Here is a 280,720-nt window from a genome sequence, read left to right on the forward strand (position 1 = left end):
ATTATATGATAATAATAAATGTTATATGATGAACGTTAAAAATATACATTTATTCTGTATATGAGATGAATGGGAAATATAGTATATATATAATTATTATATATAATAATTATATATATAGTCCCAAGTAGCCCAAGCCCCCCCCCCCCCACTACTGGCCTTGAGACCGTTTATGACAGCCATATATGACGTCACAGTGACGTCACCGCATGACTCAGGACGGCGATTGGGGGCGGCGCCCTTGACCCTCTCCGGGCCGTACCACAGCGGGGGCTGAGGGGGGGACGGCGCGGCCCACCCCAAGTGAGGCGGGGGGGGCGCGGGGGTGGCACCGCGCATGCGCCGTGCGCGTCTCCCCTGAGGCGGGCGGGCGGCCGGGCCGGGCGGAGGCCGCGGCCGAGCCGGGGGCTCGCGTAGATGTGCAGCCCGGGGGAGGCCCCCCCTGGGCCGGCCCCGGCCGGGGACCTGCCCCCGGAGTGGGAGACGGATGACGAGCGCATGGCCTTCCTGTTCTCGGCCTTCAAGCAGAGCCGCGAGGTGAACAGCACCGAGTGGGACAGCAAGATGGCCTTCTGGGTCGGGCTGGTTCTGGCCCGCGGCCGGCGGAGGGGCGCGGTGAGGACGTGCCTGAGGGAGCTGCAGAACGGCTTCGAGCGGCGGGGCAGCGTCCCCTTGGGGCTCGGCACCGTCCTCAGGGAGCTGCTGAGGTAAAGGAGGTCGGGGAGGGTGTGGGGGGTGTCAGGGGATGCGGCTGGCGATGGATCCGTGCTGTGCCAGCCCGGAGGGACAATTCTGACCTGGCACGGGGTTCCCAGAGCAACTGTGGCTGCCCCGTGCCTGGAAGCGTCCAAGGCCGGGTTGGATGGGGCTTGGAGCAGCCTGAGACAGTGTCAGGTGTCCCCGGCATGGCAGGGGTGGCGCTGGGTGGGATTTAAGGTCCTTCCAACCCAAAGCAGTCTGAGATTCTGTGAATTGCGGCTCATGGTGTTTGTGCGTGGAATTTGGGAGGCCGAGCTGGACAGGGAGTCAGAGCTCAGCCAGGGCCTCGCAGGAGGTGTGGGAGGGCAGGAATATTCCCACAGGAATATCGCTGCTAAACAGGGAGATAATCCCTGGAATGTTGTGGTGTCGCAGCTGCTGAGGGCACTGGGGATGTGCTGAGCTGTGTTTGCAACCAGAGGTTTTGTGCTGTGAAATTGGAGCCCGGGACTGGTACCTCGAAGAGGCTCAAAACAGCAGGAGCTCTGTTGGTGACCTGAAAATTAAAACCAGTAGATTTGAGAAGCTGTTGCTGCAGTTTAATATAAAAACGGAGCTCTCCTGAAATGGCTGATTACCCTAAAACTGACCCTCCTTCATCCCCTCCTTTGATGCCTCATCAGTTTTGGGTAGAAAACTGGGAGAAACTTGCAAAACGAGAAAAAAGAATTAAAAAAAGGCACTTGGGATCCAGAGGAAGCAGGGGAGGAGTGGAAACCTCTGTGTGCTTCCAGCAATGGAATCTCAAACCTGAGCTGGATTTGGTGATAGAAAATGCCTCTGGAGTGGAGGATGTGCAGGATCTCCAGGGCTTAGACTGACTCTGTTCAGTTCCACCTGAATTCTCTTTTCCCTAGACGTGGGAAACTCCAGAGGGAGTCAGACTTCATGGCCAGTGTAGACAGCAGCTGGATCTCATGGGGTGTGGGAGTTTTCATCCTGAAGCCCCTCAAGTGGACCCTGTCCAGCGTGCTGGGAGACAGCAAAATCCCTGAGGAAGAGGAGGTTCTGATCTACGTGGAGCTGCTGCAGGTGAGTGTTGTGGAGAGCTTTTCCTGGGCATCTCCAGGAAAACCAGGAGTCATTTCAGGGGCTGGAAGGAGGGCTCAGGGCTCAGCAGATCTTCCTTGGTGCTGCTGAGGTGTTCAAAAGCCTGGAGAGAGATGTGTGGAGTGACTTGGGGATGGGAAGGGATTTGGATGTTCCTTGAAAATGATGGAGCTGCTCCAAGGGCTGGAGCCAGGCTGGGAGAGCTGGAGGTGCTCATGTGGAGAAGAGAAACTGCAGGGAGAGCTCAGAGCCCCTGGCAGGGCCTGAAGGGGCTCCAGGAGAGCTGCAGAGGGATTTGGGCAGGGCATGGAGGGACAGGACACAGGGAGTGGCTGCCACTGCCACAGGGCAGGGATGGATGGGATATTGGGCAGGAATTGTTCCCTGGGAGGCTGGGATGGAATTCCCAGGGAGCTGGGGCTGCCCTGGATCCCTGGAGGTGCCCAAGGCCAGGCTGGAGCCTCTGGGACAGTGGGAGGTGTCCCTGCCATGGCAGGGGTGGCACTGGGTGAGATTTCAGGTCCTTCCATCCCAAACATTCCATGGTTCTGACAATGATTCCTCACTGACTCCAGGAAAAGGGAAGGACACAATTCCTTGCAATTCCACAATTGCAGGGAGGTGAGAACTGTGCTGGCAGCCAGCTGGGAATCCCAGGCTGGAGCTCATGGACATGAGGAACCCTGAGCCTGAGCTCCATGTGCTCCAGGGGTGAGCAGGGCATGGGACAGTCCCAGCCTGGCCATCCAGTGTCCCCCCAGCCCAGATTCCCTTTTTTCCCATTATTCCAGCTGCTTTCCCATGGGATGGGACCCTGGCCCAGCCCCTGTTCTCTCTCTCTGTTACTCTGTGTCTGCTGAAGGAGCCCAGGCCTTGCTGTGGTTCTCTGGGTTACTGTGTCCAGCAGAAATGTGGGAAAGCTGTAAAAGCAGGAGTTTTGATTTGCTTCAAACCTGGATTTGAGGGATTTCTAGGAAGTGCAGGAGGAGCCAATTGATGCCTGTGTGGTTCCTGTGCTGCTCCACAGCTTTTCAGGCAATGTCCACAACAGAGTTTTGGTTTTTGTGGATGACTGTTTTGAGAGTTCCCTGTGGCTCATCCTGAAATTCACTCTGGAATAAAGCAGGAAGTGTCCAGGTTGGGAGGAAGGAGGTGTGGAGCATTTGGGAAGAGCAGGAATGCTGGGTGGGCTGCCAGCACCCCTGGGGTGCCTTGGGGTGGCTGCCTAGAACAGAGCCTAGACAGAGTTAGAGAATCAAGTGGGCATTCATTAATAATAAGTTAATGAATAAAAATAATTAAAGAGAAATAATAACAAATTAATAAATATTTATTAATAATAAACAATAAGGTTATATTATTAATAAACATTAAATAATAATAATAATAATAATAATAATAATAATAATAATAATAATAATAATAATAATGGCCTTAAAGTTAGCTACACCATGGGCAGTCAGCAGCAGTCTCCAGGATGCACAGGGGTCATGAGTTTTTCAGACAGGTATGAGTTTGGTTCATTGACATATCAGGGGTTAATTGTCCAATTACAGCTCCAGCTAATGAAGTCATTTACCCCCAGTTTGCACCCCCCAATTCACTTTTGTTGATGCTTTTTGGGGCCTGAGGCAGCAGGGTGTCCCTGGATCTCAGGCATGGAGGGATTGTTTGTGTGCCCAGAATGTGAAGCCAGGAACTGACACTCCCTGGAGTTCAGAGTGATGCCCTGAGGCAGCACAGGATCTGGAAAACACCAGAGGTGGAATCCTAAGGCATCACTGTGATTTATTCAAAAATTGTGGATATTGATCTAGTACCAATATCCAACTGTGACAGACAAAAACTCTCTGACAGTTTAAAGTTAGAAAGTGTTTGTTTATTGTGGGATAACTACCAAATACACGCTGTGATTTACAGGTGATCACAGAGTCCTTTTATCTGTACAAGTACTGAATACCCAAAATCCAAATGCATATTCATGACTTTGGTACATCCCATCCCAGTACCAATATCCAAAAACTCTCTGACAGTTTAAAGTTAGAAAGTGTTTGTTTATTGTGGGATAACTCCCAAATACACGCTGTGATTTACAGGTGATCACAGAGTCCTTTTATCTATACAAGTATTGAAAACCCAAAATACAAATATATATTCATAACTTTGCTACATCCCATTCCCAGTATGGATATTGATCTAGTACTGATATCCAAACACTCTCTAACAGTTTAAAGTTAGAAAGTATTTGTTTATTGTGGGATAACTCCCAAATACACACCATCTACAGGTGATTACAGAGTCCTTTTATCTGTACAGGTACTGAATACCCAAAATCCAAATGCATATTCATAACTTTGCTACATCCCATTCCCAGTATGGATATTGATATGGTACCAATATCCAAAAACTCTCTGACAGTTTAAAGTTAGAAAGTGTTTGTTTATTGTGGGATAACTCCCAAATACACACTGTGATTTACAGGTGATCACAGAGTCCTTTTATCTATACAAGTATTGAATACCCAAAATACAAATGCACATTCATAACTTTAGTACATCCCATTCCCAGTATGGATATTGATCTAGTACTGATATCCAAACACTCTCTGACAGTTTAAAGTTAAAAAAGTGTGTGTTTATTGTGGGATAACTCCCAAATACACACCATCTACAGGTGATTACAGAGTCCTTTTATCTGTACAAGTATTGAATACCCAAAATCCAAATGCATATTCATAACTTTGGTACATCCCATTCCCAGTATGGATATTGATCTAGTACCAATATCCAACTGTGACAGACAAAAACTCTCTGACAGTTTAAAGTTAGAAAGTGTTTGTTTATTGTGGGATAACTCCCAAATACACACCATCTACAGGTGATCACAGAGTCCTTTTATCTGTACAGGTACTGAATACCCAAAATCCAAATGCATGTTCATAACTTTGGTACTTCCCATTCCCAGTATGGATATTGATATGGTACCAATATCCAAAAACTCTCTGACAGTTTAAAGTTAGAAAGTGAATGTTTATTGTGGGATAGCTCCCAAATACACACTGTGATTTACAGGTGATCACAGAGTCCTTTTATCTGTACAAGTATTGAATACCCAAAATACAAAATTCATAACTTTGGTACATCCCATTCCCTGCTTCCTATTAGTTCCAAAGTTATTAAGCATGAGTAGTTTGTCCCTTGAAATGGGGTGGTCCCTTTCATGGGGAGGGGTCCCAAAATGAGGAAGTAACTGAAGTCTTCCTCATTCTGACCTTTCTACCTTTTCAATGCAAATATGACAAGTGAACCCTTGGTAGAACTCCCATTCCCCATCTTCAATTGGTTTCAGAACAGAGGAGGCCACAATTGTCTTCTGCTCCTAAAAACAATTATCTTATGCTCCTAAAAACAATTATCTTATGCTCCTAAAACCAATTGTCTTATGCTCCTAAAAACAATTGTCTTATGCTCCTAAATCCAATTGTCTTGTGTTCCTAAAACCAATTGTCTTATGCTCCTAAAAACAATTGTCTTGTGCTCCTAAAACCAATTGTCTTATGCTCCTAAAAGCCATTTATCAGTTCCTATATTCTTCATTATAAACCCAGCTAACCCAACATTGTGTTGACAAGCAATCAACTATTAGTTAAGTACTAACTCTTAATTAAAACAAATGGGTAGGCCTTGATGAAGTGAACTCCACTAAAGCTCATCTCTAACCATGATCTTAGCTCCTCTAAAGTCTCTCAGTGCCCTGAAGTGTCTGTGTGGCCGGATCCTTGCAGGAGAAGGCAGAGGAGGTTTATCGGCTGTACCAGAGCTCGGCGCTCTCCTCCCACCCCGTGGTGGCGCTCTCCGAGCTGCGCTCGCTGTGCGCCGGCCTGTGCCCCGACGAGAGGACCTTCTACCTGCTGCTGCTGCAGCTGCAGAAGGAGAAGAGGGTCACCATCCTGGAGCAGAACGGAGAGAAGGTACAGGGTCCAGGTGACTGCTTTTGGGTGGTGTCATCTCTGTCTTGCCTTCCACCTGCCTGGAGAGCCATGGATTGGAGGCGTTCTGCTGGCTGAGATGGGTGTGTTCTCTCTGGAAAGGTGAATTCCACGTGCTTCAAGGTGGTTGTAGGGGACAAGAAACCCTAATTGTGGCACGGCAGGTTGTGGTGTGAGACACCCAGGACGAGGTGAGAGATGAGAATTTGACTCCATGTCCTCAGAAGGCTGATACATGAAATGATATGAAATGATATAAAATTATATTACATCATATGAAATTATATGATATGATATTATATGATATGAAATGATATTATATGATATGAAGTGATATTATATTATATTATGAAATAATATAATATAATATAATATAATATGAAATAATATAATATAATATATCATTTAATATGAAATTGTTTTATAAGAAATGATATATCATATTATACTATATTATACTATATTATACTATATTGCATTATATTACATTACATCATATCATATATCATATCATATATCATATCATATATCATATCATATGAAATCATATAATATAATATATCATATAATATGAAGTTGTATTATAAGAAATTATATGAAATTATATGATATGATATGATATAGTATCATATGAAATGATTTATATTATATTGCATTATATTATATTATATTATATTATATTATAAGAAATTATATTATAAGAAATTATATTATAAGAAATTATATTATAAGAAATTATAAGAAATTATATTATATTATATTATATTATATTATATTATATTATATTATATTATATTATATTATAAGAAATTATATAATTAAACTATACTAAAGAAAGAGAAAGGATACCTCAGAAGGCTAGAAAAGAATGATCATGAAAGTTCATGGCTGACTCCTCAGTCCGACACAGCTGATGGGGATTGGTCATTAATTAAAAACAATTCACATGTTTGGATAAACAACCTCCAGACCAATTCCAGAGGAGGAGAACACGGAGGAGCTGAGGCTTCTCATCTTCCAGGAGAAGAAATCCTGGCAAAGGGATTTTTCAGAAAATATCACAGTGACAGTGGGTTCTTTAAACACTTCTAATAATTCAGATTTAATTGAGGAGTTAGAAACATGGCAGACCCTGCAGGTTGACTATTCCCAGCCACACAAACTCCACACCTCTTGAATCACTGTGGAATTCCACGTTTCTGAAAAGCTTTTTATGTTTGTCACTTCCCACAGAGGTGCAGGCACTCAGCTCTGAGGTTCCACTTGCCCTGTAATGTCCTGGGAGTCTGACATTCCCATCCACTTCCACAATCCAGGGACAGCTTGAAATCTTCCAGGTGTTCCCTTAGGGCTTTTTGTTCCCACCCTGCTGATCCTGATCCTGGTTTAATATTAAATCCTCTGGTGACTGGGACATTCTCATGACACCAAAGCTAAACTGGGAGTGTAAAAACTTCTCTTCCTTCCTTCCAAGTGAAATTATTCCTAATTGGGATTTCTGGGGAGTGACTCCAGGCTGTGCTGCTCTGGTTTCAGATTGTGAAGTTTGCCCGAGGCCTCCACGCCAAGGTGTCCCCAATGAACGATGTGGACATTGGAGTTTATCAGCTGATGCAGAGTGAGCAGCTGCTGTCACAGAAGGTGGAGTCCCTTTCCCAGGAAGCAGAGAAGTAATTTGGGGAAGGGTGGTGGGAACAACATCTGTGGGATGGAGAGCTCTGGGACACAATTAGAAGCTGCTTTCTCCTGTTGTTCTTTCCTGTTCATAAACAAAATGGTCACAGCCATGTGCTGGGGCAGCTTTCCCAGCCTTTGTTCCCTGTTCCCTGTGAAAACAAGGTGCAGGGAGTGTTTGCAAGGATTTGGAATGCAGTCAGGGACCTGTGGGAATCAGCAGTGGTTTGAGGGTGGTTGTATCCAAAATGCACCTTGTGATCCCCTCAGAGAGAGGGGGAGGGTGGTTGTGGGTTGTGAAAAAAGGAAGAAATTTCCTTTCCTTTCTCCTTTTTCCATCTTGCAGGTGTAAAGAGGATGCCAGGAGTGCTTGCAGAGCTGGGAAGAAGCAGCTGGTGAGTGGAATTGCCAGGGAATTGTCCTGGAGCTGCCCCAGAACTGCAGATCATGCCCAGGGTTAAACCTGGGGGCTTCATCCCAGGGCTGTTGGGAGTTACTGTAGCCAAGGGTTAATACACAGACCATTGTTTTTATTTGTCCTTACTTTCTACACCTCATGTAACTTTTCTGCTGACAAATCTCTACTGCTCCGCTCCAATCACAGTTCTGCTGTCTGAGGCCTGCCCTTTCAACTTCCCCAAAACCCTCTGATTCTAAGGATCCCCACACCATGGTGCCAGCAGGAATTACTGGACTCACCAAAGTGGGAATAAGCCCAGGGGAGGGGAAAGTTCCCAGATTTGTGTGTGAGGCTGAGCTGAGGGCTCTGTCTGTGTTTGTGTGATCTGAGTTCTATGTGTGTGTGTGTGAAGCTGAGGGCTCTGTGTGTGAGCTGAGCTCTCTCTGTGTCTGTGTGATCTGAGTTCTGTGTGTGTGTGTGTGTGAAGCTGAGGGCTCTGTGTGTGAGCTTAGGTATCTCTGTGTGTGTGTGGGTTTGTGAAGCTGAGCTGAGGTGTCTCTCTGTGAGCTGAGCTCTCTGTGTGTGTGAGCTGAGCTCTCTCTATCTGTGTGAAGCTGAGCTCTCTGTGTGTGTGAGCTGAGCTCTCTCTATCTGTGTGAAGCTGAGCTCTCTGTGTGTGTGTGAGCTGAGCTCTCTCTATCTGTGTGAAGCTGAGCTCTCTCTGTGTGTGAGCTGAGCTCTCTGTGTCTGTGCTTGTGAAGCTGAGGTCTCTGTGTGTGAGCTGAGCTCTCTGTGTGTGTGAGCTGAGCTCTGTGTGTAAAGCTGAGCTCTGTGTGTGTGTGAGCTGAGCTCTGTGTGTAAAGCTGAGCTCTCTGTGAGCTGAGCTCCCTCTGTGTGATCTGAGCTCTGTGTGATCTGAGCTCTGTGCGTGTGCGTGTGTGTGTGTGAGCTGAGCTCACTCTGTGTGTGTTTGGGAAGCTGAGCTCTGTGTGTGTGTGTGTGTGTGATCTGAGCTCCCTCTGTGTGATCTGAGCTCTGTGCGTGTGTGTGTGTGTGTGTGTGAGCTGGGCTCTCTGTGATTTGAGCTCTCTCTCTGTGAGCTGATCTCTCTGTGTGATCTGATCTGTGTGTGTGTGTGTGATCTGAGCTCTCCCTGTGTGATCTGATCTCTCTGTGTGATCTGAGCTCTCTCTCTGTGTGATCTGAGCTCTCTCTCTGTGTGATCTGAGCTCTCTCTGTGTGATCTGAGCTCTCTCTCTGTGATCTGAGCTCTCTCTCTGTGATCTGAGCTCTCTCTGTGTGATCTGAGCTCTCTCTGTGTGATCTGAGCTCTCTCTGTGTGATCTGAGCTCTCTCTCTGTGTGATCTGAGCTCTCTCTGTGTGATCTGAGCTCTCTCTGTGTGATCTGAGCTCTCTCTCTGTGTGATCTGAGCTCTCTCTGTGTGATCTGAGCTCTCTCTGTGTGATCTGAGCTCTCTCTCTGTGTGATCTGAGCTCTCTCTCTGTGTGATCTGAACTCTCTCTCTGTGTGATCTGAGCTCTCTCTGTGTGATCTGAGCTCTCTCTCTGTGTGATCTGAGCTCTCTCTGTGTGATCTGAGCTCTCTCTCTGTGTGATCTGAGCTCTCTCTGTGTGATCTGAGCTCTCTCTCTGTGTGATCTGAGCTCTCTCTGTGTGATCTGAGCTCTCTCTCTGTGTGATCTGAGCTCTCTCTCTGTGTGATCTGAGCTCTCTCTCTGTGTGATCTGAGCTCTCTGTGTGTGTGTGAGCTGATCTCTCTCTCTGTGTGATCTGAGCTCTCTCTCTGTGTGATCTGAGCTCTCTCTCTGTGTGCTCTGAGCTCTGTGTGTGTGTGATCTGAGCTCTCTCTGTGTGATCTGAGCTCTGTGTGTGTGTGATCTGATCTCTCTCTCTCTCTGTGATCTGAGCTCTCTCTCTCTGTGTGATTCTCTCTGTGTGATCTGAGCTCCCTCTGTGTGATCTGAGCTCTCTCTCTGTGCTCTGAGCTCTCTCTCTGTGTGCTCTGATCTCTCTGTGTGTTTGTGTCCCTGGCAGGCCCTGCGGTGCCTCAAGGCCAAGCGGAGGACAGAGCGGCGCATTGAGGAGCTGCACTCCAAGCTGGACGCGGTGCAGGGAATCCTGGATCGGATCTACGCCTCCCAGACCGACCAGATGGTACCGAGGGCTCCTCCCCTGGGCTCCTCCCCTGCTCCTCCCCTGCTCCTTCCCCTCATCCCTTCCCCTCAGGGCTGGCATTTCCCCTGGCCATGTCCCTCTGCACAAAGCTCCTCCATGTCCTGGTGTTTCTCCAAGGATGCTGCTTGGGAAGCAGCTCTGGAGAGGAGCTCCCACTGTTTCCATCAGCACTGTGCATCTTCATCTCTTTTATTTTGAATTTCCAGGTATTTCATACCAACCAGCCTGGAGTTCATCAGCACTGTGCATCTTCATCTCTTTATTTTTAATTTCAAAGTATTTAATACCAACCAGTCTGGAGTTCATGATCACTGTGCATCTTCATCTCTTTTATTTTTAATTTCCAGGTATTTAATGCCAACCAGGCTGGAGTTCATCAGCATTGTGCATCTTCATCTCTTTATTCTTAATTTCAAGGTATTTAATACCAGCCAGGCTGGAGTTCATCAGCATTGTGCATCTTCATCTCTTTATTTTTAATTTCAAAGTATTTAATACCAACCAGCCTGGATTTCATCAGCATTGTGCATCTTCATCTGTTTTATTTTGAATTCCCAGGTATTTAGTGCCTACCAGCCTGGATTTCATCAGCACTGTGCATCTTCATCTGTTTTATTTTGAATTCCCAGGTATTTAGTGCCTACCAGCCTGGATTTCATCAGCACTGTGCATCTTCATCTGTTTTATTTTGAATTTCCAGGTATTTAATGCCAAGCAGGCTGGAGTTCATCAGCACTGTGGATCTTTCTGTATTTTATTTCTTATTTCCAGGTATTTAATGCCAAGCAGGCTGGAGTTCATCAGCATTGTGCATCTTCATCTCTTTTATTTTTAATTTCCAGGTATTTAATACCAACCAGCCTGGAGTTCATCAGCATTGTGCATCTTCATCTCTTTTATTTTGAATTTCCAGGTGTTTAATGCCTACCAGGCTGGAGTGGGAGCTCTGAAGCTTTCTATGAAGGATGTGACTGTGGAGAGGGCAGAGAACCTGGTGGATCAGATCCAAGAGGTACTGGAACAGCCAGGGGGGTGTGGATATTCCCAAGAAACCTGCCCAGATATTAATTAATTATTAATTCTGTGCTTGCTTTTAATTATTTAGTTTTTTCCCTTTATGGCACTAAAGCAAACTGACTTAATTTTGAGCTAAAAACATCAGCAAGAAAATTTCTGTGTCTTCTGGTTTTGCTGCAATGTATTTTAATTTACTTGAAATTTGCATTTTCTGGGGTTTTTTTGATCAGCAAAATTGGGGAAGCACCCAGCTTTAGGTGTATTAAAAATACAAATGAAACCTTTGGAAGCTGGAATGCAACTGTGTGCATGAAACAGCCTGACATTTAAATTAAATTAAATTAAATTAAATTTATTTTATTTTATTTTATTTTATTTTATGTTATTTTATTTTATTTTATTGTATTTTATTTTATTGTATTTTATTTTATTTTATGATTATTTTATTTTATTTTATGTTATTTTTAATTTATTTTATGTTAATTTTATTTTATTTTATGTTATTTTTATTTTATTTTATGTTAATTTTATTTTAATTTAATTTTATTTTTATTTTATTATTTTGTTTTGGTTTTGTTCTATTTTATTCATTTTTTAGTTATTTATTCTAGTTTTATTCTAGTTTTATTTTATTTTATGTTTATTTCGTTTCATTTTCTTCTATTTTATTTCTATTCTATTTTATTTCATTTCATTCTATTTTATTTCATTTCATTTTAATGTTTATAGGCTGGATTTGATGATCTCAAAGGTCTTTTCCAACCTTCTGCAGTTAATTCTGGAATCTCCTGCATTTCAGTGAGGGAAAGGAGTGAATTCTGCAGGAGCTGAAGTGAGCAGAGCAGTCTGGCAGTCAGAGCTGGTGTGAAACCAGCCAAGGATTCATTTTTTAGCACCATCAGCTCAAACTGAGCCTGCAGCTGGAGCTGAGGGGCTGCAGAATGCCCTGCTTGGGACGTGTTGGTTTTCAGCTTCCTGCTTCTGGAGCCCAAGCTGCAATTCCAGCTCAGGATTGCTGTGGAAAAGCTCCAATCTGAGCAATATTTTTCCTCCCACTGTGAAATTCTGGTTGGGGGTTTGACCCTCAAATGTGCCATCCTTGGTGTTGTTATTTATTATTCTGAAATAATCTTCATGTTCCTTGTGAAAAGCAAGGTGGAGATTTGGCACTAATTCCTGCTGCCTTCAGGCCAACTTCTGGTTTTGTTTGTTATTTCTGCTTTTGACAAAGCAGCTGCAGGAGGGCACAGAATTAATTTCTGATCTGTATCTCATTGTGTTTATTTTACCTCAGCTTTGTGACACTCAAGATGAAGTGGCCCAGACCCTGGCTGGAGTGGGGATCAATGGGCTGGGTATGTCCTGGGCTTTGCATCCTTGGCTTCTCCTTTGCCTCACTCCCTGCCACCCCTGCTCTCTGCCACCCCTGTCTCTGCTTTCCCTGTTCCTTCCTTTTTCTTACTCCTTCCTTTCCCTGCTCCTTCCCATCCCTGCTCCTTCCTTTCCCTGCTCTCTGCCACCCCTGTCTCTGCTTTCCCTGCTCCTTCCTTTCCCTGCTCCTTCCTTTCCCTGTTCCTTCCTTTCCCTGCTCCTTCCTTTCCCTGCTCCTTCCTTTCCCTGTTCCTTCCTTTCCCTGCTCCTTCCTTTCCCTGCTCCTTCCCATCCCTGCTCCTTCCTTTCCCTGCTCCTTCCTTTCCCTGCTCCTTCCTTTCCCTGTTCCTTCCTTTCCCTGCTCCTTCCTTTCCCTGTTCCTTCCTTTCCCTGCTCCTTCCCATCCCTGCTCCTTCCCATCCCTGCTCCTTCCTTTCCCTGCTCTCTGCTTTCCCTGCTCCTTCCTTTCCCTGCTCCTTCCTTTCCCTGTTCCTTCCTTTCCTTGCTCCTTCCTTTCCCTGCTCCTTCCTTTCCCTGCTCCTTCCTTTCCCTGCTCCTTCCTTTCCTTGCTCCTTCCTTTTCCTTACTCCTTCCTTTTCCTTACTCCTTCCTTTTCCTTACTTCTTCCTTTTCCTTACTCGTTCCTTTCCCTGCTCCTTCCTTTCCCTGCTCCTTCCTTTCCCTGCTCCCTCCTTTCCCTTCCTCCCATCCTTACTCTCTCCCATCCCTGCTCCCTCCCATCCCTGCTCCATCCCTTTCCCTTCCTCCCTCCTTTCCCTTCCTCCCTCCCATCCTTTTTCCCTCCTTTCCCTGCTCCCTCCCATCCCTTTTCCCTCCTTTCCCTTTCTCCCTCCTTTCCCTTTCTCCCTCCTTTCCCTTCCTCCCTCCTTTCCCTTCCTCCCTCCCATCCCTTTTCCCTCCTTTCCCTGCTCCATCCCTTCCTGCTCTCTCCTTTCCCTGCTCCCTCCCCACATTCAGCACCTTCCTGGGGGAATAAACTCTTCCCAAAATTCAAAGTTGGTTCCTTGAAGGGAATGGGAGCAGGGAGTTCTCCCCTCTGAGTTTATTCATCTCCAAATCCTCGTGGTCCCCGTTTGGGGCTGGGTTTCAGTTCAAAGCTGGGTAATATTGGTTTAAATCTATTTTTAGGGCAGCTGCTGCTTTGTTTTGTTGAAGTGATGAGCTTTTTCCTCTGGCCTGCTTGCTGCTGCAGCTTGTTTGCCTCTGCTGAAAGGTGCCAGAGCTTCTTGGCCTCAGTGCCAAGGAAAAAATTCTCCCTGAGATCAGGACTGAATTTTCAGTCCTTTAAAAGAAGTACAGGAAATTCCTTGTGAGTAACAATGGATGGAAGGAATAACAGCTCTGCTTTGGATCTCAGTCTGTGCTGTGAGGGTGCCACTGAATTCTCCTTGGAGCTGAAACATTTTCTTTGCTCACAGAGATGGACTCTGAGGAGCTGGAGAAGGAGCTGGACAGTCTCCTGCAGGACTCCAGCAAGGATTCCCTGGAGCTGCCTCCTGTTCCCCAGAAGGTGCTGAGTGCCCCCATCTCTGATGCCGAGCTGGAAGCTGAGCTGGAGCAGCTCTCTGTGTCTGCTGGAGGTGGGAATGGCAGCAGGGCCTGGGAGGGGCTGCTCTGGGAGCTGGGACAGCCCTGAGCAGCACAGGGGCAGCAGAGTCCTGGCAGAGCTGGGAATTCTGCCTGGATCCTGGCTCAGCAGAGCTAAACCCAGTGCTGGCAGAGCTGGGAATCCTGCCTGGATCCTGCTTGAGCAGAGTTTAACCAGTCCTGGCAGAGCTGGGAATCCTGCCTGGATCCTGCTTGAGCAGAGTTTAACCAGTCCTGGCAGAGCTGGGAATTCTGGATCCAGGCTCAGCAGAGCTAAACCCAGTGCTGGCAGAGCTGGGAATTCTGGATCCTGGCTCAGCAGAGCTAAACCCAGTGCTGGCAGAGCTGGGAATCCTGGATGCTGCTTGAGCAGAGCTAAACCAGTCCTGGCAGAGCTGGGAATTCTGCCTGGATCCTGGCTCAGCAGAGCTAAACCAGTCCTGGCAGAGCTGGGAATCCTGCCTGGATCCTGCTTGAGCAGAGCTAAACCCAGTCCTGGCAGAGCTGGGAATCCTGCCTGGATCCTCTTTCTGCAGAGCTAAACCCAGTCCTGGCAGAGCTGGGAATTCTTCCTGGATCCTGCTTGAGCAGAGCTAAACCAGTCCTGGCAGAGCTGGGAATTCTGGATCCTGCTTGAGCAGAGTTTACCCAGTGCTGGCAGAGCTGGGAATCCTGCCTGGATCCTGCTTGAGCAGAGCTAAACCCAGTGCTGGCAGAGCTGGGAATTCTGCCTGGATCCTGGCTCAGCAGAGCTAAACCAGTCCTGGCAGAGCTGGGAATCCTGCCTGGATCCTTTGCCAGGGGTGGAGGGAAGGCTGAAGGCTCTGTGAGGGAGCTGTTCTTGCATTAATTGCTTTTTTACATTTAACAAATTGCACAAAGCCAGGCAGTGTTGGAAGGGATAAACCAGAATTTTCTAAACAGGGTTTGTCCAGCACTCAGCATTGTCCCTGGAACACTCCTTATGTGGAACAGGCCCTGCTTAAGCTGGGCTTTATTTACTAACAAGGAAATAAATAATAAGAATGATAAATAAATCATATTTTATGATTTATTAATGATCTTTTTGGGTCCATTCTGGCTCAGGATATCCTATGGTTTAGTAACAGTGAATGACCAGAGTTTATGGGCTTGAACTGAGCTTTCCCTACACCTGTCCTGGCCAGTTCAGTTTTCCTTTTGGGATCTGTTCATGAGCAATTCCACAGGATTGGCCATGTAGTTTTCCTTCTGTTTTGGCAGGTTATAACCCAAATTTCCAAGGCATTCCCTGAACATTTCCAGTCATGCCCTGTTCCACATGGAACATGTGCTTCCCAGGGGTGGAGCAGAGCAGGGAAGCACCTGGGCCCTGTGGAATTGTATTGGGTGCTCGTGGGTGTGTTTGATGAGTTCTGATCTCTTCTCTGTTGCAATTCCCTTCACAGATGTGGCACAAGAGGCTCCCTCTGCTTCTTCTGAACCCAAAACAGCTGTGGGACTGAATCTCTGAAGAGCCAACAGAATCCTGTTGCTGCAGTTTGGGAAGTGTCTCAATGTTCCTTAACTGATGACCAGAACTTCCAAGGAGAGGGGAGCAGCCCTGTCCTCCTGGATCTGTCTTTGCTCAGCAGCAGGAGCTCCTGCCATGACAATCCACTCTGGACCTGGCCCCACTGGTGTTTGTCATCTCTGTGCCAGCCTCTGCTCTCGATCTGACTCGGGAGCCACTGCCACATCCAGTCCTCCCTCCTGGGAGCACAGCTCCAGCCAAGATGAACTCTTCTGTGTCCATACCAGTGCTCGGTTTTGGGTTTGATTTTGATTTCTCTTCCTTTGCTGTGGCTGATGTTGAGAATCTGAGTAGCAGCAGCAGCGTTGCAGTGGCTCAACATTTGGCTGTTTGTGTGGTTGTTTAGAACACTTGGCACATCAGTCCTGCCCTTGCAGCAGCTTAAACACCTGGTGCTTGTTGTGTCCCTCCCTCTGGATCCTGCACTGACAGCCAGGCACTGGAACTGCTCAGTTTGAGGAGGTTTTGGTGCTGCTCAGAGAGGGCAGCAATGGCAAGCACAAGACAAAAGAATCCCTCTCTCTGTAATGACATTAAGGCCTTAAAAGGGAGACCTGCAAAAGATTCCCCTGGAGGAGTTTCAGGCTCTTGTGGCCAAGGCTGGGCGTTGCCATCCAGCCTCTTTTTGAAATTGGAGCTGGTGGCTATTTTTGTATCACCCCTGTGAGCAAAACTCCTTGGCAGCTGCAGGGTGCAGGCTCTGAGCTGCCAGGAGGGTTTGGGGTGGGAAATAAAAGGATCCCTTGGGAGAGCACAGCTCCAGGGAGCAGCCTTGGCTTTGCCTTCAGCCCTGGCCCTGCACTCCCCAGGATTGTGCGTCCCCAGAAAGCCCCTGACAGCCCCTGTGGGTGTTTTTGATGCACCAAACCCTGAGCACCAGAGCTGCAGCTGCTCCAGGGCTGCCTCTCCCCCTCCAGCCCAGCCCCTCATCTTTTGCAGGTCACTTTTTACCCCTGGCGTGCCCACGGAAGCCTGGGAAGCCCAAATCCCTGAAAAACGGAGCCCCAGGAGGGGAATGTGCCCTTCCCTGGGATTGCTGAGCATGGCAGGGGAGTGCCTGGCTGCCTGTGGATGGATCACAGCCCTGTGCCCCTCCTCCTGACTGGGAATGTGTCCCACAGCACTGGGAATGGATTCCTGAACCAGTGGGAATAATGGATTCCTGAACCAGTGGGAATGGATCCCTGCAACACTGGGAATGGATTCCTGAACCAGTGGGAATGGATTCCTGTACCAGTGGGAATGGATTCCTGAACCAGTGGGAATAATGGATTCCTGTACCAGTGGGAATAATGGATTCCTGAACCAGTGGGAATAATGGATTCCTGAACCAGTGGGAATGGATCCCTGCAACACTGGGAATTTATTCCTGCACCACTGGGAATGTGTTCCCATAGCACTGGGAATTTATTCCCACAACATTGGGAATTTATTCCAGTACCACTGGGAATGTATTCCAACATCACTGGGAATGTGTTCCTGCACCTCTGGGAATGTATTTGTGCAGCACTGGGAATGTGTCCCACCACCAGTGGGAATGTGTTCCCACAGCACTGGGAATTTATTCCAGTATCACTGGGAATTTATTCCAGCATTACTGGGAATGTGTTCCAGTACCACTGGGAATGTGTTCCCACAGCACTGGGAATTCATTCCAGCATCACTGGGAATTTATTCCAGTACCACTGGGAATGTGTTCCCACAGCACTGGGAATTTATTCCAGCATCACTGGGAATTTATTCCAGCATTACTGGGAATGTGTTCCAGCATCACTGGGAATGTGTTCCCACAGCACTGGGAATGAATTCCCACAGCACTGGGAACGTGTCCCACCACCACTGGGAATGTGTTCCCACAGCACTGGGAATTTATTCCAGCATTACTGGGAATGTGTTCCAGCATCACTGGGAATTTATTCCAGCATCACTGGGACTGTCTCCCAGCACTTCCCCACTGCCTCTCCAAACCCCATTCCTCAGTGGCAGTTTGGGATAATGGCAGTGGGGGCTGGAGTTTCCCCTCCTGGTGCTCATTCCGTGCCCCTCAGTCCCAGCCAGGGCCAGGGCTGGCACTGGGGCTGTCCCCAGGGGCTCTGTCCCCTCTGTCACCGCTCACCAGTGCAGGCTCCTGCCAGGGGAGGGGGAGGCTGCAGCTCACACTCCCCATGGAATGATGTACAATGACTTGAAGCTCTGTATTCCTTTCTCTGGAAGTAAATGGGAGAAAAACCTCGGTGTTTTCTGCCTGTGTGTGACCAAAGGGGAGGGGAGGGACCTGGGAGCCTCCTGTGCTTTGTCCCTGTTCCAGCTGCTGTTCCAGCTGTGCTGGGATCCAGGGATGGTCCTGGGCTGCTTTGTCCAAACCCAAACTGAGCAACTGCTCCACCCCACTAACCTGGGTTTAAAAAGCTCATTATTAAATATTACCACGTTTAATCATTTGTCTCTTTTTCCTGAGCAGGCTCTGCTGCTCTTTGGGTGGCACTGCCTTCATTCCTGGTGTCATTGTGGACACAATTCCTGCTTTTCCTTACCTTTCCCCTTCTTTTTTATCACTGTGCATCTCAAACCTGCACTTGAAGGCTCACAGTCACAGCCCTTTGCCTAAACCACTTTGCCCATAGAGAAAAGGAAATCAGTTCTACTGCACCCCTTGGTTTGGTACCAGACAATTCCTAAAGCTGATTTTGGGGCAGTTTTTTGTTCTCATTTTGGTTTTGTACCAGACAATTCCTAAAGCTGATTTTGGGGCAGTTTTTCACCCAGCTTCTTGTTCTCATTGTCATTAAGCAGCCCAGACTGGGAGCCTGGCACTGCTTTCCCCTCTGCCTGAAGAAAATCGATGTAAATTGAGTGGCCTGCTGTAGAAAAAACCAAATTTCCCCCTGAAACCACAATGCCTAAACCAGGAATCCCAGGCTGTTGGTGCTGTTTCCTCTGGCAGGTTTGGTCTGATCCCTGGAGAGCTCCCATGGATTTTTTACAGGGCTCAAGTCTCACCTACAACCTGGATTTTTGTTTTTAAAAGTCTGACTCATCCTCTTTTCTCCCCTGATCTCGTAACTTGTCCCTTCCTTGGAAATTCCTGTGGGAATAAACACTCCCCTGTAATCCTGGGATGCCTCAGCCGTGCTGGAAGTGACATTTAGGAGTTAAACCCGAGCAGCTGCTGCTTTATTTGGAGTGGCTGGTAATTTTCTGCCTTTGATGCAGAGTGGGGGATGTAATCAGGGTGCCTGAATGGAGAATTTTCAGGATATTTTGGTGAGACAGCAGGGAGAGGAAATCAAGGGCAGCCTCTTGCTGGGTGAGGAAATTAAATATAAAAACTTGGAGCTGAATTGCCACCAAACTGGAATCTTTTCATGCTGGAGAGCTGTTAAAATAGTGCTTAACTGGAGCCTGGGAAAAAATAGCTGCTGAACTGTTGCTGATAAATAATGCAGATCCTAGGGAGGAGATCTGACCTCTCCCAGGAGGAGCTGCTGGGTTTGGGTTGAGACAGCAGAACCTGCAGGGATTTCTGCAGCAGGTGTGGTGCAAAATGCCAGAAATTGGATAAATTGAATCCCATCCCATCCCATGGATCCCATCCCATCCCATGGATCCCATCCCATGGATCCCATCCCATCCCATGGGTCCCATGGATCCCATCCCATGGATTCCATCCCATCCCATGGGTCCCATGGATCCCATCCCATGGATCCCATCCCATGGATCCCATCCCATGGATTCCATCCCATCCCATGGATCCCATCCCATGGATTCCATCCCATCCCATGGATCCCATCCCATCCCATGGGTCCCATCCCATCCCATGGATCCCATCCCATCCCATGGATCCCATCCCATCCCATGGATCCCATCCCATGGATCCCATCCCATCCCATGGATCCCATCCCATCTCATGGGTCCCATGGATCCCATCCCATCTCATGAATCCCATCCCATCCCATGGATCCCATCCCATCCCATGGATCCCATCCCATCCCATGGATTCCATCCCATGGATCCCATCCCATCCCATGGATCCCATCCCATGGATCCCATCCCATCCCATGGATCCCATCCCATGGATCCCATCCCATCTCATGGGTCCCATGGATCCCATCCCATCTCACGGATTCCATCCCATGGATCACATCTGATCCCATCCCATGGATCCCATCCCATCCCATCCCATCCCATGGATCTCATCCCATCCCGTGAATCCCATCCCATCCCATCCCATCCCATCCCATCCCATCCCATCCCATCCCATCCCATCCCATCCCATCCCATCTCATGGGTCCCATGGATCCCATCTCATCCCATCCCATGGATTCCATCCCATGGATCCCATCCCATCTTATGGGTCCCATGGATCACATCCCATCCCATGGATCCCATCCCATCTCATGGATTCCATCCCATGGATCACATCTCATCCCATCTCATGGATCCCATCCCATCCCATCCCATCCCATCCCCAGCTGAAGGGAAGATCCTTTCCTGATCCTTTCCTACAGCCTCAGGTTGTGCCAGGGGAGGTTTAGGTTGGAAATTGGGACAAAATCCTTCATGGAAAATGTCAGGCACGGGAAGGGTGCAATCACCATCCCTGGAGGGGTTCAAAAAGTGTGGATGTGGCACTTGGGGACACGGTGTGGGGTGGCCTTGGCAGTGCCGAGGCCACACTTGGACTTGATGGTCTGAAGGTCTTTGCCAACCTTAACTCCAAAATTTTACATTTGGCGCTCCCAAGGAGGAGGAGGAGGAGATTTGTGTCAGAGAAGGATTTCCTGGAAGCCTCCTGGCTTGGGATGTGCCACCACGAGCTGCCACTGCCACCCTGTGCTGTGGTTTACAGAGGTGGCAGATCCAGTGTCACCCTGCTCTGTGTGACAGATCCGGTGCCACCCTGCTCTGTGTGACAGATCCAGTGTCACCCTGCTCTGTGTGACAGATCCAGTGCCACCCTGCTCTGTGTGACAGATCCAGTGTCACCCTGCTCTGTGTGACAGATCCAGTGCCACCCTGCCCAGTGTGTGACAGATCCAGTGTCACCCTGCTCTGTGTGGCAGATCCAGTGCCACCCTGCTCTGTGTGACAGGTCCGGTGCCACCCTGCTCTGTGTGACAGGTCCAGTGTCACCCTGCTCTGTGTGACAGGTCCAGTGCCACCCTGCTCTGTGTGACACATCCAGTGCCACCCTGCTCTGTGTGACAGATCCAGTGCCACCCTGCTCTGTGTGACAGGTCCAGTGCCATCTCTGCTGGGCTGTGACAGACCAGAGCCACCCTGCCCTGTCACAGGGCACTGCCACCCCTGCTCACCCGGGCAGCAGTGACAGCAGTGACAGCAGTGACAGCAGTGACAGCGTCCCGGTGTTTGTTCCTGAGCTCCTTTGTGCCCAGAGCGGGGTTTAGGAGGAAAATGCCCCATGGGGCACCGAGGGCAGAGCATCCCTGGGGGTGCCTGAGGGATCTGCCAGGGCTTTGGGGTATCCTGAGTGGGAAAGGACCCAGACACCCCAAATCCCGCCCTGGGAGCGGCGTCCAGACGCTCCTGGAGCTCCGGCAGCCCCGGGGCTGTGCCCGTTCCCTGGGGCTGTGCCGGGGTTTATTCCCCTCTCGGGGGAGAGCCCTGCCCTGCCCCTGCCCCAGTCCCTGCCCCAGTCCCTGCCCTGCTCTCCGGCCCTGCCCCGTCCCCTGCCCCATCCCCTGCCCTGCCCCATCCCCTGCCCTGCCCCTGCTCCTGCCCTGCCCCAGCTCCTGCCCTGCCCCAGCCCCTGCCCTGCCCTGCCCTGCCCTGCCCTGCCCTGCCCCAGTCCCTGCCCCATCCCCTGCCCTGCTCCTGCCCTGCCCTGCCCTGCCCCAGCTCCTGCCCTGCTCTCCGGCCCTGCCCCTGCCCCATCCCCTGCCCTGCCACAGTCCCTGCCCCTGCCCCATCCCCTGCCCCATCCCCTGCCCTGCCCCTGCTCCTGCCCTGCCCCATCCCCTGCCCTGCCCTGCCCCTGCCCTGCCCTCCTGCCCTGCCCCAGCTCCTGCCCTGCCCCAGCCCCATCCCCTGCCCCAGCTCCTGCCCCTGCCCCAGCCCCATCCCCTGCCCCAGTCCCTGCCCTGCCCTGCCCCATCCCCTGCCCTGCTCTCCGGCCCCTGCCCCAGTCCCTGCTCCTGCCTTGCCCCTGCTCCTGCCCTGCCCTGCCCCAGCTCCTGCCCTGCCCCAGTCCCTGCCCTGCTCTCCGGCCCTGCCTCAGCTCCTGCCCCAGTCCCTGCCCTGCTTCAGCTTCTGCCCTGCCCTGCCCCATCCCCTGCCCCAGTCCCTGCCCTGCCCCTGCCCCTGCCCCAGCTCCTGCCCTGCCTCAGCTCCTGCTCTTCCCCCGCTGGATCCCGAATTCCCGAGGGCCGGCGCTGCTCCGGGCGCGGCCGCTGGTGCCACCTACCCTCGCTCCCTGGCGCTGCAGCCGCCGCTAATTAAACCGAGGCTTAATTAAACCGAGCTGCGGCCGTGACACGGGGACAGCGAGCGCCCGGACACCCAGAGCGAGCTTAGGGAACATCGGCTCCTGCTGGGATGGACCGGGGCAGGTCCTGCTCTCCCCGGGCTCAGCTGAGCCGGCTCGGGGGGATGGACCCGGGTTTAGCAGGGCTGGGTTGATGGACCCGGGTTTAGCAATGCCGGGGTGATGGACCCGGGTTTAGCAGGGCTGGGTTGATGGATCCAGGCTCAGCAATCCCGGGGTGATGGACCCGGGTTTAGCAGGGCTGGGTTGATGGACCCGGGTTTAGTAGGGCTGGGTTGATGGACCCGGGTTTAGTAGGGCTGGGTTGATGGACCCGGGCTCAGCCGAGCCGGCTCAGGGCGCTCTGGTGGCTCTTTCCCCCCGAGGTGACAGGGAAAGGCAGGGTCAGGGATGCTCCAGGACCCCACTCTGGGCACAGAGTGAATTTATTACAGCTGAATTCGCTTTGTGCCCAGGATTTGCAAAGCTTGGCCTGCTTTTCCCCACCTCACTTTTGCAGAGAGGCTGTTCCCAGGAGAGCAGTGGTGGCAGAGATCTGTCACACACTGGGCAGGGTGGCACTGGATCTGTCACACACTGGGCAGGGTGGCACTGGATCTGTCACACAGAGCAGTGGTGGCAGAGATCTGTCACACACTGGGCAGGGTGGCACTGGATCTGTCACACACTGGGCAGGGTGGCACTGGATCTGTCATCTCCGTAAGTCACAGCTGCAGTGGCAGCTCATGGTGGCACATCCCAAGCCAGGAGGCTTCCAGGAAATCCTTCTCTGAGACAAAATTTGCTATAAATTTTACAAAATTGCTATAAATTTTAAATTAAGCAGCTCATGGTGGCACATCCCAAGCCAGGAGGCTTCTAGGAAATCCTTCTCTGAGACAAAAATCAGCTCCTCCTCTGTGGGAGATCCAAAATATGAAATTCTGGAGTTAAGGTTGGCAAAGACCTTCAGACCATCAAGGCCACCCCCACACCATGTCCCCAAGTGCCACCTCCACACCTGACTGGAAAAGGATCTTGGCTTTCTGGTTAATTGTACCAGTTATCCCTGAGGTGAAAGCTGATGTGGAATGAGCTGGGAATTAAGGAAATTGTGATGAACTTGAAAGAGAAGCAACTTTACACCACTTTACTGAAAGTAAAATCCATTTATCAAGGATTAAAAAACTTATCCTCACCCTCACTGGTTCTGCAGGTAACCTGTGCTGAAAAAAGATCTGAGGCTGCTTTGTGTGGGACTTTCAAAAAGAAAAAAACTTCCAGGATTTTCCAGGATTTTTAGATGTGTTTTTTTATTTTTTTATTTTTCCTGGAGAAGGGATTGTGCAGTGGACAGTAAATGCCAGTTTTGCACCAGCTCAGGGCAGGGAGGAGTGATTGGTTTGGGGTCATCTCTGAGCTGTGACTCAGCGCCTGGGCACGGAAATCAGGCATCTTTTATGCAGAAATCACAACAAATTTCTGCGCTCATTTGCATTGAGGACCCTCAAATCTGACTGGAATGATTATTTTCCCCCTTGAACCCTCTCATCAAATTCCCAGTGACTCACCCTGTGGATTCACATCTCTCCCAGCTCCCAGGGCAGAGCCAGATCCCACCTGAGCCAAAGCCAGAGGGATTTGGCTCCAGAGGGGAGAGCGGCCGGGGCTGCGAGCAGGGAGGGGCTGCAGGAGCAGAGGGAGCTCAGACCCCTCTTGCTCCTGGCAGTGAATCCCAGCCTGGCCACGGGAGGGATCTGGGAATTCTGCAGGAGCACCAGCAGGTGAAGAGGAGAGAGGAGAGAGGAGAGGGAGGAAGATTTGCAGCAAAGCCTCCTCAGCCCTGGAGGTGAGTTCTGGCTCCTGGGAGCAGCAGAGGAAGGGAGCTGGGGTGGGAGGCAGGAGGGAAAACCCAAACTCCAAAAATCCAAAAATCCTGTCAGCAGAGCCCTGGAAAGGACCGAGAGCTTTCAGCACTTTTCCTGGGCTGGCAGCGGGACTGGATTGCAGCTGGGGCTTCAGAGATGCTGTGGGAGCAGGAAAAAAGGGAAAATGGGCTCTGGATGCTGATGGAGCCTTGAGCAGCTGAGAAACCTCGGCAGGGATAAATGGATGGCTTGGTTTGGAAAGCCAGGTGTCTGCTAAGGAAGGCAGGAGCCTCCCCTGAAATGGAAAATGTAAACTCCCTCTCTGAAATGCTATAAATTTGAAATTAAGGGGCTCTCAGGCAAAAAATATGGGAGCAGGAATAACAGTTCCTTAATAGGGAAGAAAATAAAAAGATAAAATAAACAATGCAGTGAACTAAACCAACACTGCCAGAGGCAGAACCCAGCCTGACACCCTGTGGGTCAGGGTGTGGGCAGCAGAACCATTGGAATTGTGGCTCAGCCCTCCTGCAGTGCCAGGGCTGGTTCTGCTGAAGCAGGGATCCTGGAGAAGGGTGGAGTCTCTTCCTCTGAAGATCCAGGGGAAGGAGAGGCAGCTGCTGCTCCTCTGGGGAATCCAGTGCAGAAGCCGTGCTGGTGTTCCAGAATCTCCAGATTCTATCCAGGTAGGAATGCTTGGCTGGTGTCCCAGAATCTCCAGATTCTATCCAGGTAGGAATGCTTGGCTGGTGTTCCAGAATCTCCAGATTATATCCGGGTAGGAATGCTTGGCTGGTGTCCCAGAATCTCCAGATTCTATCCAGGCAGGAATGCTTGGCTGGTGTTCCAGAATCTCCAGATTATATCCAGGTAGGAATGCTTGGCTGGTGTTCCAGAATCTCCAGATTATATCCAGGTAGGAATGCTTGGCTGGTGTCCCAGAATCTCCAGATTATATCCAGGTAGGAATGCTTGGCTGGTGTTCCAGAATCTCCAGATTCTATCCAGGTAGGAATGCTTGGCTGGTGTTCCAGAATCTCCAGATTATATCCAGGTAGGAATGCTTGGCTCCTCCCTCTGGGCTCACATCTCCCAATGGGATGCTGTAGTTCTTATCAGCCATGCAGGGACATTCAATGGCCTCTTATCAGCAGGTGTCTCCCTGGCTGTGGAAGAGATCAGGAGAACTGCCCCCTGAACAGGAGCCAGCTGCCATGCAGATGGGGAATAGAACACCTCTTGCTTGACAATCCAGGACAACGGGGCAGCCATGGATGGGTTTTCCCCCTCGGCAGGAGGAGCTGGGCAGGACGGGCTCAGTGCCACCGGGTGGGCAGCTCAAAGCCACTCCCCGCTGTCCCTGCGGGTGGTGACAGCCGCCTGCCTGTCCCTCCTCATCCTCACCACGCTGCTGGGGAATGCCCTGGTGTGCCTGGCCGTGCTCAGGTTCCCACACCTGCGCTCCAAGGTCACCAACCTCTTCGTGGTCTCCTTGGCCGTGTCTGACCTGCTGGTGGCCGTGCTGGTGATGCCCTGGAGAGCTGCCAGCGACGTGCTGGGCTTCTGGCCCTTTGGGGCTTTCTGTGACCTGTGGGTGGCCTTTGACATCATGTGCTGCACGGCCTCCATCCTCCACCTGTGCCTCATCAGCGTCGAGCGCTACTGGGCCATCGCCGAGCCCTTCCGCCACCAGAGGAGGGTGACGCAGCGCCTGGCCTTCGTCACCATCGCGGGGGCTTGGCTGCTGTCCCTCCTCATCTCCTTCATCCCCGTGCAGCTGCAGTGGCACAAGGACCGGGAGCTGCTGGGGTTTAACGGCTCTTCGGAGGAGGGGGGCTGCGATCCCAGCCTCAGCAGGACCTACGCCATCTCCTCGTCCCTCATCAGCTTCTACATCCCTGTTGCCATCATGCTGGGCACCTACGGGCGCCTCTTCCACCTGGCCCGGCGCCAGCTCCGTGGCATCTCCTCCCTGGAGACACCGGCGGGACGGAGCGCCCGCCCTCGGGAAACCTCCCTGAAAAACTCCCTCAAGAAGGAGACCAAGGTGCTGCAGACCCTCTCCATCATCGTGGGTGTCTTCGTGTGCTGCTGGCTGCCCTTCTTCGTGCTCAACTGCCTGGTGCCCTTCTGTGACACTCATCTCCACGTCCAGGGAATGTCACCATGTGTCAGCAGGGCCGTGCTCAGCACCTTCACCTGGCTGGGCTGGGCCAACTCTGCCCTCAACCCCATCATCTACGCCTTCAACGCCGAGTTCCGTGCGGCTTTCGCCTCCCTGCTGGGCTGGGGCTGCCTCTGCCGCGGCGGCGCCGTGGAGACGGTGACCTTCAGCAACGAGCTGGTGTCCTTCCACCCCGACATCTCCGGGCACAGGGCTCTGCAGAGCCTCAGCCCGCCCCAGCTGCTGCCCCACGCCGTGCTGCAGGGGGAGAACCCCGAGGTGGCCTTGGAGAGGGTTTCCCTGGGCTCCTCTCCCCCTCAGGTCCCCCTTCCTGAGTGTGGGACCCCTGTCTGCCTGGGGAGGGTTCCCCCTCTGGCCAGCAGCGCCTTCCATTGAGCCTGGGTGGGGAAAGAGGGGTGGGAAGGTCTCCAGCAGAGAGGGGAGCTGGGACATTCCTGTTCTCCGAGGAGCTGAGAGAGGAGCTGGCCAAACCCAGCTGGTCACTGGCCTGGTGGGACTGGGGCTGCCTTTGGCACAGACCCCCCTTGTTTACCTGGCTCAGAATGTGGCTCCTTTTTCCCTGCACAGGTTTGCTCTGTAATCCCACCCCAGGAAGCGTCTTCCTCCTTTTCCTCCTCCTCTTTTCCCTTCTCCCATCCCAAAGTGGCCTTGGGGAGGGTTTCTCTGGGCTCCTCCCCCCCTCAGAATCCCTTCCTGAGTGTGGCTGGGGAGGATTCCCCTTCTCACCAGCAGCACCTTCCACTGAGTCTGGGTGGGAAATGAAAACGAGGGGTGGGAAGGTCTCCAGCAGAGAGGGGAGCTGGGACATCCCTGTCACGCCTGTTCTCTGTGGAGCTGGGGGTATTGAAGCTGTTCCACCAGCTCGGTGTGTCTGTGATGAGCAGGGTGAACCTTCAAAGGAAAGACAACAAAGAGGGTGAAGTGACCCATTTTGTGTCCTCTTATTACCTGTATTTAATTATTTCATTAAATTAATGTGTTTAATTCTTGTTATTTTCCTGCAGCAGCTCTGACCCAGTAGCAGAAGGGACAGGTGGTGACAGAGCCAACCCCAAACCTGCCAGGCTCTGGAAGGAATCCCAGTGTGTTACAGACATTCCTGTGGGCAGACTGGGAAATGGGAACAGCTCCAGACTGGTGGGACTGGGGCTGCCTTTGGCACAGACCCCCCCTGTTTACCTGCCTGCAGAATGCAGCTCCTTTTGCCCTTTTTTCCTGCACAGGTTTCCTCTGTAATCCCACCAGGAAGTGTCTTCCTCCTCCTCCTCCTCCTCTTTTCCCTTCTCCCATCCCAAATTCCACACTTGGGTGGGTGAAATTATTCCAGTCTGGGGCTGATCCCAGAGCAGGGATTGGGGTGGGATTTGTGCCTGACCCTGCTCTGTAATCCCAGAAAAACCAGGTCACTTTGGATGTGCAGTGGGTGACCTGGGGACAGCTTCTGGGCTTTTGGGGTGAGGAGCAGAGGGGCCTGAGAAAAGTGATATTTGCAAAAGAGGGAAAGAAGGAAAAGCATCAAATCCATGTGGAAATCAGCAGATAAAGGGGAAAAATTGGAGGTTCCTCCTAATCCAAACCAATCCAAACCTGCCACATTTGAATATGCCGGGCTGGGAGAGTGTGGGAATGAACCCCATGCAGGTGATGTGGAATTGTGCTGCTTTCCCAGCTGGAATTGCAGGGACACAGGGAATGACTGCTGGCCTTCAAGTGATTTTTCAGGCAGAAAAAAATCAGGAATTTTAGGAAGAATGGCTTTAACAGAGAAAGGGAGAAGTGAGCACAGGGGAGGATAACGGGATGGGGCTGCTGGGGGGTGATGTCTTGCCTGGCTTAATTTCCACACTGGAACCTGCTCCGGGATTGTTTCCCGGGAAAGCCGAGGCCGGGATTGCTCCCCGGGAATGCTGAGGCCGGGATCGCTCCCCGGGAATGCTGAGGCCGGGATTGTTTTCCCGGAATGCCGAGGCCGGGATTGTTTTCCCGGGAATGCCGAGGCCGGGATTGCTCCCCGGGAATGCCGAGGCAGGGATCGCTCCCCGGGAATGCTGAGGCCGGGATCGCTCCCCGGGAATGCCGAGGCCGGGATCGCTCCCCGGGAATGCCGAGGCCGGGATCGTTTCCCGGGAAAGCAGCTCCGGGCAGGCTGAAATCAGCCCCGGCTACCCCAACCTCAGGGGCGATTCTGGAGCGCTCGGAGCCGAACGGGGACAGGGGGGATGAACTCGGCCCGGGAGGGTTTGGGGACAGCAGAGCCAGGAGCGCTGCCGGGGATGGAGCCGGGACCGGGAGGAAGAACCGGGGATGAGGAGGAAGAAGAACCGGGGATGAGGAGGAAGAAGAACCGGTAGCGAAAGAGAAGAACCGGGGATGAGGAGGAAGAGCCGGACAGGCCGAGAGGATCCCAGAGCCAGGGGGACGAGCTCGGATCGGTCGGGAGGAGCTGGGATGGAACGGGAGGAGCCGGGACAGAGTAGGAAGAGCCAGGACCGAGCGGGAGGAGCCAGAACCGGGCGGGAGGAGCCAGAACCGGGCGGGAGGAGCCGGGATGGAGCGGGAGGAGCTGGGATGGAGCGGGAGGAGCCAGAACCGGGCGGGAGGAGCCGGGATGGAGCGGGAGGAGCCGGGACCGAGCAGGAGGAGCCGGGATGGGGCGGGAGGAGCCAGAACCGGGCGGGAGGAGCCAGAACCGGGCGCAGGCGCCGCACCGGCATCCGCTGCTCGGCCGGGCCTGGCGGTGAGGGCGCGGGGGGAGCCGGACGGGGCGGCCGGAGCCGGGGGGACACCGGGGGTGGGGAACGGGGGCGCGGTGGGGCCGGGGGGCGGGGATGGGGGCGATGGGGGCCCGGGGTGAGGGTGGTGATGGTGAGGATGATGATGATGATGATGATGGTGGGGACAGGAGGCAGCACGTGGCGCTGGGAGAAGGGGAGGGCAGGCGGATGCAGAGAGCGGGATGGGGGCGTCCGGGAAAGGGGGATAACGCAGGGCAGAGAGGCTGGGGGTGCCCAGGACTGGGGGATTTTGGGATGCCCAGGGCTGGGGGATTTTGGGATGCCCAGGGCTGGCGATAACGCGGTGCAGACGGAGCCAGCATAGGGCGGGTGAGATTTGCAGGGGGTGCTGGGCACCCATGGGCGGGGGTTGGCGGCTGTCCCTTCCTCCATGTGCCCCGTCCCGGCCCCTCCACGTGTCCCTGTCCCTCCAGCTGTGTCCCTGTCCCTCCACGTGTCCCTGTCCCTCCATTGCTCCTGTCCCCTGGCAGGCTGTCCCCGTCCTTCCAGGCGGGTCCCTGTCTCTCCATGTGTATCCCTGTCCCTCCAGGTGTGTCCCCGTCCTTCCAGGTGTGTCCCCGTCCTTCCAGGTGTGTCCCCGTCCTTCCATGTGCCCCTGTCCCTCCATGTGCCTCTGTCCCTCCAGCTGTGTCCCTGTCCCTCCAGCTGTGTCTCTGTCCCTCCACGTGTCCCTGTCTCTCCATGTGTATCCCTGTCCCTCCATGTGCTCCTGTCCCCTGGCAGGCTGTCCCTGTCCTTCCAGGCGGGTCCCTGTCCCTCCCTCCAGGTGTGTTCCTGTCCCTCCATGTGTATCCCTGTCCCTCCGGATGTGTCCCTGTCCCTCCATGTGTGCCCCTGTCCCTCCATGTGCCTCTGTCCCCCAGCAGGCTGTCCCTGTCCCCGGCAGGCTGCCCCTGTCTCTCCATTGTGCCCCTGTCTCTCCATGTGTGTCCCTGTCCCTCCATTGTGCCCCTGTCTCTCCATGTGTGCCCCTGTCCCTCCATGTGTCCCTGTCCCCCAGCAGGCTGTCCCTGTCCCCGGCAGGCTGTCCCTGTCCCTCCATTGTGCCCCTGTCTCTCCATGTGTGTCCCTGTCCCTCCATGTGTATCTCTGTCCCTCCATGTGTCCCTGTCCCCAGCAGGCTGTCCCTGTCCCCAGCAGGCTGTCCCTGCCCCTCCAGGTGTGTCCCTGTCCCTCCATTGTGCCCCTGTCCCCCGGCAGGCTGTCCCTGTCTCTCCATGTGTATCCCTGTCCCTCCGGATGTGTCCCTGTCACTCCATGTGCCCCTGCCCCTGTCCCTCCATTGTGTCCCTGTCCCTCCATTGTGTCCCTGTCCCCAGCAGGCTGTCCCTGCACTGTGCCCCATGGATGGCGTTTTCCTGTCACCCAGCGAGGATGAGTTCGTGGGCAGGATCGTGGAGGAGCTCGAGCACTTCATGGAGCAGGGCCAGCACCACCGGTGGGTCCCTGAGCTGTCCCTGGGCCATGGCAGTGCCAGGGACACCTGGGCAGCGCCAGGGACACCTGGGCAGCGCCAGGGACACCTGGGCACCTTGGGCTCGTGCTTGGTGTCGTTTTCTGGGGTGAAAGCAGCAGCATTTGGGGTCTGGCTGTGGGGTCCCCTCCCCTGGTCACACCTTCAGGCAGGGTTTTGTGGCCATTGGTGGCTTTGGAGCAGCCACTGCTCGTCCTGGGTTCACCTGGAGCTGTTCCCAGCCCAGTGACCTTTGGAGCCTTTGGGGTGGCCGAGCCCGGGGTGCTGGACAGGAGCAGGGCTGGCAATGCTGAGCTCAGCTCCCTGCCAGCTTCTCCTGACCTTAAATATTTGTTTCAGTGCTTTTTCTTTAATAAAATGTTTGGCAAAGAAATTCCCTGTGCCATTGTCAAAGACTCGGGGACAAACCAGGTGACAGCAGTGACATTGAACTGGAGTTTATTTATCCATTCTTGGTTTATTCCTGGTTTCCAGGTGGGAAATGGATTTGTAGAGGAATTGTAAAGTTTGATAGAAGGTTTATATATTTATAAATTTATAATTTATAAAGTTTGATAGAAGGTTTATTTATAGTATATTTGTGTGTATATATATATTATATATTATATATTATATATTATATATTATATATTATATATTATATATTATATATTATATATTATATTATATATATGATATATGATATATATATTATATTATATATATAATATATATATTATATACAATATATTTGTATATAAAGAAGGTTTATATAGTACATATTTGTATATAATTTTTGGGATAAATATTGATTTAGAAATGTTACAGAATAAGATATTGTGGAGAGAGAAATGAAATTAGACTCAGCCTGGGAGGGAGGGGATCAGCAGCAGCTTTCTGCTGGTGCTTCCCAGCCTTTCCCATATGGATACAGCAGGAAAGAGAGTCCAGGCCAAGGCCTTGGGGTCAGGCATTCCCCACACTCCATTTTATGTGTAAAATGTGTCTGGCTGCAAATCTGAGAAGCCACTTATGCATTTAACACCACCAAGTCCTGCTTGCCTTTTTTCTGATTTAAATCCCGTGCTGGGAATGACTCAGGGGATGAGGTTATTACATTTTCCCATCATTCCCATCCCTCCCTGCACGTTTCTGATGCCCTGAGCCCTCTCTCCTTGCAGAGTGCTCCTGTTCCCACCCCTGTCCAGCCGCCTCAGGTACCTGATCCACAGGACCGTGGAGAACATGGAACTGCTCAGCAGCTTCTCGGTGGGAGAGGGCTGGAGGAGGAGGACAGTCATTTGTCACTCAGCTGTCAGGTGAGCTGTGCTCCGCTGGGTCAGCGCTGACAGCCATCAAAACCCTGCAATGGTTTGGGAGGGACCCGAAACTCACCCCAGTGCCACCCTTGTCACCCTCTGGGGACACCCCGAAACTCACCCCAGTGCCACCCTTGTCACCCTCTGGGGACACCCCGAAACTCACCCCAGTGCCACCCTTGTCACCCTCTGGGAACACCCCCACTGTCCCAGCCTGGCCCTGGGCATTGTCAGGGATCCAGGGGCAGCCACAGCTGCTCTGGGAATTCCATCCCAGCCCCCCAACCCTCCCAGTATCCCATCCATCCCTGCCTCTGGCACTGGGAGCCATTCCCTGTGTCCTGTCCCTCCATCCTTGTCCCCAGTCCCTCTCCAGCTCTCCTGGAGCCCCTTCAGGCTCTGGAATGGGCTCTGAGCTCTCCCTGGAGCTTTCCCAGCTCTCTCAGCCTGGTTCCAGAGAGGCTCCAGCCCTTGGATCAGGCACAAAGTCGCTGTGTCCCATTCAGGTTCTCCATTACCAATGGCACCTCCCGGACCCTAAGGAACAGTGGGATTTTCCCTTTGGGAATTTGATGCTTCTCCTTTGTCCCCAGTCCCTCTCCAGCTCTCCTGGAGCCCCTTCAGGCTCTGCAAGGGGCTCTGAGCTCTCCCTGGAGTGTTCCCAGCTCTCTCAGCCTGGCTCCAGAGGGGCTCCAGCACAAAGTCCCTGTGTCCCATTCAGGTTCTCCATTATCAGTGGCACCCCCCAGACCCCAAGGAACAGCGGGATTTTTCCCTTTGGGAATTTTTTCTTTTGGCATTTCCCTTTTTGATGCTTCTCCTCCTTTTCCTCTGAGTTTCCCCTGCTCCCCTCTCACCATCCCCTCCTTCCCAGGCTTCCCAACGAGACCTCGAGTGAGCAAAAGGCCGGGCCCAACCCGTCCCGTGTGCAGCGCCCCGTGCAGCCCTGGGGCCGGGGGGGCCGGGGGGCCCGGCTGCGCCACCCCGGGGACACCCACGGGGACACTGCCCGTGCCAGCGTGGGCTCGGGCAGGATCTCCCGGCCGCCCAGGAGGAAGCCGGAGAAAGCCCCGTTCGTGCCCAGAGGGGGCCGGAAAAAGGCGAATTGGAGAGAGCGGGAGAGCCCCGGGGACGGGGACGCGGCTCCAGGAGGGGAAAACGGCGCCAGGAATTCCAGCCGGGAGCAGCAGGAGCTGGGCAGGGCTGGAGGCAGCCCGAGGAGGCAGCAGGAGCCTGAGGATGTCCCTGGGAAAGGCAGCGCTGAGCATCCCCTGTGTGACGAGGAGGTGCCGTCCTTAGGGAATGGCGGCGATTCCTGCGAGCGGGAAGGTCGGGATGAGGACTGTTCCCATTCCCCTCGTTCTGCACACCACAAACACCCACCCCAGGCAGGGCAGGAGGAGCCAAGCCATGGCAGCACCATTGCTGCAGAGCACCACAAACACCCACCCGAGGCAGGGCAGGAAGAACCAAGCCATGGCAGCACCATTGCTGCAGAGCACCACAAACACCCACCCCAGGCAGGGCAGGAAGAACCAAGCCATGGCAGCACCGTCTCTGCAGAGCACCACAAACACCCACCCCAGGCAGGGGAGGAAGAACCAAGCCATGGCAGCACCGTCTCTGCAGAGGGCAGCGAGTTCCAGGCCCCGCTGCAGGAGAAGGAATCCAGCCGGGATTCCAGAGGGTCGGAGTGTGGGGGCAGCTCTGTCCCTTTGGAGAACCACGGTGGCAGCAGGACAGACCTGCCTGTGCCAGCCCCAGGTGTGCCAGCCCCAGGTGTGCCAGCCCCAGGTGTGCCAGCCCCAGCTGTGCCAGCCTCAGGTGTGCCAGCCCCAGGTGTGCCAGCCCCGGCCATGCCAGCCCCAGCTGTGCCAGCCCCAGGTGTGCCAGCCCCAGGTGTGCCAGCCCCGGCCATGCCAGCCCCAGCTGTGCCAGCCCCGGCCGTGCCAGCCCCGGCTGTGCCAGAGTCTCAGACCCTGCAGAGCAGCAGCGGCCAGCCCCGCTCTGCAGAGCAGCATTCCCAGAATTCCCAGGGAGTCCAGGCTGTTCCCAGCCCCGGAGCTGGGCAGGTGGAGCAGGAGCCCCTGCAGAAGGTTCTGGAAGGCCCAGCTGAGGCTCTGGCTGCCCCTGGGCCGCTCCATGGCGCGGATCCGAGCGCTCCGGGGCAGAGGAAGGAGGAAGAGGAGGACAAGGAAGGCTCTGGTGTGGCCGAGGCGCTGAGGAGGGGCCTGGATTTGGCTGCAGGTGACAGAGAGGGGACGAGGCTCGAGGACGACTGCACGGCAGAGCTGCTGGCAGAGGTGATTTGGGGCAGAATCTGGGCAAAGAGGGGAAGGAGGCGCTCCCTGGGAGGGGATTCCGTGTCCTGGTGGTGCAGGTGGGGCTGGGGTGGCTGAGGTGAGGATTGGGCTCTGAGGGGATGTGGGAATGTGCTTTTCCTTTTTGTTTTTCCTTTTTGTTTTTCCTTTTTGTTTTTCCTTTTTGTTTTTCCTTTTTGCTTTTCCTTTTTGCTTTTCCTTTTTGTTTTTCCTTTTTGTTTTTCCTTTTTGTTTTTCCTTTTTGCTTTTCCTTTTTGCTTTTCCTTTGTTTTTCCTTTTTGTTTTTTGTGACAAAACCAGCTTTTGTCTCCTTAAAAAGGAAAGAAGCCCTGAAGTTTCTCTCCTGGATTAGGTGAAAAAGGCATCTCATAGGCTTGGGGGACTGAACCTTCAATTTAAAGATAGCCAAGTGGACAGGAGCCAAAAAGTCCTGCCTAGACAGTTCACTAGAAAAAGAAGAGAACAAAGAAAGGAATTGATTTTGTGAGGTGTTTACCAGGGGCAAGGACCTCTTGCACCTAAATCAGTTTATCTCTGTAAAGAGTTTTTGTTATTTTGCCCTTTACTAAACCCTTTTTGTTTCCAACGCTGGCACAGAAGCCATGCTGGTGATTTGATGCCAAGGTAGCTGAGCTATCCTGGCTGTGAAATAAACCCCCAAGAGCTTTTGAGACCTAACTCAAAGCAGCTCCTGCTTCAAGGGGCTGAAACTCCAGCCTGGCTCATTGTTTTATTTTCTAATCCTCGCTTTGCATCTTCCCAGATCGTTGGGAATTTGTCAGTGAAGGACATCAGCATCGAGAGGATCACTGTGGATTATCCTGGCCATGGGGAGGCCCAGGTCAGCGAGGGGGACCTGGGCCACGTCACCGAGATCTACGACTTCCCCTCGTCCCTGCAAACCGAGGATCTGCTGGAAATGTTCTCAGATTTCCAGTGAGTGACTGCCCGGAGCCTGGGCAGGGCAGGGGCACGGCCTGGGGCTGGCTGCAAAGTCCTGAGGGTTGGTTTCACCTTCCCCTCTCTGTGTGAGGCCTCAAAGGAGCTTTTGCTGCAGTTTAGGCCTGGTTTAAAGCCCAGCTTCACTCCAGGGCTCTGGCACCCACATTCTGAATTTTAGTTTCACCTTCCCCTCACTGTGAGCCTCACAGGGGCTTTTCCTGCAGTTTAGTCCTGGTTTAAAGCCCAGCTTTACTCCACATTTCTGGATTTTAGTTTCACCTTCCCCTCTTTGTGTTCCTCAAAGGCTTTTCCTGCAGTTTAGTCCCGGTTTAAAGCCCAGCTTTACCCCATGGCTCTGGCACCCAAATTCTGAATCTTAGTTTCACCTTCTCCTCATTCTGTGCCTCAAAGGGGCTTTTCCTGCAGTTTAAAGCCCAGCTTTGCTCCACATTTCTGGCTCCCAAATTCTGGATTTTAGTTTCACCTTCCTCTCTTTTTGTGCCTCAAAAGGGCTTTTTTAGTTTAAGGCCCAGCTTTCCCCTGGTTTAAAGCCCAGCTTTGCTCTACATTTCTGGCTCCCAAATTCTGAATTTTAGTTTCACCTTCCCCTCACTGTGTGCCTCAAAGGAGCTTTTGCTGCAGTTTAGTCCTAGTTTAAAGCCCAGCTTCACTCCATGACTCTGGCACCCAGATTCTGAATCTTAGTTTCACCTTCCTCTCTTTTTGTGCCTCAAAGGGGCTTTTGCTGCAGTTTAGGCTTGGTTTAAAGCCCAGCTTTGCTCAAAGGGGCTTTTGCTGCAGTTTAAAGCCCAGCTTTACTCCACATTTCTGGCACCCAAATTCTGGATTTTTGTTTCACCTTCTCCCCTCATTCTGTGCCTCCAAGGGGCTTTTGCTGCATTTTAGTCCTGGTTTAAAGCCCAGCTTTACTCTACATTTCTGGATTTTAGTTTCACCTTTCCCTCTTTGTGTTCCTCAAAGGCTTTTGCTGCAGTTTAGGCCTGGTTTAAAGCCCAGCTTTCCCCTGGTTTAAAGCCCAGCTTTACTCCATGGCTCTGGCACCCAAATTCTGGATTTTAGTTTCACCTTCCCCTCATTCTGTGCCTCAAAGGCTTTTGCTGCAGTTTAGGCCTGGTTTAAAGCCCAGCTTTACTCCATGGCTCTGGCACCCAAATTCTGGATTTTTGTTTCACCTTCTCCCCTCATTCTGTGCCTCCAAGGGGCTTTTGCTGCAGTTTAGGCCTGGTTTAAAGCCCAGCTTTACTCCACATTTCTGGATTTTAGTTTCACCTTCCCCTCTTTGTGTTCCTCAAAGGCTTTTGCTGCAGTTTAGGCCTGGTTTAAAACCCAGCTTTCCCCCAGGGCTGTGGCACCCCCATACCCACAGCCAGCTGTGCCCTGCCTCCATCCTGGTGCTTTTTTGGAGATTTTTTTTTGTTGGTTCCTGGGTGATTCCATCAGAATTTCAGAATTTCCAAGGAAAAGGGCTCAGCCCTGGGGGTAAATTGGGAAATCCAGGGAATGAGCTTGGATTAGAGGCAGAGCTGGGTCCAGCCCTGAGTTCTGTCAAAGGCACCTTTCCCTGCTTTCCTCTCTTGGGATAATTCCTGGATTAGATGTGGAAATTCCCTCTACAAACCCCTCCGATTAAACCAAATTAATTACGTTTTAAAATTAAATTATTCTTTAAAATTGTATTTTAAATAATTCTTCAGTGAGGGCAGATCTGAGCTCATCTCCTGTTTTCCTCCCCCTCTTTTGGGATAATTCCTGGATTAGATATGGAAATTCCCTCTACAGATCCCTTCAATTAAACCAAATTAATTATATTTTAAAATGATATTTAAATTTTTATTTAAAACTATATTTTAAATAATTCTTCAGTGAGGGCAGAGCTGGGTCCTGCTCTGAGCTCATCTCCTGTTTTCCTCCTCCTCTCTTGGGATAATTCCTGGATTAGATTTGGAAATTCCCTCTACAGATCCCTTCAATTAAACCAAAATAATTATATTTTAAAATTATATTTAAATTTTTGTTTAAAACTATATTTTAAACTATTCTTCACTGAGTGCAGATCTGAGTTCTTCTCCTGTTTTCCTCCTCCTCTCTTGGGATAATTCCTGGACTAGATGTGAAAATTCCCTCTACAAATCCCTTCAATTAAATCAAATTAATTACATTTAAAAATTATATTATTATTTAAAACTATATTTTAAATAATGAATCACTTAGGGCAGAGCTGAGTTCCTCTCTTGGGATAATTCCTGGATTACTTGTGAAAATTCCTTCCACAGATCAATTAAACCAAATCGAATACATTTAAAAATTTTATTTAAATAATTCTTTAAAACTGAAAGGATAATTTTTATTTAATGATTTAAATTTCTATGTTAATAATATTGAAATAATTCTTCCTGCATGGTGTGTGCTTGCTCAGATTTCTTGTTGCACTCTCTGGGAGTGGGGCAGAGCTGGGAAAGGCTGGAGCCAGTGGGACGTGGACTGGAATCTTTCTGAATTCCTGCTCCAAATTCCCATTTCCCACTGACTCTTTATGGGATTTCACCCCAAAATCCCTTCATAAATCCATTCTTATTTTGTATTTTTATGCCTGGGAAGCACTTCAGGAATGTCCCTGTTTTGCTGCTGGAAGCCAATGCCTGGAACTGAGGTTGGGTTTGAGAGGAAAAGGAGAATTTGGGGTAATTTCACCTCAAAAAGGGCACATTTAATCTCCTTTTTTCTTCCTTTTCCTGCCCTTTCCCCCATTTAAAATGGGAATAATGCTTTGGGAAACCCCATAAATCACTGAAAACCCCTCCTGGGGCTGCTGGGTTTTGTTGGGGCTTTGTTTTTCTTGACATTAATTCAAATTATTCTTTTTTTTCTTTTTTTGCAGTGAAAGTGGCTTCAAAATCCAGTGGGTGGATGACACCCATGCCCTGGGAATCTTCTCCAGCTCCTCCACAGGTACTGGGGTGGGATTGAGGCACCCAGAGCTGCCCAGCCCCTTCCCAGTGCCCTGAACTGCTTGGCAGCGGGGTTTTATTTTATTTTATTTTATTTTATTTTATTTTATTTTATTTTATTTTAATTTATTTTATTTTATTTTATTTTATTTTATTTTATTTTATTTTATTTTGCTTTATTTTATTTTATTTTATTTTGCTTTATTTTATTTTATTTTATTTTATTTTTATTTTTATTTTGCTTTATTTTGCTTTATTTTATTTTATATTATTTTATTTTATTTTATTTTGCTTTATTTTATTTTATTTTATTTTGCTTTATTTTATTTTATTTTATTTTTATTTTTATTTTGCTTTATTTTGCTTTATTTTATTTTATATTATTTTGCTTTATTTTATTTTATTTTGCTTTATTTTATTTTATTTTATTTTATTTTGCTTTATTTTATTTTATTTTATTTTAATTTTTATTTTGCTTTATTTTGCTTTATTTTATTTTATATTATTTTGCTTTATTTTATTTTATTTTGCTTTATTTTATTTTTTTTTTTTTTGCTTTATTTTGCTTTATTTTGTTTTATTTTATTTTCTATTTTATTTTCTATTTTCTATTTTCTTCTATTTTGTTTTTATTGTATTTCTATTTCTATTTTATTTTTATTTTATTTTTATTTTTATTTTTATTTTATATTTTATTTTATATCTCATTTTATTTTTATTTTTATTTCATTTTATATTTTATATTTCATTTTATATTTTATTTTATTCTTATTTATTTTATTTTATTTTATTTTTATTTTATTTTATTTTATTTTATTTTATTTTATTTTATTTTATTTTCCTTTATTTTATTTTGCTTTATTTTATTTTATTTTTATTTTTATTTTGCTTTATTTTGCTTTATTTTACTTTATTTTATTTTCTATTTTATTTTCTATTTTCTTCTATTTTGTTTTTATTGTATTTCTATTTCTATTTTATTTTTATTTTTATTTTATATCTCATTTTATTTTTATTTTTATTTCATTTTATATTTTATATTTCATTTTATATTTTATTTTATTCTTTTTTATTTTATTTTTATTTTATTTTATTTTATTTTGCTTTATTTTATTTTATTTTATTTTATTTTGCTTTATTTTATTTTATTTTTATTTTTATTTTGTTTTATTTTGCTTTATTTTACTTTATTTTATTTTCTATTTTATTTTCTATTTTCTTCTATTTTGTTTTTATTGTATTTCTATTTTTATTTTTATTTTTATTTTTATTTTTATTTTTATTTTTATTTTATATTTTATTTTATATCTCATTTTATTTTTATTTTTATTTCATTTTATATTTTATATTTCATTTTATATTTCATTTTATTCTTATTTATTTTATTTTATTTTATTTTTATTTTTATTTTGCTTTATTTTGCTTTATTTTACTTTATTTTATTTTCTATTTCATTTTCTATTTTCTATTTTCTTCTAATTTGTTTTTATTTGTATTTCTATTTCTATTTCTATTTTATTTATTTTTTTTATTTTTATTTTATATTTAATTTTATATTTAATTTTATTTTTATTTTAATTTCATTTTATATTTTATATTTCATTTTATATTTTATTTTATTTTTATTTATTTTATTTTATTTTAATTATTTAATTTTATTTTATTTTTATTTTATTCTATTTTTTTTCCCTGTTCCTTTCCATCCTGGAAGGGTTTTGGGAGGTTGGAATTTCTGGGCTGGGATGTGGAACCTGGTTTTTAATTGCCTTGGATGCAGCTGTGTGCATTTTTAGAAATTACAAATAATAATAATAATAATAATAATAATAATAATAATAATAATAATAATAATAATAATAATAATATGGTTATTAACTTTTTTTCCTTTTTTTTTTTTTTTTTTTTGTCTTTTATGACTTGAAAAATTTCCAATCCCCTCCCAGGGATTTTGGGAGGGGGATGGCACCAGAAATCTGGGAAATCTCATTTTTTGGGGGGACAAACACCCCAAGTGCAGCTCAGAGCCAGCCCTTTCCTCCTCCACCCTAAACTTCTTCCTCCACACTGGAATTTCTTTTCACACTAAACCTTTTCCTCCACACTAAACTTTTCCTTTCATCCTCAACTTTTTTCCCATCCTAAACTTTTTCTTCTATACTTAAGTTTTTCCCCCATACTAAACTTCTTCTTCCCTACTTAATATTTTTCCCATCCTAAACTTTTTCCTCCATCCTAAACTTCTTTTTCTTCCATGCTAAACTTTTCTTTCCATCCTAAACTTTTTCTTCCACTCTAAAAACTTTTTCCACACTAAAGTTTCTCCTCCACACTAAACTTCTTCCATATTACCTTTATTTTCCACATTAAACTTTTTCCTCCATACTGAACTTTCTCTTCCATACTGAGCTGTTTTTCCATACTCATCTTTTTCCACCACACTAAAATTTTTCTTCCATACAAAACTTTTTCATCCACACTCAACTTTTTCCACACTAAACTTTTTCTTCCATACTAAAACCTTTTTCCATACTAAACTTTTCTCCTCCACCCTAAACTTCTTCCTCCACACTGGAATTTCTTTTCACACTAAACCTTTTCCTCCACACTAAACTTTTCCTTTCATCCTCAACTTTTTTTCCCATCCTAAACTTTTTCTTCTATACTTAAGTTTTTCCTCCATACTAAACTTGTTTTTCCTCCATGCTAAACTTTTTCTTCCATCCTGAATTTTTTTTCCCTACTCAACTTTTTCTTCCATGCTAAACTTTTCTTTCCATCCTAAACTTTTTCTTCCACTCTAAAAACTTTTTCCACACTAAAGTTTCTCCTCCACACTAAACTTCTTCCATATTACCTTTATTTTCCACATTAAACTTTTTCCTCCATACTGAACTTTCTCTTCCATACTGAGCTGTTTTTCCATACTCATCTTTTTCCACCACACTAAAATTTTTCTTCCATCCAAAACTTTTGCTTCCATTCTAAAACCTTTTCCCATACTAAAAACTTTTTCCCCCACACTAAAGCTTTTCTTCCATACTCAACTTTTTCTACACTAAACATTTTTTCCACACTAAACTTTTCTTTTCCATCCTCAACTTTTTCTTCCACACTCAACTTTTTCCTCCATACTGAATTTTTCCTCCATACAAAACTTTTTCCTCCACACAAAACTCTTTCCATACTAAACTTTTCTCCTCCATCCTAAACTTTTTCCTCCACACTGGACTTTTTTGTCCACACTAAACTTTTCCTTTCATCCTCAACTTTTTATCCCATCCTAAACTTTTTCTTCTATACTTAAGTTTTTCCCCCATACTAAACTTCTTCTTCCCTACTTAATATTTTTCCCATCCTAAACTTTTTCCTCCATACTAAACTTTTTTCTTCCATGCTAAACTTTTCTTTCCATCCTAAACTTTTTCTTCCACTCTAAAAACTTTTTCCACACTAAAGTTTTTCCTCCATACTAAACTTCTTCCATATTACCTTTATTTTCCACATTCAACTTTTTCCTCCCTACTAAACTTTCTCTTCCATACTGAGCTGTTTTTCCATACTCATCTTTTTCCACCACACTAAAATTTTTCTTCCATCCAAAACTTTTGCTTCCATTCTAAAACCTTTTTCCATACTAAAAACTTTTTCCCCCACACTAAAGCTTTTCTTCCATCCTCAACTCTTTCTACATTAAACTTTTTCTTCCACACCAAACTTTTCTTTTCCATCCTAAACTTTTTCTTCCACACTCAACTTTTTCCTCCATACTGAATTTTTCCTCCATACAAAACTTTTTCCTCCACACAAAACTCTTTCCATACTAAACTTTCCTCCTCCATCCTAAACTTTTTCCTCCACACTGGACTTTTTTGTCCACACTAAACTTTTCCTTTCATCCTCAACTTTTTATCCCATCCTAAACTTTTTCTTCTATACTTAAGTTTTTCCCCCATACTAAACTTCTTCTTCCCTACTTAATATTTTTCCCATCCTAAACTTTTTCCTCCATACTAAACTTTTTTCTTCCATGCTAAACTTTTCTTTCCATCCTAAACTTTTTCTTCCACTCTAAAAACTTTTTCCACACTAAAGTTTCTCCTCCACACTAAACTTCTTCCATATTACCTTTATTTTCCACATGAAACTTTTTCCTCCATACTGAACTTTTTCCACGTTAATCTTTTTCCTCCATACTGAACTTTCTCTTCCATACTGAGCTGTTTTTCCATACTCATCTTTTTCCACCACACTAAAATTTTTCTTCCATCCAAAACTTTTGCTTCCATTCTAAAACCTTTTCCCATACTAAAAACTTTTTCCCCCACACTAAAGCTTTTCTTCCATACTCAACTCTTTCTACATTAAACTTTTCCTTCCACACCAAACTTTTCTTTTCCATCCTAAACTTTTTCTTCCACACTCAACTTTTTCCTCCATACTGAATTTTTCCTCCATACAAAACTTTTTCCTCCACACAAAACTCTTTCCACACTAAACTTTTCTCCTCCATCCTAAACTTTTTCCTCCACACTGGAATTTCTTTTCACACTAAACCTTTTCCTCCACACTAAACTTTTCCTTTCATCCTCAACTTTTCTTTCCATGCTAAACTTTTCCTTCCACACTAAACTTTTTCCTCCATATTTCCATACTGAATTTTTCCTCCATACTTAACTTTTTCCTCCATCCTAAACTTTTTCCTCCATCCTGAATTTTTTTTCCCTACTCAATTCTTTCTTCCATGCTAAACTTTTCTTTCCATCCTAAACTTTTTCTTCCCTACTAAACTTTTTCTTCCATTCTAAAAACTTTTTCCACACTAAACTTTTCTCCTCCATCCTAAATTTCTTCCTCCACATTGGACTTTTTTTTCACACTAAACCTTTTCCTCCACACTAAACTTTTCTTTTTCATCCTAAACTTTTTCTTCCACACTCAACTTTTTCCTCCATACTGAATTTTTCCTCCGCACAAAACTTTTTCCATACTGAAATTTTTTCCATACTAAACTTTTTCTTCCACATTAAACTTTTTCCTCCATCCTAAACTTTTTCTTCCATCATAAACTTGTTTCCCCCACACCAAACTTTTCTTTCCATCCCAAACTTTTCCTTCCACACTAAACTTTTTCCTCCATACTGAATTTTTCCTCCATACTAAACTTTTTCTTCCATCCTAAAGTTTTTTTTCCATGTTAAACTTCTCTTTCCTCCATACTACACTTTTTTTCCATACTACACTTTTTTCCATACTCCATTTTTTCCATATTATGCTTTTTTTTCCATACTACACTTCTTTTCCATACTAAACTTCTTTTTCCATACTAAACTTCTTTTTCCATACTAAACTTCTTTTTCCACATTAAAGCCCCAGGTTTCTCACCCTGTGCTGACTCCTCCATTCACACACTCGAATTCCCGTTCATCCCAAACTCTTGGAAGTTTTCTCCATGGACAGAAATTTTCCCCTGGGGCTCAGGACATCTCAGGCCAGGCAGGGAATGTCCCCAGGGTTCCAGCCCAGCGTGATTGGAATTTTGGGTTCATCCCAGCCCTTTTGTGTCCCCGCAGCCTCGCAGGCCCTGGGCCGCCGCTACCCCTGCCTGAAGATCCGGCCCCTGCTCCACGCCAGCAAACAGGCCAAGGTCAGGGCCCTGCAGAGACCAAGTGAGTGAGGAGCAGCTCCGGGGCCCACCCGGTTCCCCTGGGGTTCCCTGAGCCCACCCCAGCGCCCCTGGGATTCCCTGAGCCCACCCGGTTCCCTTGGGATTCCCTGAGCCCACCCGGTTCCCCTGGGGCTCCCTGAGCCCACCCCAATTCCCCTGGAATTCCCTCAACCCACCCCAGCTCCCATGGAATTCCTTCAACTCACCCCAGCGCCCCTGGGGTTCCCTGGGCCCACCCCAATTCCCCTGGGATTCCCTGAACCCATCCCAATTCCCATGGAATTCCCTGAGCCCACCCCAGTGCCCCTGGAATTCCCTGAGCCCACCCCAATTTCCCTGGAATTCTTTCAGCCCACCCCACTTCTGCATTTCCCAAATCCACCCCCCTTCTCCTGGATTTCCCTAAACCCATCCCAGTTCTCCTGGATTTTCCCAAATCCACCCCAATTCCCCTGGAATTCCCCAAATCCACCCCAATTCCCCTGCATTTCCCTAAACCCACCCCACACCTCTGGATTTCCCAAATCCACCCCACTTCTGGATTTCCCTAAATTCACCCCAATTCCCCTGGATCTCCCTAAATCCACCTCCCTTCTCCTGCATTTCCCCAAACCCACCCCAATTCCCCTGGATTTCCCTAAATCCACCCCATTTCTCCTGGATTCCCTAAATCCACCCCAATTCCCCTGGATTCCCTAAATCCACCCCATTTCCCCTGCATTTCCCTAAATCCACCCCATTTCTCCTAAATTTCCCTAAACCCACCCCACCTCTCCTGGAATTTCCCTAAACCCACCCCACTTCTTCTCCTGCATTTTCCTAAATCCACCCCCCTTCTGGATTTCCCTAAATCCAACCCCAGACTTCTCCTGGATTTCCCTAAACCTACCCCAATTCCCCTGGATCTCCCTAAATCCATCTCCCTTCTCCTGCATTTCCCTAAACCCACCCCACCTCCCCTGGAATTCCCTAAACTCACCCCAATTCCCCTGGATCTCCCTAAATCTACCCCCCTTCTCCTGCATTTTCCTAAATCCACCCCATTTCTGCATTTCCCCAAATCCACCCCAATTCCCCTGCATTTCCCCAAATCCACCCCAATTCTCCTGCATTTCCCCAAATCCACCCCAATTCCCCTGCATTTCCCCAAATCCCCCCCATTTCTCCTGCATTTCCCACTCCTCCCCAGCCCAGATGACAAATTCATGAGAAAATTCACACTCAGGACCAATTATTTTTCATTCTGAATGGGTTTTTTATGGATTTCTTGGCACTGAGCTGTGGTGTGGAATTTTGCTGGAATTCAGATTTAATTTAATTTTTTTTGGTGCAATTTGCTGCGATTTTGGGCAGCTGGAAGGGAAGGGTTGTGCTGGAATTGGGATTTTTTTGCCATCGAATTCCCCAGGAATTTTCTCTTCCCTCTCCCCCTGGCAATCCAAAGGAGACAAACCCAATCTTGTGGTTGGCATAATTTTATTCAGGAAGTAGAAATGGTGAAGCTGAGCCATGAACATCAGTTGATTGATTACCATGGATTGATTGATCAATTATTGATTGGTTGATTGATTGATTTCATTGCCTTTCAATCAGATTGATCAGGTCCAGTTGCCACAGGAAAGCAAAGCCATGAACCTCAGCAGCAGCAGAGACTCTGAACCAACAATTCCTGGGTTTTTCCAGCTCACTGCAGTCAGAATAAATTCCAATTTTGATGCTTTAAAGGGACACTGGCACAGGAACAAATTCCTGAGGTTCAGCACTGCTGGATTTAAAGGAAAGATCCAAAATTTTGGTTTATTTGCATCTCCCCTTCATCTTTTCTTTTTTTCATTTATTCACTCTTCTGAATCAGGTTAAAATAAAATAGAATTATTTTTAATTTTTAATTATTATTAATTAATTATTTAATTAATTAACAATTAAATATAACAATTAATTCTGTTGGCATCTAGTTTCCATTGATTATTTTCCAAACACAAATTTGGATTTGAATTAGCTGACAGTGTCTCTTTGAAAAATTTTTCTTAATTTTTTTTTTTTTCCTTAATGAATGAAACTTCTGGAAAAACAAAGTCCCCCCCCTTTGCTGTGTAGATAACAACTTCAAATTGATAAAGGATTAATGAATTAATCCCCAAATCCAAATTATGGTGGAGTTGGTGACATTTTGGTGGATTTCCTTGCAGATGGAATTGGAGCAATCCAAAAAATGACCAAGGGGCTTCCCAAATTATCTGAAATATTCAGATATCATTTTAAATGCAGATTTTTTTTTTTGTTGTTTTCCAAGGATTTTGGCAGCTGGTTTTGAGGAGTTTCAATGGATAAATGGATAAATGGATAAATGGATAAATGGCCTGGGTTTTTCCAGGTGTGGGATGTTGGGAATTTTTCCAATTCACAGGGATGGGATGTTGGGAATTTTGCCAGGAATAAGAGGATGGGCAACAATTTCCCACCCAGCACAAGAGCCCTGAACCTTGATGGCCACCAAACAATCCCGTGAAAAACGTGGAATTCCTTAACCCTGAAAAAAAAAAATCCCAATTTATTCACCGAGACAGAAAGACTGGATGTCAATAAACGAAGAAAACAGCAGGGAAAAAAGCTGATTTTGGGGGATTTAAGCACGAATTCCTCCCTGCCCCTGCCCCAGTGGGTAAATTTGTTTTCCATCTTTCCCTAGAGCTGCTCCAGCTGGGGAAGGAGAGGCCGCAGACGGACACGGCCGTGGCCAGGAGGCTCCTGTCCCACGCCCTGGGCTGGAGGCAGCGGCAGCAGGAGCCCGTGGGGAGCGAAGATTTCCAGCCAGAATCCTTGGAGCAGGAGGAATAATCCCAAAAAACCCCAAAACCAAGGCCAAGGCCGTCAGGATGAGCTTGGCTGTGCTGTTGAATGCATGCAGGGCAGGGGCTGTTCCTGGCCTGGGAATTCTCACTGGGGTTTTTTGGAGCCCTGGGAGTGCTGGGGTTCTGTGCTGGGGCTTCCAGAGCCTTTGGGGCAGCTGCAGGAATGAGGGGGTTTCTTCAGTCCTTATTCTTGCTCTGTTTTCCAACAAAAAATAGGCATTAAGAGTTAAGAAAATTGGGATTTTTTGGTTTTTTTTGGGGGGCCAAAAATTAACTCCAAGCAAGGAGTTAACAGAAGTTAACAGAAAAAATCTGTTCCAAGTTTGTTGTGATGTTGCTGTTCTGATATCCCAGAAAACTGACAGGCAGTGAATCCAAGTTTTAGGGAATTTTTTCCTTCTTTACAGAGTTTCAAGAGCCTGAAAGTTCCCTGTTGGTGAGGAAGAAAACCTCATTAGGGAAAAATTGCTCATTAGGGAAAAAAACTCCAGAATTTGCCTGTGCTGATGTGCCCAGAACTGGGTTTAAAATGAGCTTCCACCCCCATCCCGGGCTCTGCTCCTGCTCCAGTCTGGAATTCTGGGGAAAAACTGGAATTTTCCAATTGCCAGGAGGTTAAAACCCAGTGCCCTCTGGAGCACTGGAGAAATGACAAATACTCAAAATATTTCTGCATTTTGAAGCCCCTGTGAGGTGGGGTTTTGGGGGAAGTTTGGAATTCCCTGTGGAATCAGCTGGAATTCCAGGTAACTTTGATGTAGGAGAGGGGGGGGAAAACCCCCAAACTTCCATGAATTGTGAGGAGAAAATACACCAAGGGCTTCTAAAGTGATATATATATATATTTTTTTTTTTTTTTTTTTCCCAGGGAAAAGGTTTTTATTGGAGCTCTGTGTGTCCTCAGACAAACAGAGGAATTCCCACAGGAGCAGATCCTTGGGGATGAGAGGCAGAAATTCCCTCTGCAAGGTGCACAAGGATGATTCATCCTTGCAAAAAAAGATGGAATGTCCGGCCAGGAGGCGATTCCTGGTGGGTGGGGGGATCCCTGTGGGATGGGAATTCCCAGCCCAGGGGCCTCATCCCTGGGCATCTGCTGAGTTCTGGGGCACTTCAGAGAGCTTTGATTCCCTGTGAGATTCCATATGAAATTCCCTGTGAGATTCCATATGAGATTCCCTGTGAAATTGAAAATTCCCTGTGAGATTCCATATGAGATTCTCTGTGAAATTGAAAATTCCCTGTGAGATTCCATATGAAATTCCCTGTGAAATTGAAAATTCCCTGTGAGATTCCAGGTTCTGCGTTTGCTCCCCTCCGGAGCGTGGCCGTTGTTGGATCCAAGCATTTTCACTGCAGTATTAAATTCAGCTTTTCACTGTTCTGCTCACAAAAAGCTGCTCCGTTTTTTCCTGTTTTTGGTGGTTTTTTTGTTGGTTTTTTTAAAGTTTTTCCTTTCCTTCCGTTTCCTTGCTGAACTGGAGTCGGTGCTGAGGAGGGGTGCAGGAAGCAGCAGCACAAACAGGCACTGGGAGTGGAAAAGAGCTGGAAATTCCCAAAGAATGCCTTGGAAATGAAGGATAAAGGCACTTTTGGGTGGCTGGCAGCCACCCTGAGGCGAGGAGTGCTGCAAAACGTGGGAGGAATCTTTGGAATGGTGAAGAGCTGGAGCTGAGGAGAGCTGGAATCGCAGGAGGCACCGAGGGGCGGCCTGAGCACCTAAAGTGGGGAGGGAGAGGCTCCTTGAGGAGGGATTGGGCTGAAACTCCGAGCTTGGAGGAGGCTCCATTTCCTGGGGGCAGTGGTTGGGAAGGGCCGGAGCAGGAGTCCAGGCTTCCTTAAATTAGTGGGAATTCTACCGGGCAGAGACGACGTTATTTGTGAGTCCCCTGAAGTGCTCGAACTTCTGCTCCGTCTCCTCGCTGAAGGAACCGCCTGGAGAGAGGGAAAAACACCTGGGAATACTGGGAATAACCCTTGGGATCACCAGGGGAGGGGAAAACACCTGGGAATACTGGGAAAAACCCTTGGGAACATGGGAGAGCATGGGAATAACCCTTGGGAACATTAGGAGAGGGGAAAACACCTGGAAACAGGGGGAGAGCATGGGAATAACACTTGGGAACATTAGGAGAGGGAAAAACATCTGGGAATACTGGGAATAACCCTTGGGAACACAGGGGAGCATGGGAATAACCCTTGGGAACATCAGGAGAGGGGAAAACACCTGGGAATACTGGGAATAACCCTTGGGAACACAGGGGAGCATGGGAATAACCCTTGGGAACATCAGGAGAGGGGAAAACACCTGGGAATACTGGGAAAACCCTTGGGAACACAGGGGAGAGAAAAACACCTGGGAATACTGGGAAAAACCCTTGGGAACACAGGGGAGAGAAAAACACCTGGGAATACTGGGAATAACCCTTGGGAACACAGGGGAGCATGGGAATAACCCTTGGGAACACCAGGAGAAGGGAAAACACCTGGGAAAACCCTTGGGAACATCAGGAGAGGGAAAAACACCTGGAAACAGGGGGAGAGGATGGGAATAACCCTTGGGAATACCAGGAGAGGGAAAAACACCTGGGAATACTGGGAATAACCCTTGGGAACACAGGAGAGCATGGGAATAACCCTTGGGAACATTAGGAGAGGGAAAAACACCTGGGAACGGGAAGAACATGGGAATAACCCTTGGGAACATTAGGAGGGGGAAACACCTGGGAATACTGGGAATAACCCTTGGGAACACGGGAGAGCATGGGAAGAAACCTTGGGAACAGCAGGAGAGAGAAAAACACCTGGAAACGGGGAGAGGATGGGAATAACTCTTGGGAACACCAGGGGAGGGGAAAACACCTGGGAATACTGGGAATAACCCTTGGGATCACCAGGGGAGAGAAAAACACCTGGGAATACTGGGAAAAACCCTTGGGAACACAGGAGAGCATGGGAATAACCCTTGGGAACACCAGGGGAGCATGGGAATAACCCCTGGGATCACCAGGAGAGGGAAAAACACCTGGAAACAGGGGGAGAGCATGGGAATAACACTTGGGAACATTAGGAGAGGGAAAAACACCTGGGAATGCTGGGAATAACCCTTGGGAACACCAGGGGAGAGAAAAACACCTGGGAATACTGGGAAAAACCCTTGGGAACACAGGGGAGCATGGGAATAACCCTTGGGAACACCAGGAGAGGGAAAAACACCTGGGAACAGGGGGAGAGGATGGGAATAACCCTTGGGATCACCAGAAGAGGGAAAAACACCTGGGAATACTGGGAAAAACCCTTGGGAACACAGGGGAGCATGGGAATAACCCTTGGGATCACCAGGAGAAGGGAAAACACCTGGGAAAACCCTTGGGAACATCAGGAGAGTGAAAAACACCTGGAAACAGGGGGAGAGGATGGGAATAACCCTTGGGAATACCAGGAGAGGGAAAAACACCTGGGAATACTGGGAAAAACCCTTGGGAACACAGGAGAGCATGGGAATAACCCTTGGGAACACAGGGGAGCATGGGAATAACCCTTGGGAACACCAGGAGAGGGAAAACCACCTGGAAACAGGGGGAGAGCATGGGAATAACACTTGGGAACATTAGGAGAGGGAAAAACATCTGGGAATCTGGGAAAACCCTTGGGAACACTGGGAGAGGATGGGAAAAACACTTGGGAACACAGGAGAGAGAAAAACACCTGGGAACAGGGGGAGAGCACAGGAATAATCCTTGGGAACATTAGGAGAGGGGAAAACACCTGGGAACACAGGAGAGTGCAGGGAATAACCCTTGGGAACACCAGGAGAGGGAAAAACATCTGGGAATACTGGGAAAAGCCTTGGGAACACCAGGAGAGCATGGGAATAACCCTTGGGAACATTAGGAGAGCATGGGAATAACCCTTGGGAACACCAGGAGAAGATGGGGAAAACCCTTGGGATCACCAGGGGAGAGGGAAAAACCCTTGGGAACAGTGGGAGAGGATGGGAAAAACACCTGGGAACACAGGTAAAACCCTTGGGAACAGCAGGAGAGTGCAGGGAAAACATTGGGGATCACTGGGAGAGGGAAAATCCCTTGGGAACATGGGGAGAGCACAAGGAAAACACTTGGGAATACTGGGAGAGGGAAAAGCACTTGGAACATGGGGAGAGCATGGGGAAAACCATTGGGAACACCAGGAGTGGGAAAAACCCTTGGGAACACTGGGAGAGCACAGGAAAAACCCTTGGGAACACCAGGAGAAGATGGGGAAAACCCTTGGGATCACCAGGGGAGAGGGAGAAACACTTGGGAACAGTGGGAGAGGATGGGAAAAACCCTTGGGAACAGCAGGAGAGTGCAGGGAAAACATTGGGGATCACTGGGAGAGGGAAAAAACCATTGGGAACATGGGGAGAGCACAAGGAAAACACTTGGGAATACTGGGAGAGGGAAAAGCCCTTGGGAACACGGGGGGGGAGCATGGGGAAAACCCTTGGGAACACTGGGAGAGCACAGGAAAAACCCTTGGGAACAGTGGAAGAGAATGGGAAAAACACTTGGGAACACCAGGAGAGAGAAAAACACCTGGGAACAGGGGGAATAACCCTTGGGAACACCAGGAGAAAGAAAAACACCTGAGAAAAACCCTTGGGAATACAGGAGAGCATGGGAATAACCCTTGGGGACACCAGGAGAGGGAAAAACACCTGGGAACAGGGGGAGAGGATGGGAATAACCCTTGGGAACACCAGGGGAGAGGGAAAAACACTTGGGAACAATGGAAGAGAATGGGAAAAACCCTTGGGAACAGCAGGAGAGTGCAGGGAAAACAATGGGGATCACTGGGAGAGGGAAAAAACCCTTGGGAACATGGGGAGAGCACAAGGAAAACACTTGGGAATACTGGGAGAGGGAAAAGCACTTGGGAACACTGGGAGAGCACAGGAAAAACCCTTGGGATCACCAAGAGAGGGAAAAGCACTTGGGAACATGGGAAGGGCATGGGGAAAAACCCTTGGGATCAGTGGGAGAGGGAAAAACCCTTGGGAACACGGAGGGAAGATGGGAAAAACACTTGGGAACATTGGGAATGTGCAGGGTGAGCAGGGAAAAACCCTGGGGAGCACCAGGAGAGCACAGGGTGAGCAGGGAAAAGCACTTGGGAACACTGGGACTGGCTGGAACCAGTGCCCTGGAAATGAAGGGCTTAAAGATTTGGGGTTAATTAATGAAGTGTTAATTAAATCTTGCCCTAACTGGCACAGCCAGGAGTCCCAGGAGGGCTGGATGTGGATTTGCAGGACTGAATTACCCAAATTTCACTGGTTTGGTGAAAAAAATATGAAATATTTTTATATAAAAAATAAAAAGCGAGGCCCAACAAAGCCTGTGAGGGTGTGAGGGCTCTGCTCTGAACCAGAACTGAACCCTAATTTCTCTCTAATTAGGACAAAGTGAAAGTTAAAACTTTTATTTTCAACCAGAATTATCTCCCAGCTCAGCTGCAGAGCCCAGCAGCAGCTGGAATGGGCTTCACTTTCCTGAACGAGGTCACAGTCTGAAATGTGACACACAAGACCAGAATTTTCTGCTAAAATCCCAAGAAAATAATGAGAAAAATCTGGAGATTGTTTTTTTTTTTCCAGGAAAAATATTCCTTGAAGAAGGGAATTTTCAAAGCTGGTTTTATTTGCAGCTGGGCAGGGAGTTGTGTTAATTCATTTTCTGTGGTAAAAACAGTCCTAAAAAGCCCCCAAGTTAATTCCATTTTCCATGGTTTTGACAATGGAAGAAGCCAAATTTAAATTAGCTTGGCTTTGATATTTCCACGACCAAAAAGAAAAATACCAAATGATAATATTTTAACTTTTTCCAAGAAAACAGAGATTTCCCTGACATTCCAGGGACATTTTAATTCCTGCAGGAATTCCCTTTCCCACCGCTTTGTTTGTTTTCCAAGAGAAGATTCGTGACCCGCTGAGATCCCAGCTCGGCAGAATAATTGGATTTTGTGAAGAAGGAATTTCCCAGGACACTGGGATTGTTTCAAGGGAGGGAAACACGAGATTCCTTGTCTGAGGGGAATCCTTGGGGCGTGCCTGGGGGATGCCAGCCCTCACCTATGTGGCAGTTGTACATCCAGATGCGCTGCCCGTCGTAGCGGCTCCGGCATTTCATGACGTTGTTGGAATAATCCGACTCTGCCACCTCATAGTTGGGGTTGATCACGACCTGGGAGGGGTGGAGGGACAGGGGTGGGGTTGTTGTAAGGGGGATTTGGCAGAATCAGTTGTTTTTTACGGCATTTTTTTTAGCAGAAAATGGAAATGGGATTTGTTTTGTAAAGGGAGAGAAATGAGGTGAATAAAGGCAGGTCAGGGAATAAAGGCTCAGTCAGGGAATCCTGGGATGGTTGGGGTGGGAAGGGACCTGAAATCCCATCCAGAGCCACCCCTGGCAGGGCAGGGACACCTCCCACTGCCCCAGGGGGCTCCAGCCTGGCCTTGGGCACTGCCAGGGATCCAGGGGCAGCCACAGCTGCTCTGGGAATTCCATCCCCAAATCCCATCCATCCCTGCCCTTTGGCAGTGGAGGCCATTCCCTGGCTTCCCTGGCAGAATTCCAGCATTTTTGGTTCCTTTTCCAGGTGAGAAACTGCTCACCTGGTGGGTGGGTGAAGAGTTCCCATGTCCTGTCTGTGCAAACTCAGCTCCCAGGTGTCAGAAAATCATGGAATGGTTTGGGTTGGAAGGGATTCAAATCCCATCCAGAGCCACCCCTGTCATGGCAGGGACACCTCCCACTGCCCCAGGGTGCTCCAAACTCACCTTGGGCACTTCAGGGATCCAGGGGCAGCCCCAGCTCCCTGGGAATTCCATCCCAGCCCCTCCCCACCCTCATTCTTTCCCAATATCCCACCCAAATCTCCCCTTTTCCAGTGGGAGCCATTCCCTGTGTCCTGTCCCTCCATCCTTGTCCCCAGCCCCTCTCCAGCTCTCCTGGAGCCCCTTCAGGCTCTGGAATGGGCTCTGAGCTCTCCCTGGAGCTTTCTCTTCTCCCTTGGGCACTTCAGGGATCCAGGGGCAGCCCCAGCTCCTCTGGGAATTCCATCCCAGCCCCTCCCCACGCTCATTCCTTCCAAAAATCCACCCCAGTCTCATTTTTTCCAGTTTGGAGCCCTTCCCTGGGTCCTGTCCCTCCATCCCTTGTCCCCAGCCCCTCTCCAGCTCTCCTGGAGCCCCTTCAGGCCCTGCAAGGGGCTCTGGGCTCTCCTGGAGCCGTCTCCTCTCCAGGTGAACATTCCCAGTTCCCTCAGCCTTTCCTCCCAGCCCAGCTGCTCCATCTCTAATTCACCACAACCACCCCTTCCCCTGTGCCCCAAAATGTCCCTCCAAACCCCCATTTTCCATTTCACACAGCTCAGACAGAAACAATTCCTCTCCTTTCCCTCCTCCCCAGTGCCAGTGGCTGTTTTTGGACCCAGACAATTCCCCCCATGGGCCCGGCCCAAATTCCTACAAAAACCCCAAAACCGGCACCTGGGAATCCCAAAATTCAGGGAATGCTGCTTACACCAGCTCCAAAGAGGGGTGCTGTGCTTTGGGGGGTGACAACACTGACAACAACATCAGCTGGGCTGGGCCTATCCAGGATTAGCTGGACATGGATTTTTTGTAAGACTCCAAATCTCCAAACTGTGCTCATGGGCGCTGATTTTTCCCTTGTGTGATTATCCTGGTGGATAATCCTTTATCTTTAAGGCATCTTGGAATAAAATCCCTTTATAAACAGAAGCTGGGTGTGTCAAATGAACCAATTTGGTGAATTCTGGATCTGACTGGTGGGATAAAAGCAGCAGGGGTGTCCCAAATCTGTCTGTCCCACCTGGAAGAGGTAATCCCCGGGGGGGACGTCGGTGATGTCGATCCACTGGCAGTCGATGTCGTGCCGATAAACGTCCCAGCAGCCCACGGTGATCCCCTGCTCCCCAAAATTGGCACACTCGTACTGCTTCTGCACGTCTAGAGGAGGAGAATCCAGGCAAAAAGTGTCAAATCCGCAGCAGAATTCCCAGGAAATTCCTGCTTGTTCCCCATGGTCAGGGATAAACTCCAGGGGTGGGGTTTTGGATGGGATTTAAGGAGCTGCCACCTCTCAGCAGCCGGAGGCTTCTTTTGGAATTCCTCTCTGGGTGGGGAGCAGAAAATGAACAATTTGGGGTTCTGGAGCAGAAAATGAACAATTTGGGGTTCTGGAGCAGCTCAGAGCTGGGATGGAGGGTGGAAAAGAGACTGGGGGACCTGGGGGGATCCCATCCATGCATCATCCATCATCCATCCATCCATCCATCCATCCATCATCAATCCATCCATCATCCATCCATCCATCATCATCCATCCATCCATCCATCATCCATCCATCATCCATCCATCATCAATCCATCCATCCATCCATCCATCCATCCATCCATCCATCATCCATCCATCCCTCATCCATCCATCCCTCATCCATCCATCATCCATCCATCCATCCATCCATCATCCATCATCCATCCATCCATCATCCATTATCCATCATCCATCATCCATCCATCCATCATCCATCCATCCATCATCCATCATCCATCCATCCATCCATCATCCATCATCCATCATCCATCCATCATCCATCCATCCATCCATCCATCATCCATCATCCATCATCCATCCATCCATCATCCATCATCCATCCATCCATCATCCATCCATCCATCCATCCATCCATCCATCCATCCATCCATCATCCATCATCCATCATCCATCCATCCATCATCCATCCATCCATCATCCATCATCCATCCATCCATCCATCCATCCATCCGTCCATCCATCCATCCATCCATCCATCCATCCATCATCCATCCATCCATCCATCCATCATCCATCCATCCATCATCCATCATCCATCCATCCATCCGTCCGTCCATCCATCCATCCATCCATCCATCCATCCATCCATCCATCCAGGGCTGGTTCCTGGCTCCTGCCAGGCCCTGTTGATCCCTCAGGAGCTGTCACCTCCTTGGGAAGGGGACGGAATTCCCGGGACACGGGGCCCTGGCACAGACCTGCCTCGCACTCAGTGTCCTCCAGGCAGAAGCTGGCCTTGTGTCCCTCGGCCACCTTGGTGCCATTGAGGTTCAGGAGGTCATAGTGGGTGAACACCTCCATGCTGTGGTAGTGCCTGTGGGGACAGACAGGGACAATTATCCCCAGGGATCATTAAGTTACCCCTCTAATTAATTGCCCTTTAATTACCAGGGCTGAAAGGCCAAGTGGAGCAGCAGGAATGGCACAACTCCAGCCAGGAAATATTCCCTGGGGATGATCCTGTGTGGCTCCATCACCCATCCCGCTGCCTCCTGGGATTTATTTACATTTAATTCCAGACTGGTTGGGTGGGGAGGAAAATTCCCAGGAAATATTCCCTGGGGACGATCCTGTGTGGTTCCATCACCCCTCCCGCTGCCTCCTGGGATTTATTTACATCTAATCCCAGACTGGTTGGGTGGAGAGGGATTTAAGGATCATTTTGTCCCTGTTCATGGCAGAGACACCTCCCCCTATCCCAGGTTGCTCCAAGCCCTGTCCGACCTGGCCTGGGACATTTATTAAGTCCCTTGCTCCAACTTTTGTGGGATCACAATGTTTTATAGTGACAGGAAGGGCAAAGAATCCACCAACAAAAATCATTCCTTGGAGCAGCCCCATCATTTCCCAGGAATATTTCACACAGAGCTGGCTGTGCCAAGACCTGGCTGCTTTTAGTGATTAACTTTTTAAGCAGCAGAATGTGAATTTATCAGCAAAAAACAACAACAGCTGGAGCAGCTTCTTTCACCCAGCTCAGAGCTGGGTTTTCACCCGGGAGACACTTCCTGGTTTTAAACTGGGATTTGTCAGCCCAGCCTGGGGAACATTCCAGCAAAGGCCAGGAGAGAGCCCAGAGTCCGTGTTCAGATCCCTGATTAGCAAAGCCAGACCCAGCAGGGTTTGGGTGAGATTGCACTCCGGGGACATTGGGTTTTTTAAGCCCCACTGCTGGCTAAGCAGAGAGTTAAGCTGAGCTTTAGCCCAGCTGGACTGCACGTGGTCAGGGCTGGGCACAGCAGAGTGGGTGATGCTGATGCAACCCCTTGGATTTGAGCCCAGCCTTGGAACTGGGAGCAAATCCAGGGAATGAGGGAGCAGGGAGAAAACTGGAGTGGGACCTGAAACCACTCTGTGTCACCCCAGCTTTGGGAATGGGAATCCCAGCTTTGGGAATGCCCATCCCAGCTTTGGGAATGCCTATCCCAGCTTTGGGAATGGGAATCCCAGCTTTGGGAATGTCTATCCCAGCTTTGGGAATGCCTATCCCAGCTTTGGGAATGGGAATCCCAGCTTTGGGAATGCCTATCCCAGCTTTGGGAATGCCGATCCCAGCTTTGGGAATGTCTATCCCAGCTTTGGGAATGTCTGTCCCAGCTTTGGGAATGGGAATCCCAGCTTTGGGAATGCCTATCCCAGCTTTGGGAATGGGAATCCCAGCTTTGGGAATGTCTATCCCAGCTTTGGGAATGTCTGTCCCAGCTTTGGGAATGCCTATACCAGCTTTGGGAATGTCTATCCCAGCACTGGGAATGTCCATCTCAGCTTTGGGAATGTGCATCTCAGCTTTGGGAATGCCTGTCAAAGCTATGGGAATGTCTGTTCTAGCTTTTGGAATGGGTATTCCAGCACTGGGAATGTCTATTCCAGCTTTGGGAATGTCTGTCCTAGCTTTGGGAATGCCTATCCCAGCTTTGGGAATGGGTATCCCAACTTTGGGAATGCCTAATCCCAGCATTGGGAATGTGTATTCCAGCTCTGGGATTCTGTATCTTGTATTCCAGTTTTGGGAATGTGTAACCCAGCTTTGGGAATGTCTATCCCAGCATTGGGAATGCCTATCTCAGCTTTGGGAATGTGTATTCCAGCACTGGGAATGCCCATCCCAGCACTGGGAATGCCTATCCCAGCTTTGGGAATGCCCATCCCAGCTTTGGGGATGTCTGTCCCAGCTTTGGGAATGGGAATCCCAGCTTTGGGAATGCCTGTCAAAGCTTTGGGAATGGGAATCCCAGCTTTGGGATGGGAATCCCAGCTTTGGGAATGCCTGTCAAAGCTTTGGGAATGTCTGTTCTAGCTTTTGGAATGGGTATTCCAGCTTTGGGAATGCTGATCCCAGCTTTGGGAATATTGATCCCAGCTTTGGGAATGTCCATCTCAGCACTGGGAATGTCTATCCCAGCACTGGGAATGCCTATCCCAGCTTTGGGAATGCCCATCCCAGCACTGGGAATGCCTATCCCAGCTTTGGGAATGCCTATCCCAGCACTGGGAATGCCTGTCCCAGCACTGGGAATGCTTATCCCAGCTTTGGGAATGTCCCTCTCAGCCCTGGAGCCCTGCACTGAGACCCAGCAGGGCCCAGCTGCAAAGCTCAGCTCAGAGCGAGGCACAGACAGGGCCTAACTCAGAACCAGTTGCTTAAGAATTAAAAACAAAATAAAAGAAAAAAAGAGGACAAAAAAAGAAGAAAAATGGGCATAAATCCACTCCTTTCCAGCTGTAAAAATAATCAAGGCTGAAACACTTCCAATCACCATCATTGCTCACGGATTTACAGATGGGGCATGAGCAAAGAGGGAAGGGGAGGAAATTTTTCCTGTGTTTCCCCTCACTAAAAACAAGAAAAAAAAAAAAAAATCCAGAAGTTGCCATCTGCCAGAATGAAAAATGAAATCATTTTTCACTCCCTGCTTGGGGTCTTTCCCGTTTTTACTCTACTTCCACATCCAAACAGGAGCTCCCAGGGCAGGAGGCAGAGGCCCAAGGCCAAGGCCAAGGCCGAGCTGTTGATTTGAGGCAGATTTGGCTCAAATCAATGAATTCAATGCAAGTTTGAGCTTCTCGAGCCTGACTCAGTTTCTGAGCTATGCCTGAGTCACTCCCTGGGATGTTTACACTCTGCTGTTCACAGACTGGAAAGATTGAAGAGGGATTGAGTTCATCCCTGTCCATCTAAACTGGGTCCAGTTTGGAGCACAGATGGCTCCTGGCCTCTTGCTCACCCTTTCCCATCCCACCTCCCTTCCAGTGTGTCCAAAATTGCTCCAAGTTCTCCCTTTACAGTGCTACCTGCACATCTCAGCTCTTTGGGAAGATTATAAAGAACTCTAAGATTTAAAATTTACCACTCTGGTGTTTCCCCAGTTTTTTAAGCAGGACAGGAGCAGTGCATGGAATTATTTCACTGCCTTTTACCTCAAATAAGGGAAAAATCCACCTTGTACCAGTCCACATTTCACAGCAAAGCACCTGGATGGCCTCCAGCTCCCTTTCCCCCCTCAATTTCCCCAAAACTGTCTTAATTCCTTGAAAAAATGATGCATTTATGGGATGAATTTAGTCAAAAATAAGTGCAAAAACACCTCCCAGCTGCTGAGTTTTAGTGGGGTTGAGATGCATAAAAAAATGCAGAATTCCAGCATTTTTTTTGTCCTTTTCCAGGTGAGAAACTGCTCAGGTAACCTGCATGTAGTGGGTGAAGAGTTCCCATGTCCTGTCTGTGCAAACTCAGCTCCCAGGTGTCAGAAAATCATGGAATGGTTCGGGTTGGAAGGGATTCAAATCCCATCCAGAGCCACCCCTGTCATGGCAGGGACACCTCCCACTGCCCCAGGGTGCTCCAAACTCACCTTGGACCCTTCAGGGATCCAGGGGCAGCCACATCTCCCTGGGAATTCCATCCCAGCCCCTCCCCACGCTCATTCCTTCCCAATATCCCACCCAAATCTCCCCTTTACCAGTGGGAGCCATTCCCTGTGTCCTGTCCCTCCGTCCTTGTCCCCAGTCCCTCTCCAGCTCTCCTGGGGCCCCTTCAGGCTCTGGAATGGGCTCTGAGCTCTCCCTGGAGCTTTCTCTTCTCCCTTGGGCACTTCAGAGCTCCAGGGGCAGCCCCAGCTCCTCTGGGAATTCCATCCCAGCTCCTCCCCACACTCATTCCTTCCAAAAATCCACCCCAGTCTCATTTTTCCCAGTTTGGAGCCATTCCCTGTGCCTGTCCCTCCATCCCTTGTCCCCAGCCCCTCTCCAGCTCTCCTGGAGCCCCTTCAGGCCCTGCAAGGGGCTCTGGGCTCTCCTGGAGCCGTCTCCTCTCCAGGTGAACATTCCCAGTTCCCTCAGCCTTTGCTCCCAGCCCAGCTGCTCCATCTCTAATTCACCACAACCACCCCTTCCCCTGTGCCCCAAAATGTCCCTCCAAACCCCCATTTTCCATTTCACACAGCTCAGACAGAAACAATTCCACTCCTTTCCCTCTTCCCCAGTGCCAGGGGCTGTTTTTGGACCCAGACAATTCCCCCCACCCCACCCACGGGCACAGACTGGAGGCCTGGCCTGAATTCCTACAAAAACCCCACAAATGGCACCTGGGAATGCCCATCCCAGCCCTGGAGCCCTGCACTGAGACCCAGCAGGGCCCAGCTGCAAAGCTCAGCTCAGAGCGGGGCACAGACAGCGCCTAATTTAGAACTGCTTAAGAACTGAATGAAGAAAGAGCCCAAGGAAGAAAGAATTCCCAAAATCCAGGGAATGTTGCTTACAACCACCAAACTGAGGGGCAAACTGGGACAAAACTGGGACAAAGCTGGGACAAAACCAGGACAAAACTGGGACAAAACCGGGACAAAGGTGGGACAAAACCAGGACAAAACTGGGACAAAGCCAAGACAAAGCTGGGACAAAACCAGTACAAAACCATGGCAAAATCATGACAAAGCTGGGACAAAGCTAGGACAAAACCAGGACAAAATTGGGACAAAACCGGGACAAAACCAGGACAAAACTGGGACAAAACCAGGACAAAACCGGGACAAAGCTGGGACAAAGCCGGGAAAAAAACAGGACAAAATCGGGACAAAACCAGGACAAAACCACAACAAAACCAGGACAAAGCTGGGACAAAACCAGGAGAAAGCTGGGACAAAACCAGGACAAAGCTGGGACAAAGCTGGGACAAAGCTGGGACAAAACTGGGACAAAGCTGGGACAAGATTTCCCCGCGGCAGCAGGAGGGGCTGGAGGGTGACAGGGAGCCCGGGCGTGGCACCCACCGGTGGCAGTCGTGCCACACCCAGGCGTGGCGGCCGTTCTTGGGCCTGAAGTCGGACTGGCCGTTGTTGTGGATCTGGGAGCTGAAGCGCAGCAGGCGCCGGTAGCCCGAGGTCAGCGAGGTGTTGTGGGCCGAGCTGGCCAGGCAGTTCTCCTCCAGGGCACACTGCAGCAGGAACATGGGCCTGTCCTCCAGGTAGGCCGTCTGCTCCACCAGCTCCGCGTTCAGCACCAGGTCAGGGGCGGCTGCGGTGAGGGATGGGCGGTTTAAATGAAATAAAATCACCCCGAAAGCGTTGCGGTGTGATTTCAGAATTTACCCCAGAACCTCGGGTCCCTCCCTGAAAATTCCCTCCCAGGTGTGTCAGTCCCCTCTCCTTCCCCTCCCAGCACTGTCTGTCAGTCCTGGCATTCCAGAAGGGCCTCGAGTGATTGGGCAGATCCAAAGGATGCCCTCTACCCCTGGGGGCCCTGGGCCATCCAGGTGTCCTTTGTCCCTTTGTCCCTCCCCTCCTGTCCCTGCTTGGTGCCTCCCTGCCCCTTCCCTGCCCTCTCCCCGGGTTCAAAGGAGCAGCAGCCACGGGCTCAGGGAGTTCTGTGGGAGCTGGTGCTGCATTCAGAGGCCTGAGGGCCAGAATAAAGCTCTGGATCCAAACCCTCCCTCAGAACCGACTCCTTTCCTTCACCATGGCCTGAAAGCTTCTCCACAGAGGGAAACCTGAGGGGCAGCCCCTGTTATGGGGGGAAGCTCCATCCCAGCAGCACCAGAGCTCCTGCAGGCCTGGACTTGTCTGCAGGGCCCAGCTGCAGCACCCAGGCAGCCCAAAGTGTCTGTGGGGTGAAACACCACACACCCAGGCAGCCCAAAGTGTCTGTGGGGTGAAACACCACAGTGCTGCTGTTTGGTTCAGCACCAAGGGTCACAAGCCAAGGAACGTCCTGCCCACAATATTTGTGATATTCCAATATGAAAGTGACTGCTGGAGGTGCAGGATGGTTCTGCCACCGAGCTCCTCAGGTTCACTCAATGCTAATCAGAGGCCATGGAATGACCTGACATGGAATGCTAATCAGACTCACTCAGTGCTAATTGGAGGGCCATGAAATGGTTTGCCTGGGAAGGGGTTTTAAAGATCAGGCACTTCCAGCCCCAACACCTCCCACTATCCCAGGTTGCTCCAAGCCCTGTCCAACCTGGCCTTGGACATTTCCAGGGATGAGGCAGCCACAGCTTCTATAGAGAATCCATTCCAGCCCCTCCCCACCCTCCCAGGGAAGGATTTCTCCTGAATATCCAATCTAATCCTACTCTGAGTTTGAGCAGGAAATGCCTGGTGGGGAACAATTCACCATATGGGAATATGGACCTTAAATCCCATCCCATTCCACCCCTGCCATGGGCAGGGACATCTTCCACTGTCCCAGGTGGCTCCAAGCTGGCCTTGGACACTTCCAGGGATGGGACAACCACAGCTCCTCTGGGAATTCCATCCCAGGACCTCACCACAGCCCCAGGGCAGAATTTATTCCCAGTATTCCCTCCAACCCTGTCCTCTGGCAGTAGGAAGCCATTCTTCCTTATCCCATAATTCCAGCTCCCGATCAAGTTCCCTCACCACTCTCAAAAAGAACAATTTCTCCTGAATATCCAAATTAATCTTACTCTTGAGTTTGCGTAGGAAAAGCCTGGGGGGGGAACCATTGACCATATGGGAGTAGTTGACCTTAAATCCCATGCCATGCAATGCCATGCCGTGCCATGCTGTGCTGTGCTGTGCCATCCCATCCCATCCCATGGATCCTATCCCATCCCATGGATTCCATCCCATGGATCCCGTCCCATCCCATCCCATCCCATGGATCCCATGGATCCCATCCCATGAATCCCATCCCATGGATCTCATCCCATCCCATTCCATCCAATGGATCCCATGCCATCCCATTCCATCCCATGGATTCCATCCCATGGATCTCATCCAATGGATCCCATCCCATGAATCCCATGAATCCCATGAATCCCATGAATCCCATCCCATCCCATCCCATCCCATCCCATGGATCCCGTCCCATCCCATGGATCCCATCCCATCCCACCCCACCCCACCACAGGCAGGGACACCTTCCACAATCCCAGCTTGCTCCAAGCTGCCCTTGGACACTCCCAGGGCCGGGGCAGCCACAGCCAGCACCTCTCAGGGAGTTAAAATTCCGCGTTGTTTTGACGTATCCAGGTCCCCCCGTTCCCCTGCACATCCCCCTTGCCCGGGGGCCGGATCCCGGTCACTCACTCTCGGAGCAGGACACGCCGGCCCCGAAGCGTCCCCCTCCCCTGGGGCAGGACACGTGGGCGCCGTCGTGCCGGCAGTGGGACAGGGACATCTCTGTCCCCGAGCACTTCACCCCGCTCATCACCACGTCGTCGGCGCTGACGTCCCCGTGCCAGTACCACGTTTCCTGGGCAAAAAAAAAAGGCAGGAAAAGGCATTTCACACATTCCTTGGGGGTTAGTGGCTCTTAGGGGAATATCTACCTGCCTGAAGTGGGGATTCTCCCACCAGGGAAGATCAGGGCAAGGCCCCACATTATCCAGGAGGATCTTGACAAAGGATGGTTCAACAGGGGACTCAGGGAAGCTGAAGTTTTGTCACCAAATCCTTAAAAACCTTGAATCCCATCCAGTCCCACCCCATGCCATGGAGAGGGACACCTCTCACTATCCCAGGTTGTTTAAACCTGGTTTTGGGCACTTCCAGGGATCCAGGGGAAGCCACAGCCTCTCTGGGAATTTCATCCCAGGACCTTGCCACTGTTCCAGGGAAGAATTTATTCCCAATATCCCATCTAACTCTGCCCTCTGGCAGTGAGAAATTTATTCCCAATATCCCATCTAACTCTGTCCACTGGCAAGGAAGAATTTATTCCCAATATCCCATCTAACTCTGTCCACTGGCAAGGAAGAATTTATTCCCAATATCCCATCTAACTCTGTCCACTGGCAAGGAAGAATTTATTCCCAATATCCCATCTAACTCTGTCCTCTGGCAGTGGGAAATTTATTCCCAATATCCCATCTAACTCTGCCCTCTGGCAGGGAAGAATTTATTCCCAATATCCCATCTAACTCTGCCCTCTGGCAGTGGGTAATTTATTCCCAATATCCCATCTAACTCTGTCCTCTGGCAGTGGGAAATTTATTCTCAATATCCCATCTAACTCTGTCCTCTGGCAAGGAAGAATTTATTCCCAATATCCCATCTAACTCTCTCCTCTGGCAGTGGGAAGCCATTCCTCCTTGTCCCACCATTCCAGTTCCTGATGAAACTTCCTCTCCTCTCATCCTCCCCCAGTTTTACCAAACTCATGGGAATGACACAACATCAACTCCCAAACCCCAAAACGTGGAAGAAGGGGAGGGGAGAAAGAATCTAAAAAACTCCTCTGAGATGTGTCCGTGCCCAAGCTGGGAGCAGTTTCCAGGAAAAGAAACCCCCGGTGTCCCCCGGCTCCCGTTGCCCCCGGCTGTTTGGGAAGGCTGGGAGCACACAGGGCTGCCCTGTTCTGCACACTGGGGCTTTATGCTCCAGAGCTGGGGCAGTAAAAGAGCCTTTTCTGTTCCAAATTCCAGCAGCCTCAGCTCAGGGAAAAAATGCCTTTTCCTCGCTGGACTCCCAGGGCTGTGTCAACAGAGCCAGGCAGTCAGAAAGGCCACGCTCAGGGATGTGGAGATCCTCAGCTCCTGGGGTTTGATGGGGGGAAATCAGCTGGAGGAAGCAGCTGGGGCAGGGAATGGCTCCAGCAGCACGTGGGCAGCTCCAGCCTCCTTCCTGCTGGGTGTCCAAGCCCTGAGTGTCCCCTGGGGATGTGCAGATCCCTCCCTGGCCATGGAGAATGGTTGGGATCTGTCCATGAGCCCAGGGTGGCAGAGGTCATGGAATGGTTTGGATTGCTCATCCCATGGGCAGGGACACTTTCCAGCAGCCCAGCTCACTCCAAGCCCTGTCCAGCCTGGCCTGGGACACTCCCAGGGGTGGGGCAGAACTGAGGGGTCATTCCTGGCCATGCTGGAGCAGGGAGGGTTTGGGGCAGGGAGGAGCAGGGAATTCATGGGGCTGCACCCAGGGCAGCACCAGAGCAACTCCAGGAGCAAAATCTCATTTTTTCAGGAGACCTGACCCCAGTTTGAACCTGACCTCTGCATTTCAGGGAGGGACAAGAACCTGCGTGCAGCCACCAGCCCAAGTAGGGATTGGTGAATGTCAGGAAACCTGAGCTGTGAGAAAACAACAGAGAACTCAGGGAAGCAGAATGTTTATCACCAAATCCTTAAAAATCTTAAAACTCATCCAGTCCCACCCAGGCAGGGACACGTCCCACTATCCCAGGTTGCTCCAAGCCCTGTCCAACCTGGCCTTGGACATTTCCAGGGATGGGGCAGCCACAGCTTCTATAGAGACTCCATTTCAGCCCCTCCCCACCCTCCCAGGGAAGGATTTCTCCTGAATATCCAATCTAATCTTATTCTGAGTGTGAGCAGGAAAAGCCTGGTGGGGAACAATTCACCATATGGGAATATGGGCCTTAAATCCCATCCCATTCCACCCCTGCCATGGGCAGGGACACCTTCCACTGTCCCAGGTGGCTCCAAGCTGGCCTTGGACACTTCCAGGGATGGGACAACCACAGCTCCTCTGGGAATTCCATCCCAGGACCTCACCACAGCCCCAGGGCAGAATTTATTCCCAGTATTCCCTCCAACCCTGTCCTCTGGCAGTAGGAAGCCATTCCTTCCTATGCCATCATTCCAGTTCCTGATCAAGTTCCTTCATTTTTTATCCTCCAGAGCTCCATCTACTCCAAACCCCCACCTCCACAGTGTTGTACAACGAGATTTTACTCTCAAGGTCTTTCCAGTTCCACTCTTCATTGCAATGTGATTTCAGGTTTGCTGCAGAACTTCAGATCCCTCCCTGATAATTCCCTGCCAGGTGTGTCAGTCACCTCTCCTGCCCCTCCCAGCACTGTCTGTCAGTCCTGGCATTCCAGAAGGGCCTCGAGTGATTGGGCAGATCCAAAGGATGCCCTCTACCCCTGGGGGGCCCTGGGCCATCCAGGTGTCCTTTGTCCCTTTGTCCCTCCCCTCCTGTCCCTGCTTGGTGCCTCCCTGCCCCTTCCCTGCCCCTCTCCCCGGGGTTAAAGGAGCAGCACCCACGGGCTCAGGGAGTTCTGTGGGAGCTGGTGCTGCATTCAGAGGCCTGAGGGCCAGAATAAAGCTCTGGATCCAAACCCTCCCTCAGAACCGACTCCTTTCCTTCACCATGGCCTGAAAGCTTCTCCACAGAGGGAAACCTGAGGAGCAGCCCCTGTTATGGGGGGAAGCTCCATCCCAGCAGCACCAGAGCTCCTGCAGGCCTGGACTTGTCTGCAGGGCCCAGCTGCAGCACCCAGGCAGCCCAAAGTGTCTGTGGGGTGAAACACCACACACCCAGGCAGGCAAAAGTGTCTGTGGGGTGAAACACCACACACCCAGGCAGCCCAAAGTGTCTGTGGGGTGAAACACCACACACCCAGGCAGCCCAAAGTGTCTGTGGGGTGAAACACCACACACCCAGGCAGCCCAAAGTGTCTGTGGGGTGAAACACCACACACCCAGGCAGCCCAAAGTGTCTGTGGGGTGAAACACCCCAGTGCTGCTGTTTGCTTCAGCACCAAGGGCCAGACAAGCTCAGGCAGGTCCTGTCTGGCTGTATTGGTAAATATTCCTGTAACTCTTGAAGCTCCTTTTGGAATGACCCTTCCTCCTCCTCCTCCTCCTCCTCCTCCAGCACCCCCAGCCCACCCATCCAGATGTGAGGCCCAGGCAGGGGCTGGGTTAGGGTTAATATTAGAGTTAGGGTTAGGCTTAAAGTTAAGGTTAGAGTTAGGGTTAAGGTTAGGGTTAAGGTTGTGGTTAGGTTTAGGTTTAGGGTTAGGGTTAGGGTTGGGGTTAGGTTTAAGGTTGGGGTTAAGGTTTGGTTTGGGGTTAGGTTTAGGTTTAGGGTTTGGTTTGGGGTTAGGTTTAGGTTTAGGGTTTGGTTTGGGGTTAGGTTTAGGGTTAGGGTTAGGGTTGGGGTTAGGTTTAGGTTTAGGGTTTGGTTTGGGGTTAGGTTTAGGTTTAGGGTTTGGTTTGGGTTAGGTTTAGGCTCACCTGGAAGGCGTGGCTGGCAAAGCCCAGCCCCAGCTGCCTGCACACCACCATGGCCTCCACGGTGCCCCAGTTGTGGCTGCAGACCGTGCCCCACCTCAGGGTCCCGTTGCGCTCGGCCAGCACCTCCACACGGCCCTCGTAGGGGTTGCGGCCCCCGCTCAGGCGAAGCTGCAGGACACAGAACCCCTCAATCCACTGCAGACTTCCAATGCAGGGGGCAGCAGGTGGGGAAGTATTTTTTTTCCCCCAAATTTTGGAATCATTGATGTCCCTGGCTGGAAGTGACCTGGGTGCTGCACAGCAGAAAACTCCCCCTTGAACACGGAGCTGGAGAACCCCTGGAGAGGGATTTCCCATCCACAGTGGGAATTCTGACTGGCAAAAAGGGGGGGAGCTTTTGGGGGGATTGACCTGTAGGGATTCACAAATTGTGACCTTTTGGCTGCATCTTTGTGCTGGAATCTGCTTCCAGTCAAGGGCTGACATTCCTGACATAGAACTGGGACACTGACACGTTGGCTGTGAATGAAACATCCCCAGGGTGGATGAGGAGTCAGGAAAAGATGAACACATTCCCAAATCTTTCATGGGGAAAATGACTCAGGGCACTCTGGCTGTGTCCCACCTTTGTGGGATCAGGAGGGGGTCCCCAAGGGGAAGGCCATGGGAAACCATCCAGGCATGGAACAGCACTGGGAGTCTCCCCTGGGTTTGAGCTCAGGGAGTTCAGCTCCTCTCCCACCTTGGCAGGGGCTGGTCCAGCCAAGCCTGGCAGTTCAGTGGGTTGGACCAGCTGCAGGAATTCCCTGGGAAAGCTTTCCTTCCCTGCTCCTTCAGACCTTTGGAAGGAGCACTCAGAGGAATCTGTGTCTGGTTCATGCAGCTAGCACAGAATCATGGAATAGTTGCCTTGGAAAAGGTTGAAAATTGGGTTAAAAATCATTCAGTGCCACCTCCTGCCATGGGCAGGGACCTTGGATCATCCCAGATTGCTCCAAACTCCTTCAAACCTGGCCTTCCTCATTTCAGGACTCTGAGACTGTCGCCATGATATTTTATGAAAAATCCCTTTGCCAGGATTTTTCTCCTGAGAAGCTGAGAAGCCTCAGAGGAAAAGAAAAACAATAATTATCTGCTGCTGTGGAATGCCACAGGTGCATCTTTGATTGGCCTCATGGGGTTGTTTTTAATTGATGGCCAATCACAGTCCAGCTGTTTCGGACTCTCTGGCCAGCCACAAGATTTTATTATCATTCCATTCCTTTCCTTTCAAGCCTTTTGATGAAATCTTTTCTTCTATTATTTTAGTATAGTTTTAATATATAATTTTCTTTTAATATAATATATATCATAAAATAATAAATCAGCCTTCTGAAACATGAAGTCAAGATTCTCATCTCTTCCCTCGTCCTGGGACCCCTGCAAACACCACATGAGACGAGTTCAGGGGAGCACAAAACCCACATAAAATGGGACACTCATCCTCATTTCCCCTCCTTTTTTAGGTAAAACCTGAATTAAATACTCATGGCTTGGGTGAAATGATTCCTGCCCAATTCCTGCCCAAAATTCCCAGCCAAAATTCCCTCCCACCCGGATCCCTCAGCTCCTCACCTGGTTCTGGAAGCCCATGGCTGGCACATTGCACCTCACAGCAGCATCTTCCTCGTGGTTGCAGCCCTGGGACTCGGTGTTGAACTTGCAGTCCGTGACCGACTTCTCAAAGCCCGTGCAGTCGATCTCGTTCAGGTGGATGGGACCCATTCCTTGGGGAAAAAAACAGGTGAAAAAGTCCTTTTGTGTGGTGAGGGGATACCCCAGCAGGTTGTGAACGCCACAGTGACCTCCAGCATTCAAAACTTGGAAAAAATCTGCTGATTTTTTGTAAAAATAAACCAAAAATCTGTGAAATCATTGTTATAATTTACTGTTAAATTCTTTCCAGTATTCTCTGCAACTCAAGCATGCAAGAATCCCAGGAAAAAACCAAGTTTCCACTGTTTCATAATTTACAAACTTCAGCTGTAGGGATTCACAAATTGTGACCTTCTGGCTGGGTCTTTGTGCTGGAATCTGCTTCCAGTCAAGGCCTGACATTCCTGACACAGAACTGGGACATTGACACCTTGGCTGTGAATGAAACATCCCCAGGGTGGATGAGGAGTCAGGAAAAGAAATCTGGGGCAGGTTGAGGATTCCAGCACTGAGGGAAACAGCAGAGAACAATTGCAGAGAATGGGCTTGAGGTGCTGGCAGAAAAATGGAATAATTTGGGTCTTCCCAGGATAAGTAGCAGCAGAAAATTGAAATTTCCATCAGAAAAGCATGGAAGGGAATGATCCTCCTGCAAAACTCAGCTCCTGCTTCCAAAACTGGTTAGAAAGAACAACAAGGCAGAGATGTGAATGTGCTGGGTTTAATTTCACCCACAATTTGTTAATGGGGTTTGGCCAACTTGGCCAGCCCTGTGTCCATCCCTCCCACCACAGCTGGGCAGGGTGGGAGGACATTCCTGGGGGAGGCTGCTGGGAATGGGAATTTTGTCCTTTGTTTTTGCCTCTCTCATTAAAATCCTGTCTGTGGTTCCCATCTGGAGCTGGCAGCACTTCCCAGTCATTCTGCAGCCACCAAAGGGCTGAGGGGGATAAAGCCCTGACCAGAAGTGGAGGGAGAAGCTCCAGGAATGCAGGGGGGAGCCAGGCCAACATTCCCAGCCTGGCAAAGCCACTCCAGTGGGATGACAAGGATGACAAAGATGACAAAGGACAAGGGCAGGGCCTCTCTGAGCCAGAGAACCCTGGCAGGGCTGCTCTTCTTGGGGAAATGATGGCACATGGGGGCACAGAAATGGAGCCAAATGTTGAAATGTGAGGAAAATTGCATTTCCTTCCATGCCATTGCACTTAAAAACCCCCAGGATTAGGCTTGTCCATCCAACATTTGCCTTCACCTACTCCTTGGGGTTTAATTCCATGTTCTCCCTCCCAGGATATCAACACATCCATGTGTCACTGACATATTTTCTGAAAAATCTCTTTGCCCAGGATTCTTCTCCTGGGAAGACGAGAAGCCTCAAAAAAACCCAAAACAAAACAAAACAATAATTATCTGATTTGCTTCTCCTGTGTTTTGCTGCTTTGGAATGTGGTTGGAGATTGTTCACATGTTCCAACATGTGAATTGTTTTCATTTAATGACCAATCACAGTCAGGCTGTGTTGGGACTCTGGAAGGAGTCACCAGTTTTTCTTTATTATCTTTTAGCCTTCTGTCTGTATCCTTTCTGTATTCTTTAGTGTAGTTTGGTATAGCATTCTTTGATATACTATAGATCATAAAATAATCAATTAGTGTAGAGAGCTTTTTAGATAATTGGTTAGCTGAGAAAAGACATTTCAATGTGATACCAATGGATAAAGATAAGAAAAACAAGCTAAGAACTGAGCAACCAGTGCCCAATTACTAACGAAAGTCACAGTGACCTTCCCTAAAACGAGAAGACGAGAGAGAAAATCGCTTGCCAGAAAATATAGTTATCTTAAATAGAAAAATTAGAAGAATGCAAACATAGAAACAAAATAATTGTTAGAAAATAAAAAAAAGTGTAGTTAATCTAAGTGTGCTTTAACCAATAATGAGCTCAACTTTTGCAATATGTATAAGCTTCATTAACACCAATATAAATATAAGTAAGCTTTCAATAAACTTCGAAATTTGCTATTCATCGCATATAGTGTGTCACATTTCTCCCGCCGTTCATGACAAATTAGCCTGGTGAAAACATGGAGTCAGATGCATCACCCCTGCCTTCAGTGGGGGTCTCTGAAAATACCACATCCATGAGCTCTGGGCTCAGAGTCTCATCCTCTTGTGGAAATAAGGGTGAATTGTTTAATCTGGGTCCATGAAAGGTGGAGAGATCCTCCTCCCACACCCTGAGCTCTGTGGAAGCCACTGCTCTCCCACTTTGTCTTAACTTTCTCCAGGCAGCACTGACAGAAGCAGAGCACACAGTCTCAAAGCTGTGCCAAGGGAAATACAGGTTGGATATTAGGAAAAAAGGTTTTATGGAAAGAGTGATAAAGTTCTGGAATGTTCTGCCCAGGGAGGTGGTGGAGTCCCCATCCCTGGGTGTGTTTAACAAAGCCTGGATGTGGCACTGGGTGCCAGGGTTTGGGTGAGGGGCTGGGGCTGGGTTGGACTCGATGACCTTGAAGGTCTCTTCCAACCTGGGGATTCTGTGAATTCTGTGAATTCTGTGAATTCTGTGATTCTGTGAATTCTGTAAATTCTGTGCATTCTGTGAACTGGGACTCCCAGTTCAGCCACTGGGAGCTGATTTAGCTGTGAAATCCAACCTCCCACACCCATGGTGAAGCTGCTCCTTCAAAGCACCCTGAGAAAACCCAAATTCCCTGGGGTGCAGCTGGAACAGAATAAAATGTGAACAGGGACACGGCGTGGAGAGCTTGGAGAGCTCCCTGAGCATCCAGGGCCAGAAAAATCTCCTTTTCCAACCAAAACGGGACCCTCTGGCTGCTGGAGGGACATCACCCATCCCAAGGGACACTCCTGACAGGGAGCACTGATGGATGAGCAGAAAGGAAAGGAAAAAAAACGGGAAGGGAAGCGTGTGGGAAGGCAGAGGGGGATTCCAGGCTGTGGAACAGCGCGTTCCACGTTCTCCTCCCGCACGTGGCAGCCCCAGGATGATGAAGCTGTTTCCTACATGCCCTTAAACACATCAGCAAATTCCAGCCCGCCACAAAGAGAGTTTTTGGCAAATCCAGTGGATTTGGCCAAGTTTTAAAGCTTCCCAGACTCAGGACACCCACGTGTTTTTTCCTTCTCTCCCCTTCTCTAAGCGGAAGGAATTTCCCCCATTCCTTTAGTCTCAAAATTTCCCCCATTCCTTTCTTTTCAAATTTTCCCCCATTCCTTTAGTCTCAAAATTTCCCCCATTCCTTTCTTTTCAAATTTTCCCCCATTCCTTTAGTCTCAAAATATCCCCCATTCCTTTCTTGTCAAATTTTCCCTCATTCCTTTAGTCTCAAAATTTCACCCATTCCTTTCTTTTCGAATTTTCCCCCATTCCTTTAGTCTCAAAATTTCCCCCATTTCTTTTTTCTCACAACAAAGATTTGGTGTAATTTTTTTTTTTGTTACTCTCACAAAAAGGATTTGGTGTCTTTGGTTTTTTTTTGTGATTCTCACAACAAGGGCTTGGTGTCATTTTTTTTTAATTATTCTCCCAAGGGTTTGGTGTCTTTATTTTTGTTATTCTCACAACAAGGATTTGGTGTCTTATTTTGGTTATTCCCACAAGGTCATGGTGTCTTCTGATTTTTTGTTGTTTTTTTCTTTGGTTATTTTCACAACAAGGGTTTGGTTTAAATTTTTAAATTTTTAATTTTAAATTTTTTTATTCTGACAACAACGATTTGGTGTATTTTTTTTTAATTTTTTTTTTTTTGATTTCCAGCCCGGGAGCAGGCTGTGGGAATCACCAGGTGGTTTCAGTTCACCTTTGACCACTTTTTGGGATTTAAACCAACTCCCAAAGACAGGAAATCCAAACCCAAGCCTGGCTCTGAGCTGTTCAAATGCCCTTCTATTTATAATGAGCTAAATTACTGTCCTGCTCTTAAATTGGAGCGTTTGAAGTCTGACTCCAGGACTCATTTTTTGCCAGGAACCTTCTAGTAATGCATTACATCATGGTGTGGTTCTGGAGAACTCAAAGGGAATTTCAGAGCAGCAGATGAGATAATTAAGAATTAATTACTGGAACAATGACGAGTTGTTAAGAATTAATTACTGGGATGCTGAGTTTGACCTTTTGCTCAGGCACAGCTGCCTGATCAAAAGGTCAAACTCATCATCCTCAGGCTTTTTTTTCAGGGAATCTTTTTAAGTCACAGAATTCCAGTCTGGCCCCAAGAGACTCATTAAGGTTAGGGAAGAAGTTCCTGGTCCTCAAATTGAACATCCCGACGAAAATCCACCGTGCCCTGAGTCATGGGATGTTCCTGAGGGTGGAACATTCCTTAATTCAGGGCACCGGTGAAAGGAATGAGGGATTTGTCTTTACAAACAAGCTGTGGGCCTGCTGATGAATAAAACTGGATACTGAGAGATGAAAGAAACAATGGGAGGAACCATAAATTCCATAGGAATTCCACTGATGGACACAAGGAAAAGACAAAGGGGGGATACATTAGAAGGGGGTCTGTATTAGGGGATTTGGGAAGTCTGTGCCTCTCAAGTACCTCAGCCAGTGGGGAATGAGAGAGAGAAATTAGGATTAAAAGGAGTCTGCATCCTCCAAAATTTGAGACCCCCATGGCCTCTCCTCTTATTTGCATAAAGTACCAGGACTCCTCTGTCTCCTTTTTGGACATAAACCTCTGGTGTTTGCTGGATGGATTTGGGGTCTGGTGTTTGGGGATGAATTTGGGGATGAATTTGGTATCTGGGGATGAATTTGGTTTCTGGTGCTTGGAGATGAATTTGGTGTTAGGGGATGAATTTGGTATCAGGTGTTTGAGGATGAATTTGGTGTTTGGGGATGAATTTGGTGTTTGGGGATGAATTTGGGGTCTAGTGTTTGGTGGATGAATTTGGTGTTTGGGGATGAATTTGGTGTTTGGGGATGAATTTGGTGTCTGGGGATGAATTTGGTGTCAGGTGTTTGGGGATGAACCCTCCCGAGCCCAGGGCTCCCTGGAGCTGTGGTGGAGCTCCCTGGAGCTGTGGTGGAGCTCCCTGGAGCATGGTGGAGCTCCCTGGAGCATGCTGGAGCTCCCTGGAGCATGCTGGAGCTCCCTGGAGCTGTAGTGGAGCTCCCTGGAGCTGTGGTGGAGCTCCCTGGAGCATGCTGGAGCTCCCTGGAGCTGTGGTGGAGCTCCCTGGAGCTGTGGTGGAGCTCCCTGGAGCATGGTGGAGCTCCCTGGAGCTGTGGTGGAGCTCCCTGGAGCTGTGGTGGAGCTCCCTGGAGCTGTGATGGAGCTCCCTGGAGCATGGTGGAGCTCCCTGGAGCTGTGGTGGAGCTCCCTGGAGCTGTGATGGAGCTCCCTGGAGCATGGTGGAGCTCCCTGGAGCTGTGGTGGAGCTCCCTGGAGCATGGTGGAGCTCCCTGGAGCATGGTGGAGCTCCCTGGAGCATGGTGGAGCTCCCTGGAGCGTAGTGGAGCTCCCTGGAGCATGCTGGAGCTCCCTGGAGCGTGCTGGAGCTCCCTGGAGCTGTGATGGAGCTCCCTGGAGCTGTAGTGGAGCTCCCTGGAGCTGTGGTGGAGCTCCCTGGAGCCGTGGTGGAGCTCCCTGGAGCCGTGGTGGAGCTCCCTGGAGCCGTGGTGGAGCTCCCTGGAGCATGGTGGAGCTCCCTGGAGCATGGTGGAGCTCCCTGGAGCATGCTGGAGCTCCCTGGAGCGTGCTGGAGCTCCCTGGAGCGTGCTGGAGCTCACCTTGGCCCAGCCTGGCTCCCGTGATGGCCTCCTTGGCGCTGCCGAAGCCCAGCTCTCGGCACACCACGCTGGCTGACACCAGGTTCCAGTTGTCGTCGCACACCGTGCCCCACTCCCCGTTCTTCAGCACCTCCACGCGGCCTTCGCCCGTGTTGGCTCCTCCCTTCAGCCTCACCAGGGGCTGCTGCAAGACACAGACACAGGAGTGGTGATGCCCTTTGGGTTCTGCCTTTGTTATAAAAGCAGAATTTACAGAATTCACAGAATTCACAGAATCACTGGGTTGGAAGAGACCTTCAAGATCATCGAGTCCAACCCAGCCCCAACAGCTCAACTCAACCCTGGCACCCAGTGCCACATCCAGGCTTTGTTAAACACACCCAGGGATGGGGACTCCACCACCTCCTTTGTTGGGGGTGTTTTGTGGACATTTTTCCATAACTGCTCCTTGAAGGCCTTCAAATAAAGATTCTCTTTTCTATTCCCCCTTACTAAAATTGTCTCGAGCTTCCTTTCCAGGTTGGGAAAAAGGCAAAACAGCAGGGTCACTTCTATCCTTTGCGGGGTTATTTATGGAAATCTGGGCCTAAAAATTATCATAGAATCACTTGAGACACCTTAAAAAAATCCATCACATAATTCAATGCCTGAAAGTGCTGGATGAAAGGAGATTTTTATCTGCAAAGATTTTGTTTCTCACACCTCATGTGTGGGCAGAGAATAAAAAACTCCATCCCAGATCTCTGCATGTGCTTGGATTTAGGAACCTTCTTCTATCCTGGAAAAAATGGAAAAAACCCCATTTCTTGTATTCCTTGGGAGCTTTGCAGGAGGGTTAGGAATGGCCCTGAGCCCACCAGTACCCAGCTCTCACCCCTGGCTGCCCTAAAGAGGTTTATTGGCTGTTCACACCTCCAGCCCTGGCTTAATCCAGGACCAACATTGAGCTCAAGCCCTATAAAACCCACCTGAGTGCTCAGTTCTGACCAATAATAATATACAAACAATAGATAAGAAATAATAATGAAAAAATAAATAATAAATGAAAAGTGGAATAAAAAATCCGACATTTTCAGTCAGAAATGTCCAGCTGAGCGGCAGCTCCAGTTCCACTCATTTCTGGGTTTATAATATAATATAGTTATACATAATTTAGTTAAATATAATTTATATATAATATAGCTAAATATAATTTAATTATTATCTGTCAATCACCCACTCCTCTCTCCAGTGCCAAGCAGGCAGCTGCCAATTCCTGCTGCACCCGAGAGCTGGCCTGAGGTGGTGAGAGCAAAGCTTTAGGTTTGGGAACACCAAAAATCCTTTGCTTTTCCGACTGGGATCATGCCTGGAGCTTTTTCTCCAGGCTGGGGTCACACCAAGGACATGCAAAGCCCAAACAAAGGCTTAAGGAATTACTTGGCAGCGCGTGCGGCTCGGGAGATGAACAATGATTTACAAAACCTTTCACCTCCCGGGCCTAAATCCTGCAAGCTCTGCTGCAGGGAAGAGCCTGGGATCCAGGCAGGAGTTGCATTATTACCACCAATAATTATTCCCATTATTGGCACCTGGGAAGAGCCCAGAGACCCCCCTAAAACACCCAAGAACAGCCACAAAATCCAAATGGTCACAATTTCACAAATCCACAAAATTCTCCAATGAGAAACCTCCGAGATTCCCCCTGAATCCCAAGGCTGCAGCTGGAAAATTTCCCCTGGCACCCACCTAGCCCGTGCTTGCTGCTTGTCAAGCTGTCCTCTCCTACCCCTGACACCAGGAATGACCAATTCCAGCCTTGTTTTCCACCATTTTTGCATCTCCTGGGATTTTTACGCCCTGCTCAGCGCTCTCCCCCTCACTAGACTAAACAAATCCAGCTTTCCAAGCTCCCTGTGTTTTCCCAGTCTCCCCTCAGGGCATTTCCTCGCAGAGGACATGGAGGGAAAGGAAATGCCAGCTGATTTCCACAGGGTAATTCCAGCAGAATTCCAGAGCCTGTGGAACAGCACAGCCGGGCACGAGTTCAGCTGGCTCAGAGCAGCTCCAACAGGAACGTGACCCAGGGATTTCCTCACTCCTCTCTCCCAGCTCTGCCAGCTGCCCTTGGAGCTGCTCTCCCACCCTTTGGAGGCAGGGGATGGAGGGAAGAACCTGGAATTTGGGAGGGTGGGAGCTCAGCTGGGGGTGCAGGGAGGTGCTGGGAGTTGCAGAGGGGGCGTTGTGGGAGTTGGTGGTGAAGGTTACACCCCCAGGGGTTTCCTGCTCTAATTGGCAGCTGGATGGGATATTGGGAAGAAATTCCTCCTTGTGAGGGTGGTGAGGGGCTGGATGGAATTCCCAGAGCAGCTGTGGCTGCCCCATCCCTGGAAGTGTCCCAGGCCAGGCTGGACAGGACTTGGAGCAACCTGGGATAGTGGAAGGTGTCCTTGCCTATGGCAGGGGTGGAATGGGATGGACTTTGAGGTCCCTGCCAACCCAAACCATCCCATAATTCTGTTTTCACACCTCTCAGCAGATGCTGCAGGAACAGCCCTGAACTCTGGGAATCTGCGGGGCAGGAAGGCCTGGAGGAACAGGACACAGACATGTTTTATGAAAATCCTTTCCTTAGGATTGTTCCTCCTGAGAAGCTGAGAGGCCTCAGGAACAAAATGTAAGCAATGGTTATCTGCTGCTGTGGAATGCAACAGGTGCATCTGGGATTGGGCTCATGTGGTTGTTTCTAATTAATGGCCAATCACAGTCAGCTGGCTCAGACTCTGTCTGAGCCACAAACCTTTGTGATCATTCTTTCCTATTCTATTCTTAGCCAGCCTTCTGATGAAATCCTTTCTTCTATTCTTTTAGTATAGTTTTAATATAATATGTATAATAAAATAATAAATCAGCCTTCTGAAACATGGAGTCAGATCCTTGTCTTTCCCCTCATCCTCAGACCCCTGTGAATGCTGTCACAGGACAGGACACAGGGAGTGGTTTCCCACTGCCAGAGTGAAGGGATAGATGAGATTTTGGGAAGGAATTCTCCCCTGGAACAGCGGCGAGGTCCCGGCATGGAATTCCCAGGGAAGCGCCCAAGGCCGTGTTTGAACAAGCCCAGCAGAACGCGTCCTGCCCGTGGCTGGGGCTGGGATCAGACGCTTTTTAAGGCTTTTCCAGCCCGTTTTGGGGCTGCTCCCTGCTCACCTCCTGCCTGAAGGCCTTTCGGAAGCCGCTGTGGCTGCTGGGGGCGAAGGCGCGGCCGGGCACGCAGCTGACGACCGCGGGCATCCCATTGTCACAGCTGCTGTTCTTCCCAGCGCCCGTCAGGTGGTTCCCCAGTTTGCAGCTGGAAATGTGGGCCTCGTTCCCGCTGCAGTCCATGGAGTAAGGCCAGTAGTGCTGCTTCCTTCTGCTGGCAAACATCCTGAAAGGAGTTAAGGGGAAGGGGAGAAGTTAGGGATCTGCAAACAAAAGGGATTTTGCTAAATTTTGGGAGGAAAAATGCCCTAGGATGAAGTGAGGATTGGACAGGATTATTTGGAGGCTGATCTGTTCATCCACACCATGACTCTGTTGAGGTGTCCACTTAAGCTTGGAAAAGACCTCCAAGATCATCAAGTCCAAGCACTTTAAAGGAAATAAATCCCTGCAAGAGCTAAAAAGTCTGAGTAGGAATCAAAGGTGCAGCTGCAGCAAATGACACATTCCCAGGAGTGCAGATCCCATCCAAGGCAGGGTCAGGGATCAGCTAATTCCAAATGGACCAAGAGGATTTGTGCAGAAAACTGGGCTGGAGAGCCCCCAGAAAAAGCCTCCCCTGTTGCTGCCCAGCAGCTATCAGCTGGGATTGGGAAACATCCAAAGCCTCTCTGAGGCTGTGTTAACAACCTGAGAGCAATTTCCGAGAGCACGAGCAGCAATTCCCCTGCTGGCTTGTTCACAGCAGAGCAGCTTGGCAGCAGCTCCGGCTCCTCGCTCTCAAACCTCCTGGAGCTGCTCCAGGCACTCCTGAGGAGGAAGGGGCACGTGTGATAAACTGGGAAGGGAAGGGATCCAGCTCCATCCTGACTGGGAGGCTGCTGGAATGGAGAGGAATGGAAATATGGGTCAGGTCAGCCTCAAAACGGAGTGAAAACCGGGGAAGGCTCAGAGGAGCCCACGCCCTGCTGGGATCTCCACGTGGCTCGGTGTGATCCCGGTGCTGCTCCTCATTCCAGGAATCTCTGCCACGCAGAGCTGGGATCCAGGGATTAGCTGTGATAAATGGCACAGCAAGGTGGGTGGAATTTGGGGAGGAAAAGCAGCAGTTCTGCTTTGCTGGAGCAGAGAGAGCCTGGGGAGCAGCTGCAGAGGGGCAAAGAGCCTTTCTGAGGGGGTTTTGGGCACTCCAGTGAGCAGGTCCAGGCTTTCCCAGGTTTTCCATTTAGGATTTAGATTGTGCAGGGTCACGGATGTTTGAGGGGACACTTTTCTCCCCTGTGCTCGCTGGGCTCTGCTGCCCAGCTCAGCATTTCTCCAGGCTCTCCTGGCTCCCAGCCTCTCACTAATCCTTCCTGGAACCCGATCTGCCTGGGCTGAGGCTGGGGATGGATCCAGCCAGGCTGGAGAGGGAGCTGCAGCTGCATCCCATGATGCTGGAAAAGGATGAGGCAGGGCTGGGATCCATCCCAGGCAACAGCAGCAGGACCCTGCCTGACCTGTGGGGAACAGTGGCTGTCAGAACCCACCTCTGGCACAGCAGAGCTGTCAGGGACTCCCTGAATCGAGAAAAAAGGGATGGGAAAACAGGAACAGAGTTAAAATTTAAAAAGTAAACCCAGGGAGGATGCAATAGAAAGCAGCCACTTCCCAGCCATGCTCAGGACAGAAGGGAGGACCTGAAGGAGCATTTTCATCCTTCACAGACAGGTCCAGAGAGCTCCATGAACTTCAGAGCAGACAAGAACCAGCCTGGCTTAGGGAAGCAGGGATGGGGATGCCTTAGAATAGCAAACAATGACCTCATCCTGGAAATTTCATGAGGCATCAACATCTGGATGGTATTAACAGCCCTCGGGAGGCTGGGGAGAAATAAAGCCCCACCTCGTGTCCCCAGACTGAATCTATGTTAAAAAAGCAGAATTCAGCTGATCTTTACAGCCAGAATCTCAGGGCTTTGCTGATGTTTTGTTTTTAACACAAAAGGGTCCAGCTGGGATCAGTGGGAGCCCAGGGTGATGCTGCTCAGGTCAGAGGTGGGAATGAACATTCCTGCTGGGAGATTTCGGCCAATTCCAGGTCAAGCTGGAACTCAAACCATTTCTACTGGGGAGGAGAGCTGGAACTCAAACCATTTCTACTGGTGAGGAGAGAGGGATTTTCATCCCAGAAAAGCTTTGAACAAAGCTCAAGTGGAGCTCTGTGGGAAGGGTTGGTTAAGGAGCACTCAGGGGATTCCACGATTCCACGACTTGGGGAGCAGAGAACAAATCATTGCACACAAACTCCAGAAGAATTCACCCAAATCCCACAGAGCAGAGGCTGGGGAGCTCCTCCTCGGGGCTGTAAGCAGAGGTTCCAACCCTTGGGAAACTCCTGAAGTTATCAAGGTGCTGCCTTCAGCCTCAGGGAGGAGGGAGGGAAGCCAGGCCCGCCAAAACCCTTCAGATCCTGGATTTTCCAGGGGAAAAAACCCCAGGAGGGTTCCTACTGCAAATACTGAAGTGATGGCTGCCCAGCACCCCTGACTGGGTTTGTAGTGGGGTGAGCAGACTGGTTCAGCTGGGAGTAGCTCTTTGATCCTGGAGCCATTTCTTTGTCAAGTCACAAAGACTTCAAAAAGGCATCAGGTCTGTCTCACTGGTCCCAGATTTCTCCTCTCTCCATCAGCAAAATGCATTAAATTCTACTTTCCCAGCCAGAGCAGGAACTGGGAGGAGGAGTTACAGCAGCTCCTATATAAAAGCCACTGTGAGGAATGAACAAGACCAGGGACTCAACTTTAGATTTGTTCCATTTCCGAACATAAATTGTGCTGTCAGCTCCAGGGGCTGAGTTACAGTCAGGAATAAACCCCTGGCAGCAGGACAACGATGAACTCACTTGTTTTCTTTTGAGCAAGACCCATCTGCAAATCATTTCACCTCCCAGCACTGTGCAGGAGCAGAGCTGGGCAGTGGGATGGGGGATGTGGGAAGGGGCAGCCTTGGCCAGCAGAAACCTGATCCCAGCTTTTCTCCCGGCTGTGGAGGAGGAGGAGTGGGGAAGGATCTGCTCCAGGGAGAAGGGGATTCTCAAATTAAAGGGAGGAATGAGGAGAAAGGGCTTTTCTGCAGCTTCACATTCACAGGGAGAGGGGGTTTAGCTCCAGGATGAGCTTTTCCCTCTCCCAAACAAACCATGTGGGACAAGCATCCCCTGGCCCAGGTGAGAAGGTGCCACTGGTCACCATCCCAGTGCCTTGACCACAAATCCAAGGTCATTCCCAGCCCAGAACTGGGAGCTTTCCCAGTAACACCAGCTGAACACGATGCACCCGCCCCTAACACAGCCCAAGGAAGAATTCAGCTTTTAAACTCTGCTGACAAACAAAACTGTGCAGCTGCCAGAGCTTTACAAGCCTCTCCCATCCAATAAAATGCCATCCCCATTTGTTTCCCAACCTGGGATAATGCTCTGCGTGTTTTCCAAAATATTTGTGGGTGCTGGAGCCCAGCAAGGCTGAAAACAAGGAAAGGGAGGGAGGTCTTGGGGCACTGAGGCTCTTCAGCAGCAGAGATCTCCTGGGCTGGGATTTGGGAGCACTTCATATTCCTAATTCCAGCTCAATTCCATGGATTTTCAGCAGTGCTGAGTTGCTGCTGAACAACCTTCTGTCAGTCTTTCCATTCCCATGTGTCCCAGAGACAGGACAGCTCCTGAGCACACTTTTATTTAAGGCAGATGGCTCCAGATGCTCCAGTTAATGCTTTTCTTGGAAAGGCCACAACTGGAAGCAGGAAAAATCTACTTTGTCTGTCTGGAGGTAATTTATTCCCTGCTCCTGCAGGGGATGGGAATCTCAGGGATGGGTTTGAGGGAAATGTGCTGCACTGGTGGAAGCACAACCTCCTGAAACTGGTGTCCAGGGCAACGAATTCCCTGCTCATCTCCCTGAATTCCAGTGGGTTTTTATTCCTGATTTTCCCTGTATGGCTTTGGGCTATTCCAAGCCAAGCACCTCTCCAGCAGATCGGGATTTGCTAATGAAAGAAACGAAATGTGGCCAGGCTGATCCCGAGGGAATGTTCAGGAATAGCAATTGCACAGGCCAGAAGGAGCAGGCAGGAAAACCACGGCTCCTGCCTGGGGCCTTCAGCCCTCCCCTGGAGCAGCCGCTGCTTCCCCACTCCCCAGGTCAGGGAGCAGCAAAGGAACCAGACAGAATTTCATTTAAACTCTTTTACATCTGCTTTAGGGTGTTTTTCCTAGGGAACAGTGTGGGAAGATCCCAGTCTGGGATGAGGGCTTGGTGACAAAAAGCAAACAGAAGCAATGACAACAAAAAAGTCCAGAGCTCCTGGCTCCCAAGGAACAGGAAACACAGCCTAAACCTTTCCACTTGCAGCTCTTGAAAACACAATGTTCTCCCTATAAATCACTGCTTTCTTCCTTCATTTTAAAGGAATCTGCAAATGTAGGGGGGAAAAGCAGCACTGAGATCACAGTGAACCCTTTTCCCAGCACCTTCTGGGATGCACAGACAGGAATTGCACTCGGGGTGGGAAGGAGGAACCTGGGCACAAGGAAGCACAAAAAGGCTCATTTTATTCCAAGGTGACTTTTTTGGAACTTCCAGCACATCCAGAACTGATCCCACCTCTGGATTTCTCTGCACAGGAATGGGGTGAGCAGTTGGAGACTTTACATTATGGAATGGCAGGACACAGGGAATGGCTTCAAACTGACAGAGGGCAGGGTGAGCTGGGATATGGAGAAGGAATTCCTGCCTGGGAGGGTGGGGAGGGGCTGGGATGGAATTCCCAGAGGAGCTGTGGCTGCCTCTGGATCCCTGGAAGTGTCCAAGGCCAGCTTGGAGCAAACTGGTCTCGTGGAAGGTGTCCCTGCCATGGCAGGGATGGGACTGGACGGGTTGTAAATCCCCTCCAACCCAAACCATTCCATGATTTTCTCACAGCTGATGGATTTACTGGCCCAGTGGGAGCAGTTTGCTCCCTGCCCTGCCCACCACACAGAGCCCATCCTCAAGCTGGTATTACAAAATACAAATATTTTTTGGGCCAAGTGTCTCATCTCCCATTCCAGGCCCTGTTAAACACTGATACTCATCAAGGTCTGCATCCCATGGATGAGGATCAAAGGCCTCCCCTGCCTGCACCAGGAAACAGTGGACATTCCAAACATTCACACAAATGAAAAATCCCATCTGGAGGAAGGAAGCAGTCGGAGCTGCTCCTCCAACAGGGTCCCGGGTGCCACCTGCCAATCTGCCTCGGGAACAAGGCCCCGAGTGCTCCAAGGAATGGCTGTGGCTCCACCCAGCCCAGCCCTGCCCTTACTTGTAGACGTTGGTGTTGTATTTCCTCTCGCTGGGGAAGCCGAACATCCCGCAGACCACCCGGGAATTCTTCATGGTCCAGTGCCTGTCACAGATCTGCTTCCAGGTGCCCTCGTCCTTCACCTCCACGTAGCCCTCGGTGACAGGGACCCGCTTGCGGTAGGTGGCCAGGATGGCGCGGATCCGGATGTCCTCCACCTGGATGTTCATGTTCTGTGGGTAGAAAATACATGGGAATGATGCTGGATTGGTGTGATGGTGTTTGAGGGTCCCCAGGACAAGGGAAGAGATGAGAATCTTCACTCCATGTTTTGTTGCGTCCTGATTTCAAGGTTTACCCCAGAACCTCGGATCCCTCCCTGATAATTCCCTGCCAGGTGTGTCAGTCTCCTCTCCTGCCCCTCCCAGCACTGTCTGTCAGTCCTGGCATTCCAGAAGGGCCTCGAGTGATTGGGCAGATCCAAAGGATGCCCTCTACCCCTGGGGGCCCTGGGCCATCCAGGTGTCCTTTGTCCCTTTGTCCCTCCCCTCCTGTCCCTGCTTGGTGCCTCCCTGCCCCTTCCCTCCCCTCTCCCCGGGGTTCAAAGGAGCAGCAGCCACGGGCTCAGGGAGTTCTGTGGGAGCTGGTGCTGCATTCAGAGGCCTGAGGGCCAGAATAAAGCTCTGGATCCAAACCCTCCCTCAGAACCGACTCCTTTCCTTCACCATGGCCTGAAAGCTTCTCCACAGAGGGAAACCTGAGGGGCAGCCCCTGGTATGGGGGGAAGCTCCATCCCAGCAGCACCAGAGCTCCTGCAGGCCTGGACTTGTCTGCAGGGCCCAGCTGCAGCACCCAGGCAGGCAAAAGTGTCTGTGGGGTGAAACACCACACACCCAGCAGCCCAAAGTGTCTGTGGGTGAAACACCACACACCCAGGCAGCCCAAAGTGTCTGTGGGGTGAAACACCACACACCCAGGCAGCCCAAAGTGTCTGTGGGGTGAAACACCACACACCCAGGCAGCCCAAAGTGTCTGTGGGGTGAAACACCACACACCCAGGCAGCCCAAAGTGTCTGTGGGGTGAAACACCACACACCCAGGCAGCCCAAAGTGTCTGTGGGGTGAAACACCACACACCCAGCAGCCCAAAGTGTCTGTGGGGTGAAACACCACAGTGCTGCTGTTTGGTTCAGCACCAAGGGCCAGACAAGCCAAGGTACATCCTGTCTGGCTGTATTGGTAATTATTCCAGTAAAGTTTCAGAAGGTTGGTTTATTATTTTATGATATATATTATATTAAAAGAAAATTATATACTCAAAGTATACTAAAGAAAGAGCAAGGAGACATCAGAAGGCTAGAAAGGAATGAATAGTAAAATCTTGTGACAGTCTAGAGAGTCTGACACAGCTGGCTGTCATTGGCCATTAGTTAAAAACAATTCACATGCAACCAATCAAAGATGCACCTGTTGGTAAGCAACCTCCAGACCACATTCCAAGCAATCAGATAATCATTGTTTACATTCCATTTCTGAGGCCTCTCAGGTTCTGAGGAGAAAAATCCTAGCAAAAGGATTTTCATAAAATATGTCAGTGACAGATTGGAGGGAAATGGGCTGTGAGCTTCCAGGTGAGATCACAACCCAATCGTGGTCAAGTTCTGTGGGTGGAAAATAAATGAGAGTGATGCTGGATTGTAGGGAAATGGGTTTTGGAAATTCCAGGTGGGGGCCCAGACCTGCTGTGGTCAGGTAGGGCAGAAGGATGAGATGTTGAGGAAGGGACAGGGCAGGGAGGCAGAGGAGTGACAGGAAAACAGAGATTCGGACTTCCAGAGGGCAGGGGTAGATGAATATTTGGAATAAATTCTTCCCTGTGAGGGGCTGGGATGGAATTCCCAGAGAAGCTGTGGCTGCCCTGTCCCTGGAAGTGTCCAAGGCCAGGTTGGAGCAAGCTGGGACAGTGGAAGGTGTCCCTGCTAATTGCAGGGATGGAATGAGCTGATTTTTAAGCTCCCTTCCAACCCAAACCTTTCTGGGGTTTTATGAAACTTTATCCACCTTATGTAAATCCATCCTCTGGAAGAAGATTCTTTTTCTCATTAAAAAAAAAAAAAAAAAAAAGCAAACTCTAATTTATTTTGTAAGTAGCGTTATAACAAATCTGCTTTGTCACTTCGATTCCAAGTGCTGTTTTCACCTTAATTAAGCCCCTGTTCCTGTGGACATTAACCAAGCTCAGCTTTGTTAGGGCCAGCCGTACTCACAGAATCATTCCGGGTGCAGGGAGGTGGGAGCCCTGGCAGGGGAAGGACTTTGGGGTTTTCATCCAAAGCCATGATTGCATGTGGAATCTGGGATTCCAATGTGCTGACAGCAGCGTTTCTCTGGCTCCTCCTCCACAGCCTAGGACAGCCAGTGAGTCATGGAAGGCGAATGGATTTCACATATGGCACCTACCTGTGAGGACACAGAGCAGCCCTGCAAGACTGCGGGGGCAAATCCTGGCTGGAAGGGGCAAATCCTGGCTGGGAAAGATCTCTGAGGGCAAAAACCAGACCTGCAGAGCCCCAGGGGCAAATCCGGGCTGGGAAAGATCTCTGAGGGTAAAAACCAGACCTGCAGAGCCCCAGGGGCAAATCCTGGCTGGAAAATACCTGGGAGGTCAAAAACCAGCCCTGCAGGACTCCAGGGGCAAATCCTGGCTGGAGGGGGCAAATCCAGGCTGGGAAAGATCTCTGAGGGCAAAAACCAGACCTGCAGAACTCCAGGAGAAAATCCAGGCTGGGAAAGATTCCTGAGGGCACCAACCAGCCCTGCAGAGCCCCGGGGCAAATCCTGGCTGGAAAATACCTGGGAGGGCAAAAACCAGCCCTGCAGGACTCCAGGGGCAAATGCAGGCTGGAACAGATTCCTGAGGGCACAAAGGAGCCCTGCAGAGCCCCAGGGGCAAATCCTGGCTGAAGGGGGAAAATCTTGGCTGGGAAATATCCCTGAGGGCACCAACCAGCCCTGCAGAACTCCAGGGGCAAATCCTGGTTGGGAAAGTTCCCTGAGGTTACAAACCAACCCTGCAGGGCCCCAGGGGAAAAGATCCAGGCTGTAAAAGATCCCTGAGGGCAAAAATCAGCCCTGCAGAGCCACAGAAGCAAATCCTGTCTGGGAAATATCCCTGAAGGCACAAACCAGACCTGAAGAGCCACAGAGGCAAATCCTGGCTGGAAAATACCTGTGAGGGCACAAAGCAGCCCTGCAGGACTCCATGGGCAAATCCTAGCTGGAAAATATCCCTGAAGGCAAAAATCAGCCCTGCAGGGCCCCAGAGGCAAATCCTGGATGGAAAAGTTCCCTGAAGGCAAAAATCAGACCTGAAGGGCATCAGGGGCAAATCCTCACTGAAGGGGGCAAGTGCTGGATGGAAAATATCCCTGAGGGCACAAACCAACCCTGCAGGGCCCCAGGGCAAAATCCTGACTGGAAAAGATTCCTGAGGGCAAAACCAGCCCTGCAGGGCCCTAGGGGCAAATCCTGGATGAAGGGGGCAAATTCAGGCTGGGAAAGATCCCTGAGGGCCCAAACCAGCTCTGCAGGGGCAAATCCTGGCTGGGAAAAATCCCTGAGGGCAAAAACCAGACCTGCAGACCTTCAAGAGTAACTGCAGGCTGGAAAACACCTGTGAGAGCACAAACCAGCCCTGCAGGACTTCAGGGGCAAATCCAGTCTGAAAAAGATCCCTGAGGGCACAAACCAGACCTGCAGGGGCAAATCCTGGCTGGAGGGGGCAAATCTTCGCAGGGAAAGATCCTTGAGGGCAAAAAAACCAGATCTGCAGAGCCACAGAGGCAAATCCTGGCCGGAAAACACCTGTGAGGGCCCAAGCCAGCCCTGCAGGACTCCAGGAGCAAATCCTGGCTGGAAAATATCCCTGAAGGCAAAAACCAGCCCTGCAGGGCCCCAGAGGCAAAGCCTGGATGGAAAAGTTCCCTGAGGGTACAAACCAGCCCTGCAGGGGCAAATCCTGGCTGGGAAAAATCCCCGAGGGCAAAAACCAGACCTGCAGGGCCTCAGGAGCAACTCCATGCTGGAAAATATCCCTGAAGGTAAAAATCAGCCCTGCAGGGCCCCAGGGGCAAATCCAGTCTGGAAAATATCTCTGAAGGCAAAAACCAGATTTGCAGGGCCCCAGGGGCAAATCTGGGCTGGAAAAACTTGTGAGGGCACAAAGCAGACCTGCAGGGCCTCAGGGGCAAATCCTGGCTGGAAAGGACAAATCCTGGCTGGAAAAGATCCCTGAGGGCAAAACCAGACCTGCAGAACCCCAGGGGCAAATCCTGGCTCAAGGGGGAAAATCCTGGCTGGAAAAGATCCCTGAGGGTACAAAGCAGGGCCTCAGGAGCAACTCCTGGCTGGAAAATATCCCTGAAGGCAAAAAGCAGCCCTGCAGGTCTTCAGAGGCAAATCCTGTATGGAAAAGATCCCCGAGGGCAAAAATCAGACCTGAAGGGCCTCAGGGCAAATCTTGGCTGGAAAGACTTGTGAGGGCACAAAGCAGCCCTGCAGGACCCCAGGAGCAAATCCTGGCTGGAAAAGTTCCCTGAAGGCAAAAATCAGAGCTGCAGGGCCCCAGAGGCAAATCCTGGATGGAAAAGTTCCCTGAAGGTATAAACCAGCCCTGCAGGGGCAAATCCTGGCTGGGAAATATCCCCGAGGGCAAAAACCAGACGTGCAGAACCCTAGAGGCAAATCCTGTCTGGAGAAGATCATTGAGGGCAAAAACCAGACCTGCAGCACCGCCGGGGCAAATCTTGGCTGGAAAAACTTGTGAGGGCACAAAGCAGATCTGCAGGGCCTCAGGGGCAAATTGTAGCTGGAAAGGACAAATCCTGGCTGGAAAAGATCCCTGAGGGCAAAAACCAGACCTGCAGAACCCCAGGGGCAAATCCTGGCTGGAAAAGATCCCTGAGGGCAAAAATCAGACCTGCAGGGCCTCAGGGGCAAATCTTGGCTGGAAAGACTTGTGAGGGCACAAAGCAGCCCTGCAGGACCCCAGGAGCAAATCCTGCCTGGAAAAGTTCCCTGAAGGCAAAAATCAGACCTACAGGGCCCCAGAGGCAAATCCTGGCTGGAAAATATCCCTGAGGGCACAAACCAGCCCTGCTGGACTCCAGGGGCAAGTCCTGGCTGAAAGGGGCAAATCCAGGCTGGAAAAGATCCCTGAGGGCAAATCGTGGCTGGAGGGGGAAAATCCTGGCTGGAAAATACCCACGAGGGCACAAAGCAGCCCTGCAGAGCCACAGAGGCGAATTCTGGCTGGAAAAGGTCCTCTGTGGCAAGCGGTTACAAAAGAGCTTCTGAAAAATGGATAAATTCCCTTCCAGGAGCCCTTTCCTTGTCAAATATGTGCAAACCCACGTGGTCCAGCTCAGGGTTACATCAGAACTGAGGAATCCTCGGATTCAGCCACTCGGAAAAGAAAAATTGCCTGGAGCTTTAAAGGGCCACGGGCCTCTGGTCAGGGCTCGCAGGAGATCAGAGCAGGACCTGCTGGGTCCTGCAGATTCCATGGCTCAGCCATTCTCCAGATGCTTCCACCAGTGCTGATACAACCAACAGAGCCCAGGGAAGGGCAGAGAAAGAGGAAATGGGTCAGGGAGTGGGGCAAGGGGCAAGGAATGGGGTTGGCATCTCCTCCTCATCCTCAGCTCTGCCCACACTACCTTGGACAACTCATTTAAGGCTTTCCCCTTCCTTTTCCTTATTCCCCACCACCTTTCTGTCTTTTATTTGTCTACATTTACCACCCAGTTTTGCAAATCACTGATTCCCCCTCTCCCCCTCAGCTACAAGAATTCACTTCTCCAAAATCTGAGCTGGAACATCCCTCAACCCCTGGAAAACAGGATTTATCCAAAAGTGCTACTCACATTGAGTTCATAGGCTGGGCTCCAGTTTTGAAAGCTCTTGTAGCCCTCAAGAATTAAAAATAACCCCTGTGATACCTAAATTTGTTACATCTGAGGTAATTTCAGGTATTCCAAGGGTCTGATGTAAGAGGGGATTTGAAACCTCTCCAGTGGAGCCTGAGAAATCCATTTGCAGCACAAAGTTTCTCCTGAGCTTGGCAGTTTCTCCTGAGCTTGGCAGCTTCTCCTAAAATCTTGCAGAGTTTTTGACTACGTGCTGTCAGGAAGGTATCGGAGCCTCAGGGCATTCCAGGCCTCCCCAGGCTGCTTTCCAAACCCTGCAACTCGTTTCTCCCTGGTGCAATTTAGGAAATGTTTCCAGCTTTTGCCTTGATGGAGAAATTGTGTTTACCCAGGGCTGTCAGAGGGAACTTTGTTCCCCTGCTTCCCTTACCCTGCCTCATTTTCTTCACCAGGAAAATGTAATTGAAGCCTTAAATCTGCTTGGAAGCAGCTCTGGGTGCTGAAGATCTCCAAGTGTTTTTAATAAAAGCCTTTTAAAGGGATTAACCCAAAGGCCAGGGAACCAACACTTCAAACTGTGCTGGAAAAGCACCTGGGAAAAGATGGGAAACAGGAGGAAATTTGCAGTGGCAGCTGGGAAAGTGGGAGAGGGAGTTTTCCATCTGTGATTGTGGGATTTTTCCATCCTGTAGGAAGCCCTGGATAGGTTTGAGACCCACAGTTAGGTGAGGATCAGCTCTGCTGCACATTAAAGTGGCAGAAAGGGACATTTTCCTTCTCCACCTGGCGTCAGCAATGTGCTAAAGCCCACACGTGGTTTTCAAAAGGGACAGCCCTGTCCCTTTTCCTTGGATTTAGACCAGCTGGAGGCCACAGCCAGTCCCTGGAAGGAGTTCACACCCAGGGGTGCTGCCCCAGGGGCTGAGTTTGGTGTTTTTGTGAGGAAGCTGCTCCACAGCTCAGCCCTCTTGAGTCCTGGGCCATTCCAGATGTTGAACATCTGCCTGGTGCTTCCCAGGATCAGCATTCCCACGTTCCACCTCTTCCTCATCATTGAACATCCCTGCTCCTGCTGCTGGGCCATCTCAGGGAATGTCAGCCAGGTGGGAAACCTGGAAAAGCCCCAAGGCAAACAGAGGAGTCAAAGGACGCGATCTTGGAGGTCTTTTCCAGCCTTAAGGATTCCTGGGAGGGAGCAGCAATTCCCAAACTCATTCTGTGCAAGAATCAGGTTTAGAGAGAGCAAACTGCTTCTTCAAAGGCCAAAAAACCAGGGAATCCTGTCCAGGATCCTGAGGATTCCACTCCATCCTCCTCCTGAGGATCCCCCTGCAGCAGGGAACACAACAGAACCCCTAAAGCAGCCACGTTCCCATCAAGAATATTTGGGTTTTCCTCTCCTGATCCAACAGCTTTGGGATTTCCCTTTCCTTCCCACTCCTCCAGGCAGGCAGGAGCTCTGTTCCCAAATCCCAACGCATCCAGCCTGTCCCTGGCAGCTGCCAGAGGCTGAGGGGAGAGCACTGAGCAGGGTAACAGGGAGCAACCCTTCCCTGTAATCCTTCCTGCACCTTCCAGGCACCTCCACCTCATGGATTTTCCAAGGCACAGGGTGGATTTTAATGTTCCAAAGCCCTGGAGATGGATCTGGGAATGCCTAGCTGGGATTGATGGTATCAGAGCATCAGGCAGAGAAAGAAAAGAGCCCACTGAGGCTGAGAAGGAGAAAAGTCACAATGATGCAAAAAAAACCCACCAAAAACCTTTTAAAAATGGGAAGCTTGGGAATGCTGGCAGATACTTTGGGATTCGCCTGTTATTTTTGCAATTATTCATGCAGCTTAACAAATCAAAAGAAGTTGTTCCAGCTGCTTCCAGAAGAGCTCTGAGCACAGCAGGAGTGGGCTATCCATGACTCCAGAACCAGAGATCCCTGTATTTCCCACTCCAGGACTCAAAATCCCTGTATTACACATTCCAGGACTCAAGATCCCTGTATTCTCACTCCAGAACTTGAGATCCTGAAATCTTCTACTCCAGCACTTGAGTATTACCCTCTCCAGCACTTGAGATCCTGAAATCTCCTACTCAAGCACTTGAGTATTTCCCACTCCAGAACTCGAGATCCCTGTATTTCCCACTCCAGCATTTAAAATCCCTGCTTTTCCCACTCCAGCATTTAAAAATCCTTGTATTTCCCACTCCAGCATTTAAAACCCCTGTATTTCTCACTCCAGCATTTAAAAATCCTTGTATTTCCCACTCCAGCATTTAAAACCCCTGTATTTCTCACTCCAGCATTTAAAAATCCTTGTATTTCCCACTCCAGGCTCAAGATCCCTGCATTTCCCACTCCAGCACTAGAGATCCCTGTATTTCCCACTCCAGCATTTAAAAATCCCTGTATTTCCCACTCCAGCACTAGAGATCCCTGCATTTCCCACTCCAGCATTAAAAATCCCTGTATTTCCCACTCCAGCATTTAAAAATCCCTGTATTTCCCACTCCAGCATTTAAAACCCCTGTATTTCCCACTCCAGCATTTAAAACCCCTGTATTTCTCACTCCAGCATTTAAAAACCCTTGTATTTCCCACTCCAGCATTTAAAACCCCTGTATTTCCCACTCCAGCACTAGAGATCCCTGTATGTCCCACTCCAGCATTTAAAAATCCCTGTATTTCCCACTCCAGCATTTAAAATCCCTGTATTTCCCACTCCAGGCTCAAGATCCCTGTATTTCCCACTCCAGCACTTGAGATCTCAGAATTTTCCACTCCAGGATTTCCAAGTCCTAGATTTCCCCCTTCCAAGCTGGGCATTTCTTCCCCCCTGACTGACTGGGCTGGCTCCTTGTTGTTTTTTTTTTACAGCAGTGAAAAGCAAGGTGTAAATGGAAATTTGGGAAAACATTCCTGAGTCCAATGTGCCACCTCAGGCTCTGGACAAAGCTCTCCCATCTCATCCCTCTCCCCCAGAGATGCTGACTCAGACACGAAAAGAAATCCTGCTCCAACCTGGGATTCTGTTTAGTGCATCCAACCCTTTTGTCATCATTTTTTTTTTTGGCCTGTGTTTGCCAAGGAGGACAAAAAAATGAGCAAAGTAGCGAAAAATGAGGCAACATTTCATTGCTGGAGGGAATCCATCTTCTGATAGCTCCAACAGGCCACAGTGACATTTTTAGGGTCTGTCTGAGAGCAAAACCAACCCCAGTCCTGTCCCCTTTTCCCTTCCAGAGCTGGTTTAGAGCAGGAAATTTTGGAATTTTGTATGGGAGCAAAACCAACCCAAATCCCATCCCCTTTTCCCTCCCAGGGCTGGTTTAGAGCTCTGGAGCTCAGGAAATTTTGTATGGGAGCAAAACCAACCCAAATCCCATCCCCTTTTCCCTCCCAGGGTGGCTTAGAGCAGAGAATTTTGGAATTTTGTATGGGAGAAAAACCAACCCCAGTCCCATCTCCTTTTCCCTTCCAGAGCTGGTTTAGAGCTCTGGAGCTCAGGAAATTTTATCTGGGAGCAAAACCAACCCCAGTCCTGCCCCCTTTTCCCTCCCAGGGCTGGTTTAGAGCAGGGAATTTTGGAATTTTGTATGGGAGCAAAACCAACCCTAATCCTGTCTTCTTTTCCCTCCCATGACTGGTTTAGAGCAGGAAATTTTTGATGGAGCAACTCAAGGGTTTGCTCAGCTCTGAACAAAGAGCAAAACCTCAGAGAGGAATTCAAGCCACTGCAGAGCCCGGCTTTGTATTGGAAAATTCAAGAACAAAGGATCAGAATAAGCACACTGAGGGCTCTCCATGAGAAAGGGCTGCCAGGAGCTTTTGTCCCAATAATTTTTTGGGGTTGGAATGGTTTCCTTCGGCTGCAGAGGTTTTGTTACACCAATAATGCAAATGCAGGCAGAAATGGTTTATCCTCCAACAGCAGCCAGGCTGATGGTGAAAACAGATCCCAGAGAAAAACTGGGAGCAAACAACACCTAATGGATAAAGCAGATTCCTAAAATCCCCCTCTCTGTGCTCCATGGACACGTGTAGAGTGATCCCACCACAAGGGAAACTCTGGGATCGAGAGAAAGCTGAACCCTAAAGCATGGAGGGAGGCAAAGATGCGATGGAGAGGGATTTGGGAAAGGGAGGGAGGAACAGGATGGGGGAAATGGTTTGGAATAGAAAGAGGGCAGGGGTAGGATGGGAGGTTGGGAAGGAAAGGGCTGGGATGGAACTCCCAGAGCAGCTGGGGCTGCCCTGGATCCCTGGAAGTGCCCAAGGAGAGGTTGGAGCACCCTGGGACAGTGGGAGGGGTCCCTGATTTAAGCTCCCTTCCCAATCAAACTATTCCAGGATTCCACGATCTCAGCTGGGACTTCCAGCATCCTACAACACAAATCAGTGAAAAATGAGGGAAAAACGTGTGAAACTCTTCCATGCTGGGCCGTGTTTCCCTCTGTCCCATCCTTTCCTTGCCAGGAGCCACGTCCAGGGCCCCAGAGCTGCTCCTCCCCAGTGGGACACAAAAGCCCTGGCAGAGGCTCCGGCTCCGTTACGAAACCAGGGACTCGCAGCCGGGGCCAGCCCAGGGACAAGGGTTTGTTTGGAGCCCTCACAAAAGGATTCCTGGCTTGGAAAAGTTTTCACATGAGCCTCGACTGCTTTTGTTTCCACCCTCTGAACCAAACGCTTCCCCATGGCTCCGGATCCGACGGCAAAATCCCACCCGGCTTTGGGAACGCTCCCTGTGCCATTTGCCACGTGCTTTGTGCTGGTGGGTGATGCCCAGGACGGGTTTTTGGGGCCTTCTCCATGGCCAAACCCAGCTGTTCCCTCTCCTTTTGGAGGGCCCTGAGGATGCTCAGGAATCAGTCCAGGAGAGGATCCTGTTCCTAGAAATCCCAGGCTCAGACGCTGCCCTGGTGCTGAATCACCCTGGAGTTTGGATTTCTCTCTGCTCTGTCCTTGGATTTTTGCATTTCCATTTTCATTCCTCTCTTGCTTTAAGAGCTCCAGGATCCACTCAAACTCCTCTTTTCCTTCCCTGAGCCTGACCTATTCCACTGCCCCTTAAATAAAACCTATATAAATAGGTTTTAATAATATAATAATAGTGAAATCCTTTTTCACTCCCAGCTGAGCTCCAGGATTTCTCAGCTTCCAAACATCAGGAATTAAGGCTGAAACTTCAACAAGAAATTGGGGGTTTTTTTCTCCAATCCACAACACAACACAAAAATCTTTCCACAGGGGCTTGGTCCATCATAAAAACCTTCACTTCCACTAAAACCTCAGCCACCAGAGGAAAAAGACTCTTTTTCCTTCACATCCATCGGAATGGGTGGAATCTGTTTGGGTTTAAACATCTGGAGCTGAGCCTCTGAGTCACCCCAAGGTCCTGGCTGTTAAATAAACACAGGAGGATGGGACAGAGCTGGGGGACAGCAGTGCCCTGGGACAGAGCTGGGCTGGGGCTGCACAGAAGGGTGAGGGAGCAGAGTTTGAGCCAGGCTTAGGGGCCAGGAGCAAACCCAGAATGGATTTGGGCTGCCAAAAGCCTGGCTGAGCTCAGAAAGGCTCCGTGGAGCCCAGGCAGAGCGAGGGGACAGCCTGGGAATGGCTGGGGACACCAGGGAGGGGACAGGGCAGGAGCAGGGGGGCCTGGAGGGGCTTTGGCCCAGGCAGGCTCAGCTTAGGGCAGGCTCAGCTTAGGGAGGACATGGCTCTGTCCTGGCAGCCCCAGGGCTGGGGGCTCCTGATGGGCAAAGCTTTGTCATTCCCTGTGTCCTTCCTGCTGAGCTGCCTGAAGTGTTTGGATCAGGCACTGAAAGCTGGGAAAATTTATTGCCAAGACACAACAAGGTCAGGAACACAGAATTCATGACATTAAATCTGTGCAAAAGACCTCCAAGCTCATTAAGCCCAACCTCTGACCAATCAGCACCTTCTCACCCAGACCACCCCACTCTGTCCTTAGGAGAAGTTCAATATTTGAACAGAAAAATGATCTTTAAAGGCCTTTCCAACACAAATCCTTCCACGAGTCCCTGATTCCAGCGCCCTGACCTGCCACAAAGGAGCCACTGAGGCAAATGATCACACTCACACAGCACTATGACATAGTGGATTACCCCAAAATCAGGTTCATTCACATTTTCCTGAGGTGAGGAGATGCTGAAGACCCTCCCAGACACACAAAGCAGCAGAATTTTGCTGCACTTGGGCTTTGGTTTGGAGGATTAAACGTTTACAGCAAAGGGAAACTCAAACCCTGTTGTCACAACAAACAAGCAAATAAAACTTTTCTAATGAAACACTGAAGGCTGCAGCAGACACAGATGGGCTGGGGGTGACCCGTGTGACAAATCCCCACAGTGGGGACAGAGATTCCACCAATTTCCATGGCAAAAAGCTGGAAAAAGAAGCTGTACAAAAAGTTGTAATAATTAAAAAATGTAAATGGCAGAGGTTGCCATTCCCTTTTTTGTTGTAGAATAATTTTCCTCTGAGGACAGGGCTTCAGGTGCTTCAATCTCAGTGGTACTGAGTGAAAAAGAGAATTCAAACCCTTGCACCTTTTCTACTGTTTCGAGAGGGAAAATATGTAGATTGTTTCCAGGTCTTCTACAGTATTTTCTTTAATTAAATATTTAATTAAATTAATTAAATACTTAATTAAATACTGTCTTCTACAGTATTTTCTTTAATTAAATATTCTGAAGTGTCATTGTTGAGCAGTGCGAGGAGCAGGGAGTTGGACTCGATGATCCTTAGGGCTCCTCCCAACTAGAGATATTCTAAAAGGGGCAGATTTACCTGGGGACGAGGCACAAACTTCTCCCCCTCCCCTCCCTGCAGCCCAGCTCAGTCTGGCTCACACAGAGCCTGGTTTGACTGCAAACCCTGAGCAGGACCCGGCAGAGCCTTTTCCCACTGATTAAAAACCCGGAATTAACCGGGATCATGGGATGGTTGGTGTTGGAAGGGACCTTAACCCCACCTCATCCCACCCTGGGACACCTCCCACCACTCCAGGCTGCCCCAAACCCCATCCAGCCCAGCCCTGGGCACTTCCAGCCATGGCTGAGCCCCCTTTTAACCCAGCACAACCAAAGCCTTTGAGCCATGGGGCTTTGAAGGGAGATTTTTCTGCCTCCCAAGTACCCAGAGGGGAAATGAAGGCCAGAAATAGCAGCCAGACCTGTCTGGCCACCGTCTGGCCAAAGCCCTGGGCTGGCCTCAGGTACCAGAGCTATTTGGGAGCTGCAGAAATTCGATATATTTAGAGCCTGGCCTATTTGAAGGCTGTGTGGGCGCACACAGAGGAAGGAGGTGGACAGCAAATATTTTGTTCAGGATGTTTTGGGGCGGGCATTAAATAAAATCCCTCTGGTGCATTGATTTAAGGAATATATTAAGGTAGGAATCAGCCACTGTGGCCTTGAAATGGCTGGAAAAGGCAGGAAAGCAGCTGCAGGTGGGTCTGGAATGAGCTGGGATAACACAGAGTGACTGCAGGCACTGGTGGAAAAGCAGGGATGGTGCTCCCAGCACCATCAGGGAACACGCAGGGAATTTGGATTTCAGAGCTCCTGACACCCAGCAGCTCCATCACCCTCCCAGAAATCCTCTAAAATCTGCAGTGGAAGTGGAAAACAGCAAAAAAGGGGAATTTTAACAAGGGAGGGATGGAATTCTGGTATTGCCAGAGGGATTAACCCCTTCCTGCCTGTCTCCCTCCTCCTTATCACAACTCTCCCACCATTTGCCTTCCCCCAAAACACTTCAGGGTTTGGGTTGAAAAGGCCTTTAAAGATCATTTTTCTGTTCAAATATTGAACTTCTCCTAAGGACAGAGTGGGATGGTCTGGGTGAGAAGGTGCTGATTGGTCAGAGGTTGGGCTTAATGAGCTTGGAGGTCTTTTGCACAGATTTAATGTCATGAATTCTGTGTTCCTGACCTTGTTGTGTCTTGGCAATAAATTTTCCCAGCTTTCAGAGGTCAAGCACTGCCCCTTCCCAGCAGGAAAAGGATGGAAGAGCTCAGGGATGGCAAGAAGTGTGACATAACCCTCCAAACACGAGCTGTGATGGGAAGGGAATCTGTCTGAGCACATCCATATGGAATGGCTGGGTGATTTATGGCCATGGAAAATCTCATCCTCTCCCACTCATCCACAGCTTTTCCAAACTGGGAAGCAGAGCTGAGCCGGTGTCCAATGAAAATGAGCTCGGCTCAGGGGTTATCGAGCTGCTCCTGAGGGACTGGGGGCTCCCTGTGGGGCAGAGCTGGGCCAGCCAGGCCAGATTTAGGCAAAACCTCCCCATGCAGGGCCCTGTCACCGTGGGGTCACCGGTGAATTCCTCCCCCTGGTTTTCCATGTTCCCAGCACTTACCAGGCCCAGGGAATCTGCACCAAAGGGGCTTTAAGGCTTCCTAAATGATGAGGAAAGGCTGGGGGAATGGGGATTGTTCAGAAGTTTTGGGGTGACCTCATTGTGGCCTTCCAGTGCCTGCAGGAGCTACAGAAACATGGAGAGGGATTTGGGACAGGACACAGGGAATGGCTTCCCGCTGGAAAAGGGGAGGTTTAGGTGCAGTATTGGGAGGGCATTCCTGGCTCTGAGGGAGGGGAGGGCTGGGATGGGATTCCAGAGGAGCTGTGGCTGCCCCTGGATCCCTGGAAGTGCCCAAGGCCACCCTCAGGGTGAAGAAACTTTTCCCAATATCCAACCAAGGCTCCCCTGGCCCAGCTCTGGCTGTTCCCTCTGATCACAGGCACCAAAATCTGCCCTCACTCCTGTTAATCCATGGGCTGTGCACAGTCAGATCCATTTGGGAATCACAACCAGGGTGGGAATGCAGGATCCAGCACCCAAGCTCGGTTTAGCACCTCCAGCCAGGCCTGTTCTAGTAAAGCCTGGTTTGAGCAGCAGCAGCTGAAGGACAAACGGACAGATCTCCTCCCCCAGGAATCCCGGTGGGATTGCGCCGGTTCTGCTCTGTCAGCGCAAAAGCTGATGGAGAATCCTGACCACAGCAGAGCTCAGAGGAAATTCCAGCCCCCTCACCCCTCATTCCAAAGGGAAAACATCACTGGGACAAGCTCTGGGCTCCAGCAGGAACCCAGGAGCTCACAAACGATGATGTTTCCCCTGTGAATGTGAGGAATGACCTGCACAATTCCCAGGCACGTTGGGAAGAGCAAAAACTTCCAAACTTGCCTTTGCAGGAGGCTTTGGACACCCCCTGGTTCAGGTTTGTGACCCCCTGGGTCACCCTGTTCCTTGTTTTTAGCTCCAGCTGTGCCCCCCTGGCTGCTGAGGAGATAAAGCCAAGATAAGAGTGGCAAAACTCAGAGGGGGAAGAGCTGGAACATTTGACAGCCAGTTGTGACTGCAAGGAGCTGCCACAATGGCATCCCAAACATCCCAACTCTCACCTCCAGCCTTGATCCTGCTCAGGGAAAGCAGCAGGGAAGGAGCCCTGCAGCTCCAGGGACTTTATTTTATAGGGAGAGAGAAAAAATCAGCTGGGTTTTGCAGAATGGAAGCAGTGGTGCTGTGGGAAGGTTTGTGAAATTCAGGGAGAAACAGAATCCTGGAATGGTTTGGGTAGGAAAGGAGCTCAAAATCATTCAGGGTGAAACAGAATCCTGGAAGGGTTTGGTAGGAAAGGAGCTCAAAATCATTCAGGGTGAAACAGAGTTCTGGAATGGTTTGGTAGGAAAGGAGCTCAAAATCATTCAGGGTGAAACAGAATCCTGGAAGGGTTTGGTAGGAAAGGAGCTCAAAATCATTCAGGGTGAAACAGAATCCTGGAATGGTTTGGTAGGAAAGGAGCTCAAAATGATTTAGGGAGAGACAGAATCCTGGAAGGGTTTGGGTAGGAAAGGAGCTCAAAATCATTCAGGGAGAAGCAGAATCCTGGAAGGGTTTGGGTAGGAAAGGAGCTCAGAATCATCCAGTGCCACCCCTGCCACAGGCAGGGACAATTCCCAGGTTGCTCCAGCCTGGTTTTGGACACTTCCAAGCACCCAGGGGCAGCCAGAGCTTCTCTGGGATTCCATTCCAGCCCCTCCCCAGCCTCACAGGGAAGGTTTTCCCTCCCGATTTCTAATTTTAACCTGCTCTCTCTGTCAGTTTGAGGCAGGCAGGGGATGAGCAGGGGGTGCAGCAGCCTCTGCCCAGGAAATGCAGCACTTCCACCCCACTCAGCACAGCTCCTTAAAAATAAATCCACTTCTCCCTTTTCCATCCCCTCCTCCTGCTGAGGGATCCAGGCTTCTGCTCCAGGAATCACTTCAGTCTCGTGATTCATCTGAAATTTCAGCACCCCCAGAGCAGCAGCCGAGCTCATTCCCAATTATCTGAGGAGTTCCACTCACCCAGCCCCACGCTGAGCTCATGGAAAGGCAGAGCCCTCAAAGCTGCCGTGATTAATTCCTGGAGCAGCTCGGGGTGAGGTGACCTCTGTCTAGACTAAAGCAGATTTTCTTCCAGGTGTTTTGAGGACTCTCTGCGGCTTCAGAGGAGCCAAAGCCACCCCTGGTGTTCCGTGCTCCCGCCTCATTCCCTGGGACACAAGGGAGCCATTGATGGAGCAGCTGGGGACGATCCCTCCCGAGGCAGGGGAGGCGAGGGCAGGGTGAGGAAAGGAATTGAATCCCTCCGATCCTGGAGCTGCAGCCCTTCCCTTCCCTTCCCTTCCCTTCCCTTCCCTTCCCTTCCCTTCCCTTCCCTTCCCTTCCCTTCCCTTCCCTTCCCTTCCCTTCCCTTCCCTTCCCTTCCCTTCCCTTCCCTTCCCTTCCCTTCCCTTCCCTTCCCTTCCCTTCCCTTCCCTTCCCTCACAGACAACCCCAAGGGTTCATCCACACTGGGATGTGCAGCACAGCCTGGCTTTGCCCTGCATGCTCAAAAGGAGCTCTGGAAATGCTTACGGGGGGGTCTTGCCATAAATTTTGGCCAAGGGCAGCCAGGGAATTGAGACAGTGAAAAATCCAAGAAAAGGGAGGTGCCTGAAGCACCACAAACTCCCCAAGCTGAGGAGCTAAAGGAAAAAAAAATCTTTTTTTCCCCTCTGAAGAGCTCATCCCAGCTCCCTTCCAGCCCAGCATTCCTGCATTTCTCTCTCCTGCAGAAATCCCATGGGATTTCTGTCATTTCCCCTTTGGTTCTGTCACTTCCCCAAATCTCCCCCTCAGCCTCCCAGTGAGAGCCCAGAACCTTCCCCAGAACGTCCTCAATTCCAGCCCTAATCCCACATTCCCACAAATATTCCCATATTTTGATCATGGCTCCTCCATCATTGCTCATCCAAACAACACAAAAATATCTTTCTATCTTCCCTTTAAATCCAGCATGGCTACAGGAATTATTCCACCCCAAATCCAACCCTCCCCGCTGCCCCCATTAGCCCAGAGAGCTCCCAAACTGGTCCCAGTGTTAAAAGAGGAGGAAAAAATTCAGGATTTTTGTCCATTAGAACTAAAAACATCAGGAAGTTCTGTGAGCACAACACAGGTTTTGTCTCTTTGAAATATTAACAGAACAGGTTTCAATTTTGAGAAATTGTTTGAGGAACCGGAATAATTTATAGTAAAAAAATAAAATAAACCTCTGTTTCAAATTCTTATTATCTTATTATTTATCTGATAATGTGGAAAAATATGTGGGATAAACATGGGATAAATTGATAATTTATGTCAGTCCCAGCCATCCCAGTCCACAGGATGCTCTGAATCAGAGTTTTTACCCCATTTACCTCAATTTGATTAATCAAGGGCACATTTTGTCTCTAAATTCATCCTTTGAAACATGAAAAGAGCAGGTTTCAATTTTGAAAAACATGATTGAGGAAACAGAATAATTTATAGTAAAAAGTTTCAGATTCTTATTGTTTATCTGACTTCCTGAAAATGGAACCTGAATTTTGTCTCTCCAACCCAGGCAGGAGCAGCCAAGTTTTAAGCCCAGAGATGGGATCAATATGGGATAAACTGATCATGTGAATAAATGTGGGATAAACAGGAGAAAAATTGATAATGGGGGATAAATGTGGGATAAATGGATCATGTGAATAAATGTGGGATTAACAGGAGAAAAATTGATAATGGGGGATAAATATAGGATAAACTGATAATGTGGGATAAACATGAGATAAATTCATAATGGGAATTAATATTGGATAAATTGATAATGGGAATAAATAGGTGGGATAAATATGGGATAAACTGATAATAGGAATAAATATGGGATAAATTGATAATGAGGGAAAAATATGGGATAAAGTGATAATGTGGGATAAACGTGAGATAAATTGATAATGGGAATATATATGAGATAAATTGGTAAGGTGAATAAATAGATGGGATAAATATGGGATAAGTTGATAATGTGAATAAATAGATGGGAAAAGTTGATAATGTGAATAAATGCAGGATAAATTGGTAAGGTGAATAAATATGGGACAAGTTGATAATGGGAAGAAATATGGGATAAATTGATAATGGGAATTATTATGGGATGAATTGATAATGGGAGTAAATTCTTGGGATAAATATGGGATAAACTGATAATGTGGGATAAACATGAGATAAATTGATAATGGGAATATATATGAGATAAATTGGTAAGGTGAATAAATAGATGGGATAAATATGGGATAAATTGATAATGTGGTATAAATATGGGATAAATTGATAATGTGAATAAATAGATGGGATAAATATGGGATAAACTGATAATGTGGGATAAACATGACATAAATTGATAATGGGAATATATATGAGATAAATTGGTAAGGTGAATAAATAGATGGGATAAATAGATGGGATAGATATGGGATAAATTGATAATGTGGTATAAATATGGGATAAGTTGATAATGTGAATAAATAGATGGGATAAGTTGATAATGTGAATAAATAGATGGGATAAATATGGGATAAATTGATAATGTGAATAAATAGATGGGATAAGTTGATAATGTGAATAAATGTAGGATAAATTGGTAAGGTGAATAAATATGGGATAAGTTGATAATGGGAGTAAATATGGGATAAATTGATACTATGAATAAATATGTGATAAATATGGGATAAATCAATAATACCAACAAACATGCAGGACAAACATGTGATAAATTTACAATTTCCATCACTTCCAACCATCCCTCCCCTCAGGACACCCCGGACCATAATTTTGACCCCAATTACCTCAATTTGGTTAATGAGGGAGTTGTCAAACTTGAAGCCTGGGATCCTCTTCTCGCTGCACACCACGCCCACGTCCTCGGTGTGTTTGCAGTCGCTCACGCCCCAGCCGTTGGAGCCGCAGGCGGCCAGGCTGCTCTCCTTGCCCGTGCAGTGCACGTTGTCCAGCCAGATCTTCCCTGCAGAAGCAGGAAAACACAGCTCAGATTCCAAAAGGGGGGAATTTAGGCTGGATTCCCTGGACCTGGATCCCAGGGAAGCAGCTGGGTCTCACACTCAGCTGAAAATCTCAGTGTGAATAAAATGGCGCCTCAAGGATTGATGGATTGGGAAAAGCTCTGGCCCATGGATTTTCCTGTCCTTTATCCACCTGGGAATAAAGCGGCACCTCAAGCAGTGCAGGCTGTCCAGCCAGATTTTCCCTGGAAAAGGATGGAAACACAACTGGGATTCCAAAAGGAGGAATCTGAGCTGGGTTCCCTGAATCTGGATTCCAGGGAATGTTCCCTGGAATGGGAAAAACCACAACTGAGATTCCAAGAGGAGGGATCTGGACTGGATTCCCTGAACCTGGATCCCAGGGAAGCAGCTGGGCCTCACGCTCAGTTGAAAATTAAGTGGCACCTCAAGGATTGATGGATTGGGCAAAGCTCTGGCCCATGGATTTTCCTGTCCTTTATCCACCTGGGAATAAAAATCCACCTCCAGCCTGTGCTGCCCCAGGGATCAGTGATGAAAATTCTCAGTGCAAAAAATCAAGGTGAGTAAAGCAGTACCTCAAGCAGTGCAGGTTGTCCAGCCAGATTTCCCCTGGAAAAGGAGGAAAACACAGCTGAGATTCCAAAAGGAGGGATCTGGGCTGGATTCCCTGAACCTGGACTCCAGGGAAGTGCTTGGTTCTCACTCTGGCTGTGAAAATCAAGATGTGAAATCTCAGTGTGAAAATAAAGCAGCACCTCAAGGATTGATGGGTTGGGAAAAGCTCTGGCCCATGGATTTTCCTGTCCTTTATCCACCTGGGAATAAAAATCCACCTCCAGCCTGTGCTGCCCCAGCACAGTGATCAGATCCATCACAGGGATCAGTGATGAAAATCCCCAGTGTGAAAAACTGAGGTGTGACAATCAAGGTGAATAAAGCAGCACCTCAAGCAGTGCAGGCTGTCCAGCCAGATTTTCCCTGAAAAATGATGGAAACACAACTGAGATGCCAAAAGGAGGAATCTGAGCTGGGTTCCCTGAACCTGGACTCCAGGGAAGCAGCTGGGCCTTGCTCTGTGTTAAAAATTAGGGTGAATAAAGCAGCACCTCAAGCAGTGCAGGCTGTCCAGCAAGATTTCTTCTGGAAAAGGAGGAAACACAGCTGAGATTCCAAGAGGGGGAATCTGGACTGGATTCCCTGAACCTGGATCCCAGGGAAGCAGCTGGGTCTCACGCCCAGTTGAAAATCAAGGTGAATAAAATGACACCTCAAGGATTGATGGATTGGGAAAAGCTCTGGCTCATGGATTTTCCTGTCCTTTATCCACCTGGGAATAAAGTGGCACCTCAAGCAGTGCAGGTTATCCAGCCAGATTTCCCCTGGAAAAGGATGGAAACACAACTGAGATGCCAAAAGGAGGAATCTGAGCTGGGTTCCCTGAACCTGGATTCCAGGGAATGTTCTCTGGAATGGGAAAAACCACAACTGAGATTCCAAGAGGAGGAATCTGGACTGGATTCCCTGAACCTGGACTCCAGGGAAGCAGCTGGGTCTTGCTCTGTGTTAAAAATTAGGGTGAATACAGCAGCACCTCAAGCAGTGCAGGTTGTCCTGCAAGATTTCTTCTGGAAAAAGAGGAAAACACAGCTGAGATTCCAAAAGGGGGAATCTGGACTGGATTCCCTGAACCTGGATCCCAGGGAAGCAGTTTGGTCTCACGCTCAGGTGAAAATCAAGGTGAATAAAGCAGCATCTCAAGGATTGATGGATTGGGAAAAGCTCTGGCCCATGGATTTTCCTGTCCTTTATCCACCTGGGAATAAAAATCCACCTCCAGCCTGTGCTGCCCCAGCACAGTGATCAGATCCATCACAGGGATCAGTGATGAAAATCCCCAGTGTGAAAAACCGAGGTGTGTAAATCAAGGTGAATAAAATGGCACCTCAAACAGTGCAGGTTGTCCAGCCAGATTTCTTCTGGAAAAGGATGGAAACACAACTGGGATTCCAAGAGGAGGAATCTGGGTTGGATTCCCTGAACCTGGACTCCAGGGAAGCAGCTGGGCCTTGCTCTGTGTTAAAAATTAGGGTAAATAAAGCAGCACCTCAAGCAGTGCAGGTTGTCCAGCCAGATTTCTTCTGGAAAAGGAGGAAAACACAGCTGAGATTCCAAGAGGAGGAATCTGGGTTGGATTCCCTGAACCTGGATCCCAGGGAAGCAGCTGGGTCTCACGCTCAGGTGAAAATCAAGGTGAATAAAGCAGCACCTCGAGGATTGATGGATTGGGAAAAGCTCTGGCCCATGGATTTTCCTGTCCTTTATCCACCTGGGAATAAAGTGGCACCTCAAGCAGTGCAGGTTGTCCAGACAGATTTCCCCTGGAAAAGGAGGAAAACACAGCTGAGATTCCAAAAGGGGGAATCTGAGCTGGATTCCCTGAATCTGGATCCCAGGGAATGTTCCCTGGAATGGGAAAAACCACAACTGAGATTCCAAGAGGAGGGATCTGGACTGGATTCCCTGAACCTGGATCCCAGGGAAGCAGCTGGGTCTCACGCTCAGTTGAAAATAAAGCGGCACCTCAAGGATTGATGGATTGGGCAAAGCTCTGGCCCATGGATTTTCCTGTCCTTTATCCACCTGGGAATAAAAATCCACCTCCAGCCTGTGCTGCCCCAGGGATCAGTGATGAAAATTCTCAGTGGGAAAAGTCAAGGTTTGACAATCAAGGTGAATAAAGCAGCACCTCAAGCAGTGCAGGTTGTCCAGCCAGATTTCCCCTGGAAAAGGAGGAAAACACAGCTGAGATTCCAAAAGGAGGGATCTGGGCTGGATTCCCTGAACCTGGAAGCCAGGGAAGTGCTTGGTTCTCACTCTGGCTGTGAAAATCAAGATGTGAAATCTCAGTGTGAAAATAAAGCGGCACCTCAAGGATTGATGGATTGGGAAAAGCTCTGGCCCATGGATTTTCCTGTCCTTTATCTATTTGGGAATGAAAATCCACCTCCAGCCTGTGCTGCCCCAGGGATCAGTGATGAAAATTCTCAGTGGGAAAAACCGAGGTGTGACAATCAAGGTGAATAAAGCAGCGCCTCAGGGATTGATGACTTTGATGCCATGATGATTTTTTTGCCTTTTCTTTTATGCTCCTTTTATGCATTCTCAGTGCTCTTAGCATGCACATTTGTAATTCCTTCAGTCTGATAACCTCACATAATCCTGATATTCTGTTAAACCAAAACCCCAAACATCCTAAAAGCCTCGCAGTTAGAGGCAGACAAACCCTACACTACCTTAAAAAACCAAAGTCCCCTCTAAAATACATCCTATAAACTAAGATTAAGCCCATCCAAGACAATAAAAAATACAATAAAAATAAAATAAATTTTAAAAATGGAAATAAAATAATATCAGGGTACTCATTCTAGTCTCTTAATAAGTCATTTTTGTTAAATATCTTAATTTGCAAAGTCTGTAAAATTCTGTCCATGATCTATTGTGAGTGTACATTTCAGTTTGCTCCTCCTTGGCAAAATGCTGCACCATAAGAATCCTCATTAAATACCAAAATAAAAAAGCATTATCCCTTAGCTGAATTAATTAACTTTAAATTTTAACTTTTAAATGATTAATTTAATTAAATTTTAAGACTAAGGGAATGTTGTCAAGTTGGGAAAACCTCTGACCCAACGGCATTTCCCATCCTTTATCCATATGGGAATATTAAATTAATAAATCTAATCAATATTAAATTAATATATTAAATTAATGATATAATTAAATCAAATAAATTTAATTGATTAATATTAATATTCAATTAACAATAAAATTATAGTTTAATTATTCTATAAATAATACATTAAATTAATGCATTTAAATTAATGTAAAATATTAAAATAATAAATTAATACAGAAATCAGGCCCCTCAGAACCAGAATGGGAAGAGCCCCCCAGCCCCTGGATTTGGGATTTCTGTGGGAATTCTCCCTCCCATGTGAGCCCGTGGCCAGCCTGGTTTGTTTTCCAATGTCACGGCCTCTCCCTCGCTTGGAAATCTCCTGCTCTGCTTCCAGAGCCAAAATCCACAACTTTGGGAGCACATTCCAGGTTTGCAATTTCCCTCAGGCCCCACTCGTTCTTTTATGGGACATTTATAGGTGTGAGCACTCAGAAACTGCTCAAATCCACCCAAACAGCACCTGTGGCCCTCCTGAGTGGAATTTTATCCCTGTGGGATCCACCAGGCTCCAGGGAGGGCAGGAAAAATCCTCAGCAGGACAAGATTGAATCCCAAATCCCAATAAATCCTGAGAAATCCCGTGGGGTGTCCGTTATTCCACAGATCTGTTGTTATTCCTGGATTATTCCTGAGTTTTCCCCTCTCAAATTTGGTGATTCCAGGAATTCCCAGCTGTCACACACAAACATTCTCCTTTCCAAGTGGTTGCCCAGCAGATATTTGGGTTTCAGGTGGGCTTTTCCACATTTCCAGCAGGTGCAAGGTTCAGAGGGTGAGAAAGGACACGGCAAACTGAAATCAGGGAATCTTGGGAGCTGGAGAGGCTCCCCCGATGCCCTGGGATCCCAATCCAAGGTCCTTCCCCAGCCCTGTGTCCATCCTTTGGATGCTTTCCAATAATTTCACACATTTTTCACCTCACAGAGCACAGCATGAGAAAGGAACATTCAAAACCACCAATTAAACTGAAATTAGGGATTATGGGGAACTGGAAAGCTCTGAAATCCCAATCCAAGGTCCTTTAGCTTCTCCAGGCCTTTCTCCATCCCTGTGTCCATCCTTTGGATGCTTTCCGACACTTTAACACCTTTTTTACCTCACAGAGCAGAGCATGAGAAACCAACACTCAAAACCATCAATGAGACTGATCATTGATGATCAGTACCAAAAAATCAGGAATTATTGGGAACTGGAAACATTCCCCACACTGCTCCAAGATGTTCTCACCTTCTCCTTTCCCGTACTTGGAGCTGGGCAGCCAGGACACGGCCTGCACGTAGCCCAGCTCCCAGCATGAGAGAGAAACATCCCAAGACCACCAATTAAACTGAAATCAGGGATTGTAGGGAGCTGGATGCTCCCCCAGTTCCCTAGGATCTCAATCCAAGTGCCCTCAGCTGCTCCTTGTGTGACCCCTCCAGGCCCTTCCCCATCCCTGTGTCCATCCTTTGGATGCTTTCCAATAATTTCACAGATATTTTACCGCATAGAGAAAGGAACATTCAAAACCACCAATTAAACAAAATTAGGGATTGTGGGGAACTGGAAAGGCTCTGAAACCCCAATCCAAGGTCCTTCAGCTGCTCCAGGCCCTTCTCCATCCCTGTGTCCATCCTTTGGATGCTTTCCAACACTTTGACACCTTTTTTTACCTCACAGAGCACAGCATGAGAAACCAACACTCAAAACCATCAATTAAACTGAAATCAGGGATTATTGGGAGCTGGAAAGACCCTCTCCCTTTTCCAAGATGTTCTCACCTTCTCCTTTCCCGTACTTGGAGCTGGGCAGCCAGGACACGGCCTGCACGTAGCCCAGCTCCCAGCATGAGAGAGAAACACCCAAAACCATCAATGAGACTGAAATCAGGAATTATTGGGAGATGGAATGGCCCTCCCAATGCTCTGGGATCCCAATCCAAGGTCCTTCAGCTGCCCTTCCCCAAACCTGTGTCCATCCTTTGGATGCTTTCCAACACTTGAACACCTTTTTTACTTCACAGAGCAGAGCATGAGAAACCAACACTCAAAACCATCAATGAGACTGATCATTGATGATCAGTACCAAAAAATCAGGAATTATTGGGAACTGGAAGCATTCCCCACAGTGCTCCAAGATCTCCTCACCTTCTCCTTTCCCGTACTTGGAGCTGGGCAGCCAGGACACGGCCTGCACGTAGCCCAGCTCCCAGCATGAGAGAGAAACACCCAAAACCATCAATGAGACTGAAATCAGGAATTATTGGGAGATGGAATGGCCCTCCCAATGCTCTGGGATCCCAATCCAAGGTCCTTCAGCTGCCCTTCCCCAAACCTGTGTCCATCCTTTGGATGCTTTCCAACACTTGAACACCTTTTTTACTTCACAGAGCAGAGCATGAGAAACCAACACTCAAAACCATCAATGAGACTGATCATTGATGATCAGTACCAAAAAATCAGGAATTATTGGGAACTGGAAGCATTCCCCACAGTGCTCCAAGATCTCCTCACCTTCTCCTTTCCCGTACTTGGAGCTGGGCAGCCAGGACACGGCCTGCACATAGCCCAGCTCCCGGCATGAGAGAGAAACACCCAAAACCATCAGTGAGACTGAAATCAGGAATTATTGGGAGATGGAATGGCCCTCCCAATCCCTGGGATCCCAATCCAAGGTCCTTCAGCTGCTCCAGGCCGTTCCCCATCCCTGTGTCCATCCTTTGGATGCTTTCCAACACTTTAACACCTTTTTTACCTCACAGAGCAGAGCATGAGAAACCAACACTCAAAACCATCAATGAGATTGAAATTAGTGATTACTGGGAGCTGGGAACATTCCCCACAGTGCTCCAAGATCTCCTCACGTTCTCCTTTCCCATACTTGGAGCTGGGCAGCCAGGACACGGCCTGCACGTAGCCCAGCTCCCAGCATGAGAGAGAAACACCCAAAACCCATCAATGAGACTGAAATCAGGAATTACTGGGAGATGGAATGGCCCTCCCAATCCCTGGGATCCCAATCCAAGGTCCTTCAGCTGCTCCAGGCCGTTCCCCATCCCTGTGTCCATCCTTTGGATGCTTTCCGACACTTTAACACCTTTTTTACCTCACAGAGCAGAGCATGAGAAACCAACACTCGAAACCATCAATGAGCCTGATCATTGATGATAAATACCAAAATTCAGGGATTATTGGGAGATGGAAAGACCCTTTCCCTATTCCAAGATCTCCTCACCTTCTCCTTTCCCATACTTGGAGCTGGGCAGCCAGGACACGGCCTGCACGTAGCCCAGCTCCCGGCATGAGAGAGAAACACCCAAAACCCATAAATTAAATTGAAATTAGGGATTATTTGGAGCTGGAAACATTCCCCACAGTGCACCAAGACCTCCTCACCTTCTCCTTTCCCGTACTTGGAGCTGGGCAGCCAGGACACGGCCTCCGTGTAGCCCAGCTCCCGGCACACCACGTGGGCGGCGTGGATGGAGAAGTCGTCGTCGCACACGGTGCCCCACTCCCCGCTGTAGAACACCTCCAGCCTGCCCTCGTTGTGCTTCCTCTTCTGCCCTGCCAGCCTCAGCTGGATCTTGGGCACATTTGGGGCTCTCTGGGGCGGCTGGAACGCCGGCGGTGCTGGCTCGGGGTAGCCGGGCAGGTACGGCCAGGGCTCGTACTGGGCACAGCTCAGCCCCGCCAGCAGCAGCAGCAGCAGGCAGTGGTTGGAGGGAAAAACTTGGGATCTTCCCATTTTCAGTGCTCACAGTGCTCAGAGGCAGAGCCAGGCAGTGCAGGCAGGGCTGTCCTGGAGGAAAAGCAGATTTTAGTTAATGTTTGTAATGATGCAAAATGGATATGATTTATATTATTGTAGTATTTATATTAATTCATTATTATTTCTTTATTTCTCTGTGTTATTGATTTTATTGCTTATTATTCCTTTTTAATTTTATTTTATTCATTATTATATTCATCATTTAAATTATTAATAATTATTTGTATTATTAATTATAATATAAATAATTATGAATATTTCAATAATTCCTTATATTATAATTAATATAATAATAAATTCTATCAATAATTTAATTAAATTAATAATAGATTTTATTAGTAATTTAATTTTAAAATAATAAATTCTAATATTAATTATTATTTCTATTATTATCTTGGCAATTGGGATTACCTCCAATGCCATCTGTAAAAACCAAAGTCAGCTCAATTATTTCTTGTGGGGTGGACAAACAAACTGGAACCTCCCCCATTTATAAGTTTAGATCAACTTGCCACATCGTTTCACCCCAAAAATACATTTTCCCCAGGTAAAATTCTCTATGTTGGGAGGTGTAGCAAATGATTTTCCTGTTTTCCTCCAGAAATCCAGCAGGAAAGCTCAGAACTGAACCCTTTTTTTCTCCCCATCGAGAACCCAAACCCATCAGGAGCAGTGGAAAACCAGGAGGGTGAGGAAATCTCGTGGCCAGCAGTGAGGGATTTATCCCAAACTCGGGGTTCCCAGTGGGATAAAAGATTTATTTCTGTTCCTGCACGTCTGGTTCCGTCTGTAGAAACTCAAAACATCACCAGACACTTGGCAGAAGCCTTGGGTGACCTTGGAATAGTGGAAAATGTCTCCAGGTTTTGGTTGTAAGTCTGGATGGGGATTTATTGGCATCCAAGTGCTCCCCGAGCACAATTTAAGGTAGGAATAGACAACTTCTCATGACTCATGAGAGGAATTTCATCCAGGAGTGGAATCCTGTGAAATCCTGTCCTTTTCCTGCTCCCCACTGACACCCAGGCACGTGGAGTGGTCAAGCAGGACACGTGGGGATGAGGATTCCATCATTCCCAAGTGAAGCAATGCCAGAGCTCAGTGGGAAAACCTCCCCAGCCACCGGAGGGGAGGGAGAAAGGGGGAGGATTTGGCTCCAAAGGAGATGTCTAGGAACTAAAATTCTCTGAAATTCCAGCTACATCTGGTCTATCCCTAAAAAAAATCCCAGAGAAATCACATCCTCACATAAAGATACAAAATTCATGAACTGCCTTTAAAGCTGAGGAGGACAGGGATCAGAATTCCAGGTCATTTCCAAGGCTGTGCCTCAGTTTCCCTGTGGGTTGAACAGGGATGGGGCGCAGGAGATTCCTGCTGGAATGAAAAGGATTTTGCCAAGGAAGGGAGAAATGAAACAGAAGCTCGGGGATTAGAGCCCAGGATTGGAGGGGAAACAGGAAAAGCCAGAGGAGGTTTTCCAACAGATCTCATAAATCAGGATGGGGCGGGAAAATGAGGGGGAAAAAATCTTGGAAAACAAACATTGGGTTTCCAGGAGCCAATTTTTTTGTAGGTCAGGAGGTGAGGCTGAGAGAGAGAGGAATAAAATCAGGTCCTGCCCCAGCCTGGGGAGGGCTGGAGGGGATGGGAGGAGGGAAATGCAGCTGCTGCTCCCTCTGGCAGCGAGGAGAGGGGATTTTCCAATGGGAGTGGGGCTGGCAGGGCAGGATCAGAGGGATCCTGGATCCTGGAGCTCCAGAGGCATCCAGAATTCTGGATCCAGGAGCTCCAGAGGGATCCAGGAGCTCCAGAGGGATCCAGAGTTATCAGGATCCCAGATCCAGAAGTTCCAGAGTGATCCTGGATCCCAGATGCAGGAGCTCTAGAGGGATTCAGGAGCTCCAGAGGCATCCAGAATTCTGGATCCAGGAGCTCCAGAAGGATCCAGGATCCTGGATCCAGGAGCTCCAGAGGGATCCAGGATCCCGGATCCAGGAGCTCCAAAGGGATCCAGGAGCTCCAGAAGGATCCAGGATCCCAGATCCAGGAGCTCCAAAGGGATCCAGGAGCTCCAGAAGGATCCAGGATCCCAGATCCAGGAGCTCCAAAGGGATCCAGGAGCTCCAGAGGGATTCAGGATCCCAGATCCAGGAGCTCCAAAGGGATCCAGGAGCTCCAGAGGGATTCAGGATCCCAGATCCAGGAGCTCCAGAAGGATCCAGGAGCTCCAGAGGGATCCAGGATCCCGGATCCAGGAGCTCCAGTACCTGACTGGTCCCAGCCATCACCGCTGACCCCAAGCCCAGCAGCACCGGCTCTGAACAAACCTCTGGAGATCTTTGAGTGGGGACGGGGTGAGCTCAGCCCAGGGGACAAACAGGGGCTGGGAGGTGCTCCTGGAAGGAGAAGGAATTCCAGGGATCCCCTGTGTCTTGGCAGGGAAGGATGGGTGGGAATTGTCATTCAAAGTCCTGGAGGAATTTCACCTCAGCAGAGCCTCGAGCTCTGCAGGAAAATCTGGGCAGCTTCGGGTTTCATTTTTAAACATCTGGTTTGATCTGCTCCATCCCTCAACAACATCTGTATTTATTGATCTGTTCCATCCACAAACATCTGGTTTGATCTGCTCCATCCCTAAACATCTGTCTTGATCTGTTCCATCCACAAACATCTGGTTTGATCTGCTCCATCCCTAAACAACATCTGTATTTATTGATCTGTTCCATCCACAAACATCTGGTTTGATCTGCTCCATCCCTAAACAACATCTGTATTTATTGATCTGTTCCATCCACAAACATCTGTCTTGATCTGTTCCATCCCTCAACAACATCTGTATTGACCTGCTCCATCCCTAAACATCTGCCTGGATCTGCTCAGTCCTTAAATATCTGTATTATCTCTTCCATCCCCAAACATCTGTCTTGATTTGTTCCATCCCTCAGCAACAACTGTCTTGATCTGCTCCATCCCCAGACATCTGGTTTGATCTGCTCCACCCCTAAACAACATCTGTATTGACCTGCTCCATCCCTAAACATCTGTATTGATCTGCTCTGTCCCCAAACATCTGTATCAATCTACTCTGTCCTCAGTGGCTGCAGTTCCTTGCTTTTTAAAGCATTTTAAAGCATTTTTAAAGCATTTTAAAAGCATTATTAAAGCATTTTTAAACCCTCAGCAAACCCTCCTCAAAAACGAAGTTGGGCTGCAGAGCTCTCCTGAAAAATTCAGCTGAGGAGGCTGCTTTAGCCCCAAACTTCCAGCTGGGTTTAGAAAGGGTCATTATTTGGGTTTCTATAGGGTCGTTATTTGGGTTTCTATAGGGTCATGATTTGGGTTTAGAAAGGGTCATGATTTGGGTTTAGAAAGGGTCATTATTTGGGTTTCTATAGGGTCATGATTTGGGTTTCTATAGGGTCGTTATTTGGGTTTAGAAAGGGTCATTATTTGGGTTTCTAGAGGGTCGTTAAAGCTTTCCCAGGGCTGTCCCACACACTGAGAACGCAGGGCTCTGTTTATAAATATTTGTATTTCTATTTCTGGGAGCATCTGGATGGTCCTGCAGCCACGTGAGGGAAATTTGGGAAGGAAAAGGCAGACAAAGAGTGGAGGAACCTCCCAGTCAAACCCTGCAGCTGTCAGAGATAAGGCAGCACTTCTGCATCTTGACCGGAACATCAACAAATCCCCCTCTGGGCCAGGTTTGGTTTATTTCTGAGCCTCCAGAACGCTCAATGTCAACTAAACCCGAATATTTGAGAGGAGAATGTCAACTAAACCCGAATATTTGAGAGGAGAATGTCAACTAAATGTCAACTAAACCCGAATATTTGAGAGGAGAAAAGGCTCAACAAAGAGCCCGGAGCCTGCCCTGTGCCAAGGCAAACAGGAGCCCGTGTCAGCCCCGCTTTCGGGGGTCCCTTGGGATCAGCCCCAAGCTCTGAACTCCCCTTCCAGCCCTTCCCCTGCTCAAACCCAACCTCTGCAGCCGTTTGACGGAGGAGCGGAGCCAAAAGACACAACAATTTGGGGAGAGGTGCGGAGGAGGGCTGGGGATGGCTCCCAGCCTGCGGAGGTGTTAATGAGCCGAGCCCTGCCAGGTGCCAGAGCCTTTCCAAGAATCCCGGCCCTGAGAGACCTCGGGAGCAGCTGCGAGGGAGGGGAAGGTCACGGCACAGCTCCAGGGTGCTTTAATTGGGACCAAGATTAGCCTGGGAGACACTAATTGGGATTAGAGCAGATCCAGGAGGCGGAATTCTCACTCTTGGCAAAGCCTCGCTGAGCTGGGCTGCCCTGGAGCGCAAAATGGGTTTGCTGCTGTTCCCCAGGGATTCAGGGATTTGGGATCATCCAAATCCTGCACAGGGAAAGGAGAAAGCTCTCACAGAGCTGGAGAAATCCTGGTGAGAGAGGATAAAGCACCACAGAGGGAATTCTGGCCGGGAAGAAAGGAATTCCAACGAGATTGTAGGAACACATTCCCCACTCATCCCTAGGAGAAATGGCTCAGGGCACTCAGGTGGAGCAGCCCCGTGTCCCCTCCTGGCTCCTGTGGGATCAGGAGGGGCTCCTCAAGGGGAAGGCACTGGGAAACCACTCAGAAATCCCATTCCACATGCAAAAATCCTGGGGGAATTCTGTGCAAGACTGGGACAGCAGCAGCGCCCTGAGCTCCCTCCAATCCCAAACACCAGGAGACAAAATTTCCACAGGCTCTGCCTCCCCCAAAATAATAAACCCTCAGCCCCTGTTCAGTGAGGGGCTCAAGAAAATTTCCTCAGATTAAGCCAGGAAGAGCAGAATCCAGAGGGATTCCACAGCCACAAATGGAGATTCCCACAGAAAACGGCAGCCTGGGTCCAAGGGGGAAACTTGAAGAACTCAGCAGAGCCAGGGAAAGCTCCCAGGGCCTCAGCACTGAAATGGGCTCTCAGCTTTTGTCTGTCCCGAGGGAACAGGATGGAAAACTGGGAATTCTGGCATGGCAGAGCTCAGGCTGTGGTTGCCCCATCCCTGGAAATGTCCAAGGCCAGGCTGGATGGGGCTTGGAGCACCCAGGGATGCTGGAAGGGGGTGGAAGGAGATGGGATTGAAGGGGTTTAAAGTCCCTTCCCACCCAAACCATTCCATGGCTCTGATCCACAGCATCCAGGTCCTTTTTCACTAGGATTCAAGGCCAGAACTGGTTCAGTGGATTGAGAACAGAGAAAATTGCCCAGCAGCTCCTTCACTGCACAGAAATCCTGGATTTATTCTTTCCTGAAATCTCCCTGCTCAGCTCCAAGACAATTTAGGGCTCTGACATCCAGAACCCTCCCTGCCCTTCATGCAGCAGGGACGGCTCAGCCACAGCCTCACCCAAAACAACATTTAAAGGGCACGGGCAGCTCCAGCTGCACCCACACATTATGGGGGCACCAGAAACCACAAGAACACAACTGAACATGGAAAATATTCCAGCAAAACCACAGCCCTGCCGCTGGCAGCGCCGCTTGGACACCTTCTCCCCTCCAGTCTGGGGCAGCTGCACGTGCTGAACTGGCTGAGAATTAATCCAGGCTTAAGTTTGCAGGAGGTTTGGTCTGGGCTGGATTTTCCCTTCCCTTCGGGCTCAGCGCTCCCCTCACGGCCTCTAACGACCTCCAGATTTATTCCTGACGTCAGGGCAATATTTTGGTCTCTCCATTCAAAGGAATCCAAGTCAGAGCATTAAAAACCCATCGAGCAGAGCCAGTGGAGAAGGCAGGAAATGCTCCAGCTCTCCTGGTTCTCTGTGCCATATTCCAGGCTGGAAGCTGAGATCCATCCCCACAGGAATGTGTAATTTAAGGCTTCCAGGCATAATCCTGGTGGCTGCTGACTCAGCCCTTTCCAGAGCTCCAGTCCTGGGTCCTGAAGGGAACAGAGGCGCAGGGATGGCGAGGAAAAAACATGGAATTGTTATGGAATCATGGGATGGTTTGGGTTGGAAGGGATTTAAATCCCATCCAGTGCCACCCCTGCCATGGCAGGGTCACCTCCCACTGTGCCAGGGTGTCCATCCCTGGGCACTGCCAGGGATCCCGGGGCAGCCACAGCTGCTCTGGGAATTCCTTCCCAATGTCCCATCCATCCCTGCCCTCCGGCAGTTTAAAACCATTGCCCCTTGTCCTGGCACTCTGCCCATTTTAAATCCTTCTCCCTCCTTTCCCAGACCTCCCAAAGCTCCTGATCCTGAGCTTTTCCTTCTCCAGCACTTTCCCAGGTGCAGCAGAGCCCGCTCATCTCCCGAGCCAAATGCAGCCAAAATTCCCCTTTTGAATCCCTTCCAGTGACCCCAGCAAGGGATGAGCTCAGACAGACCCCAGAACCAGAGAACAAAGGGAAAGCCTGGAATGGGATGGGAGCCCTTTGTGCCCGAGGAGGCAGCAACGCTCCACGTCCCGGGAGCCGGGACAATTGTCCCGATTGTCCCCGGGGCTCTGAACCGTTGGTGCTCGGCCGCTTGGAACCGGGAATGCCGGGAATCCCGGGAATCCTGGGAATCCCTGCATCCCCAATCCCAGCTCCATCGTGCCAGGTGTGTTCCTCTGGGAACAGGAATCCTGGGAATCCCTGCATTCCTAATTTCCATCCTGCATTCCTAATTCTCCATCAGCCCAGGTGCATTCCTCCTGGGAACAGGAATCCCGGGAATCCTGGGAATCCCTGCATCCCCAGTTCCAGCTCCATTCCTCAGGCTGGGAACAGGAATCCCGGGAATCCCTGCATTCCCAATTTCACTCTCCATTGCCCCAGGTGCATTCCTTGGGGTGGGAAAAGGATTTCCCTTTAACAGGAATCCCAGGAATCCCTGCATTCCCAGTTCCCTGTTCCATCACCTCGGGTGCATTCCTTGGGCTGGGAACAGGAATCCTGGGAATCCCGGGAATCCCTGCATTCCCAATTTCACTCTCCATTGCCCCAGGTGCATTCCTTGGGGTGGGAACAGGATTTCCCTTGGAACAGGAATCCTGGGAATCCCTGCATTCCCAACTCCAGCTCCATTACTCCAGGTGCATTCCTTGGGATAGGAACAGGTATCCTGGGAATCCCGGGAATCCCTGCATCCCCAGTTTCACTCTCCATCATCCCAGGTGCTTTCCTCACCCCAGGTGCATTCCTCGGGCTGGGAACAGGATTTCCATTGGAACAGGAATCCTGGGAATCCCTGCATTCCCCATTTCACTCTCCATTGCCCCAGGTGCATTCCTCGGGCTGGGAACAAGAATCCTCAGAATCCCTGCATTCCCAATTCCAGCTCCCTGCCCCAGGTGCATTCCTCAAGGTGGGAACAGGATTTCTCTTGGAACAGGATTTCCCTGGGAACAGGATTTCTCTCGGAATCCCTGCATTCCCAATTCCAGCTCCCTGCCCCAGGTGCATTCCTTGGGATGGGATCAGGATTTCCCGGTGCCACAGGAGGAATTCTCCAGCCTCTTCTCCACCGGGAGCCTCTCCAGAACTGTTAAAGGGAATAAAATCCCTCCATTCCCAGGGTGAGATGCTGGATACCCTCTCCCACTGCTCCAAGAGAGCAGGGGCTCTCCAAGGGTTAAATCCCCATGGATTAAATCCCTTCTCGCTCCCACTCCTAAAAACCTGAGCCACAAAGGTCCCTGGAAGGGTCAGAGGCACCAACCACCGGCAGAAAATCCCAATCTGCAGCAGAGATCCCGAGCCAGGGGAGCAATCAGAGCAGAGATCTCCCAGCTGGAAAAGGAGCTCTGGAAAGCCCAGGGAGCCATGGAATGGTTCAGGTTGGAAAGGACCTTTCAGACCATCCAGCCCAGGCCAGCACCTTGTTCACCCCCAAACCACGTCCAGGTGTGCCTGGAGCTCCCAGGGATGGTGCTCCCACCTTGGCTCCCATTCCAGGGCATTTGGGAATGTTTGCCAGCCAAGGAGGGGAAACTGCAGCAGGCAGAGAGCAAAGAGGGATGGGAAAATCCCTGTGAAAATTCCCTGATCAAGGCCCTTTTCATCACTGTTTGATTAAATCTGAAAGTCCTGGAATGGTTTGGGTTGGAAAAGACCTGAAACCCACCCAGAGCCACCCCTGCCCTGGCAGGGACAGCTCCCACTGCCCCAGGGGCTCCAGCCTGGCCTTGGGCACTGCCAGGGATCCAGGGCTCCCTGGGAATCCCATTCCAGCCAGGAATTCCCCATTCCCAATACCCCACCCATCCCTGCCCTCTGGCAGTGGGAGCCATTCCCTGCCTCCTGTCCCTCCAGGCCCTCCTGCCCAGCACATTCCCAGTGTCCAGGGCTGCTCCTGCAGCACCCACAGAGGGATGGGGAGATAAAATCAAAGAATCCTGGAATGGTTGGGGTTGGAAGGGACCTTAAAGCCCATCCCATCCCATCCCATCCCATCCCATCCCATCCCATCCCATCCCATCCCATCCCATCCCATGGGCAGGGAACCTCCCACCATCCCAGGGGGCTCCAGCCTGGCCTTGGGCATTTCCAGGGATCCAGGGGCAGCCCCAGCTGCTCTGGGAATCCCATCCCAGCCCCTCCCACCCTCCCAGGGATGAATTTCTTCCCAAATGTTCCCCCTTTCAGCTGGAGCCCACCCCCCTTTCCCAGCACTGCAGTTCATGCACTGGGAATTCCTGGTTCCCATTTCCAGGAATTTCTTGGAGCAGCCAGGACAGGGCTGGCCCTGGATCCTGGGAGTGTCACATCCACATCTCCATTCCTGCTCCTTCTCCCACACAGGCACAGGGAGGAGAGCAGGAGATCAGGGAGCTGCAGGTGGCACAGCTGGATCCAGCTGTGCCACGGACAGAGGGTGCTCCACACATCCCTCCCTTCCCAGGAGAGCTTTTTGTGCCTCCTGGGATGCACTGAGGGGCTAAAATTGAAATGGAATGGAATTGGAGGAGATCTGGGAAGAGGCCACGGCCTGGATTTGGGAGCTGCCCCTTCAGGAAGGGCGCTGGCCACGGATCTGGGTGCTGTTCCCTGGAAAAATTCCCTGGAAAAATTCCCCTGTCCTTGGAAATTTTAGGGCATTTATCTTTATAAACATCAATATATCCTCATAAATATATCCTCATAAATATATCCTTATAAATACATCCTCATAAATACATCCTCATAAATACATCTTTATATAAATATGGAGATATTTATATAAATATGGAGATATATAAATAAATATGGAGATAAATATCTCTTTATAGCAATAAATTTCTCCTGATAGAGATACATTTCTCCTGGTACAGATGAGGAAAACGTTTCCTATTACATTCCCAGATTTCTAAACCAGGATCTCTGTCATGTTCTAAGCTCTCCTGGTCTTTTGGTCTTTACTTTTTCATCTCCACGCAGCAGAAACCACTTAAACTCAACACCACAAATTCATCTGAAGGGAAAAATTGACCCCAGAGGAGGATCCTGAGTGAGCTGGAGGAGCAGAGCTCAGCCCGAATTTCCATGGAGAGGATTCCCAGGTGGATCTGGAACCCTCCAAGGAGGAGGGGATCACTCCTCGCCCTCTGGGTGATGCTGTTTTAATTAATCTCCCTAATCCAGCAGGGGACAGCCAGGCTCCAGACCAGGCTGTTGTTATTGCTGGGAAATCCCCCTTGGAATAACAAATTTCCATCCTGGATTAGGAGTGGAACTTTTCCTCCTGCCAGGGTGTTTGTGCAGATGGGAATGGGAAATGTGGGGCAGAGAGTGGCAAAAAAGGGCTCTGAGAGTGTCTAAAAAGGGCTCTGAGAGAGTCAAAAAAAGGGCTCTGAGAGAGTCAAAAAAAGGGCTCTGAGTGTCAATAAAGGGCCCTGGAAGTGTCAGAAAAGGGCCCTGAGAGGGTCCAAAAAAGGGCTCAGAAAGTGGTAAAAAAGGGCCCAGAGAGGGTCAAAAAAGGGCTCTGAAAGAGCCCAATAAAGGGCCCTGAGGGTGTCCAAAAAAGGGCCCTGAAAGTGGCAAAAAAGGGCTCAGAAAGCATCCAAAAAGGGCCCTGAGAGCATCAAAAAAGGGCCCTGAGAGTGCCAAAAAGAGCCCTGAAGGTGTCAAAAAAGGGTTCAGAAAGTGGCAAAAAAGGCCCAGAGAGCATCAAAAAAGGGCCCTGAAAGAGTCAAAAAAGGGCTCAGAGAGTGTCTAAAAAGGGCCCAGAGAGTGGCAAAAGGGCCCTGAGGGTGGCAAAAAAGGGCTCAGAAAGTGGCAAAAAAGGGCTCAGAAAGTGGCAAAAAAGGGCTCAGAAAGTGGCAAAAAAGGGCTCAGAAAGTGGCAAAAAAGGGCCCAAAGGGCGTCCAAAAAGGGCTTGGAAGGTGTCAAGAAAAAAGGCTCTGAAGGGGCCAAAAAAGGGCCCAGAAAGTGCCAAAAAAAGCCCTGAAAGCACCCAAAAAGGGCCCAGAGAGTGTCCAAAAAGGGCTCTGTCTGTCTGTCTGTCAGGCACTGACCCCCAGGAGAACTCTGCATTTGATCTGAGGCCGTGGGGAAATCTTCCAAAATGGGATTGTGGGTGTGGAGTTTGGATAAAAGTGTGTGACATGACAGGGGGGAAACTTGGAGTTCAAGGTTTTAGAATATAGTAATATATTATATATATATGTAAATATAAATAGAAATGTAAATGTAAATGTAAATATAAATATAAATATAAATATAAATATAAATATAAATATAAATATAAATATAAATCAAGATAGAGATTTTAGGGCAGAGGCTGGCCCTTCTTCACGAGTTTAAGTGGTATGGTGCAAATGGATAAAAAAGTCCACACTGCAGGCCACAAGTCAGTTATTAAATTAAAAATAAAAATAACTTCAGTGTCATTTCTTAATTAGACAATTTATGCATAACAAGCCTTGGAGAGACAGAGATGAGGCTCCATTTTTTAGTTTGTTAGAGTGAGGTGCTGTAAAACTCACAGTTGGTGAGGCTGTAATATAAAGCAGAACTAAATAAACAACTAAGGAAGTATAATATAAATAAGAACTAATAAACATCTAAGTAAATATAATACAAATAAGAACTAATAAACATCCAAGTCCAAACAGGAATTAATGGCTCCTGCATTTAATCCCAACCCTGGCAAAATCTGGGGATGATCCCAGTGCCCCAAACTGGGAGCTCTGGTTTGAAACCACACCAGGAATGCTCTGGAAGTGCTCAGGAGGGGAAGGAACAAAAGGGAAAAATGAATGGAAATTCTATTAATTCATGAATAGAAATTAATTAATGAATATAAATTATATTAATTCATTATCATATTAATTAATATAATTTCCATCACAGAAAGGAAAGCAGAATGGAGCACAGGGACAGTAAAGACAATGAATTTGGGAGTCAAATTCTGGATATAAAAGCCCAGAGCTCATTCCCGGGTCCATTTTGGGGTCTCAGCCTGGGTGAGCAGTGAGATTTCAGCCTGGGTGAGCAGTGAGATTCCAGCAGAGCTCACGGATTTCCCATTAAATCCCCCCGGGATCCTCGTCCTGGGCTCCATCACCCAACTCTGCCACCCCCGGGGCTTTTCCCCCCAAAATTCTCATTCCTGCACCCCAAAGCTCTGCTGGCTCGGGCTGGGGAGGAATCCCGAGCCCAGCACCGCCTGATTTCAGGATTCCATTTCCTTTAACGCCTTTTTGGGGATGTTTCCCAGCCTCCTCCTGCCCCGGGATTATCGGAATTCCCTCCCGGAGCACCCAGCTCCACTCCAAGGTGATTCCTTGGAGCACTCGCACATCCCAGCAATTCACGCTTTTATTTCATTTCACATTATTTTAACTGCTCCCAGCTCCCCAGCCGAGGAAATTCCACCACCGTAGGTGGCTCAATGCAGAGAAAACTGGGAAGGAGGAGCCCCAAATCCCTGATTTTCAGCCTTTATCCAGGAAAAATCGGAAGCACTGCGCTGTCACCTTTAGGAGCTGATTGTGGAGATGATGAATTCTTTTCCTGCCGCACTCCAAGATACCCAAACTTGGATCTTCCTCTCTGATATTCTAAATTATCTGGGCTTAGAGATCTCCTATCCACAGCTGTTTAATTAACAACAAAAAACTCGTGGGGAAGGAAATATTAATCCCAATTATTGGTGAGCTCAGCCCGGCTCGGGTTGAACTTCCCACGTTTCTCCAGGTGGATCTCCCCAAGTAATCCTAAAAATCACCAGGATAAAGCAATTTTCAAGGAGGAGGATCCCCAGCAGTGACAGCAGGAAAAACAAAATCCTTAATTAAGGACATATTTAGCACCTTCTGCCAAACATCTGCCCCTGAGCTTTCCCTCTGAAAAAACGGGAATTATCCAGAGAGGAGAACCCCAAATCCCCCCGATTTACCCAACGCTGACGGCACCAGCCGGGGTTTTCTGCTCGAAATTCCGGATATTTTACCAAAATCCCAGCTCGGACATTGCCCAACTTTCAACTGGTCTTTGATTCCAGTCGGGAATGGCTGGGAGCAGAAAAGGGATGAAATCTCCAGCTCGGCCAGGGCTTCTTTAAAAAGTGACACCGAAACTCTTCGGCATCGCAGCCCGGCCAAACGCGGGGTGAAGAATCCCCCCAAAGCTCGGAATTGGGAGAATTGGCTGAGGAGAATTAGCTCAGAACGAGGAGAAACATCAATTCCCCCCCTCCAGTCTTTTACCACGATGGGAGAGGGAGAAAAACACATTCGGAAAGAAGGAGGGAAATGAAACTTTCAGCCGCGAAGAAAGAAAGGTTTGGAAATGTTGAAATTAATGAATTTTTTGGTGGCAATAAAAGCCCGAGCGCGGCTCGCAGCCCCGAATTTACCTCGATCAGCGGTGCCTGTGCCGGGGGGCGGCTCAGCCCAGCCTCATCCAGGTTTTCCTGCCGGGCTGAGGCTGTGAAAATCCTGCTGCAGGCAGGGAATGTGCGGCCAGGAGCTGCTGCTTCCTGCCCAATTTCACTGGATTCGCTCGCAAACCCCTCCCCGAGCCGTGAGCTCAGCGCTCCTCCCGGCAGGGCCCGGCCGGGGGGGCGGCCAAACACAAAAATGAATTAAATAAATGGAAAAGGATGAGGAACGGGGGTTTGTAATGCGGGTGTATCCCCGTGGAATAAATCCTGGGAGTCATCCCGGCCCCTGGGGTGGAATGTGGGTGTTTAAGGACCCTGAGGTGATTCGGTCCCTGCGATTCCAGGGGGCTCTGGAGCAGAATCCTGGAATTCCCAGCGCTGGCATCTCCCGGGGTTCAGCCACCCTTAACCCTTTCCCAGCTGCTCCACATTCCCTGGGATGTGGGATCTGTGGGATGTGGGATGTGGGATCTGTGGGATTTGTGATCTCTGGGATTTGGGATCCCCGGGATGTGGGATCTGTGGGATTTGTGATTCTGGGATGTGGGGTCTTTGGGATTTGTGATCTCTGGGATTTGGGATCCCTGGGATGAGGGATCTGTGGGATGTGTGATCCCTCGGATATGGGATCCTTGGGATTTGTGATTCTGGGATGTGGGGTCTTTGGGATTTGCGATTCTGGGATGTGGGGTCTTTGAGATTTGGGATCTCTGGGATTTGGGATCGCTGGGATGTGGGATCTTTGGAATGAGGCATCTCTGGGCTATGAGATCTCTGAGGTGATTCAATCCCTGCAGTTCCAGGGGGTTCTGGAACAGAATCCTGGAATTCCCAGCTCTGGAATCTCCTGGGGTTCAGCCACCCTTAACCCTTTCCCAGCTGCTCCACATTCCCTGGGATGAGGGATCTGTGGGATGAGACATCTCTGGGATTTGGGATCCCTGGGACATGGGATCCTTGGGATTTGTGATTCTGGGATGTGGGATCTTTGAAATGAGGGATCCCTGGGCTACGGGACCTCTGAGGTGATTCAATCCCTGAGATTCCAAGGGGTTCTGGCACAAAATCCTGGAATTCCCAGTGCTGGCATCTCCCGGGGTTCACCCACCCTTAACTCTGCAGCGTCCCCTTGTCCAGCTGCTCCACATTCCCTGGAATTCCTGGATTTCCACACCTTCAGCCTTTTTCCAGCTGCTCCACATTCCCTGGAATGAGGGATCCCTGGGATTTGGGATCTTTGGAATGAGGGATCTTTGGGATTTGGGATCACTGGGATGTGGGATCTTTGGAATGAGGGATCCCTGGGCTATGGGATCTCTGAGGTGATTCAATCCCTGTGATTCCAGGGGGTTCTGGTGCAGAATCCTGGGATTCCCAGTGCTGGCACCTCCCTGGGTTCACCCACCTTTAACCTTTCAGCGTTCAGCTTTTCCAGCTGCTCCACATTCCCTGGAATTCCCAGTGTTCTCATCTCCCTGGATTCCTGCACCTTTAATCAGCATCCCACTTTTCCAGCTGCTCCACATTCCCTGGAATTCGCAGCATTCTCATCTCCCTGGGTTCACCCACCTTTAATCAGCATCCCACTTTTCCAGCTCCTGAATGTTCCTTCACCTCGCTCCTACAGCAGCTCAAAGCAGAGCAGGGAATTTTCGTTATTAACCCAGCTGCTCCTGCAGTTATTCCCACTCCTGGAAGTCCCAAGGATTAAAAAGAATTCCTCAGGGAAAAATCACAAATCCTAGATTGGAGAATTCCCAGATGGGAACAGTTCTTTTCCCAAAAATCAGAGCTGCATCAATCCCACATCTCTCTGAACCCTGCTCTGGATGTCGTGGTTTTAAAGTCATTCAGGGCTTTGATTTATCCCAGAAATTCTCTTTATTCCCTTTGCTTCAGGTGTGAAAATAACAGGAAGGTGAGTGGGTTTTAAATCCAGGAAAAGAACCTGGAATTCTGTCTCCTGAGCCAGTTTTGGACAGCAGTGTCAGCATTTCCCAAATTCCAAAATATTCCCCGGCATTTTCTCCCCAGCTTTGGCCCGGGGTGTTTCAATCTCTCTTCTGTGGGATTTTCCATCAGATCAGCAGGAAGGACACAGAAAGGGAAGAATTCCCAAAGGAAACTTCTGAAGGGATATTCCCCTTTATCCAGGGTATTCCTGTTTTAGAGGATTTCCCAGCAAGCCCAGGGATGGGAACTGGGATGGGATTCAGGGATGGGATCTGGGGATGGGATCCAGGAATGGGATCCTGGGATGGGATTCAGGGATGGGATCTGGAATGGGAGCTGGGGATGGGATAATGGAATTGGATGGAATTTGGATGGAATTCAGGGATGGGAATTCCCAGGGGGGGAAAGGGATCTGGGGATGGGATCCGGGGATGGGATCTGGGATGGGATTCAGGAATGGGATCCTGGGATGGGATTCAGGGATGGGATCTGAGGGTGGGATCTGGGGATGGGATTCAGGGGTGGGATCTGGGGATAGGATCTGGGATGGGATTCAGAGATGGGATTCAGGGATGGGATCCTGGGATGGGATTCAGGAATGGGATCTGGGGGTGGAATCTGGGGATGGGATCCAGGGGTGGGATCTGGAATGGGAGCTGGGAATGGGATTCAGGAATGGGATCTGGGATGGAATTCAGGGATGGGATCTGGGGAAGGGATCCTGGGATGGGATTCAGATATGGGATCCTGGGATGGGAGCTGGGGATGGGATCCAGGGATGGGATCTGAGGATGGGATCCAGGAATGGGATCTGGGGATGGGATCCAGTGTGGGATCCTAGCACAGGGCTGCTGTCCATGGGTTTTCCTCTGGGATCCTCCTGCCCAGCAGTTCCAACTGAATTCTATTCATCAGGATTAAAAATTCCAGCTTTAATGCCCAATTCCAGACACATTCCCATCAGGAGAGTTCTCCCTTTTCCCAGCTTTTCCATCCCTCCCATGATTTATCCACTCCAGGTAATTCCAGCTTCAGGGCCCAACTCCATCCTCTGGAAAAGCTGAGTTTGATCCAATTCCAGCGGCTCCAGAAGCAATTCCCAAGGGAATTGGGGAGGGAAATTGCACTGGATTGGGCACCAGCATTAAAGGAAATCAATGGGATTTGGAGAAAAAATTCCTCCCTGGGAGGGTGAGGAGGGGCTGGGATGGAATTCCCAGAGGAGCTGGGGCAGCTCCATCCCTGGATGTGCCCAGGTCACTTCCAGAGAGCAGGGATCCCTGGGAGATCCCTGGGATGTGGGATCTTTGGAATGAGGGATCCCTGGGATGTGGGATGTCTGGGATGTGGGATGTCTGGGATGTGGGATCTGTGGGATCTGTGATGCCTGGAATTTGGAATCTCTGGGATGTGGGATCTCTGGGAATTGGGATCCTTGAAATATGGGATCTTTGGAATGAGGGATCTCTGGGATGGGGGATTTCTGGCATGTGGGATCCATGGGATATGGAAATCCAGCCTATGGGATCTCTGGGATGGGGGATCCTTGGGATTTGGGATCTTTGGAATGAGGGATCTCTGGGATATGGGATCTCTGGGATGGGGGATCTCTGGGATGTGGGATCTTTGGAATGAGGGGTCTCTGGGGTGGGGGATTTCTGGCATGTGGGATCCTTGGGATATGGAAATCCAGCCTATGGGATCTCTGGGATATGGGATCCCTGGGATTTGGGATCTTTGGAATGAGGGATCTCTGGGATGTGGGATCTGTGGGATCTGTGATGCCTGGAATTTGGGATCTCTGGGAAGTGGGATCCTTGAGATTTGGGATCCCTGGGATTTGGGGTCCCTGGGATGAGGGATCTCTGGGATGGGGGATTTCTGGCATGTGGGATCCCTGGGATATGGAAATCTAGCCTATGGGATGTCTGGGATATGGGATCCCTGGGATGTGGGATCTTTGGAATTTGGGATCTATGGGATGTGGGATCTCTGGGATTTGGGATCCTTGGGATTTGGGATCCTTGGGATATGGGATCTTTGGAATGAGGGATCTCTGGGATGTGGGATCTCTGGGATTTGGAACAACCTGGGATAGGGGAAGGGGTGTGATGGGATGAGATCTCAGCTCCTTTCCCTGCATCAGGAATTCTCAGGGATAAGGATGAACCCTGGGAATCAGATCCTGACCCTGAGCAGAGCCACCTCCCCCAGCCTGGGCCATCTCCTGTGCCAGGAGAAGCTGCAGGAGCAGTTCCAGGCTGGAATGAGGGATGTGGAGAGAGGAACAGGATGAGGATGTGCCAGAGCCTGCACGGTCAGGCCAGGCCAGGGCTGGATGTTTTATCCATGAGAAATTCCAGTGATGGAAGGGAGAGCTTGGGATGAAGCATCCGGCAGGAATCCAGCAGAGCTCCTGGAGAATCCCCTGGATTCAGGGAATTCGCTGCTCCCTCTGTCCCGCAGCTGGGAAAAGCACCCGGGGAGGGGGAAAAGGGATTTGGAAGCAGCCTGGAATCCCACAGGGATTGTGTGATTCTGCAGTGGAGCTGGGAACTGGGAAAGCGCCCCATGGATCCCGATTTCAGCACCCACTGACTTTGCCCGTGGGTTTTTCAGCCCAAACCCCTGCACAAATCCCAGTTCCAGCTGAATCCCCTCGCTGCGGGGTTTGTCCTGCCCTGGGGACACACCGGGCTGGGACCGAGCAGCCCCAGTCACGCTCCCTGCCCCCAGGAACAGGAACGGGCCGCTGGCTGCTCTAATTTCCCCCATTTGCTGTAATTTCCCTCATTTGCTGTAATTCCCCTCATTTGCAGTTCCTTGGGAAGCCTCATTGCCTCCCATCCCGCTGCTGTTCGTGCCCTGCAGGCTCCGTGGGGCGGCTCGACCTCTCCAGCTCCGGCAGCAGCTCCCTAAACGCTTTTCCCTGCAGAGACGATCCCGGAGATCCCAAAACCTGCAGGGATTTCAGGGCCTTTTTCAGGGACCCAGTGAGAAATTCCTGCAATGGGTGACTGAAGAGCCAGATCCCAATGGCTCAGAAACCCCAAAATTGTGGAGAAATTAATCAAGATCTCCCCCCAAAAAGCAATTTCTGTGTTTAAAGCTCCCTAAAAGCTTTTTTCTGCAGAGAAGATATTGGAGATCCCCAAAACCTACAAGAATTTTAGGGCCATGTGGCCGTTTTCAGGGATCCAATGGGAAGTTCCTGCTTGAAGATCCCAGTGGCTGAGAAACCCCAAAATTCTGGAGAAATTAATCAATATCTTCCCCCCAAAAGCTATTGCTGTGTTCAAAGCTCCCTAAAAGCTTTTCCCTGCAGAGATGATCCTGGAGATCCCAAAACCTGCAGGGATTTTAGGGCCATGTGGCTGATTTCAGGGATCCAATGGGAAGCTCCTGCTTGAAGATCCCAGTGGCTGAGAAACCCCAAAATTGTGGAGAAATGAACCCATATCTCCCCCCGAAAAGCAATTTCTGTATTTAAAGCTCCCTAAAAGCTTTTCCCTGCAGAGATGATCCTGGAGATCCCCAAAACCTGCAGGGATTTTAGGGCCATGTCGCTGTTTTCAGGGATCCAATGGGAAGCTCCTGCAATGGGTGATTGAAGATCCCAGTGGTTGAGAACCCCAAAATTGTGGAGAAATGAATCCATATCTCCCCCCAAAAGCTATTTCTGTATTTAAACCTCCCTAAAAGCTTTTCCCTGCAGAGATGATCCTGGAGATCCCAAAACCTGCAGGGATTTTAGGGCCACGTGGGCGATTTCACACCCAAGGGACCCAGTGGGAAGTTCCTGCAATGGAACTGCAAATAACAAATCCTAGATTGGAGAATTCCCAGGTGTTCTGAACAGTTCTTTTCCCAAAAATGAGAGCTGGATCAGTCCCACACCATTCTGGCCAGGGGGTTGTGGTTTTAAAGTCATTCAGGGCTTTGATTTATCCCATCCAGGGAAATATTGAGGAGCCAGATCCCAGTGGCTCAGAAACCCCAAAATTGTGGAGAAATTAATCAAGATCTCCCCCAAAAAGCAATTTCTGTATTTAAAGCTCCCTAAAAGCTTTTCCCTGCAGAGATGATCCTGGAGATCCCAAAAACCTGCAGGGATTTTAGGGCCATGTGGCTGATTTCAGGGATCCAATGGGAAGCTCCTGCAATGGGTGACTGAAGATCCCAGTGGTTGAGAAACCCCAAAATTCTGGAGAAATTAATCAATATCTTCCCCCAAAAAGCTATTTCTGTATTTAAACCTCCATAAAAACCTTTCCCTGCAGAGATGATCTTGGAGATCTCAAAAACCTGCAGGGATTTCAGGGCCTTGTGGCCGTTTTCAGGGATCCAGTGAGAAATTCCTGCAATGGGTGATTGAAGAGCCAGATCCCAATGGCTCAGAAACCCCAAAATTGTGGAGAAATTAATCAAGATCTCCCCCCAAAAAGCAATTTCTGTGTTTAAAGCTCCCTAAAACCTTTCCCCTGCAGAGATGATCCTGGAGATCCCCAAAACCTGCAGGGATTTTAGGGCCATGTGGCCGTTTTCAGGGATCCAATGGGAAGCTCCTGCTTGAAGATCCCAGTGGCTGAGAAACCCCAAAATTGTGGAGAAATTAATCAATATCTTCCCCCAAAAAGCAATTTCTGTATTTAAACCTCCCTAAAAGCCTTTCCCTGCAGAGATGATCCTGGAGATCCCCAAAACCTGCAGGGATTTTAGGGCCATGTGGCCGTTATCAAGGACCCAGTGGGAAGTTCCTGCAATGGGTGACTGAAGATCCCAATGGTTGAGAACCCCAAAATTCTGAAGAAATGAATCCATATCTCCCCCCCAAAAGCTATTTCCAGTTTTAAACCCCGTGGGAATTTCTCCAGCTTGGAATCATGGAGTGGTTTGGGTGGGAAAGGACATGAAATCATCTCATCCCACCCTTCCACTATCCCAGGTCATTCCAGCCTGGCCTGGGGCAGCCCCACACTGTCCAAACCCCTGGGAGGTTTCAAAGCCAAGGTGGGAAAAACCCAAATTCCAGAGGAATCCTCTTGGGGATGGCTCCAGGCATTCCCAGAGAAAGCAAATCTTCCTTTATTTCCCTTCTTCCTTTTTGAATGAATGAATTCCTTTATTTCCACTCTTTCAGGAAAAGGTGGATCAGTGCTGGGGTCTCCATGGAATGGGAGCGCCTGGATTTCCTGGAATCGCAGCACAAGGCACTGAACCTGTCTGGGATCCCTCAGGGATGTGCAGGGAGGGGAGGAATCAGGGGCTGGAGGGTGAATTCCCCCCAGGAAGCTCCTGACAAAACGCGGGAGGGACAAAGGATCCCCCCACACCCATTCCCTGATGGATTCCCACCCCAGGAGATGGGGATGGAACAGGGAAAATGAAGATTTTTCCCCCAAAAACCACGAAGAGAGGGAATTTCTGGGAAGGAAAAGGAGGAGAAGCGCAGCTGGGGCCGGGGGCAGCGCTGGGAATGCGGCGCCAGCGCATCCCGGGAAAGGCTGGGAGTGAGGATTGGGCGCTTCTGCCCCTTCCTGAGGCACCGAGCCCGGAATTCCCGGCCCTTCCCGGCAGGGGGAGAAGGGCCCTGCCCCAAGGGAGCCCCGGAGGGAACCGGGAACGGGAGCCGGGAACGGGAGCCGGGAATGGGACCCGGGGGATGGGATCCGGGAATGGGATCCGGGAATGGGATCTGGGAGTGGGATCCAGGAATGGGATCTGAGGGTGGGAACTGGGAGTGGGATGTGGGGGTGGGAGCCGGGAATGGGACCTGGGAATGGGATCCAGGAATGGGATCTGGGGGTGGGAACTGGGAGTGGGATCTGGGGGTGGGATCCGGGAATGGGATCTGAGGGTGGGAACTGGGAATGGGATCTGAGGGTGGGATCCAGGAATGGGATCCGGGAATGGGATCTGGGGGTGGGAACTGGGAGTGGGATCTGGGAATGGGATCCAGGAATGGGATCCAGGGATGGGATCTGGGGATGAGATCTGGGAATGGGATCTGGGAGTGGGACCCAGGGGATGGGAGCCAGGGATCAGATCTGGGGATGGGATCCAAGGATCAGATCCAGGGATCAGATCTGGGGATGGGAGCCTGGGATTGGATCCAGGGACAGAATCCAGGGATCAGATCCAGGGATGGGATTCAGGGATCAGATCCAGGGACAGGATCCAGGGAAGTCACCTCAGGAGCCCCCAATCCCTCAGGCCTTGGGAAAGGCTGATCCAAGGAAAAGGGAGAAGAGGCAGGAACTGAACGGGGTCGGGCTGGGGAAGGGGAGGATGCTCAGGAACACTCCCGGGAAATCCCAAATCCCAAATCCCTCCTCAGCCTTTAGGGAAAACCTGGGAGTGCTGATTCCCTGTGCCAGGCAGGAAACGCATCCCAACAGGGACAGGGACACAGGGAAGGGACAGGGACATGGGGAAGGGACACAGGGACAGAGGGAAAGAACACAGGGACAGGGACACAGGACACAGGGACAGGGACACAAGGAAAGGACACAGGGACAGAGGGAGGGGACAGGGACACGGGGAAGGGACAGGGACACAGGGAGGGGATCCAGGGACATGGGGACAGGGACATGGGAAAGAGACCCAGGGCAGGGACAGAGGGAAAGGGACACAGGGACACAGGAAAAGGACACAGGGATGGGACAGGGACACGGGGAGGGGACAGAGGGACAGGAACACAGAGACCCAGAGACACAGGGAAGGGACAGGGGCATAGGGGAGGGACACAGGGAGGCAGTGAGGGGACAGGGACACAGGGACAGGGACACAGGGACAGGGACACAGGGAGGGGCACGGGGAGGGGCACGGGGAGTCCTCCAGGCCCATGCCAGCTCTCAGGAGCTTCACGCGTTATTTGATACCAACAATGGGGCCTTGGGAACAACAATGGAATTTCGGGAACAACAATGGGGCTTTGGGGACAACAATGGGACAATGTTTGGGGACAGTACCGGGACTTTGGGGACAACAATGGCCCTGGGGAGGGACGAGGTGCCCCGGCCCCGGCGCTCACCGGTCCCGGCGGTGCCGCCCCCTCCCTCTCCCTCTCCCTCTGGGGCCATTTTAGGGCGTTCTCCACACGGGAACCCCAAGGGAAGGAGGGGAGGGGGGCGTTAAAGGGCCGGGGAGTTTTGGGGTCGTTCCCTGCCCTGCTCCCCTCCCTCGCCTGTCCCTAAAGCACCTGCAGAAGGAAAATGGATTTTGTCAGGGCAGGAAACCCCAAATCCCAGCGTGGGTTGGGAATTCCAGGCTGAGGATCCCAAAGGAATCCCCCCCCCTCAGCGCTGGGATGGAAAATCCCTTTGGGTTTTCTCCTGGTGGAGCCACAGGAATATCTGGGGGGATCATCTGGGCTAAATTTGGGATTAATTTGGGGCTTATTTCCCCCTCAGGAGATGGCACCGGGTTCTGCCTCCTCTGGCTGAGCCCACCCTGCAAATCCTTGGGATCCCTGGGATTTGGGATCTGTGATTTCTGGGATGTGGGATCTGTGGGATTTAGGATCCCTGGGATCTCTGCAATGTGGGATCCATGGGATTTGGGATCTCTAGGATGTGGGATCTGTGGGATTTAGGATCTCTGAAATGTGGGATGTGTGGGATTTGGGATCTGTGCGATGTGGGATCTGTGGGGTGGGGGATCCCTAGGATTTGGGATCTCTGAGATGTGGAATCAGTGGGATTTGGGATCTCTGGGATGTGGGATCCATGGGATTTGGGATCTCTGGGATCCCTGATATGGGATCGGGGATCCATGGGATTTGGGATCTCTTGGATTTAGGATCTCTGAAATGTGGGATCAGTGGGATTTGGGATTTCTGGGATTTGGGATCTCTGAGATGTGGAATCAGTGGGATTTGGGATGTCTGGGATTTAGGATCTCTGAAATGTGGGATCTCTAGAATGTGGAATCAGTGGGATTTGGGATGTCTGGGATTTAGGATCTCTGAAATGTGGGATCTCTAGAATGTGGAATCAGTGGGATTTGGGATCCCTGGGATTTGGCATCCCTGGGATCTGGGATATGTGGGATTTTGGATCCCTGGGATGTGGGATCTCTGGGATGGGCAATCTCTGGGATTTGGGATCCCTGGGATGTGGGATCCATGGGATTTGGGGTCTTTGGGATCCCTGGGATGTGGGATCCCTGATATGGGATCTCTGGGATTGGGGATCCGTGGGATTTGGGATCTCTGAAATGCGGGATCTCTAGAATGTGGAATCAGTGGGATTTGGGATCCCTGGAATTTGGGATCCCTGGGATCTGGGATATGTGGGATTTTCGATCCCTGGGATCTGGGATCCCTGGGATGGGCGATCCCTGGGATTTGGGATCCCTGGGATTTGGGAGGGATGAGGGAGGAAGACAAACAAAGCCAAAGAAGCCCCCAGAATCCCAAACCTTGGGTCCCTCCCAGCAGAATTCCAAGAGGGACGAGCTGGATGGAAAACCCTTCCCAGGGGACATTCCCAAAAAACCAAACCCTGGGATTTCAGTGGGGAAATGAGGAAAATCTCCTCATGAGGCCAATTAATGGCAATTATGGTCACACCCCTGTGTGACACCGAGGGGACACCAAGAAATCCCTGGCACAGCAGGAATGGCCTGGCCAGGGATGGGGATTAAATCTGGATTTTAAATCTGGATTTTGGGTCCCTTCCCACCCAAACCAGCCTGGAATTCTCTGCTCCTCCCTCCAATGAAAGGAAATTTATTTTATGAACAATTGCCCCTTCAACTTTTTAAAACCTCATTTATTTTTTCCTTAATTTTTTCCTAATATTTTCGTGATTTTAATTTTTCCTGATTTTTCCCTGATTTAATTTTTTCCCAATTTTCCCCATGATTTTAATTTTCCCTGATTTTTCCCTCAATTTTATTTTTCCCTGATTTCATTTTTTCCCTGATATTTTCCTGATTTTTCCACTGACTTTATTTTTTTCTGATTTTTTCCCAGATTTTTCCTGTTTTTTTTCCAGTTTTCCCCCTGATTTTAACTTTTCCCCCTTTTTTCTCTGATTTTATTTTTTTCCTGACTTTATTTTTTCCCGATTCCCCCCCCTTTTTTTTTCTGATTTTTCCCCCTGATTTTATTTTTTCCTGACTTTATTTTTTCCTGATTTCCCCCTTTTTTTTTTCTGATTTTTCCCCCTGATTTTATTTTTTCCTGACTTTATTTTTTCCCGATTTTCCCCCATTTTTTTTTCTGATTTTTTCCTTGATTTTATTTTTTCCATTTTTCCCCTAATTTCATTTTCTTTTCTGATTTTCTTCCCCTGTTTTTTCCCCAATTTTCCCCCTGTGATTTTTATTTTTTCCTGCTTTTATTACACTTTAATGCCTTTTTTTGCCTTTTTTCCCCCCTTGCTGCATTCGAGACTCTGCCACTTCTCCCTGGGTATTTCCAAGCCCCACAGGATTTTTTTAAAAATTTAATCCTGAAATTGGAGATTTGGGCCAAGGAGAAGAGGAAATTCCAGCTCTGGCAGGGTCAATTTTGGGATCATTTTTATCAGCCCTGATTTTCTAATCCCAATTCCAGCCCTGGATTTTCTCATCCCTCACCCGAAACCAGATTTGGATTTAAACTCTGCCAAAACTCGGATTTTGTCAGCTTCAAAAATATCCTTTACCAAAGGAAGGTGTTTGGAATTGTGAAGGTCCAGAGAAAGATTCTGCTCCAAAATTCTGCCCCAAATCCAGGGAATTCTGACTCCAGCCAGGGGAGGAGCAGAAATTCAGCACCCAAACTGAGGTGGAATTCAGCCTAAATTCTCTGTACAAAGGTAAAAAACCATCAAAACCAGACCATAAAACAATTTCAATGATCCAGACTTTTAGATTAATTATGATAAAAAATGTATCCAGTTCTCCAATAATGAAACAATCCAATTTTCCTGCATTTTCCCACCTTTTGAAAGTTTTCCAGCTGGAGAATTAACAAATAAAATTAACAAATAAATTAACAAATAAAACACCCAAAGGTTCATAGAAATCCCACTTTTAATCATGGACAAATTGACTTTCAAGTAAAATCAACAGTTTTAAATAAAATATAAATTACCAGAGGACTTGGAAAGACCCTGTGCACGTTCTCCTCTGCTTTTCCAGTTCTCTTCACATTCCTGGAGTTTCTGGGAGGTCTCTCCACAATTATGGAACAGAAAATTGGGATTAAAAGCAGCGACTGGTGCCACTGGGAGGGCGAAAAAGGAGGAAATCCTTTTCCCTCTTCCAAGGAAAAAAAGGAGGGAGCAGAAGAGATGGAAGCAGTTTTTTATGGAAGCACAGCATTGGATGTGAGGGATTTTCCTTCTCCATCCCAGGAGTGATTCCAGAAGGGAAAATCACAGAAAATGCCCGAAAAGGGTTGGGTTTTTGTTGTTTTTTTCCTGCTTTTGGAACTTGTTGTTATTTGAGACCCCAAAGTGAGAGCAGGGATGGCAGTGCTGGAATGCAGCAAGGAAAATCCAAACTCATTCCAATCCCATTTTCCCATTTCCAATTGGGAAAACCCAAGCTCATTCTGGGATTTCAGCCTCTCCCAAAGGTGGGAACTCAACTCATCCTCTCCTGCACGCCCCCAAGTGCAACATTCCCAACAAAATCAATTTTATTTTTTGGCATTTTTCCCTCACCGCCCCATTCCCCCGGAATTCCCAAGCCCGCCCGGAATTCCCAACTCCGCTTCTCCGAAAGGGGCAAAAAAAACCAAAAAGGGGGAGGAACCCTGAGGCAAAAATGGCTTTTTTCTGTGTGTGTGTGTGGATGGAGGGCCCAGCCTGGAGCCTACCCCGGGGTTTTCTGCGGGGGGAGCCCCTCGGGCAGCCAGAGGGGAGCGGGGCCGGCGCCGGGCGGCAGCGGCCGGCGGTGGATGCGGCGCAGGCGGAGCAGGTAGAGCAGGATGGAGAGCAGCACCACCAGGAAACAGGCCAGGAACAGGAAGTGGTTGTACACAAAGGAGAAACTCCTCCAGTGGGAGTGAGTGCCACGGAAATTCTCCTGCTGGATGTCCCTGGGAAAGAGCAGAGGGACAATGGGAACGTCTTAGAGGTAAAGTTCCACTGTGAGCTTGGTGAGAATAGAGCTCATTGGGAGGAATAAGCTCTAAAAAGTACAAGGTGAGGAGCTAAAACCCACGAATTCCCATCCCAAAATTCTCCTCCCAAAGGCTTTTCCAAGATTTTTGAGAGGATGTCCCTGGGAAAGAGCAGAGGGACAACGGGAACGTCTTAGAGGAGGAATTCCACTGTGAGCTTGGTGGGAATCAGAGCTCATTGGGTGGAATAAGCTCCAAAAAGCACAAGTTGAGGCTCTAAAAAGCACAAATTGAGGCTCTAAAAAGCACGGATTCCCATTCCCAAAATTCCCCTCCCAAAGGCTTTTCCCAGATTTTTGAGAGGATGTCCCTAGAAAAGAGCAGAGGGACAACGGGCACGCTTTGGAGGCAAAGATCTGCTTCCAACCTGATGGGAATCAGAGCTCATTGGGTGGAATAAGCTCCAAAAAGTACAAGTTGAGGCTCTAAAAAGCACAACCTGAGGTTCTAAAAGCCACGAATTCCCACCCCAAAATTCCCCTCCCAAAGGCTTTTCGCAGATTTTTGAGAGGATACCCCTGGAAAAGAGCAGAGGGACAACGGGAACGTCTTAGAGGAGGAATTCCACTGCCAGCTTGGTGGGAATCAGAGCTCATTGGGTGGAATAAGCTCTAAAAAGCACAAGTTGAGGCTCTAAAAAGCACGGATTCCCATTCCCAAAATTCCCCTCCCAAAGGCTTTTCCCAGATTTTTGAGAGATGTCCCTGGAAAAGAGCAGAGGGACAATGGGCACACTTTGGAGGCAAAGGTCTGCTTCCAACCTGGTTGGAATCAGAGCTCATTGGGAGGAATAAGCTCCAAAAAGCACAAGTTGAGGCTCTAAAAAGCACAAGTTTCCATTCCCAAAATCCTCTCCCAAAGGCTTTTCCCAGATTTTTGAGAGGATGTCCCTAGAAAAGAGCAGAGGGACAACGGGCACGCTTTGGAGGCAAAGATCTGCTTCCAACCTGATGGGAATCAGAGCTCATTGGGTGGAATAAGCTCCAAAAAGTACAAGTTGAGGCTCTAAAAAGCACAACCTGAGGTTCTAAAAGCCACAAATTCCCTCCCAAAATTCCCCTCCCAAAGGTTTTTCCCAGATTTTTGAGAGATGTCCCTGAAAAAGAGTAGAGAGACAACGGGAACGTCTTAGAGGTAAAATTCCACTTTGAGCTTGGTGAGAATCAGAGCTCATTGGGAGGAATAAGCTCTAAAAAGCACAAGTTGAGGAGCTAAAACCCACGAATTCCCATCCCAAAATTCCCCTCCCAAAGGTTTTTCCAAGATTTTTGAGAGGATGTCCCTGGAAAAGAGCAGAGGGACAACGGGCACGTCTTAGAGGTAAAGTTCCACTGCCAGCTTGGTGAGAATAGAGCTCATTGGGAGGAATAAGCTCTAAAAAGCACAAGTTAAGGCTCTAAAAGCCACAAATTCCCACCCCAAAATGCTCTCCCAAAGGCTTTTCCCAGATTTTTGAGAGATGTCCCTGGAAAAGAGCAGAGGGACAATGGGCACGCTTTGGAGCCAAAGATCTGCTTCCAACCTGGTTGGAATCAGAGCTCATTGGGTGGAATAAGCTCCAAAAAGCACAAGTTGAGGCTCTAAAAGCTACAAATTCCCTCCCAAAATTCCCCTCCCAAAGGCTTTTCCCAGATTTTTGAGAGGATACCCCTGGAAAAGACCAGAGGGACACCAGCCGTGCTTTGGATCAGAGCTCATTGGGTGGAATAAGAAAAAAAGCACAAGCTGAGGTTCTACAAAGCACAAGTTGAGGCTCTAAAAATCACAAATTCCCATCCCCAAATTCCTCTCCCAAAGGCTTCTCCCAGATTTTTGAGAGGATGTCCCTGGAAAAGAGCAGAAATGCTCTGGAGAAAAAATTCCAATTCCAACTGGGCTCAGGGCAGGAACCAGAGCCCATTTTGAGGGACATGATCTAAAAATCACAAGTTGAGGCTCTAAAAACCACAAGCTGAGGATGTAAAAAGCACGGATTCCCATTCCCAAAATGCTCTCCCAAAGGCTTTTCCCAGATTTTTGAGAGGATGTCCCTGGAAAAGAGCAGAATAACAATGGCCATGTCTTAGAGGCAAAGTTCTGCTTCTAACCAACCAGGTGGGAATCAGAGCTCTTTTGGGTGGAATAATCTCTAAAAAACACAAGTTGAGGCACTAAAAAGCACAAGTTCCCATCCCTAAAATTCCCCTCCCAAAGGCTTTTCCCAGATTTTTGAGAGGATGTCCCTGGAAAAGACCAGAGGGACAATGGGCACGTCTTAGAGGCAAAATTCCACTTCCAACCAGATGGGAATCAGAGCTCATTGGGTGGAATAAGAAAAAAAACACAACCTGAGGTTCTACAAAGCACAAGCTGAGGCTCTAAAAATCACAAGTTCCCATCCCCAAATTCCTCTCCCAAAGGCTTCTCCCAGATTTTTGAGAGGATGTCCCTGGAAAAGAGCAGAAATGCTCTGGAGGCAAAATTCCACTTCCAGCTGGGCTCTGGGCAGGAATCCGAGCCCATTCTGAGGAACGTGATCTAAAAAGCACAAGTTGAGGCTGTAAAAGCCACAAGCTGAGGCTCTAAAAATCACAAATTCCCAACCCTAAAATTCCCCTCCCAAAGGCTTTTCCCAGATTTTTGAGAGGATGTCCCTGGAAAAGAGCAGAGGGACAATGGGCACGCTTTGGAGGCAAAGATCTGCTTCCAACTGGGCTCAGGGCAGGAATCCGAGCCCATTTTGGGGAACAGGATCTAAAAAGCACAAATTGAGGCTCAAAAAAGCACAAGTTGAGGAGCTAAAAACGACAAATTCCCATCCACAAAATGCTCTCCCAAAGGCTTTTCCCAGATTTTTGAGAGATGTCCCTGGAAAAAATCAGAGGGACAATGGGCACGCTTTGGAGGCAAAGATCTGCTTCCAACCTGGTTGGAATCAGAGCTCATTGGGTGGAATAAGCTCCAAAAAGCACAAGTTGAGGCTCTAAAAGCCACAAATTCCCACCCCAAAATTCCCCTCCCAAAGGCTTTTCCCAGATTTTTGAGAGATGTCCCTGTAAAAGAGCAGAGGGACAACGGGAACGTCTTAGAGGCAAAGTTCCACTGCCAGCTTGGTGAGAATAGAGCTCATTGGGAGGAATAAGCTCTAAAAAGTACAAGTTGAGGCTCTAAAAAGCACAACCTGAGGTTCTAAAAGCCACAAATTCCCACCCCAAAATTCCCCTCCCAAAGGCTTTTCCCAGATTTTTGAGAGATGCCCCTGGAAAAGAGCAGAGGGACAACGGGAACGTCTTAGAGGCAAAATTCCACTGTGAGCTTGGTGAGAATCAGAGCTCATTGGGTGGAATAAGCTCTAAAAAGCACAAGTTGAGGCTCTAAAAGCCACAAATTCCCTCCCAAAATTCCCCTCCCATAGGTTTTTCCCAGATTTTTGAGAGATGTCCCTGGAAAAAAGCAGAAGGACAACGGCCATGTCTTAGAGGCAAAGTTCTGCTTCCAACCAGGTGGGAATCAGAGCTCATTGGGTGGAATAAGAAAAAAAGCACAAGCTGAGGTTCTAAAAATCACAAGTTCTCATCCTCAAAATCCTCTCCCAAAGGCTTCTCCCAGATTTTTGAGAGGATGTCCCTGGAAAAGAGCAGAAATGCTCTGGAGGCAAAATTCCACTTCCAGCTGGGCTCTGGGCAGGAATCCGAGCCCATTTTGGGGAACAGGATCTAAAAAGCACAAATTGAGGCTCAAAAAAGCACAAGTTGAGGAGCTAAAAACGACAAATTCCCATCCACAAAATGCTCTCCCAAAGGCTTTTCCCAGATTTTTGAGAGGATGTCCCTGGAAAAGAGTGGAGGGACAACGGGAACGTCTTAGAGGCAAAATTCCACTGTGAGCTTGGTGAGAATAGAGCTCATTGGGAGGAATAAGCTCCAAAAAGCACAAGTTGAGGCTCTAAAAGCCACAAATTCCCTCCCAAAATTCCCCTCCCATAGGTTTTTCCCAGATTTTTGAGAGATGTCCCTGGAAAAGAGCAGAGGGACAACGGGAACGTCTTAGAGGCAAAGTTCCACTGCCAGCTTGGTGGGAATAGAGCTCATTGGGAGGAATAAGCTCTAAAAAGTACAAGTTGAGGCTCTAAAAAGCACAACCTGAGGTTCTAAAAGCTACAAATTCCCACCCCAAAATTCCCCTCCCATAGGTTTTTCCCAGATTTTTGAGAGGATGTCCCTGGAAAAGAGCAGAGGGACAACGGGAACGTCTTAGAGGCAAAATTCCACTGTGAGCTTGGTGGGAATAGAGCTCATTGGGAGGAATAAGCTCCAAAAAGCACAAGTTGAGGCTCTAAAAGCTACAAATTCCCTCCCAAAATTCCCCTCCCAAAGGCTTTTCCAAGATTTTTGAGAGGATGTCCCTGGAAAAGAGCAGAAATGCTCTGGAGGCAAAATTCCACTTCCAGCTGGGCTCTGGGCAGGAATCTGAGCCCGTTTTGGGGACGAGGCTCTAAAAAGCCCAGTCTGAGGGATCCCCACCCCTTCCCAAGGTGCTCTCGCTCTCGGGGTACCTGAGGGGCAGGAAGCGGGTCCGGTAGAGGATGGCCCCCAGCGTCCACTGCACCTCCTTGTCGTAGACCTGCAGCGCCGTCTTCAGGCTCCCGTAGCTCTCCGGGAAGGAAAAGCCCCGGTGGAAAACCTCGAACATCCAGGCAGACTTAAAGCACTGGAACCTGGGGAGAGCAGGGGGGTCAGCCAGGAAATGTGGGGTCAGCCAGGAAAAATGGGATCAGCCAGGAAAAATGGGATCAGGGACAGTGGGGTCAGCCAGGAAATGTGGGGTGAGCCAGAAAATGTGGGATCAAGGACAGTGGGGTCAGCCAGGAAAAATGGGATCAGCCCAGAAAGATGGGATCAGGGACAGTGGGGTCAGCCAGGAAAAGTGGGGTCAGGGACAACAGGATCAGGAAGGAAAAGTGGGACCAGCCAGGAACAGTGGGATCAGTCAAGGACAGCGGGATCAGGAACAGTGGGATCAGTCAGGAACACCGGGATCAGTGAAGGAGGAAGGGATAAGCTCAGCTCAGCATTACAGCAATTGCAGAGCAGAATTAAACATGGAATTCTCAACTTTTGCAAGTTTTTTTCCCACTTTCCATGAAATGGAAAGGCCTTGGCAGTTCCGTGTGGGATCAGTCAGGAACAGTGGGATCAGGAACAGTGGGATCAGTGAAGGACATTGGGATCAATGAAGGACATTGGGATCAGTCAGGAACAGTGGGATCAGGAACAGTGGGATCAGGAACAGTGGGATCAGTGAAGGACATTGGGATCAGTTAAGGACATTGGGATCAGTGAAGGACATTGGGATCAGTCAAGGACATTGGGATCAGTGAAGGACATTGGGATCAGTCAAGGACATTGGGATCAGTTAAGGACATTGGGATCAGTGAAGGACATTGGGATCAGTGAAGGACATTGGGATCAGTTAAGGACATTGGGATCAGTGAAGGACATTGGGATCAGTCAAGGACATTGGGATCAGTTAAGGACATTGGGATCAGTTAAGGACATTGGGATCAGTGAAGGACATTGGGATCAGGAACAGTGGGATCAGTGAAGGACATTGGGATCAGTTAAGGACATTGGGATCAGTGAAGAACAGTGGGATCAGTTAAGGACATTGGGATCAGTGAAGGACATTGGGATCAGTCAGGAACAGTGGGATCAGTCAGGAACAGTGGGATCAGTTAAGGACATTGGGATCAGTTAAGGACATTGGGATCAGTTAAGGACATTGGGATCAGTCAGGAACAGTGGGATCAGTTAAGGACATTGGGATCAGTGAAGGACATTGGGATCAGTGAAGGACATTGGGATCAGTGAAGGACATTGGGATCAGTCAGGAACAGTGGGATCAGTTAAGGACATTGGGATCAGTGAAGGACATTGGGATCAGTGAAGGACATTGGGATCAGAGAGAATGGGTTAAACTCAGCTCAGCATCCCAGCAACCGCGGGGCACGATTAAATCTGGAACTCTCAGCTTTTCCAAGGGAATTTTTCACAATTCTCAGACCTTTCCCAAGTTTTTTTCCCCACTCCCAGTGATCCAGCAAACGGACAGGGCCCGGCAGGAGCAACTTCCTGGCCAAAGCCGAGCCCAAAGCCCAGCCCAAAGCCGAGCCCAAACCCAGCCCAAAGCCCAACCCAAAGCCCAGCCCAAAGCCCAACCCAAAGCCCAACCCAAAGCCCAGCCCAAGCCCAGCCCAAGCCCAGCCCAAAGCCCAGCCCAAAGCCCAGCCCAAGCCCAGCCCAAGCCCAGCCCAAAGCCAAGCCCAAAGCCAAGCCCCAAGCCCATCCCAAGGCCAGCCCAAGCCCGGCCCAAAGCCGAGCCCAAGGCCAGCCCAAGCCCAGCCCAAAGCCAAGCCCAAGGCCAGCCCCGCTCACTTGAGCCGGTGCAGATCCGCGTGGGGGGCGTAGAGGCCGCGCTCGAAGCGCTCCCGCAGCACCGACCACCGCGTGGCACAATAATCCTGCAGGAAATCAGAAAAACGGGAAAAAGGGAATGATCCCAGCGCTCCTCCCGCCTGGAGAGGGAAAATCCCACCTGAAAAAATCATCTGAAACAGCAAACATCACAAAGGAACAGCAGCTTGCACCGCCGGTAAGGAAAATCCCAAATTTTGGGGGAAAATTTTGACGCACATTTGGAATTTGGGGTGGAATTAATGTTAAACTCTTGGAATTCGGAATGGAATTAATGTTAAACTCTCTGGGAATAACCAGGATCCCAAATTTTATAGGAACATTATTTGGAATTTGGGGTGGAATTAATGTTAAACTCTTGGAATTTGAGGCGGAATTAATGCTCAACTCTCTGGGAATACCCAGTAAAGAAAATCCCAAATTTCATGGGAATATTTTATCCACATTTGGAATTTGGGGTGGAATTAATGTTAAACTCTCTGGGAATATCCAGGATCCCAAATTTTATAGGAACATTATGACCTGCATTAGGAATTTGGGGTGGAATTAACGTTAAACTCTTGGAATTTGAGGTGGAATTAATGTTCAACTCTTTGGGAATATCCAGTAAAGAAAATCCCAAATTTCATGGGAATATTTTAATCCACATTTGGAATTCGGGGTGGAATTAATGTTCAACTCTCTGGGAACATCCAGTAAAGAAAATCCCAAATTTCATGGGAATATTTTATCCACATTTGGAATTCGGAGTGGAATTAATGTTAAACTCTCTGGGAATATCCAGTAAGGAAAATCCCAAATTTCATGGGAATATTTTGATCCACACTTGGAATTTGGGGTGGAATTAAAGTTCAGCTCTTGGAATTTGGGATGGAATTAATGTTAAACTCTTGGAATTTAGAGTGGAATTAATGTTAAATCTCAGGAAATGTCAAGGATCCCAAATTTCCTGGGAATGTTTTGATCCACATTTGAAATTTGGAATGGAATTAATGTTAAACTCTTTGGGAATATCCAGAATCCCATATTTTATGGGAATATTTTGATCTACATTTGGAATCTGGGATGGAATTAATGTTAAACTCTTGGAATTTAGAGTGGAATTAATGTTAAACTCTCAGGGAATATCCAGGATCCCAAATTTCATGGGAATATTTTAATCCACATTTGGAATTTGAGGTGGAATTAATGTTCAACTCTTGGAATTTGGGGTGGAATCAATGTTCAACTCTTTGGGAATATCCAGCAAGGCAAATCCCAAATTTGTGGGAACATTTGAGCCACATCTGAAATCTGGGGTGGAATTAATGTTCAACTTTTGAAATTTGGGATGGAATTAATGTTAAACTCTTGGAATTTGAGGTGGAATTAATGTTAAACTCTTGGAATTTGAGGTGGAATTAATGTTCAACTCTCTGGGAATATCCAGTAAGGAAAATCCCAAATTTCATGGGAATATTTTGACCCACATTTGGAATTCTGGGTGGAATTAACATTCAACTCTCAGGGAATATCCAGGATCCCAAATTTTCTGGGAATATTTTACTTCACATTTGGAATTTCGGGTGGAATTAATGTTCAACTCTCTGGGAATATCCAGTCAGGCAAATCCCAAATGTTGTGAGAACATTTTGATCCACACAAAGAGTTTTGCTGCAGGACTTTGGGAATAAAATCCTTGTGGATGTTCTAAATTAGGAATGGATCCCTTTTCCTTCACCTGTGCAGCTTTGGTGATTTTAGGGATTTGGGATCTGTTAAAGCAATGTTTTTCTGCAAGGCCTAGGGAATAAAATCCTTATGGAGAGATGCTCAAAATTAGGAATTTATCTCAATTTTTCACCTGTGCAGCTTCAGTGAATTTATGAATTTGGGATTTCTTAAAGCAAAATGCTGCTGCAGATCTTTGGGAATAAAATCCTTGAGGATGTTCTAAATTAGGAATTGATCCCTTTTTTCACCTGTGCAGCTTCAGTGAATTTATGAATTTAGGATCCCTTAAGGCAATGTTTTGCTGCATGACATTTGGAATAAAATCCTTATGGAGAGATGCTCAAAATTAGGAATTTATCTCAATTTTTCACCTGTGCAGCTTCAGTGAATGTATGAATTTAGGATCTCTTAAGGCAATGTTTTGCTGCAGGACTTTGGGAATAAAATCCTAATGGAGAGAAATTTTAAATTAGGAATTGATCCCCATTTTTTCACCTGTGCAGCTTCAGTGAATTTAGGATCTCTTAAGGCAATGTTTTGCTGCAGGACTTGGGGAATAAAATCCTTATGCAGAATTGTTCTAAGTTACGAACTAATCCCCATTTTTTCACTTGTGCAGCTTCAGTGAATTTATGAATTTGGGGTCTCTTCAGGCCATGTTCTTCTGCAGGAGTTTGGGAATAAAATCCTAATGGAGAGAAATTTTAAACTAGGAATTGATCCCCATTTTTTCACTTGTGCAGCTTCAGTGAATTTATGAATTTGGGGTCTCTCCAGGCCATGTTTTTCTGCAGGATTTGGGGACTCAAGCCCTGATGGGCGCTGCTGTGACCGGGGCCGGTCCCGCCTGCCCACCTGAGCAGCCCTGGTGAACCTGGCTGCGCTGTAGTCGCCGCCCATGCGCAGCACGTCCTCGGTGCAGTAGTAGAACTCGGAGAAGCCATAGAATTCGCTGCTCTGCAGGCGCAGGGGGGGCTGCACGACGCCGTTCAGGGAGCTCCCGGTGCCGTTGGTTCGGTTCAGCAGCGGCCGCAGCCGCTCCCGGCACAGCTGGAAGTCGCCGGTGCCGCGCAGCTGCAGGCGCAGCCCCCGGTGCCGCAGCTCGTCCTGCGCGTCCCGCGGCAGGCACGGGTCCGGGACCGGGGCCTGGGGGCTCAGCCCGGCCTGCCTGGGACAGAAACCGGCAAAGCCTGGCTTAGCAAGGCCTGGCTGGGACGAGGGACAGAGACCGGCAAAGCCTGGCTTAGCAAGGCCTGCCTGGACAGGGACAGGGACCGGCAAAGCCTGGCTCAGCAAAGCCTGCCTGGACAGGGACAGAGACCGGCAAAGCCTGGCTTAGCAAAGCCTGCCTGGGACAGACAGAGAGCGGCAAAGCCTGGCTTAGCAAGGCCTGGCTGGGACAAGGGACAGGGACCGGCAAAGCCTGGCTCAGCAAAGCCTGTCTGGGACAGGGACAGAGAGCGGCAAAGCCTGGCTTAGCAAAGCCTGCTTGGGACAGGGACAGAGACCGGCAAAGCCTGGCATAGCAAGGCCTGCCTGAGACAGGGACAGAGACCGGCAAAGCCTGGCTTAGCAAAGCCTGGCTCAGCAAGGCCTGCCTGGGACAGGGAGAGAGATCAGCTAGGCCCGGCTCAGCAAGGCCTGCCTGGGATAGGGAGAGAAATGAGCAAGGCCCGGCCTGTCTGCCCAGCAGCCTGGGGACAGACTGACAGCCTGGGGGACAGACTGACAGCCAGGGGACAGACTGACAGCCATGGGGACAGACTGACAGCAGGGGGGACAGACTGACAGCTGGGGGGACAGACTGACAGCCTGGGGACAGACTGACAGCCTGGGGACAGACTGACAGCCATGGGGACAGACTGACAGCTGGGGACAGACTGACAGCCTGGGGACAGACTGACAGCCATGGGGACAGACTGACAGCCTGGGGACAGACTGACAGCTGGGGACAGACTGACAGCAGGGGGGACAGACTGACAGCCATGGGGACAGACTGACAGCCTGGGGACAGACTGACAGCCCGGGGACAGACTGACAGCCATGGGGACAGACTGACAGCTGGGGACAGACTGACAGCCTGGGGACAGACTGACAGCCCGGGGACAGACTGACAGCAGGGGGGACAGACTGACAGCTGAGGACAGACTGACAGCCTGGGGACAGACTGACAGCAGGGGGGACAGACTGACAGCCATGGGGACAGACTGACAGCCTGGGGACAGACTGACAGCTGGGGACAGACTGACAGCCTGGGGACAGACTGACAGCTGGGGACAGACTGACAGCAGGGGACAGACTGACAGCAGGGGGGACAGACTGACAGCTGAGGACAGACTGACAGCCTGGGGACAGACTGACAGCTGGGGACAGACTGACAGCCTGGGGACAGACTGACAGCTGGGGACAGACTGACAGCAGGGGGGACAGACTGACAGCTGAGGACAGACTGACAGCTGAGGACAGACTGACAGCCTGGGGACAGACTGACAGCAGGGGGGACAGACTGACAGCTGGGGACAGACTGACAGCCTGGGGACAGACTGACAGCTGGGGACAGACTGACAGCCTGGGGACAGACTGACAGCAGGGGGGACAGACTGACAGCTGGGGACAGACAGACAGCCATGGGGACAGACTGACAGCTGGGGACAGACTGACAGCCTGGGGACAGACTGACAGCCTGGGGACAGACAGACAGCCATGGGGACAGACTGACAGCCTGGGGACAGACTGACAGCCTGGGGACAGACAGACAGCCATGGGGGACAGACAGACAGCCTGGGGACAGACTGAGCCCAGCTGACCTTGGGCACTCCCAGGCACCCAGGGGCAGCCGCAGCCGCTCTGGGAATTCCATCCCAGCCCTCACCACCCTCATACCGGGAATTCCTTCCCGAAATCCAACCCAAACTTCCACGTTTTCAGCTGACTCCAACTCCTGAGTCTCAGGAATCTCTCTCCACCTCCCAGATTTTCCTTTCCCACACAACATCCAGGACCATTCCCACCTTTCCAGGACCACCTTCCACCCCTCCAGGCTGCTCCAAGCTGACCTTGGGCACTCCAAGGGATGGAGCAGCCACAGCTGCTCTGGGAATTCCACCCCAGCCTTTCACCACCCTCGTATTGGGAACTCCTTCCCAAAATCCAATCTCAACTTCAGGTTGACCCCATTACTCCAATTCCTGAGGGGAATCTCTCTCAATTTCCCAGATTTTCCCTTCCCACACCAGCCATGCCATGATCTCCCCACAACATCCAGGATCATTCCCACCTCCCACCCACCCAGGCTGCTCCAAGCTGACCTTGGGCACTCCAAGGGATGGAGCAGCCACAGCTGCTCTGGGAATTGCATCCTATCCCTCACCACTCTCATATTAGGAACTCCTTCCACAAATCCAACCTAATCTTCAGTTTGACCCCATTACTCCAGTTCCTGAGCAGGAATCCGTCCCTCTCCATTTCCCAGACTGGAAGGAATCCCTCCCTCCCTTCCCACACCAGACATGCCATGATCTCTCCACACAACACCCAGGATCATTCCCACCCTTCCAGGACCACCTTCCCCTGTCCCAGGCTGCTCCAAGCTGATCTTGGGCACTTCCACGGATGGAGCAGCCACAGCTGCTCTGGGAATTCCATTCCATCCCTCACCACCCTCATATTGGGAACTCCTCTCATAAACCCAACCTAAATTTCCACTTCTTCATCTGACTCCAACTCCTGAGGAGGAATCCCTCCCCGGTCCCCAGATTTTTCCCTTCCCACACAACATCCAGGACCATTCCCACCTTTCCAGGACCACCTCCCACTCCCCAGGCTGCTCCAAGCTGACCTTGGACACTTCAAGGGATGGAGCAGCCACAGCTGCTCTGGGAATTCCATTCCATCCCCTTCACCACCCTCATACTGGGAATTCCTTCCCAAAATCCAGTCTCAACTTCAGGTTGACCCCATTACTCCAACTCCTGAGCAGGAAATCTCTCTCCATTTCCCAGATTTTCCCTTCCCACACTGGAAGTGCTGTGATCTCTCCACAACATCCAGGATCATTCCCACCTTCCACTCCCCAGGCTGCTCCAAGCTGACCTTGGGCACTTCCATGGATGGAGCAGCCACAGCTGCTCTGGGAATTCCATTCCATCCCTCACCACCCTCATATTGGGAACTCCTTTCATAAACCCAACCTAAATTTCCACTTCTTCAGCTGACTCCAACTCCTGAGGAGGAATCCCTCTCTGGTCCCCAGATGTTTCCCTTCCCACAGAACATCCAGGATCATTCCCACCTTTCCAGGACCACCTCCCACTCCTCAGGCTGCTTCAAGCTGACCTTGGACACTTCCACGGATGGAGCAGCCACAGCTGCTCTGGGAAATCCATCCCAGCCTTTCACCACCCTCATACTGGGAACTCCTTCCACAAATCCAACCTAATCTTCAGTTTGACCCCATTACTCCAGTTCCTGAGCAGCAATCTCTCCATTTCCCAGATTTTCCCTTCCCACACCAGCCATGCCATGATCTCCCCACAACATCCAGGATCATTCCCACCTTTCCAGGACCACCTCCCACCCCCCCAGGCTGCTCCAAGCTGGCCCTCCCAGGGATGGAGCAGCCACAGCTCCTCTGGGAATTCCATCCTATCCCTCACCACTCTCATATTAGGAATTCCTTCCACAAATCCAACCTAATCTTCAATTTGACCCCCATTACTCCAATTCCTGAGGGAAATCCCTCTCCACTTCCCAGATTTTCGCTTCCCACACCAGACATGCCATGATCTCCCCACAACACCCAGGATCATTCCCACCTTTCCAGGACCACCTCCCACCCCCCCAGGCTGCTCCAAGCTGACCTTGGACACTCCAAGGGATCCAGGGGCAGCCGGGAATTCCATCCCAGCCTTTCACCACTCCCATACTGCGGATTCCTTCCTGAAATCCAATCTATTCCCATCACACACTGGAAGTTCCACGATCTCTCCACAGCACACCCAGGATGATTCCCACCCTTGCAGGAGCCCGGGGATGCAGTACCTGTTCCTGAGCAGGCTGCTGGAGATCAGGCTCTCCTCGTAGCGCCGGCGCGCGGCGTTGCCGCCGAAGCCCAGGAAGGTGGCCACGTACACGCGGTACACGTGCTCCGTCTGGTGCGCGTCGCAGCCCAGGTTCACCTCGGCCAGCAGCCCCTTGGCCACCTCCTCCTGCACAGCAAATCAGCAATCACTGCCATGCTCCTGAGCACAAAGTGAATTTTGGTTTGGGATGTCCTGGACACCTTTCATTTCACCCATCTCTTTCATGCTTTGGGGTCTGTGCTTGCTGCACTCTGGGTAAGGGATATCCCCACAGCATCATGGAGGGGTTCTGGTTGGAAAAGATCTTGGAGATCTTGGAGATCATCAATCCAACAGCACAATCAGGAATCACTGGGATGGTCCTGATCCTAAAATGAATTTTTGGGATGCCTTGGACACCTTCAAGTTCACCCAACTCTTTCATGCTTTCCTCTCCTATCCATGTATCCTGCACTCTGGATAAGGGATATCCCCACAGCATTGTGGAGGTGTTCTGGTTGGAAAAGATCTTGAAGATCATAAAAATCATCAATCCAATGGCAAAATAAGGAATCATTGTGATGGTCCTGATCCAAAAATGAATTTTTGGGATGTCTTGGACACCTTTAAGCTCACCCCTCACCAATCTCTTTCATGCTTTCCTCTCCTCTCTGTGTGTCCTGCACTGTGGGTAAGGGATATCCCCACAGCATCATGGAGGGGTTCTGGTTGGAAAAGATCTTGAAGATCATAAAAATCACCAATCCAATGGCAAAATAAGGAATCATTGTGATGGTTCTGATCCAAAAATGAATTTTTTTGATGTCTTGGACACCTTTAATTTCACCCCTCACCCAACTCTGTGCTTCCTGTACCCTGGATAAAGGATATTCCCACATGGAGGTGATCTGCCTGGAAAAGATCCTGAAGATCATCAATCATCAATCCAACAGCTACATCAGGAATCACTGGGATGGTCCTGCTCCAAAAATGAGGTTTTTGTGATGTCTTGGGCACCTTTAAGTTCACTCCCACCCATCTCTTTAATGCTTTCCTGTCTGTGCATCCTGCCTGATCCAGCAAAATCAGGAATCGCTGGGATGATCCTGACCCAAAAATGAATATTTGGGATGTCCTGGACACCTTAAAGGACACCTTAAAGTTCACCCATCTCTTTCATGCTTTCCTCTCCTGTCTGTGCTTGCTGCACTCTGGGTAAGGGATATCCCCACAGCATCATGGAGGGGTTCTGGTTGGAAAAGATCTTGGAGATCTTGGAGATCATCAATCCAACAGCAGAATCAGGAATCACTGGGATGATACCAATCTGAAAATGAATTTTTTGGGATGTCTTGGACACCTTTAATCTCACCCCTCACCCATCTCTTTCATGCTTTCCTCTCCTGTCCGTGTGTCCTGCACTCTGGGTAAGGGATATCCCCACAGCATCATGGAGGGGTTCTGGTTGGAAAAGATCTTGAAGATCATAAAAATCATCAATCCAACAGCACAATCAGGAATCACTGGGATGGATCTGATCCAAAAATGAATTTTTTGGGATGTCTTAGACATCTCCAGTTTCACCCATCTCTTCCACATCATGGAAGTGTTCTTGGAGATCATCAATCCAAGAATCCTGAAGAGCCACACCCGTGGTTTTTGGAATTCCCAGGAATGGGAACTCCACACTGCCCTGGGCAGCTTTCCCAGTGCTTTCCAGCCCTTTATAATCCAGATATTTCTGGAGTTTTCCTCAGGGATGATCATCTCCCACATTATTTGGAAAATCCAAGATTATTTCAGAGGGAGAGCAAAATTGAGGAATTTCCCTTGGGAATTATCATCTCTCCCAGATTTTTTTGTTAAAAAGACCAGGATTACTTCATAGGGAGAGCAAAAAAAAGGATTTTTCTTGGGAATTATAATCTTTCCCATTTTATTTGTAAAATCCAAGATTATTTCATAGGGAGAGCAAAATTGAGGAGTTTTCCTTGGGAATGATCATCTCTCCCATTTTATTTGGAAAATCCAAGATTATTTCATAGGGAGAACAGAATAAAAGAGTTTTCCTTGGGTTTCCTTGGGAATGATCACTTCCCATATAATTTTGAAAAAGATCACTTCACAGGGACAGCAAAATCTTGGAATTTCAGATCCCTGGCCCTGCAAAGCCCAGGAATTGCTTCTGTGGAGCCTGGAATTTTCTTCTCCCATGGAAAAATGTGGATTGTGGCTGCTGAACTCAGTGCTCCCCTCCCATTCCTGATTCCCAGGACAGATTCCACGACCAAAATTCCCATTTTATGTCCATTTATGCTCAGATAAATCCACCCCACAGGCAGGAATGTTCATCCCTGTTTTCCCAGCTGATCTTTGACTGGATCTGCTCTGGAACTGAATGTCCAGATTTTAATAATTCCAAATCATTTCTTACACCCTCTGTTAATTAAAACAGAGGAATTAGGGAATTAATTAGGGAAACATCATTCCACAGGATTTAAAAACTCAATTTATCCATTATTAGAACAGAGCCAAACATGGGGATTTGATGCTGTTTTTTCTTTAGATAATTCTCAATTAATTTCATGGGAAGTTCAGCTTGAAAAATTCAGGAATTGCTCCAGAACTCAGTGGAATTACAGCAATTTATCAGTTTGGGACAAAGCAGTTCTGTGACATTTATAACTGCTAATTCAATTTCTCCCAAAAATTAAAGGAAAAAGTCATTTTTATGGAAGGCTTTTTATAGGAACCACCAGGAATTTTTGGGGTTTTAGCCCCGGGATGCAAATTTTGGGAGTGTAAGGGATTTAAAATTGTCCAGAAAGATTAAAAATTAAAGATTAATGCAGGATTTGAGTGATGGGAATGAAAAAACCAAATTCTTTTGGGAATGGGATGGGATGGGGATGGGATGGGATGGGATGGGATGGGATGGGATGGGATGGGATGGGATGGGATGGGATGGGATAGGGATGGGATGGGGATGGGGATGAGGATGAGGATGGGGATGGGGATGGGGATGGGGATGGGATGGGAATGGAGATGGGATGAGGATGGGGATGGGATGGGATAGGGATGGGATGGGGATGGGGATGAGGATGAGGATGAGGATGAGGATGGGGATGGGGATGGGATGAGGATGGGGATGGGATGGGGATGGGGATGAGGATGAGGATGGGATGGGATGGGATGGGATTGGGATTGGGATGGGATGGGATGGGATGGGGATGAGGATGGGATGGGATGGGGATGGGTTGGGATGGATGGGATGGGATGGATGGGATGGGATGGGATGGGATGGATGGGATGGGATGGGATGGGATGGGATGGGATGGGATGGATGGGATGGGATGAGGATGGGGATGGGGATGGGATGGAATGGGATGGGGATGGGATGGGGATGGGGTGGGATGGGATGGGATGGGATGGGATGGGATGGGATGGGGATGGGGATGGGATGGGATGGGATGGGATGGGATGGGATGGGATGGGGATGGGGATGGGATGGGATGGGATGGGATGGGGATGGGATGGGGAGGGATGGGATGGGATGGGATGGGGATGGGATGGGATGGGATGGGATGGGGATGGGATGGGATGGGGATGGGGATGGGATGGGATGGGATGGGATGGGATGGGATGGGATGGGATGGGATGGGGATGGGGATGGGATGGGATGGGATGGGATGGGGATGGGATGGGGAGGGATGGGATGGGATGGGATGGGGATGGGATGGGATGGGATGGGATGGGGATGGGATGGGATGGGGATGAGGATGAGGATGGGATGGGGATGGGGATGGGATGGGATGGGGATGGGGGATTCCAAAGGATGGGAAAGAAAGGAGAAGGTGTTAAATTAGCCCAGAGGGAAGGGGGAATTCCTGGATATTGCCCTGGGAGGGAGGCAGGCAAGGCTTACACTCTGGGGCACCTCGTAGGCGATCTGAGTGGAGACCCCGCCCATGTCCAGGATCCCCACGGTTCGCTTGCGGAAAATGGGATCGTGGTGCTCGCTGCCAGGGACCTCCACCACGGCCTCATCCTCTGGAAAAATGGGAAAAATCCATGGGAAATAGGTTAAAACCCCTGTGCTCGCTGCCAGGGACCTCCACCACGGCCTCATCCTCTGGAAAAATGGGAAAAATCCATGGAAAATAGGTTAAAACCCCTGTGCTCGCTGCCCAGAACCTGCACAACCACCATGGCCTCATCCTCTGGGAAATACAGAGGGAAAAATCCATGGGATTCAGGGAAAAATCCCTGGGCTTGGTGCCTGGGACCTGCACCTCCACCATGGCCTCATCCTCTGGGAAAAAATGGGAAAAGTCAATGGGATACAGGGAAAAATCAATGGGAAACAGGGAAAAATCAATGGGACATAGGGAAAATCCCTGTGCTCACTGCCCAGGACCTGCACCTCCACCACGGCCTCATCCTCTGGGAAAACATGGTAAAAATCCATGGGAAACTGGGAAAATCCCTGTGCTTGCTACCTGGGACCTCCACCATGGCCTCATCCTCTGGGAAAAATGGGAAAAGTCAATGGGATACAGGGAAAAATCAATGGGAAAGAGGGAAAAATCAATGGGAAAGAGGTGAAAACCCCTGTGCTCGCTGCCCAGAACCTGCACGTCCACCATGGCCTCATCCTCTGGGAAATACAGAGGGAAAAATCCATGGGATTCAGGGAAAATTCCCTGGGCTTGGTGCCTGGGACCTGCACCTCCACCATGGCCTCATCATCTGGGAAAAAATGGGAAAAGTCAATGGGATACAGGGAAAAATCAACGGGAAAGAGGGAAAAATCAATGGGAAACTGGGAAAATCCCTGTGCTCACTGCCCAGGCCCTGCCCCTCCACCACGGCCTCATCCTCTGGGAAAATCGATGGGAAAGAGGGGAAAAATCAGGGGATACAGGGAAAAATCCCTGTGCTTGCTGCCTGGGACCTCCACCACGGCCTCATCCTCTGGAAAAATGGGAAAAATCCATGGGAAATAGGTTAAAATCCCTGTGCTCACTGCCCAGAACCTGCACGACCACCATGGCCTCATCCTCTGGGAAATACAGAGGGAAAAATCCATGGGATTCAGGGAAAAATCCCTGGGCTTGGTGCCTGGGACCTGCAGCTCCACCATGGCCTCATCATCTGGGAAAACATGGGAAAAGTCAATGGGATACAGGGAAAAATCAATGGGAAAGAGGGAAAAATCAATGGGAAAGAGGGAAAAATCAATGGGAAACTGGGAAAATCCCTGTGCTCACTGCCCAGGACCTGCACCTCCACCATGGCCTCATCCTCTGGGAAAAATGGAAAAAATGGGAAAAGTCAATGGGATCCAAGGAAAAATCAATGGGAAACTGGGAAAATCCCTGTGCTCACTGCCCAGGACCTGCACCTCCACCACAGCCTCATCCGCTGGGAAAAATGGAAAAAATGGGAAAAGTCAATGGGAAACAGGGATAAGTCAATGGGAAACAGGGAAAAATCAATGGGAAACTGGGAAAAATCAATGGGAAACTGGGAAAAATCAATGGGAAACTGGGAAAATTTCTGTGCTCACTGCCCAGGACCTGCACCTCCACTACTGCCTCATCCTCTGGGGAAAAATGGGAAAAGTCAATGGGAAACTGGGAAAAATCAATGGGATACAGGGAAAAATCAATGGGAAACTGGGAAAAATCAGTGGGAAACAGGGAAAACTCCTGGGGATCCAGCCAGGGAGGGCCCCAAGGAGCTGCTGCTTGTGGCTGTTAAAGCTCCGGGAGGGAGTGGAGCCAACCCAAGCCAAGCCCTGCAGCAGCTGCCAACATCTGGCTGGAACTGCATCCCCACATCTGGAAATGCAACTCCTATGGCTGACATGGCATCCCAACATCTGGAAATGCAATTCCCATGGGTGGAACTGCATCCCAACATCTGGAAATGCAACTCCTATGGCTGGAATTGCTTCCCAACATCTGGCTGGAATTGCATCCCAGCATCTGGAAGTGCAATTCCCATGGGTGGAACTGCATCCCCACACCTGGAAATTCAATTCCCATGGCTGGAATTGCTTCCCAACATCTGGAAATGCAACTCCCATGGCTGGAATTGTATTCCAACATCTGGCTGGAATTGCTTCCCAACATCTGGAAGTGCAATTCCCATGGCTAGAACTGCATCCCAACATCTGGAAGCGCAACTCCCATGGCTGGAACTGCATCCCCACACCTGGAAATGCAACTCCCATGGCTGGAATTGCTTCCCAACATCTCGAAGTGCAATTCCCATGGCTGGAATTGCTTCCCAACATCTGGCTGGAATTGCATGCCAACATCTGGAAATGCAACTCCCATGGCTGGAATTGTATTCCAACATCTGGCTGGAATTGCATCCCAACATCTGGAAGTGCAACTCCCATGGCTGGAACTGCATCCCCACACCTGGAAATTCAATTTCCATGGGTGGAACTGCATCCCAACATCTGGAAGTGCAACTGCCATGGCTGACATGGCATCCCCACATCTGGCTGGAACTGCATCCCCACATCTGGCTGGAACTGCATCCCCACATCTGGCTGGCAAACCATCCCCTGGAGCCCCAGCCCCGCTCCGATCCTCACCATCGTCCGTGTGCTCAAATCTTCCAAGGACAAAGTTGATCCCAATCCATGCATAGACTCCTGCAGGAGGAAACAAAACAGCTCTGGAATTCCAGGAATAGCAGGAATTGCTGGATTATGAACTTGAAAGCAGATGGAAACATTTTCATTCCTTTTTTTCGGCTCTGTTATTGCTCATTTTTATTTTATAAAATTGTAGAAGTTGAATATTCCTGGGAAATCATTCATGGTTGAGAATCATTCCTGGGAAATCGTTAAATCCATCAGGAATTCCTGATGATTTTCTCCTCTCCCAGGTCAATGCCATGACCAAATTCCTGGCTGAATGAATTAAAGACACTTTGATGTGTAAAATTCAGGAAAGAATTGAAGGAAATGAAATTTTAAAGGGATTTTAAGGCTCTGGTGATCACACCAAAATATCCCTGCTTTCCAAATCATCTCATCCTGCAAAGTTCCTTCCATCAGGAATGCTGGGATTTATCCTTGCCCACCCTCTAGAGGAAATGGCTCCAGTGCCATTAAATTCTCAGGGATAATCGGCAAAGATTTGGCCAATCAGGATTTGGAAAACCAATAAAAATACCCCAAATAATCCCTTGGAAATCCTAAATATTTTCTAGATCCAATTCCATTAATTTTTCAGGGAAAATCAGCAAAGATTTGGCCCATCAGGATTTGAAAAAGCAACAAAACCACCCCAAGTATTCCCTTGGAAATCCCAAATATTTTCCAGCAATAAAAATATCCCAAAGCATTCCTTGGAAAGCCTAAATATTTTCCAGATTCAGTTCCATTAGAAGAAATCCTAAATATTTTCCAGATTGAATTCCAGTAATTTTCAGGAAATCTTTGGCCCATCAGGAGCTCCAGAGGAACAAAGGAACATTCCAGAAGAACAAAGGAATGTTCATTCCTGAGGAATAAAGGCTCTCAAGCAAAGCAGGATTTGAAAAAAAAAACAATAAAAATACCCCAAATCATCCCTTGGAAATCCTAAATATTTCCCAGCTCCAATTCCATTGATTTTTCAGGGAAAATCAGCAAAGATTTGGCCAATTAGGATTTGAAAAAGCAACAAAAACACCCCAAGTATTCCCTTGGAAATCCCAAATATTTTCCAGATTCAATTCCACTAGAGGAAATCCTAAATACTTTCCAGACTGAATTCCAGTAAATTTTCAGGGATAATCAGCAGAGATTTGGCCCATCAGGAGCTCCAGAGGATCAAAGGAATATTCCAGAGGAACAAAGGAATATTCCAGAGGAACAAAGGAATATTCCTCTCTTGAGGAACAAAGGCTCTCAAACAAAGCAGGATTTGAAAAACCAAAAACCAATAAAAATACCCCAAATAATCCCTTGGAAATCCCAAATATTTTCCAGATTCAATTCCACTAGAGGAAATCCTAAATACTTTCCAGACTGAATTCCAGTAAATTTTCAGGGATAACCAGCAGAGATTTGGCCCATCAGGAGCTCCAGAGGAACAAAGGAACATTCTAGAAGAACAAAGGAACATTCCAGAGGAACAAAGGAATATTCCAGAAGAACAAAGGAATATTCTAGAAGAACGAAGGAATATTCCAGAGGAACAAAGGAATATTCCAGAAGAACGAAGGAATATTCCAGAGGAACAAAGGAATATTCTAGAAGAACAAAGGAATATTCCTCTCTTGAGGAATAAAGGCTCTCAAGAAAAGCAGGATTTGAAAAAACCAATAAAAATACCCCAAATAATCCCATGGAATTCCTAAATATTTTCCAGATTCAATTCCATTAGAGGAAATCCCAAATATTTTCTAGATTGAATTCCAGTAGATTTTCAGGGGTAATCAGCAGAGATTTGCCCCATCAGGAGCTCCAGAGGAACAAAGGAATATTCCAGAAGAACAAAGGAATGTTCATTCCTGAGGAACAAAGGCTCTCAAGAAAAGCAGGATTTGAAAAAACCAATAAAAATACCCCAAATCATCCCTTGGAATTCCTAAATATTTTCCAGATCCAATTCCATTCCATTTTCAGGGATAATCAGCAAAGATTTGGCCAATTAGGATTTGGAAAAGCAACAAAAACACCCCAAGTATTCCCTTGGAAATGTCAAGTATTTTCCAGATTCAATTCCACTAGAGGAAATCCTAAATACTTTCCAGTCTGAATTCCAGTAAATTTTCAGGGATAATCAGCAAAGATTTGGCCCATCAGGAGCTCCAGAAGAACAAAGGAATATTCCAGAGGAACAAAGGAATATTCCAGAGGAACAAAGGAATATTCTAGAAGAACAAAGGAATATTCTAGAGGAACAAAGGAATATTCCTCTCCTGAAGAATAAAGGCTCTCAAACAAAGCAGGATTTGAAAAACCAATAAAAATAGCCCAAATAATGCCTTGGATTTCCTAAATATTTTCTAGATTCAATTCCATTAAATTTTCAGGGATAATCAGAAAATATTTGGCCCATCAGAAGCTGCAGATCTCACACTCCAGATCTCCTGAGGAATCAAGGCTCTCAAGCCAAGCAGGATTTGAAAAACCAATTTAAAAACAGCCCAAATCATCCCTTGGCAATCCCAGGTATTTCCAGACACTTTCCCAAGGCCCACCTACCTTCCTGCTTGCCAGAAATCACCTCAGCGTGGGAGTCAGAGAAGAGGAAATCGAAGTGCACGGGGATGTCGGTGAGCAGATCCTCCAGGATGGCTTTCTGCTGGCTGCAAAATTCCACAAAAAAGCCTTAAACCAGTCCCAAAAATCCTGGAGCTGTTCCACCTGGAAATCTCCTTTATCCAGCCACTCATGGAGCACAGAGTTAGGAGAGGAAATCATGGAGAAATTCCATGTTTCTCCCAGTACCTGGCTTGATTTTCATCACCACCTTTTCCTGTTGCTGTCCCATGGAAAATCCTCTCCCTCCTGCCCCATTCCAGACTTAAACTCCTGCAAACCAATCCCAAAACACCCTGGAGTTGTTCCACACTCACAATATGGAAATATCCTTTATCCAGACCCATTGGAGTGCAGGAAGCAGAGTCAGGAGAGGAAATCATGGAGGAATTCCCACGTGGAGCTGACTTTTCCCAGTGCCTGGACTGATTCTCATCCTGGCCCATGGATCCTCTCCCTCCTGCCCCATTCCAGACTTAAACTCACTGCAAACCAATCCCAAAACACCCTAAAGTTCTTCCACACTCATAACATGGAAATATCCTTTATCCAGACCCTTTGGAGTGCAGGAAGCAAAGTCAGGAGAGGAAATCATGGAGAAATTCCATGTTTCTCCCAGTACCTGGCTTGATTTTTGTTACCACCTTTTCCTGTTCCTGTCCCATGGAAAATCCTCTTCCTCCTGCCCCATTTCAGATTTGAGCTCTACAAATATCCCTGCAAACCAACTCCAAAAAGCCCTGGAGTTGTTCCACACTCAGAACATGGAAATATCCTTTATCCAGCCCCTTTGCAGTGCAGGAAGCAGAGTTAGGAGAGGAAATCATGGAGGAATTCCCATGTGGAGCTGACTTTTCCCAGTACCTGGATTGATTCTCATCCTGTCCCATGAATCCTCTCCCTCCTGCCCCATTCCAGTCTTGAACATTCCCTGCAAATCAAATCCCAAAAAGCCCTGGATTTCTTTCACACTCACACCATGGAAATATCCTTTATCCAGCCATGTTGCAGTGCAGGAAGCAGAGTCAGGAGAGGAAATCATGGAGGAATTCCATGTTTCTCCCAATACCTGGCTTGATTTTCATCACCACCTTTTCCTGTTCCTGTCCCATGGAAAATCCTCTCCCTCCTGCCCCATTCCAGACTTCACCTCCCTGCAAACCAATCCCAAAGAAACCTGGAGCTGTTCCATGCTGGAAATCTCTTTTATCCAGCCACTCATGGAGCACAGAGTTAGGAGAGGAAATCATGGAGGAATTCCCAGGTGGAGGTGACTTTTCCCAGTATCTGGATTGATTTTCATCACAACATTTTCCTGTTGCTGTCCTGTGGAAAATCCTCTCCCTCCTGCCCTATTTGTGACTTAAACTCCTGCAAACCAATCCCCAAACACCCTGGAGTTCTTCCACACTCATAACAGGGAAATGTCCTTTATCCAGACCCTTTGGAGTGCAGGAAGCACAGTCAGGAGAGGAGGAGCACAGTCAGGAGAGGAAATCATGGAGGAATTCCATGTTTCTCCCAGTACCTGGCTTGATTTTCATCACAAGGAGTTTCCTGCCTCTTTCCCATGGAAAATCCTTTCCCTCCTGCCCCATTTGTGACTTAAACTCCTGCAAACCAATCCCAAAACACCCTAAAGTTCTTCCACACTCACAATATGGAAATATCCTTTATCCAGACCCTTTGGAGTGCAGGAAGCAAAGTCAGGAGAGGAAATCATGGAGGAATTCCATGTTTCTCCCAGTACCTGGCTTGATTTTCGTTACCACCTTTTCCTGTTCCTGTCCCATGGACAAACCTCTTCCTCCTGCCCCATTTCAGATTTGAGCTCTACAAATATCCCTGCAAACCAACCCCAAAGAAACCTGGAGTTGTTCCACATTCAGAACATGGAAATATCCTTTATCCAGCCATGTTGCAGTGCAGGAAGCAGAGTTAGGAGAGGAAATCATGGAGGAATTCCATGTTTTTCCCAGTACCTGGCTTGATTTTCATCATAAAGAGTTTCCTGCTGCTGTCCCTGGAAAATCCTCTCTCTCCTACCCCATTCCAGATTTGAGCTCTAGAAAACTCCCTACAAACCAATCCCAAAGATACCTTGAACTCTTCCACCCTCTCAACATGGAAATGTCCTTTCTGCAGCCGCTCTGCAGTGCAGGAAGCAGAGCTGGGATTCAGCTGGAATTCCCAAACCACCAAGCAGGACTCACCTCTCGGGCAGGATCCTCATGCCTGCAGTGCACAGGATGTACAGAGGGGTCTCCTTGTGCTTGGAGCGGGGCACGTGCTGGGCAGCGAAGCTCAGCAGGGGCGAGATGTAATCGCTGACCTTGTCCGGAGAGCCGGCAAACTCCGCAATGCCTGCGGAAACACAACGGGGAGAGGAGCAGCTGCAGCTGCAGCATTGCCTGGGCAAGGCTGAGCAGAGCTTGGGGGGTGCCCTGATGAAGGCAGGAATGATGAATCTGAATCCATGTTCTCAGAAGGCTGATTCATTATTATATATTATGTTATGTTATGTTATGTTATGTTATGTTATGTTATATTATATTACATTATATTATATTATATTATATCATATTATATTATGTTATATCATATTATACGACATGATATGACATTATATTACATTATATTATATTATATTATATCATATCATATTATATCATATTATATCCCATTATATTAGTTATATTATATTATATTATATCATATCATACCATATATTATATCATATTATACGACATGATATGACATTATATTACATTATATTAAATTATATCATATCATATTATATCCCATTATATTATGTTATGTTATATTATACTATACAACATGATATGACATTATATTACATTATATTATAATACATTATATTATATTCTATCATATTACATTATATTATATCATATCATATTATATCATATCATATTATATCCCATTATATTAGTTATATTATATTATATTATATTATATTATATTATATTATATTATATGACAAAATATGACATGATATTACATTATATTATAATACATTATATTTCATTATATCATATAATATCATATCATTTTACATTATATTATATCATATCATATTATATCCCATTGTATTATATCATATCATATATATCATATCATATTATATTATTAGAATGCTATACTAAACTATACTAAAGAATATTATACTATTCATATATGATATAGCATATATAGTGTACTATTATATAAAATATAATAAATATATTATATAAATAGTATACTATTCATACTATGTACAGAAAAGATACTTACAGAATGCTAAAAATATAATAAGAAATAATATATTATATTATATCCCATTATATTATATCATATAATATATATCATATCATATTATATTATTAGAAGGCTATACTAAACTATACTAAAGAATAGTATACTATTCATATATGATATAGCATATATAGCGTACTATTATATAAAATATAATAAATATATTATATAAATAGTATACTATTCATACTATATACAAAAAGGATACTTACAGAATGCTAAAAATATAATAAGAAATATTATATTATATTATATTATATTATATTATATTATATTATATTATATCCCATTATATTATATCCCATTATATTATATCCCATTATATTATATCATATAATATATATCATATCATATTATATTATTAGAATGCTATACTAAACTATACTAAAGAATAGTATACTATTCATATATGATATAGCATATATAGTGTACTATTATATAAAATATAATAAATATATTATATAAATAGTATACTATTCATACTATATACAGAAAGGATACTTACAGAATGCTAAAAATATAATAAGAAATATTATATTATATTATATTATATTATATCCCATTATATTATATTATATCCCATTATATTATATCATATAATATATATCATATCATATTATATTATTAGAATGCTATACTAAACTATACTAAAGAATAGTATACTATTCATATATGATATAGCATATATAGTGTACTATTATATAAAATATAATAAATATATTATATAAATAGTATACTATTCATACTATGTACAGAAAAGATACTTACAGAATGCTAAAAATATAATAAGAAATAATATATTATAGTATAATATAATAGAGAATGTTACACTAACCTATACTAAAGAATAGTATACTATTAATATATTATATATATAGTATACTATTATATTTTTATATATATATATAATACATATATTTTATATATATATATATATATATATAATATACAAAGTATACTCTTCATACTATATCTGAATACCACCTTTTCTTGTCCCATGGACAAACCTCTCCCTTCTGCCCCATTTCAGATTTGAGCTGTACAAATATCCCTGCAAACCAATCCCAAAGAAACTTGAAATTCTTTCACACTCACAGCATGGAAATATCCTTTATGCAGCCCCTTTGGAGTGCAGGAAGCACAGTCAAGAGAGGAAATCATGGAGAAATTCCATGTTTCTCCCAGTATCTGGTTTGATTTTCTTTACAATGAGTTTCCTGCTGCTGTCCCATGGAAAATCCTCTCTCTCCTACCCCATTCCAGATTTGAGCTCCAGAAAACTCCCTACAAACCAATCCCAAAGATACCTTGAACTCTTCCACCCTCACAACATGGAAATATCCTTTATCCAGCCATGTTGCAGTGCAGGAAGCAGAGTCAGGAGAGGAAATCATGGCGGAATTCCATGTTTCTCCCAGTACCTGGCTTGATTTTCATCACCACAGGTTTCCTGGAGCTGTCCCTCATTTGCTGGATGTCCAGCAGGTCGGGGGACAGCACCTGCCTTATCCATGGAAAATCCTCTCCTTCCTGCCTATTTCAAACTGTAAGCTCCACAAAACCCCCTGCAAACCAATCCCAAAGAAACCTGGAGTTGTTCCACACTCACAACAGGGAAATATCCTTTATCCCTTTATCCAGACCCTTTGGAGTGCAGGAAGCAGAGTCAGGAGAGGAAATAATGGACAAATTCCCACATGGAGCTGACTTTTCCCAGTACCTGGATTGATTTTCATCACCATGGGTTTCCAGCGGCTGTCCCATGGACAAACCTCTCCCTCCTGCCCCATTCCAGACTTAAACTCCTTCAAACCAATCCCAAAGAAACCTGGAGCTGTTCCACACTCAAAACATGGAAATATCCCTTATCCAGCTACTTTGTAGCGCAGGAATCCAAGTTAGGAGAGAAAACCATGGAGAAATGCCAGGTTTGTGCCCATACCTGGTTTGATTTTCATCACCACGGGTTTCCTGGAGCTGTCCCTCATCTGCTGGATGTCCAGCAGGTCCTTGGGGTTGCCGTTGTGCCGGGGCCAGCAGTACACGAAGACGCGGGAGCCGCTGCTGCCGCAGTCCACCACGATGCCGTAGCTCAGGTTGGGGTTCCCGGTGTCCGTGGCCTCCGTGTCCCTCACCCTGGCCAGGTACCTGGGGAAATGGGGATTGCTGCAGGGAATTGCTGCAGGGAATTGCTGCAGGGAATTGCACTCCCTATGTGTCAGAACCCAGGACACTGCTCTGGCTGCCCTGGGTGATTCCTGTCGCAGACATCTTTCATGAACAATCCTTTCTTGGGATTTTTCCCTGTGAGAAGCTGCAGTTTCAGCAACCAAAGGTAACAATGGTTATCTGCTGCTGTGGAATGCAACACAGACCTGTGACTGGTGTCCTGTGGGTGTTTGGATTTCCTGACCACTCATGTCTCATGCTCTGAGACACAGATCTTTGTTTTTCATTCTTTTCTATTCTTAGCTTAGCCAGCTTCTGAAGAAACCTTTTCCTTTCTATTTCTTTTTAGTATAGTCTTAATGTAACTGTCCTAGGGTGACGTTATGATGCTTGTATCCCCATTCATGTGTTCTGTTAATGTTGGATATTATGTTCTGTACCTTTAAGACTGGCTCTGAAGAGGGAAAGTTTTGTTTTGGTTTTCTTATCAGCCTGGCGGGACACAGAGACTGCAGCTTTTGCTTTTCCTGCTTTTGCTTTTTGCTTTGCTCTCTCTTGCTCTTGCTTGCTTCGCTTCTGCTTGCTTTTGCTCATTAGCTAGTTTAGCTAAACTGTCCAAATTTCTTCCTGGACCGTTTCTCCTTTCCTTTTTCTGACCATTTCAAACCTGCTCCGGACTGGGACCTGGGAAACACCGAGAGTTTGCACCTTGTGGCCTGCAGCAGCTGGCCCAGCGCCAGAGGGACTGAGAACAGAGTGAGCAACCCCCAAGAGAGACTTTCTGAATTTGTCATCTTTTTCAGAGCGGTGTCACCTGGTATTGTTCATTTTGTGTGCTGGGGGGTGCTGTGCCTGTTAAATAAACAGGTTCTTTCCACTCTTCTCCAAGGAATCCTTCCTGAACCAGCTGGGGGAAGGGGCTGTGTGGGTTTGCTTTCTGGAGGGGCCCTAATTTGGAAATTCCCCTCCAAATTTGCCCTAAACCACGACAGTAACATATATCATAAAATAATAAATCAAGCCTTCTGATCATGGAGTCAACGTTCTCGTCTCTTCTTCATCCTGAAAACCCCTGTGACCACAGCCACAGACTCCAGACCCTGGCAGGGGCTCAGAGACCTTGGCACAGAGTCACAAACACCTGTGCCTCTGATTTTAGCCCATGGAAACAATTCCCAACTTTGTGTGAAGGTTTACAAGCCACAAGAGTTTGAGTAGAATGACAGTGAATTTATCACAGGGTGAAAAAGTAGAATTTTGGGGATTTAGAATGGGGGTTCAAGAGGCAAGATGGAGGAATCTGGATGTGTCCTGTCCTCCTTCTTCTTCTTCTTGTCCTCCATCCTGTGATGGTGCCACTTTTGGATTGGTTTAGGGTAGAGACAGACTGTCTAACACAGGTGATAGGTATTGGAAAATTAAAATAAATAAAGTACACACAGTTTTTAGTATAAAAAGCCCCCAGGGGACCACCCCAAGGGCAGGGACTGTGCCACAACCCGACCTGCTGGACAGATCTCAGCAGGTCAGAGGAAGAATGGAATAGATGAGAGAAAATAAACAACCCTGAGAATGAGAGCCAAGCCCCTGTGGAAGCTCCTGTCCCAGGTCCAGCTGGACTTGCTGTGGATCAGGAGCAGAGCAGCGTTTCCCCTTTCCTCAAAAGCTCCATTTCATTCTTTTCCATGATTCTTTCCCTTTTTTCCAGGGAATTCTTTCCTTCTTTTCCCATGGAATTCTTTCCTCCATTCCCCCAGGCTCCACTTCCTGTTTTCCATTGAAATCTTTCCCTCTTCCAGGGAATTCTTTCCCTCTTTTCCCATGGAATTCCCCCCCTCTCACCTCTGCAATCTCCCATCCTGGGCTTGGCCACACTTGCTGCAGATCAGGAGCCAGGACATTGTGACTGTTCCTCCTTTCCTTCCTCCTTCCCCTCTTTTCCCATGGAATTCTTTCCTCCATTCCCCCAGGCTTCACTTCCTGTTTTCCATTGAAATCTTTCCCTCTTTTCCAGGGAATTCTTTCCCTCTTTTCCCATGGAATTCCCCCCCTCTCACCTGTGGAATCTCCCATCCTGGGCTCAGCCACACTCACTGCAGATCAGGAGCCAGGACACCTGTGACTGTTCCCCCTTTCCTCCAGGCTCCACTCCCTCTTTTCCCATGGAATTCCCTCCCCTCACCTGTGGAATCTCCCATCCCACCCTCAGCTGTACTTGCTGGAATCAGGACCAGGGAGCAGAGCAGCATTTCCCCTTTCCCCCAAAGCTCCATTTCCCTGTTTTCATGGATTCCCTCCCCTCTCACCTCTGGAATCTCCCATTCCAGGCTCAGTACTTCCAGCAGATCAGGAGCAGAGAGACCTGTTAGTGTTTAGTGTTCCCCCTTTCCCCCAGGCTCCATTCCCTGTTTTCATGGATTCCCTCCCCTCTCACCTCTGGAATTTCCCTTCCCAGGCACGGTGCTTGCCACAGATCAGGAGCCAGGACACCTGAGACTGTTCCCCCTTTCCCCCAGGCTCCATTCCCTGTTTCCCATGGAATTCCCTCCCCTCACCTGTGGAATCTCCCACCCCAGGCTTGGTACTTCCTGTGGATCAGGAGCAGAGAAGCCTTTCCCCATTCCCTGTTTCCCATGGAATTCTGTGCCCTCTCACCTCTGGAATTTCCCGTGTCCTGGGCGCGGTGCTGGCCACGGATCAGGAGCAGGGAGCAGAGCAGCATTTCCCCTTTTCCTGTTTGCCATGGAAACATTCCCTGCTTCCCATGGAATTCTCTCCCTCTCACCTCTGGAATCTCCTGGTGCCTGCCGCGGATCAGGAGCAGAGCAGCATTTCCCCTTTCCCCCAGCTCCATTCCCTCCATTCCCATGGATTCCCTCCTCTCTCACCTGTGGAATTTCCTGTCCCAGGTGCGGATCAGGAGCAGAGCAGCATTTCCCCTTTCCCCCAGGCTCCATTCCCTCCATTCCCATGGATTCCCTGCTCTCACCTCTAGAATTTCCTGTCCCAGGTGCAGATCAGGAGCAGAGCAGCATTTCCCCTTTCCCCCAGGCTCCATTCCCTCCATTCCCATGGAATTCTCTCCCCCTCACCTCTGGAATTTCCTGTCTCAGGTGTGGATCAGGAGCAGAGCAGCATTTCTCCTTTCCCCCAGGCTCTATCCCCTCCATTCCCATGGATTCCCTCCTCTCTCACCTGTGGAATTTCCCATCCCAGGTGTGGATCAGGAGCAGAGCAGCATTTCCCCATTCCCATGGAATTCTCTCCCTCTCACCTCTGGAATTTCCCGTCACGGTGCCTGCCCTGGACCAGCAGCAGGGAGCAGAGCAGCATTTCCCCATTCCCATGGATTCCCTCCTCTCTCACCTCTGGAATTTCCCGTCCCAGGTGCGGATCAGGAGCAGAGCAGCATTTCCCCTTTCCCCCAGGCTCCATTCCCTCCATTCCCATGGAATTCTCTCCCCCTCACCTGTGGAATTTCCTGTCTCAGGTTCGGATCAAGAGCAGAGCAGCATTTCCCCATTCCCATGGAATTCTCCCCCCCTCACCTCTGGAATTTCCCGTCGCGGTGCCTGCCCCGGACCAGCAGCAGGGAGCAGAGCAGCATTTCCCCATTCCCATGGATTCCCTCCACTCTCACCTCTGGAATTTCCTGTCCCAGGTGCGGATCAGGAGCAGAGCAGCATTTCCCCTTTCCCCCAGGCTCTATCCCCTCCATTCCCATGGAATTCTCTCCCCCTCACCTGTGGAATTTCCTGTCTCAGGTGCGGATCAAGAGCAGAGCAGCATTTCCCCATTCCCATGGAATTCTCCGCCCCTCACCTCTGGAATTTCCCATCGCGGTGCCTGCCCCGGACCAGCAGCAGGGAGCAGAGCAGCAGCGCCGCCGCGGCCGCGGCCGCCCCCAGCAGCAGCAGCTGCCGCAGGGACGCGTTCAGGATGCGGGGACACCCCACGGGGGAGAGGCTGAAATGCCACGAGGCCGGGAGCAGGCAGGAGATGCTGATCCTGCAATGCCAAGGGAGAAACGAGCGGATTGAGGGATGGATTTGGTGCTAAACGCACCTGGAAAATTCCTGCCTGGAGGGTGTGGATGGGCTGGGATGGAATTCCCACTCCTGCCCCATCCCTGGGAGTGGCCTGGGCTGAGGAGGATGGAAAGATCCCATGGGATTTGCTGGGTTTGGGGCTGCAGCTCCTTTCTATCTCCTGGCTTTCTTTCAAAGTCTCAGGAAAATTAGAGCCAGGAAGGAGGGAAAAGCCTGGCTTGGGATTCAGGGAATGGAAATCTGGGGATGATCCTGGAGAAATCTGGGAGGACCTCAGGGCAGTTCCCCAGGGCCTGAAGGGGCTCCAGAGAGAGAGACCTGAGACAAAGGATGGAGGGATGGGACACAGGGAATGGCTCCCACTGCCAGAGGGCAGGGATGGATGGGATATTGGGAAGGAATTCCTGGCTGGGAGGGTAGGGAGGGGCTGGGATGGAATTCCCAGAGCAGCTGGGGCTGCCCCTGGATCCCTGGCAGTGCCCAAGGCCAGGCTGGAGCCCCCTGGGACATGGGAGGTGTCCCTGCCATGGCAGGGGTGGGATGATCCTGAAGGCCCCTTCCAACCCAGCCCAACCCAACCCAACCCAACCCAACCCAACCCAACCCAACCCAACCCAACCCAACCCACTGCAGGGTTTTGCTGTGGATTGAGAGGACTCAGGACACCATTCCCATGCTGGAATTCCTGATTAGGTTCCCTGTTCCTTCCCTCCAAAGCCTTTCCAGTTTATCCCACAGTTCCTCTGGGATCCTTACCTGCCCATTTTGGGATGGGGCAGCAGCAGGAGCTGTGGAGCCTCAGCCGGTGACCTCGGAGGGACCAGGAACATCCGAGCTCCCCTGGGCCATCCCTGCTCTGCTCCTGAGGGAAAACCAAGGCAGCTGATTCCCTGCAGAGCCTGGGGACATCCCTGAGGGAGCTGATTCCCTGCACAGCCCTGGGACACCTCTGAGGGAGCTGATTCCCTGAGGGAGCTGATTCCTTGTTCAGCACAGGGAGATCCTTGAGGAAACACCCTGGGATGGGATCCTTCCCTTCCCTTCCCTTTCCCAGGTAAGGAATGCAGGAATCCAAAGGAAAACAGGGATCCAGAGGGGATGGAAGCACTGAATCCCCTCGGGCACGGTGGGGAGGGTCTGGGGTGGGATTCCCAGAGGAATTCCCAGAGGAATCCCTGGATCCTGGCAGTGCCCCAGGCCGGGCAGGAAGGGCTGGAGCAGCCCGGGACAGCGGGAGGTGCCGGGCTTGGGGCTGGATGGGATTTCAGGTCCTATTTCAGGTCCTTCCCACCCAAAGCATCCCGGGATCCCGGGACCCCTGCCAGGATCAAACACCAGCAAAACTCCAAAAGAGCCAAGGAAATGAGGGAATTCCAGCCCAGGGACGCAGCCGGGGCTGTCCCTCCTTCCCCGGCCCGAGGGGAGATCCCGACCCAGGCGCCACCAGGGAGCGGAGCCGGGGCCGGGCGGCCGGAGGGGACAGCGAACAGCGGGATGGGGAATAACGGGGTGAGGGAACGGGGTGAGGGAACAACGGGCCGGAGGAACAACGGGATGAGGGAAAGGGATGAGGGAAACGGGATGGAGGCAAGGACGAGGACGGGACGGGGAAGGGACTCGGAGCGGAAGGAGCTGGTGCAGCTCCCCTCGGCCGCCACCATCCCGCAGGGCTCGGCTCGGCTCCCCCCGAACCCCGCGGCGATCCCGATCCCGCTCCTATTCCCATTCCCGGTCCCGATCCCGGTCCCATTCCCGTTACTGGTCCCATTCTCATTCCCATTCCCGGTCGTGTTCCCGGTCCCGGTCCCGGTCCTGTTCCCGATCCCATTCCCGTTCCCGATCCCGTTCCCATTCCCGGTCCCGTTCCCATTCCCATTCCCGGTCCCGTTCCCAGTGTTTCGCCCCCTCTCTCTCTCCCCCGCAACTTCACCTCCCGGGCCGCCCCATGGCAACCGGCCCCACGCCACTTCCGGGTGCGCCGCCGGACGTGACGCAGAGCGCGCTGACGTCACGGCGGGGCCGAGAAGGGATTCCCCGGGGGCGTGGCTTTGGGGGCGTGGCCATTGAGGAGGGGGCGTGGCCAGGAGGAGCCGGGTGCGCTCCGGTAAAACCGGCCAAAAATCGCTATAAAAACACCGTTAACGGCAGAAATAGGAATTTGTGGCTACAAATATGCCAAAATTGAGAAATATATAAAGTTCGTAGCTATAACTGTGTCAATATTTTGAAATATATAAAATGTATAGCTAAAAATGTGTCAATATTTTGAAATATATTAAATTCATAGCTATACTGTGTCAATATTTTGAAATATATAAACTTCATAGCTATAACTGGGTCAATATTTTGAAATATATAAAATCTATAACTAAAATGTGTTATATTTTGAAATGTATAAAATTTATACTTAGACATGTGTCAATATTTTGAAATACATTAAATTTATAGCTATAAATGTGTTACTATTTTGAAATATATAAAATTTATCCTTATAAATGTGCCAATATTTTGAAATATGTTAAATTTATAGCGTTAAAAGTGGCAATGTTTTGAAATAAACTTATATGTGTGTCAATATTTTGGAATAAATGAATTTATAATTTAATTTATTAAATTAATTAATTTATTAAATTAATTTATTAAATTTATTTCTTTAATTAATTTATTAATTAAATTAATTTATAATTTAAAATTTATCATAAATAAAAATAAATATTTGCTATCACTATGCAAATATTTTGAATTATATTATTATATATATCCAATGGTTGTAGCAGCTGTAATACATATCTCAATATTTACGATCTAAAGAATAAATACTTTAATTTTATTAAAAAAAAAAAACAACAAGAAAGGGGAGGAAATTCCACGGGGAGAAGGGGAATTCTCCTGCGTTTTGCCACTGAGCGGCAGCACCGCCTATGCCCACTCCAGGAGAAATGGAAAAGTTTCTCCTGGCCAGGATGAGATGGAAAAAACGGGAATAAAATCAGGGAATTGCAGGGGAAGCGGGGCTGGGGGTGGAATCCATCCCGGGAGGGGCTGGAGAGGAGGGGGTTTGTGGTGGGAAATTATCCCGGGGGAGGGAAGGGAATGAGGGAGGGGAAAAAGGAATAAGGAAAGGGGGAGTGAAAAGGGAATGGAATAAGAGAAAGGGAAAGGAAAAAGGGAAGGAATAAGGAAAGGAGAAAAGGAAGGAATAAGGGAAAGGAAAAAGAAGGAATAAGGAAAGGAGAAAGGAAAGTTGAAAAGAGAAAGGAAAGGGGAATGGAATAAGGAAAAGAAAAGGGAAGGGGAAAGGAAAAAGAGAAGAAAAAAAAGACGAATGGAATAAGGAAAGGAACAAGGAAATGGAAAGGAAAGGTGAAGAGAGAAAGGGAGGGAAAGGAATAAAGAAAGGAAAAAGAAAAGGAATAAGGAAAGGCGAAAGGAATAAGGAAAAGGGAAGGGGGAAGGAAAAAGAAAGGGGAACAGAATAAGGAAAGGAAAAAGGAAAGGGGAAAAGAAAGGTGAAGAGAGAAAGGAATAACGAAAGGAAAAAGGAAAGGGGAAAGGAAAGGGGAAAGGAAAAAGTGAATGAGAAAAGAGAAATGGAAGGAATAAGGAAAAGAAAAAAGGAAGGGGAAAGGAATAAGGAAAGGAGAAATGAAAGTTGAAAAGAGAAGGGAAAGGGGAAAGGAATAAGGAAAAGGGGAGGGAAAAGGAAAAAGGGAAAGGAATAAGGAAAGGAAAAGGGAAGGGGAAAAGAAAAAGGAAAGGGGAAAGGAATAAGGAAAGGAAAAGGGAAGGGGAAAAGAAAAAGGAAAAGGGAAAGGAATAAGGAAAGGAGAAATGAAAGGAATAAGGAAAAGAGAAGGAATAAGGGAAGGGAAAGGGAAGGGAAAAGGAAAAAGGAAAAGGGAAAGGAATAAGGAGAGGAGAAATGCAAGGAATAAGGAAAAGAGAAGGAATGGGGAAGGGAAAGGGAAGGGAAAAGGAAAGAGGAAAAGGGAAAGGAATAAGGAGAGGAGAAATGCAAGGAATAAGGAAAAGAGAAGGACTAGGGAAGGGAAAGGGAAGGAATGGCTGGAGCGCGGTGAGGGTTCCTCAGCCCGGCCTGGCAGGGGGAGTTTGCCGAGGGCCCAGCCCCGCTCGGGGCCAGGAGGGGCAGCGCGGGCCCACCCGGGCCGGGAACGCCGGGGTGAGGGAGCAGCGTTTGGGGTTTCTGCGAGGGGAATCGGCCCTGGGACACGGCCCGGGCACCGCTGTGCCCTCGAGGGCCCCGTGTCCCGGCCGGGGCCGCTGCACCCTGCGGGGAGCAGGGACGGGAGCGGCCGGGGTGGGCGGAACAGGGGAAGGGTCTCCTGTTGACAACAGGTCAGAAACTGCTGTAAAATAGCTGACGGATTGTCGCCCTGATTTTTTAAGATTTACTAAGCCTTCTGATGTTTATATTCTTGTAACAAACTTTCTCACACGCTTTCTGTAAATAACTCATTGTTTTGCATTCTTTTCTGGAGGAGGAGGAGAAATGTGATGGGCTGTTGGTTTGTGCAGTGTCATTGGAGAGGTGGCACTGTCACCCTCCAATCCACTGTCACTTCTGGAAAACTATAAATGTTGGAGTCAGATAATAATAAATAAAAATAAAACTTCCCTTTTTTCTTCACCTGGAGAGCAGCTGTGTGTGCTTGTGTTCTTTTGTGTCCTATGGCAATATCAGATCATTAAGCACGTGCTGTTAGTTTGGTTATTCTATTGTAAAAGGGGTTAAAAGGGGAGTTGTAAGGAATATGGTGCTCAAGGTACCATGACACACCTCAGGGTGGTCACCAATTGTGGTGTTGTGGGTCCCAGGTGAGGTGAGAGATGAGAAATGACTCCAAGTTCTCAGAAGGCTGATTGATTATATAATTATATTATGTTATATTAATTATATTATATTATATTATATTATAATGATATACTAAAACTATACTAAAGAAAGAGAAAGGAGACATCAGAAGGCTTGACAAGAATGATAATAAAAACTTGTGACTGACCAGAGAGTCCAACACAGCTGGGCTGGGATTAGTCATTAATTAAAAACAATTCACATGGAGCCAATCAAAGATGCACCAGTTGGTAAACGATCTTCAGACCACATTCCAAGCAATCAGATAATTATTGCTTACATTTCGTTTCTGAGGCTACTCAGCTTCTCAAGAGAAAAATCCTGGCAAAGGGATTTTTCATAAAATATCACAGTGACACCTCAGTAAAGTGCAGCACCCCCAAGGGAAACGAGCCAGCCTGGACAGAACTGCAATGGCCAATCAAAGCCTAAAACCTTCATGCAAATGAAGGATCCAAACAGAAACCAATCCAGAGGGACAAAAAACAGGATAAAATGGGGCTCCTGACCCACTGAATTGTGCTGCTCCATCTGGGACATCGGGGCCATCACTGCTGAGAGCCCCAGCGCCGGCGCTGCAGCATCCTCGAGGGAACGCTCCTGTCTCATTCCCAACACCATTCCCATCCCCATTCCCATTTCCCTTCTTATTCCCACCCCCATTCCCATCCCCATTCCCATTCCCCTTCTCATTCCCATGCCTATTCTTATCCCCATTCCCATCCCCATTCCCATTCCCCTTCTCATTCCCATGCCCATTCTTATCCCCATTCCCATTCCCATCCCCATTCCCACTCCCACAGGCCCCCTTGCTTTAGGCCTTTCTTTTTCTTTAGTACCAGGAGCCTGCTCTCATTTTTATCATCTCCCAGTGGGATTTTCCTCCCAGATTTCTGCATTTATTCGTTTAAATGTTCCCGTTTCAAAGCTCCCGAAGCTGCACTGGCTTTGGGGTGAGTAAAGCGGATTTTTTTTCTCTGCTTGTGTTGTGGCAGAAGGCTCAGAATGCATCAGTCCTCATTCCAGGACTGATTGTTTTTAATCCCATTTTAAACAGGTTTATTTGCCCTGAAGTGGTGAAACCCATCAGAGTTAATCAATTTGACCCAGGCCATGGGAGGGGTCAGGCCAGAGCAGGATCCTGGAATGGTTTGGGTTGGAAGGAGCTTAAATCCCATCCTATTCCAACCCTGACACCTCCCACTGTCCCAGGCTGCTCCAAGCCCTGTCCAGCCCGGCCTTGGGCACTGCCAGGGATCCAGGGGCAGCCACAGCTGCTCTGGGAATTCCATCCCAGCCCCTCACCCCTCCCAGCCAGGAATTCCCAAAATCCCATCCATCCCTGCCCTCTGGCAGTGGAAGCCATTCCCTGGCTCCTGTCCCTCCAGCCCTCCTGCCCAGCACATTCCCAGTGTCCAGGGCTGCTCCTGCACACCTGCAGAGGGATGGGAGAACAAAATCTGGAATGTGTCCCATCCCTCCATCCTTTATCCCAAGTCCCTCTCCAGCTCTCCTGGAGCCCTTTTAGGCTCCGGGGAACTGCCTTGAAATCTCTCCAGATCCTTCCCTTCCCTTCCCTTCCCTTCCCTTCCCTTCCCTTCCCTTCCCTTCATCCCAAGCCAGGCTTTTCCCCTCCTTTCTGCCTCTAATTTTGCTGATTTCTGGAAATGAAGCCAGGACAAGCCCAGGAGCTCCAGCGCTGAGGGCTCCTCTCTGCCCGGTGCCACCAGTCCCTCCCAGAATCACCTCCAGCTGCGCCCTCCCATTGTTCCCCCAGGGCTCCAAACCAGAAAGGCGAGTTGGGAAAAAAAAACCCCAAACAACAACTTTAGTGCAGGAAATAATCCCAAAGCAGCTTTAATTACACGCGGCGGGCTCTGCCTCTCCCTGCGCCCGCCCAGGGAGGGGGAATTGGGTCAGGTAATGTGAGCACTGCAGGAAATTCGGAAATTCCGGGAGTCACACCTTGAACTTGGAAGGGCTGAGCTCCCTGCCTGGCTCTGCTGGAGCTCCAGCGCTGCCCTTTTCCATCCTGGGATGGTTTGGGGCTGGAAAAAACCCCCAGAGAACCACCAGGGCTTGGCTCTTTCTGGTTTCTTTCTTGCGAGTGACGCTGTGGTGACGCTACACAAAATCCCGGCGGTGAAACCGATCCCTGGGTGACTCAGGCAGAAAGGAGAAAGTTCAGGAATGTGGTTAAAGCTGGGAACGATCCTGCTCTGCCTACACGCCCCAATTGTTTCATTCTGATGGGCTCCAGCACTTCTGGGGGCAAAGAACCCCATGAATCCCTACCTGAGCTTGTGGCAGAGCAGGAATTCCTGTTTTCCGTGATTTCCCAGCCCTGATCCCAACAGCAGCACCTCAAATGCTTTAATGCCTACCCTGAGCTTGTGGCAGAGCTGGAATTCCTGTTTTCCATTATTTCCCAGCCCTGATCCCAACACCTCAAGTGTATTAATCCTTATCCTGAGCTTGTAGCAGAGCAGGAATTCCTGTTTTCTGTGATTTCCCAGCCCTGATCCCAACAGCAGCACCTCAAGTGCATTAATCCTTATCCTGAGCTTGTAGCAGAGCAGGAATTCCTGTTTTCCATGATTTTCCAGCACCAATCCCGTTCCAACACCATTCCTGCAGTCCACACCTTTCCCTCAAAGCTGCACAAAGTCAGAGGGGCTGGAGCTCCAGCGCTGCCTCTTCCCATCCTGGGATGGTTTGGGGCTGGAAAAACCCTCAGAGAACATCAGGGCTCAATTCTCTCCAATTTTCTTTGCTGGTGACTCTCCCTGGCATCACCTCTTGGGTGCTGAGAAAGTTCAGGAATGTGGTTAAAGCTGGGAATGATCCTGCTCTGCCTACGTTCAAAACATCAAATGGTTTCGTTCTGATGGGCTCCAGCACTAAAAAGTGCATTAATCCTTATCCTGAGTTTGTGGCGGAGCAGGAATTCCTGTTTTCCATGATTTCCCAGCACTGATCCCATTCCAACACTGATCCCAGCACCTCTTGGGTGCTGAGAAAGTTCAGGAATGTGGTTAAAGGAACGATCCTGCTCTGCCTACTTTCAAAACATCAAATGGTTTCATTCTGATGGGCTCCAGCACTTTTTTGGGGGCCAAAAAGTGCATTAATCCCTACCCTGAGCTTGTGGCAGAGCCGTAATTCCTGTTTTCCATGATTTCCCAGCACTGATCCCAACACCTCAAGTGTATTAATCCTTATCCTGAGCTTGTAGCAGAGCAGGAATTCCTGTTTTCCGTGATTTCCCAGCCCTGATCCCAACAGCAGCACCTCAAATGCTTTAATGCCTACCCTGAGCTTGTGGCAGAGCAGGAATTCCTGTTTTCCATGATTTCCCAGCTCTGATCCCAACAGCAGCAGCTCAAATGCTTTAATGCCTACCCTGAGCTTGTGGCAGAGCAGGAATTCCTGTTTTCCATTATTTCCCAGCCCTGATCCCAACACCTCAAGTGTATTAATCCTTATCCTGAGCTTGTAGCAGAGCAGGAATTCCTGTTTTCCATGATTTTCCAGCACCAATCCCATTCCAACACCATTCCTGCAGTCCACACCTTTCCCTCAAAGCTGCACAAAGTCAGAGGGGCTGGAGCTCCAACGCTGCCTCTTCCCATCCTGGGATGGTTTGGGGCTGGAAAAATCCCCTGGAGAACATCAGGGCTCAATTCTTTCCAATTTTCTTTGCTGGTGACTCTCCCTGGCATCACCTCTTGGGTGCTGAGAAAGTTCAGGAATGTGGTTAAAGCTGGGAATGATCCTGCTCTGCCTACATTCAAAACATCAAATGGTTTCATTCTGATGGGCTCCAGCACTAAAAAGTGCATTAATCCTTATCCTGAGCTTGTGGCAGAGCAGGAATTCCTGTTTTCCATGATTTCCCAGCACTGATCCCAACAGCAGCACCTCAAATGCTTTAATCCCTACCCTGAGCTTGTGGCAGAACAGGAATTCCTGTTTTCCATGATTTTCCAGCACTGATCCCAACACCTCAAGTGTATTAATCCTTATCCTGAGCTTGTGGCAGAGCAGGAATTCCTGTTTTCCGTGATTTTCCAGCCCTGATCCCAACAGCAGCACCTCATGGAGGCTTCAAACCAGGAGCTGCTGCTCCCAAAGTGGGTCAGGCCACCCCGAAGACAAAACAGAATTGTTTGTTTATATTTCTGGAGTTTGCAAATATAAAGATAAAAAATAACTGGGACACGTTGGGTTTCCAAGCAGATGAATCTCCCTGGGCTCTCCATTCCCAGGAGAATCCAGGGTGGAGCCATTTCCAGGGATCTCCTGAGGCTGGCACTGCCTTGGAGCTCAGGATGGGGCTGGGAAAAGAGCTCCAGACTTGGGGTTAAATTTGTATTTTGGGACTGGGAAAGAGCTCCAGACTTGGGTTTAAATTTGTATTATGGGGCTGGGAAAGAGCTCCAGACTTGGGGTTAAATTTGTATTTTGGGGCTGGGAAAGAGGTGCAGACTCAGGGTTAAATTTGTATTTTGGGGCTGGGAAAGAGGTGCAGACTCAGGGTTAAATTTGTTTTTGGGGCTGGGAAAGAGCTCCAGACTTGGGGTTAAATTTGTATTTTGGGGCTGGGAAAGAGGTGCAGACTCAGGGTTAAATTTGTATTTTGGGACTGGGAAAGAGCTCCAGACTCAGGGTTAAATTTGTATTTTGGGGCTGGGAAAGAGCTCCAGACCTGGGGTTAAATTTGTATTATGGGGCTGGGAAAGAGCTCTAGACCTGGGGTTAAATTTGTATTTTGGGGCTGGGAAAGAGGTGCAGACTCAGGGTTAAATTTGTATTTTGGGGCTGGGAAAGAGCTCCAAACTCAGGGTTAAATTTGTATTTTGGGGCTGGGAAAGAGGTGCAGACTTGGGGTTAAATTTGTATTATGGGGCTGGGAAAGAGCTCTAGACCTGGGGTTAAATTTGTATTTTGGGACTGGGAAAGAGCTCTAGACCTGGGGTTAAATTTGTATTATGGGGCTGGGAAAGAGGTGCAGACTCAGGGTTAAATTTGTATTTTGGGGCTAAGAAAGAGCTCCAGACCTGGGGTTAAATTTGTATTTTGGGGCTAAGAAAGAGCTCCAGACCTGGGGTTAAATTTGTATTTTGGGGCTAAGAAAGAGCTCCAGACCTGGGGTTAAATTTGTATTTTGGGGCTGGGAAAGAGCTCCAGACTCAGGGTTAAATTTGTATTTTGGGGCTGGGAAAGAGCTCCAGACCTGGGGTTAAATTTGTATTATGGGGCTGGGAAAGAGCTCCAGACCTGGGGTTAAATTTGTATTTTAGGGCTGGGAAAGAGCTCCAGACTCAGGGTTAAATTTGTATTTTGGGACTGGGAAAGAGGTGCAGACTCAGGGTTAAATTTGTATTTTGGGGCTGGGAAAGAGGTGCAGACTCAGGGTTAAATTTGTATTTTGGGGCTAAGAAAGAGCTCCAGACCTGGGGTTAAATTTGTATTTTGGGGCTAAGAAAGAGGTGCAGACTCAGGGTTAAATTTGTATTTTGGGGCTGGGAAAGAGCTCCAGACTCAGGGTTAAATTTGTATTTTAGGGCATTTTGGGTGTTTTTAAGGAGGGATGTGCTGAAAGGGGCTGGTCTGTGTCCCTGGGATGGGAAATTTATTCCCACATGGAATCTGTCTTTCCTATGAGGATCTGGCACCCAAACTTGCCAAAAAAAAAGCAGTGAGGACATAAAATTCCAGCTGGCTGTTGCTACAAATAAGATTAAAATCAAATCAACCATTTCTATTCGCTCTGATCCCTCTTCTGAAGCCTTCATAAAATGCCATAAACCAGGGCCTTTTCCTTTCCACATTAAAATCATGGAATGGTTTGGTTGGTTCCACCACCCCAGGCTGCTCCAGGCTGGCCTTGGACACTTCCAGGCATGGAGCAGCCACAGCTCCTCTGGGAATTCCATGCCAGGGGAAGAAAACCACTAATATCTGATGCTGAACACTCCAATTTTTAATTTTTTTTTTTTTAACAAAATAACTTTGAATTTGCTGCTCTGTGGCTTGGGCAGCTGCCAGGGCAGCCCCGTGCTGCTGGTGGGGAGGATAAACCCCCTGGGCCAGGTGGTGCTCAGCTGTTAGAGAAGCTGGAGATTTGCAGAGTGACAAAGATGTAAATACCAAGCCCTGGATGCAGCAGATAAAGCCCAGTTTGGGTGCCCACCTCCCAGCTGGGCACTGCTGCCTTATCAACCTGCCTGCAGCTCCTGCCTCTGGCACTCCTGCACAGAGGGGAGGCCTTGGATAAGGAGCTCCAGGTGCTCCTTATCAGCTGGGAGGTGCCCAGGGGCTGGGGGGCTGCCCCAGGCCAGCAGGGGCCTTCCTCCCCCTGCCTGGGCTCCTCTCTGAGCCCGGGTTCCTCCTCTGAGCCCGGGTTCCTCCCCCTGTCTGGGCTCCTCTCTGAGCCCGGGCTCCTCCTCTGAGCCTGGGCTCCTCTCTGAGCCCGGGTTCCTCTCTGAGCCCGGGTTCCTCCCCCTGCCTGGGCTCCTCTCTGAGCCTGGGCTCCTCTCTGAGCCCGGGTTCCTCCTCTGAGCCCGGGCTCCTCTCTGAGCCTGGGTTCCTCCCCCTGTCTGGGCTCCTCTCTGAGCCCGGGCTCCTCTCTGAGCCTGGGTTCCTCCTCTGAGCCCGGGTTCCTCCCCCTGTCTGGGCTCCTCTCTGAGCCCGGGTTCCTCCTCTGAGCCTGGGTTCCTCCCCCTGTCTGGGCTCCTCTCTGAGCCCGGGTTCCTCCTCTGAGCCCGGGTTCCTCCCCCTGCCTGGGCTCCTCTCTGAGCCTGGGCTCCTCTCTGAGCCTGGGCTCCTCTCTGAGCCTGGGCTCCTCCTTTCTCCTGCAATTCCTGGCTCTGGGCTCTGTTCCTGCTGTCCCACGGCTGCCCCAGGCTGCAGGAGGGAGCTGCTGCCCCAGCCTTGGGGCTGTGGCTGATTCCTGGATTTGTTTGGGGATGAGGGTGAACTTTGGGGGATTCTGCTGTGACTTGCTGGGGTGTGGATCACAGAGTTGTGGATTCATGGAATGGTTTGGGTGGGAAGGAGCTTAGAGCCCATCCTGTGCCAGCCCTGCCCTGGCAGGGACACCTCCCACTGTCCCAGGGCTGCTTTGGGCACAATTTGGGGCTGATTTGGGGTCCCTGGCCTTGGGCACTGCCAGGGATCCAAGGCCAGCCCCAGCTGCTCTGGGAATTCCATCCCAAATTCAGGAATTCCTTCCCATCTCCCATCCCTGCCCTCTGGCAGTGGAAGCCATTCCCTGGCTCCTGTCCCTCCAGGCCCTCCTGCCCAGCACATTCCCAGTGTCCAGGGCTGCTCCTGCAGCACCTGCAGAGGGATGGGAAACCAAAATCCTGGAATGGTTTGGGTGGGAAGGGACCTTAACTCCCATCCAGTGCCACCCCTGGGACACCTCCCACTGTCCCAGGTCACTCCCAGCCCGTCCAAGTGGCCCTGGACGCTCCCAGGCTGAGGCTTTGCAGCCCAAAGGTGATTTTAGCTCTGCCCTCCCCTGTTTCCCTGCTCCCGTGGAATTTGGGGCTCGTGGAGCACCCAGGGACCCCCAGGGCTGGGGAGCTCCAGGATGGGATGCAGGGAGCAGAGGGTGGCAAGGGAGGAGCCAGGGAATCCTTGCACAAGCCTGGTCCCACAGGGAGCTTTTCCAGGGAAGCTGAGCTCCTTTTGCCCAGGGATGGCAGAAACCCATCCCAGAGCCACAGGCTGCTCCTTTTCCTCCTTTTCCTGGCCACAAACTGTGCACATTATAGGAATCCTCTATCAAACTTGAAACATTTATTTCCCACACCTGTCTGCCCCGTTTCCCTGGCAGAAATCATGGATAACCCCATGGAACACGGGGGAACCCCTCAGGCTGAGCCTCTGCTGTGGCACCTGAGCTGTGGAGCAGGAGGATTCTCCATGGCACCGCTGCAGGGTTAAAATGTAACCTGGAAGCAGAATCCCAGCCTGATCCAGGTCATCAGCAGGGAGCTCCACCTGAGAGGGCAGGAGAAAGGGCTCATTAAGGTGACTCTAATTCCCCTCCCTGCCCTGCCAGAGGCACGGGAAGGAGATGAAAGTTCTTGCTCAGGGAGAGGAAAACCTCGATAAAGCCTGTGGAGCAATGCTGGGAAATGTGTCCCTGCCAGTTTTATTTCCTTGGATTACAGCAAGGGAAGTTCCCGTGCCTGCTTTGCTCTGGGGATCGTGGCTCTGTGTTGTTGAATTTAAATGTAATTTCATGGAAAACACGGAGCCAAACCCTGCCAGCAGCATAGCTTTGGTCTCTCTCCAAGGAAATAAAGGTGTGATGATTCCATGGCTTCTTCCAGAGGGCAAGAAGGGGAGATTGGAGCAATTCCTGGGTAGAATGTTGTGTTCTTGAAGGGTTTGACGCTCTCAGCTGTGCACAGGGATGGCTGGGACAGCCCGGGACAGCAGCTGGCTGTCACCTCCAGCTCTCCCACACCCTGCAGAAGTGTTTTGCCAAGTGCAGGAAATGCTGCCAGCTCCCCAGATCAATCAGGAGCGAGTCCCATGCGTGACAATGTCATTTATTGTTATTTTCTGCAGCAGCTCCGTGTTCCCACGGGGAACAGAGAATGCCCTGCTCAAATAAGGCAAGGAGGAAGGAGAACAGCTCGTGCTGCCCCCAGCACCTCTCCAGGAACCCACGATGTGACCACACCTGGATTTTCTCACCTCGTGTGTGCTCATTTCCAAGCCCAACACTTCATTTTCCTGCTTTTTCCCGGGGGTTTTCCTCCTTCCCAAGGCCCACACAGCAATAAATTGCCCTGCAGTATCACAGGAATGGTTAACCTTGATTTGAGTTCATGCAACACCTCCTTCCCTGCAAGGTTGAATTCCAAATTATCCTTTGGAGGGGAATGAAATAAAAGTCAGGGCTGCTCCCTGGAACACAAAGACTTTGCCTCCTCCTCCTGGAGAGCACCAAATTCACCTGGCTCGGGTTGGTTTGGTGGTGGAACAAGGAAATCATGGGAAATATGAAGGAAGAGAAGCATTTTTGGGGAGCAGGGGCACCGGGGGAGCTCATGGCTCCCCCACACAAGGAGTGGGATCAGCAGGAGGGATGGGGATGCTGTGGGTCCCTTCTCCAAGGAAAGCAGGGGCAGGAAGGTTTCCAAACCCCTCCAGGAGGCACAGCCCAGGCAGGGGAGTGGCTGTGGCAGCACAGGGGGGGGACTGGGGGCACAGAGACACCCCCAGCACTGCCCACAACACCCAACAAAGCCCCAGACAAACCCTGATCAGCAGCACTGGAGCTGAGCACAGCCCCGCTGGGCTTGGGGACAACCTGGGGCTGCTTTGGGGACAACCTGGGGCTGCTTTGGGGACAACCTGGGGCTGCTTTGGGCACAATCTGGGGCTGCTTTGGGGACAACCTGGGGCTGCTTTGGGCACAATCTGGGGCTGCTTTGGGGACAAGTTGGGGCTGTTTTGGGCACAATTTGGGGCTGTTTTGGGGACAATTTAGGACTGCTTTGGGGACAACCCGCAGCTGCTTTGGGGACAATTTGGGGCTGTTTTGGGGACAGTTTAGGACTGCTTTGGAGAAGATCTAGGGCTGTTTTGGGGTCAATTTTGGGCTGCTTTGGCCACAATTTAGAGCTGTTTCAGGCACAATTTGGAGCTGTTTTGGGCACAGTTTGGGGCTATTTTGGGGACACTTTGGGGCTGCTTTGGACACAATTTAGGGCTTCTTTGGGGCTGCTTTGGGTACAATTTGGGGCTGTTTGAGCACAATTTGGGCTGCTTTGGGGACACTTTGGGGTCCCTGCAGGGAACACAGCCCTTTTGCCCAGGGAATCTCCATCTCCAGGTCTGACTGCACCTTGCCCGGCTCCACCGGGGGTCACTGCAGGGGGACACCCTGGCACGAGGGTGCCCGTCCCGGCACAAGGACTTGGTGCGAGCCCTGAGGGGCACTCCCGCTCTGCCGGGGGACGTGCAGAGGTGACACCCCGGGAGTCCCAGCCGTGCCACCATCCAACAGTGACTAAAACCCGCTCCGACAACAGGAGGGCTCCATCTCCCTTTGCTCGCCCCCAGCTTTCCCCGTGGCAGCATCGCGGGGTTAGCACACCTTTCCCTTTGCTCGGCCCCAGCTTTCCCCGTGGCAGCACCGCGGGGTTAGCACACCTTTCCCTTTGCTCGGCCCCAGCTTTCCCCGTGGCAGCACCGCGGGGTTAGCACACCTTTCCCCCTCAGGCGGACACAAACCGCCGCCCTTGGCTCGGTGTGACACCGCGCCGGCCGCTCCAGGTGACAGTTACAGCTCCACCACCGCGTCCCCCTCACGGCGCCGCCACAGCGCACCCGCCCTCACGGCTACGCCCCGCCCATCCTCCACTACTACAGCCAATCACAGACCTCTGCTTCTGGCTTCTCACTTTCCATTGGTTAAAATTCCTGCCAATCACTTTCCCGCCCAGTGATGTCACGAATGCGCGCCACGCTGATTGGTAAGACCGGGATGGGCGTGGCGAGCGCGGCTTTAAAGGCGGTTGGGCGGCGCGCGGTCCCAGTGCCCCCCCTCAGCCCCCCCTCCCCCCCGGTACCGGTGTCCCAGCCCGGCCCGCGGCCCCGGTGCCGGCGGATGGAGCTGGGCTGTGCCATGGCGGGCAGCGCCGCCGCCCCGCCGGGCCCCGGGCCCCCCGCCGCCGCCGGGGCCGGGCTGGCGGACAGCGAGGAGTACGAGAGCCTGCCCAGCGGCGTCGCGCTCGGCACGCACATGGTGGCCGGGGCCGTGGCGGGGATCATGGAGCACACGATCATGTACCCCGTGGACTCGGTCAAGGTACGCGGGGAACGCGGCGGGCGCCGGGGGAGCCGCGCACGGGGGGGCGGGCGGTCCGGGATGGGCCGGGGGGACACGGCAGGGGCGGCCGAGGGATGCTGAGGGGAGCGGGGCAGCGGCGAGGGGAGCGGGACAGCAGCGAGGGGAGCGGAGCGTTCGGGGGGACAGGGAGAGGGGAGAGTGCGAGCGGTTATTGGGGTGCAGGGAGAGGGAGTGTGACAGGCAGTTACTGGGGCGCAGGAACTCCTGGGGTACAAGGGAGGGGAGTGTGAGAGGTGTGCGAGGGGTTTTGGGGTGCAGGAACTTGTGGGGTGCAGGGAGAGGGAGTGCGAGGGGTTTTGGGGTTCCAGAAGTGCTGGGGGTGCAAGGTTTCTTTGGGGTGCAAGGGGGGAGCGTGCAAGCGTTATTGGGGTGCAAGAACTTGTGGGGTGAAGGGAGAGGGGAGTGTTAGAGGTGTGTAAGCGTTATTGGGGTGCAGGGACTCCTGGGATGCAGGGACAGGGAGTGTGAGGGGTGTGCAGGCAGTTATTGGGGTGCAGGGAGAGAGGAATGTGAGAGGTGTGCAGGCAGTTATTGGGGTGCAGGCACTTGTGGGGTGCAAGGGAGGGGCAGTGTGAGAGGTGTGCGAGGGGTTTTGGGGGTGCAAGGTTTTTCTGGAGTGCAGGGAGAGGGGAGTGTGAGAGGTGTGCAAGCGTTATTGGGATGCAGGAACTTGTGGGCTGCAAGGGAGAAGGGAGTGTGAGAGGTGTGCGAGGGGTTTTGGGGGTCCAAGAACTTGTGAGGTGCAGGGAGAGGGAGTGTGAGGGGTTTTGGGGTGGCAGAAGTGCTGGGGGTGCAAGGGGGGAGTGTGCAAGCGTTATTGGGGTGCAGGAAAAAGGGAGTGTGAGAGGTGTGCGAGGGGTTTTGGGGGTCCAAGAACTTGTGAGGTGCAGGGAGAGGGGTTTTGGGGTGGCAGAAGTGTTGGGGGTGCAAGGTTTCTTTGGGGTGCAAGATGGGAGTCTGCAAGCGTTATTGGGATGCAGGAACTTCTGGGGTGCAAGGGAGGGGCGGTGTGAGAGGTGTGCAAGGGGTTTTGGGGTGTCAGGTTTCTTTGGGGTGCAGGAGTGGAGTGTGCAAGCAGTTATTGGGGTGCAAGGGGGGAGTGTAAGAGGTGTGCAAGGGGTTGTTGGGGTGCAAGGAGGGGAGAGAACAGAAGGGTGTGCCAGAGGTTTTGGGGTGCAAGAAGAGGGGAGGTGTAAAGGGTGTGCAAGGAGTTGTTGGGGTGCAAAGGGGAAGTGTGTAAGGAGTCTTTGGGGTGAAAGGAGTGCTGGGGGTTCAGGGGGTTGTTGGGGTCTAAGGGATGTGTAAGAGTTTTTGGGGTGCAAGGGAGGAAAATCTGCAAGAAATTGGGGTGCAAGGGGGGGAGAGCGGGGAGGGGATGTTGGGGTGCAGGAAAGGTGGGGATGTGTAAGGGATCTTGGGGTGCAGACGGGTGAAGTGTCCATGGAATGCTGGGGTGCACATGAGGGAAAGTGTCCATGGAATGTTGGGGTGCAGACAGGTGAAGTGTCCATGGAATGCTGGGGTGCACATGAGGGAAAGTGTCCATGGAATGTTTGGGTTCACGTGTCGGGGGGAGGTGTCCATGGAATGTTGGGGTGCAGATGAGGGGGAGTGTCCATGGAATGCTGGGGTGCACATGAGGGGGAGTGTCCATGGAATGCTGGGGTGCAGACGGGCAAAGTCTCCATGGAATGCTGGGGTGCAGATGGGCAAAGTCTCCATGGAATGCTGGGGTGCAGACGGGTGAAGTGTCTATGGAATGTTGGGGTGCAGATGGGCAAAGTGTCCATGGAATGTTGGGGTGCAGATGGGTGAAGTGTCCATGGAATGCTGGGGTGCAGATGGGCGGAGTGTCCATGGAATGCTGGGGTGCAGACGGGTGAAGTGTCTATGGAATGTTGGGGTGCAGACGGGTGAAGTGTCCATGGAATGTTGGGGTGCAGATGGGCAGAGTGTCCATGGAATGTTGGGGTGCAAACGGGCAAAGTGTCCATGGAATGTTGGGGTGCAAACGGGCAAAGTGTCCATGGAATGCTGGGGTGCAGACGGGTGAAGTGTCCATGGAATGCTGGGATATAGACGGGCCGAGTGTCCATGGAATGCTGGGGTGCAGACGGGTGAAGTGTCTATGGAATGTTGGGGTGCAGACGGGCAGAGTGTCCATGGAATGCTGGGGTGCCCGAGGTTCCCAGGGCAGGGAAGGTGCCGGGCAGTCCCCGAGGTGTCACCCCCAAATCCCCGCTGGCTCTGGGGCTGTCCCGCAGCCCCGGGGGCTTTGCACAGCGCTGGTGCAGAGGTGACAGCCCCGGAGCTGCTCCCTGGACCGGGAGACGCCAGCCCGGTGCCACCAGAGCCCCGCTGGCATCCCTGGCACTGGGATCAGGGCCTCCCTGGGAGCCTTTCCCTCCTGGAGCTTTGGGATCCCAGCTCAGGAACTGGGATCAGGGCCTCCCTGGGAGCCTTTCCCTCCCGGAGCTTTGGGATCCCAGCTCAGGAACTGGGATCAGGGCCTCCCTGGGAGCTTTTCCCTCTCGGAGCTTTGGGATCTCAGCTCAGGAACTGGGATCAGGGCCTCCCTGGGAGCTTTTCCCTCCCGGAGCTTTGGGATCTCAGCTCAGGAACTGGGATCAGGGCTTCCCTGGGAGCTTTTCCCTCTCGGAGCTTTGGGATCCCAGCTCAGGAACTGGGATCAGGGCTTCCCTGGGAGCTTTTCCCTCTCGGAGCTTTGGGATCCCAGCTCAGGAACTGGGATCAGGGCCTCCCTGGGAGCTTTTCCCTCTCGGAGCTTTGGGATCCCAGCTCAGGAACTGGGATCAGGAGCTTCCTGGGAGCTTTTCCCTCTTGGAGCTTTGGGATCCCAGCTCAGGAGGGAAGAGCTGCTGGGATGGGGCCACACGGGGATGGGTGAGTGGCTTTGGTGGGGTCAGGGTGTTTGAGGAGGAGCTGCCCAGTGGATTTTGGAGCTGCTGATGCTCCAGCACACTCAGGGAAGGCTTCCCAGTGTCTGCAGAGTGTGGGAATCATCCTGAAGGATAATTCCTGGCTCTGCCCTGCCGCTTTGTTGCTGTGGGGCCTTCAAAAGAAGAGGGAAAGCCGGGAAAAGCCGAACTGCCTCGATGAATCATGAGATGTTGCAATCCCTTCTCCTCATCCAGGGCTCCCTGAAAGAGTAGAAAGGGCAGAGGAGAGGAAATGCTTTGGCTTTTGCAGCTCCTGCCAGTGTTGCAAGCACTCGGAGGGAATATTCCCGGTTTTCTTGCCCTGTTTCCCCTCTGGCTCTGTCCCTGCAGCACCGGCTCACAGACTGGGGATGTCCCCGTGCTGTGGGGTTGGTGCCCACCCTGAGCGTGGCACAGAGAGCTCAGGGGGTTGTGCCCGCTCCTGGCACGGCTCTGGGTGTTGTCCCTCCGCAGTTGTGCAGCTCTTTCCTCGGCGGGAGAGCCGAGCAGAAATGAAAGCGGGGCCGGTTTCCTGGAGGGGGAGGCGCTCTGCGGGAAAAGCTCCGGGAGCTGCGGCGGGGCCGGGCCGGGACCATCCCCAATCCCCAGCCCGGGAGCGGGGAAATCCCTGGATTTCAACGCTGGAGCCCGGCCAGGCTCCCCTGTGTGCTGGGGCACAGCAAAACCCGCTGGGATCTGCTCCGGCCCGGGCACTCACCCTGCTCCACCTGCCTGCTGTGGGCAAAGGGGACGGCTGACCCCAAAAAGGGAGATTTTCATCCCTAAAGAAGTTTTGTTTTCTTGTGGTGCTGTAATCCAGTAACAGCTCGGCTCTTTCGCTGTGTCGTGGCAGCTCTTTCAGTTTATCCCGCAGAAAAGGAGCGAAGCTTTTCCTCCATGGCACTTCCTGGGGCACAGTTCCAGCCTCGGGCAGGTCGGGTTTTTCTGCAGGTGCAGAAGGAGCACCCGGGCAGCTCCGGCCCTGAGGTTCTCCTGTCTGCCTTCAGCGAGTCATTTCCTCCCAAAGAGAAACTGAAAATGTCGTAATTTGGGGAATTGTTTGCTGCAGACACTTGCACAACCCCTGAGGCTGATGGGCTCACAGAATCCCAGCATGGTTGGGGTGGGAAGGGACCTTAAAATCCCCCGGGGCCACCCCAGGGCAGGGCCACCTCCTGCTGTCCCCGGGTGCTCAGCCTGCTGCAGCTCCTCTGGGAATTCCATCCCTGTCCTCCCTCACAGGGAAGAATTCCTCCCCAATATCCAGTTTCAATCTACCCTCTTTTCCTCCCCATTATTTTCCAGTATTGAATAATAAATAATAATTTATTTATTTTTTTCCCCTTAAGCTCCAGCCTCACCTGCACTTTCCCTCTGCCTCTCCCCCTCAGCTCTGGTTGTTTGGATGCCCTGGGCTGGGTTTTTGCTGGTGCTGAGGGTGTTTCTCACACTTCAGGCTTGTTGTTGTTTGTTTGTGCTGCAAGAACCAGCTGTGCTGGGAGCCCTGATCCATCCCCGAGTGACCTGGAGGGATCAGCGTGTCAGGGACTCCTGATGGCAGCAGCAAAGGAGCTCCTGGAGGGTTCCCCTGCAGCCTCCTCCTCCTGCCCTGATCTATTGGGTGATTTTACTGCTGGAGCTGGTTTCCCAAAGGCTGTGCAAACAAAGGATGGGATTCCCTTGGGGATGTGAGGAACAGTTTTGCCCCCTTGGGGATGTGAGGAACAGTTTTGCCCCCTTAGGGATGTGAGGAACAGTTTTGTTCCCTTAGAGATGTGAGGGACAGTTTTGCTCCCCTAGGGGTTTGAGGAACAGTTTTGCCCCTTTAGGGATGTGAGGGACAGTTTTGCCCCCTTAGGGGTGTGAGGAACAGTTTTGTTCCCTTAGGGGTTTGAGGAACAGTTTTGCCCCCTTGGGGGTGTGAGGAACAGTTTTGCCCCTTTAGGGATGTGAGGAACAGTTTTGCTCTCTTAGGGGTTTGAGGAACAGTTTTGCCCCCTTAGGGGTGTCAGGAACAGTTTTGTTCCCCTTTAGGGATGTCAGGAACAGTTTTGTTCCCTTGGGGGTTCATTAATTGCTGGGGGGAGAAACTGGAGCCGTGCAGAGCTGGCACCTCCCTTCTGGCAGAGGGTGCTGATGGCTCTGGGGACCAAAAAAATCCTTTTCCATGAAAACCTGGCCTGCCTTTGGAGCTGCCCTATGGTCACAAAGCTCCTGGAAGCCCAGCAGAACACCTGAGGGAGCAGAGCTGTGGATCCTTTGGAGATTCTGCATCCCCCCCGTTTCCAGCTGCTCCAGGAGGAGCATTCCTCATCTTCCAGCCGAGGGGGAGTTTGGGGATGTTGGGAATTCCTGGATAACCTGCTGGACTGACCCTCTGCTCCCCTGCCATGGGTGTGCTGCTCATTTGGGGCTGCTCCAGCTGAACTGCCCCAAAACTGGGCTTCAGAGCTTAAGTCTGGCTTGAGCCTTGTCCTGCTCCAGCTGAATCCCCCAAAACTGGGCTTCAGAGCTTTAGCTTGACTTGTGCCTTGTCCTGCTCCAGCTGAACTCCCCCAAAATTGGGGTTCAGAGCTTTAGCTTGACTTGTGCCTTGTCCTGTTCCAGCTGAACTGCCCCAAAACTGGGGTTCAGAGCTTTAGCTTGACTTGTGCCTTGTCCTGTTCCAGCTGAACTGCCCCAAAACTGGGGTTCAGAGGGTTCAGAGCTTTAGCTTGACTTGTCCTGTTCCAGCTGAATTGCCCCAAAATTGGGGTTCAGAGCTTAAGCCTGGCTTGTGCCTTGTCCTGCTCCAGCTGAACTGCCCCAAAATTGGGGTTCAGAGCTTTAGCTTGACTTGTGCCTTGTCCTATTCCAGCTGAATCCCCCAAAATTGGGGTTCAGAGCTTTAGCTTGACTTGTGCCTTGTCCTATTCCAGCTGAACTCCCCCAAAATTGGGGTTCAGAGCTTTAGCCTGGCTTGTGCCTTGTCCTGTTCCAGCTGAATTGCCCCAAAATTGGGGTTCAGAGCCTGAGCCTGGCTCGTGCCTTGCCCAGCTGGCAGGGTCTGCTGGATCCCTGCAGAAATGCTGCAGATTTCCTGCTAAGAGCATTTTGTGTTCCCTTTGTGCCCCTGTGGCACATGAACCCAGGAACAGCAGGTTGTGCTCAGAGAAAATAGAAATAAAGAAACCCCAAACAAAAGGCAGAAGAGGTCTGAGGGTGTTTGTAGGGTGTCAGACGAGGTCTGAGGGTGTTTGTAGGGTGGCAGACGAGGTCTGAGGGTGTTTGTAGGGTGGCAAATGAGGTCTCAGGGTGTTTGTAGGCTGGCAAACCAGCGACCCTCTGCCAGCATGTGCAAAACAGACCTGGAAAAACCAATTCAGGCTAAAACCCAGCCAGAAAACAGCACTGGGGCTCTTCCCAGCGTGCATCCAGCAGGACAGAGCTGTTCCCCAGGAGCAGGGAACTGCCTCAACCTGAGCCTGGCTCTTGTGCTGGTGGTTTTGGTTTTTTCCTGCCCAGGCTGCAGCCAGGACAAGCAGGGTGCCCTGCACTGCTGCCTTATGCAACGGGGATTAATTGGAGTAGGTGGAGAAGAATTTCTTGGCTGCTTATCAGGGGTGAGGCTCCAGGAGCTGCTTGGTGGCCTCAGATAGGTGAGAGGAGCTGGGGGCACTGCCCAGGCAGGGAAATCATCTCCTCCAGCCCTGATAACCTGCAGCTCCCTCCCCACAGCTGCTCTGGCCTTGGGCTTGGGCTTGGCAGCAGCCACCCAGGAGATCTGGATTTGGTCATTGCTTGGGCTCTTTGTGCTCCCAAATCCTCATTTTGGTCATTGCTTGGGCTGTTTGTTCTCCAAAACCCAGATTTTGGCTATTCCTTGGGCTGTCTGTCCTGTTAAACCCAGGTTTTGGTTATTCCTTGGGCAGTTTGGCCTCCTAAATCCTCATTTTGGTTATTGCTTGGGCTGTTTGTCCTCCCAAATCCTGATTTTGGCTATTCCTTGGGCTGTTTGTGCTCCTAAATCCTGGATTTGGTCATTGCTTGGGCTGTTTGTCCTGTTAAACCCAGGTTTTGGTTATTGTGATTTTAGTTCTATTCAATCCTGATTTTAGTTATTCCTTGGCCTGTTTGTCCTCCTAAATCCTCATTTTGGTCATTGCTTGGCTGTTTGTCCTCCTAAATCCTGATTTTGGTCATTGCTTGGGCTGTTTGTGCTCCCAAATCCTCATTTTGGTCATTGCTTGGGCTGTTTGTCCTCCCAAAGCCTGATTTTGGCTATTCCTTGGGCTGTTTGTCCTCCCAAATCCTGATTTTGGTCATTGCTTGGGCTCTTTGTGCTCCCATATCCTGATTCTGGTTATTCCTTGGGCTGTTTTTCCTGTTCAATCCAGGTTTTGGTTATTCCTTGGCCAACTTGTCCTGTTAAACCCAGGTTTTGGTTATTACTTGTGCTTTTAGTTCTATTCAATCCTGATTTTGGTTATTCCTTTGGCAGTTTGTTCTCCTAAATCCTGATTTTGGTCATTGCTTGGGCTGTTTGTGCTCCTAAATCCTGGATTTGGTTATTGCTTGGGCTGTTTGTGCTCCCAAATCCTCATTTTGGTCATTGCTTGGGCTCTTTGTGCTCCTAAATCCTGATTTTGGCTATTCCTTGGGCTGTTTGTGCTCCCAAATCCTCGTTTTGGTTATTGCTTGGGCTCTTTGTGCTCCCAAATCCTGGATTTGGTCATTGCTTGGGCTGTTTGTCCTCCCAAATCCTGATTTTGGCTATTCCTTGGGCTGTTTGTCCTCCCAAATCCTGATTTTGGCTATTCCTTGGGCTGTTTGTGCTCCTAAATCCTGATTTTGGTCATTGCTTGGGCTGTTTTTCCTGTTAAACCCAGGTTTTGGTTATTCCTTGTGCTTTTAGTTCTATTCAATCCTGATTTTGGTTATTGCTTGGCCTATTTGTCCTCCCAAATCCTGATTCTGGTTATTCCTTGGGCACTTTGTCCTCCTAAATCTGGATTTGATTATTCCTTGGGCTGTTTTTCCTGTTAAACCCAGGTTTTTGTTATTCCTTGTGCTTTTAGTTCTATTCAATCCTGATTTTAGTTATTCCTTGGGTAGTTTGTCCTCCTAAATCCTGATTTTGGTCATTGCTTGGGCTGTTGGTCCTCCTAAATCTGGATTTGGTCATTGCTTGGGCTGTTTTTCCTGTTAAACCCAGGTTTTGGTTATTACTTGTGCTTTTAGTTCTATTCAATCCTGATTTTGGTTATTCCTTTGGCAGTTTGTTCTCCTAAATCCTGATTTTGGTCATTGCTTGGGCTGTTGGTCCTCCTAAATCTGGATTTGGTCATTGCTTGGGCTGTTTTTCCTGTTAAACCCAGGTTTTGGTTATTACTTGTGATTTTAGTTCTATTCAATCCTGATTTTGGTTATTCCTTTGGCAGTTTGTTCTCCTAAATCCTGATTTTGGTCATTGCTTGGGCTGTTTGTGCTCCTAAATCCTCATTTTGGTCATTGCTTGGGCTGTTTGTCCTGTTGAATCCAAGTTTTGGTTATTCCTTGTGCTTTTAGTTCTATTCAATCCTGATTTTGGTTATTTCTCTGGCTGTAGGCTCTCCTAAATCTGGATTTGATTATTCCTTGGGCTGTTTTTCCTGTTAAGCCCAGGTTTTTGTTATTCCTTGGGCTATTTGTGCTCCTAAATCCTGGATTTGGTCATTGCTTGGGCTGTTTGGCCTCCTAAATCCTGATTTTGGTTATTTCACTGACTGTATGTTCTCCTAAATCTGGATTTTGGTTATTTCTTGGGCTGTTGGTCCTGTTAAACCCAGGTTTTGGTTATTCCTTGTGCTTTTGGTTCTATTCAATCCTGATTTTAGTTATTCCTTTGGCAGTTTGCCATCCTAAATCCTGATTATGATTATTCCTTGAGCAGTTTGTCCTCCTAAATCCAGGTTTTTGTTATTCCTTGAGTAGTTTGTCCTCCTAAATCCTGATTTTGGTTATTCCTTGGGCTGTTTGTTCTCCTAAATCTGGATTTGGTTACTCCCTGAGCTGTTTGTCCTCCTAAACCCAGATTTTGGTTACTCCCTGAGCTGTTTGTCCTCCTAAACCCAGATTTTGGTTATTCCTTGAGCAGTTTGTCCTGTTGAATCAGGTTTTGCTTATTCCTTGGATTGTTTTTCTTGATTTTGGTTATTCTTTGGGTAGTTTTTCCTCTTGAATGCTGCTTTTGGCTGCTCCTTGGCTGTTAGTCCTGGTGAAGCTGGGTTTGGTTATTCCTTCGTCAGCTAGTCCTGGTTTTATCTGCTCCTTGGGCTGTTGGTCCTGGCAAATCCTGTTTTTGGTTATTCCTTAGGCTGTTAGTCCTGTTTCTGGTTATTGCTTGGGCAGTTAGTCCTGGTTTTATGGGCAGTTAGTCCTGGTTTTATCTCCTCCTTGGGCTGTTAGTCCTGTTTTCCCCAGGTTTTGGTTATTCCTTGGGCTGTTGGTCCTTTTGAACCTGGGTTTTGGTTGTTCCTTGGGCAGTTAGTGCTGGTTTTATGGGCACTTAGTCCTGGTTTTATCTGTCCCTTGGGCTGTTAGTCCTGTTTCACCCACGAGTGATGGGTGGCTGATGCAAACTGCAGCCTCTGTGGGCTCCTCTGGGCTGTGGGTGAGTTTTGAACCCTTCAGAGCAGCTCAGATCCACAAAAATAAAAAGAAATCCTATTTATCCATCCTCCTGTGAGAGCTGTGCCCACCTTACATCCCTTTGCCATGAAAAGCTGCCCTGAACCTGACCAAGCTGCAGCAGCTGGGTGTCTGTAAATTGATTTTTCTGGGGTTTGGGTGGCCCTGACAGCTACAGGAGCTTCTGTTCCTCCATGGGAGCTGGAATTGTCAATAATGGATTACTTGGCTTTACTTCCAAAACCACACTGGTCCTGTCCCCTGCTGCTGCCCTAAACTGGGATCAACTGGGATTTTCTCCAGGGCAGATCCTGAAATCCTGAGCAGCCCCCACAGGATGGGAGGGTGCAGAGACCATGAGGGGTCGCATGGAAAGCTGGATGTAAAACCTGCTTTTAAATTCTGAGCTAAAATCCAGGGCATTGCTGCATTGCTGGATATAAAACCTGCTTTTAAATTCTCAGCTAAAATCCAGGGCATTGCTGCATTGCTGGATATAAAACCTGCTTTTAAATTCTCAGCTAAAATCCAGGACATTGCTGCATTGCTGGATATAAAACCTGCTTTTAAATTCTCAGCTAAAATCCAGGGCATTGCTGCATTGCTGGATATAAAACCTGCTTTTAAATTCTGAGCTAAAATCCAGGGCATTGCTGCATTGCTGGATATAAAACCTGCTTTTAAATTCTGAGCTAATCCAGGGCATTGCTGCATTGCTGGATATAAAACCTGCTTTTAAATTCTGAGCTAATCCAGGGCATTGCTGCATTGCTGGATATAAAACCTGCTTTTAAATTCTGAGCTAAAATCCAATGCATTGCTGCATTGCTGGATATAAAACCTGCTTTTAAATTCTCAGCTAAAATCCAATGCATTGCTGCCCTCCCTGGGGGATTTTCCTGAGTTTTTGGGTTTGGAGCTCCCAGGGAATGTGGAACAGGAGCTTTGCACAACCTGCCCAATTCCCTGGTGGGAAGGGTGCTGCTGAAATTCCAGCCAAATTTTTCAGGTTTTTAAAGTGTGTTTATTACAAATTCCATCATTTGGTTGGCCTAGACTTGAGTAAACCCAGCTTGGTTTTGTTGTTTTGGGTGAAAGTCCTGACCCGAGCTCTGGTTCTTCCTTGGGCTGTGGAAGGGTTTGGGGGCTCCAAGGTTCAAACCTTAAAGGTTTTTATAGGTAATTAATGAAGGGCTTGATGAGCTGAAGGGTTCCTGCTGAGGATGGAATCCTCCTGCAGCTCTGCAGCCTCTCCCTGCAAAAGCAGAATTCCAGAATTTGCTGAACGCCCCTTGCCCAGGGCTGAGGCCTTCCCAGTGCTGCTGTTTTGGGGCTGCTCCAAGGCCCTGCTGTCGGTGCCATGGGCTGGAATTGCAGAATCCTGGAATTCTGAGGCTGGAAAAGCTTTCCAAGGCCATCCTGTGGCCCATCCCACCCTGTCCCCAGCCCAGGGCAGTTCCAAGGAGGGCGAGCTGGGCAAACTGGGAACAGGCAGGAATTCCCTGAGAAGGAGAAAATGCAGAGGCAACAAAACCAAGCTGGGTTTACTCAAGTCTAGGCCAACCAAATGATGGAATTTGGAGTAAATACACTTGAAAAACCTTAAAAAATGTGGCTGGAATTTCAGGCCTTCCTTGGCCACCCCCAGGGCTGTGGCTCCATGGCCTGTGTCAGTTTTTAACCTTTTCCACAGGGAGGATCTGTGGGCATTTTGCTGCTCAGGATTTCCAGGGATGGCTGTGGAGGTTTGAGGTTTTTACCCAGGGCTGATCGGGGTCCTGGGACCCCTCACGTTTTGTCATTGTCACCTGCAGGCCTTGGAGCCCTGGAAAGAGCTCCAGGGAATTTTCCTGAGGGAATGTTGTGTAATGAAGTGGTGGCAGTGAACTTTGGAGCAGGTTTGGGTGCCAGGAGCAGGTTTGGGTGCCAGGAGCAGGTTTGGGTGCCAGGAGCTCAGCTGGCTCCAAATCTGTGCTAGAAAAAAGCCCCGAGGCACAGAAATGCAGCTGGAATTCCCTGCCAGGCCCTTGGGGGAGAAAACCACTGGGGGCTGAGGGGAAAACTGGGACAAGGAACCTCCCAGAGCCTCTGGGGGACACTGGCTCTGCATTTTCTCCTTTTCAGGGAATTGCTGCCTATTCCCAGTTTTCCCAGCTTGCCCTTCTAGGAACTGTCCCAAGCTGCTGGGCAGCTGCAGGAGGGACAAGCTGGGGCAGAGTCAGGGTGTTGAAAGCAGAGAAAATTACAGCCTTGCCTGGATTTCTTCAGGCAGCCTTTGGAGCAGCCTCATTCCTTGGGATTGCCATGGATAAAGCAGAGCAGAGGCTGCACTTCCCTCCTGGAGCAGCCTGGCTGTCACAGCCTGGCTTGAGCCTCGTCCTATTGCAGCTGAACTCCCCCAGAATTGGGGTTCAGAGCTTGGGCCTGGCTTGTGCCTTCTCTGTTCCAGCTGAACTCCCCCAAAACTGAGGTTCAGAGCTTGGGCCTGGCTTGTGCCTTCTCTATTCCAGCTGAACTCCCCCAGAATTGAGGTTCAGAGCTTGAGCCTGGCTTGTGCCTTCTCTATTCCAGCTGAACTCCCCAGAATTGAGGCTCAGAGCTTGAGCCTGGCTTGAGCCTCATCCTATTGCAGCTGAACTCCCCCAGAATTGAGGCTCAGAGCTTGAGCCTGGCTTGTGCCTTCTCTATTCCAGCTGAACTCCCCCAGAATTGAGGCTCAGAGCTTGAGCCTGGCTTGTGCCTTCTCTATTCCAGCTGAACTCCCCCAAAATTGAGGCTCAGAGCTTGGGCCTGGCTTGTGCCTTCTCTGTTCCAGCTGAACTCCCCCAAAATTGAGGCTCAGAGCTTGGGCCTGGCTTGTGCCTTCTCTGTTCCAGCTGAACTCCCCCAAAACGGGGGTTCAGAGCTTGTTCATCCTCTTGGGTGGAGTGTGGGCTCCATCCAGCAGGATAAATAAAACATCAGAATAAATAAGGGACATCAGGGCCAAAGTGACCCCTCAGTGATCTCAGGATCCTGGTGGCTCTGAACCCTGGGGTTTGTTGTTGCATGGGATGGGTAACTGGGGGGTCCCAGTGCTGGGGTAGCAGTTGTGGGGTTCTCTGGGTTGGGATTGAGGGCACTTGAGACTCTGGTTCATGTTTGGACTCAAATGTTCATTATTTCTTATCAGTAAAGCAGTCTCACTGCTGTGAGTGGGGCAGCTTTTCATTAGAGGGCACAAAATGGATAATAATCTCTTGGTACAAGATCTTTCAAGATTAAACTATCCAATAAAGAGCTGACACCTGGATTATTTCCCCTTTTAACCCAATAACTGATCCCAAAGAGCTGCAATGGGGACTTTTCTGCCCAATTACAAAATGCCACCCAAACCCATGGAGGAGAAGAGGGAAGAAGCAGCATGAATGTCACAGACATATTTTATGAAAAATTGTTTTGCCAAGATCTTTTCTCCTGAGAAGCTGAGAGGCCTTAGAAATGAAATGTAACCAATGGTTATCTGCTGCTGTGGAATGCAACAGGGGCATCTGGGATTGGGCTCATGTGGTTGTTTCTGATTAATGGCCAATCATAGTCAGCTGGCTTGGACTCTGGTCAGTCACAAGGTTTTCCTTTGATTTCCTTTCCTTTGATTTCCTTTCCTTTGATTTCCTTTCCTTTGATTTCCTTTGATTTCCTTTGATTTCCTTTGATTTCCTTTGATTTCCTTTGATTTCCTTTGATTTCCTTTGATTTCCTTTGATTTCCTTTCCTTTGATTTCCTTTCCTTTGATTTCCTTTCCTTTCCTTTCCTTTCCTTTCCTTTCCTTTCCTTTCCTTTCCTTTCCTTTCCTTTCCTTTCCTTTCCTTTCCTTTCCTTTCCTTTCCTTTCCTTTCCTTTCCTTTCCTTTCCTTTCCTTTCCTTTCCTTTCCTTTCCTTTCCTTTCCTTTCCTTTCCTTTCCTTTCCTTTCCTTTCCTTTCCTTTCCTTTCCTTTCCTTTCCTTTCCTTTCCTTTCCTTTCCTTTCCTTTCCCCTTTCCTTTCCCCTTCCCTTCCCTTCCTTTCCTTTCCCCTTCCCTTCCCTTTCCTTTCCCCTTTCCTTTCCCCTTTCCTTTCCCCTTTCCTTTCCCCTTTCCTTTCCCCTTCCCTTTCCCCTTCCCTTTCCCCTTCCCTTTCCCCTTCCCTTTCCCCTTCCCTTTCCCCTTCCCTTCCCTTTCCCCTTCCCTTTCCCCTTCCCTTCCCTTTCCCCTTTCCTTTTTTCTTCCTTTCTGGTGAAATCTTTTCTTCTATTCTTTTAGTATAGTTTCAATATATCATTTTCTTTTAATATACTATATATATCATAAAATAATAAATCAGCCTTCTGAAACATGGAGTCAACATTCTCATCTCTCACCTCGTCCTGGGACCCCTGTGAACCCCAAGAACAAACCCAGGACAGGACCCTGTTCCCCCCATATCTTGCTTCCATCCACAGCACACTAAAAACCCCAGACCCTCCATTCCTCACCCAGTGACACTCCTACACTCCTCTAGAATCTGTTCCACACTTTTGTGGATTCCAGTCCAGGGGCTTTCTCCAGGAATGAGGGCCAAAGCCAGAGCTGCCCGGGGGTCAGGGCAGCCCAGAGGCATTGCCTGGTTTGCAGGGGTACCCAGGGGCCGTCCCTGCTGTGCTTTGTTGCAGACACGGATGCAGAGCCTGCAGCCAGACCCCAAGGCCCAGTACCGGGGCGTGTACGAGGCCCTCAGGAGGATGGTGCTGACCGAGGGCTTCTGGAGGCCCCTGCGCGGGATCGATGTCACCATGCTGGGGGCGGGCCCTGCCCACGCCTTGTACTTCGCCTGCTACGAGAAGATGAAAAAGGCTCTGAGCGACGTTTTCCAGCCAGGAGGAAACAGCCACTTGGCCAATGGTATTTTTGGGGTTTGCCCTAAAAAAAAAAAACCATTTGTGGTTATCAACCTATTCCTTGCTTATCAACCTATTCCTTGCTTCTCACTCAGCATAAATTCTAAACTCCCCATCTAAATTCTTTTTTAATCTCAAATTTTTCCAGTACAAATCATTGATTTAGAGGGGGAAACAGCCACTTGGCCAGTGGTATTTTTGGGGTTTGCCCTAAAAAAACCCCCCTATTTGTGGTTATCAACCTATTCCTTGCTTGCTTCTCACTAAGCCTCATGCCTCTCCCCATCTAAATTCTTATTTAATCTCATTTTTTTTCAGCACAAATCATTGATTTAGAGGAGGAAACAACCAATTCGCCAATGGTATTTTTGGAGTTTGCCCTAAAAAAAACCCCTATTTGTGGTTATCAACCTATTCCTTGCTTATCAACCTATTCCTTGCTTGCTTCTCACTCAGCCTAGTGCCTGTCCCTCCCCATCTAAATTCCTATTTAATCTCAAATTTTCAAGCACAAATTATCAAAATACCATTGGCCATTTGGCCAGTGGTGTTTTTGGGGTTTGCCCTAAAAAAAACCCAAACCATTTGTGGTTATCAACCTATTCTTTGCTTATCAACCTATTCCTTGCTTGCTTCTCACTCAGCCTAGTGCCCTTCCCCATCTATATTCTTATTTAATCTCAAATTTTTCCAGCACAAATCATTGATTTAGAGGAGGAAACAGCCATTTTGCCAATGGTATTTTTGGAGTTTGCCCTAAAAAAAACCAAACCAAACATATTTGTGGTTATCAACCTATTCCTTGCTTATCAACCTATTCCTTGCTTGCTTCTCACTCAGCCTAGTGCCCCTCCTGATCTAAATTCTTATTTAATCTCAAATTTTCAAGCACAAATTATCAAAATACCATTGGCCACTTGGGCAATGGTATTTTTGGGGTTTGCCCTAAAAAAAACCCCCCTATTTGTGGTTATCAACCTATTCCTTGCTTATCAACCTATTCCTTGCTTGCTTCTCACTCAGCCTAGTGCCTCTCCCAATCTAAATTCTTATTTAATCTCAAATTTTCCAGTACAAATCATTGATTTAGAGGGGGAAACAGCCACTCGGCCAATGGTATTTTTGGCGTTTGCCCTAAAAAAAAACAACAACCAAACCTATTCCTTGCTTATCAACCTATTCCTTGCTTGCTTCTCACTCAGCCTAGTGCCCCTCCCCATCTAAATTCGTATTTAATCTCAAATTTTTCCAGCACAAATCATTGATTTAGTGGGCAAAAGGTGTTCAGGTGCAGCTGTGCTGTTCCTGTATTGCCATGGAATCCCTAAAGTTGGGAAAGATCTTGAGGATCGAGTCCCACCTTTGAAGGTGTCACCCACAGGGGTGATCTTGTGTTGAAGGCATCACCTCAGCCTCTGGAGGTTTGAATTCAGGTGTCCCTGGGAGCACAGAGTGCCCTCCATCCCTGCTTTAATTTTTAGCAGGAATATTTCACTTTTAAAGCCAGCAGAAAGCCTGGAATTGAGGAGTCAGGGCTTTACCAGAGGGTTTGTGCTGGAGATTCCCATGGTTTTGCTGGGATGTGCCATGGGGTCACTGAACTCAGGGAAGGGAATAAAATCCCTTCTCCTCACTGCTCTTTGCTGGGAACACATTCCTGTGCTTGCCTTTCAAGTAGCTACAGGCCTGAGGTGCCAGCAGGAAAATCAGAGCTGTGGATTCACCAAATGACCAAAAGTGATTTGGGCCAGAGGGAATTGGAGGTGGGAGCCAACATCAAAGGGAAGGAGTGGCTGCAGAGCCTCATCCCAGAGCGGAGCAGGGATGGGTCAGGGCTGGCTGGGTTTGGCACGGCCTGGGCACCGGAGCCCAGGCTGAGTAAAGGGATGAAAATCCCTAATTAGGGACGTGCTGAGGGCAGGGTAAACATTGCTCACGGCTGGCTCAGGCGCCGCCGGTGTCTGGGTGGATGGAGCCTGGGAATTGTTGTGGGAAGAGCAAAGGTGGGGGCTGGCAGTGCATCCAGGGCTCTCTCAGGATGGGGATCCTGCCCTGGGAATCTGTGCTTGGCCCTGGGGCTGGGACCGGGCTGCTCCCTCAGCATGGGTGGGATCCACCAGGGATGGAGCTCCCCAGGGATGGATCCCAAATGGATGGATCCCCATGGATGGAGCTCCCCAATGGATGGATCCCCAGTGGATGGATCCCCATGGATGGATTCCCATGGATGGATCCCCATGGATGGAGCTCCCCAGTGGATGGATCCCCATGGATGGAGCTCCCCAGTGGGTGGATCCCCAATGGATGGATCCCCAATGGATGGAGCTCCCCAGTGGGTGGATCCCCAGTGGGTGGATCCCCAGTGGGTGGATCTCCAGTGGGTGGATCCCCAATGGATGGAGCTCCCCAATGGATGGAGCTCCCCAGTGGGTGGATCCCCAGTGGGTGGATCTCCAGTGGGTGGATCTCCAGTGGGTGGATCCCCAATGGATGGAGCTCCCCAATGGATGGATCCCCAGTGGATGGATCCCCATGGATGGATCCCCATGGATGGAGCTCCCCAATGGATGGATCCCCATGGATGGAGCTCCCCAGTGGATGGATCCCCATGGATGGAGCTCCCCAATGGATGGATCCCCATGGATGGATTTACCATGGATGGAGCTCCCCAATGGGTGGATTCCCCATGGATAGGACCCCCCCCCCCGCCATGGATGGGATCCACCTTGGATGGGGTCCCCATGGATGAAACCCCCCTGGATGGATTGTCCCATGGATGGGATCCCCATGGATGGAGCTCCCCAATGGATGGAGCTCCCCCATGGTAGGATCTCCCATGGATAGGAGCCCCCCTGCATGGGATCTCCATGGATGGATTCCCATAGGTGGGATCCCCTGGATGGATTCCCATGGATGGGATCCCCCACAGCTGGGATCCCCCTGGATGGATTTCCATGAATGGGATCCCCCTGGATGGATCCCCCTGGATGGCAGCGATCCCTTTTGAGCCAGGATTTGTTTTCTCAGGGCTGCTCTTCCTTGCAGGCATTGCTGGGAGCGTGGCCACGCTGCTCCACGACGCCGTGATGAACCCTGCTGAAGGTAACCCTGGCATTCTGGCAGTGCTGCTCCCTCGGGACGCCCCGGGCCCTCAGTGCCTGCCCAGTGAATCCAGGCACGGATCCCTCCTGGCCCTTGTCCCTCTGTCCCTTGGCAGGAGCAGGAAGGAATCCAGGGCTGCCCCGGGCTGGGAGACCTCCAAACCCACCAGCCCCAGGGACCTCATTCCTCTGTCCTGGGGAGGAGAGGGAGAGCAGCCAGGAGGGATTTATTGTCCCTGATCTTTGTGGTGCACTGGGACTTTGCAGGGGAGGTGTCCCCTTTACTGTCACCACTCTGCTGCTCCCTGGGGCAGTGGCTCGGCTGTTCCTGAAGCTTTGGACTAACCAAGCTGAGCTCAGGGTGTTGGATGAGCACAGAGGTACTCTGAGATTCCTGGGGAGTGGAGTGGCAGGAGAAGGCCTCAGGAAAATGAGGATTAACAGGAAAATGAGGATTGACAGGAAAATGCAGCTCAAGTGACAATGCTGCCACCTGCCAGCTCCTCAGTGTCACTGGGTTGTGCTCCTGAGTGGGCCCACGGTTGGGAATCTCTGGAGGAGAAGCCTCCAGTGTATCAAATCCTGTTAATCACACCTTGATTAAATCAGTTCCATTAATTGGCCTCGTTAGTCAGAGGAAGGCACTGCAGCCAGTGAGGCTGGAGGGGGTGTGTGGCACCCTGGGCATGCTCAGGTGGGACTTCACCCTCTGCCCTCATCACTGCTGGGTGCTTGTGCATCCTGAGCAGCCTGGTGAGGGCTCAGTCATTAACCCTGAGGGGAGGGGTTCATTAGAACTGGTGGGTCAGTAATTAACCCTGAGGAGAGGGGTTCATTAGAACTGGTGAGTCATTAATTAACCCTGAGGAGAGGGGTTCATTAGAACTAGTAGGTCATTAATTAACCCTGAGGAGTTCATTAGGACTAAAGGGTCATTAATTATCTGTGAGGAGAGGGGTTCATTAGGACTAAAGGGTCATTAATTATCTGTGAGGAGAGGGGTTCATTAGAACTAAAGGGTCATTAATTAACCATGAGGAGAGGGGATCATTAGGAAGTGAGCTCTGAGCTGTCCCCTCACTGTGCTGAGCTCTGGGGGCACTGGGCAGCTTGGGGGCATCAGTTTGGGTGGGGAAGGGGAGGTCGGGGCTGTGCCTGGGGTCACTCTGGGGGCTCTGCCAGCCAGGCCTGACCCCAGCTGAGCAGTGTCCCTGTCCTGAGCTCTGGGGGCACTGGGCAGCTCAGGGACTTTGGTTTGGGTGGGTCGGGGAACTCAGGGCTGTGCCAGCCAGGCCTGCCCCCAGCTGAGCAGTGTCCCTGTCCCCATTCTTGTCCTGAGCTCTGGGGGCACTGGGCAGCTTGGTTTGGGTGGGGAAGGGGAGCTCAGGGCTGTGCCTGGGGTCACTCTGGGGACTGTGCCAGCCAGGCCTGACACTTCAGCTGAGCAGTGTCCCTGTCCTGAGCTCTGGGGGCACTGAGGGGGGTTTGGTTTGGGTGGGGAAGGGTCACTCTGGGGGCTGTGCCAGCCCCAGCTCAGTCCCTGTCCTGAGCTCTGGGGGCACTGGGCAGCTCAGGGGGATCAGTTTGGGTGGGGAAGGGGCGCTCAGGGGGCTGTGCCAGCCCCAGCTCAGTCCCTGTCCTGAGCTCTGGGGGCACTGGGCAGCCTGGAGGGTTTGGTTTGGGTGGGGAAGGGTCACTCTGGGGGCTGTGCCAGCCCCAGCTCCGTCCCTGTCCTGAGCTCTGGGCAGCACGGGGGGATCAGTCTGGGCAGGGAAGGGGAGGCTATGGCAGTGCCAGGCAGGCTTGGCCCCAGCTGAGCAGTGTCCCTGTCCCCCCGTGTCCCCGAGCAGTGGTGAAGCAGCGCCTGCAGATGTTCAACTCCCCGTACACGTCGGTGCTGGGCTGCGTGCGGACGGTGCACAGGACCGAGGGCTTGGGAGCCTTCTACCGCAGCTACACCACGCAGCTGACCATGAACGTGCCCTTCCAGGCCATCCACTTCATCACCTACGAGCTGATGCAGGAGCACCTGAACCCCCACCGCCAGTACCACCCCCAGTCCCACATCGTGGCCGGCGCCGTGGCCGGGGCCGTGGCCGCCGCCGCCACCACGCCCCTGGACGTGTGCAAGACGCTGCTCAACACGCAGGAGAACACGGCCCTGAGCTCCCTCAAGATCAGGGGGCACCTGTCGGGCATGGCCAACGCCTTCAGCACCGTGTACCAGCTGGGAGGGCTCCCCGGCTTCTTCAAGGGCGTCCAGGCCAGGGTCATTTACCAGATGCCCTCCACGGCCATCGCCTGGTCCGTGTACGAGTTCTTCAAGTACTTCCTCACCAAGCGCGCGCTGGAGAAAAAAACATAAAAACCTCCTGAGAAAAGGGAGTGGGAGCCTCCCTGGGGCTCCTCCCGGGCAGCCCCGCTGGAATTCTGCTGGATTCACATTTCCACATCCCCTGGTGCTCAGTCACTGAGTGCCCCCGGGGGTTCTGGGGATCCCTGGTCACTGAGTGTGTGTCCCCCTGTCACTGAGTGTCCCCAGGGATCCCTGGTCACTGAGTGTGTGTCCCCCTGTCACTGAGTGTCCCCAGGGATCCCTGGTCACTGAGTGTGTCCCTGTCACTGAGTGACCCTGGGAATCCCTGGTCACTGAGTGTCCCTGGGGATCCCTGGTCACTGAATGTGTCCACCTGTCACCGAGTGTCCCTGGGGATCCCTGGTCACTGAGTGTGTCCCTGGTCACTGAGTGTCTCCAGGGATCCCTGGTCACTGAGTGTGTCCCTGTCACTGAGTGTCCCCAGGGATCCCTGGTCACTGAGTGTGTCCCTGTCACTGAGTGACCCTGGGGATCCCTGGTCACTGAGTGTGTCCCTGTCACTGAGTCCCCCTGTCACTGAGTGTGTCCCTGTCACTGAGTGTGTCCCTGTCACTGAGTGTCCCCAGGGATCCCTGGTCACTGAGTGTGTCCCTGTCACTGAGTGACCCTGGGGATCCCTGGTCACTGAGTGTATCCCCCTGTCACTGGGTGTCCCTGGGGATCCCTGGTCACTGAGTGTGTGTCCCCCTGTCACTGAGTGTCCCCAGGGATCCCTGGTCACTGAGTGTGTGTCCCCCTGTCACTGGGTGTCCCTGGGGATCCCTGGTCACTGAGTGTGTGTCCCCCTGTCACTGAGTGTCCCCAGGGATCCCTGGTCACTGAGTGTGTCCCTGGTCACTGAGTGTCCCCGGGGATCCCTGGTCACTGAGTGTGCCCCACTGTCACTGAGTGATCCTGGGGATCCCTGGTCACTGAGTGTGTCCCTGTCACTGAGTGTCCCTGGGGATCCCTGGTCACAAATGTGTCCCTGGGGATTCCCATGGTGTTCCCCAGGGATTTCTGTGGTGCTCAGGGATTCCTGGTCACTCAGTGTCCCCTTGTCACCAAGTGTCTCTGGGGATTCCTGGTCACTCAGTGTCCTCCAGGATCCCCAATCACTGAGTGTCCCCAGGGATTCCTGGTCACTGGGTGTCCCTGGGGCGTCCCATGGTGTTCCCCCAGGATTCCCAGTCACTGGGTGTCCCCATGGATTCATGTGGTGATTGGTCACTGTCCCCCAGGAATTCCTGGCCACTCAGTGTCCCCAGGGATTGCCGTGGTGGTCCCCCAGGATCCCCAGTCACTGGGTGTCCCCATGGATTCCTGTGGTGCTTGGTCACTGTCCCTGGGGATTCCCGGTCACTCAGTGTCCCCAGGGATTGCCATGGTGCCCCCTCAGGAATTCCTGTGGTGCTCCCCAGGGATTCCTGCTCACTCAGTGCCCCCTGTCACCAAGTGTCCCCAGGGATTCCGGGGTCACTCAGTGCTCTCCAGAATTCCAAGCCACTGAGTGTCCCTGGGGATTTCCACTCACTCAGTGTCCCCAGGGATTCCAAATCACTGAGTGTCCCTGGGGACCCCTGCTCACTCAGGGTCCCTCCTGTCACTGGGTGTCACCAGGGATTCCCAAAATCACTCGGCATCCCCGGGGATTCCCGGTCACTGGGTGTCCCTGGGGATCCCTGCTCACTCAGAGTCCCCCTGTCACTGGGTGTCCCCAGGGATTCCCAATCACTCAGTGTCCTCAGGGGTTCCCAGTCACGAAGTGTCCATGGGGATTCCCGGTCACTGGGTGTCCCTGGGGATCCCTGCTCACTCAGTGTCCCCTGGGATTCCTGGTCACTGAGTGCCCCTTTCCCTCCCTTAAACAACAACAAAAAAAAAAGAGTTTATACAGACTTTGATATTAATATATATCTATTTAATAACTTTATTTTGAAGCAGTGAAATCTCAAGCTTCTCTTTTTCTGGAAATAGGATGGAAGATGGAGTTTACTCCTTGCTGAAGGTTTAGGTTACCCAACCTAAGCCGTTTTTTTTTTTTATTTTATTTTTTTATTTTTACAGCAGAGAAACAAAAATGTCCTGGCACAGAAGTTAATTTTATATAAATATAAAATAGCTGGATAATGTTTATCCTTTATTTTTCTATGTAGGCAGTTGGGTGGTTTTAAAATGCTTTTACAGCTGGGTGCAAAGCTGCTTTAAAAGGGCTCAGTTCTTCCCTCCTGTAAGGAAGACCCAAAATCACTGATTTTTATGGCCAGATTGGCTTTAATTACCCAGGTGGTGGCCTGGCCTCTCCTCTGGGTGTCAAGGTACTTGGAAGCCCCTTGAGGGGACAAGGAATGGGGACATCACTTTGGGAACACCTGGGGCGTCCCAAAATCCCTTTGTGGGGAGAGGGGGAAATCTCAATTCCATTTTTTACAACTCTTGAAGATGCAGATTTTTAACCAATGTCGTTATTTTTCAATTTAAGCTTGCTAAAGGTACATTTTTATGGGAGGGACAGCTGACCTGCCTTCGTCCTCGCTGAGTTTATTCCCACTTTGTTCTCTCTGAAGCCCTGATCCCATCCCAGGAGCTCTCCTGGGATCCCAGGGGGTGCCTGGAGCTGCTCTGCTCCCAGACCCTGGAGCTGCTGTTTACAGAGCCCCTGGCAGCTCCAAACCAGCCTCAAACCCTTGGGAAAATCCCAGTGCAGCTCCAGAGGCACCTCCCAGCCCTCCCTGCTGCTCTTCCCTGTCCGGGAGGGGGAAAATTCCCACCTGGATGGACAAAAATCCCACCTGGAGGGGGAAAATTCCCACCTGGAGGGGGAAAATCCCACCTGGAGGGGGAAAATTCCCACCTGGAGGGGGGAAATCCAACCTGGATGGACAAAAATCCCACCTGGAGGGGAAAAAACCCCACCTGGAGGGGGGAAATCCCACCTGGAGGGGGAAAACCCAACCTGGATGGACAAAAATCCCACCTGGAGGGGGGAAATCCAACCTGGAGGGGGAAAATCCCACCTGGATGGACAAAAATCCCACCTGGAGGGGAAAACCCCACCTGGAGGGGGAAAACCCAACCTGGATGGACAAAAATCCCACCTGGAGAAGCTCCCCCTTGCCTGGGTTTGGTTTTCCTGCCTGCAGTGCTGGTGGGAAGGGTGGAAGCCTCCCTGCTCCAGCTGGGAATGGCTTCCCAAACCAAATCCCTTCCTTTGGCTGCTCCCTGGGAGGTCAGGAGGGATTCTGGGATCCTGGATGTTCAAATTCCAGAGTCCATTTCCCATTTGGGAATGACTCTTCCAAAGCAAATTCCATGTTTTAACCCTTCCTTGGATGATCAGGAGGGATTTTTGGGATCCTGGATGTGCAAATTCCACTTCCAGGCTCCATTTCCCATTTGAATCCAGGGATTCACTCCATCCTTCCCAAACCAAATCCCATCCTTTAGCCACTCCCTTGGGAGGGATTTTTGGGATCCTGGATGTGCAAATTGAAATTGCAGGATCCATTTCCCATTTGAATCCAGGGATCAATTCCATCCCTCCCAAAGCAAATCCCAGCTTTCATCTGCTCCCTTGGGAGATCAGGAGGGATTTTTGGGATCCTGGGTGTGCAAATTTGAGTAACAGGATCCATGTCCCATTGGGGAATGGCTCTTCCAAAGCAAATTCCATGTTTTGACCTCTTACTTTCAGGAGGGATTTTTGGGATCCTGGATGTGCAAATTCCACTTCCAGGCTCCATTTCCCATTTGAATCCAGGGATCAATTCCATCCTTCCCAAACCAAATCCCATCCTTTAGCCACTCCCTTGGAGTATCAGCAGCCAGGGAGGGATTTTTGGGATCCTGGATGTGCAAATTTGAGTAAAAGGGTCCATGTCCCATTTGGGAATGGCTCTTCCAAAGCGAATTCCATGTTTTAACCCTTCCTTGGATGGTCAGGAGGGATTTTTGGGATCCTGGATGTGCAAATTGAAATTGCAGGATCCATTTCCCATTTGAATCCAGGGATCAATTCCATCCCTCCCAAAGCAAATCCCAGCTTTCATCTGCTCCCTTGGGAGATCAGGAGGGATTTTTGGGATCCTGGATGTTCAAATTCCAGAGTCCATTTCCCGTTTGGGAATGACTCTCTCAAAGCAAATCCCATCCTTCATCTGTTCCCTTGGGAGGTCAGGAGGGATTCTGGGATCCTGGGTGTGCAAATTCGAGTAACAGGATCCATGTCCCATTAGGGAATGGCTCTTCCAAAGCAAATTCCATGTTTTAACCCTTCCTTGGATGATCAGGAGGGGTTTTTGGGATCCTGGATGTGCAAATTTGAGTTCCAGGGATCAATTCCATCCTTCCCAAAGCAAATTCCATCCTTTAGCCACTCCCTTGGAATATCAGCAGCCAGGGAGGGATTTTTGGGATCCTGGATGTGCAAATTCAAGTTCCAGAGTCCATTTCCCATTTGGGAATGACTCTTCCAAAGCAAATCCCATCCTTCACCTGCTCCCCTGGGAGATCAGGAGGGATTTTTGGGATCCTGGATGTGCAAATTCCACTCCCAGGGATCAATTCCATCCTTCCCAACCCAGATCCCATTGTTTAGCTGCTCCATTGGAGTTTCAGCAGCCAAGGAGGGATTTTTGGGATCCTGGATGTGCAAATTCAAATTGCAGGGGCCATTTCCCATTTGAATCCAGGGAGAAATTCCATCCTTCCCAACCCAGATCCCATTGTTTAGCCACTCCCTTGGAATATTAGGAGCCAAGGAGGGATTTTTGGGATCCTGGATGTGCAAATTCAGCTCCCAGGGATCAATTCCATCCTTCCCATCCCAGATTCCATTGTTTAGCTGCTCCATTGGAGTTTCAGCAGCAGGGAGGGATTTTTGGGCAGCAGTTCCAGGATCCCCGTGCCCTCCCTGGGATGTCCCTTGGGGTCTCTGGGGCTGTCCCATCACCCAGCTCTGGTTTTAGGGTGACCCTGAGCACTTCTCGTCCTTGTCCCCAATTTCTGGAGCAGGAAAATGCAGGATCCCCCTCGGGGGTGCCGCGTGTGCCTTGTGGGAGCGATCCCAGTGTGAAATGAGCTTTTTGCTGCCTTGTTTTGTGTCTTAACCTGAATTAATCCCTTCACCAAAGGCTCCCTGTGCCTTAAAGTGGGAAAATCCCACTGGATTCTCCTGCCCTGCGTGGGCTTGGAGGCCTCAGAGCTGAAGCTTTCCCTTGAGAAACTGGAGAGTCACTCCCAGGGCCAGAAGAGCCTGGAAAAGTCCCCTGGAGATGGAATTTGGGGAACTGAATGCCAAAATGTGGGATAATGTGGGATAATTCCAGCTTCTGCTGCAGCCTCTGGAATTCCTGCTCCGTCCTCCTCTTCTGGATGCTCCTTGGAAATTCCTGCCTTGGGAGAAGCTCAGCTGCTCCTCGGAGTAACCTGGGAGTAGGGACACAAAGTGCTGAGTGTGGGGTGTGGGGAAGGGGTTTGGGCATCCTGGGGAGGAGGAGATCCCGAGGGATGGGAGCAAAAATCATCAGCCAGGATCTGCTGGGAATCGGCTCCTCCTCGGGCTGGGAGTGGGCAAAGCCTCTGGGAAAAGGAAAATCCATCCTGGAAGAAGGAAAATCCATTTTGGAAGAAGGAAAATCCATTTTGGAAGGAGGAAAATCCATTCTGGGAGGAGGAAAATCCATCCTGGAAAAGGAAAATCCATTCTGGAAAAAAGGAAAATCCATCCTGGGAAAGGAAAATCCATCCTGGGAAAGGAAAATCCATCCTGGGAAAAGGAAAATCTGTTATGGGAGGAGGAAAATCCATTCTGGAAAAAGGAAAATCCATTCTGGAAGAAGGAAAATCCATTTTGGAAAAGGAAAATCCCTTCTGGGAAAGGAAAATCCATCCTGGAAAAAGGAAAATCCCTTCTGGAAAAAGGAAAATCCATTCTGGGAAAAGGAAAATCCATCCTGGAAAAGGAAAATCCCTTCTGGAAAAAGGAAAATCCATTCTGGAAAAAGGAAAATCCATTCTGGAAGAAGGAAAATCCATTTTGGAAAAGGAAAATCCATTCTGGGAAAGGAAAATCCATCCTGGGAAAAGGAAAATCCATTCTGGAAGGAGGAAAATCCATTCTGGAAAAAGGAAAATCCATTCTGAAAAGGAAAATCCATTTTGGAAAAGGAAAATCCATCCTGGGAGGAGGAAAATCTGTTTTGGAAGGAGGAAAATCCTTTCTGGGAAAAGGAAAATCCCTTCTGGAAAAGGAAAATCCATTCTGGAAAAAGGAAATCCATTTTGGAAGGAGGAAAATCCATTCTGGAAAAGGAAAATCCATTTTGGAAGGAGGAAAATCCATCCTGGGAAAAGAAAAATCCATTTTGGAATGAGGAAAATTCGTTTTGGAAAAAGGTAAATCTGTTTTGGAAGGAGGAAAATCCATTCTGGAAAAAGGAAAATCCATTTTGGAAAAAGGAAAATCCATTCTGGAAAAGGAGAATTCATTCTGGAAAAAGGAAAATCCATTTTGGAAGGAGGAAAATCCATTCTGGAAAAGGAAAATCCCTTCTGGAAAAAGGAAAATCCCTTCTGGAAAAAGGAAAATCCCCTTGGATGCCCCTGAGTATCCCCAGCCCCAGCCCAGCTCTCGCCATTCCCGAGGCCTCACTGCAGCAGGAACATTCCCAGGAGCATTCCCAGGAACATTCCCAGGAACATTCCCAGGAACATTCCCAGGAACATTCCCAGGATCATTCCCAGGAACATTCCCAGGAACATTCCCAGGAACATTCCCAGGAACATTCCCAGGAGCATTCCCAGGAGCATTCCCAGGAACATTCCCAGGAACATTCCCAGGATCATTCCCAGGAGCATTCCCAGGAACATTCCCAGGATCATTCCCAGGAGCATTCCCAGGAACATTCCCAGGAACATTCCCAGGAACATTCCCAATTTTCCAGCTGCTGCTGCTGCTGGATCCGCAGGGAAAATCCCCAAATCCCCAAATCCCCAAATCCCACAGGTCCCTGCCAGGTTGGCCTTTGGGAGTTTTGCTGCAATTCGGAGCTGAAATCTTTGATTTTAGCCCAGTCCGACCCAATTCTGCCACAAACGCACAAAGATTTTAAGGGAGGATGAGGAACTTGCCCAGTTCTTAATCCCTTTTTTTTTTTTTTCCCTTTGGATTTTTTTTGCCTTGGCAAAAATAAAATAAAATTAAAAATAAAAATAAAATGAAAAATTAAAAGTGTTTTCTTCCCTGTTTACCAATGCAGGATGATGTGGGTATGAAATGCTGCTACAGTTGTGTCACTGGAGCTCGAGGAAATAAAAATATCCGGATTTGTTTGGTCCTTTTGGAGTTGTTTCCTTGGGAATGAGGGAGAGGCTGAGCCCTGAGGGAATGGCGCCTTCCAGCGGTGACTGAGCTCCTGGGGAGGGAAAATCCATCCTGGGAAAGGGAAAATCCATTGTGGGAAAAGGGAAAATCCATCCTGGGAAAGGGAAATCCATCCTGGGAAAAGGGAAATCCATCCTGGGAAAGGGAAATTCCATTGTGGGAAAAGGGAAATCCATCCTGGGAAAGGGAAATTCCATTGTGGGAAAGGGAAATTCCATCCTGGGAAAAGGGAAAATCCATCCTGGGAAAGGGAAAATCCATCCTGGGAAAAGGGAAATCCATCCTGGGAAAGGGAAAATCCACCCTGGGAGGGGAAAATCCATCCTGGGAAAAGGGAAATCCATCCTGGGAGGGAAAATCCATCCTGGGAAAGGGAAAATCCATCCTGGGAAAAGGGAAATCCATCCTGGGAGGGGGAAATTCCATTGTGGGGAGGAGGAAAATCCATCCTGGGAAAGGGAAAATCCATCCTAGGAAAGGGAAAATCCATTTTGGGAGAAGGAAAATTCATCCTGGGAAGGGAAAATCCATCCTGGGAAAAGGGAAATCCATCCTGGGAAGGGAAAATCCATCCTGGGAAAGGGAAAATCCATTTTGGGAAAGGGAAATCCATTTTGGGAAAGGGAAAATCCGTCCTGGGAAAAGGGAAAATCCATCCTGGGAGGAGAAAAATCCATCCTGGGAAAGGGAAATCCATTTTGGGAGGGGAAAATCCATCCTGGGAAAGGGAAAATCCATTTTAGGAGAAGGAAAATTCATCCTGGGAAAAGGAAAATCCATTTTGGGAAAGGGAAATCCATCCTGGGAAGGGAAAATCCATTTTGGGAGGGGGAAATTCCATTGTGGGGAGGAGGAAAATCCATTTTGGGAGGGAGGAAAATCTGTTCTGGGAGGAGGAAAATCCATCCTGGGAAGGGAAAATCCATTTTGGGAAAGGGAAAATCCATCCTGGGAAAGGGAAAATCCATTGTGGGAGGAGGAAAATCCATCCTGGGAAAGGGAAAATCCGTCCTGGGAGGGGGAAAATCCACCTTGGGAGGGGAAAATCCTTTTGGAAGGAGAAAAAATGCATTGTGGGAGAAGGGAAATCCTTCTGGGAGGGGAAAAATCCTGGGAGAATAAAAATCCATCTGGGGGGAGGAAAATCTGCACTGGGAGAAGGAAAATCCATTTTGGCAGAAGGAAAATCTTTCTGGGAGAAGGGAAATCTGAATTGGGATGAGGAAAATCCATCCTGGGAAAGGGAAAATCCATTTTGGGAAAGGGAAAATCCATCCTGGGAAAGGGAAAATCCATTGTGGGAGGAGGAAAATCCATCCTGGGAAAGGGAAAATCCGTCCTGGGAGGAGGAAAATCTGTTCTAGGAGGAAGAAAGTCCATTCTGGGAGGAGAAAAAATCATTGAGGGAGGAGGGAAATCCCTTCTGGGAGGGGAAAAATCCTGGGAAAATAAAAATCCATTCTAGGAGGAGGAAAATCTTCCTTGGATGAGGAAAATCCTCTTGAGAGGAGGAAAATCCATCCTGGGTGGGGGAAATCTGAATTGGGAAGAGGAAAATCCATTGTGGGAGAAGGAAAATCCTTCTGGGAGGCGGAAAATCCATTTTGGGAAAGGGAAAATCCATCCTGGGAAAAGGAAAATCCATCCTGGGAAAGGGAAAATCCATCCTGGGAGAAGGGAAATTCTCCTGGGAGGAGGAAAATCCATTCTGGGAAAGGGAAAATCCATTTTGGGAGGAGGAAAATCCATCCTGGGAAAAGGGAAAATCCATCCTGGGAAAGGGAAATCCATCCTGGGAAAAGGAAAATCCATCCTGGGAAAAGGGAAATCCATTTTGGGAAAGGGAAAATCCATCCTGGGAGGAGGAAAATCCACCCTGGGAAAAGGAAAATCCATTGTGGGGAGGAGGGAAATCCATCCTGGGAAAGGGAAAATCCATCCTGGGAAAGGGAAAATCCATTGTGGGAATGGGAAATCCATCCTGGGAAAAGGGAAAATCCATCCTGGGAGGAGAAAAATCCATTCTGGGAAAGGGAAAATCCGTCCTGGGAGGGGGAAATTCCATTTTGGGAAAGGGAAAATCCATCGTGGGAAAGGGAAAATCCATCCTGGGAGGAGGAAAATCCATCCTGGGAAAAGGGAAATCCATCCTGGGAAAGGGAAATCCATTTTGGGAAAGGGAAATCCATCCTGGGAGGGGGAAATTCCATTGTGGGGAGGAGGAAAATCCATTTTGGGAGGGAGGAAAATCTGTTCTAGGAGGAGGAAAATCCATCCTGGGAAGGGAAAATCCATTTTGGGAAAGGGAAAATCCATCCTGGGAAAAGGAGAATCCATTTTGGGAAAAGGGAAAATCCATTGTGGGGAGGAGGGAAATCCATCCTGGGAGGGGAAAAATCCTTTTGGAAGGAGAAAAAATGCATTGTGGGAGAAGGGAAATCCTTCTGGGAGGGGAAAAATCCTGGGAGAATAAAAATCCATCTGGGGGGAGGAAAATCTGTACTGGGAGAAGGAAAATCCATTTTGGGAGAAGGAAAATCCTTCTGGGAGAAGGGAAATCTGAATTGGGATGAGGAAAATCCATCCTGGGAAAGGGAAAATCCATTTTGGGAAAGGGAAATCCATCCTGGGAGGGGGAAATTCCATTGTGGGGAGGAGGAAAATCCATCCTGGGAAAGGGAAAATCCGTCCTGGGAGGAGGAAAATCTGTTCTAGGAGGAAGAAAGTCCATTCTGGGAGGAGAAAAAATCATTGAGGGAGGAGGGAAATCCCTTCTGGGAGGGGAAAAATCCATTTTGGGAGGGAGGAAAATCTGTTCTAGGAGGAGGAAAATCCATTCTGGGAAGGGAAAAATCCTGGGAAAATAAAAATCCATTCTAGGAGGAGGAAAATCTTCCTTGGATGAGGAAAATCCTCTTGAGAGGAGGAAAATCCATCCTGGGTGGGGGAAATCTGAATTGGGAAGAGGAAAATCCATTGTGGGAGAAGGAAAATCCTCCTGGGAGGGGGAAAATCCATTTTGGGAAAGGGAAAATCCATCCTGGGAAAAGGAAAATCCATCCTGGGAAAGGGAAAATCCATCCTGGGAGGGGGAAATCCATTCTGTGAAAGGGAAAATCCATTTTGGGAAAGGGAAATCCATCCTGGGAAAGGGAAAATCCATTCTGGGAGGAGGAAAAATCCATTGTGGGAAGGGAAAAATCCTTTTGGGAAAATAAAAATCCATCTGGGGGGAGGAAAATCTGCACTGGGAGAAGGAAAATGCATTTTGGGAGAAGGGAAATCCTTCTGGGAGAAGGGAAATCTGAATTGGGAAGAGGAAAATCCATCCTGGGAGAAGGAAAATCCTTCTGGGAAGGGGAATGTGCATCCTGGGAGGAGGAAAACTCATTTTGGGATGGGGAAAATCCATTCTGGGAGTGGGAAAATCTTTCTGGGAGAAGGGAAATCCATTCTGGGAGAAGGGAAATTCTCCTGGGAGGGGGAAAATTCTTTCTGGGATGAGGAAAATCCATCCTGGGATGGGAAAAATCCTTCTGGGAACATAAAAATCCATCTGGGGGAAGGAAAATCCATTTTGGGAGAAGGGAAATCCATTCTGAGAGGGTAAAAATCCTTCTGGGAAAGAAAAATCCGTCCTTGGGGGAGGAAAATCTGTGCTAGAAGGGGAAAATCCATTCTGGGAGGGAGAAAATCCATTTTGGGATGGGGAAAATCCATTCTGGGAGGGGGAAAATCCATCCTGGGTGGGGAAAAATCAATTTTGGGACGGGGAAAATCTTTCTGGGAGGGGAAAATCCATTTTGGGAGGGGGAAAATCCATTTTGGGAGGGGGAAAATCCATTTTGGGAGGAGGAAAATCCATTTTGGGAGGAGGAAAATCCATTTTGGGAGGAGGAAAATCCATTTTGGGAGGGGGAAAATCCATTTTGGGAGGAGGAAAATACATTTTGGGAGGAGGAAAATCCATTTTGGGAGGGGGAAAATCCATTTTGGGAGGAGGAAAATCCATTTTGGGAGGGGGAAAATCCATTTTGGGAGGGGGAAAATCCATTTTGGGAGGGGGAAAATCCATTTTGGGAAGGGGAAAATCCATTTTGGGAGGAGGAAAATCCATTTTGGGAAGGGGAAAATCCATTTTGGGAGGAGGAAAATCCATTTTGGGAGGAGGAAAATCCATTTTGGGAGGGGGAAAATCCATTTTGGGAGGAGTTTTCCAGCCGCGCAGCTCCCGACGCTCCTCTAGGAGCCGCTGCAGGTTTTGTCTCTCCTGGCCGGGAATTCCCGACCCGAACTCAGGAACTGCGGCTCCTGCGGCAGCAAAAATTCCCAAATTCCCACAGAATTGGGAATTTCCCTCCCCCGGAATCCGCGTGAGGGGAGGGAGCTGCTCTTTGCTGAGGTTTCTCTGTTATTCCCTGCAGGATTTGAAGGAAAAAACCCCCAGGAAATGCTGGGGCTGCTTTGGATTTTCCCTTCTTCTGGAATAAAAACGGGGAAAATTCCATTTATTGGAGCAGTTTCTGCCCAGTGCTGGTGCCAAGTGGGGAATAATTCCCTGGGAGTGGAATTCCCTGGGAGTGGAATTCCCTGGAGGTTGAATTCCCTGGAATTTGGGCCGAGCAAATCCCTCAGGTTCACAGGGACTCAGCTCTCCCTGAGGCAAAGGAGATCCCAAGGTGGGATCTGAAGGGAATAAAAAGGGGAATTTTCACCAAAATATTGAAATTATGAATTTGGAAGGAGCGTTCCAGCTCCAAATGGACAATTCCTGGTTTTCCCCTGGGATTTCTGGAGCCCCCAGTCTGTGCCATGGCTGTTCCTGAGGCTGGCGCGGGGGCAGCAGGGATCCCTCAGCTCCTTTGGGCTTTTTGGGGTGGTTTTGTCCAAATTTGGGATTTTCAGCCTGTCCAAGTGCTCCCTGGGAAAGGGATCCAAGTCCTGGAAAATGGATCTAGGCCAAGGAAAGGGACCGAATAATGGGAAAGGGATCCTGGGAAAGGGATCCAGTGCAGGGGGTGGGATCCAGTCCTGGGAAAGGGAACAAATAATGGGAAAGGATCCAGTCCTCATGCAGAAGGTCCCCAAAATCCCCAAAATTCCATAAAGAAAAGAAGGAATGGGGATAAATTGGCACCAATCCTTCCCTGTTCCTGCAGCAGGTCCTCAAAAATCCCCAAAATTCCATGAAAAAAGGAGGGAATGGGGATAAGTTGGCACCAATCCTTCCCTGCTCATGCAGAAAGTCCTCAAAACCCCCAAAATTCCATTAAAAAAAAAAAAAAAAGAAGGAATGGGGGTAATTTGGCACCAATCCTTCCCTGCTCCTGCTGCAGGTCCTCAAAATCCCCAAAATTCCATAAAGAAAAGAAGGAATGGGGATAATTTGGAACCAATCCTTCTCTGTTCCTGCAGCAGGTCCTCAAAATCCCCAAAATTCCATAAAGAAAAGAAGGAATGGGGATAATTTGGAACCAAACCTTCTCTGTTCCTGCTGCAGGTTCCCAGGAAACCCCAAAATTCCATAAAGAAAAGAAGGAATGGGGATAACCCTCAAATTGGCACCAATCCTTCCCTGCTCCTGCAGCAAGTCCTCAAAATCCCCAAAATTCCATTAAAATAGGAGGGAATGGGGATAATTTGGAACCAATCCTTCTCTGCTCCTGCAGAAAGTCCTCAAAAACCCCCAAAATTCCATAAAAAAAAGAAGGAATGGGGATAAGTTGGCACCAATCCTTCCCTGCTCCTGCAGAAAGTCCTCAAAACCCCCAAAATTCCATTAAAAAAGGGAGGGAATGGGGATAAATTGGCACCAATCCTTCCCTGCTCCCGCTGCAGGTTCCCCAAACCCCCAAACTCCCATGAAACCCCTCAGGGGATCCAGGTCCCTGAGATTCCCAAATTTGGGATGTCTCGGGTGAGAGGAGCCCCGAGAGGCCCCAGATCCAGGGGGTTCCAACCATTCCCATCCCAGCCCAGGAATTCCATGGGGAGCTGCCATGGCCACCCCAAACCCAGGAGCAAAAGCTGCAGGGATGAATGCAGAGCCTCAGCACCGTGGAAATGTTGGAGAATTTTCCATTGATCGCTGAGAAAAGCTCAGGGCCAGAATCCTGGAGCGGGAATTTGGGAATTCCTGGAGGTTCCTCTCCCTGCCCAGGGCCTGCAGCTCCCAGGGTTGGGAAGGAGAATTTCCTTGGACCCCCAGAATCTCCATTTCCACCCATTTCCACCCATTTCCACCCATTTCCACCCATTTCCTCTGCCCCCTTTTTCCCTGCTCCCACTCCCAACAAATCCTTCAGAAATGTCTCCAATATTCCCCCCTCTCCCTCCAAGATTTTTGCTGGAGTTTTTCCCTGCACCTCACCCTCCTCAGCCCCTTTGGAGCTGCTGAAATGAGGGATTATTCCCTATTTATCCAACTTTTCTCCACTATTTATCCACATTTCTCCACTCCTCTCCTGGGCACAGCATCAATCTGCACCTTGCTCTTGTCACCCGCTCCAAAGCTCGCTGGGGCCTGGCCGAAAGCAAATAAAATAATAATAAAGATTTAAATAGAGGTGATGGATGGGTTGGTGTGGGCTGGGCTGAGGAGCTCCCAGGAGCTTTTGGAGGGCTCAGCTTCCTGCAGGTGATGAGAAATTGATTTTTGTTTGGCAAACCTCGGAGCAGGTGCAAGAGAAAGCAGCAGGAAATCCTGGTTTTCCTCTTCCCAGCCAAAATTGGCATTATTGGGGTGGGAAACAAAGCAGGAGCTTTGGCAAAGGTGGGGATGCTCTGAGGGGGCTGGAGCTGCTGAATTCCAGCACAAAAAAGCCCAAATTTGACAATATTGGGCTGAAATTCAGTTTTTATTTCCTCAAGCTCCAGTGACACAACTGCAGCAGCATTTCCCACCTGATCCCACATTGGTGGGCAGTGAAGAAAACACTTTAAAATCCCCATTTATTTTATTTGGCCAAGGCAAAAAGCCAAAAAAAAAGCAGATTAAGAACTGCAAAAGTTCCCCATCCTCCCTTGAATAACACCGTGCATTTGTGGCAGGTGAAGTGGCAGAACTGGGTCAGAGACTGGGCTAAAATCAAAGATTTTGCACCACAGGCTGGGCTAAAATCAAGAATTTGGGGTCACAGACCAGGTTAAAATCAAGGATTTGGGGTCACAGACTGGGCTAAAATTAAGGAATTTTGGATCAGAGACTGGGCTAAAATCCAGGATTTTGGGTCACAGACTGAGCTAAAATCCAGGATTTGGTGTCAGAGACTGGGATAAAATCAAGGATTTGGGGTCCCACATTGAGCTAAAATCCAGGATTTGGGGTCGCAGACCAGGTTAAAACCAAGGATTTGGGGTCCCAGATCGGACTAAATTAAGGAATTTTGGGACAGAGACTGGGCTAAAATCCAGGATTTGGGGTCAGAGACTGGGCTAAAGAAAGGATTTGGTGTCACAGACTGATCTAGAATCAAGAATTTGGGGTCACTAACTGGGCTAAAATCCAGGATTTGGGGTCACAGATCAGGTTAAAACCAAGGGTTTGGGGTCACAGACTGGACTAAAATTAAGGAATTTTGGATCAGAGACTGGGCTAAAGAAAGGATTTGCTGTCATAGACTGAGCTAAAATCCAGGATTTGGGGTCACAGACTGGGCTAAAAGGATTTGGGGTCACAGACTGGGCTAAAATAAAGGATTTTTGGGTCACAGACTGGGCTAAAATCCAGGATTTGGGGTCCCAGACTGGGCTAAAATGAAAGATTTGGGGTCACAGACCAGGTTAAACCCAAGGATTTGGTGTCCCAGACTGGGCTAAAATCAGGAGTTTCAGCTCGGAATTTCTGGCCCCGCTCCAGGGCAGTTTTACACCTGCTGAAAACACTTTCCCCGCTCCCGGAGCTGCTCAAAGGAATCAAATCCCGTGGCCAAACACGAATGTTTTGATTCCCTTTGTGGCCGAGCGGGGCAGAATCAGCCGGAGGGAGGGGAAGGAGCGGCCGGAAAACTTTTCCCTCCTGGAGCCCTCCAAGACAAACAGGAGAGGGAAGGGGAGAGCGGGGGCAGCGCCCGTGCTGGGGCTCGTCAGCCCTGAGCGAGCCGCGGTGTTTGGGCAGCGCTCGGGATCAACATCGCGGGGGGGGCACAAAGCAGCCAAGCCCAGCCCAGATCCTGGATTAGAGCGGGGGCAGCGCCCGGCTGGGACCGGGCCCGGGAGTTCGGGATGGGCCCGGCCCCGGGAATTCGGGGCTGCTCCGGGCCCGGGAGTTCGGGATGGGACCGGCCCCGGGAATTCGGGATGGGACCGGGCCCGGGAATTCGGGATGGGACTGGGCCCGGGAGTTCGGGATGGAACCGGGCCCGGGAATTCGGGATAGGACCGGGAATTCGGGATGGGACCGGGCCCGGGAGTTCGGGATGGGACCGGCCCTGGGAATTCGGGATGGGACCGGGCCCGGGAGTTCGGGATGGGACCGGGCCCGGGAGTTCGGGATGGGACCGGGCCCGGGAGTTCGGGATGGGACCGGGCCCGGGAATTCGGGGCTGCTCCGGGCCCGGGAGTTCGGGATGGGACCGGCCCCAGGAATTCGGGCTGGGACCGGCCCCGGGAGGGCCCCGGGATGGGATGGAGCAGCCTGGGGGGGAAAGGGTCCCTGAAAATGGCCCTGGAAAGTTCCTGCCCTCCCTGGGAATGGGATCTGATTATAGGAATGGGATCCTGTTCTGGGAGTGGGATCCTGTTCTGGAAGTGGGATCTGGTCCTGGGAATGGGATCCTGTTCTGGGAGTGGGATCCTGTTCTGGGAGTGGGATCCTGTCAGGGGAATGGGATCCTGTTCTGGAAGTGGGATCCTGTCAGGGGAATGGGATCCTGTCCTGGGAATGGGATCCTGGCTCTGGGAATGGGATCTGGTCAGGGGAATGGGATCCAGCCCTGGGAATGAGATCCTGTCCTGGGAATGGAATCTAACCCCAGGAATGGGATCTGGTCAGGGGAATGTGATCCTGTTCTGGGAGTGGGATCCTGTCAGGGGAATGGGATCCTGACCTGGGAATGGGATCTGGTCATAGGAATGGGATCCTGGCTCTGGGAATGGGATCCTGACCTGGGAATGGGATCTGGTCATAGGAATGGGATCCTGGCTCTGGGAATGGGATCCTCTCTGGAGAAAGGGATCCTGGGAATGGGATCCAGCCCTGGGAATGAGATCCTGTCCTGGGAATGGAATCTAACTCCAGGAATGGGATCTGGTCAGGGGAATGTGATCTTGTTCTGGGAATGGGATCCTGTTCTGGGAATGGGATCCTGTTCTGAGAGTGGGATCAGGCCTTGGGGATGGGATCCTGGGAATGGGATCTGGTCATAGGAATGAGATCCTGTCCTGGGAATGAGATCCTCTCCAGGGAATGGGATCCTGGCTCTGGGAATGGGATCTAACCCCAGGGAATGAGATCTGGCCATGGGAATGGGATCCTGTCCTGGGAGTGGGATCCAGCTCTGGGAATGGGATTCTGTCAGGGGAATGGGATCCCTTACTGGGAATGGGAGCTGGTCCCGGGAATGGGATCCAATCCAGGGAATGGGATCCAATCCAGGGAGTGGGATCCAGTTCTGGGAATGGGATCCCTTACTGGGAATGGAATCCCTTACTGGGAATGGGATCCCTTACTGGGATCAGGCTCCCGCTCCCGTCCCGCTCTGCTCCCGCTGGAGCTGCCAGCCCAGCTCTGGCACTCGGTGGCGCCGCTGTCCCCTCGGGGCCGGGCTTGGCTGGGCCCTGGGAGCTCACGGGATGTTTGGAACCAGGAGAAATCCATGGGTAAATATCCTTGGAAGGGTTTTTTATGGGATTTGTTCATCCCGGACACGGCAGGAGCTCCTCGGAGCCGCAGGATTCCCGAGGGAGGGTCTGGGTGGGGCAGAATTCCCAGGGCTGCTTCTCCTGCGGGTCTGGAGGGGAAAATGAAATAATGGCTGTAAAAACGCCAGGCTTGAGGGATGGAAGGAGAAATCTTGGAGTCTGGGAATGGAAGGTCCCTGATTTTACCCCTTCAGCACCACAGGCACTGCAGGACAGGATCACATTCCCAGGAGAGGATCCCATTCCCAAAACAGAATCCCATTCCCAGGAGAGGATCCCATTCCCAAAACAGAATCCCATTCCCAGGAGAGAATCCCATTCTCTGGACCAGATCCCATTCCCTGGACAGGATCCCATTCCCAGGACCAGATCCCATTCCCTGGACAGGATCCCATTCCCTGAACAGAATCCCTTTCCCTGGACAGGATCCCATTCCCTGGATAGGATCCCATTCTCAGGACCAGATCCCTTTCCCTGGACCAGATCCCATTCCCTGGACAGAATCCCATTCCCAGGACAGGATCCCATTCCCAGGACCAGACCCCTTTCCCAGGACCAGATCCCTTTCCCAGGACCAGATCCCTTTCCCTGGACCAGATCCCATTCCTATGACAGGATCCCATTCCCAGGACAGGATCCCTTTCCCTTTCTCCTCCTTTGAGCTCCTGCTTCAGCCTCAGGAGTTCTGGGAGATTTGAACTCCTCATGGCAAACCAAACTGTGCTGGAAAATCTGGGAATATCTGGGAATATTCCCCTGGAATCTCCGTGTGGGAAGCCAGGGCTGGAGGGGATGTGTGCACCTTGCTCTGAAGTTTTACCACCTTTTTTTTTTGGAAATCTGTCTATCCCAAAACCCCCTGGATGAGGTTTTTAGGACAGCCAAAGCCCAGCCCACCTGCACTTCGCTGTTTGGCAGCAAAATTTGGGATGCAGCAGGATTAGGGAGCAGGGGATCCTCAGCAGGATTATCCTGGCAGGGCTAATCCAGCAGGAAACCCCAAATCCAGCCCCAAATTTGGCTGTGGGGCCAAATTCCTGGGATTTCTGCGTTGCTGGTGCCTCTTGGAGACCCTGGAATCGGCGCTGGGAAAAGCCCTCGGTGGGAACAGAGGCGGGAGGATCCTCCCGCGCCTCCCGCGGGAAATTCCCGGAGCCTCCCCGGTGTCCTTGGAGTCCCTGGCAGCTCCCGGGGCCCAGGCAGAGCCCAACTCCCCCGGGACCATCCCGGGCTGGGCTCCAGAGGGGGAAAAATGGGAATTTCAACGGCAATGTTTGGGTTGGGAAACCCCCGGCACGGAGGGAATGGTTGGGATGTGGGTGGGAAACATCCCTGGTCCTTGGGGGATTTGTGGGGGGAGGCAGAGCTGGGTCCTGGTCCCATCCTTGATTCCCACCCCTTTTCCTTCATTTCCACCCTTCCTTGATTTCTGTCCCTTCTCCTTGATTTCCACCTCTTTTCCTTGATTTCTTTCCCTTTTCCTTAATTTCTGCAAATTTTCCCTAAATTTTCACCCCCTTTCCTTTATTTCCACCTCTTTCCTTAATTTCCACCCTTCTTCCTTGATTTCTGTCCCTTTTCCTTGATTCCCACCTATTTTCCTTAATTTCCACCCCTTTCTTTGATTTCCACCCATTTTCCCTGATTTCTGTCCCTTTTCCTTCATTTCTGTCCCTTTTCCTGGATTTTCACCCCCTTTCCTTGATTCCCACCCTTTTTCCTTCATTTCCACCCTTCCTTGATTTCTGTCCCTTTTCCTTGCTTTCCCCCCGTCCCTGTCCCCATTCCCAGAGGATTCCCAGGTCCCTTTTATCCCTCCCTTTCCCATTTTGGGATGAGGGACAACAACGAACCCAAATCCATCCCCCAGATCCTTCCCTTGGCTCCAAGCTCAGAGCATTCCCACACAAACCCAGCCATGCTCCAAACTCCTTTTCCCATAAAAATCCTTTTCTTATCTCCCAACTTTCCCTCCTGGCAGCAGCCACCACAAATTCCTGCTGGCTTTGGAAGCACTTCCAGGGATTTTCCCTTGGATTTCTCCCTGCTTGTCGCTGTTTTTTTGGGAATTGAGGTGCCCAGGTTGTGACGGGAGATGAGGAATTCACCTTGGATTTTTTGCAGGAGTTTCCCATGGGAATGCCAATCCCCAAAGCTGCATTTTCCACCTCTCCAAGCCCATTTTCTCCCTTTCCCCCCTTTTTATTTTGTGGAAATCTTCCTGGATGGTTGTGCCACTTGGATTTTCCCCTTCTTCCCTGAATCCCTTTGGCATTGCTGCTTCCAAGGGTGGAGGAAGCACCAGGTGGATCCATGAGGAGTTTCCATGGATAACAGGAGCACCCACAATGGGAATAATCAGCACTGAAAATCCTTGGGGGATTTGAAGAGCTCGAAATCCCTGTGGGATCATGGAATGGGTTGGGTTGGAGAGACCCTAAAACTCCTCCCATTCCCATGGGACACCTGCCCCTGTCCCTGGGGGCTCCTCCAGGCTTTGGACACTGCCAGGGCTGGGTGTCCCCATGGCTCAGCTTCCCTCTCTCCTGGGAGAACATTCCCACATCCCAAAGGATCCATCCTCACTCCTGAGAGCTTTGCTGCTCTTCTGGGAGAGCATTCCCACATCCCAAAGGATCCATCCTCACTCCTGGGAGCTTTGCTGCTCTCCTGGGAAACGCCCCCACATCCCAAAGGATTCCCCCTCACTCCTGGGAGCTTTGCTGCTCTCCTGGGAGAACATTCCCACATCCCAAAGGATCCGTCCTCACTCCTGAGAGCTTTGCTGCTCTCCTGGGAGAACATTCCCACATCCCAAAGGATCCGTCCTCACTCCTGAGAGCTTTGCTGCTCTTCTGGGAGAGCATTCCCACATCCCAAAGGATCCATCCTCACTCCTGAGAGCTTTCCCTCTCTCCTGGGAGAACATCCCCACATCCCAAAGGATTCCCCCTCACTCCTGAGAGCTTTCCTGCTCTTCTGGGAGAACATTCCCAATTCCCAAAGGATCCATCCTCACTCCTGGGAGCTTTGCTGCTCTCCTGGGAGAACATTCCCACATCCCAAAGGATCCATCCTCACTCCTGAGAGCTTTCCCTCTCTCCTGGGAGAACATCCCCACATCCCAAAGGATTCCCCCTCACTCCTGGGAGCTTTGCTGCTCTTCTGGGAAACGCCCCCACATCCCAAAGGATCCGTCCTCACTCCTGAGAGCTTTGCTGCTCTTCTGGGAAACACCCCCACATCCCAAAGGATCCATCCTCACTCCTGAGAGCTTTCCCTCTCTCCTGGGAGAGCATTCCCACATCCCAAAGGATCCGTCCTCACTCCTGAGAGCTTTGCTGCTCTCCTGGGAGAACATTCCCACATCCCAAAGGATCCATCCTCACTCCTGAGAGCTTTCCCTCTCTCCTAGGAGAGCATTCCCACATCCCAAAGGATCCGTCCTCACTCCTGAGAGCTTTCCTGCTCTTCTCCTGGGAAACATCCCCCTGAGAGTTTTCCTGCTCTTCTGGAAAAACACCCCCACATCCCAAAGGATTCCCCCTCACTCCTGAGAGCTTTGCTGCTCTTCTTCCCACATCCCAAAGGATCCATTCCCATTGCTGAGAGCTTTCTCTCTCTCCCCTGGAGGATCCCCACATCCCAGAGGATTCATTCCCTTTGCTGAGAGATTTCCTGCTCTTCTGGGAACCACCCCCACATCCCAAAGGATTCCTCCTCATTCCTGAAAGCTTTCCTGCTCTTCTTCTGGAAGAACCCTACATCCCAAAGGATTCCTCCTTATTCCTGAAAGCTTTGCTGCTCTTCTCCTGGGAAAAGACCCCCACACCCCAAAGGACTCATCCTCATTCCCAAGAGCTTCCCTGCTCTTCTGGGGAAACACCCCCACATCCCAAAGGATCCATTCCCATTCCCAGGAACTTTTCCTCACTCCCCTGGAGGGTCCCCACATACCAGAGGATTCCTCCTTATTGCCAAGAGCTTCCCTGCTCTTCTTCTGGGAAAACATCCCCACATCCCAAAGGATTCATTCCCATTCCTGAGAGCTCTCCCACTCTACTGAGAGAACACCCCCACATCCCAGAGGATTCATCTTCATTGCCGAGAGCTTTCCTGCTCTTCTCCTGGGAAAAAAATCCCAAAGGACTCATCCTCATTCCTGAAAGCTTTCCCTGCTCTCCTGGGAGAGGACCCCCACATCCCAAAGGATTCCTCCTCATTCCTGAAAGCTTTCCCTCTCATCACCTGGCAGAACATTCCCACATCCCAAAGGATTCATTCCCATTCCTGAGAGTTTTCCCTCTCTCCCCTGGAGGTTCCCCACATCCCAGAGGATTCATTCCCGTTGCCAAGAGCTTCCCTGCTCTTCTCCTGGGAAAAAATCCCAAAGGACTCATCCTCATTCCTGAAAGCTTTGCTGCTCTTCTGGGAAAACATCCCCGCATCCCAAAGGATTCATCCCCATTCCCAGGAGCTTTCCTGCTCTTCTGGGAAAACATCCCAAAGGATTCCTCCTCATTCCTGAGGGCTTTGCTGCTCCTCTCCTGGGCAACATCTCCACATCCCAGAGGATCCATCCTCATTCCCAAGAGCTTTCCCACTCTCCCCTGGAGGATCCCCACGTCCCAAAGGATCCATTCCCATTCCCAGGAGTTTTGATCCCTCCCTGCTGCAGCCCAGGGGTGTCCTTGCCCTTCCCGCCCCTCCTCAGCTCCGTCCCCAAACCCGTTCCCAGTGCCCTGCCAGCCCTGCCTTTCCTTGGCTCCAGTCCCTGGGTTTCTGCCAGGAATGCGGTTCAGGCCCTGCAAATGTTGCTCAGCAGCTCCATTATCCACAGGCAGCCTCCTCCCTCCCTCTTGTATTTTTTGGGAGTTTTTTTATCCTTTAAAGAAACGATTTTGGCCCTGAGCAGGGGCAGCGTTGTGTCAGCACCAGCCCTGGATAATCCCCGTGGATCAGGAGGGATTTGAAGGATGTTTTCCCTTCCCACTTGGGCACAAACAGGAATTCTGCTTCCTCAGGGCGGGTGGAACCCCCTGGCTCTGGAGTCAGGTGTGGGGTTTTCCCAGTCCCCATTAATCACGGGGATATTTATCCCCTGGGAGTGATTGATGCCTTCACACTCCCCAGGGATTTCCTTATCAAACAGCTCGGCCCCTTCTTTGTTTGTCCTGCTGTTTTGTGCTTGGAAAATAAAGGGAAACCTGCCTGGAGGTGGGATTTATGTCCATAAACCCCCTTTGGGATGGGAGGGGAGCGGGGAGGGCAGGGCAGAGGCACCCGAGGGGCTTCTCCCAACAGAGCTGGGCTGGATCTGGGGCTGCTGCCTCATCCCTGCTCCAGCCGGGCTCATCCCAGGGGTTTTTGGCAGGACCCCACCTGCACTTTGTGTTTGGCAGCCAAATTCGGGATGCAGCTGGATTAGGGAGCAGGGGATGCTCAGCAGGATTTTCCAGCAGGAAATCCCAAATCCAGGCTGGCTGTGGGGCCGAGGGTGTCCCGGGACAAACCATCCCTCCCTGGAGAGGAGCTTTTCCCATCCCCACTGATGGGATCTGCTGGGCTGGGCTCCTTCCCCAGCTCCTTTTTCCCATTTAATTCCTGATTTGGGGATTTTTTTTGGCAATTTTTTTTTTTCATTTACCAGAATAGAAACTGAACCTGGGAATAAGGAAGGGACTGGGGCTGATTTCCCATCTGGGAAGAGCAGCAGGAGGGAGGGAGGGAGTGTGGGGCCAGCTGGGACTGAGGGGGAACATCCACAGTGAGAATTCCCAGGACAAATCCCTGAATTTATGGTCCTAAAAAACCCCCAAACCTGCCCCTGACTGGGATTCCAGGACTGTGGAAAGCAGGACCAGAAATAACCAGGATGGGGCTTCCAAAACCCTGGATGGTGCTGAAATTGTGGGGTTTGGGGGTGATGAGGAAAAAATTTCACTCATAAATCCCAACTTTGGGGAATAATCAGCTGGAAATGGGATTAGGGGATGCTCAGGGATGTTGTGCTGAAATTGTGGGATTTTGGAGTGATAAGGAAAGGATTTCACTTAGAAACAGATTTTTGGGGAATAATCAGCTGGAAATGGGATCGGGGGTGCTCAGGGATGATTTTTGCCTGGTTGGAGGAGGGATGGGGCAGGATTGGGTGCTGAGCACCTAAAAATAGGGATGGATGAGGATTTTGGGATGATTCCTCACTCAAACCTCACTCCAGGGAGTTGTGTCCCAGTTTTTGGTGCTGCTGCAACACTCGGGGTCACTCGCAGCAGGAGCAGGGGTGGAAGGAATCCCAAACTTGGAATAAAAACCCCAAACCCAGGACAAAATCCCCAAACCCATGATAAAAACCCCAAAGCCAGGATAAACCCCCCAAATGCATGATAAAAACCCCAAACCCGGGACAAAAACCCCAAATCTGTGATAAAACCCCAAAGGCAGGATAAAATCACCAACCCCAGGGTAAAAACCCCAAACCCGGGACAAAAACCCCAAGCCTGGGATAAAAACCCCCAAACCCATGATAAAAACCGCAGACCTGGACAAAAACCTCCAAACCTTGAATAAAAACCCCAAAGGCAGGACAAAAAACCCCAAACCCAGGACAAAAACCCCAAACCCACGACAAAAACTCCAAACCTGGGACAGAACCCCCAAACCCGGGACAGAAACCCCAAAACCAGGAGAAAAAAACCCCAAATCTGGGATAAAAACACCAAACCCAGGACAAAACCCCACAAACCTGGGACAAGAACCACAAATCTGGCACAAAACCCCCAAACCCAGGACAGAAACCCCAAACCTGGAATAAAAACCCCAAACCTGGAATAAAAGCCCCAACTGCAGGAAAGAACCCCTAACTGCAGTGTAAAAACCCCAAACCCAGGATAAAAACCCCAAACCCAGGATAAAAACCCCAAACCCAGGACAGAAACCCCAAAGCCAGGACAAAAACCCCAAACCCGGGACAGAAACCCCAAAGCCAGGATAAAAACCCCAAACCCGGGACAGAAACCCCAAAGCCAGGATAAAAACTCCAAAGCCAGGATAAAAACCCCAAACCCGGGACAGAAACCCTCGGCAGCCGCTCATTCCTGGCCCAGCTCCTGCAGTTTTATTCCAGAGGGTCCCAGAGCAGCGGGAACGGGGCCAAAACCAGAGATAAAACCAGGATAAAACCAGGGATAAAACCAGGGATAAAACCAGGGATAAAACCAGGATAAAACCCGAGATAAAACCCAGATAAAACCCGAGATAAAACCAGAGATAAACCAGAGATAAACCAGGGATAAAACCCGAGATAAACCAGGGATAAAACCCAGATAAAACCCGAGATAAACCCGAGATAAACCCGAGATAAACCCGAGATAAACCCGAGATAAACCAGAGATTAGCCAGAGATAAAACCAGATAAAACTGTGGGGTCTGGGCAGAGCTTTCGGGACCTGCAGCACCACCAGGAGTTCTGGGCTCGCAGACCCCGAGCAGGAACAAAAATCAGCTGTGACAGAGACATTTCCCAAAAAGCACCCAGGAAATCCAGGTTAGAGCTCATTTGAGTTCAGGTCTCAGTTTCAGTTTTGATCTAATTTTTAGTTCAGGTCTCATTTTTAGTTCAGATTTTATTTTCAGTTTAGATTTTATTTTCAGTTGAGACCTCATTTTTAGTTTAGGTCTCATTTCCAGTTTAGATCTCAATTTTATTTTAGATCTCATTTCCAGTTTAGATCTCATTTCCAGCTTAGCTCTAATTTTCAGTTCAGATCTCACTCCCAGTTTAGACTTAATTTTCAGTTCAGATTTATTTCCCATTTCCAGTTTAGATCTCATTTGAGTTTAGATCTCAATTTCAGTTTAGACTTTATTTTGAGTTTAGATTTTTTTCAGTTTAAATCTAATTTTTATTTTGGATCTCTTTTCCAGTTCAGATCTCATTTCCACTTTAGATTTAATTTTCACCTTAGATCTCATTTCCAGTTTAGATCTCATTTTCCAGTTTAGATTTATTTTCCAGTTTAGATCTCATTTCCAGTTTAGATCTCATTTCCAGTTTAGATTTAATTTCCAGTTTAGATTTAATTTCCAGTTTAGATTTATTTGCCAGTTCCGCTCTCATTCCCAGTTTAATCCCCTTTTCCCAGCCCAGCCCCTCCCAGTTTAACGTCCCCATCCCAGCCCGTGCAGTGCGGGATGTTCCGAGCTGGTTTTAGCTTAAACCCGGTGTCCGAGCTGGTTTTAGTTTAAACTCTTTGTCCGTGCCGGTTTTAGTTTAGACTCGGTGTCCGTGCCTGTCCAAGCTGGGTTTAGCTTAAATTCGGTGTCCGTGCCTGTCCGAGCTGGGTTTAGCTTAAATTCGGTGTCCGTGCCTGTCCGAGCTGGGTTTAAACTCTTTGTCCGTGCCGGTTTTAGTTTAAGCTCGGTGTCCGTGCCTGTCCAAGCTGGTTTTAGTTTAGACTCGGTGTCCGAGCCGGTTTTAGTTTAAGCTCAGTGTCCGTGCCTGTCCGAGCCGGTTTTAGCTTAAACTCGGTGTCCGAGCCGGTTTTAGTTTAAGCTCGGTGTCTGTGGCGGTTTTAGTTTTAGCTCGGTGTCCGTGCAAGTTTTAGTTTAATCTCGGTGTCCGAGCCGGTTTTAGCTTAAGCCCGGTCCGTGCCTGTCCGTGGCAGTTTTAGTTTAAGCTCGGTGTCCGACCCGGTTTTAGTTTAATCTCGGTGTCTGTGGCGGTTTTAGTTTAAACTCGGTGTCCGTGCAAGTTTTAGTTTAAGCTCGGTGTCCGAGCCGGTTTCAATTTAAGCTCGGTGTCCGTGCAAGCTTTAGTTTAACCTCGGTGTCCGAGCCGGTTTTAGTTTAATCTCGGTGTCCGAGCCGGTTTTAGTTTAAGCCCGGTCCGTGCCGGATCCCAGCAGCCCCGAGGCTCTGGGAGCGAAGCCCGCGGGATTTGGGCAGGAGGTGCCCTCGGGGGGGATAAAGGGATTTTTATTTTTATTTTTTTATTTGGAGGTGAATAAAGGGATTTTTGTTGTTGCCAGTGGATAAGAGCAGGGATGGGAACATTTTGCAACAGCGAGAGGAGATGTCCTTCCCTCTGTCCTTCCCTCTGTCCTTCCCTCTGTCCTTCCCTCTGGAACCCGGGCTCCTCGGGGGCTGCCCGAGGGTGGCAGAAGAATGGAGCCCGAGATAGGAAAAGTTACTTTTCTAAAAAGTTCCTGTCCTAAAGGAGCCAATGCCAGAGGCGCGGCTCGGCCTCCAGAGCACAGAAATTCTGATAGCGAGAGAAAAATTCCCGGCTCTGAGTTCGGCGTCCTCCACTCCCTGCCCTCCCTTCCCTGCAATTTTGCCCCTGGAATTTTTGCCTCCCCTGCCTGGGAGGATTCGGCAGATGAAAGAGAAATCCCCAAAAAATCCCGTGGAAAAGGGGAAAATCCGGGCAGATCCTTCCCGTTCTTTGCTGGCTGCATTTCCCTGCTCCAGGAGGGAATTTTAATTTCCATGGGAAGAGCAGGAATCACAGGAACATTCCTGGAGCTTCCCAGGGAAGAAACCTCGGTGGATTTCAATCCCAGGAGATGAAATCTGCTCCAGCAGAGTTTGCTGAGTTAGTCCAGCTGAGAAAATGCACTTTCAGCTGAGAAAGTCCATTAAAATTCATTCAAGGAAGTATTCAGGAAATATTTAAGGAAATACTCCTTAATATCCAATGTTAAGGATATTTTCCATCTAAAAAGGGGAAGCAATCAAGGAAATCTCCTTTTCTCATGGAATTGATGAGACTTTAAGGATAATTAATTTCTGAAATTTTCAATTTTTGCTATTCTCTGAGTGCAAATGGGAAATTTCCCCGTAAAAAAAGACTTGTTGGGATCATCCTGTTGCTGTTGTGCTGCCCCAGCGCTGGGAACGGGGCTGATCCATGGAATCCCGGGTGATTTGGGCTGGGAAAACACAACCGCAAGCCCCAGGTGCAGCTGCGGCGGGGATTTGCTGTCGGCAGGGCCAGCAGCCGGATGCGCCAAGCTCGTCTGTCACCGCCCCATTGTCCCTGCGGGCTGGCACCGGGCACCTCCGGCTGCGGACGGGATCCGGGCCCTGCCAGGGACGGGGCAGCCACGGGAATTCCCAGAGTGTTGCAATCAAACGCTGAATTAAATGCAATTAAAATTTCTTTGGTTATTTCAGTGTTAGTGGTTTGTGCTGGGACTGAAAATCCCACCCTCAATGTGCTCTAGGAAGAGCAGCACAGAGTTAAAACACCCCAAATTTAGGGAAAAAAATTCTATTTTCCACCTAAAAATGCCATTTCTACCAGGAGAGGCTCCAGGAATTCCCCAGGGCAGGTAGGGCCAGGTGCCCTCAGCTCCTGGCTGGATTTGGGCACTTCCAGGGATGGGGCAGCCACGGATTCCCTGGGAATTCCCAGAGCTCTGCAATGAAAATTTGGGCTTTTCTTCACTTATTTCAGTGTTAGTGATAAGAGAATTTCATGCTGCCACTATGAAACGCTGCCACTGCAATCTTTCCCCTCTGGATTTATGAAAAACCACCTAAAAAAGCCATTTCTACCAGGAGGGGCTCCAGGCAGGTAAGGCCAGGTACCCTCAGCTCCAAACCTTGTCCAGCCTGGATTTGGGCACTTCCAGGGATGGAGCAGCCACGAATACCCTCAAAATTCCCAAAGCATTGCAATCAAACTCTCAATTAACTGATATTAAAATTTTGGGCTGTTTCTTTGATTATATCAGTGTTAGTGATGAGACAATTTCACGCTGCCACTACGGAATGCTGCCACTGCAATCTTTCCCCTGTGGATTTATGAAAAACCATCTAAAAAAGCCATTTCTGCCAGGAGGGGCTCCAGGAATTGATGCAGTACAGGCAGGGCAGGTAGGGCCAGGTGCCCTCAGCTCCTGCCTGGATTTGGGAACTTCAAGGGATGGAGCAGCCACGGATTCCCTGGGAATTCCCAGGGCTCTGCAATGAAAATTTTGGGCTCTTTTTGACTTATTTCAGTGTTAGTGATAAGAGAATTTCATGCTGCCACTATGAAACGCTGCCACTGCAATCCCTCCTCTCTGGATTTAAGGAAAAACCACCTAAAAAAGCCATTTCTACCATGAGGGGCTCAAAGAATTGATGTAGTAGAGTCAGGGCAGGTAGGGCCAGGTGTCCTCAGCTCCAGCCTGGATTTGGGCACTTCCAGGGATGGGGCAGCCACGAATACCCTGGGAATTCCCAGAACACTGCAATTAAGATTTTGGGCTCTTTTTCACTTATTTCAGTGTTAGTGATGAGACAATTTCATGCTGCCACTATGAAACGCTGCCACTGCAATCCCTCCTCTCTGGATTTAAGGAAAAACCACCTAAAAAAGCCATTTCTACCAGGAGGGGCTCCAGGAATTGATGCAGTACAGTCAGGGCAGGTAAGGCCAGGTGCCCTCAGCTCCTGCCTGGATTTGGGCACTTCCAGGGATGGAGCAGCCATGGATTCCCTGGGAATTCCCAGGGCTCTGCAATGAAAATTTTGGGCTCTTTTTCACTTATTTCAGTGTACAAAACGCTGCCACTGCAATCTCTCCCTTCTGGATTGAAGGAAAAACCACCTAACAAAGCCATTTCTACCAGGAGGGGCTCCAGGAGTTGACGTAGTACAGGCAGGGCAGGTAGGGCCAGGCGCCCCTGAGCGCCAGCAGCGACATTCCCGGGAATTCTGGCGCTTCCTGGCGCGAGTCCGAGCGGCTGATCCCGGCCACCACCTGTTTCCTCTTGGTCTTGTACCTCCTGTTCTGGAACCAGATCTTGACCTGGGTCTCGGTGAGCTGCAGGTGCCGGGCCAGGTGCGCTCTCTCCGGGGCTGACAGGTATCTCTGGTGGCTGAATTTGCGCTCCAGTTCGATCACCTGGCTGTGGGAAAAGGCGGCTCGGGAGCGTTTGCCCGGCCTGGGGGGCGGCGGGGCCGCGGCGGGGCCGCGCTCGGGCAGGAACGGCTCCAGCGGCGCCTCTGGAAGGGAGAAACGGGAAAGAACGGCTTGGGAAAATTCCTACATGGAGAAAAATCCCCGCTGGGACACAAATTCCCAGCTGGGCAAAAATTCCCACTGGGAGAGAAATTCCCACCTGGGAGAGGAGAGGAGAGGAGAGGAGAGGAGAGGAGAGGAGAGGAGAGGATGGGATAGGATAGGACAGGATGGGACAGGACGGGATTGGATAGGATGGGATAGGATAGGACATCTGGAGAAAAATTCCCACCTGGACAAAAATTCCCACTGGGAGAGAAATTCCCACCTGGGATAGGATAGGATAGGATAGGATAGGATAGGATAGGATAGGATGGGATAGGATGGGATAGGATGGGATAGGATGGGATTGGATGGGATTGGATGGGATTGGATGGGATTGGATGGGATTGGATGGGATTGGATAGGATTGGATAGGATTGGATAGGATTGGATAGGATTGGATGGGATTGGATAGGATTGGATAGGATTGGATGGGATTGGATAGGATGGGATAGGACAGGACATCTGGACAAAAATTCCCACTGGGAGAGAAATTCCCACCTGGGAGAGGAGAGGAGAGGAGAGGAGAGGAGAGGAGAGGAGAGGACGTCTGGACAAAAATTCCCACTTGGATACAAGTTCCCACTGGGACAAAAATTCCCACTGGGAGAGAAATTCCCACCTGGGATAGGATAGGATAGGATAGGATAGGATAGGATAGGATAGGATAGGATGGGACACCTGGACAAAAATTCCCACTTGGATACAAGTTCCCACTTGGATAAAAATTCCCACCTGGATAAAAATCCCCCCCTGGACAAAAATCCCCACTGGGACAAAAATTCCCAGCTGGGCAAAAATTCCCACTGGGAGAGAAATTCCCACCTGGGATAGGATAGGATAGGACATTTGGACAAAAATTCCCACTTGGATACAAATTGCCACTTGGATACAAATTTCCACTTCGACAAAAATTCCCACTTGGATAAAATATTCTCACTCGGTCACAAATCCCCACTTGGACAAAAATTCCCACCTGGACAAAAATTCCCACCTGGACAAAAATCCTCACTTGGACAAAAATCCCACCTGGACAAAAATCCCCACTCGGAAACAAAATCCCACCAAAATCACTTGGTTTTCCTCCTTACAGAGAGGAAAGAAATTCCTGTTTTCTATTCCAATTTTCCATATTTCCTGTGTTTTAATTTAATGGTGGGAGAGTCATATAGAGGGCTTTTGTCTTCCTAAATTACAGGTTTTAATTAATATCCTCCAGAATTCCATAGGAACGGAGATCCAAGGGGTGGATGGGAATAGAGATAGGAATTGAGATAGGATAGAATAAAATCCTCAAAAAGGGATATTTTCCAGTACAGGAATAGGAATAGGAATAATATCCCCAAATAAAATAGGATAGGATTGAATAATATCCTCAAATTAAATAGGATAGGATGGAAAAATATCTCCAAACAAAATAAGATAGGATGGAAAAATATCCCGAAATAAAATAGAATAGGGTGGAATAATATCCCCAAATGAAATAGGATGGAATAATATCCTAAAATAAAAAGGATAGGATAGGAATAATATCCCTAAATAAAATAGGACAGGACAGATTGGAATAAAATCCCCAGATAAAATAGGGTAGGATAGGATAGGATAGGATAGGATGGAATTAAATCCCCAAAAGGGAAATTTTCCAGTGCTGGTGGACGTCTCCCTCAATCCCAAGGTTCTGTTGTTATGTCCAAAATGGCACCAAAGGATTTTTTTCTGCAGGGTTCATATCAAGCCCTGCTTTGGAATATCCTCCCTGTGGGAAAATCAGAATTCCCAAAGGAAATGGATCCTCCAGCTTCTCAGTCCTCATGGGAACGGGCAATGGGAGCAGCTCAGGGCAGCGCGCAGGGGCAGAGCAGGGAATGAATTCCTGCCTTTTCCATTCCTGCCTTTTCCATCCCATAACTCCAAGGCAATGCCAAGAGATTTTAGGGAAGTTTTAACCCTTTACAGCTCAAACTTCAGACCTGGCCTTGGATCTCCAGCTAATTCCCGATGGATCACCAGAGTCAGGAGCCAGGAAGGAGCTGAGCTCCAGGGAAGTCTCACCCACAAGAGCCAAAACCCCTCAGATAAATTTATTTCTGGAGTTAATCCCTTTTTGAGCGTTATCCAAATGGCAATCAGCCAATTCTTTTGGCTTTTGGTCATTCCTCCGTTTATTTTCTTAAGGTGTGAACAGAAGCTCAAGAAAAAACCAAGGGATTGAATTCCCAACTTTGCGAATCCTGGTTGTCCCTGGAACCCCAGAGCTTTTATGTAGGAATTTCTGCTCACAGAATTGGGCTGGAAAGCCAAAATTCCCCTGGCAGGGAGGGCTGTCTGAGGAGAGCTGGCACTGGGGAATGCCAAAGGGATTTGGGGCTGTTTGAGCTCGGCCTGGGATGTTTGGGCAGGGAAAGGCTGAGTCCCCTCCCCAAAAATCTTGTCCCAAAATCCTGTGTCCCACTGGGACTTTGGGACGCTGCTTCTGCCCCTCTGGGCAGCCCCTTCCCAAGGTGCCTTTCCTGGTATCTGCATTAAAGGGATTTTTTCCTGAAGCTTTTGTAGAAATGCATCAAATTGGGTTTTTAAGCAACGTTTGAGGCAGATTCTGAGCTTGGAGCCCTTTGGGGCACTGGGGAAAGGTTCTCACTCAGTCTCTGAATTCCTTATTCTCCTCTGCTCCAGCTCAGACATTCCTGCAGTTTAATCTGGGAGCAGCTCCAGGTCTGGATCCTGATCCATTCCCTGACCCTTGCTAAGACATCCCTGATCCATCCCTGATCCACTCTTGATCCATTCCCTGATCCAAGCACAGCCATTCCTGACCCATTCCTGATCCATCCCTGATCCAAGCACAGCCATTCCTGATCCGTTCCCAATCCATTACTGATCCATTCCTGATCCCAGACTCAGACAATTCCTGAGCAATTCCCAATCCATCCCCAACCGAAGCACAGACTGTCCTGATCCATTTCTGATCCAAGCACAGCCATTCCTGCTCCATTCCCAATCCATCGCTGATCCATTCCCTGTCCCAAGCACAGACTGTCCTGATCCATTTGTGATCCATCCCTGATCCAAGCACAGCCGTTCCTAATCCATTCCTGATCCATTCCTGATCCATTCCCTGTCCCAAGCACAGACTGTCCTGATCCATTCCCGATCCATTCCTGATCCATCCCTGATCCATCCCTGATCCATCTCCAATCAATTCCCTGACCCAAGCACAGACTGTCCCGATCCATTCCTGCTCCATTCCCAATCCATTTGTGATCCATTCCTTGTCCCAAGCACAGACTGTCCTGATCTATTTGTGATCCATCCCTGATCCAAGCACAGCCATTCCTGATCCATCCCCTGATCCATCCCCAATCCATTCCCCCCTCCACCCCTGATCCACCCCTGATCCATTCCCTGATCCATCCCCGCTCCCTCCCTGCTCCCTTCCCAATCCATCCCCGATCCATTCCCTAATCCATTCCCTCTCCATCCCCTGATCCTTTCCCCGATCCATCCCCTGATCCATTCCTGCTCCATCCCTGCTCCCTCCCCGATCCATTCCCTAATCCATTCCCTCTCCATCCCCGCTTCATTCCCTGATCCATTCCCAATCTATTCCCTCTCCATTCCCTCTCCCTCCCCGCCCAGCCCAGCCCTTCCCGCTCCCCGGTGTCACCTGGCTCGGCTCCCGGCGCTGTCCCCGGGGCTCCGGGGCGCTGGGGACCCTCGGGGGGCGCTCCCGTGGCCGCGCTGGCCGCGCCGCTCTCCTCGCTGGCCGCTCCCAGCTCCGCGTTCCCGCTGCCCGGGGCTGGCTCGGGCTCCCAGAGGATGTCCTGGATGAGGAAGGAGCTGCGGGGCCGTGCGGGGCCGGGCTGGGCCCGCGGGGCTGGCCCGGGGGAGCCGCTCATGGCCGGGGGGTGCGGGCCGAGCTCTGCCGCGTCCCGGCCGCTCCTGCCCGGCTCCGGCCGCTCCTGCCCGGGGCTCGCCGCATTTATCCGGCCCGGGCCCGCATTTATCCGGTCGGGCCAAACCTCCCGGGGCTGATTGGAGCGCCTGGCACGGTCCACGCCCTTCGGCCGGGGCTCGGCTCCCCCGGGCTCGGGCGCTGCCTTCCCCCTCCTGCTCGGGGCTCCCTCCTGCGGATCTGTGGGGTCCCACCGCCCCTCTGCGCCTCCCCTGCTCTCTCTGCTCACAGATCCCCCCCGGACCTGACGATGGGGACGCGGATTTTGGGATCAAATGAGTCCAGACTGGGATTTTTTGGAAGAGCATCCTTGGAGGATGCGTCCATCACCCCAACCCCAGCCCTGCTTCCCTCGCTGATGGGAATGATTTCCACCCCTGAGCTCTTCGGGAAAATGCTGCTTCCAGGGGGAAAAGCACAGAAATAAAAGGGTTGAGTGGTTTTAAAATTTATTTTGAGGGTTTTCCTCAAGTCATTCCCTGATGGGAATGATTTCCACTCCTGAGTTGTTCAGGAAAATGCTGCTTTCAGGGGGAAAAGCACAGAAATAAAGGGGTTGGGTGGTTTTAAAATTTATTTTGAGGGTTTTCCTCAAATGCCTCCACTTTGATGCACTCAGAGCGTGTCGGAAAACGGCGAAATGTCAAAGCTTTGCAAAGCTGCTCCAACGAGAGCCTGGGGATGATTTAAAAGCCAGGCAGAGCAGCTCCAGAGGCAAATCCTGGCATGGAAAAGGCTGAAAGTTTAAGTCTTCAGCTCAGACTAATCCCTCAATTCATGTAAGAAGCCTGAACAACTTTAACAACAAAGTCGTGGTCACCCAAAAGGAGCAAAACCTTCTCAAACCCAAGAAAACCCACGAGGGGAGGCGCCTGCAGGAGCAGATTCTGTCCCGAGGACCTGATTGATTTGTGGTTGTTGGAAAACAACCCCAGTGTGGGGAACACGGGATTAAAAATTCCCCTTGGGCCATCCCAAGGCAAATCCATCTCCGGGGAAGGTCCCGTGGGAGCTCTGGTGATGCTCATGAGCAGAATCCCTGGGAATTGCGGGCAGTTTCTATTTAAATAAATCTCTAAATCTCTAAATGCGAATTTATCAGTGACCTCCTGCAGCTCTGCTGCCTCCAAGCCCCTTTTCCTGCTGGAATATCAGCCCTGATGCCTTCTTTAATTCCCAGACCCAGCCCCTTCAGCCGGGCCTGGGGTTTTTTACCCTTAGAAAGGGAAACAAAAGATTTCCTCCAATCCCCTGCGGACTTTGTTGATTTTACAGGAGGTGTTTGGTTACAGCCGCCCGAAGCCGCCAGCGCTTCAGCGAACGTGTCCCAAACTTGGCCTTCCCAGCCCTTTTTCCTTCCGCAACCCCTGGTTTGGGAATTGTCCCCCCAAAACTCACGGAACGCTTGGGAAGCTCAGGAGCTCCAATGGCTCAGCCTGGGTTTAGGCAGAGAAAGGGAATTTGGGCAGAGTTATGAAGGAATTGGGAATAACCTGAGCTGGGAGGGACCCAAGGGATCATCGAGTCCAAATCCTGGCCCTGCCCTGGGCAATCCCGGCAATCCCTGGGGGCTTTGCCCGGAGCTCCTCCAGCTCTCACCATTCCCATTTCCAGGCTTTATTTCCTGGGGGAAGCCATTCCCTGCCTTATTTCTGCCTTTATCTGGGGGAGTTTCCTGGGATTTGTGGCTGGACCTGCAAGGAAAACTCGCGGCGTTGTTGGGGATTTCAGGTGAGCCCAGGGCTTGTCCCAGTGCCAGCAGCGACTCCCAGGGCACGGGAAGGGAATTCCCTGGGAATTCAAGGGTGAAGAGAATTCCCTGTGGAATTACAGGGAAAAGGATTTTCCTGTGGAATTGCAGGGAAAATTAATTCCCTGTGGAACTTCAGGGAAAAGGGAATTTCCTGTGGAATTGCAGGGAAAAAAGGAGTTCCCTATGGAATTGCAGGGAAAAGGGAATTCCCTGTAGAATTGCAGGGAAAAGGAGTTCCCTATGGAATTGAAGGGGAAAGGGAATTCCCTGTGGAATTGCAGGGAAAAAAGGAGTTCCCTATGGAATTGAAGGGGAAAGGGAATTCCCTGGGGAACTGCAGGGAAAAGGGAATTCCCAGTGGAATTGCAGGAAAAAGGACCCCGTGGAATTCAGGGAAAAGGAATTCCCTGGGGAACTGCAGGGGAAAGGGAATTCCCTGTGGAATTGCAGGGAAAAAGGGAAATTTCTGTGGATCTGCAGGGAAAAGGAACCTGTGGAATTCAGGGAAAATGAATTTCCTGTGGAATTGCAGGGACAAGGGAATTCTCTGTGGAATTCCAGGTAAAAGGGATTTTCCTGTAGAATTGTAGGGGAAAGGAATTCCCCGTGGAACTGCAAGGAAAAGGAGCCTGTGGAATTCCCAAACTTGGACTACAAGGTAATTTTTGCCTGGATTATTACGATTTGATTTGATTTTTATTTTTCTTTGGCTCAGGTTTGGATGCTCAGGTGCAAATTGCAGATAGTAAAATTCAAAATACAAAGTGAGAAATGAGAGAGTGAAACCACAATTTCACTGATTAGTTTTTACTTGCAAATAATAACAATAATAATAGTAACAATAATATTAATAATAAAAGGCAGAAATCCATACCTGTGCTGAGACTTATTAAGAAAAACAAACCAGAAATAAATCTAGAAATTACAGAAACACAAAGCATTAAATATTGTCAATAATATTAAAAAAAAAGCACAGGGATGTGCACAGCCCCTGTTTTCCCGTTATCCTGAGGAAGGAAAAGTCCTGGTGGCATCCTGGGAGAGCAAATCCCTCGGGAGCGAGAGGGGCCAGACTCCGAATTATTGTTTAATAATAAATAATTTCTAATTGTTGCATGCCAGAAGTCACTGTGGGGCTGTGGGGCTGTGGGGCAGCATCCCCTTCTCCCTTTCCAGGGATGGTTCCACTGTCCGGGCTGGCAGGAATCCTTTGGATTTGGATGCTGAAATCATTTGGGGTGGCAGAAATCCTTTGGATTTTGCTGCTGAAATCCTTTGGGGTGGCAGGAATCCTCTGGATTTGGATGGTGAAATCCATTGAGATTTCAAAAATAAATCTAGAAATTACAGGAACAGAAAGCATTAATATCGTCAATAATAGGAATCCTTTGGGTGTGGCTGCTGAAATCCTTGGGGCTGGCAGGAATCCTTTGGATTCAGATGCTGAAATCCTTTGGGGTGACAGGAATCCTCGGGATGTGGCTGCTGAAATCTTTTGGGGTGGCAGAAATCCTTTGGATTTGGATGCTGAAATCCTTGGGGCTGACAAGAATCCTTTGGATTTGGATGGTGAAATCCTTGGGGCTGGCAGGAATTCTCTGGATTTGGATGGTGAAATCCTTTGGGGTGGCAGGAACCCTTTGGATTTGGATGCTGAAATCCTTTGAGATTTCAAAAATCCTTTGGATTTGGCTGCTGAAATCCTTTGGGGTGGCAGGAATCCTCTGGATTTGGATGCTGAAATAATTTGGGGTGGCAGAAATCCTTTGGATTTGGATGGTGAAATCCTTGGGGCTGGCAGGAATCCTTTGGATTTGGCGGCTGAAATCCTTTGAGATTTCAAAAATAAATCTAGAAATTACAGGAACACAAAGCATTAATATCGTCAATAATAGGAATCCTTGGGATGTGGCTGCTGAAATCCTTGGGGCTGGCAGGAATCCTCTGGATTTGGATGCTGAAATCCTCTGGGCTGGTGGGAATCCTCTGGATTCAGATGCTGAAATCCTTTGGGGTGGCAGGAATCCTTGGGATGTGGCTGCTGAAATCCTTTGGGATTTCAAAAATCCTTTGGATTCAGATGCTGAAATCCTTGGGGCTGGCGGGAATCCTCTGGATTTGGATGCTGAAATCCTCTGGGGTGGCAGGAATCCTTGGGATGTGGCTGCTGAAATCCTTGGGGGAGGCAGGAATCCTTTGGATTTGGATGCTGAAATCCTCGGGGCTGGCGGGAATCCTCTGGATCTGGATGCTGAAATCCTCGGGGCCGGCAGGAATCCCTTGGATGTGGCCGCTGCCCGCTCGGGGCCGGGCTCTGGAGCATCGGGCGCTGTCCCGGTGCCCGTCCCCGCTCAGCCCCGGCTCCCGGCGCCGATTGCCGCGGGCAGGGCCGGGCGCTGGGCACCGCCGGGGGTGGCACGGCCGGGGGTGGCACCGGGCGACACCGCGGGGTACGCGCACCCCGCCCCGCAAGCGCCGCCGCCGGGGCAGGAGCTGAAGGAGAAAGGGCCCGGGATTGCCCAGGGAGCAGGAAAGGGCCGGGAGCCCCCCGGGCAGGGTTCGCCATCCCGCACCAGCACCGGCACCGGCACCGTGCGCGGGGGCAGCGCGGGCACGGCCGGCGCCGGGCGCCGCTCCTGCCGCTGCCGCTTGCTCTTGTAGCGCCGGTTCTGGAACCAGATCTTCACCTGCGTGGGGCTGAGCTGCAGCAGCGCCGCCAGCTGCTCCCGCTCGGGCCCGGACAGGTATTTCTGCCGCTGGAAGCGCCGCTCCAGCTCCAGCACCTGAGCCTGCGAGAACAGAACGCGCGGCCTCCGCCGCTGCCGCTGCCCCGGCGCCTCTCGGGGCTCCCCCGCATCCTCCTCGGCCTCAAAGCGCGGGGCGAGCAGAGATTTCCCTGCGGCAGGGAGGAAAACAAAGCAAAGTCAGACCCAAATCCGGCTCTGTTCCCAGCGAGAGGGAGGGATCAAATCGGGAATGGAACCCCCTGGGAACAGGATGGAGTAGGGCTGACAGTTCATAAAGTAAAGGTTGATACGTGGTAAATTTAATATGAATTTGCCCATAATATTTATTGAGAACTCAATAAATTCCCCCCCATTTTTTCTATTTTCCTTCTTTTTTTTTTTTTTTTTTTTTTTTTTTTTTTTTTTTTTTTTTTTTTTTTTTTTAATTAAGCTGTTTCACGAATTCTGGATAAAAATCTCCTTTTTTTCCCCTCCTAATGACGCCTCTGATGTTTTGGGGCTGCCGCTGCCCGAGGGGCACAAAGAAAGGCGGGTACACAGCAGGTTCGAGCATTCCAGACCCCAAATCCCCTTTCCCCACTATCCTGCTGTGGAATCCTGACCTCCGGCAGGATCTGCCTCCAGCTCCAGGAAAGCAGAATCCCACATTTCTCTGAATTTTGGCAAAACAAAAACCCCCGAAGGAACTGGGAATGGAGGAGGGAAAATCCTTAAATCTGAGAGGAGTTGCTGGTTTAGGGGGATTTCTGATTTTTTAAGGAATTTGTGCGGCAGAGGAGCTGCCGGGATCAGGTCCGGCCGCGGCTGGGATGCTCTGGGACACCCCGGCAGGGAATTCGGGAGTTCCAGGGGGTGCCGAAGGCTCTGGAAGCAGGATAGTGGGGAAAGGGGATTTGGGATCTGGAATGGGATCGAACCTGCTGTGTACCCGCCTTTCTTTGTGCCCCTCGGACAGCGGCAGCCCCAAAACATCAGAGGCGTCATTAGGAGGGGGAAAAAAGGGAGATTTTTATCCAGAATTAATTTTATCCAGAATTTATCCAGAATCCGCCCCGGGCCCCCCTCTCCCTGTCCCCCTCCCAGTCTGCCCAGTGCTCCCGCTCTGTCCCCACTGGTTTCCCCCTCTGCCGCCGCCGGGGCTTCGGGAAACGGGAGCAGAGGGAATTTGGGGATTTTGGAGAAGCGGGACAGCCCCGATTCCCCTCGGGGATCCCCGGCGCTCCGGGCCGGGCGTGTCCCCAGCGGGGCCGGCTCACGGAGCGCGACACGGGGGTGACATCGACAGCGGCGGCCATGGGCGACCTCGGGCAGGAAAAACTCCTAAAAACCCCAAATGCAGCCCCCAGCTCCATCCACCCCCGGACCGTCCCGTTTCCCCGAGAGCAGCCGGAGCTGCGGGGATGCGCGAAAATGCCCCAAACAACCGTAAAAAAAACCAAACCAGCGGGTAAAAAAGAGGGAGATAAAGGGAAAAGGGAGGGAAAAGGGGAAGAACCAGCGGGACCGGCGGGGGCGATGTTGTAGCGCTGCCCTCGGGATCCGCGCCGGGGGAACGAGAGCGGCTCCGCGGGGTCCCCCCGGTGCCTCCCCGCCCGTCCCGCAGGGTCCCGCGGGCACTCACGCGGCCGCGGCTCGTCCTGCCCGGCTCGGGGACCCCCGGGAGCCTCCAGCTTGAGGATGTCCCGCACCGAGAAGGGCGTGGGCAGCATCTCCGAGCGCGGGGGGCGCCGGGCGCTGCCAGCCCCGCTCCCGGCTCCCACCCTGCACGGAGCAGCCCCGGCGCGGGGGTTCCGCGGGGCGCGGGGGTTCCGCGGGGAGCAGGGGCAGGGCCGGGGGGCTCTCCCTGCCGCCCGGGGGGCTCCGGCTCCCCATGCGCTGCCCCCTGAGCCCCAGGAAGGAGCAGCCCCTTCCCTTCCCTTCCCTTCCCTGCGTGTTTCCAAAACAAGGGAGCGGAGGGAGGGGGGCAGGGGGTGCCGGGCTTTGGGTTGAGCCGCAATAAAACAAATCGAGTCCATTTGAGCTCCATTAAGGTCACATTAGCCGGCGGCTCCGGCAGATAAGCGCTGATAAGGAGCGCAGACCACCAAGCTCCTGAGGGAGGGGAGGGGACGCTGCGACAGGGACAGCTCCGGGCCCAGATCCCTCCCAGTTTGTCCCAGTTTGTCCCAGCGCTTCCTCGGCTGAGCTGGCAGAGCCTTACCAGGGCGGGCAGAGGGGTCAGGGTACCCCCATGAATTGGGGTCCTGGTACCCCGTGGGACAGCGCGGGGGTCCTGGGGAGCCCCTCGGGCCGGGGGTGATGCTGCGCCTTATCTGAGCCCAGGGAGCGGCGATTGCCATTAAAATTCCAGCCGGGCTCAGGGCGGGTGTTCGCTGATAGCCCTGACAGAGCCGGGCCGGCCGCGGCCGGGCTGGGCCGGTGCCCCCGCCCAGGGAAAGCGGCCCGGGAGGGGAGGGTGGGTAAATAAACGGCCCCAGGCAGGCAGGGAAGTGAGGGGCTGCAGCAGGAGGGAAAATAAATCCAGAGGCTGCGGGAGGAAAGGGCTCGGAGCCCCCCACGGGTCGGGTCCAATCCCTGGGGAACGCCCGGGCTCATTCCCAGCCCCTGGGTTTGGCCCCGGGTGCTTTCACATCCCTGCCCATGGGGTCCTATCTGAGGCATTTCCCAGCCTTTCCACCGTTCCCATTTCCCAGTGTAAAGCGAGAATTTTGGTTGGAAACACCACGGGAATCACCGAGCTCCCCTCCCCAGGTTTTCAGGCTCAGGGCTCAGCATCCCCTCAGCATCTCCTGAATCCCTTTGGTGGGGGAAGCCCAGACCCTGCACGGTGATTTCTTTTTTCTTACTCTCTCCTCTTCTTTTCCTTTCCTTTCCTTTGATTTCCTTTCCTTTCCTTTGATTTCCTTTCCTTTCCTTTGATTTCCTTTCCTTTCCTTTCCTTTCCTTTCCTTTGATTTCCTTTCCTTTCCTTTCCTTTCCTTTCCTTTCCTTTCCTTTCCTTTCCTTTCCTTTCCTTTCCTTTCCTTTCCTTTCCTTTCCTTTCCTTTCCTTTCCTTTCCTTTCCTTTCCTTTCCTTTCCTTTCCTTTCCTTTCCTTTCCTTTCCTTTCCTTTCCTTCCCTTCCCTTCCCTTCCTTCCCTTCCCTTCCCTTCCCTTCCCTTCCCTTCCCTTCCCTTCCCTTCCCTTCCCTTCCCTTCCCTTCCCTTCCCTTCCCTTCCCTTCCTTCCTTCCCTTCCCTTCCCTTCCCTTCCCTTCCCTTCCCTTCCTTCCCTTCCCTTCCCTTCCCTTCCCTTCCCTTCCCTTCCCTTCCCTTCCCTTCCCTTCCCTTCCCTTCCCTTCCCTTCCCTTCCCTTCCCTTCCCTTCCCTTCCCATTTTATTTTATTTTATTTTATTTTATTTTATTTTATTTTATTTTATTTTATTTTATTTTATTTTATTTTATTGCCTTCTTTTGATATTTTGCCATTTTTGTGTTATTGCACTCGCAGCCCACCCCCAAAATTCCCATTCCCACAGAGGAACGAGGCTGCAGCTTCTTGACCCATCCGCGGCTCCTCGGGCTGGATCCTCCCCCCGTGCCCGCCCTTGCCTCAGTTTCCCTGCTCCAAACGCCCTCCCCAGCCCTTTCCCGGTGCCCAGGGATCCATGACCGGCTCTGGCCGCTGTTTGGGGCTGCGAGCGACCAGGGCTCATTTTTCACCTGGGCGCCGAGGTGAAATGCTCGGCTGGGATGGAGCCGAGCAGGAAGGAGTTGGGGGAAGCGGCTTCATCCGCCCCTGGTGGCTCCGGGGTTAATGGGCGGGCGGGGTTTGGCTCTCGGCCCCCGCGGGAAGACGAGGCACGGCCGGGCTGAGGGATGGAAAATGGATTCGCACCCAGCATCCGTGTCCCAGGATGGCTCTGGGGCTGTGGCTGCCCCCACCCCTCTCCGTGTGCATCCCACAGGGCACATCCAGCCCTGCCCTGCTGGCAGGCGGCCTCTGCAGCATCCAGAGCCTGGAGTGAGGCTCCGAAATCACCTCACAGGCCAAAGCCTGCTGCTGAGCCTTCCTGGAGCCTCTGCGGGGTTTGCCCTGAGGCATCCAGGAGGGACCAGACCCTTCCCAGGGGGATCAGACCCTTCCCAGGGGGATCAGACCCTTCCCAAGTACCAGCCAGGGGGCATCAGAACATCCCCAAGTGCCACCTGGGGGGACCAGACCCTTCCCAGAGGGGATCAGACCATTCCCAAGTGCCATCCAGGGAGGATCAGACCCTTCCCAGGGAGGACCAGATCCTTCCCAAGGGGGGATCAAACCCTTCCCCAGGGGCTCGGGCCATTCCCAGGGGTCTCAGGCTCTTCCCAAATGCCATCCAGGGGGGGATCAGACCCTTCCCGGGGGGATCAGACCCTTTCCAAGGGGCTCAGACCATTCCTAGGGGTCTCAAGCTCTTCCCAAGTGCCATCCAGGGGGGATCAGACCCTTCCCAGGGGGATCAGACCCTTCCCAAGTGCCACCCAGGAGGGATCAGAACATTCCCAAGTGCCATCTGGGGGGATCAGGCCCTTCCTAAGGGGCTCAGACCATTCCCAGTGGTCTCAGGCTTTTCCCAAATGCCATCCAGGGGGGATCAGACTCTTCACAGAGGGATCAGACCCTTCCCAAGGGGCTCAGGCCATTCCCAGGGGGATCAGACCCTTCCCAAGGGGGATCAGGCCCTTCCCAAGTGCTTCCCAAAGCTCTGGGCCGGAGTTTGGGCCGGGATGCCCCCGGGGAGTTCCTGGGAAGAGCCGGGCAGGATCCATCTCAAATTCTTGGCAGGATCCATCATTCCTGGCAGGATCCATCATTCCTGGCAGGATCCATCATTCCTGGCAGGATCCATGGCCGGCGCTCCTCAATCCCGGCTCCCTCCGGCCGGGGCTGATCCGGTTACGGCTCTCCAGGGCCATTACTCCTCTCTCTAACCAGGTTAGGTGAAACAGGGAGAAAACCACTTGGGGCTGGGACGGGAGCGTTCCCATGGCAGCCGCATCCCCGCAGCTCCCGCGGTGTCGGATTTCGGAGCTATCGCTGGGATGCATCAGGAGCTGCGGCGGCCGAGCAGCATCCGGAGCGCTGGAAACCCGAATCCGCCTCTCAGGAGAGCCAGCACCCCCCCAGAGCCTCAGCCCTGCCGCATTTTGGGGTTTTCAGCGGTCAGAAGTGAGGGAATCATGGGAATATGGACACTGGGAATGCTAGGAGTGAATAAATGAAGGCAGTAATGAGGTGGTGCACAGGGGGCTGGGGGGGCCTCCGAGGGGTTTGGGGATGCTCTGGTGCAGCTGAAATCCAACTTGAAGGGGTTTTCTGCATCCTCTGCTTCCTCCCGGCTGCTTTCTGTCCTTTTCCATCTGCAAAATAAAAGCAAAAGCAGAGAGGATGGGAGTGAGAAGGAGCTGCAGGGGGATGAGGGGAGGACATTCCCTCCCCAGGGCTTTCTAATGAACATCAGCAGGGAAAAAGAAGGAAAAAATCTTCCCTTTCAGAATCTATGGGATAAAAATATGAAACTTTAGTGCATTTTCATGGGAAAGCCGTTCTGTGACTCTGGGATGGAGCTGGGTGTCAGGACATCCTGATGAGCCCCAAACTGGGCCAGGCTCTCATCTCCTGTGGCCATTTAATCTCTTTTTCCCCAATTTTTCAATTTTGAGCACTTGCCCAGTGCTCTCCATCACTGCTCTGTTCCTGGATTTTTTAGGACCTGTTGGAATCAGGGGGATGAAGGGGACACAGGTTTGGTTTCTCAGCTGCTGCTCCTGGGATTTCTGGGCTTTGGGATGGGCTCCAAGAGCAGAGCCCTGGCTGGAATCGTGAGCCAGCAGTGCCCTCTGCTTGGCCAGCCGGGATCTGCAGCTTCGCTTCTCCAAATCCCCAAAATCGGGGACGGAAAAGGTGGGAAAATCCCCCTGTGCTCATCCAGCCCCCGTTAAAGAGCAGCGGGGCAGTGGCGGCTGCGAGCGGGAATTGCTGATTTTTGGGGCTTGGCTGTGTCACGGGAGACAAAATCCAGCGGGGCTCAAAGTGCTCGGAGTTATTTTTGAACGGGATTTTTTCGGTGAAGCCTCGTGGATAATTGGGGTCGGGGCTGGCGGTGGGAGCGGGGTGAGGGAGGGAAGGAACCGGGAGATGCCGGGGGAGGAGCGGGGAGGCTCCGGGGCTGCGGGGACTCGGTCAGCAGGTGGCACAAGAGGCGTGGAAAAAACAACAACAAAAAACCAAAAAACCAAAAAAACAAAAAAACCCCCCAACCAAACAACAACAACAACAACAAAAAAACCCCAAACAACACCAAAACCAACCAACCAACCAAACAAATAAAAAACCCAAACAAGCCCCCCCAAAAAACCAAAAAAACCCCAACAACAAAAAACAACCAACAAAAAACCAACAAAAAACCCGCCAAAAACAACAACAAAAAAAAAAAAAAACAAAAAAACACCCCAACCAAACAACAACCAAAAAAACCCCCAAACAACACCAAAAACAAACAAAGAAATAAAAAAAACCAAACAAACCCCCCCAAAAAACCAAAAAAACCCCAACAACAAAAAAACAACCAACAAAAAACCAACAAAAAACCCGCCAAAAAACAACAACAAAAAACCAAAAAACCAAAAAACCAAAAAAAACCCCAACCAAACAACAACCAAAAAACCCCAAAAAACCACCAAAACCAACCAACCAACCAACCAACCAACCAAATAAAAAACCCAAACAAGCCCCCCCAAAAAACCAAAAAAAAACCCCAACAACAAAAAACAACCAACAAAAAACCCGCTAAAAACAACAACAACAAACCAAAAAACAAAAAAAACCCCAACCAAACAACCAAAAAACCCCAAAAAACCACCAAAACCAAACATACAAAAAAACCCCCCAAAACAAAAAAACCCACAAAAAACCAAACCCCTAAACAACAACAAAAAAACCCCAACAACAAAAAACCAACAAAAAACCAACAAAAAAACCCCAAAAAACAACAACAACAAAAAACCAAAAAACCCCAAAAAACAAACAAAAAACCCCCCAAAAACCAAAACCAAACCAAAACAAAAAAACCCAAAAGCCCCCAACAATAACAAAAAAACCAAACCAAACAAAAAAAAATAAAACAACAAAAAAGCCGTGGATAAAAATCTCCTGGGGAAAAAAAACCAAAATAAAATAAAATAAAATCCAGGATAAAACCCCTGGGGTGCTTCAGGCGTGGGTCCCTTCCAGCTTGGCCGGTGTCTCCTGGAAATTCCCTGCTGGATAAGGGCCTGGAGCATCCCTGACTGGCGCTGGGAAGGGCAGGGTTCTCCCCCCTCAGAGGGTGGGGTGGGACAGGGATGGAATTCCCAGAGAATTTCTCCATCCCTGGCACTGTCCCAGGCCAGGCTGGACAGGGCCCGGAGCCACCTGGGACAGGGGGAGGTGGCCCTGCCCATGGCAGGGGGCACGGGACGGGCTCTGAGGCCCCTCCCAAGCCCAACTGTTCCAGAATTCCACGAATTTGGGATTTCAAAGCCATGGCAGGAGTGCTGGGATTTGCTTCCAGCTCTGGAACTCTGGCCACATCTGTTGGGTTTGGGCTTTGTTTTGCTTTTGGGTTTGTTGTTTTTTAACGGGAGATTAATTTAGATTAAGGAAAGATCCCTTGGATTCTGGCCCAAAAACGTAACTGAAAATATCTGGATTAAATAAGCTCCTAAACCCAGAATTGCTTCATTTCTGTTTCTCTGATGTCATCCCACGCTGAAATCCCAAACATGGCCCAGCTTAAATCCAACCCCAGAATTCCCAGAGCAGGGAAATGCCTCAGGAGTTATTGACTCTGCACCTCTCCCACACTTCAAATCAATCTGTGGGCACGGACACCTCTGAGGCTGCTGGAGGTCACCCCAAAAAGCCCAGGAATTGAATTAAAATAAAAAAAAATTGAAAAACCCTGGTGAAAGCCAAGGCTCTGAGGAGAAGCTGGGGTCTTCCAAAGGCTGCCAAGACAAAGAGGCTCCCTCAGACCAGAAGGGTGCAGGCTGAGCCTGCTCAGGGCTAGAAACTCCATCATGAGGGTCAGAAATCAAACCCAAGGTCAGAGATGGACAGAAATTTATCAAAAGATCAGGAACGGCTGGGAGAGCTTGAGCATCCCAAGAACTCCAAACTGGGACAGTGAGTCCTGAATCCAGGTGGAGGTGGATGATCCAAAAACTGACACTAACCTTAACCCTGACCCTAACCCTAACCCTAACCCTAACACTAACCCTAACCCTAACCCTAACCTTAACCCTAACCCTAACCCTAACCCAAGAACTCCAAACTGGGACAGTGAGTCCTGAATCCAGGTGGAGGTGGATGATCCAAAAACTGACACTAATCTTAACCCTAACCCTAACCCTGAACCTAACCCCAACTCATGACCTTAACCCTAACTCTAAACCATGACTGTAACCCTAACCCTAACCCTAAACCTAATCCTAAACCCTGACTGTAACCCTAACCCATAACCCTAACTCTAAACCATGACCTTAAACATAAACCTAACCCTAACCCTGACCCTAACTCTAACCCTAAACCTAATCCTAAACCATGACCTTAAACATAAACCTAACTCTAACCCTGACCCTAACCCTAACCCTAAGGCTAACTCTAACCCTACGCCTAATCCTATACCATGACCTTAACCCTAACTCTAACCATAACCCTAACCCTAAACCATGACCTTAACTTAACCCTAATCCTAAACCATGACCTTAAACACTAACCCTAACCCACAACCCTAACCCTAACCCTTTTCCCTTTAGCTAACCGTGACCAGTTTGGTTTTTTAGGACATGAAGATTCCATCTGGAGCAGGGGAAAGGCTGGAGAGGGAAATATGGATGCACAGGAAACAGGGATCATCCTTTGGAGCCACAATCTGCCTTATCCTGGACTTTGACTCTGCTTAAAAATGGAAATCAAAGAGGAAAAACATAAAAACTCCGTCTGTGGGGAAATATGCCATCCCCCATAAGCTCATACTGGTTTTACTGGTTATTCCAGCTGCTCCTGGAATAAAACTCCTGGGTCTCTCCCACTATTTTGTGCCTGAGGTTCTCCAGCCTCTCTGGTTGGATCCAGGGGGGGTCACAGAAAATCTCTCTGATGTTCTTTCCAACACCGATTTTGGCTTTTTTGGGGAGGAAAAGCCTTTGGAAATCCGGCTTTGTGCACTGAGGAAGGGTTGGCTCCTTGGAAAAGGTGGAAATTTATTGGGAAAAGTGACTTTTTGGGAGTCTGGAAGCAGGGAATCGTCCCTGTGATCTGCCCAGGAACACAGCAGGGATGGAGCTGGAGGATCTGGTGCCATCCAACCCCACCCATTCCATGGCTCCGTGGTTTCCAGGATTTCCAGCCCCACCATCCCATTGGTTGGAGTATCTGGTCCAACCCAACCCAACCCAACCCAACCCAACCCAACCCATTCCATGGCTCCATTGTTTTCCAGGATTTCCATCCCCACCATCCCATGGATTGGAGCATCTGGAGGATCTGGTCCCATCCAACCCCACCCATTCCATGGCTCCATGGTTTTCCAGGATTTCCAGCCCCACCATCCCATGGGTTGGAAGATCTGGTCCTTTCCAACCCAACCCAACCATCCCATTGCTCTGTGGTTTTCAGGGATTTCCAGCCCCATCAACCCACGGATTGGAGGGTCTGGAGGATCTGGTCCCATCCAACCCAACCCATTCCATGGCTCCGTGGTTTTCTGGGATTTCCAGCTCCATTATCTCATGTGTTGGAGGATCTGGATCTTCCAGCCCAACCCAACCCAACCCAACCCAACCCAACCCAACCCAACCCAACCCATTTCATGGCTCTGTGGTTTTCAGGGATTCCCAGCCCCATCATCCCATGGGTTGGAGGATCTGGTCCAACCCAACCCAACCCATTCCATGGCTCCATGGTTTTCCAGGATTTCCAGCCCCACCATCCCATGGGTTGGAGCATCTGGAGGATCTGGTCCCATCCAACCCAACCCATTCCATGGCTCCGTGGTTTTCTGGGATTTCCAGCCCCATCATCCCATGGATTGGAGCATCTGGAAGATCTGGTCCCATCCAACCCAACCCAACCATTCCATGGCTCCGTGGTTTTCAGGGATTCCCAGCCCCGTCATCCTCTCAATCCCTCACATTAATTTTTGGCCACTGCTTTCCACTGAAATTGATAAAAATACATCAAAATCTCAGGGTCCTGAGAATTCCCTGGCCAAATCTTCATCCCTCTGCATTTCTCCTGCCTTTTTCTCTGCTCCTCACCCATCCGAGCTCTCCCAATGGGAATCACCTCTGGATCCATTTGAGCTTTGATTTCTATTTTCAACAACTCCACTCCTTTTATTTTTTGAACTCCTTCCATATTCCAATAAAGACTCGGACTGCCCAATAAAGACTTGGACACCAAAACTCTTTAAATTTGACTTTTTTATTTCATTGCAGAAGAAAATCCAATGTAGGCCTCATTACATTATGCATCTTTAATTATAAAATTCCCGCTTGGAATGGCTGAATCAGGGCAGCAAAGACAATATCCTTCATTTCTCTGGGAGTTTTTCTTGTCGTTCATTTCTGTGGGAGCTTTTGTTGTCCTTCCTTTCAGTGGGAATTTTTTTTTTCCCTGCTTTTTTATTTTTCTCAGTTCCTGGGAGGCAGGAAGGGAAGTCTGGTCCCGAATTTCATTCCCAGCCCTTTGGAAGTGTTGGGGATCCCACTCCTCCTTCCCTCCCTCCCTCCCAAAGCTGGCAGGAAGGGTGAGGACTGGGAAAATCTGAATTGGTTTTCCCTTTGTGTCGTCACGAAACTGCAAAAACCCCCATGGACAAGAAAAGAACATCCAGTCAATCCTTTGGATCCTGGCCAAATCAAACTCCTGGGGTTTTTTCCAGGGGAAAATCAACCAGGATTTTAATGCTTCCCGAGCTCTCCGTCATCACCGAGCCCAGATTACCTTTTCCAGGACTCTTTTCTTCGTCACTGAGCTGAAATTTCCTTTTCCAGGACTTTTGTCTTGGTTATCAAACATAAGTTTCCTTTCCCAGGGCTTTTTTCTTTGTCACCGAGCCAAAATTTCCTTTTCCAGGATCTTTTTCTTCATTTTCCAGCGTAAATGTCCTTTTCTAGCACAATTTTCTTCATCACTAAGCCAAAACTTCCTTTTCCAGGATGATTTTCCTTCCCGTTTGTCCACCACAGAACCCAGATTGATCTGATCCCTCTGCTTCTGCACTTTTTTTGGGAATTCAGCTCCCTCCATTATCAGCACTGACCTAAATGTGTCTATTTTATTCCCAAATCTTAAAAAGTCATAAAATTCTGGAATATTGTCAAGGTTGGGAACTCCGGGTGGAAGTGTCCAAGGGAATTTCCAATGGTGCAAATAATGCCAATTATTATAATAATGATATATAAATATTAATTATAATCCGTTTATTTATTTTAATACTTATTTTAATCATCTTAATAATTTAATTAATTAATATTATTTATAATGGTGCGATTATAATGATTATTCTAATGAAAAATGAAATTAATAATAATAATAACAATAGTAATGTAACACTAATAGTGCAGGGGGTGGCATGAGTTCAGCTTTAAGGTCCTTCCAATCCAAACTTTTCCATGATTTTAGGGCAAGAAATCCTTTAACAATCCTCTTTTATTCCCAATATTTATTCTTACACTCTCATGCGATGGGAAAATGATTTTTTAAACTTCGTAGCAGCTTTTGGAGCAGAGTTGGAATTAAGATCTCACTTTTCCTCTGCTGATTATTAAATGTATTTTGATCTTCCAGTGGAAATCTGAGATTTCCTGATTGGATAAAGTGCACATGGAATTCCAGAATCCAGGTGTTTTATTTCCCTGCAGGGGCGTCACAGCTGCACTCATTAAAAAGTGTTTCTGCCTTAATAAGTTGGGTGAATAAAATGCAATTACCATGCCAGGCCATAAACAGCCAGAGGAGACAGCAGAGCTCTGATGCTCAATCAAAGGGAAAAAAAATTAAATTATATTAAATGTATATTAAATGTATATTAAATGTATACTAAATGTATATTAAATGTATATTAAATGCATTTTATATTTATATTTATATTTATATTATAAATTTATTTTATAGAAATAAAATTTTTTACCCTGCTGCCATCAACAGCCCAATAAAGACTCGGACACCAAAACTCTTTAAATTTGACTTTTTTATTTCATTGCAGAAGAAAATCCAATGTAGGCCTCATTACATTATGCATCTTTAATTATAAAAATAAGCAAAGAAAATAACTTGCCTCTCTCTCCTCGCTATGATATGTTTCAAATAACCTTTATATGAACACACGGAGCTTTACAAATGTCATGGAAACAATAAATAAGGACATATACCAGATATGCTCACTGTTTATTCCAGTACTCAGCAAAAAAACCCCAAAACCCAAAACCCCCCCACAATACCCAAACTCTCTCCCTTTTCCCTTTTCTAGGTGTCTTTAAATTATAAATACAAATAATGCAAATTCCAAATGGCACAAAAACGTCTAAAGTGCAAACAAACACGAGACTCATGCAAACCTTCCCAGAGAAGCCCCTCCCCGCCCCGAGAGAAAAAAAATCCTTTTGTGAGACCAAAAAACTGAAGCAGGGATGAACTCCAGGGTGAAATTGCTGGACTTGGTCGTGGGGATCATTCCCCACCCCGAGGGATCTCTCACACCCAAATCCAAACCTTTCCCTCATTCCTGAGGATGGGCAGAGCTCCCAAATCCCCTCAGCTGAGCAGGGAGAGCTGGGAGTGCCCAGCTCGGGATCCCAAACTCCTCCCTGCTCCAGCACAGGGACCAAAGTGACCCCAAAGCAGCTCAAAAATTGGGAATTGTGGGTTTTTTTGGGACAGGGATGGGACAGGGGGAGCTCCCTGGGGTATTCCAGGGATGATTCCCTGGGCCACCACAGCAAACCCCACCAGGGGCAATCATCTCCCTGCTCCTCTTCCCACCCACATTCAGGAGACAAAGCTGGAATCGCTGCTGGAAAGGGAAATTTCATTATGGCACCCCAAAACCAGATGGGACTGGGAGGCCCAAGGCTCCTCCCCCGCCCCAAATCTGCTTCAGGCACCTTCTTGGGGTTGCAGAGAAATGGGTGGGTGGAGAAGCCACTTTCCATATCCCTGCCCAGGTGTTCTTGGAAAACTCCTGGGAGCTTTGAGATCCCACAGTGGGAGCTCTGGAGCACTCCCAGGTGGGGCTGGACCACTGCCCCGAGGCAGGGAAAGACTTTTTGTGACCAATTCCCAAATAAAAGCACGGACTGGAGGCACAAACCCCAGCAGCATTCCCTGGCTCCCAACAGCCGCGGGGTGGGAAGTCAGGGATGTGCTCCTGGGATCAATTCCTAAACATAATCCCAATTTGAGAGTCGGGATAGTCCAGATGCTTTTGGTTTTCACCTCTCAGCACTTCTTTGTGTGGCCTCTCAATCCCTGCCTGATTCAAGAAGGAGCAACTTTGCATCTTCCTTGCCCTGCATGGCTCTGTTCGGAGTATCCCAAAAAAATTACAAACTCCCACCCTCCACCAATGTCAGCAATATTTTTTTGCTGCTTCCAATTCTCTGCCAGCACTTCTACATTTCATGAAGACAGCGACATCTGAAACGCTGCCACTGCATCTGGTTTTGATATTTTAGCAGCACGTTCTGGTTTAAAGGCTTTGTGGTTTCCCAAACAACACAAAAAATAAAATAATATTGCTTCAGGTTTCCATAAAAAAAAGAGATCCCTCCTTTATCAGCTCTCCAACGCTCTGAGGCAGATTCTCCCACGCTGCAGGGACTCCAAGGCATGGATTTGGATTGGCCTGGTGGGTCCCACACCACAAAGGGCCTTTGGTAGGTCCCAACACACAAAAGGCCTTTGGTGGATGTCAATCCACAAAGGGCATTGGGTTGATCCCAATCCACAAAGGTCATTGGGTGCACCCCACACCACAAAGGACATTTGATGGATCCCACACCACAAAGGGCCTTTGATGGATCCCACACCACAAAGGGCCTCTGGTGGGTCCCACACCACAAAGGGCCTTTGGTGGGTCCCACACCACAAAGGGCATTGGGTGCACCCCTCACCACAAAGGGCATTTGATGGATCCCACACCACAAAGGGCATTGGGTGCACCCCACACCACAAAGGGCCTCTGGTGGGTCCCACACCACAAAGGGCATTTGATGGATCCCACACCACAAAGGGCCTTTTTGGGCTCCCCAGGGCCTGGCTGTGCTGGGGAGCAGCTTTGGGGTCTCCAGCTCTGCTCCTCTTCCCAGAGCCCTCTGAGGAGGAGGAGGAGGGCGGAGGAAAGGCAGCTCCCAGAGCATTCATTGTGTCCTCAGCTTTCCTGCTGGAGAATTATGGATTTTCCCCGCCTTGCCCCAGAAATCCTGACGGGAATTTTGCCCTGTGAGATTCCCAAAGGATCTGACAGTTCCAGAATTCCCAGCAGCTCTGCCCTGGGTCTAAGTGCATTTCCTGGCAGCCCTGTTGGGGCAGGACTGACCAGCCTGAACTTGGGTTTTTAATGGATTTTGCCTCAATTTCAGCTCTGAAAGGCTGTTCCTGGTCCTGTGATTCCCATCCTAAACCTTTCCCCTCTTCCTTTCTTAAAAGGCCACAGAGTGGAATGTGAACTCCTGACTATGACAGAGGTGCTGCTTCCAGGAAAAAGAAAGCAATAATAATAATAATAATAATAATAATAATAATAATAATAATAATAAAGAGCTGACTTAACTCAGTTTAGGCAATAAAGTTATTCTGTTCTGCTCCTTTGAAGCAGACTCTGGTGGAGTTTATGTACAGTACAGACAGATTTTAGCACTATTTATACCACAGTTAGAGCAAGGCCTTTAATACTCTAATCTTAAGACAGGCTTTGTTTCTGTTAGGCTTGGTTTAAAGCTTCAGGCAGTTAAATACAGTACAGAGATGTGAGCTTTGAAATACAATGCATGATTATGGGACCTCCTGACCAGCTGCAGCCACAACCTCTTTCCATGGTGGAACACGTCCCTCTCCTGCTTTTGGGTTTTGTGGGGTGGTTTGAGCTCATTTTGCACCGTGGTGCCAGGCCCTGGTGACTAAACCATGCAGGGAGTTTGGCAAATCCCAACTTAAACATGTTCACAGCACTCTGCTGGAAGGATCAGGGCTGAGGGTGACACTACAGGACCAGGAACGTGACATCCATGCTCGTCCATGGCCAGCACAGATTCATGACATGAATCCCACGGATGTTTTTAGGATTTGTGAGAGTTTTTAGTGCATCTTTTGTCACCTGCAGGAGAGGAGCAACTCCTCCCCTTGGTGCTGAACCTCCAGGCCTGGCTGGTGTCAGCACAACAGTCTGGGACAAAACTCAGCCTCCAAACGTTGGGAGTTTGGTGCCTGAAGGCCCAACCACTGTAGGGATCTACTAAAGACTAAGATTTTTTGGGATAACAGATTTTGTGTGGGGAAGAGAAGAGACAGAGCCGTCTGGCTGGCGGGAAAGCCGCGACACCGAACACAGACCCATGCAGAAGTGTTGTTGGAGAGGAACAGAGAAGATGAACTAACTAAACGAGCCCTAAACGAGGAACTAAACCCAGCTCCTGGGGGTTACAACACCTACAGTCCACTGGCTTTGGGTGCAGCACTCCTAGAGCAGAGCCCTCAGCTTTGGTCGTGCTGGGCCTGCCCGGCCCGGTCAGGCGTGCTCGGCGGAGCCACGCTTGGCGTGGGCGGTTGTGGAGCCCTCACCTCGCAGGTTCCTGAGGAGCAGCTTCAGCTTCTGGGGCTCCGAGAGCCTCCTGCGCAGCAGCTCGGCGCGAGGGTGGCCCTGGGCGCAGTGGTCGCTCTGCAGCAGGTGGAACAGGCTGGCCATGTTGGGGCCCAGCTTCTCCATCAGGCTCTCCTTGATGGTGCTCACCGTGTCCTCGTCGCACTCCAGCAGGCTCCGAACCAGCTTGTTGTAATACCTGCAGCACAGGGACCTGGTTAGCCCACGGTGTGGCCCCTGCTAGGGCCCCAAGGAGAGCTGGGGCTTAAAGACAGTGAATGCCACGTCATGGTGAAAGAGCAAAGAAGCCCCTCACTTCTGCCTTTTGGACCCAGCTTATCTCTCTGTAACCCCAGAGGTGACTTTCCCTGAACCCCTGCAGTTGGACAATTCTGGATACCCCTATACCCTATAGAATGGGCTGGTTTAGCCTGGTTCTGTTGCTGGAACCCTTCACAGACCCCCCAATAAAGACATCACTGTGGAACTCCCGCTGCTTCTCCTCTCTCGTGTCTCCTTCTCAGCCTGCATCAGCGCCTTAGCAAGCAAAGAGTTGAAATCATAAGAGAGCTGATAAATCACTAAGGAGCTGATATCCCTTAAGCTTGCTAAGGGTGCCTGTGGCTAAGAGCAGTCTGGGTACTCAGACACTCTGTCCCCAAAAGAGGATTGAGCTGTCTGGCCTGTGCTGCCTGCCTGGGGGTGAACCAGCCCAGCAGGAAATCAGGATATTGCCCAGCCAGGTGACAAAACTGCAGGAATCAGGGTTTTTAACTCAGCCAGAGCATGTTTGGAATTGATTTCTGATGGCGTTGTGGCAGAATTTTTACGGTTGGGAAAGGATCATGGAGATCTATTTCCTATCACAGAAATCTCTCTTGTAGATGGAGAGATTTTTTTCTTGTCTATCCAGAAAATGGCAAAATTGGGAAGGCAAAATTATACTGGGGGGAGTAAAGATGAAAGTTGTGTGTCTTTCCCCCAAGGAAATTTGGGGGAGGAAATTGGAACCTTTGAAAGAGGATTTCTGGAGGACTGGGAGAGGAGCAGGCAGCTCTGTGGAGGGGGACATGGGGACACTTGGGCAGTGCTGGCCGTGCTCCTCTGAGAGCCCTGGAGCCTCTCCCGAGGCACAGGCAGCTCCTCCCCAGCCCAGCAGAGGATATTGTGACACGCTGAGGAACAAAAGCAGCAGGATTTCCCTGCCCTGAGGTGAGGCTGAGGGCTCCCAGAGCACCCACTCCACACCCTGGCTATGGAGGTGCTGTGCCCCTGGCACAGGGGAGGGACACCATGGCCAAAATTCTGATTGAATTGCCCTAAAGCAGCAGGTGCCCCAGCTCTGGGAGGTGAGGGGTGAGCACGGTGGGTTTGGAGTGGTCCTGGTGGATTGGTAAAAGGTAAAACAAGGAGCTGAGAGATTAGGAATGGGTTAAAGGGTGTGATTTACTCTCTGCTCAACACCCGAGTTCCTGGAGCTTTGGGAAGGAAAAGAATTGATGTTGGCAACAACAGATCCTGCTGGGATCCCAGCCTGGCCTGGCCTCTGCTCCAAGGCAGATCCATCCCTGTGGCACCATTCCCTCTGTCCCTCCTGTCCCTTTCCCTGCACAGCCCTTACAAGGACCAGAAGGGGGAGAAGCAGCCCAGCCCAAGCCTGGCAGATCCCTGTGCTCCCTGGGGACAGATCCTTGGGACAATCTCTGCTCACTTCCAGCCCACCATGCACAGAACCCCAAGCGAGCCTTCCCCTGCCTCCAGCTGCACCTTCCCCTCCCAGCAGCCCTGGGCACAAATTCCTTGTCCAAGGAGCAGCCAGGTGTGGTGGCAGCTCCTGAGAGAAAGAGAGAAAGAGAAAGAAAGAGAAAGAGAAAGAGAGAAGCTAAATAAATTTTCCTAGAATCAGCCTGGTAAGCTTTGGGGAGCTGGAGATAAACAGTGATAGCCAATTATTAAAAACAACCTGCAGGTGTTGTTTCTCTAATATCTGTTTTCTTGTTATTCTCATGAGATTGTTTATAAATGGGTGTATAACAATCATAAGATTGTTATAAATGGTTTATAAATTATTAATTAGCCAGTGGTGATGGTGTTTGAATTAAAGGACCAATCAGGTCCACCTGTGGTGAAAAAAAGGGTATAAAAAGCAACAGGTTTCTCAATAAATGGAATTAACTTTCTGTGAATGCCTTGGGAGTCCAGGTCCCTTTTTACCCAGCCAGGAAGGGGTGCTGCTCTGCATCCCAGCCCTGCTGAGAGTTCCCCCAGGAATGCTCCCCCAGGAGCAGGGCTGCGAGAGCAGCTGGCACCTCCCTGTGCCAGGGAACATCTTCCCAGGGAGACAAAGTTGGGAAAAAGGGCAGCAGTCCCACACTGGCTGGGATTTCTGCCTGAAAGGAACTCATTTTAAGCCCTTTAAGGTCACGGTGACATTTTTCCACAGGAGCAGAGAGGAGAACAACCTGCAGGTGGAGGAGGGGAAGGAAGAGGGAAATGAGAGTTCCCATTCACAATCCTTTCCCAACCCTCAGCCCCGGCCTTTGGAGCAGCCAGGGGAGGTCAGGTGAGGTCAGAGCCTGAGCTGCACAAAAGGACCAGGCTCTGGCTCGCTCTGAGCCCGGCTCAGCAGGGCTGGGAGCGGCGTCTGAACTGGAGATGAGCAAAGCCGAGCCAGCCACAGGCCCGGCTTAAACCAGGGCCAGGCACAGAGCCCGTCCAGCCCCGTGCCTTCCACACTGGGACACCTTCCCAGAGCCTCAGAGCCGGGCTGTGAGCAGAGATTTCCCTCCCTGCTGCTCCTGCCCCAGATGGGATGGCAGGAGGATGCAATGACCTTTAACGACTTCCCCTGGGGCCGGGCCAAGTGGCACAACGTGATCCCGGGGCTGGGAAAGCAGGATGCTCCCGAGCCCTCAGCCTCACCTCGGGCAGGGAAATCCTGCGGCCTTTGTTCCTCAGCGTGTCACAATATCCTCTGCTGGGCTGGGGAGGAGCTGCCTGTGCCTCGGGAGAGGCTCCAGGGCTCTCAGAGGAGCACGGCCAGCACTGCCCAAGTGTCCCCATGTCCCCTTCCAAAGGAGGACATGGAAAGAAAAGGTTTTTTCTTTCTGCTGGTGTGCCCAGCCCATCAGTTTAACCTGGGCCTCCACAGAGCTGCCTGCTCCTCTCCCAGTCCTCCAGAAATCCTCTTTCAAAGGTTCCAATTTCCCCCCAAATTTGCTACACAAGTTTCATCTTTACTCCCCCCAGTATAATTTTGCCTTCCCAATGTTGCCATTTTCTGGATAGACAAGGAAAAAAATTATCTCCATCTACAAGAGAGATTTCTGTGATAGGAAATGGATCTCCATGATCCTTGTGGGTCTGTCCCTTCCAGCTCTGGATATTCTGGGATTCTCTGAATACATTTATGCTGGTTGATGCAACATAAAATGTATTAATCACCTGCACACCTGTCCTGGGACAGGTCTGGAGGTTTGGGATGCTCCTGGATCCAGCCAAGGCCACCCCAGAGGAGCTGAGGCCATGGCCCGCAGGACCCAGTGCTCTGTTTGCACTCCAGTTCTGGGGTTATTTACTCCAACTGCTCCAAAAGGTCCCTTTTATCCCAATCACAAGACTCAGCACTGATTGTTCTGGGATTGGGAGCAAGAAATCCCTGCCCTGCAGCGTGACTGCAGCAGCCCTGAAGCTCCCTGTGTCCCTTGTCCTTGGAGGACGGGGACAGGGCAGTGCTGCTCAGGGGAAGGTGCCAGGTGTGACATTGTCATCCCTGCAGGGACAGGGGACAGGGCAGTGCTGCTCAGGGGAGGGTGCCAGGTGTGACATTGTCATCCCTGCAGGGACAGGGGACAGGGGACAGGGCAGTGCTGCCCAGGGGAAGGTGCCAGGTGTGACATTGTCATCCCTGTGAGCAGCAGGGACAGGGGACAGGGCAGTGCTGCCCAGGGGAAGGTGCCAGGCAGCAGTGTGACATTCCCACAGGGACAGGGGACAGGGGACAGGGGACAGGGCAGTGCTGCTCAGGGGAGGGTGCCAGGCAGCAGTGTGACATTCCCACAGGGACAGGGGACAGCCCCAAAGCAGAGCAGTGAGAGCCCCAGGCTGTCCCCAGGTCTGACAATGCCACTGCCCCCATGAAGATATATTCTCCCTAGTGTCTGCTGTGAGATGTGACCAGAAACGGAGCAAAGCAGGAGCTCTGACCTCTTCAACCTACCAGAACCAAGAGAAAGTTCCCCTGGGAGTTCTCTGCTTTTAACCTCTCTGTTCTCAGAGGCCCATCCATGTCCTCAGTGGCCACAGCAGGTGCCCATATTCAAATCTCAGCACTGATTGGTTTGACCACAAACTCCAAAATAAACTCACTTCCTTTTCAAACCAGGACAGCAGAGATGAGGAACAGGGGGTTGGCACAGGGGGGTTATACAGGATCAGGGGTGCTGGCTCCTTGGGGTGTCACATTTTAGTTTAATGGTGTGTGCTCTGTCTCAGCCCTCAAAAATGTGGGCTTTATCCCAAGCCTGATTCTCCCCTGGAATATCATGGATCTGTAATCCCACTGGCCCAAGGCTTATTCTGTGCCCACTTTGAATCTCCCTGTTAAACTCTGGGGGGAGACCACAGAGGCTCTCTTGGCACTTACTTCTCTTGATCTTTTCTTTCTAACAAAAAAAGGGTGAATTGTGGTGTCACATGTTAGTTAAATGGTGTGCTCTGTCTCACCCCTCATTATTCCAAGCCCATGATCCTCCCCTGAAGAATCATGGATCTGAAATCCCACTGGCCCAAGGCTTATTCTGTGCCCACTTTGAATCTCCCTGTTACGCTCTGTGAGGGAGACCAGGGATTGCTCTTGGCCCTTTTCTCCCTGGGCTCTCCCTCTCTCCCTCTTTCCCCCTTCTCCCTCACAAACCATGCTGCTCCCAGGGATGGGACCCCCGATAATTAGCACCCCCAATAATTAGCACCCTCAATAATTAGCACCCTCTATAATTAGCACCCCCAGAAGCCGTGTGGAGTCTCCTTGCCTGCCTGCTGCTACCAGTGAACGCTCAGCTTAGGGGACTCCCCAGGGACCACAAATGAGCAGCAACAGCTCCATTCGTTTTCCCTGGGTTTTGTCGCAGTGTGGTGACCTGGAGGACAAGGATTCTGAAGGACAAGGATTCTGAAGGACAAGGATTCATTTCCCAGTGCCAAATGAGCCCCAGGAAAGGGATGGCTCTGAACACGTTGAAGTTGGGATTTACCAAACTCGCTGCATGGTTTGGTCACCAGGAGCTGGCACCACGGTGCAAAAGGAGCTCAAACCACCCCACAAAAGCCAAAAGCAGGAGAGGGATGTGTGCTAGCATGGAAAGAAGTTGTGGCTGGAGCTGCTGAGGAGGTCCCATAGTCAGGAGAAGGGAATGATGGCAATGGATGGAGAAGGCCAGGATGGGACAGGGGAAGGTGTCCCTGTGCTTGGAGGGGTGGGATGGGATGGGGTTTAAGGTCCCTTCCCACCCAAACCATTCCATGATTCCCTGAGCAACTCAATGTGCCAGACATGCCAAATTAATCAACCTGGATGGGATCATTGACCATTACAGTGCACCCAAACAAAATAAAATTAACATTTAAACAAGCTCCAGGCTTCGGAGCGAGGGATGTCTGGACAATTTTATGATTCTCCTCTGGAAATCCTTTTAAATGTATTTCCCAAAAGGAGAAATAAATGGATTTCCCAAAAGGAGAAATAAATGTGTCTGCCCAGAAAGGGAAATACGTGTATTTCCCAAAATGCAAATCAAGTGTGTTTTCCCAAAAAAGGAAATAAATAAGAGAAATAAATGTATTTCCCAAAAAGGGAAATAAATGTATTTGCCCAGAAAGGGAAATGCACGTATTTCCCAAAATGAACAACAAATTTATTTTCCCAAAAAGGGAAATAAAGGAATTTTCCCAAAAGGGGAAATAAATATATTTTCCGCAAAATTGGAAATAATTGTATTTTCCCAGAGAGGGAAATGCGTGTATTTCCCAAAATGAACAAGTATATTTTCCCAAAAAGGAAAATAAAGGCATTTTCCCAAAAGGGGAAATAAATGAATTTTCCCTGAAAGGGAAATGCGTGTATTTCCCAAAATGAAAAACAAGTGTGTTTTTCCACAAAGGAAAACAAAGGAATTTTCCCTGAAAGGGAAATAAATATATTTCCCAAAATGAACAACAAGTACGTTTTCCCAAAAAGGAAAAGAAATCTATTTTCCCCAAAAGGGGAAATGTATTTTCCCCAAAAGGGAAATGTATTTTCTCCAAAAGGGGAATGTATTTTCCCCAAAAGGGGAAATGTATTTTCTCCAAAAGAGAAATGTATTTTCCCCAAAAGGGGAATGTATTTTCTCCAAAAGGGGAAATGTATTTTCTCCAGAAGGGGAATGTATTTTCCCCAAAAGGGGAATGTATTTTCCCCAAAAGGGGAATGTATTTTTCCCAAAAGGGGAAATACATTTATTTCCCCAAAAGGGGAAATGTATTTTCCCCAGAAGGGAAATGCATTTATTTCCCCATCAGAGCAGGGAGAATGCTGCCGAAGCTGGGCAGGGTCTGCAGGGGCAGGGAGCGTTCCTGGGCTGAGATGCCCCAGGGCCTGCACAGGTTCATGCCCCATCCCCTGTGGTTGCTGCCCCACATTTCCCCTCCGGATCCCGGGAGTTCCCCGTTCCGTACCGGTTGGAGAAGTGGTTTGGGAGCTGCACCACCTCGGTGATGGCCTCGGGGTTGCGGCGGGCGATGCCGCACAGGTCCAGCTTGCTGTAGCACTCCTCCTGCACCTCCGAGATCATCCTCTGGAACGTGGAGCACCTGCGGATGGCCAGGAACACCTTGGACGTCACCCCGTTGGCGATGCACTTCAGGCTCTCCTTCACAAACGCTTTTCCCTGCCAACGGAAGGAAAACCAACCTCAGCTGAATGCCAGGGAATCTGATAAAAACGAGAGCAGGCTCCCAGTGCCAAAGTGATTTCAGCTTTTATTATAAGAAAAAAGAAAGGCCTAAAGCAAGGGGGCCTGTGGGAATGGGAATGTAGAAGGGGAAGGGGAATGGGAATGGGAATGGGAATGGGGATGGGAATGGAAATGAGAAGGGGAATTGGAATGAGGATGGGGCTGGGAATGGGGCAGGGAATGGGGATGGGAATGGGGATGGGAATGAGAAGGGGAATGGGAATGAGGATGGGGCAGGGAATGGGAATGGGGCAGGGAATGGGAATGGGGATGGGAATGGAAATGAGAAGGGGAATTGGAATGAGGATGGGGCTGGGAATGGGGCAGGGAATGGGAATGGGAATGGGGATGGGAATGAGGATGGGGCAGGGAATGGGAATGGGGCAGGGAATGGGAATGGGGATGGGACAGAGACAGGAGCGTTGCCTCGAGGACGCTGCAGCGCCGGCGCTGGGGCTCTCAGCAGTGATGGCCCCGATGGAGCAGCACAATTCAGTGGGTCAGGAGCCCCTTTTTATCCTGTTTTTTGTCCCTCTGGATTGGTTTCTGTTTGGATCCTTCATTTGCATGAAGGTTTTAGGCCTTGATTGGCCATTGCAGTTCTGTCCAGGCTGGCTTGTGGTGCACTTTACTGAGGTGTGTTATGGTACCTTGAGTACCGGATTTCTTACAAATCCCCTTTTAACCCCTTTTACAATAGAATAACCAAACAGCACGTGCTTAACGATCTATCAACTGTTTTACAACAGTTTCTAACCTGTTTTTAACAGAATCCAAAGGAAGGAGAAGTGTTATGGATACTCCACCAGGCCTGGCTGTGCTAATTACCCTCCTGCAATTACAGACAGGCAGGGAATGGGATTTGAATGCTCCCGATTACTGCAGAGCTGTCACTCTCAGCAATTTGTATGCTCTGAACTCCCATTCCCAAAGGATTTAGGCAGTGGGAATCTTCAGCCTGGAAGTGCCAGGACCAGAGATGGAGCAGCTCTGCCCCACAGATCAACATCAATTTAATGCCAGCAGTGTAACACTCCTGGTTCAGACCTCAAGAGCCTTTAGGATCTTTTAAACCTGTCCTTGGGAGCAGGAGCAGGGGGAAAAAGGGGCTGTGTGAATTTTGGGAGGAAAGCACAGAGGGAAAAGGATTTTGGCAGAGCCCAGCCCTCCAATATTGCCCCGTTTATTCTCCCTGCAGCCCCAGTCTGGCCGTGCATTCCCAGACCCAAACCCTTCCAAGTCAAAGCCCAGCCCTGTGCCAGGTCACACAGTCAGGAGATTTATTTTGTTAGAAGAACATTTCTATTTCCTCCTGGAGAGGAAACCTTGCTCTCCACCCCGCAGCACCCTCCGTGCCAAGTCCTCACCCGGAGCAGGGAGCGGGTGGAAAAAGCGCCCTGGAGGACGCGCTTGGAGCCAGGAATGGGGCTGAGAGCAGCAGCGGGAAGGGCTGCAGGGAGGGGAGGGTTAATCCTGCCCAAAGCACGGCTTAAATGAAGGCAGGCACTGAGCGGAGCGCTCTGCACGTGCGTTAGAACCCGCAGGGCTTGTCCGGGCCATGAAAAGGCGGCTCCCATTGATTCTCGGCCGGGTTTTATTTTCGGCTGGGTTTTATTCTCGGCCGGGTTTTTGATTCCCGTGGTGCCCGGGCCGTACCTGAGTGTCGAATTTAGCAGCGCTGTAGAGGAAGGATTTGCAGATGTCGTACATCCCGTCCGTGTCGCACGTGGAGTTCTCCAGGCAGGCGAAGGCTCCGCAGCCCACCTGGAGGGCGCTGTTCAGGCACCGAACCACCTCGGCTGTGGGACAGAGAGGCACAGGAACATCAGCGCACGGAGAGTGAGCCCTGCCCGCGGCCAGATCCTGCTCCGGCACCGCAGCCAGGCTCAGAGCCTGTCTGAGACCCCGAAATCTGCCTGGGAGAAGGGATGGAGCAGCTGGAGAAGAGGAGGCTCCTCCTGGAGAAGAGAAGGCTCCAGGGAGACCTCAGAGCCCCTCCTGGTGCAGAAAAGCAGATTATAAAAAAGTGAGAGAAAGAGAAGGACCTCAGCCCTCAGAGCCCCTCCTGGTGCAGAAAAGCAGATTATAAAAAAGTGAGAGAGCGACTTTTCATGCGCACAGTGCTAGAACGGCTGGGATTGGTCTTAAGCTAAAAGAGGAGAGATTTAGGTCAGATATTAGGGAGAAAATCCTTCCTTGGAGGGCAGTGAGGCCCTGGGACAGGGTGCCCAGAGAGGCTGTGGATTCCCCACCCCTGAAGTGTCCCAGAGCCTGGGATAGTGGAATGTGTCCCTGCCCATGGCTGGGGATGGAATGAGCTTTAAGGTCCCTTTCCAACCCAAACCATTCCAGGATTCCATAATTCTATTATTCCAGGATTCTGTAATTCCAGAATTCTACAATTCCATGATTCTACAATTCCATGATTCTACAATTCCAGAATTCTACAATTCTAGGATTCTGCAATTCCATGATTCTCTAAAGACACAACCAGCACCCCAAAGAACAGAAATTCCAGCTACCAAAGACCTCGAGGGTCACACATGGATTAAAAGAGGCAGCACCTCACAGTCCTTGCTTAGATGGGGACCCAAATGTCCATCCCAACCTCATTTTCTCTCCAGGCATTCACATCTTTATCCCAAGTCCCTCTAAAGAAGGAGCAGGGATGAGGATGGGCCCATGGAAAGCTCTGGGTGCTGAGGTCTCTTCCTTGGGGAGCAGCCTTGGCTCACAAAACCACTGGAAAATGAGATGGAAGCGTTGGCAAATGCCAACAAGTTGGCAGGAAACTGCACTTATTGGGAGGCATTTGTGCTTTTCTACAATGCCTGAATTCCCTAGAAAGAAGGTTTGAGCTTGAGAGTCAATTCTCAGCACCCAGAAGGACTGGATCCAGCAGCTTGGGGCTAAAACTGCCCTGGGAGCTCGCGGGCGTAGCCAGAAAAGGTGAGATTGGGGAGGGGAAGGGGAATTTGGGCAGAGAAAGTTCAGGTAGCGCCGCTCGGGGATGATTAAAGCCCGGAGGCAGCGGCGCGGCTGAGCACGAGGGTGTCCGTGTCATCCCGGCTTTCTCAGAGCGCATCCAGTGCATTTTAACAATGAATCAGCAGAATTGCCACATGATTGCCCTGAAATTAGCCGGGATTAACCTTTCTGGGCGAGCCGAACATCTGTCCCCTCCCAATGAACGGGCAAGGCACGTTCGCTGCAGCTCATATTACCAGACATTCTCGGGGAAGAAATGCGAGGCCAGGGTCCCCCATCCAGCCCCGAGGTGTGCGCAAAGGGAGCCTTTACTGCGAGAGAACGCACCTTATTAAACCTAAGTTGCATCCTGAAGAGAATTCTTTATAACCGGGATTTTCCCGAAAAAAAAAAAAAAGAAATAATATTTTAAAAATCCCCCCAATTAACCCCTGGTCGTTCCGCGCTCCTGCTGACGTGCCTGAAGGGAGGAATATTTGGTAATTCATCCCCTCCCCGGTTCATAACCTCCCTCAGCACGAGCCAGCCCCATAATTAGCTTTCCACAGGTTCCAATTAGAACTTCGCTCGCAGCAGAGTCCGGGTGCGCGGAGCTCTGATTGTCTCAGGCACGGTGCGAGAGGGAGACCCCACGTTCCTATAGCAACCAAATACAAAAGCAAATGGAGCAAACACCCCGCTCCAACGCCGCAGAGCCTTGCGGAGCTAAAATAAGGCAGCTGCTAATGAGCCCCGAATTGGAGCGTTAATATCTTTGCAGTACAGTAGAGGCGGATTTTTAATTCCCATTGTTCCAGACAATGTCTCCAAGTTATCTAAGCGGCAAAGTCCTCACATCCAGGGCTCGCTCGCCAAAGCAAAATTATTTTTTTTTTTCTCCATTGTGGAAGCAAGTTTGGAAAATGTCACCGATGTATTTTTACAGCGGCAGCTGCCCGATAGCGATCGGTTTGTGACACTTTCTGGGTTATGCATTCCTCCAAGGCTGCCCCTCTTTGAACAGAGATGTTCCAGAACAATGGGGCAGTCCCAGCGCCGCGGATCCCATCAACTTCCTAAAAAGCAAAGGTTTAACAGCGGAGCAGCGCTGCACCGGGGGAACGAGAGGGACGCATGCAAGCAGGAAAAGAAAAATGATAAAAAGTGCACGGAACTCCTGGGGGAGCTGCGGGAGGAGGGCAGAGCCCGGATCGCATCCTCGCAGCGCTCCCTGCCCGGCTCCTCCAGGAGATCCCTGCACCAGCAGCTCCTCCAGCCCTGGAAGGAACATTTGTGCTGCCAGCCGCTGAGTTTGTAAGGGGAAAGAAAAAGGGGGGAAATGAAGAAGAAGAAGAAAAATCAGCAGCAGAGAAATCGGAGACAGTTGAGGGCAGCGGGGCTGCGGCCCCGAGCCCGGCTCGCCGGCGTTACCTGAGTTCTGCGCTGCCACCCGCGCTTTCCTGGGGCTCACAGAGTCATTCTGCTCAGCTTCGTAGGATGCGGATGCACTGATCAGCAGCAGCAGGAGAAAACCAGACTTTAGGAGCATTCTTTGACAAGTTTCCGCTAAGTGTGGGGTTGGGTTGGTTTTTTTTTTTTTCCTTTTCTTTTCTTTTTTTTTTTTTTTTTTTCTTTTTCTTTTTTTTTGGTTTTTTTTTTTTTTTTTTGGATGTGTGCGCCTCTCCTCTTCCACTCTGGCTTGAGCAAAGATGTGGAGCTGGATACGCGCTCGCAGGAGGGAGGGAAGGAAGGAGGGAGGGAGGGAGGATCCTGGCGAGGCCGGGGATGAGCGCAGGGATGTGCGGAGGATCCGGGTGGCCCCTCTGGCTGCTGCTCGCTGGGGGACCGGGAGCTGCGAGCGTTTTATAGCCGCCCTTATCGGTCCCCCCCGGGCTGCGGAGCCAATCGGTGGCGCTGGGCAGAGCCAGGGGAGGACTGGACTCATTCAAGCCCCGCAAAACTGCAACTTCACAGGAAGAATATTTTCCAGCCCATTAAAAGTACCTGCCAAAGAACAATGAGCGAAAAGTTCATCCTCGGAGGAGCGGTGGGAAAGGGAGGGGATGGGGGGGGGACGCTTCCTATGGATCGCGGAGCTCGAGGAAATGACAGCGCCGTCCTAAAGCGCCCCCACCCCAGCAGAAAATCACCTGCCCTGGAGGAAAAGCTGCTCCCATCCGCCCGAGAGCTGCTCCCATCCCCGGGGCTCGGGAGCGGGGAAGGGGCGGCTCGGAGGGGCTGGGGACGGGGCTGGGGACGGGGCTGGCAGGGATCCCTCGCCCCTGCCCCGGCTCTCACCTTTCCCTGCCGCTGCCTCCCTCCCGCCCCAGCACGTGCGGGCCCCGGGACTCAGCCCTGCGCTCCTCACGTAGGCAAATGCAAATCACCCCTGCCTGCCCCGCGCCTCGCCAAACCCTCCTGGGCTCCCCTCACCTGCGCCATTCCCCCGAAAATCACCCACTCCACCCTTTGCTCGCGCCCCAAACCCCAAGTTTTAGGTGTTTCGTGGCTTTCCTCGCCCCCCTCCCTCTCCCTGCTCCAAACTCAATCCTGTTTTTCAGATTTCATAACGGGAGGAGGCACCCTAATGCCTGATTCAATCTCGGTTCTAATGGGCACGTAATGAGGATTAACACGCTGCAGGATTGATTATCCCCCATCCCAGAGACAATTTAAAGCTCCGGGTGTTGCAGGGATGAAAGTGCAGCAGGGCTCTTAAGCTTTAGAGCTGCGAGGAAATCGGGAAAGGTGAGTGCAGAAAGATTTCCAGATCAAAAGTTACAAGTTCCTGCAGCTTTGAATAAACCCAAGGATTTCGAGATCAGCCCTGGCTGATCTGACCGGAGATTATTTGGATCAGGAGCACGTTTGGGGCTCCCTCTGCCACCCCCAGGATCTTTGCTGGGGAGGGTAAGGACTCAGCTCTGTGGTGCCGGGCAAGGAAATCCAGCTTGGATAGATCCATGGATCCATGCAGGCACAGAATTCCCATTTGATGAACCAGTTCCACAAATCCCATTCAAATGGAGGTGCAAACCTCCCCATTTTGGGGCATTTAGTCGAGTTTATGGCAGCTGAATTTAAAATAAGGAAGAACTTAAAGAGAAGCAGGAGGAGGCTCTTTCCATGGGGCTCCAGAAGCTGTGCCTGGCGCTTTACCCCATTCCTGCCTTTTTCGTCCCTGGGAAAATGGGATTCCTCTGGATCCTGCCCATCCCTGTCTCCCCTCTCTCCAGGAAGGCGCTGCCAGCCCAGCTCGGGCAGCGCTGCCCCATTCCCGGTGCCGTCGGCTCCCTTTGGAACGGGAACAGGAGCGGGGCTGTGCTGCTGCCCGGGGCTCACAGGAACAGCTGTGCCAGATGTTCCGAGCGCTCGCCAAAAGCCCTGAAACGGGAGGGTTTCGGGTTTCGGCTCCGGTTTGGGACACCGAGCCAAATTCATTAAATAAAGAAAAAAAAATCAAGAAAAAGAAGCAGCAGCCCCACAAAGCGTTGTGGTTTCTCCACTTCAGAGCCCCGGTCCAGTTTGGAAGCGAGAATAATCCCAGAGGGTTTGATCCTGATTAAATCAAAAGTAACTCTGGCAGCCACTTCAATGGGGGCTGACTCACGGCTCCAGAGCCTTCCTCTCCTCTCCTCTCCTCTCCTCTCCTCTCCTCTCCTCTCCTCTCCTCTCCTCTCCTCTCCTCTCCTCTCCGAACATTCCCACTTGGCTTTTTTGGGTTTTTTGGCTTTTTGAGGCTGCAGACCCAGCCAGGTTGGCCTGGCCCTCCCCAGGAGCCCATCCACACCCAGGGGAGCCCAAGTGTGGGGAGGAATTGAGCCAAGAGGACCCTGAGATTATCCCAGCACATTTTCTGTTCTTTCTCCTACGATTTTCCCAGGGATTTGCTCCTTTAGGGCCATATTTGATATTTGTACCTGCTGCCTGTTTTCATGACCAGCAGCAGGAACAGGAGGTGAGTGAGGCTCAGTTTGGTTCATGGGCATGGTGACCCCGTGAGTGGTGCTGGATCAGGACACAAATATTAAAACACCAGGGAAACTCTGAGGAGGCTCCAAAAGGACCCCATGGAGGCAGAACTTGGATTATTTTGCTCTAAAAGAGTGGGGGATGATTTCAGGAGTGGGGGACCCGCTCTGAGCCGCTGTCAAATTTGGCAGGGGACTCGTACAAGCAAATTTCTGCCCAAGACCTTGGAGTCCTGTGCTACCAAAGCACATTTGCATTTTTTTCTTTTGCATATTGAAAGCAGCAAGGGCTCAAAATTCCCTGGAAACTTCGACTCTGCCCTCGCTGTGCGATTTCCAGGAGTTTGGTGGCAGAGGAGCTTGGCTTCAATCTTGTCCCAGGTTTTGAAGGGAAAAAAGGAACAGCCAGAGATGGAACCACTGCCCCAAAAGCAGTGGCTGGCTCATTCAAGGGCCATGCCTTTCAAAACTGTTGTTAGAAGGTTTAGGGATACAAGAACACCCATTATGGGATAAGGTTTTCCCTACAAACCTTCCTTCCTCCCTGTCTCAGGTGACAGCTGCTTTGCAGCCTAGGGAGCTCATTAAAAAAACCCAAAAACCAAAAGAAAAAGTTTCCTTATTTATTCCTGAGAGCTTGGCACAACCTGCTGGAAGCTTTTCCCCGTGGCTTCCCTTGGAGGTGAAACGCTGGAGGGTTTCTTTTCCTGGCTGGTGCGTGGAAAGAGAAAAAAGAAAGGCACTGTTAGCCCTGGGAGGATCCCCCCCTTCTTTCCAGTCCCATTCACAGCCCCTATTAAATTGCACAGCCCGGCCTTTTGTGCCACTGTTCCTCTATTCCCAAGGTGTTAAGATTTTTATCCAACCTCCCTCAAAAAAATCGAGGGGGACAAGAAAAGAAACGAAGAAAAAGAGAAAGGGGGACCTAAAGTCAGCGACCCCCCCTCCTCCCCCGGCCTTTCTGCTCAGCTGCTCCCGGCTGGGAACGGCTGCGAGGGCGGCCCCGCTTCCCTCCCATTGTGTAACTGGATCCTTCCCACCTTTATCCCCCCTTTCCCAGCCGGGACCCCCGCGCTCCGGAGGGACGTGAGCAACTGCACCGCCCCGGCAGCGAGGGCACGGCCCGGCCCGGCACGGCCCGGCACGGCCCGGTATGGCATGGCCTGGTATGGCATGGCCCGGTATGGCATGGCCTGGCACCGCACGGCCTGGCACGGCATGGCATGGCATGGCCCGGCACGGCACGGCACGGCCTGGCACGGCATGGCACGGCACAGCATGGCATAGCATGGCACAGCATGGCCCGGCACGGCCCGGCATGGCCCGGCACAGCATGGTCTGGCACAGCACGGCACGGCCCGGCATGGCACAGCACGGCATGGCATGGCACAGCATAGCATGGCCCGGCATGGCCCGGCATGGCACGGCATGGCCTGGCACGGCATGGCATGGCATGGCCTGGCACGGCATGGCATGGCCCAGCATAGCACGGCACGGCATGGCACGGCCTGGCATGGCATGGCATGGCACGGCCCGGCACGGCATGGCACAGCATGGCCCAGCATGGCCCGGCCCGTCCTGCCTGCGGAGGGCCCTGCGCGGGTGCTGCCTGTGGCCAGCGCTCCCTGATCCTTCCTGATCCTTCCCAGCAAACCAGCATTCCCTGATCCTTCCCAACAAACCAGCACTCCCTGATCCTTCCCATCAATCCAGCATTCCCTGATCCTTCCCTGATCCTTCCCTTCCCAGCAGGCAGCCTTCCCCGATCCTTCCCAAAAACCAGCACTCCCTTCCCTTCCCTTCCCTTCCCTTCCCTTCCCTTCCCTTCCCTTCCCTTCCCTTCCCTTCCCTTCCCTTCCCTTCCCTTCCCTTCCCTTCCCTTCCCTTCCCTTCCCTTCCCTTCCCTTCCCTTCCCTTCCCTTCCCTTCCCTTCCCTTCCCTAACCCCAGTGTTCCCTGATCCCGATCCTTCCCAGCAATATTTCCCTGATATTTCCCTGATCCTTCCCATGGGAGCAGCGTTACCCTCCCCTCCCTTTCCCCGGTGCCCGCTCTCTCCCATCTCTCCCAGCTCCCCTCGGGGTCCCCCCGCCCTTCCCAAGGCCCCGAGGGGCGGCTGGGGACAGCGCGGGGATCCCGAGGGGCTGTCCCGGCGCTTTGGCCGGGAAGATGATCCCGTTCCAGCCCCTTTCCACCAGCCCGGGCTGCTCCGAGTCCCCTCCAGGCTTCCAGGGACGGGGAATCCACAACTCCTCCGTGTCCAGCAGGGTGAGGCGATTCCTGCTCGCTGGGATTTGAAGGTGCTCCCAAGCCCACGGGAAGCACTCCAGGATTTCCAGGGATCAAACCTGGCTGTGTGGAGGCCCTGGCCCGCTGCCAGCCGCCCTCGCAGCCCGCCGGACCAGCTCCCCAGCAGGTGCACATTAAGCCCGACCACAGAATTCCATCCCCTCCTCCCTCCCGCCATGGCTCCGGCGCGTCCCCGCACGCTGCCGGGATGCGATTCCCCATCCCGGGGCTGGGAGCCGGCAGCAGCTGCAATTACCCGGCAGGAGAACAGCAAAGTAAGGGAGAGGCCGAGCAGAACCTTTTAATTTGCTTAGCCCAGGTGAACAACCCCGGCTGCACCGGGGCAGGGATGTCAGAACTTGTTCCAAAAGGCAGGATGCAATTTCGGAGTTACCTGGGAGTCTGTCCCGACAGAGCCACTTGGATCTGGCTACAGGCTCCATAAACCTGGCAGAAAACTGCTGCAAATCTGATTATTGCAGGGATTTAATATCTCAGCTTTGTGTGCAGGAAGTCAGGGGGGGTTTGGCTGTGTCACAGAGAAGCTGCGATTGTTTAATGCCGATGGAGGGTGGCAATTATCGACAGGACAATTGCTGAATGCCCCACATAAGGTGGCAATTATTGACAGGAGGAGAGGAAACAGCCTCAGGCTATGCCAGAGGAGGGCAAGGCTGGACATCAGCAGGAATTTCCTCCTGGAAAGGGCTGTTAAATATAGGAAAGAGGTGCCCAGGGAGGTTTGCAGTCCCCATCCCTGGAGGTGTCCAACTGGTCCTGGCACTCAGAGCCCTGGGCTGGGTCAGTCACAGTTTGGACTCGATGATCCTGGAGGGCTTTTCCAGCTTTAATGATTCTGTGAACTTTTGTCTTCTCCTGAGCTTGAACTGGCAACATAAATGAAGGCAAAGGAAAGGATTTCTCATAATATTGTGATTGGTTTGCATTGCACAATTTGATTTTTTTGAATAACAGGATTCCCATATTTCAGTCTCTTTCTGCTGGGCTTGTTCTGCATCTTGTAGCTGCAGTGTCTGATGAAAAGTGATTGCTAATAATAACCTGGAATTACTCGTAATCCCGGGCTGGAAATCCAACTGCCTGCTGCAATGGGATTTTGATTCAAACCAAATGTGCCTCGTGGATGAGACACATCGAGAACTTCCAGCACTCAGCTCCTGCTACAACAGGCACTGAAAATGCTCTGAAAAGGGAAAAGTCCTTCAAAGGCACTGCTGGAAGCTTTGCTCTGCACCGAGCAAACGCAGGAATCGCTGCCTTGGGTGGGTTTGTCCCTGAAAAATGGACTCAGAGGGGTTTTAATCCTTCCCTGCAGCAGGTGGAGCAGCCAGCCCCATTCCCAATCCCAATCCCATTCCCAATCCCATTCCCAATCCAGACCCCATTCCCTCATTCTCTGTCCCATTCCCTGCCCCATTCCCAGTCACATCTGCTTTCTCTGCCACATTCCCAGCCCCATTCCAGGCCCCATTCCCTCATTCTCTGTCCCATTTCCTGCCCCATTCCCATTCCCAGCCCCATTCCCTCATTCCCTGCCCCATCCCCATCCCCTCATTCCCAGCCCCATTCCCTCATTCCCATTCCCAATCCCATTCCCATTCCCTCATTCTCTGTCCCATTCCCAGCCCCATTCCAGGCCCCATTCCCTCATTCCCTGCCTCATTCCAGACCCCATTCCCTCATTCTCTGTCCCATTCCCTGCCCCATTCCCAGACCCATCCCCATTCCCATTCCCAGCCCCATCCCCATCCCCATTCCCATTCCCTGCCCCATCCCCATCCCCATTCCCTCATTCCCAGCCCCATTCCCAGCCCCAGGGCAGTGTCCAAGGGGTGGATCAGGACCAGGATGTGCCCTGTGGAGGTGGAGAAGTGGCATTTCCAGGGGGGAAGAGGCTTTGGAGGTCACCCCACACCCAGCTGAGGATTTCGGGAACAGAACTCCAGGATTTGCGTGCAGGGACAGAGCTGTTCACTGGGAGGAAAAGCAGGAAAAAGGATTAAAAGAGGAAGGAAAACCCCCAAAATCTCAGAGTGGTGGGATGGGAGTCCCAGCAGCTCCAAAATCTCCAGCAGGGAGATCCCAACCCCAAATTTGAGGTTGAGGGATGGGAATGGGAATAGGAATGGGAATGAGGCACGAAATGGGGCTTGGAATGGGAATGAGAAGGGGAATGGGGCTGGAAATGGGGCTTGGAATGGGGCTGGGAATGGGAACAGGGATGGGGCTGGAATGGGGCAGGGAATGGACTGGGACTGAGACTGGGAATGGGGCAGGGAATGAGGCAGGGAATGGGGCTGGGAATGGGAACAGGGATGGGGCTGGAATGGGGATGGAATGGAAACAGGGATGGGGCTCGAATGGGGCTGGAATGGGGCAGGGAATGGGGCTGGGACTGGGAATGGGGAGGGGGCAGGGAATGGGATTGGGAATGAGGCAGGGAATGGGGCTGGGAATGGGAACAGGGATGGGGCTGGAATGGGGCAGGGAATGGGGCTGGAATGGGAACAGAGATGGGGCTGGAATGGGGCAGGGAATGGGGCTGGAATGGGAACAGGGATGGGGCTGGAATGGGAACAGGGATGGGGCTCAAATGGGGCTGGAATGGGGCTGGGACTGGGAATGGGGCTGGGACTGGGAATGGGGCTGGGAATGGGAATGGGGCTGGGAATGGGAATGAGGCAGGAAATGGGGCAGGGAATGGGGCTGGGTCTTCAGGGACTCCCCCATGCACAGGGGACTCCCCCCGAGGAGTTTCCAGCCCCTGAAATCCCGGAATTCCCCTCCCTGCTCCCGAGCCTGATGACTCCGGCAAATTATCTCAGGAGCTTCTTGCAAAGGCTTGCCTGGAGCAGAGCGAGGATCTCTCACCCTGCAGAACAAAGATCTGCCATGAATATGGAGATCCCGCCTCCCCCTCAGCAGCCCCGGAGTGGATTTGGGGCGGATTTGCCGGGGCTGGAGCGGCCTGGCGGCGCTGACAGCTGTGGGATCGCTGTCATTCCCAAAGGTTAAAAAATAAACCCGGCCATTCCCTCCGGCTGCCGAGCATTGCTCCGCGGGATCCACCGGCACCGGCCGCGGGAGAGGAATGCCCTGCTCTGTGTGGGCTGGATGGGGCTGGGGATGGGATTGGGGACGGGAATGGGATTGGGGATGAGGGATCCACCGGCCTGGGCCGCGGGAGAGGAATGCCCTGCTCTGTGTGGGCTGGATGGGGCTGGGGATGGGATTTGGGATGGGATTGGGGATGGGAATGGGGCTGGGAATGGGGGATCCACCGGCACCGGCCGCGGGAGAGGAATGCCCTGCTCTGTGTGCGGCTGGATGGGGCTGGGGATGGGAATGGGGACGGGAATGGGAGTGGGGATGAGGGATCCACCGGCCTGGGCCGCGGGAGAGGAATTCCCTGCTCTGTGTGGGCTGGATGGGGCTGGGGATGGGGCTGGGAATGGGTATGGGGATGGGAATGGGAATGGGGAAGGGGATGGGATTGGGACAGGCAATGGGGCTGGGAATGGAAATGGGGAAGGGAATGGGGCTGGGAATGGGAAGGGGAATGGGAATGAGAATGAGAAGGGGAATGGGCATGGGAATGGGGCAGGGAATGAGGATGGAGATGGGAATGGGGATGGGAATTGGGGACGGGAATTGGGAATGGGGCTGGGGATGGGGAAGGAAATGGGGATTGGAATGTGAGTGGGAGTGGGAATGGGGATGGAAATGGAGACAGGGAATGGGGCTGGGAATGAGGGATCACCAGCATGGGCTCCAGGAGAGGAATTTCCTGCCCTGTGCGCAGCTGGATGGGGCTGGAACGGGGCTGGGGATGGGGCTGAGAATGGGAAGGAGGCAGAGAATGAGGCAGGAAATGGGGCAGGGAATGGGAATGGGGCTGGGGCTGAGAATGGGAGAGAGAATGAGAGTGGTGCTGGGAATGGGGCTGGGAAAGGGAATGGGGCTGGGGATTGGGCAGGGGCTGGGAATGAGAATGGGGCTGGGAATGAGGCAGGAAATGGGGCTTAGAATGGGAATGGGGCTGGGACAGGGAATGGGGCTGGGACAGGGAATGGGAATGGGGCTGGGAATGAGGCAGGAAATGGGGCTTAGAATGGGCATGTGAACGGGGCAGGGGATGGGAATGGGGCTGGGACAGGGGATGGGAACGGGACTGGGAATGAGGCAGGAAATGGGGCTTGGAATGGGAATGGGGCTGGGACAGGGAATGGGGCTGGGGATTGGGCAGGGACTGGTGCAGGGGCTGGGAATGAGAATGGGGCTGGGACTGGGAATGGGGCTGGGACAGGGGATGGGAACGGGGCAGGGGATGGGAACGGGGCTGGGACTGGGAATGGGACAGGGAATGGGAACGGGGCAGGGAATGGGAATGGGGCTGGGACTGGGAATGGGGCTGGGACTGGGAATGGGAACGGGGCAGGGAATGGGAACGGGGCTGGCTCCCCTCCCACTGCAGGGAAGGATCAAACACCTTCGCTGTGTTTCCTGCTGTGGGAGGATCCTCGGGAGGAACTGGCTCCTCTCCACAGGCAGGGAAGAGCTTTCCCAGGTGGGGAATGAGGCAGAGATCAGGCAGGATTCGGGATTCCAATCAGCAGAGCAGCTCTTCAAAAAGAAATTTAACAAAAAAGAGGGAAAGAAATTTTAAAAAAAGAGAGAATGACAGAGCAGCCTCCTCACTCCACTCCTGAGAAAGTCCCTTCAAACTTTCCCAGCATTGCTGGGATTTGTTTGCCAAGGAGGTCAATTTGTGGTTTTTAATTTTATTGAAGTAACAACTCACAGATCCTAAGGTTGGTATATTAAATACTCTGGTTGCTGTACTGACAAAAAGCTGTCTAAGATGAGAATCCTTCTATCCCTGCGATTTTTCAGAAGATGGAAAGATAATTCTCAGGGAATATTAATTGCCAAGGCCTAAATAACAGTGAGGTAAGAGGGGCTGAGTGAGTAGGACATAATTAAAATATATCAGAGGAAATGGGAAAACTCCCCTGGGGATAATGGCCTGTGCAAGAGGGGGATGAAATCCCAGAACTGCACAGGCTGAAGATCCCTGGAATTCATTTGCTCTCCTGGATTTTGGGATAATCTGGGAGCTTCTTGTCCCAGCCCTCACCCCAAAATATCCCCATGTGCCACCTGCAAGGGCACAGACCGGGGATTTTTAGAGGAGAATCAGGGAAGGTTTTTGTATTTCCCTGAGTTTCCACTTCAGCCATTCTCCTCCTTATAGGGCTCTGGAAGATCATGGAATTATAAAATCCTGGAATAGTTTGGGTGGGAAAAGCCCATCCAGTCCCCCCTCTGTCATGGCAGGGACATCTTCCACTGTCCCAGGTTTCACAGAACTAAAAATGTCAGATTATGGTTTTTTTCTGACTTAGAGATGGGGTAACTGAGCAGTGTTTTAAAACTTTTATTTTAGTTTTATGTGAAGGGTGAGGTAATATAACATCCCCTGTACCCTCCCACAGATGAATTCAGCCACCACAATTCCAATTTCCCTGGGAAACGCCAGGATTTGCCATTTGCTGCTCTCCCTGCAGGCAGAGGCAGCAGCATCCAGCTCCTCCCTGCCCAGGGGGTGCAGGTGGTGCTGTCCCTGCCTGTGTCACCCCAGTGTCCTGTTTGTCACACAGACCCTGGCAGGGCCCAGAGCGTGGGACTGAAATCCCAGTGATGCCTGAGGATTTCAGCTTTTCCATTTTCCATCTATTGGTAACCCTGAGGTTCCTTAGTGTGTAACTCTGTGCCAGAGGAGCAATGCCACGGCTGACTCTCTCAATTAAAAGGTAAATATCCTGTAGAGATGTTAGAAGAAGTTTTATAGATTTATAGTTATAAAATATAGCTATATATATAAATATATATGAATAAATATATATATATAAAACTAGATATATAGTTTTACATATATATATAAAAAACTATCTATATGGTTATATTCTATATAATGATATATATAGTTATATAAATATAATATACATTTTAATAGTTATATTATATTATAATAATATCATAATATAATAATTATAATATATAATATAAGAATCATAATAATTACTATTACTATAATATTTATGTATTATTTATGTATATTATAATCTATTATATATAACCATATATATGATATATAGTTATATAAAAATAGAGATAATATATTTATATATTTATAATTATATTTATAGTTATAGTTATGTTTTACTCCCCTTGTGTTGCTATTATGGGGTGGCCTGGGTTTGGGACATTTGGGAGGGTCGGCTCATTACCATGGCAACAGCTGACCCCCAATCAAGGTGTCAGGAAGTGACGTCCACCACTGGGAAGTGAAGAAGGAGTTGATGGACAGAGCTTTGGGAGGGGTTAAAGGGTTAAAAAGGTGAAACCTCCATGGTGTGGATGGAGGGAAAAAAGTCCCCAGCTCCCAGTGCTGTAATATTTTCTCTATTCAGCCTTCTGCTGTATTTCTGATAAGGTTTAATAAACCTTTTTCAAGTTTTTGAAAGTGTTCTGGTTGAAAGCAAAACCAGTGAGAGACTCCAAGTCAGAAATAAAATGTATTAGGAAAAGGGGAAACCCCCCTCTCAAAATGCATGCAATAATACAAAAGAAAAACCCCTGACAGAGTCAGAACACAAGCTGACACTGTGCTGGGTCGGGCGGTGGGAGCAGTGGGGATGGAATGCTCAGGCTGAAGTGGGGATCTGTCAGACCCCAGGACATCCCTCTGGCTGCCCTGGAGGGCTCCAGCCCCTGCCAGGGGGCTCAGAGACCTTGGCACAGAGCCCAGGGCACCTGTGCCTTTGGTTTTCACCTATGGAGCACATCACCACCTTTATATGAAGAATTACAAGTCAAGAGAGTTTAAGCAGAATAATAGTTAGCTTGTCACGGGGTGAAAAGTAGATTTTTGGGGTTTTTAGAATGGAGGTTCGGGGTCCCAAAATGGAGGGATTTGGGTGTGTTTTGTCCTTCTTTCTCCTTCTTCTTGGCCTCCATGTTCTGGGTGATGTTGGCACTTTTGGATTGGTTTAAGGTAGGAACTCACTGTCCAATATAGGTGATAGGCATTGGGGAATTATTGTAAATAATGTACACGTAGTTTTTAGTATAAAAGACAACACCACCCTGAGGTGGGCAGTGTGCCTCTGTCTGACCTGCTGAACAAACCCCAGCAGGCCAGAGAAAGAATGTTCTAGATAACAACAAAATAAACGACCTTGAAAACCACATCTGAAGAACTCTGGCTCCCTCTTTGACTGCCAGGCTGGGAAAAGAGACTTTTTACACACCTTGGGGTCATCCTGACCAGCAGAGATTCCCAGAGGGATCCTGTAGAAACCATCAGGTGGCTCTTGTCCTCTGGAAGGCCAGTGGGTGAGGGTGGCCGTTCCTCTGGGAATCCAGTGGAAAGTCTGCTTGTGGTGCCCCAAACCCCAGATTATATCCAGGTGGGGATGCTCAGCTCCTCCCCCTGGGCGGAGCATCTCGCAATGGGCTGAAATCGTTCTGAGTGATGCCATGGGTCCTTGATTACCCGTGGAACAGAAATGGAGAAGGTTCATTTGCATATTGGGGTTAATCTTCTAATTACAGCTGCAGGTCATGAAGTCATTGACCCCAAGTTTGCTG

General features: G+C 50.1%; 9 protein-coding genes and 3 long non-coding RNA genes across 36 annotated transcripts; 7 read left to right on the top strand and 5 right to left on the bottom strand.

Annotated features, from left to right (window-relative positions):
- Positions 1-329: 329 nt before the first annotated feature.
- Positions 330-17,849, top strand: CHMP7 (charged multivesicular body protein 7). The gene is made up of 10 exons (XM_071454872.1): positions 330-707; positions 1,617-1,791; positions 5,594-5,779; positions 7,334-7,467; positions 7,818-7,866; positions 9,928-10,047; positions 10,982-11,080; positions 12,380-12,440; positions 13,896-14,057; positions 15,492-17,849. The coding sequence occupies exons 1-10, from the start codon at positions 418-420 to the stop codon at positions 15,554-15,556; spliced, it is 1,341 nt and encodes a 446-aa protein (XP_071310973.1). The 5' UTR covers positions 330-417; the 3' UTR covers positions 15,557-17,849.
- Positions 17,850-21,954: 4,105 nt separating this feature from the next.
- Positions 21,955-27,137, top strand: LOC139603844 (D(1) dopamine receptor-like). The gene is made up of 2 exons (XM_071454825.1): positions 21,955-23,949; positions 25,123-27,137. The coding sequence occupies exon 2, from the start codon at positions 25,239-25,241 to the stop codon at positions 26,526-26,528; it is 1,290 nt and encodes a 429-aa protein (XP_071310926.1). The 5' UTR covers positions 21,955-23,949; positions 25,123-25,238; the 3' UTR covers positions 26,529-27,137.
- A 1,598-nt stretch (positions 27,138-28,735) lies between these two features.
- R3HCC1 (R3H domain and coiled-coil containing 1) lies at positions 28,736-47,865 on the top strand. 9 transcript variants are annotated; one of them, XR_011683798.1, is made up of 9 exons: positions 28,736-28,890; positions 30,271-30,386; positions 31,583-31,720; positions 32,595-34,023; positions 34,805-34,977; positions 37,883-37,953; positions 43,523-43,618; positions 46,307-47,650; positions 47,718-47,865. XR_011683798.1 is itself a non-coding variant. In XM_071454697.1 (9 exons), the coding sequence occupies exons 1-9, from the start codon at positions 28,762-28,764 to the stop codon at positions 46,453-46,455; spliced, it is 2,256 nt and encodes a 751-aa protein (XP_071310798.1). In that variant the 5' UTR covers positions 28,736-28,761; the 3' UTR covers positions 46,456-47,865. The 9 variants fall into 9 exon arrangements, 8 of the variants coding, with proteins under 8 accessions (XP_071310798.1, XP_071310800.1, XP_071310801.1 ...); XM_071454697.1 differs by having other exon boundaries at positions 32,595-33,499; positions 33,545-34,023; positions 46,307-47,865; XM_071454699.1 differs by having other exon boundaries at positions 32,595-33,499; positions 33,590-34,023; positions 46,307-47,865.
- On the bottom strand, positions 45,077-122,523 carry LOXL2 (lysyl oxidase like 2). Of its 2 annotated transcripts, XM_071454693.1 has the most exons (14): positions 122,392-122,523; positions 109,232-109,637; positions 101,921-102,096; positions 82,807-83,018; positions 77,474-77,693; positions 74,285-74,468; positions 68,438-68,589; positions 66,824-66,991; positions 62,928-63,093; positions 60,642-60,885; positions 55,572-55,687; positions 54,350-54,486; positions 52,585-52,696; positions 45,077-48,404 (listed from the first exon to the last, which is right to left on the bottom strand). In XM_071454693.1, the coding sequence occupies exons 2-14, from the start codon at positions 109,581-109,583 to the stop codon at positions 48,325-48,327; spliced, it is 2,319 nt and encodes a 772-aa protein (XP_071310794.1). In that variant the 5' UTR covers positions 109,584-109,637; positions 122,392-122,523; the 3' UTR covers positions 45,077-48,324. The 2 variants fall into 2 exon arrangements, with proteins under 2 accessions (XP_071310794.1, XP_071310795.1); XM_071454694.1 differs by lacking the exons at positions 109,232-109,637; positions 122,392-122,523 and adding an exon at positions 107,085-107,145.
- An 11,853-nt stretch (positions 122,524-134,376) lies between these two features.
- ENTPD4 (ectonucleoside triphosphate diphosphohydrolase 4) lies at positions 134,377-169,546 on the bottom strand. Of its 7 annotated transcripts, none has more exons than XM_071454849.1 (13): positions 169,453-169,546; positions 168,279-168,384; positions 167,296-167,481; positions 163,247-163,452; positions 160,203-160,353; positions 157,933-158,036; positions 155,326-155,385; positions 152,641-152,765; positions 148,696-148,862; positions 144,511-144,823; positions 141,904-141,989; positions 140,025-140,186; positions 134,377-135,406 (listed from the first exon to the last, which is right to left on the bottom strand). In XM_071454849.1, the coding sequence occupies exons 2-13, from the start codon at positions 168,350-168,352 to the stop codon at positions 135,181-135,183; spliced, it is 1,860 nt and encodes a 619-aa protein (XP_071310950.1). In that variant the 5' UTR covers positions 168,353-168,384; positions 169,453-169,546; the 3' UTR covers positions 134,377-135,180. The 7 variants fall into 7 exon arrangements, with proteins under 7 accessions (XP_071310950.1, XP_071310951.1, XP_071310954.1 ...); XM_071454850.1 differs by having other exon boundaries at positions 168,279-168,378; positions 169,453-169,499; XM_071454853.1 differs by lacking the exons at positions 167,296-167,481; positions 168,279-168,384; positions 169,453-169,546 and adding exons at positions 166,748-166,942; positions 167,022-167,189.
- Positions 140,198-140,717, top strand: LOC139603860 (uncharacterized). Its single transcript, XR_011683834.1, has 3 exons — positions 140,198-140,323; positions 140,358-140,510; positions 140,634-140,717. It is a non-coding gene; the product is annotated as an uncharacterized lncRNA (long non-coding RNA).
- Positions 169,547-178,776: 9,230 nt separating the features above from the next.
- Positions 178,777-181,221, top strand: LOC139603746 (uncharacterized). Its single transcript, XR_011683793.1, has 2 exons — positions 178,777-180,438; positions 180,985-181,221. It is a non-coding gene; the product is annotated as an uncharacterized lncRNA (long non-coding RNA).
- A 1,744-nt stretch (positions 181,222-182,965) lies between these two features.
- Positions 182,966-210,552, top strand: SLC25A37 (solute carrier family 25 member 37). Of its 9 annotated transcripts, none has more exons than XR_011683827.1 (5): positions 182,968-183,235; positions 197,534-197,762; positions 200,804-200,860; positions 202,710-207,387; positions 207,836-210,552. XR_011683827.1 is itself a non-coding variant. In XM_071454841.1 (4 exons), the coding sequence occupies exons 1-4, from the start codon at positions 183,035-183,037 to the stop codon at positions 203,233-203,235; spliced, it is 873 nt and encodes a 290-aa protein (XP_071310942.1). In that variant the 5' UTR covers positions 182,967-183,034; the 3' UTR covers positions 203,236-210,552. The 9 variants fall into 9 exon arrangements, 4 of the variants coding, with proteins under 4 accessions (XP_071310941.1, XP_071310942.1, XP_071310939.1 ...); XR_011683825.1 differs by having other exon boundaries at positions 202,710-206,529; positions 206,775-210,552; XR_011683828.1 differs by having other exon boundaries at positions 202,710-204,808; positions 204,910-210,552.
- On the top strand, positions 184,110-193,409 carry LOC139603854 (uncharacterized). Of its 2 annotated transcripts, none has more exons than XR_011683830.1 (2): positions 184,110-188,970; positions 189,291-193,409. It is a non-coding gene; the product is annotated as an uncharacterized lncRNA (long non-coding RNA). The 2 variants fall into 2 exon arrangements; XR_011683831.1 differs by having other exon boundaries at positions 184,110-188,782.
- Positions 210,553-232,074: 21,522 nt separating the features above from the next.
- On the bottom strand, positions 232,075-236,794 carry NKX3-1 (NK3 homeobox 1). The gene is made up of 3 exons (XM_071454740.1): positions 236,712-236,794; positions 236,180-236,622; positions 232,075-232,457 (listed from the first exon to the last, which is right to left on the bottom strand). The coding sequence occupies exons 1-3, from the start codon at positions 236,792-236,794 to the stop codon at positions 232,075-232,077; spliced, it is 909 nt and encodes a 302-aa protein (XP_071310841.1).
- Positions 236,795-240,571: 3,777 nt separating this feature from the next.
- Positions 240,572-242,676, bottom strand: NKX2-6 (NK2 homeobox 6). Its single transcript, XM_071454741.1, has 2 exons — positions 242,589-242,676; positions 240,572-241,116 (listed from the first exon to the last, which is right to left on the bottom strand). The coding sequence occupies exons 1-2, from the start codon at positions 242,674-242,676 to the stop codon at positions 240,572-240,574; spliced, it is 633 nt and encodes a 210-aa protein (XP_071310842.1).
- Positions 242,677-253,207: 10,531 nt separating this feature from the next.
- STC1 (stanniocalcin 1) lies at positions 253,208-268,432 on the bottom strand. The gene is made up of 4 exons (XM_071454809.1): positions 268,219-268,432; positions 265,477-265,619; positions 263,543-263,754; positions 253,208-257,027 (listed from the first exon to the last, which is right to left on the bottom strand). Exons 1-4 carry the CDS (start codon positions 268,334-268,336, stop codon positions 256,757-256,759), a joined length of 744 nt encoding a protein of 247 aa, XP_071310910.1. The 5' UTR covers positions 268,337-268,432; the 3' UTR covers positions 253,208-256,756.
- Positions 268,433-280,720: the final 12,288 nt, after the last annotated feature.

The sequence above is a fragment of the Agelaius tricolor genome, unplaced genomic scaffold, assembly GCF_023055355.1.
Source record: "Agelaius tricolor isolate 1412-34295 unplaced genomic scaffold, bAgeTri1.0.p SCAF_41, whole genome shotgun sequence".
NCBI classification, from domain to species: domain Eukaryota; kingdom Metazoa; phylum Chordata; class Aves; order Passeriformes; family Icteridae; genus Agelaius; species Agelaius tricolor.

Bases quoted from the DNA above. Each gene is read 5' to 3' on its own strand.
- STC1 (XM_071454809.1), bottom strand. From the start codon at position 268,336: ATGCTCCTAAAGTCTGGTTTTCTCCTGCTGCTGCTGATCAGTGCATCC. The intron at 265,620-268,218 runs GTAACGCCGGCG...TCTGTCCCACAG, and splicing joins GGTGGCAGCGCAGAACTCAG to CCGAGGTGGTTCGGTGCCTG. The intron at 263,755-265,476 runs GTACGGCCCGGG...TTCCGTTGGCAG, and splicing joins CTGCTAAATTCGACACTCAG to GGAAAAGCGTTTGTGAAGGA.
- NKX3-1 (XM_071454740.1), bottom strand. From the start codon at position 236,794: ATGGACGCATCCTCCAAGGATGCTCTTCCAAAAAATCCCAGTCTGGAC. The intron at 236,623-236,711 runs GTCCGGGGGGGA...AGCCCCGAGCAG, and splicing joins ATCCGCGTCCCCATCGTCAG to GAGGGGGAAGGCAGCGCCCG. The intron at 232,458-236,179 runs GTGACACCGGGG...TCTCCCTTCCAG, and splicing joins AGCGCCGGGAGCCGAGCCAG to AGGCGCCGCTGGAGCCGTTC.
- CHMP7 (XM_071454872.1), top strand. From the start codon at position 418: ATGTGCAGCCCGGGGGAGGCCCCCCCTGGGCCGGCCCCGGCCGGGGAC. The intron at 708-1,616 runs GTAAAGGAGGTC...TCTTTTCCCTAG, and splicing joins GTCCTCAGGGAGCTGCTGAG to ACGTGGGAAACTCCAGAGGG. The intron at 14,058-15,491 runs GTGGGAATGGCA...TTCCCTTCACAG, and splicing joins GCTCTCTGTGTCTGCTGGAG to ATGTGGCACAAGAGGCTCCC.
- ENTPD4 (XM_071454848.1), bottom strand. From the start codon at position 166,445: ATGGGAATGGAGGGAATGGAGCCTGGGGGAAAGGGGAAATGCTGCTCT. The intron at 152,746-154,119 runs GTGCAGGTCCTG...GCCGTGGTGGAG, and splicing joins CGGATGAGGCTGTGGTGGAG to GTCCCTGGCAGCGAGCACCA. The intron at 135,407-140,024 runs GTACCCCGAGAG...GCTCTTTCCCAG, and splicing joins ACCCGCTTCCTGCCCCTCAG to GGACATCCAGCAGGAGAATT.
- R3HCC1 (XM_071454695.1), top strand. From the start codon at position 28,762: ATGGAGCGGGAGGAGCCGGGACCGAGCAGGAGGAGCCGGGATGGGGCG. The intron at 28,891-30,270 runs GTGAGGGCGCGG...TGTCCCCAGCAG, and splicing joins CTGCTCGGCCGGGCCTGGCG to GCTGTCCCTGCACTGTGCCC. The intron at 34,978-37,882 runs GTGAGTGACTGC...CTTTTTTTGCAG, and splicing joins GAAATGTTCTCAGATTTCCA to TGAAAGTGGCTTCAAAATCC.
- SLC25A37 (XM_071454838.1), top strand. From the start codon at position 183,035: ATGGAGCTGGGCTGTGCCATGGCGGGCAGCGCCGCCGCCCCGCCGGGC. The intron at 183,236-197,533 runs GTACGCGGGGAA...GCTTTGTTGCAG, and splicing joins ACCCCGTGGACTCGGTCAAG to ACACGGATGCAGAGCCTGCA. The intron at 200,861-202,709 runs GTAACCCTGGCA...GTCCCCGAGCAG, and splicing joins CGTGATGAACCCTGCTGAAG to TGGTGAAGCAGCGCCTGCAG.
- NKX2-6 (XM_071454741.1), bottom strand. From the start codon at position 242,676: ATGCTGCCCACGCCCTTCTCGGTGCGGGACATCCTCAAGCTGGAGGCT. The intron at 241,117-242,588 runs GTGAGTGCCCGC...TCCCTGCCGCAG, and splicing joins GCAGGACGAGCCGCGGCCGC to GGAAATCTCTGCTCGCCCCG.
- LOXL2 (XM_071454693.1), bottom strand. From the start codon at position 109,583: ATGGGAAGATCCCAAGTTTTTCCCTCCAACCACTGCCTGCTGCTGCTG. The intron at 83,019-101,920 runs GTAATTGGGGTC...TTCTACCCACAG, and splicing joins CCCTCATTAACCAAATTGAG to AACATGAACATCCAGGTGGA. The intron at 66,992-68,437 runs GTGAGGAGCTGA...TGTGTCCTGCAG, and splicing joins CCATGGGCTTCCAGAACCAG to CTTCGCCTGAGCGGGGGCCG.
- LOC139603844 (XM_071454825.1), top strand. From the start codon at position 25,239: ATGGATGGGTTTTCCCCCTCGGCAGGAGGAGCTGGGCAGGACGGGCTC.